The 283615-nt window shown below is 38.3% G+C and overlaps 24 protein-coding genes, 1 long non-coding RNA gene and 1 other non-coding gene across 36 annotated transcripts in view; 17 read left to right on the top strand and 9 right to left on the bottom strand.

Moving 5' to 3' along the window:
* LOC120420511 (excitatory amino acid transporter) overlaps window positions 1-13228 on the bottom strand; it is a 23898-nt gene extending 10670 nt beyond the window's left edge. The window contains exons 1-2 of the mRNA XM_052709124.1: window positions 12738-13228; window positions 2751-2940 (exon numbers count right to left, since the gene is read on the bottom strand). Of these exons, the coding sequence (XP_052565084.1) occupies window positions 2751-2940; window positions 12738-12752 (205 nt within the window). The 5' untranslated portion in view covers window positions 12753-13228. The remainder of the gene's footprint in view (window positions 1-2750; window positions 2941-12737) is intronic.
* A 4758-nt stretch (window positions 13229-17986) lies between these two features.
* On the top strand, window positions 17987-32724 carry LOC120420495 (striatin-interacting protein 1). 2 transcript variants are annotated; one of them, XM_052709122.1, is made up of 9 exons: window positions 17987-18156; window positions 19144-19266; window positions 19323-19606; window positions 19669-19844; window positions 24248-24412; window positions 24470-24615; window positions 30860-31022; window positions 31085-31541; window positions 31597-32724. In XM_052709122.1, the coding sequence occupies exons 1-9, from the start codon at window positions 18097-18099 to the stop codon at window positions 32585-32587; spliced, it is 2565 nt and encodes an 854-aa protein (XP_052565082.1). In that variant the 5' UTR covers window positions 17987-18096; the 3' UTR covers window positions 32588-32724. The 2 variants fall into 2 exon arrangements, with proteins under 2 accessions (XP_052565082.1, XP_039439480.1); XM_039583546.2 differs by having other exon boundaries at window positions 24470-24648.
* A 7308-nt stretch (window positions 32725-40032) lies between these two features.
* LOC120420492 (ras-related protein Rab-5B) lies at window positions 40033-60169 on the bottom strand. 4 transcript variants are annotated; one of them, XM_039583538.2, is made up of 6 exons: window positions 60010-60169; window positions 47517-47964; window positions 47333-47453; window positions 47097-47265; window positions 41894-42007; window positions 40033-41833 (listed from the first exon to the last, which is right to left on the bottom strand). In XM_039583538.2, exons 2-5 carry the CDS (start codon window positions 47771-47773, stop codon window positions 41907-41909), a joined length of 648 nt encoding a protein of 215 aa, XP_039439472.1. In that variant the 5' UTR covers window positions 47774-47964; window positions 60010-60169; the 3' UTR covers window positions 40033-41833; window positions 41894-41906. The 4 variants fall into 4 exon arrangements, with proteins under 4 accessions (XP_039439472.1, XP_039439475.1, XP_039439474.1 ...); XM_039583541.2 differs by lacking the exon at window positions 60010-60169 and adding an exon at window positions 59917-59940; XM_039583540.2 differs by lacking the exon at window positions 60010-60169 and adding an exon at window positions 59235-59511.
* Window positions 60170-62200: 2031 nt separating this feature from the next.
* Window positions 62201-111427, bottom strand: LOC120420532 (MKRN2 opposite strand protein). Of its 2 annotated transcripts, none has more exons than XM_052709128.1 (4): window positions 111325-111427; window positions 62959-63094; window positions 62501-62893; window positions 62201-62439 (listed from the first exon to the last, which is right to left on the bottom strand). In XM_052709128.1, exons 2-4 carry the CDS (start codon window positions 63090-63092, stop codon window positions 62328-62330), a joined length of 639 nt encoding a protein of 212 aa, XP_052565088.1. In that variant the 5' UTR covers window positions 63093-63094; window positions 111325-111427; the 3' UTR covers window positions 62201-62327. The 2 variants fall into 2 exon arrangements, with proteins under 2 accessions (XP_052565088.1, XP_039439539.1); XM_039583605.2 differs by lacking the exon at window positions 111325-111427 and adding an exon at window positions 79338-79475.
* Window positions 65811-79327, top strand: LOC120420535 (protein eyes shut). The gene is made up of 6 exons (XM_039583609.2): window positions 65811-66606; window positions 67276-67424; window positions 70792-73027; window positions 73086-73597; window positions 73656-75701; window positions 78803-79327. The coding sequence occupies exons 1-6, from the start codon at window positions 66386-66388 to the stop codon at window positions 78955-78957; spliced, it is 5319 nt and encodes a 1772-aa protein (XP_039439543.1). The 5' UTR covers window positions 65811-66385; the 3' UTR covers window positions 78958-79327.
* LOC120420524 (protein wntless) lies at window positions 82391-84983 on the top strand. The gene is made up of 3 exons (XM_039583593.2): window positions 82391-82805; window positions 83052-84094; window positions 84161-84983. The coding sequence occupies exons 1-3, from the start codon at window positions 82700-82702 to the stop codon at window positions 84650-84652; spliced, it is 1641 nt and encodes a 546-aa protein (XP_039439527.1). The 5' UTR covers window positions 82391-82699; the 3' UTR covers window positions 84653-84983.
* On the bottom strand, window positions 89763-92470 carry LOC120420528 (ubiA prenyltransferase domain-containing protein 1 homolog). The gene is made up of 2 exons (XM_039583599.2): window positions 92100-92470; window positions 89763-92009 (listed from the first exon to the last, which is right to left on the bottom strand). The coding sequence occupies exons 1-2, from the start codon at window positions 92182-92184 to the stop codon at window positions 91099-91101; spliced, it is 996 nt and encodes a 331-aa protein (XP_039439533.1). The 5' UTR covers window positions 92185-92470; the 3' UTR covers window positions 89763-91098.
* On the top strand, window positions 101848-102603 carry LOC120420533 (uncharacterized). Its single transcript, XM_039583606.1, has 2 exons — window positions 101848-102065; window positions 102124-102603. Exons 1-2 carry the CDS (start codon window positions 101916-101918, stop codon window positions 102487-102489), a joined length of 516 nt encoding a protein of 171 aa, XP_039439540.1. The 5' UTR covers window positions 101848-101915; the 3' UTR covers window positions 102490-102603.
* LOC120420526 (ribosome biogenesis protein WDR12 homolog) lies at window positions 102569-104158 on the bottom strand. The gene is made up of 3 exons (XM_039583596.2): window positions 104003-104158; window positions 102989-103926; window positions 102569-102927 (listed from the first exon to the last, which is right to left on the bottom strand). The coding sequence occupies exons 1-3, from the start codon at window positions 104068-104070 to the stop codon at window positions 102647-102649; spliced, it is 1287 nt and encodes a 428-aa protein (XP_039439530.1). The 5' UTR covers window positions 104071-104158; the 3' UTR covers window positions 102569-102646.
* Window positions 106101-110946, top strand: LOC120420523 (A-kinase anchor protein 10, mitochondrial). Its single transcript, XM_039583592.2, has 3 exons — window positions 106101-106321; window positions 106540-107507; window positions 109525-110946. Exons 1-3 carry the CDS (start codon window positions 106297-106299, stop codon window positions 110542-110544), a joined length of 2013 nt encoding a protein of 670 aa, XP_039439526.1. The 5' UTR covers window positions 106101-106296; the 3' UTR covers window positions 110545-110946.
* On the top strand, window positions 111369-117493 carry LOC120420521 (ubiquitin-conjugating enzyme E2 E1). Of its 2 annotated transcripts, none has more exons than XM_039583591.2 (5): window positions 111369-111500; window positions 113485-113893; window positions 113956-114103; window positions 115836-115920; window positions 116066-117493. In XM_039583591.2, exons 2-5 carry the CDS (start codon window positions 113489-113491, stop codon window positions 116076-116078), a joined length of 651 nt encoding a protein of 216 aa, XP_039439525.1. In that variant the 5' UTR covers window positions 111369-111500; window positions 113485-113488; the 3' UTR covers window positions 116079-117493. The 2 variants fall into 2 exon arrangements, with proteins under 2 accessions (XP_039439525.1, XP_052565086.1); XM_052709126.1 differs by lacking the exon at window positions 111369-111500 and adding an exon at window positions 112726-112887.
* Window positions 117494-119671: 2178 nt separating this feature from the next.
* Window positions 119672-122207, bottom strand: LOC120420487 (uncharacterized). Its single transcript, XM_039583532.2, has 2 exons — window positions 121151-122207; window positions 119672-121098 (listed from the first exon to the last, which is right to left on the bottom strand). The coding sequence occupies exons 1-2, from the start codon at window positions 122057-122059 to the stop codon at window positions 119764-119766; spliced, it is 2244 nt and encodes a 747-aa protein (XP_039439466.1). The 5' UTR covers window positions 122060-122207; the 3' UTR covers window positions 119672-119763.
* A 2300-nt stretch (window positions 122208-124507) lies between these two features.
* Window positions 124508-127522, top strand: LOC120420529 (malectin). Of its 2 annotated transcripts, none has more exons than XM_039583601.2 (2): window positions 124508-125053; window positions 125680-127522. In XM_039583601.2, exon 2 carries the CDS (start codon window positions 125696-125698, stop codon window positions 126587-126589), a length of 894 nt encoding a protein of 297 aa, XP_039439535.1. In that variant the 5' UTR covers window positions 124508-125053; window positions 125680-125695; the 3' UTR covers window positions 126590-127522. The 2 variants fall into 2 exon arrangements, with proteins under 2 accessions (XP_039439535.1, XP_039439534.1); XM_039583600.1 differs by having other exon boundaries at window positions 124510-125053; window positions 125653-127522.
* A 134-nt stretch (window positions 127523-127656) lies between these two features.
* Window positions 127657-127730, top strand: Trnai-aau (transfer RNA isoleucine (anticodon AAU)). The gene has a single exon. It is a non-coding gene; the product is annotated as a tRNA-Ile (tRNA).
* A 1505-nt stretch (window positions 127731-129235) lies between these two features.
* On the bottom strand, window positions 129236-158587 carry LOC120420527 (uncharacterized). The gene is made up of 4 exons (XM_039583597.2): window positions 158417-158587; window positions 130365-130625; window positions 129589-130301; window positions 129236-129488 (listed from the first exon to the last, which is right to left on the bottom strand). Exons 2-4 carry the CDS (start codon window positions 130608-130610, stop codon window positions 129440-129442), a joined length of 1008 nt encoding a protein of 335 aa, XP_039439531.1. The 5' UTR covers window positions 130611-130625; window positions 158417-158587; the 3' UTR covers window positions 129236-129439.
* Window positions 145856-257180, bottom strand: LOC120420491 (trithorax group protein osa-like). 2 transcript variants are annotated; one of them, XM_052709123.1, is made up of 2 exons: window positions 255021-257180; window positions 145856-145866 (listed from the first exon to the last, which is right to left on the bottom strand). In XM_052709123.1, exon 1 carries the CDS (start codon window positions 256818-256820, stop codon window positions 255030-255032), a length of 1791 nt encoding a protein of 596 aa, XP_052565083.1. In that variant the 5' UTR covers window positions 256821-257180; the 3' UTR covers window positions 145856-145866; window positions 255021-255029. The 2 variants fall into 2 exon arrangements, with proteins under 2 accessions (XP_052565083.1, XP_039439471.1); XM_039583537.2 differs by lacking the exon at window positions 145856-145866 and adding an exon at window positions 251119-252537.
* On the top strand, window positions 151476-152373 carry LOC120420530 (antigen 5 like allergen Cul n 1-like). The gene has a single exon (XM_039583603.2). It carries the CDS (start codon window positions 151513-151515, stop codon window positions 152284-152286), a length of 774 nt encoding a protein of 257 aa, XP_039439537.1. The 5' UTR covers window positions 151476-151512; the 3' UTR covers window positions 152287-152373.
* LOC120420536 (uncharacterized) lies at window positions 176336-177416 on the top strand. Its single transcript, XR_005605856.2, has 2 exons — window positions 176336-176568; window positions 176732-177416. It is a non-coding gene; the product is annotated as an uncharacterized LOC120420536 (long non-coding RNA).
* Window positions 188059-188683, top strand: LOC120420534 (mediator of RNA polymerase II transcription subunit 15-like). The gene is made up of 3 exons (XM_039583608.2): window positions 188059-188249; window positions 188314-188453; window positions 188519-188683. The coding sequence occupies exons 1-3, from the start codon at window positions 188188-188190 to the stop codon at window positions 188578-188580; spliced, it is 264 nt and encodes an 87-aa protein (XP_039439542.1). The 5' UTR covers window positions 188059-188187; the 3' UTR covers window positions 188581-188683.
* LOC128092257 (mediator of RNA polymerase II transcription subunit 15) lies at window positions 188792-201572 on the top strand. Of its 2 annotated transcripts, none has more exons than XM_039583586.2 (4): window positions 188792-188986; window positions 189059-189198; window positions 189257-191280; window positions 201433-201572. In XM_039583586.2, the coding sequence occupies exons 1-3, from the start codon at window positions 188928-188930 to the stop codon at window positions 191266-191268; spliced, it is 2211 nt and encodes a 736-aa protein (XP_039439520.1). In that variant the 5' UTR covers window positions 188792-188927; the 3' UTR covers window positions 191269-191280; window positions 201433-201572. The 2 variants fall into 2 exon arrangements, with proteins under 2 accessions (XP_039439520.1, XP_039439521.1); XM_039583587.2 differs by lacking the exon at window positions 201433-201572 and adding an exon at window positions 197426-197449.
* Window positions 192361-195177, top strand: LOC120420520 (zinc finger protein 431-like). The gene is made up of 2 exons (XM_039583585.2): window positions 192361-192424; window positions 192483-195177. Exon 2 carries the CDS (start codon window positions 192499-192501, stop codon window positions 194770-194772), a length of 2274 nt encoding a protein of 757 aa, XP_039439519.1. The 5' UTR covers window positions 192361-192424; window positions 192483-192498; the 3' UTR covers window positions 194773-195177.
* On the top strand, window positions 206174-214554 carry LOC120420504 (zinc finger protein 91-like). Its single transcript, XM_039583557.2, has 7 exons — window positions 206174-206396; window positions 206475-207215; window positions 207278-208873; window positions 211607-213223; window positions 213287-213899; window positions 214093-214272; window positions 214329-214554. The coding sequence occupies exons 1-7, from the start codon at window positions 206244-206246 to the stop codon at window positions 214505-214507; spliced, it is 5079 nt and encodes a 1692-aa protein (XP_039439491.1). The 5' UTR covers window positions 206174-206243; the 3' UTR covers window positions 214508-214554.
* On the top strand, window positions 218617-222985 carry LOC120420506 (zinc finger protein 420-like). Its single transcript, XM_039583559.2, has 3 exons — window positions 218617-218942; window positions 219003-220383; window positions 221525-222985. Exons 1-3 carry the CDS (start codon window positions 218829-218831, stop codon window positions 222934-222936), a joined length of 2907 nt encoding a protein of 968 aa, XP_039439493.1. The 5' UTR covers window positions 218617-218828; the 3' UTR covers window positions 222937-222985.
* Window positions 226846-239044, top strand: LOC120420505 (zinc finger protein 91-like). The gene is made up of 3 exons (XM_039583558.2): window positions 226846-227050; window positions 227128-229236; window positions 238111-239044. The coding sequence occupies exons 1-3, from the start codon at window positions 226937-226939 to the stop codon at window positions 238996-238998; spliced, it is 3111 nt and encodes a 1036-aa protein (XP_039439492.1). The 5' UTR covers window positions 226846-226936; the 3' UTR covers window positions 238999-239044.
* Window positions 242412-243312, bottom strand: LOC120420503 (uncharacterized). Its single transcript, XM_039583556.2, has 2 exons — window positions 243098-243312; window positions 242412-243037 (listed from the first exon to the last, which is right to left on the bottom strand). The coding sequence occupies exons 1-2, from the start codon at window positions 243218-243220 to the stop codon at window positions 242501-242503; spliced, it is 660 nt and encodes a 219-aa protein (XP_039439490.1). The 5' UTR covers window positions 243221-243312; the 3' UTR covers window positions 242412-242500.
* Window positions 257181-262280: 5100 nt separating the features above from the next.
* LOC120420493 (basic salivary proline-rich protein 3-like) lies at window positions 262281-267709 on the top strand. Of its 2 annotated transcripts, none has more exons than XM_039583543.2 (2): window positions 262281-262440; window positions 265671-267709. In XM_039583543.2, the coding sequence occupies exon 2, from the start codon at window positions 266105-266107 to the stop codon at window positions 267398-267400; it is 1296 nt and encodes a 431-aa protein (XP_039439477.1). In that variant the 5' UTR covers window positions 262281-262440; window positions 265671-266104; the 3' UTR covers window positions 267401-267709. The 2 variants fall into 2 exon arrangements, with proteins under 2 accessions (XP_039439477.1, XP_039439478.1); XM_039583544.2 differs by lacking the exon at window positions 262281-262440 and adding an exon at window positions 265542-265563.
* Window positions 267710-283615: the final 15906 nt, after the last annotated feature.

The raw sequence follows: 283615 nt of genomic DNA, 5'->3' as shown, positions 1-283615 counted from the left end.
ATATCTCGGCAATGATGCAACCAAATATCTTCAAATTTATTTTGTTAGTAGGTGAAAATGTATATTTCAATGCCCTGAAAAAAGAATTAAAAAAAGTTGAAGTGTGTGCTTATACTAACCTCTGACTTTTTAGCCGATATACATGTATGTTGTATGTATGTATGTATGTATTTTTTTTACATGTATGTAACCCCTTAAACCGGCTCCGTGACTTAATGGTAACGGCTTCTGCTTCACAAGCAGAAGGTTCAGGGATCAAATCCCGGTCGGTACCTTTGAAATTTGGAATCAGGAATTGGAACTTTGAATATGAACAAAAACGAAACAGAATCAGGTGGGATTCGAACTCACACCTTTGGATTGATGGTCTGGGACTCTAACCAGTCGGCCATCTGAAGGTTATAAAACATGTTGTATTCTTCTCATATTAAATACGCTCTGATCCCTGATTTGCCTGAAGGGATTGGGAGTCTTAAGATAGATCAAGGATCCGTCTGGTGCTTGCTTCTATGTTAAGGCGGGGCCGGACAATGCCCAACGACCTCGGAATTGGGCCGCTAGGATCTCTGCCATTCTGAAATGGGTCGTTGGAAGCAGCGCGAGGGCTATCACCACCTAATACCCGGGACTGAGATAAGTTGTATCAGCATTCGGCATATACAAAATCTGATACAAATTATACTTTCCCATAATTTCGCTACCGGTTAGCGGGTATTGGATTGGACCATACACATACACACATGTATGTAACCCCTTAAATCAGAATGTAGAAAAGAGTTCACAGAATATTTTCTCTAAATGTAGGATGCTGGAAAAATTGCTATAAATTTCAAAACTGCGTTTATTTCTGTAAGATTTGAACTAATGCTGATATGTCATGCATTAGTTCAATTCTTGCAGAAATAAACTAAATTTTAAAATTAATAGCAATTTTTTTAGCATCCTAGATTTAAGTTTGGGTGTTATTCAATTACTCGAATGTTTAATTTCAGTTTAAATTTGCTTGATTTTGAAAAAGAACGAGAGAGCCGTTCAAAAGAGCGGCTCTTTTTAATGAGCGAACGAAAAAGCGCCGCTACTAAAAAATAGCGGTTTTGCCCACCTCTAATTTTGATAGAGGTGCATGATCAATAGGGTGGCGTTTAAAAAAATGATCTTCGAGACACTACGTTATTCGATTCATTAGGTAAAATTAAGCTGTGACAATTGTGAGCCAAATCGGTTGAGGCTAGGCATTGCAGTAGGTATGAGAAAAATCGCGAAAATGAATATTCTTGCATTCATGGAAAAAGTTGTAGAGGATTAAATTTTCTAAAAGAATTTCACACTTATAAATTTTTAGGCGAAACTGCGCCACCTGCCGCCGAAATCCTAGAGCGATGTTTTTTTTCATATATTTGAACTATTTTTTCCCATACAAATATAAACGCTCAACAGTGGTTCTTAAACCTTAACCGGTCTTTCTCAAATTTTCACAAAACCTTAATTTTTTGAATCGAAAAAAAAATGTCACCAAAGTTTTTCGTTGATTTTCTATTTGTCTTGTCATCCTTATGATCAATCAACCCATTTTTACCTTATAGTAATTCTTTCCCCCTAACATTTTATTAATTTCTAATTTTGTACTTTTGTTTGGATGCCATGTCTATTACATAAGAAGTCATTTTGCAAAATTATGTTTTCTCATACAAGTATCCATATAATTTCCAGATTGGAAATTAGGTCAAAATCCTAGTAGGTACTGCATCTTAAACATATATATGGAAATTAGTATGGCTTAACTTTTTGCCTTTCTTACAAAAGAAAGGTTTAAGGTTTGCTTTTGGAAAAACGCTTTTCTCAGAAATCTTAAAAAAATCGTGCACGGCGAGGAATCGTCCCAGAAAAAAATCCTATTACTAAATTGAAGGTTTAAATGCGCTCTTTCGATTGAATTTTGGCCCGAAACCCGGAACTCAAAGTCTGATTTTTGAGAGCTCTTTTTCTGAAATACTTGAGCGATGTCTGTATCCGCTCTTAAAAATTTGTGTCTTCCATCATTGGAAAACCACTCGTAAAACCCACAATTTTTATATTTCAGATTTGTAGCCGTGGGGTCGGAGACGAACATTTTATTTTTCGATTCACAATTTTCGACCAATAAATGTGGTCAAAGCCATTTTTAGAGGTATTTTTTGGACAATTTTACAGATAACACTATCAAATTAAAAGAATTCAGTTTCAAACAAAAATCCATTCGAAAACATGCGCCATAAACTGCTTGGGCCCAAAATTTGAAGCTTTTCCAAAATGTATTTCCAGAGATATAGCCATATTAGTGTTTTTCGTCTTATTTTTACCCTATTTTTTCCTATTAAATTTTTGGTTTTATACAGAATCATATACTGAACATCAAATTCGAAGTCCCGGCTCGTTCTCGCTCGAAAGATCGACAAGTCGTCAAGTCGAAGCATAAACGCCAGCACATTTACGCTTGCGCGTTTTACGCTGCGCGTGAAAGTGTTCTTTCTGGCTTCTCATAATAGATCGACAAAGTGCAATAGCGATACATATTTTTTAAGTTAATCATAGACTAAAATTAAAGACTGAGTACCCTTTATTTTTTTCTAATAATGTCAATCCAATATGTTTTTCTTAATTAAATTTAAATATCTTGCGACCCATAATGTACCTCTGAATTAAAAAAAATGGCATTCGAGGTTTAGCCTAAAAAGATTCGAAGCTTTAGGTCAATTGCCACTCGAACTTACCAAGCACGACGCCCAAAATGACCCCGCTCAGCGTGACCAGGATCAGCTTGTTCTCGGCGACGAACCGCCTCCAGGCCGGTCCCGGTGGCTTCACCGCCGTCGGCGTGTTCCGTTTGCTTTCGTTGCGCAAAAACTGCTGCTCACTTTGTGCCATCCCGTTGACCGAACACGACTCCGGATAGTAGTTAAACTGCGGATTCAGAGAGAGAGTGAGATACAAAAGTTACTAAGATATCATCATAGGCAAATAAATCGTAGTAGACAATGTGTAGTGGAGAGTGTGAACACAATCAACACCCATTGTGGCCCCGCTAAGCTGGCCAATCAAAATGGGTACAATCTAGGCAGGCCACGCGACAAACTGATCCATCTCTCAAGTCTCTGTAGCATCCAAGACGGCGACGGCGTGCAGTTTGCAAACGGTAAAATTAAATTAGACGTAATAAAACGAAATGTACACGACTCGACCACAATTGCAGTCAATCAAAGCAGGCAGGCTGGCAAACGAGCAACGCGTGCTCAATATTAAGGGAGCGAGCAAAACTTTGCCGCCAACTAGGATTGATTGACACCACGCCGGAAAGAGTAGCAACTTTGAAAGGTCACGGCTGAGCCACAATTGAACTTGAACTCACTGAACGTCCGGTCTCGAATCGAATCGATGATTGATCAATAAAAACTAGAAGAAAAATGATGAGTTTAAATTCCCATTTTCTGTTGAGTGGTCGTCATTACCGCACGCTATCATTTTTGTGCTTGTTGAAGAAAGTTTGTTCAATCGTTCGTGGGACAAAAATATCTCATAATCATAATCAACTTGTTTATCAAACACTGTTCGAGTCGTGCTTTCGAAGCAAACAACAATCGCCGTCCCCGACTGTCCTCCTCACTTCTTGGGCTTAAGGGCCAAAGTAGGAATGCCAACACCAGTGCTTCGAAAAAATAAGGGTTATTGATTTTCCATAGGGTTTTACAGTTTACACTGCATAATGCACCCACCTTTGCCACGGCAGGGTATAATGAGAGTTCATCGATACAGAACTATTGCAAGAGGTAGGGTTTCCTGAAATTTCTGTTCAATTTGGACTTCAAGATGAGCTGAGCCTAGATATTACCTAAGAGAAGTAATTCAAATTTGTTTTTTTTTAGAGGGATAAGTCCCTCTAGTATTCGACATTTTGAATCTTCCAGATTATGTTTTGACAAACTTTGCTGCGACCTAAACGCTAAATGTTTATAAAATAAAGTGACTAGAACTTAATGAAAAACAGCAATCAGGCAAAATATGCTGATCGGAGGTTGTAGAATAGGCTACCACAAATTCAAAAAAAAACAAAAACTGAACATGATAAATTCGTATAAAAATAATACATAACTAATGAAGAAAACCTTTAAAAAGACAATGAATTACCTCCTGAACACGAGGAAAATAAGAAATTAATTTTATACTCGAAACCAATAACAAAATGTTTCACAAACTTAACAGTTAGGGTAGAGTAGTTCAAAAAAGTTCATTTGAAATTGAGCTTGAAATTTAAAAAAAAACTCATCAGAACCCCTGCCCAAAGAGCATCCTTTACGAAACGACGACGTTCAAAGGTTGCACCAAGTCCCAATAGGCAACGCCTCCACCGCCGTCAGCGCGGCTGTTCAACGGGCATCACAACCCTTAGCCCCAAGGTGGCGCAATAACCCAACCCCGAAAGTGTCTCAACATAATCGCTTGCTGTATTCCTTTCGTGCCTTGGCCACAGCTAACCATTCAACCAGCCATAGGCTAATTTCGGCAGGAAGGTTAAGGACGCTTAGGAAAAGTACTGAGGCAAATTTAAGGTGGGAAAAACAAACAGACAGAATAGGCTAAGGAAGGTTTCGAGGAAAGTCGGGGGACGATGGTGGCTGTGACGTTGGCACGTGATAACAACAGTTGCTTTGGCGACAATTCGTTTTCTAGATGAGAGCACAATTTCTCATGACTATAACCGCGCACAGAACATCGTAGTAAGCGATGACACAAAGAAGAAGTCGGGTATATACGGTGTGCACCCTTAAGAACAGTCTCTTCAAACTGAATGCATCCTGTTATGTTAAGGGTCCACTATACAGTGCTTACGCCCGCCGGCATCGCAATTGTTTTGTGACAGCCAACAATTACCTTCTCCTCGAGAGAGGAGATAGATGGCACGTGGGTGCCTTATTGCACATCAGACTACTAGATTCATTCGCCCCTGCCCCGAGTGATATAGGGGAGGCAATCAAGATTCAGCCCAGACCCAGACCATCAACTATACTCTGTTCTTGAGCGATATTCATAAACTATTTTTAGAAAGTTATACAGAATAGGAGAGAGAAAGTACATGTGTAATTAGCGTGGCCATCATAGAAGTGACACAGTGTCTCTAATAATGGTGTTGGTAAACAATAATTATGGTAATTAAATTTCTCAGTAACTTCTTCCGGTGCTTTCGCTGGTGGTACAGAATCAATAAACTATAGTTATAATTATTATGGATTGGAACAGTCCAGACTCGATTGTCCGAAGCCTCGATCATCCGAAGTTTCGATTATCCGAAGGTTTTTATGGGACTTCTGATAATCGAATCAGGAACAAAAAAAATCATATTTTTTTTATTTTCTTGTTTTTAACATCAAATTCGAGTTCCACGACCTCATTTTAGTAAAATTTGAATAGTTGATTGCCTATTAAATAACAAAATATTTTTTTCAATATTTATTCATTGCCATTTTGGCCGTTTTGATTCGATTATCCGAAGTGAAATTTTTCCGAGGCCTTCGGATAATCGAGTCTGGACTGTACTGTAATCATCATAAAGACACTGTCATCTGACATTATTCAATTTATTTTGATAGATCGCTAATTCAAAAACGGAATTCTATTTATCAGGTATGCAACACTGATTTTTTTTCAATCCTGATTGAATTTGCAAGTTATGAAAGCCTAACAAAAAATAACATTTGCAGAACAAAATATGTAGAACGTTTTGTGATCAATTACAACAATTATTTTAAAGTTTTCTTTCAAGTTTGGGAGAGTCTTTTATTACGTAACGCAAAAAATGGATTTTTGGACTCCCTTCCCTCCCCCCTCGTAACAAAATTTCCATACAATTAGAAAAATATATGTAAAAACGGAAAAAAATCACTTCGGATAATCGAATCACGAAAAAACATCTTGACTTTTTTTTGATAGGGTCCTATAAACAAATGTAAACATTGAGTGTATCCCGCTTACTCCGATGGACTTTGACATAAGGTGTGAAAGGGATACACTCAATGTTTACATTTGTTTATAGGACCTTATCAAAAAAAAAGTCAAGACATGTTTTTTCGTTGTCTAATATTTGATTGTCGAGCTTAGGTATGACCCCTAAACTACGCTAAAATGATTTAGAATTTTTAAATCAAAGATGGCGGACAAAATGGCGGTGATGCAAAATTGAAAAATTTCATTTTATTTTTTAATAGGCAACTCAAATTTGACTAAAATGTGGTCGTAGAACTAAAATTTTATGTTTAAAACAAAAAAAAATTAAAAAAGTACGAAAACAATTTTTTTGTTCACCCAAACGAAAAATATATCTCAAAATCTGCAACAGTGGATTTGCTGCAGAAAATGATATATTTTATTACATTTTTTGCAGCAAGCCCATAGATCATTTTTGCCCGCGTGTAAACACGTCAGCGATCTGCAGTTCTCACCAACACATAGAATGCTGGCGCGTCCCTGAGCAACACTCTAGAGAGAACATTATGATCGCGCTCTGTCCCTCACCATTCATCTAGCGTCCATGGCGCGGTGGTAGCGTGTCGGATCAGCAACCTAGAAGTTGATGGTTCAATCCTCGTTCTGTTAAGATTTTTTTTCTGCAATACAATCAATCTGCCGTCGATAATGTCGATAATTGTCGGTAACGGGCAAAAATGTCATACCCCTATATCGCAAAAAATGCATGAGGACAATTTTCATGCAGATTCTGATATACTTTCATGCCGCCATGTATCAAAATCATGCGACCGCTGGTTGGGTGTTCGTGATTTGATTATCCGAAGTCCCATACAAATCTTTGGATAATCGAACTTCGGATAATCGAGTCTGCACAGCAAAAAATACGATGGTAAAATCGCATGCAAAAGCATGCACATCACCTTCGTCAAAATAAACACTTAATATTACACACTGTATATAAAATTTATGCAAACACAAAAAAAAGGTGCAATCGACGGGATTCAAACCCAGCACCAACAGTGAGGACTGGCGCCTTAGCCCACTTGGCCATCAGACCGATGAAAAGTTGTAAGGATAAACGCATATATGAGCTAGACATTTCGAACAAGTAGGTTTCCCATACTGATGGGCTACATATTTCAGGGTGTAAAATCACATAAAATTGCATAAAATAATGCAATATTTGTTTTACATCCACGCCTTTTACATGCAGCTGGATTACTACTTTTTAAGCTGTGTGGACAGTATTGTTAAAATCGTTTTCCAGCTAAACTTGACCATTAAAATGTCATAATCCACTCAAATCCTTAAGAATTTGGTTTAACCCAACCCCGTCTCTAGACGGGATTCGATCTAACAAATCTAAATCCATTTTCAACCAATTTTTGGGGTCAACTTTGACAATGATGTTTACTCAAATTTCCTATATTTTAAGTAAAAATAAGTATGCAGTAATATTTGTAGCGTCCCAGACTATGCCTCTATGCCTATTAAAATACTAACTTCATCATCCCGGTATGAGAATCGAACTCACGACCTCTGGATTGGAAACCCAGCACGCCGCTAGTCGAAACCCATCCCTAGGGTTAGTGAATTTTCACGATTTCGCGGACAGCGTGAAATTCGTGAAATTTGAAGATTTCCGTGAAATCCCGTGAAATTTATCAATTTTCTCAAATCAATTCTTTAAAATAATAGCATAATCAACATTTCATTCATTAAAGACTTTTTAAGTAAATTTTATTAGTTTTCAGTTGAAAAGTGTGATATGAACCATTTGAAAAATTGTTAGCAAAACCTACATTAACATGAAATTGATAGAACATTTACTAAAAGGTGAATGCTGCGAAAACTTAAATGATGTAAACAAAAATCAGTCAAAGAAAAAAAATATAATCTCGGATTTTTTTTTATAAATTCTGTATTTTTCAACCGAAACTTGTTCAATTTGATTGAACAAGTATATTGTTATATGTTTTTAAAGATTGCAACGATTTTTTTTTATTTTATTGATTTTTTTTAGAAATTAATTAAAAGCAAACATTCTTGTAAATATAACATTGAGTGAAAAAAGTCGTCTTTCCCTTTTCCTACGGTCAATGATTTAACAGGAGGAGCAAAAAAAAATAGATTGAACAATTTAGCTTCATCAGAGTAAAGAAAAATATTGAGAAAATTGATTGTTGATTGTTTGTTTTCTGTTAGGTTCTTGAATAACATTTCAAAGATTTCATTACAGATTAAATTATGTTTGCCTATTGATTTTAAATTTAATTTTTGAAATGTGAGATGAAAACTCAAAAAATATTTTCAACTGGGCAAAATGTCGCAAAAAAAGTTATGTTAATTGTTAGATTGTTTTGTTGAATTTGGCTTTGATATGAAATACAATAAAATGTAAAGAATAAAATAGTAGCAAATCGGCGAAAACTGTTTAGCTATATTAGTCGAACATTAACACTGGAACGCCCAACGCATGTCCAACTTACACGGACGCCCAAGCCTCCCAAAAAAGGTGGAACGGTAACTTCAACTCGCTGGTTCTCGGGCATTATTCAACCAATCGGGACGATTCTTGTTTCCAGTGATTTGTAAGAATGTCTAGATGATCTTAAAATTTTGCAGAACTTGATTTGATCAAATCTATAATTTCTGCGACAGAAAACATCGTTCCAACATTTTTAAAACGACTGCCTCCGCGGAATTTTTGGCGAATTTTTTTTACAAGCAAAAAAAAAGTTGGAACGATGTTTTTGTTCGCAATAATTACAGATTTGATCAAATTAAGTTCTGCAAAGTTCTAGAATCATCTAGACATCCTAACAAATCACTAGAAAGAAGAATCATCTTGATTGGTTGAGTTATGCCTGAGAACCAGCAAGTTGAAGTTACCGTTCCAACTTTTTTAGAGCCTTGGGCGTTGGAATGTTAAAAAAGCAGCTCAATAAATGACAATACGTGGATTTATTTTTAAATCACTTAAAGTTTTTTTAGTGTCACGTTAAAATAAAGTTAAGATTTTTTAAGTTTATTGGAAACAATAAATAATAAAGCATAAAAAGTAGTTTCTGAGATAAATATTTTAATATTTTTCACGTTCCGCGAAATTTCCGTGAAATTTGGTGTTTTGAAATTAAGGTCCCCGTGAAATTTGCAATTTTTGAGCGTGAAAAATCACTAAGCCATCCCCTACCGGTCAGTATTCCCAGTGAGCATATTTACTCTTTTAAGGGATCTGACTTTGCCGAGCCAGACAGGAAACAAGAAAAACAGAAAACAAGAGAAGTAAAAATTTTCTTGGAAAAAAAGTTGCTCAAAATGACCTCTAGTTTTTAGTTTTTAGTTTTTAGTTTTTAGTTTTTAGTTTTTAGTTTTTAGTTTTTAGTTTTTAGTTTTTAGTTTTTAGTTTTTAGTTTTTAGTTTTTAGTTTTTAGTTTTTAGTTTTTAGTTTTTAGTTTTTAGTTTTTAGTTTTTAGTTTTTAGTTTTTAGTTTTTAGTTTTTAGTTTTTAGTTTTTAGTTTTTAGTTTTTAGTTTTTAGTTTTTAGTTTTTAGTTTTTAGTTTTTAGTTTTTAGTTTTTAGTTTTTAGTTTTTAGTTTTTAGTTTTTAGTTTAGTTTTAGTTTTTAGTTTTTAGTTTTTAGTTTTTAGTTTTTAGTTTTTAGTTTTTAGTTTTTAGTTTTTAGTTTTTAGTTTTTAGTTTTTAGTTTTTAGTTTTTAGTTTTTAGTTTTTAGTTTTTAGTTTTTTAGTTTTTAGTTTTTAGTTTTTAGTTTTTAGTTTTTAGTTTTTAGTTTTTTGTTTTTAGTTTTTAGTTTTTAGTTTTTAGTTTTTAGTTTTTAGTTTTTAGTTTTTAGTTTTTAGTTTTTAGTTTTTAGTTTTTAGTTTTTAGTTTTTAGTTTTTAGTTTTTAGTTTTTAGTTTTTAGTTTTTAGTTTTTAGTTTTTAGTTTTAGTTTTTAGTTTTTAGTTTTTAGTTTTTAGTTTTTAGTTTTTAGTTTTTAGTTTTTAGTTTTTAGTTTTTAGTTTTTAGTTTTTAGTTTTTAGTTTTTAGTTTTTAGTTTTTAGTTTTTAGTTTTTAGTTTTTAGTTTTTAGTTTTTAGTTTTTAGTTTTTAGTTTTTTGGTTTTAGTTTTTAGTTTTTAGTTTTTAGTTTTTAGTTTTTAGTTTTTAGTTTTTAGTTTTTAGTTTTTGATTGTGTGTGTGTGGCGTGTTATCGGAGAAATGTGTGAAAGATCACGAAGTGAGAGTGAGGATTTTGAAGTGATTGAGAAGAGCCGCCTTCCCGGATTTCATCTGCGCACCGAAATTGCCTTTTCCCCGGAAGTGGGATTTGAGTTCCGTAACAGCGGTGGACGGTGCTAGCAGAGGCGGGCAGCGTGGAGGGTGGTGGCTTGGAGGCGCATTGGGAGAGAGCGAGACGGGCTGGAATGTTGTTCATTGAAGTGGGCCACTTCACGTTGGTCAGCGCGCTTAGCACAGTTTCGCGACGGCAACGAGATCGACGAGTTCCGGGTGAGATCTTTCCAAAATGTTCTATCTTTGTCCAATCGTCCTCCTCTCCTTTTCTTTAAATCGTTTTTCCTCTGGATTTGAGAGAGCGAGATGAGCGTGTCAGCTTTCACGTCCAAGCTGTCAAAAATAACAGTGGACGCAGAAAAATAGAATTGAGAGTAGTACAGACTTTTTCTTATTTTTGTAGCAGATTCCAGTTTTTGTCCTTACAGATTTCTTTACAGGAACTAAAATTATCTTATGAGGGAGCGTTATTTTATTACGTAATTAGAGGAGCTGCTATTTTTCATTTTTAGTTATCTTTGTTAACCTACGCCTCTCGTTTGTGTTTGTTTTTTGTTCTGCTCCTTTTGTTTCGCGTCGCGTGCACAACAAATGAAAGTATTGTACTAACATTCGTATCCACTTTCCCGTGATTGATTCGGCTAAGTTAGTTCGATTTGCGATGCGTTTTCGGTCTGTTTGTTGCCTTTTTCGGCCACGGTGCAAGTAGATTCATTAGAATCATTTCGGAATGCTCCGCGTATTTTGCGTAACTTGTACTGCCAATTTATATTTTTATTTATTCATAAATTGCATTTTTATTCAAGAATGGTTTAGCCATAGTCTGTATGTCTTCGTCAACATTTGAATTTATTCAAAGGATCCCTTATTTCCACAGCCGGCTGTCTAATATTGGATCTTAAACAAATATTCGCGTCGGGATAAAGTGTTAAACATTCACCAACTAAATGACAACGGTCTCAACAGCAACATCTTATTGCTTGACTTGAGAATAAAATTCAATCTGATAAAAATACTAATTTCACCAATTTGACTAAACGGGAATTGTCTCAACAGCAGCATCCGATTGCTTGCCTTGAGAATAATAACCTAACAGTAAACTTCATTTATGCCAATGGTCGTATCGCTTGCTTAGGGCGACTCCCAGACCTTTACCCATCACAACTACCAACTCCCCGCGACACTTACGCAACCTTGTTGTTTAAATTCGATCAAATTTGGTCAAACGGTCAGTTTGATCAAGTTCCACAATAAGGTTGGGAAAAAGAGCCTGCGGTTTCGCTACCTTTTTCTAAGTAAGTTTAGCATCAACACTTCCCGTGCTCCTAATCCTTATTCCTGCCCCGGTGAATGGTGGAGATGGGAGCGGCCGGCAATGGATGGCTTTCATGGTGCTACCTGTCATGTTCTGGTAGAATTGGTTTTAATTCCCTCTAATCAATTTCTAAGCAGCCGGAGCTGGACAATTATCACACATACATGACGAAATCCAGTCTGCAACCCGCTAAGATCACCATCTCCATGCGAATGCGAATGCGAATGCGAATGCGAATGCGAATGCGAATTTAGTTTTTAGTTTTTAGTTTTTAGTTTTTAGTTTTTAGTTTTTAGTTTTTAGTTTTTAGTTTTTAGTTTTTAGTTTTTAGTTTTAAGTTTTAAGTTTTTAGTTTTTAGTTTTTAGTTTTTAGTTTTTAGTTTTTAGTTTTTAGTTTTTAGTTTTTAGTTTTTAGTTTTTAGTTTTTAGTTTTTAGTTTTTAGTTTTTAGTTTTTAGTTTTTAGTTTTTAGTTTTTAGTTTTTAGTTTTTAGTTTTTAGTTTTTAGTTTTTAGTTTTTAGTTTTTAGTTTTTAGTTTTTAGTTTTTAGTTTTTAGTTTTTAGTTTTTAGTTTTTAGTTTTTAGTTTTTAGTTTTTAGTTTTTAGTTTTTAGTTTTTAGTTTTTAGTTTTTAGTTTTTAGTTTTTAGTTTTTAGTTTTTAGTTTTTAGTTTTTAGTTTTTAGTTTTTAACACCTTAACTGTAGCTAACTATATTTTGTGTAAAAAAGAAAACTGCAAAACAGGCATGTGTAGCTGCATGTACATAACACTTTCCACCTTGTTTTCAAATCAAACCGCTGCCACCCATCCATCTAGAAACAGAAACATTCAACAGCTGTGCTATTTTAGTTAGTTCTCGCGCTTCCGTTTTCCTGTACATTTTAACCTTTAAGGTTGCAAAATGTAAAATAAAATCAAATCGAAAACAGCACGTCATCCGAGCAGGCTACATGGAGTGCAGTTTGTAGTTTGTGCAGGTATTGATAAGTTTTTACACTTCAGCGCTTACTTTAATGCAATTGGTCACAGCATCCTTTGATGCATGCTAGTTACATGAATAAGTTTAATAGAAGAACCAGGCAGTTCCACCTAGTCTCACTCCTTACATAATAAAAATTCTTACAAAATGCAATCACCTTCATTTTCAGCATCCACCGCTGCGTATAGTAATCCACTTTCCGGGCGGAAGGGCGCCTCCCTCGCTGTAATATCTCTCCAATCGATCCAAGGGGAGGAAAAACAACAAACGGGTCGGAAAACGGAAGAGGAAAATTGCAATCCTTGCCTCTCGCTCACTCACACGCACGCACGCACTCACACACGCCCCACTGACACTAAATGTGTGAGTAACAATAGTAACAACAACAACAACGACAACCAACTGTGGTAACGCGACTAATCCACTTAGAAGGGACCGTAGAACCGCTGCTGCTGACGAAGAAGACGAAGGAATCGGTCGTCGTTTCCATTGACACGCCGGGCGCGGGTTACAACACCAGGCTGCTCTTCCACCACCACCACCGTCGCGTCGCCGTCTTTAGTGGGAAATGTTCCGGCAGGGGGACACACGCGCAAAACAATAAATCGAACCGTTCCGAACGGAGTGCAACCACGGAATGAGAGACCAAACCGGGAAACCCTTTTTTGTCTCACCAGGTCCCTGTGACGTCGTCCCGGCGTCGTCGTCGTCGTCGTTACATTAGAGTCCCCGCCGGGAGAAAATGGGTGGCCACTTGAGTTGTTTTATGAGAGAGAGCGAGCGGTGCATTTCCTTGCAGTTACAATTTTCGGAGAAATGGCTCATAAGTCAGTCTGTTCTCCATCTCCTTATTTTATGCCAAATTCATGCCATAGATTCAAGAATTGTTTTGGGACAGATTTGCGATTATTTTACAACTTTGAAGGTTCTTTATTCTCAATTTATGCTTTTATCATTTTATTGCACAGTGTACGAAAATTGCAGAAAATATGGCTAACGTTCTCATCTAATGAACATAAAAATTTACATTTTTTAATATGGAAAACTAGTTTTTCAGCTTTTAGCATATCCAAAATTCTGAAGTAAAAACCCAAAATTACAACTGTAAACAAAAAGAGAATGAGAGTAACTAAAAGCATGAGAGCGAGAACGGCTTCGCGAAAAGTTAGTTGGATCGTGCACCTGTTTGGATCGTTTTAGATGTGCACGATTGGCCACATTGAAATCGCATAATGTGCGATTCTCATACTAATATATGTAACCCGTGAATTATTTGATGGCGGGGAAAAACACCTAAAAATAAAAAAAAAACCCGGCAGTGAGTAATGGGCAAATTATGCACGTGACACGGCCGAAACTGGTCGAGGAAGCTTGTGGAATATGCTTGGGAACTGAATGAGGAGAATATTGTTTTAACTGAAACTGAACCAATTGATTGACTTGGGTTCTCGACCTAATGGCCAATTAGGAAACACATGAATGTTGGTCCGGATAGTATGAATATTTACACATTTTTTTCTAAATTCAAAGAAATTGACGACTACATAATTGTAGCAATGACCAATAATTAAATTGCAAAACAAAACCATACATTCCTAATTAATTTACAATTAATGTCTGGAAAAAACTGGAGCGTAGTTTGAGGGTTATACTCGAGCTCGACAAGAAATAATGTGATTTGATTATCTGAAGGTACGACCATCCGAAGTGAAATTTTTCCAAGGCCTTGGGAAGATCGAGTCAGAACTGTACTTAAATATTTCGAAAAATAATGATTACAAGCAACTGAACTAGTTTAAATGCATTTTAAACATCTTTTTTCATTCAAATTCTGAAATCTTGGCTTGTCATCTTATTTTTTTTATTTTTGTCCTTTTTTACACCTTGAGTCGAGTCGAAGGACATAAACTTCGAAATATTTGCAACGGCCTGGATATTCACCATTTTTGGATATGTAACATAAAATTCTAAAAAAAAAACATAAAAAAAATATTTTTTTAGATGTGAGTCCTGAGAACAGCAAATAAAATTTACATTGACTAAATAAAAACTAATTTTTAATGATTTCCTCATTTTGGCTACATCCCTGTTTTGACAACATAAAAATCACATCATGTTGCACATCTCTTTTATTGGCCTCATGGTGTGATTTTTATAAAAGTGGGCAAAAAAGAGTGAGCCGCTCAAAAGAGTCAGTTCATTAGAAAGAGCGAAAGTTCACAAAAAAATAACCGCGGTTCTTTTTTAAATTTCGGTCTTTTGAAAGAACCGATCCAAGATCGATAGATTTTTAAACATGTTCATTGAATTTCCAACAAATTGAAACAATAAATTTGTCTTTTCAGATTTGAATTGACATATTTCGTTGGGATGGTTCTATTGGAACTTTCTCATCAATATACATTGAAAGACTACTTGTACGGGATTTTGTAAAAAAAAATAATCCTCTTACCTAATTAAACTTTATCATTTCGAGATTTTATGAAAGAATTTAGAAAAGAGTTCACAGTATATATTCTCAGCGCCGTACCTAGGGTTGGCGCAGTTGGCGACCGCCATTTTCGTGTCAGTTATAACATCCTCATTAGGTATTTAAAACAGAAAGGGCGCCAAATTATAAAGTAGAACTACAAATAACTAGATAATTTGGTTGAACTTATAAAAATAATAATTGGGGGCTCCAAAATCAATTGTATGAATAATTCTACCGAAGTGTTTTTGAAAACTCAAACTAAATGCTAAATTTAATTTTTCATCAAAGAAGGCCGCTCAAGTTGCAGAAAGTTCAAGGAATTCTAGAAGAGCGTTTCAAAATAAATACAGCATTAAACTTTAGACCGTTTATAATGAAGTTTAGGTCATACCTTCCAGACTACAAAATTGTCCAACTATTGCTATTTTCACGTTAATTACACAGTTTTTGATCGATGGATAAGATTTCAAAGATGGCATCGGATTTGATCGGATTTCTAGGATTTCAAACGATAAAATCTATGGTATATGGTCGTTATTTGAGCTTCTAAATCCTTTCTTTTGAAATTTTGACATTCTCAAGTTAAAAAAAAATGCTTTTAAAAAAATCACCAGGATTTCCCCTTTTATAAGCAACTTCGTGCATTGAAATTTGTCTAAGCTTTTTCAAAATACTAGAGTTTTGAAATAGGAAAACTGCTGTAAATTTTCACCAATAAGAAAAACATTATTTAAAAAAAATTCAAGCTGTTCTGAACATCACTCTTTATTTTAGCTTAACCGGTGATGAAAAATTGCTACTCATTTTTCTGCGAGATTCAGCAGAAATCTGCCGGAATCAGTACAACCTATCGATTAATGTTTCAGGCTGTTCAAGTGCTATTTTGCCAAAATGTACACATTTAATGTTTAAATCGCCTGAAAAGCTTTGGTAATGAGAAATTATTCAAACTTGATGTTTTTTCTTTATTCAAATTACACCGAAATGAAATCCATTGCCAATTCAGCTAATTATTTTACGAATCCGGGAAAGTTCTTTGTTTATACAATCAAATTAATACTTGATCAGATAAAATTATGCAGGCAAAAAAAATATCAAATTTGCTAACAAGCTGTATCAAAAATTTATCATGATTGAGCATTCAATTCTGTGCATTTATCTAACACATAAATTTAGCAACAAACTAAACCGTTCTATCGATTTTATGAAATCTGAAAAAATATTCAGCCAGCTAAATTCCTACGATACCTTTTCAAATCAATCTATCTCATACTAATTTGAAAAATAAGACATAAGAAACGGTGAAAATGAACATCAATTTATCAAAATACTTGTAAATTTGGGAGGGGCGCCAAATTGCACCTCTGTATATTCTCAAAATAAAATTCTCAAAATTTTAGCAGAAATAAACGCAATTTCGTAACTTTCTCTAAACGTTCGTAAGATTATGTTCGAATAGAAATCTTGACAAAAAAAACCCCGCCAAGACCTATGTGGTTTGCAAGCGAATGTTGTCGCTTTTAGTTTTTTTTCTGAAATAACCTCTGAAACACAATGCTTTAAAACAGCTGATTGCGCACATAAGAACGTCTGTTGATCCTGTCGCACTTTCTTTCCCGGTAAATACAAATTACAACACTCAGATTACAAAGAACAAAACTGTTTAATACAAAAAGACTTTATTCGCGTAAACTAGGCTGTATTTAGCAGTAAATTAACTGTTCTGACCTGCTCTGAGGTCTATCAGGGAATGGGACTGTTCTGAGGTGGTTTTCCTACAAAAAAATGCACGGTCAGGACAAGTTCACTGACCTTTTCGTCCTGTTTGTGTGCAATCATTGACAAATATGTGTGTGTTTACATGTAACGTAAGGTGGGAAAACTAGACAACATAAACTGTGGCAAAAACTACACAAAAACAGTGCAGTACAAAAGTTTCTGACTAGAAGCATCATCTTGTGTGTAAACAACAGCCTTTTCATCGCTTTTCATTAAAATTCAGAAATAAGCGCAAGAGCCGATTTTGCCCACCTCTATATATTTATATTGCCAAAATGAGGAATCATTAAAAATTATGTTTTGAAGAAAGAACAACTTTACGTAAGCTTTAGGAGACAATCAAATCAAATAAATTTGGTTATTGCCAAAATCGGGAAGAAAATGTTGCCAAAAATGGATGTTGCCAAAATCGTAGGTTTAAAGGACCAATAAACTATTGTCTTTCATATGTTTATAGGACCTAATAAAAAAAACTCTAGAAATGTTTTGTAGAATCAGCCTGTACGAGGTTTGAATCAACAAAATTTTTGTTGAATATAATCAACAAAAAAATTGCGTTGAAACAAACCTTGATTTTCTCAATTCCACAAAAGTATTTTGTTGTTTTGAAAAAGCTGCTTTGACGTTTAGCGTTGATTCAACAAAAATCTAGAATTCTAGAGTTTTTTTTTTTTGATTAAGTCCTATAAACATATGAAAGACAATAGTTTATTGGTCCTTTTAAAAAAAAACTCTGTAATTTGTAATGCTTCATAATCTAGAAATTAAAAAAAATAACATCATTTTGGAACATCCCATAATCTAGTACTTCCCTAAAGTAAAACAAAACTGGATTGAGACAGCGCTGCCAGTTGAACTACTGGATAAGTCTGTAATTTGTTTTGAAGACATCTGTGCCAAATTACAAGTTGCGTTTAGCACGATTTGGCCATCTTTGAAGCAATCAGATCAGAAATTATTTATAGCTAAATGTATCAAATCCAACAAAAATAATAAGTGCCATCGCAATGCCAGTATAGATAAACAGAAACCCTCATTCAAGAGATTTAAAATATCTGTAAAGTAGTTAAAAATTCTGCAAACATCAGACTTATCTGCACACCATCATTCAATCATTCCCAAAGGGCACACGCGCTTGCAAAGCTGTCAAACAACACACAAAAATTTCAGTGAAGAAAGCGACCACACACAAAAGTTTCCGCAGAAAGAAAAATCCAATTTCCACCGTAAAATCGGGCCCCGTCGCCGCCCAGAACCGTGCACGATGGAGGCTTCCGGCGACATGCTGACGATCAACAACTTTTTCGAGAACGACATGATGGATGTAAGTGTCGGGAGTGGATTGAACGCACTCTTGAACGGACCACGGCTGAAAATATGTCTGCTCCGAGGAAAATCGATCGTGTGGCAGAGCGCCCTTCCCCCTGGTGGTGGGTGGTTGTGGGAGGGGAAGAGGATCGATTTTGCTTGACAGCTGATGTTTTGTTTTGGTTTTAGCGAGTGGGTGGTGATGGGGAGGGTGAATGGGAGTGGGTTTGTTGTTGTTTACATTTGGAGAGGGAAACGTATTGAGTTTTTTTTCGTTGATTAAAGTGAATTTAGTTAAACTTTTTGGTGATATTTTCAGCCGTGACCGCTCCGTTACCAAGTCTTGAGTTACAATAATAATACTATGCTACCGTTTTACTAGTTTGATGTAAGTGACCTGAAATCAACCCAAACTAAGCGCGATCGAGGCGCCGCAGCATCTGTCCCTTCCGCAAGCCGCACTTCGCTGCGACTCTTCCTCACTATTTTGAGTTGCCAAAAACCAAACAAATCAAACCTACTGAAAACTTATCAAACAAACGAAAAAAACCATTTTGACCAACTACTACTAAGTCGAGTCACAGAAAGCGATGAGTACCTTCTTCCCTACTGTTACTTGTACAACTCTACTAAACTAATCAACATACAAGCTTCAGTTTAACACCTTCATTATGTGTATTTAACTAGATCGCCATCCAGAACGTTGTTTAGTTTCATTCATAAGCTCTCCTGTTAGTTGTTCAAACTTCTTTGTTACTTTATCCAACCCGAGTTCAACCAGATATTCCCCCGCTAGAAATAGTCCCACTCGTTTCATTCTTGTTATGTTTAGTTCCTACATGATCCCCCACCACAAACATACACCCCTCGTTTATGTGTTAAAAGACTGCTTCTTTGCATTTTTATATGTTTCTCATTTAATCCATTGAATTGGCTAGCAAAGCATTTCCCGCTCGCCCAAATTGACACCCACACTCGTTGCACCGTGCATTTGTTTTCACAGGGAAGCAGCGGCTTAGAGTTTCCCGATTTAGACTTTGTGTACGCGGACGCCGACTCGCACGCCAACGAGATCGCGGAACTGTACAGCTACACCGAGCAGGCAGAGTTTCAGCACAATGTTAAGGTAAGAGCTAACCTTCTTCTTGAATAAAAACTCAATCTAAAAGCTGATTTTTGCAGGCCTTCGAGGACCAGATGGAGTACTACAAGCTGCCGCCGAGCTGGCAGAAGCTCACCGACCGCGAGCAGCGCGGCATCATCCTCAAGCTGCTCGACCAGCTGGACATGTCCAAGAAGAGCCTGCGCATGAAGGCGGCGCGCTGCATCCTGTACCTGGCGCAGGGCTGCTGGGCCGAGATCCAGTGCGACCAGGAGCAGCAGGTGATTGCGCGGCGCAACGTGATGCTGCTGTACGAGGCGGGCGTGTTTGGCGCGTTCGTCGAGCTGTTGAACCTGGAGATTGAGTGAGGGCGCGCTAAGCTCAACTTACAATTCTTAAAAATTAACGAAATTCCATTATTTTTAGCAACTCATCCACGGCGAGCATTGCGATTCGCAAGGTGGCGGTTTCGCTGGCCGATTCCGTCGATTTGCGCGTCATCCTGTCGGTGCTGTACATCATTACCGAGGTGATGCGCACCGAGAAGGAGGCGGGCAGCGAAGAGTACGCCCAGCTGGTGGTCAACTTTACCAATGAGATTAGTGAGTATTGTGGTTTGATGTTCGAGCGGCGGTCCCATAACTTTCAATGCTCTGTCTGGATCTAATTAAAAAAAGAAATTTAGAACAAACTATAAATTCAATGATGGGCTTGGCGCTAAATTTCCGTCAACATTTTCAGCCTTTTTGAAGTACAAATATATGAAAATATTGACGGTTAATTGTTGAAAATGTAAACATCTGTGCTAGGGAGGCCCTGTTTCGGTGATAAATTTTATACACTTTAGGTACTAAACCTTCCCGTTGGTGTTAGGAAAGCGCTCATTTTGCTTGCAAATTCTGTGCATTTTTTTCGGAATGGCACCTCTGTAGAAAGTTATTCAACATCAAAATATTTAAATTGTTTGTTAATTGGGTCCTAAAATAAAGCTTAGATTGCTGATATTATTGTTTACAGCAATAAAGCTTTTTTTTTCTGAGTACAATGACCCTTTGTACGACCACAAAGAGTTTAAAATGGATTTTTAAATTAATTTTGAAAAATTAACCTCGCGGTCCTTTTTGACAGAAACGGTCCTACTTGACAGCTCTTTCCAAGGGGACCATAGTTGATCCATCGAAAAAATGTTGTCTTGTCAACTTTTTTTTTTTGCTTTAAAATAACAAAAAGTGATCAGAAAAGCGTGTTTTGAATCGTTGTACATAAAAATTTACTTAGGGCTTTAAACCCCATTGTTCAAAAAGCTGTCTACGATACAAATAATTTCTAAAAATAAAACAGGATTCCTACTTACGTTAGTAAGGAATTTCTCTTGACCATTTTCCATGTTGAAGGCTAGTACGAAACTCGGAAGGAACACAAAACTCCATATAAAAAAACGGTCAAGAAAGGGGTCACGAAAAGATTTTTCTTAAGCTAAGTACGGAGCTCGTAAGAAACGTGGAAAGTTACGCATTCTATTGGTGATTTGTATTTGAGAACCCAATTCGAAATTTTATAAGCTAAACTCTTAACTTCTTTAATTTTGAATTCTTAAATCTCTCAATATTTGCCGCCATCTTAATTATAGAAAATTAGATAACTCGGAGCTTTTTTTTTTTTTTTAGTCAAGGTTAGAGTCCCAAATTTAGAAGAAAATAGAAATTTCGTGCTTTGATTTCTGGAGTGGAATTTTGGCCAGGACTTCGGATAATCGAGTACAAACTCTGAAGTTTTTTTTTATTTGTTTTTTTAATAGGTCCAACAAACATATTTCCTTTTTTACAATATGTATTTTGAAATTTTCAAAGTTTCAAGATTATTAAATTTTTGGATTTTAAAAATGTTTGAACTTTCTATTTTGCATGTTAAAATTTTAGAATTTTATTTGAGAAATATTAAATATTTTCAAGTTGTTATTTCTGTATGCTTGAATTTATAAATTTTTAAATTTTCAAGTTTAAAATGTTTAAGTTTTAATATTTTTTTGTTTTTTGAATTTTTGATTTTCTCAATATTGTTTTGCCCTGGATTAAATGATTATTGTTAGGGACCATCAATAAACCACGTAGACACTTTTTTTTATATCAATCTTTTTTACTTCATTCTGAACAAAAATCAAAATCCGTCCATTTAATTTTGCGATTCTGAGTTTTGAGATTCGATCGCATGAGGCATTTCTGGATTTTCAGTTTTATTTTATCGAATAATTTATTAAACGTTTGTAAATTTTAGTCGCATAATTTGGATTTAAATTTGACTGAAAATTACAAACGTTCAATCGTGGCTTTAATATTTAGGCTGGTATAAATTTTATTTAAAGTATTTGTCACTATAAAAAAAATGCTAAATGTTTAAAAATGTTATGCCACTATAAAAATGCTAAATATTTATAAATGAATTCATGGAAATATATTTTTTCCAAAATGGTTATGTCTGTTACCGATATGTGGTACTAAAATTCAAAATTTGATAAAATATTAAAAAGTTTTTATTTGATTGAAAATGCATAAAAAAGCGTAATTCAATGTTTTCTGAATTGTTTACAATCGGGTTTAAATGTGTTTTGAATTGAAAATTTGAATTTTAGTCAATATTTTTTGCTCCCTGATTTTGGGGAAATTTTTAAAAATAGGGAGGGTCGAAACTTGAAATAGCAATAACCTGATTGTTGGTTAAAATTGAAATTTTCATATGAAAAAAAACTTTGAAAATCGATTGTAAATAATTAAGAAAACATTATTTTACGCAGGGGTGCTCAAAGTTTTTGGATGCCGGGCCAAATGAACTTGCGGACCAAATGTTAAAAAAAAAGTTTTTTAAGAAAAGAAATTAAATACGTTTTTTAAATTTAATAAATTAAAAGTCGTTGCAAAATAATTTTCAAAAACTAGGCCGTTGCAAATATTAAATTAAAGTTTTTGTCCAGAATTGAAATTCTTAAACATTTCAATGAAAAAAATGTTGGAAAATGCATTATACAACCGTACAGGTTTGTAATCATCAATTAAAAAAAATGCAGGATTTAACAAAAAAAAAAGCGAATTAAACTGCGGTTCTATGCATCGAAAATATACTAAAATATAAAAAAGGAGAAGGGATAAAAACTTAGTAAAATATTAGCAACAGCTTTATTCTTCTGAATTTTATCAAATTAAGTCTGCCTGAATTAGATGATAATCAGTTAGATTCAACTGTCAACTTTCATGAATTCGAATCCCTAAGTGGAAGTGGTGTAAATTAAGTTTGAGGCTCAGTTCATAAAAGGGTCATTGTGACTGTTAAATTGATATGGAATTGACATATTTTTTGCTTTTATTACAGTTTTCTACCTAAGTCAGTCAATTTGTATGTTTCATAAAACATTTCCGAAAATGTTTCAAGAAAATTTTGACAAATGATTTTTGAACAATATATTTGTGTCATATAATGGGGATTAACATATGGATAAATCAATGGTTTTATATAAACTAAAAAAATTTAAAAGATTAACATAAAATAGTTCAAAATACCATAATTAAAAAAAAAAAATATATAAAATCACTTTACAAATGGACAAAGGGCCATTTTTCATGATCATTCAAAATGGGTCCGCGGGCCACAAACGAACGACTTCGCGGGCCACGTTTTGCCCGCGGGCCATACTTTGGGCACCCCTGATTTAGCGCTTTTCATGCATTTTCAATCAAATAATAAAGACTTTCGAAATAAAATTTGCAAAGGCCTACGACGTTCCAAATAAAAATATTGAAAATCTAGAGTTGCCCTTGGAGTTGCCTCATGAGGCCGAAGCTCAAAAAAACAGAATCTTGAAAGACCAAAAATCAAAAAGCCGGATTTTGTTTTTGGTTCAGAATGATAGAAAAATCAAACTTCGAAAGTTCAAAAAATCCTAAATTCTTTAAATCTGAACATTCAGTTCAAAAATTTATAAATTCCAAAATTCATAAATTCAAAAATTTAGAAATCCAAAAATACAAAAGTTCAAAAATTCTTAACTTCTAAAATCTGATTTCTTTTTATTTGAAGGTTTTGAATACACCAAAAAGAAAAAAAAATCCCTCTAGGTTACAATTAAAAAAAAATGAAGATTTTAAATAAATTAAGAATTTTATTTTTTTTTTTAGATATTTGAGTTGTCTGTACTGCCGTTCTACGCATAATTGTCCCATGTTCAAAAAAGTGCTACTGAGAAAAACGCGATTGAAATTTTTCGACCTTTTTTTTTTGTTTCTACGCATAATTGTCCCGTGGGTCCCTATTCACCCCATAAGTCCCTTATCATCCCAGTTAGCAGTTTATCACTCTTATTTGTAATCCTCTTGCTATACAATAGGTAAACTAGACACAATATTTCGTAAAACTGATAATTTCGTGATACAAAATACTTGGTGAGACAATTATGCGTAGAAGTACAACGGTGGGACAAACAGACTTGGTGTTGTTTTCAAGGATTTTCCGAACAAAGTACTAGATTTTATGCGTTTTTCGATAAGTAAACGTCAAACTAAACCTAAAAATGACAAAAAGTCAGAATCGACCAAAAATGACATGGGACAATTATGCGTAGAACGGCAGTGTACGACTCGCGCTGACTTTTCTATTTATACCTCGTTGCAAAAACTTCTATTTTGACATTGAATTGGACTAATAGATGTTGAGATATCAGAAATAATACCGTTACTTTTATTTTTGGAAATCCTTACTTTTTCTGTCATTCTATTGTGACGAAGTGGCCTACTTATCATCACCAAAAATAACAGTGCTGAGAAGTTCAACTTTTCAGCTCTTTTATCTAAAAGTAATGCTTTTCGATACTGTTTTGATATTTGAGTTGGACAAATACACCGACACCAAAGTTTTTTTTTCGGAATGGCGAAAAATCTTGTAATTTGCAAAAATCATAAATCGACTTATACTGAAAAATTCATTATTTTGCAACTTTTATCCTCTTCTCAATTTCCAGCGAATCCCATCGGCGACGAGCTGCTCTCGGTGAAGCTGCTCGGCATGATTACGAAATTTTGCAGCGGCCTTGCGCCGCACTTTCCCATGAAGAAGGTTCTGCTTCTTCTGTGGAAGGTGTCCCTTGTATCGCTGGGTGGCATGGAAACGCTCAAGGAGCTTAAAGGTAAGGAAAATGGTTTGAAAAATACAACTATGACTAATTATTGTCTTGCAATTTTAGATAAATACCGCGCCTCGGCCGGTCTGCCCCAGAACAAGGAGGACACGCTCGAAATTTCCAAAATCATGCGGGCCAGCTCGCCCCCGATCACCGCACCCTCAAACGAGGACAATCAGAACCCGAAGCGGAGCAAGCCTTTCCGAAGAGTATGTACGAACACTACTAGTCAGTTGCAAGAGGTAGTAAAGCTTTCTTGAGTACCCTTATTTTTTTCTCGATTCCTTCTTTTTTAAAAATTCCCCACTTTTTTGCCGAAAATTTGTCAAATCAACAGTTTTCCTTTTTCTTGCCAAATTTTATTCCATTTTTTTACTCCACAATTTATCGAAATGAAAACAAACAAAACAATCGAATCGCTCACATCCTTTAAGCCAAAATGAAGAGTATTGTTCTTCTTCCAAGTCCAAGTCCAAGCCGCCAGCGAGCGAGAAGAGCGATTAAATCAGTACATTTCAGCATCGAAACAGCCCACGAAAACGAAAACCGTCCTCAAAATGGCTTCAGAAAAAAAACGCTTCAGTCGGAATGTTTTACCGTTTGTTTTTGGTTTTCTTCTTCCACGACACGCTGCTGCTGCTGCTGTTTGAACGGTTCCAATTCGCGGTGGCCGTTCACGACACACCGCCAACCCCACTTTGTTTTTGAGTCCACTTCAGTATCGAGTTGCGCAATGTTTGATTAATTTTGCTCAGTTTATTTGTTCTTTCAAATTTTCTTCAGTTTTCTCAAAATTATCGCCCAGCCAACAACACTCAGGAGAGCCGTTTTGCTACCTTTTACTATATATTACATATATATTAGCTCAGTAAAAAAAAAACAATTAAACAAAGCTTCCGGCGCATAATGCCACTTTTTTCACGTGACTTTCTCAAAACACACATACGTAGCTCTCATCACTCTATTTCGCTCTCCCTCTTTTCTAGTTAGTTTTGCATTCTATGTAATTAAAAAAAAAAAAACATTCCTGAAGCATAAACTCTCTATCGCTCTGTCTCATACTATCGTTAGATTACTCTTCTTGTCGTCTGTCTTGAGTAGTTTTGTACAATGTCACGTCACACACAGAAGCACGCCAACACTGTAGTCATTGTTTTACAAAGCAAATAATGTTCTGTCCAATTTATTCAAATAACAATCTCATTCGCGAAATCAAGCATCCGTCATCTGCTCATTCAATATCATAGATATTTTTTTTCTCTTTATTGAAAATCTTCACTGTTCAAACTAATACAAAAAAAAGTAAAGCATCGATCGAACTATTAAAAAAATACATATTCTTAACCCATAAGACCGAATTTTATTGTTCTCTGTTGATTGGTTGTTGAATTAAACGTTGTCATGTCGACAAAGTTTCTAACATTCATATGAAAAGTGGCAAAAATGCACGGAGAGTTTTTATTTCGTTTTTATTCAACATCTCAGGATTGACATCGAATTTCAATTGGTTTGAGCCCGTGTGAAGGAGCGTGTGGGGACCATACATAAACCACGTGGACACTTTAGGGGGGGGGGGTATGGCGATTGTCCACGATCCATACAAAAAAGCTTTTTTTTTGTATGGACAATTGTCCACGAAGGGGGGGAGGGGTTGAGATTCCCAAAAAAGTGTCCACGTGGTTTATGGATGGTCCCGTGCGCTTGAGATTTAAAAAAAAAAACAATTGAAATTAAAAAACAAATTTAAAATTTAAGAAAAACCAATATTTGAAATTTCCAGATTTTTTATCAAAAAAAAAAGAAAATAACAAATTTAAAAATGTTGAAATTTAAAAAAAAATTACATTTTTTAATCATAAAATAAATTTTATAAATTCTCTGAACTCTTAAATTTTCTTAATTCTTAAATTTTCTAAATTCTGTAAATTTTACCCTTGCCTTTTCAATATTTATAAGTAATAATGCCTTCGATTGAATTACATTTCAACACACAGCTGAAAGGAATTAAACTGAGTTATTTTTTTAAATTCTGTAATTTTCAAAAGTTTTAAAATTTGTAAAATCATAAATTTTATTTATTCATAAATTTTATAAATTCTGAATTTTTATAATTTTTTAAGTTTTCAATATTTTTTAATTCTTAATTACTCAATTTTTGAAATTTCAATTCTTAAATTCTTAAATTCTTAAATTCCTAAATTCTTAAATTCCTAAATTCTTAAATTCTTAAATTCTTAAATTCTTAAATTCTTAAATTCTTAAATTCTTAAATTCTTAAATTCTTAAATTCTTAAATTCTTAAATTCTTAAATTCTTAAATTCTTAAATTCTTAAATTCTTAAATTCTTAAATTCTTAAATTCTTAAATTCTTAAATTCTTAAATTCTTAAATTCTTAAATTCTTAAATTCTTAAATTCTTAAATTCTTAAATTCTTAAATTCTTAAATTCTTAAATTCTTAAATTCTTAAATTCTTAAATTCTTAAATTCTTAAATTCTTAAATTCTTAAATTCTTAAATTCTTAAATTCTTAAATTCTTAAATTCTTAAATTCTTAAATTCTTAAATTCTTAAATTCTTAAATTCTTAAATTCTTAAATTCTTAAATTCTTAAATTCTTAAATTCTTAAATTCTTAAATTCTTAAAATCTTAAATTCTTAAATTGCTTAATTCTTGAATTCTTAAATTCTCAAATTCTTAAGTGTTTAAATTCGTAAATTTTAAATTCGTGAATTTTTAAATTTGTTAATTCTTAAACTCCTAAATTCTCTAGTTCTTAAATTCCTTAATTCCTTAAAAAAATAAATTCTTCTTAAATCAAATCTTGATAACTGAAATACCAGCAACAATTGTTGAATCTTCAGCAAATGATCTGTCAAACTGACAAGAAAATTACCTAATTTCCAGCAACATTTCTTTTGCTAAAATTTCAGTTGTTTGACAACTATTTTACTGAAATTTAATTAAATCATCTGTCAAAGTGACAAATATAAATTTACTGAGAATTTAAAAAAAAAAATTACTGAATCATTTACTGAAATTTCAGTTGATGGAAATTCAGTAAAACTTCACTGAATTTCAGCGAAAAAAAAATGATGTTGAGCGTTTTCTATATAGATGTTTGCGTTCCTTCCGAGCCTATAAAAAAACTCCAAACAGTTTTGGCAGTTGTTCTTACCAATAAAAATCTCTCAAATCGCAGCGCTTTGCTTGGAGAAGGAGATTTTAGCGGGTTGCAGACTGGATTTCGTCATGTTTTTGTGATGACTATCGATGCTTAGAATGCATAGAAATTGACAATTCTCGACATTTCGACGGTAACATTTCAAAAGGCATCATGTACATTTTGACACTTTCTGGGTTATTGCATATTCTGAAAGTACTCCTAATAAGCTACCTCTCCACCAAAAATGAGCAAAAGTTACTTCAGTAAAGTCTGTTTAATCATGATTTTAAATAAAGTAACATAAACAAAATCTCTGCCATCAGCAGTTCCTGTTTATATAGCCCTGTCAACCGTTCAAATAAAAGACTACATGAACCACGTGACGAAAAAAAGCAACATGAAAAAAGCGCCATGTACATTCGGCGAAGAAAAACGAATCATAACAAAGCGCCCCCCTCAATGACAGCAGGGTGATATAGACGTTGGTGATTTCAAAAGAAGTTATGTTTGTTTTTCTCAAATAAAATTACGGAAATAATGTTTTATTGAATTTGCATGATCAAGTATCAATAAAAGCAACGTTTTTCATCGTTTGTTATCATTAGAACATCTTCTTTTGCTTTTATATTAAAATGGGAATTAAAAATGGATGCTCAACATTCAAATGCGTTTTTCTCAAAACGCATGGTTTGTACATGATGCTTTTTGAAATGTTGGCGTCGATTTTTTTGGTTAGGTCCTATACTGCCCATGTTCGCATAAATGTCCCATATGCAAAAATAGCAAGCTGAGAAAAACGCATTTGAAGTTTGTCCCATACATTAGGCTACGTGTTAAGTTTCCGCGAAAAAACGGGATTTTCTCCTGATTTCTAGAACAAAGTACTGGATGTTATAGGCTTTTTTGAAAGAGCACACGATTTTGAACCAAACTGCATCAATAACTCGAAATCGATGAAAATGCATATGGGACATTTATGTGATCAGGGGCAGTATAAACATATGAAAGACAATAGCGTATAGGACCTTTTCAAAAAAACGAAACTATTGGCACTACGCCCCCCGGGGCATGGCCTTCCTCTAACGTGGAATTTCTGCTCCAGCGCCTCTGACGAGACAGGAGAAACCGGGACCGACGTTTTACTTCACCATCCGATAGAAGCTCAGTGGATAAGGCGGGAATCGAACCCGCGTCTCATAGCATCATCGGGATCGGCAGCCGAAGCCGCTACCCCTGCGCCACGAGACCCACCCTTTTCAAAAAAAAACTCTGGAATTGAGAATTTAACCAATTTCACCTAAAAAAAAATCTCAACACCCTGTGAGAATTTTAGCTCTAGATCTAGCCTACAACTTTGTCGAAGAGTGCAAAACGATCCGAATTGATCTTGATTTTTGTTTTTTTTTTTTTGTAATGTATTTTCTTTTAAACTTTGTATATACCTCTTATATACGTACAAGTGTATAAACCGATCACGTTTCATCGCATTGCTAATAACACTTCAGAATCTTGTATTACATGTTCCCAGACCATTTTGATCATATTTGATTTCAAAGACCCAAAATAAGACAACAACAAAAAATCGATTAGGGGCAGGGGGGGCAGAATGGACCGCCTAAGGGAAATGCACCAAAAACCATAGAAAAACATAAAAATTTATGAATCCAGTGTAGTAGGCTTATGCTTTGGAATGTTCCCTTCAATGTTGTATACTTGGTTGATGATTTTTTTTTACTTAAAACTGTTTTTGAGCCACTTTAAAAAAAAAGTTTTTTCGACTAACTTTCCAGGGTGCGGGGCAGAATGGACCACCCTGCGGGGCAGAATGGGCCACCTTAGAAAACAAGCCATTTTGTCTAATACAACGTTGAAGGGAGATAAGAAATGACTTAAGGTACCTTTCTAACATAGTTTCCATGAAGTTAGACCACTTTAATAAAAATAGTCACTTATCAAAAAAATTTTGTTGAAAATAGTGTTAATATGTTGAAAAAGGACACTATTTTTACAAATAATCATCAAAACAACTAAAAAATCAACTAATTTTGCATTAAACGTGATTTGTGAAGCTACCAGGAGTGAAATAATCCATTTAATCCAAATTTCATAACTTTTGATTGTTTTATAAGGCAGGATAAGGGTGGTCCATTCTGCCCCCAAGTGGATTTTAATTTAACACTTCCACCACCAAGTCTCTAAATGATTTTAAGGTTCCGTTGTTGTTTGTATACCTTGGTAGTAACATCTAGTAACGTTATAAGCATTGAGCAAACTTTTTCAAACAATCCAACTTTTCAGAAAGCTTATTTAAAAACCTCGAAATAAACAACATTTGCGTAGTTTTGTCAATAAATTTACATTTTTGCTCATAATTCGATAAATACAATGAATTCAAACGTCGTTTTCGGTATGGTGAAGTTATTTGACGTCCTTTATAAGACCCTTGCCTTACAATTGGTCTAAATCCATTCTAAAGCCCAAAACCAAGGGTGGCCCATTCTGCCCCCCTGGTCCATTCTGCCCCCCCTGCCCCTATCCATCTTAAGTTTGAACGAGGACTTCAGATATTCGAGTCTGAGCGGCTCTAAGAAAACTTCAAAGCTTAACATGCAAATTTAAAAAAAATCTGATATCTTCGAGAAAAAACAGGGTTCATACAATACAAAAAATAAGACTTGTTGTTATAACATGAGGATGATGATATACGTGGCAAAATGGCCTCTTCGGTGTGTTCATACCGTGTCAGCATATTGGAGTGGCCAGACCTACTGCATCAAGTTCACTGTAGAGAGGATTTGTTGATTCAAATTGAGCGTTTTGAGCAAATTGAAAAGGCAAATGTTTTTGATTTCATTTTTGATTTGGAACAGCAAGTTTTTCAACAAAAAGTTATGATTTTTTTTCAAATAGTAAATTTCGTAATTAAAATAATGAAGGTAACATTGCATACTTCTCTCAAAATAAATAAAATAGATGTTTATTTTAACTATAACTCGTGCCTAGAATCTATATCTTCTTTTCGAACAGTAAAAAATTCACTGCATCTCATTGTTACTCTTCCTTGTATACAATACCATAATCACCATCAATATCGCTGTTTCATATTACCATACCCAACCATAACATTACCATACCACTAACTGTTAACCATAACCACCACCACCCCTCTATAAGAAATAATCCCACACTTTCCGCCCCGCCCGGGAGCTCGGTCCCCAAATCTTTCCATTACTAATCTTTTTTCCGGATTCCATGACGACCTGTTGCCGCCGCCGAAACCATCCAGGGTCTCATCAAGCAAAGCTCGCTCGACGAGCAGGAACAGATCGGGCTGGAGATGGAAACGCCCTCGACGGAGAACGAGGAAGAGCTGTCCGAGTACTTTCGCCAGTACGAGGATCCGTCGGGGCTGAACGGGTCCAACGTGCCGGCCGATGCCCCCGCAGAAGGTAGTAGGAAGGTCGAGTTTTGAGCTTGGAGATTTACAGAATGATGTTTTTTGGATTTTTAGCGGAGACGACGCCTCCGGCGGAGGTCCAGGAGCCGGAACCGGAACAGCTGACCAACAAGCTGCCCTGGGCGCCGAAGATTCGCCGCAAGGACATTGACATCTTTCTGAATACGTCCCGGAGCAAGTTCATCGGGTACATCCTGAAGGACGATCAGCAAACGTTGGCCGGACTGCCGCAGCCCATCCAGGAGGGCTTCCACACGCTGAAGAAGCACATGTACGTGAGTCTGGCCGATGTGCAGATCAAGAAGGAGGAGGAAATTACGCGCAATCCGATCTCGACGTCGGAGGGCGAGATTGCGCAGACGCCGACGGAGATTCTGTACCAGGCGATTCTGCCCAATCTGCCGCAGTACATGATTTCGCTGTTGAAGATTCTGCTGGCGGCGGCGCCCACGTCCAAGGCCAAGACGGAGAGCATCAACATTATGGCCGATGTGCTGCCGGAGGATATGCCGTAAGATTGACTCTTTTATTATTGGTCATAGTTTAATGTTTCTCTTCCCTTCCAGAATGACCGTCACGCAGTCCACCAAGCTCGGAATCGACGTGAGTCGCCACAAGGAAATCACGGTCAAGGCCGTCTCGGCGATCCTTCTGCTCTACCTGAAGCATTTCAAGATCAACCACATTTACCAGTTTGAGTTCATGTCGCAGCATTTGGTCTTTGCAAACTGCATCCCGCTCGTCCTAAAATTCTTCAACCAGAACATTATGAGCTACGTCGGCTCGAAGAACGTCATCCCCATCATGGACTTCCCCTCCTGCGTAATCGGCGAACAGCCCGAACTCACGTCCGAGTCGCTCATCATCGGCGATTCCGCGCCGTACTCGTGGCGGAACGTGTTCTCCTGCATCAACCTGTTGCGCATCCTCAACAAGCTGACCAAGTGGAAGCACTCGCGCATCATGATGCTGGTCGTGTTCAAATCATCGCCGATTCTCAAGCGCACCCTCAAAGTCCGTCACGCCCTCATGCAGCTGTACGTGCTCAAGCTGCTCAAAATGCAGACCAAATATCTCGGCCGGCAGTGGCGCAAGTCCAACATGAAAACCATCAGCGCCATCTACGCCAAGGTCCGCCACCGACTCAACGACGACTGGGCCTTCGGCAACGACCTGGACGCGCGTCCGTGGGACTTCCAAGCGGAAGAGTGCGCCCTGCGCAACTGCGTCGATCGGTTCAACAACCGCCGTTATCTGCAAATCAACGCCCCAGACCTAATCGCCAGCGAGTTTGACGAGCCGCTCGAACCGGACACGGTCAACGGTGGAGGTGGGGGCGTTGGCGGCGGTCCCGGTGGAAACGGAGGCGGTCAACCCAACTCGGCCAACGGCGGAGGAGGTGGCGTCAACGGCGGTTCGAATGGGGCACGCAAACCGGACGAGATTGAGCTGAGCGAGGAGTTTAAGCAAAACTACGAGCTATGGCTGCAGCAGGAAGTGTACAACAACAACGTCGACTGGGACTCGCTGCTGTCGGCGAGTGAGGACTTTTGTTGAATCTTCCTTTTTTGTGTGTGTGGACAAACAGCAACGTAGAGCAGCAATTTGAACAACAACAAAAAAGTGACAATTGAAAAAAGCTAAACTGTTACGCATAATATATGAGATCAAATAGATTTGTTATGTAACGCCAGTGGAAGTGCTTTTTAAGTAATGTCCGATCAACCTGTTTTGCTTCTATTTATATTCACACAAAAAACATTATTTTCGTAAGTTAAGTTTAAACATGTTTTCAAATGCTTACAGGAGGACGCAGATTATAAAGATGTCCGACGAATCAATGGAGCCCGTGCCAGCCATGCAAGCGGAAATCTTTGGAACGTTTTCTCGACGACTGCGATGAAGATGGATTTGCATTGAACAACAAAGCAAATCTTCCTGCGAACGGCAGAGAAGTTGAAACGCTCCAACGAATGAAAGACACGAGGAGGATCGAACACCTCGAAGTTCGTGCTGCAACCAGAGGCTCAGAACAGAATGCTCCACAACGCCCCTAGCAGCCCCGATCGCAGCAACGGTTTTGCTTCATAGGGTGTTTCGTCGATCGAAGCAACCTGGCTGCGGTGACAGCAAGTGATGCCATTGTTCCATCGACCGTTGAAGACTCAACACCAATCGTAGACGAGGCAATCGCAGACAAGCCTTTCAGTCACATAGACAGAACGCAGCATCCGGAGATCTGTGGGATCGCACATGAACGTTGAACGATCAGCTCGTTCAGCGGTTCTATTTCCGAGTAACACAATTACGAGCTCACGATTGGGAAATACTAATTATGACAAGACAGTTGGCAGATATTGCCCACCGGCATTTCGAACGCGTCGAGAAAGCTCGTGAAAACGTATTTCGTTGAATGAAGGAACCATCGATCGATCTGATTTTTGACTCAGATACTTGAAGTTCCAGTCCGTGTTAGGGAAGTGGTCTGCAACGTATTAATAGCCTACCGGATAGCACGAATTTGCTACCTAAATATAGGGGAAATATACCCATTTTAAGCCTAATAAGCGGTCGTGTTTGAAAGATGCTGCATTATCTGGAGTGTTCCTTGAAATTTACTGAAACCAAGTACACCAACCAGAAAAGCAACTTTTTGTAAACATTTCAGTTTAACTTGATCTTTATCAAAAGTTATTCTATTCCTTTTACAAGCATTTAAAAAATAATAATTCCCAGGGGTATTTTAATCACACGAGAATGCACTTGGCCACGCCCACCTTTCTAATATCGGCTTAGCTCTTTTTTCTTCCAGCACTTTTTTGTGTCTGCCTATTGTTGCCATTTGTGACGAAATTTTAAGCGAACGCTCACGAAAAGTGGCATTTATAGGGAAAGTTTCCTGGCATCGCTGGCTGCGCTGCTGGTGGTGTTGGTGGCCATCCTTTGTTCTTTATTTGCCTTCGCTTCTCGCTCGGTTTTCTTCAGCCTTCGTTTAGAATAGGCTTTACGTCAAGTGACTCAGTGCGTTTGTTTTTATTTATGGCGCTTGCTAATTAATTACATGTTTCGGGACTTATTAACAAGTGAGTGACTAAAATATGGCCAAAAGAACATGTTCCCGGTAGTTGGAAGCAGTTTTATCCCGAAATAGCTGTGTAAACTTGAGCGATAGTGAAAAGATGATTTTTGCGATATTCATTAAGCGGTTGATAGCTGCTCGCGCGTGTGTCAGTGTGTGCACGCAACGTGATGAGAAATGGTTTTGCAAAATATTAATTTTGATCAAAAGTGCATTAAATAAGATATTTTTGGCCAGTAAATGGCATAAATTTGTGTGCTTACTCGAGGCGGTGCTGTTGCTGGTAAAGTTATGGCCAAAATAGTATTTTTGAAGCTTTAATCGAGCAACAAACTCTCCATATGACGAAGATAGGTGTTTGATTAAAATATGCATAATTGCCCTACTCAGGCGCGGATTTCGCGTGGATGGCAATTTTGAAGAATAAAATATTTGTTTGTAATTTATAAATAAGAAACGTCGTAATGATCTTCAATAAGAGATTATTTTTGTTGAAGCTTTCTTAAATAAATTTATTCTTACACTCAGGGTCGGGACCGTGGTGTAGGGGTAAGCGTGATTGCCTCTCACCCAGTCGGCCTGGGTTCGATCCCAGACGGTCCCGGTGGCATTTTTCGAGACGAGATTTGTCTGATCACGCCTTCCGTCGGACGGGAAGTAAGTGTTGGCCCCGGACTAACCTAAAGGTTAGGTCGTTAGCTCAGTTCAAGTGTAGGAGTCGTCTCCCTGGGTCCTGTCTCGGTGGAGTCGCTGGTAGGCAGTTGGACTAACAATCCAAAGGTCGTCAGTTCGAATCCCGGGGTGGATGGAAGCTAGGATGTAAAAAGAGGTTTGCAATTGCCTCAACAATCAAGCCTTCGAACAACTAGTTTCGAGTAGGAATCTCGCAATCGAGAACGCCAAGGCAATGCTGTAGAGCGAATAATTTGATTTGATTTTGATTTTTCTTACACTCAACTCATTTTTAACATCTGCTACCGCTTGTGAATCATTTTTCTCGAAAATATAGACGTTCGGATGACAAATATGATCCGGTGGGCGTACTGTCAAATCCCAAATATGAGATTGATGTGACACACTCATTTTTTATTTTTGAGCTCGGCAGAATTCTGCCGAAAATAGAACAAATGATTTTTTCTGCAGAGAAATGCCAAACTTATTGTATAACTTATTGATATTGAGACTCGGCATATATTTCTACCGAGCGATAAGTTGTTCTGATTTCGGCAGAATTCTACCAAAGTTGCCATACAAATCTGAAGCCTGAAGGCCTTTGATTTTTGTAGAGATATCACCGACAGAAAGATTTTTTGGAATTTAAACATTCTTGGGGAAAAAACAATAAGTTCAAACTATTCAAAATTAAAAGCTATTCAGAAATTCAAAGTTTCAGAAATTCAAAACTATTTTGATTTTTATAGTTGTTCAACCACAAAATTTAAAAAATCTAAATTTAAAAATTGAAAATTCAAAACAATTAATAGAACAAAAACTGGTTAATTCTAAATTCTTGAATTCTTGAATAATAAAATCTTAAATTCTTGAATTCTTAAATTCTTAAATTCTCAAATTCTGAAAACGAAACTATTGGCACTACGCCCCCCGGGGCATGGCCTTCCTCTAACGTGGGATTTCTGCTCCAGCGCCTCTGACGAGACAGGAGAAACCGGGACCGACGTTTTACTTCACCATCCGATAAGAAGCTCAGTGGATAAGGCGGGAATCGAACCCGCGTCTCATAGCATCATCGGGATCGGCAGCCGAAGCCGCTACCCCTGCGCCACGAGACCCACTCAAATTCTAAAATTCTTAAATTCTTAAATTCTTAAATTCTTAAATTCTTAAATCTTAAATTCTTAAATTCTTAAATTCTTAAATTCTTAAATTCTTAAATTCTTAAATTCTTAAATTCTTAAATTCTTAAATTCTTAAATTCTTAAATTCTTAAATTCTTAAATTCTTAAATTCTAAAATTATTTAATCATTTGATTCTTTAATTCTTTAATCCTTTAATTCTGTAATACTTTAATTCTTTAATTCTTTAAATCTTTAATTCTTTAATTCTTTTATTCTTAATTCTTTAATTCTTAATTCTTTAATTCTTTAATTTTTTAATTCTATAATTCTATAATTCTTTTATTCTTTTATTCTTTTATTCTTTTATTCTTTTATTATTTTATTATTTTATTCTTTTATTCTTTTATTCTTTTATTCTTTTATTCTTTTATTCTTTTATTCTTTTATTCTTTTATTCTTTTATTCTTTTATTCTTTTATTCTTTTATTCTTTTATTCTTTTATTCTTTTATTCTTTTATTCTTTTATTCTTTTATTCTTTTATTCTTTTATTCTTTTATTCTTTTATTCTTTTATTCTTTTATTCTTTTATTCTTTTATTCTTTTATTCTTTTATTCTTTTATTCTTTTATTCTTTTATTCTTTTATGCTTTTATTCTTTTATTCTTTTATTCTTTTATTCTTTTATTCTTTTATTCTTTTATTCTTTTATTCTTTTATTCTTTTATTCTTTTATTCTTTTATTCTTTTATTCTTTTATTCTTTTATTCTTTTATTCTTTTATTCTTTTATTCTTTTATTCTTTTATTCTTTTATTCTTTTATTCTTTTATTCTTTTATTCTTTTATTCTTTTATTCTTTTATTCTTTTATTCTTTTATTCTTTTATTCTTTTATTCTTTTATTCTTTTATTCTTTTATTCTTTTATTCTTTTATTCTTTTATTCTTTTATTCTTTTATTCTTTTATTCTTCTATTCTTTTATTCTTTTATTCTTTTATTCTTTTATTCTTTTATTCTTTTATTCTTTTATTCTTTTATTCTTTTATTCTTTTATTCTTTTATTCTTTTATTCTTTTATTCTTTTTTTCTTTTTTTCTTTTATTCTTTTATTCTTTTATTCTTTTATTCTTTTATTCTTTTATTCTTTTATTCTTTTATTCTTTTATTCTTTTATTCTTTTATTCTTTTATTCTTTTATTCTTTTATTCTTTTATTCTTTTATTCTTTTATTCTTTTATTCTTTTATTCTTTTATTCTTTTATTCTTTTATTCTTTTATTCTTTTATTCTTTTATTCTTTTATTCTTTTATTCTTTTATTCTTTTATTCTTTTATTCTTTTATTCTTTTATTCTTTTATTCTTTTATTCTTTTATTCTTTTATTCTTTTATTCTTTTATTCTTTTATTCTTTTATTCTTGAATTTTTTTAATTCTTTAATTCTTTAATTCTTAAAATCTTAAATTCTTAAATTTTTAAATTTTTAAATTTTTAAATTCTTAAATTCTTAGATTCTTAAATTCTTATATTCTTATATTCTCAATTTCTTATATTCTTATCTAATCTAATCTAATCTAACCCTAGCGCAGCCAGTCTTTCGAGGGCATCCTGGAAAATGCCTTAGGTTGATTAACGCCTATCATCCTCTTGTCATTATTAACAATTGCAGTGCCCCAATGCAATAAATTGCTTTGAAACATCAGAAACGTTAAAGCGGCCAGGCCAACTGCGTAAAGTTTACCGCAAAGATGATTCGTTGAAGTGGGTTGAGTTTGAGCACGAATGTTCAAACAACAACACAATTCTGAATCTACAGGGGAGGAAGAAACGTGGGGATCCCCCGCTCACGTTCCTGTTTATTTGGGCAATTAATCGTTGGGAGCGCCATGCTAAGAAGTTTTGGTGCTCTGGGACCCTCGAGGATGGGACATCGAATTTCCGCGAATGCCCTGGACACTATTTGCCGTGGTTATAGCGCCACAACTCGCTCATCTCAATTTCTTAAATTCTTAAATTCTTAAATTCTTAAATTCTTAAATTCTTAAATTCTTAAATTCTTAAATTCTTGTGGCAAATGGGCAGTATTCATGATTGCTGAGAGTCGCAGGACTCTCGCCCTTTGCTATTAGTAAGTATCCAGCAAAGCAAAGGGTATAGCATGCATTTGATACTGTCAACTCCCATTCGGCTGTGTTCTCGTCGCTGTCATGTTGTAAACTGGAGTCGAGGGAGGTCCTGTTGTGAATTCTAGTTGGAGGTGGTCCGAAGATCATTGAAGAAGGTAGAATTCGCCATCACCCAAGACACGAAGGCACGAAGGATAGACCATGTCTTGGGGGGTGAAAGGATGATAGGATTTAGTGATAATACCACAATTTTAATATTTGTCTTTCTCTCTTATTTCAGACAAAATGTCTGGTCCGAGTCCAAGGTGTTGCAGAAATCTTCCACCATACAGAATGGGGTCTTCCTTCTATCATTTCCTATATTCTGAAAAAGGTGGTGCCCCGAATGTGGACATATAGTTTATCACATTTACTCCATATGGTGTGAACGTGACATGCTGTATGTTTGCTCTTGGTGCATTGGCTATTTTCAAAAACAAGCTAGATTTTTCCTATTCTTTTAAAATAAAATTTAGTAAAATCTATACATCTATTTATTTTGCTATTGCTATAACTTGTCTCTTAACCCATAAACTTTAACTACTAAATTATTCTAACTTGGAATCGCAATACATTATTGTAGAAATGTAACTGCTGAAAATAATTTGGTAAGAAATTTGGGCATAACTGTTAATATGATTAAAGGTACGTTCAAACTGTTTTATTATATATGTTAGCTATTCAAGTTTGTTTGTCTTGTCCCATATTTCACAACTTCAGTTGTTTTCTAGTAAGCTTCTCGTTACAAGTTGGTAGTTCTGAAGGTTTCTTTATTCTTTCTTTCTGTGTTAGTCTGTTATTCAATGTTCGATTTTATTTTACATTGTACTTATCCCATTTTTTCTCTCTTTTTCTCTTTCATGTACCTTGCGAGCATACGATGACCGAAAAAGTCATTGTATCAGCCAACACACGTGTATTTTTCACAAAGCCGCGAAACAGAACAAGTATTTTTATAAGTGCGTGAATAACAATCGGTCGTAGAAGCTCAAAAAATGTGAGAACAATATCGCGTCGTGGTTCAGTGATAATAAGGCGAAGAAAGTAGACGACGATTCCGCATGAAGGATATAGTGGAAATTCTGCGTTAATTGTACAATGGATGAAGGTTTGAAGTTGACACTACCAAAAGGGTATGGTAAGATGCAATAGTAATATTGCTAGGTTTGATAGTGTCAAAAGGTAAGATCAAGAAATAAGGATTATATGTACCTATATTGTCATAACTATTGTATTCACTGAAAATTCTATCCACTTTCTACCCCCAATGTGTCCTGCACTGGGGGTGCCTGGGGTAACTTCGAGTTGACCTGGGCCGCCCGAGGAATTATGTCGTAGGTGGTTCGTGTACTTCTCACTCACCTCTCCTCGCGGCAAGGTTTTCCGTAGGTCTACACTCGAACATGCAACATGGGACAGCATGAATCTTCAGCTGAAGCCGGACGAATGTATTCCGAAATTACAGAATTACAGAAATTCTTAAATTCTTAAATTCTTAAATTCTTAAATTCTTAAATTCTTAAATTCTTAAATTCTTATATCCTTATATTCTCAATTTCTTATATTCTTATATTCTTAAATTCCTAAATTCTTAAATCCTTAAATTACTTTAAAAACTGCAGAATTCTTAAATTCTCAATTGTTTCCTACAATTTGGCATTTCTTTCATTTCTACGCCAGTGAAAAGCCTAGATTTGATGTACAATGTTTATTTACTTCTTTCAAATTTCTTTTAATGACTTCACCTCTCCAGTGTCCTCAAATTATGTATTTCCTCCTCACCAATGTGTATGTGTGTGTGTGTTTTTCTTTTTTTTGTTTCTTAATGTATGTCCTTGTTGTGTTGTGTTTTGTAGCTTCTTTTTTTAATTCTTATTCTTCTTGTTTTGTTTGTCACTAATTTCAATTCGATTCATGTGTGTTAAAAAAGGAATGTCGGTTATTTGAAACGATTTACTGTTGTTGTTTTTTTTTTGTTTCTGCTGGTAATTGCAATTTTTGCTTAAATCTCTTGTTTTATTATTTTGTTACAATTTAACACTACACAAGAAGATAAGGGAACGGCGAAAATTAAACGTTTGCCGCGTGCGAACCAATTTCGTTTACTTCTCTCTTTTCTCTCTGGGGACAAATGTTGAGACGGTCAGAAAATGAAGATTTTTTGACGTTTGCATTATTCATATACTTTAAATATTTGATCATAGTTTTTTTTTTATTTCTTTCCTCTCTCATTAATTACTGAAAACATATTTATATAGAAAAAGATCACTTTATCAACTTGTTTTATACTCGCTCATCACACCGATTGATATCGTTTTTTTTCTGGGGTATTTTTTTCTCTCTCTTTCTCTGCGCAATCTTTCAAAAGTGGCGAACTTGTGTTTGTTCGATTTTTCAAAAATACAGTGCAGCACAATTTAATTGTTTCATTTTTTTGCCATCGTCTTGACCAAAGAGTTTGGCGTGTTTTTTTACGTGTAAATGCTATAGTAGAACTCATTGAAAGTTACGGTATTTTCCTCCGGTTTGCCTCACCAGTAATTTCATACAAATGGTTACGAACAATCATAAAATAAAAACCATTCTTTGCGTGCCGAAAAATAAACATTTTCATAACAAATATAGGGGAGAACGGGGCGGGAATCTTATCCTTTCGATAACTCTACAGATGCACAAATTGTGTAAGTTTAGTTTGTTTGTTTTCTTCTATTGTTTTCCTTTTCACCGAATTCGTTTGGTGGTATTTTTTCTTCTAGTTTTTTGTTTTGTTTTCTCTAAATACCATTTTCACACTTCGTCGTAGCTCTTGGTTGGTTGGTTTCCTTTTTTTTCTGTATTTTATTGATATCGTAATGTTGTTTTTTTTTTGTTTCATTAAATATATTCATATATTTAAGGATTTGTTTTACTTGTTTAGTTTAGCAATAAATATATTTCCACGAAGAATTGATTACATTAGAGCGTTTGTAAGGAAGGAGCGAAAAAACGTATTTATCTATCAGAGGGGGGTAGGAGGAGGGGTCAGTTTGGTTGTTTGGTGCGGAGGGGGAGTGGCAAATGAGAAAAGCAACCTCTAGAGCGGATTTGTGTGAGTGTGTGAGTGCGGAGTGGGGGCGGAGCTAACGGAAACGGAAAAAAATATCTCTCTATTCATAGAAGAAGAACAAGAACGGGAGGGAGGGGCTTGCAGCTGTCTGGCGCTGATTCTAAGTTGTTTTCAGTTGAATGAGTTGCACTATTTTTTGTTTTGTTTTATTACAATTGTTGGTAAAGTTATATTCATAAACTTTTGTTTTGCATGCCTTTGCTATTGTTGTGTTCGACACATCATCTTCTCAAACAAAGCACTAATGCTTTGCATTTGTTTTTACAATTATCCGATGATGTGAGTGTGTGTGTATTGTGTATTTTTAGATTAGTGTCTAAAATTAATGTATCTGCTTGAAAAAGGGGTTCAAATAATTTTTCAATCTTAATTTTTGCTGCAATCCACTAAAGATCTGTGTTTGTTTCATCTGTTGTTGTTGGTGTGAATGTGTTCTGTGTAAATGTCTGAAATATTTAGTTGTTGTTGTGTTGTTGTTTTACTGTTGTTCTTGGTATAGCATAACTAGTTTGGAATCGGTCTTAAATCCTACTGCCAACGACGACGACGACGCCAACATCGCCATAACCACCATCATGACGATAATTTCTCCTCTCAAACATTCCTCCTTCGTGTTGGTTTTGTTGCTAACTGGTTCTACAGTTAACAAGACGGTTTCTGTCACAAGGAATTTAAATTAACACGATAACAAATAAAAAGGAGATAAATATCACTCACCAGCTGAAAAACATCACTTGCTGCAGCATCCGCTGTTCTGTCGGCTCTGTTCGTTCTGAGTAGGTCTTATGTTTTGCTGTGGTCCAGTGCCCTCGTTCTTAGGCAATTTTTTAGCTAAAAGTGATTTAATTTTGGTTAGGCTTTGTGAAACTAGATTTATACTACATATATTTGAATTTATTTTATTATATTATATTTTAATTTTCAATTGAACTCAAAAGATCCTCTGAATATTTGTTTATCTGCTCAATTTACACCCAAACATCACACAACTGCTTTGGAGCGTTTGGTACGGTATGTCCACGCTTCCAAACTTCCTTGCTGATTATGTAAAAAAGTGATCCGTTCACAGAATCTGTCTCCGCGGCAAATGCAACGCAGCAAGCTTTGCCGCTTTAATTTTTAATACATTTTCTTTCGGGGATTGCCACAAAAGGCGATAACTCAATAGGCGAGAACTCGAAAGGCGAAAATTCAAAAGGCGAAAAAGTAGACCCACGTTAGGCGAAATTGCTCAAAAAGCGAAATGGCTTAAATGGCGAAAAAGTTTTATTTGATAGGATTCTTCCCTTCTCTCAGACAATGGACAATGCCAATGGCGCTTAAGCTTAAATTGGTGATATTATTATTCACAACGATAAAGCTTATTTAGCTGAGTACAATAACCTTTTGTACGACTGCAAAAAAAGATTTTTAATTCGATTCTTAAAAATTAACTTCGCGACCCTTCTTGCCAGAATGTATCTTACTTAACAGCAGGTTCCAAGGGGACCATAGTTGATCCATCGTAAAATGTTGTCTTGTTAGCAGCGATGGAATAATCATCATCAAAAGAAAATCATTGGACGTTCATCAAGAGAAAAAATCCGAAGGGAGCTTGGCTCTCCTCTCTCGCGCACGAAAGATCGGGAAAATAAATCTAAAAAAATCATCATCTTGATTATTCGGCGGATCATCTTTATCACTACTACACTTGCAAGTGTAACGTCACAAGTCGAAAAATGACCTGTCACATTTTGTAGATGGGCAATGTGTGTAAACAAATTGAAATAAATACTTTTAAGTGGTGCTGACAAGGAAATTCACTAAAAATCATCAGCAGATTGATTTTCTTGGAGAAGTTCGGTAGCGATTTTCTTTTGCGTGATCTGCCTCCTCTCTCTTTCGCGGGTGAAGAAAGTTCGCAAGCGAAATTGATTTTTTTGCGATTATTCCATCCCTGCTTGTTAGCTTATATTTTTTCATTGAAATGAAAAAAAAGTGATCAGAAATGGTTTTTAATCGACATAAAGCTTTAGGACCCTATGACAATAAAATATGCTAAACAAGTAGTGATTTGTGTTAAAAGTGTAATATACAAAAGTCATGAGGAAATTAATTGAAAGGAAAAATCTGTAATAACTGTATTGAAAAAAAGAACGGAAATATTTGTGGAAATGATTAAAAAACATACATTTGGCGAAAAAATACCCAAACTACGCGCCAGTTGGGTATTTTTTCGCCAAATGTGCTTTTCGCCTTTTGAAATATTTCGCTTAATAAATTTTCGCCTTTTGTGATTTCGCCTTTCGAGTTTTCGCCAAACGTAGGAGACTCCATTTCGATGTTATTATTGATAAGAAATTACTTGAATGGAAAGGTTGCCGTTTGAAAAAATAGCCTTATTCAAAACATTAAAATTTTAATCAAAATAGAAGTTAATTCAACTGCAAACAGACTAAAATGCATTTTTCTACACTCAAAAATAAAGTTACCCGTTGAAAGGGTTATATGTATCCTTTTAAGCGGTACTCGAGGTTTACCCTATGCAAAAGGATACATTTTATCCTTTTAAAAGGGTTAAAACTATCCTTTGAATTCACCTCGCTGGCTTTACCCTTTCAAAAGGGTACTTTCCTTGGCTGCAAACGATGCCAGGGAACTTTTTCGTGGACTTGTGCGTGTCATCGCGTCCGCGTGTCAACTTTTTCAGTTTGCCGGAACTGTTCCGGACTGAGTCCGCCAGAATTCTGTTCTACCTCGTCTACCTCGTTTTTAAGGGTTAATTTGATTTTGAGTGTACATTAACAGTCATATTAACCCTCTTCAACCCAACCCCGCCGGACCTCGATCTAAAAAATTGCCAAAAATCCATTTTTCAACCAATTTTTGATGTTTAAAAAGCATTGAAAAGAAGAACTCTTTAAATTTTAGGGTTGGATGTTTGACCCGTTTTATGTGACATTGCCAATGTTTTTAAAAATGACATTTTTTTTTGGCGACTTTGAATGTATTCTTTACTAACATTTCGTATATTTTAAGTAAAAAAGAAGTTTGCAGTATTTTTCTAGTGTCCCAGACTATGCCTCTACGCGTTTTTTTTATAATTTAAATGATAGTGGTGCCATTCTAGAGCAGAAAATATAGAAAACAAGCAAAAAATTTAAAAAAATGACTTTAAAACATGAATAAAATAGAAAGGCAAAATGTAATGATAGGAGGAGGTAGAATAGGCAAATACTATCAAAATTAAAGATAAAGTAAACAAGATAAATGCAAATTAAAATACTAAAAATGAAACAAGAAACACATAAAACAAGAGAAGAAAAGTTAGTTGTAGAACAATAGTTGCTCAAAATGACCTCCTGAACACGAAAAAAAAAAATTGGGCAGTAGAGGGTTAAGCATGTTTGAGCTCGTTCAAAAACATTTTAAAATTTTATAAAATACCGATGTACAAAAAAAATTTCTTTTGCAAAAAAAAAAAATTTCATCAATACATACTTATATATTTTGGAGACTAATGATTGCAAAACATCTGTACAGGTGTATAATGGATTTTAAAACACTTCTTTCATTCAAATGTTGAAACCATGGCTCGTAGTTCTAATTTTCATACTTAAGGAGGTATTAGACTATGGCAAAAAAAAACAAGCTAACTCGCACTTTTTTGTGTTTGACAGTTTGCCAAACTCGCAAACAAGGCAAAATGTATGCAGATTGACGTTTGTACAAACAAATCCAGGCAAACAAACTAGAGGTGAGCAAAATCATTGTTTAGGAGCCGCTCATTTTCGTTCGCTCATTAAAAAAGCCGCTCTTTTGAACGGCTCATTCGCTCTTTTTCTAAATTAGAATCAAAGGTTTTTTTTTTAAGTCGTGTGATTTTATAAGTTATTTCACATTGGACTTATATAAATTATTTGATAAAACAAATTGAAACTGAAAACGAGAAGATGCCCTTGTCAAACATAGGTCTTGGTGGTCTCTTTGTCAACATTACTACTCGAGTAATTGAATGGCATCCAAACTTAAATCTTGGATGCTGGAAAAATTGTTTTTAATTTTTAAATAACGTTTATTTCTGCAAGAATTGAACTAATGCTGATATTTTATTTGAAGAAAATATTCTGTCAACTCTTTTCTACATTCTTATTTAATCGATGAAGTCTATAAACGCTGAAGTTTTGATCGAACGAATGCGTTTATTTATTTATTTATTTTTTTCAAAAATCTCTAAACTATTCAGTAGATTTTTGGTAATATTTTACAAGTCATGCAATTTGGAATGCTCAAATTTGTATTCCGGTAATACTTTAATGTACAATCAGTTGTTCAATGAAAAGTTTTTTTTCATTTTGTTTAGAAAATCATTTACTTTTGGGATCGAGTTTGGAATCAACTTTTATAAGCATTGAAATATTTGAAATTGCATTTTCAATTCTCAAAAACAAATTTAATACTATTTTTTTTGGAAATTCAATAAACTATATTTATAACATAAATCATGCCATCTTGATATAGTTCTTTCAAAAGACCGAAGTTTAAAAAAGAACCGCGGTTCTTTTTTTCTGAGCCACGGTTCGTTTGCTCTTTTCAGTGATCCGGCTCTTTGAGCGGCTCGCTCTTTTTTTGCCCACCTCTAAAACAAAGCAGGCAAACTGTCAAAAAGGGCGAATTTGTTTGTTTGCCGTAGTGTAATAGCTCCTTAAGACTTAACAGAAAAAAAAGATACACGAAAAAATCCCTATTGAGATTTAAATTTTTATGACTATAAGTTGATTTCCTAGTGTACGTACTTAATTATAGTAGTGCAGAATCTGGTTAAGGAGATATGATTTTTTTGAAAAAAAAAATCGTGGTTTTGTAAAATATCGAAAATCTGGCCAAAAATTATTGAAAATCTTTTTTTTTTAAGCAAAATCAAAATTGCTATCGTAAAAGAACTTCACATTTTTTTATTTATTTGTTATAATTGAAGCTTTAAGGTATACATTTTCGTTTTTATTAGGTTTTTTGAGCTTTGAAAATATTTTTTTTATTTAAAAAAAAGTGTAGCTTTTACGAAATTTTCTGATCTCTTCAATAAAAATATTAGAACAATTTTGAAATTTAGTCTAAATTATTGAATAAGTGAAATTATCTATTTGAGCATGTTTTCAATAGTTAAGCTTGATATTAAAATTTTGAAGTTATTTTTAATTAAAAGATCAGAAAATGCACCATCACGCACTATGGCTCAATAATAGTTGTCTTTTTAGTAGTACACATCAAAAAATTTCGAAGATTAAAAAATATGTATTGTGCAACTTTATTTTTAAAGTGATAAAAAATTAAATTGATTGCTTGTGCCAATTATGAAAAAAAAAAACTTTTTTTTAAATATTTGTAGCCTTAGTAAACCAATAAAGTGTTGAAAGTTCGCCTCACACCACATCTACATGACGTCACCGATCCACACAAATTAGCATGAATTACATGCACCATTTACACCGTGCGACCGTGAGCCCGCCATGAATGACTGAATTACGACCAACAACAGCAGACGTAGTAGGATGGAGGAGGATGAACGAAACAAAAAAAAACGAAAACAAAAACATTTTTGCACCTCTTCAACACACACACACATTGTACGCTCGCACGATGGTCGATACAGTCGCATCCGCGCGATTGACCATCGAAGGGGGGAGAGCAAAAAATCGATTGTAACTGGCCACAGCCAGCAGCAGGTGGCAACGCGGGTTCATGTAATTTTGCAGTGCAACAATATGCCAAACGGGTGAGCGGGTGCAGGAAGGGAGGGGCAACAAAAAACATTCCATCGATAAACCAATTATAACCGCGCAGCCAAAGCAAACTGACATTGATTCGGTCTTCCAACCCCCTTGTGACGTTGACAGTGATTCATACAGAGAAACAGCTGTTTCTGTCGAAAAAGACTCACCTATTGCAAGAAAGATGTCGTTCACGTTCACGGCGGTCTTGGCCGACGTCTCCATGAACAGCAGCCCGTTGTCGTCCGCGTATTGCTTAGCCTCCTCGTAGTCGACGACGCGACTGTTGGCGAGATCGGCCTTGTTGCCGGCCAGCGCAATCACAATGTTCGGCGATGCCTTCAAGATAATAGCCAAGAATTAGAATCATCATGATCCGGGTCACGCAGACTAAGATCTCTCTCACCTGTCGCTGAAGCTCTTTGACCCACGTTTTAGCACGTGCAAAGCTGTCCTGGTTCTGAATATCGTAGACAACGATGGCTGCCTGAGCACCTCGGTAATACATTGGGGCGAGACTGTGGTACCTGTCAGGATAAAATAATTCATTAGTAAGGAGACTCCTGGATAACCACTCCACACCAACTCACCGTTCCTGTCCGGCCGTGTCCCAGATCTCGAACTTGACCGTCGTGTCGTCGATGCAGACTGTCTGCGTGAGAAACGCGGCCCCGATCGTGCTCTCCTGGTACTCGTGGAACTGACCCTTGACGAACCGTAACACCAGCGAGGACTTGCCGACCGCCGACTCGCCCAGCAGGACCAGCTTGAACTGGCAGATTTTGTTCTGTGTGGCGCCGTTCGGTCGCTGTGCACCACCGCCACCGGCTCGCGGACTGGACGCCATGCTGCTGCTGCTGGTTCTGGGTCACAAAAAAAACGATTGGATGTGGACACACCGGATTCCGGATTCGGTGGAGAGGGGTTGCCGCTCTGCGTGCAACTCAAAATAAAATAAACTTAAAACAAAGCAACAAGATGTCCGTCCTTCTTCGTTCGTTCCCGTAGATCCGCGGGACGACTACGACTGCAGCAACTCTGTAAACAAAGAAAAAAGCACGACGTTAACAACTCGATCGCAATGCTAATTGATTAAACAATCAGTCGGATTAGCACTCGCTATCGATGCGTATCGCGAAATAGTAGCATCAACGACGACAGAACACGAAATCTCATCCACGTAAGCAGCACCTCGCACTAAGAATTGACCACGCTGGAAAGCTAGAATCAATGCTAGATAGATAGACGGCGAAAGAAGACACCACCTCAAGGAGAGCCGCCTGCCTGAGAGTTTATAATATTGGAGCTGCACAATTTATTATGCGCACTTCGGCGCTAATGGGCGATTATCAATTAGGTTAGGTATCACAATATTCACAATCGACACCGCACGTTGCACGTTCGTTGGCTGAAGGAGGCCACTTTGAACATGAGCAGCAGCAGCGGCGATTGATGCCGGCTTGAATTACTTTAACAAATACTTCAGTAGAATCTTAGAATGATTTTTCGAATTTTCTTTAATAGTTTTTTTCAAACAACAACAATAATTATATTTAATTAGTTTGAATATGACCGGCAGGGAAATTATGGCAAAGTATAATTTATAACAGGATTGTATAACAGATTTTTTTATAATTTCCGGATTATAAAATAGGTAAATTTTTAAACTAAAATTATCTAAAAATACTGAATTTTTAATTTTTGCATAATAAAATTTTTGAATTCTTTAATTTAATTTATGAAATTTTGTATATTTGTATTTCAGATTTTTTTATAATTTGGCATTTTTATTTATTTGAATCATTTATTTATTATCTTTAAAAATATCTGAATTTTATACTTTTAAATTTTATATTTTTTTTATTTAAATATTTAAAATTTCTGAAATTTATGCTCGATATTATTCAAAGCAAGGTTTCTCAAACGGTGATGAAGTTCACCCTGGGGAGGGGGAATAGGCAATTCTTAGGGGGAATGGTAAAGATATGGACAGATCAGTTTTCAAAAAACTTTCGCATTCAAATTATAATTGTATTTAATTTGTTTCAAACAATATGCTGCCGTTCTACGCATAATTGTCCCATGTTCAAAAAAGTGCAACTGAGAAAAACGCGATTGAAATTTTTCGACCGATTTCTGCGTTTCTACGCATAATTGTCCCGTGGGTTCCTATTCGCCCTATGTGTCCTTAATCACCCCAGTTAGCAGTTTATCACCCTCATTTGTGATTCTCTTGCTATACAACAGGTAAACAAGACATAATGCTTCGTAAAACTAATGATTTCGGAAAGAAAATACTTGGTGGGACAATTATGCGTAGAAGTACAACGATGGGACAAACAGACTTGGTGTTGTTTTTAATGAGTTTCCGAACAAAGTACCAGATTTTATGTGTTTTTCTCAAAGTACACATCAAACTAAACTTAAAAATGTCATAAAGTCAAAATCGTCCAAAACTGACATGGGACAATTATGCGTAGAACGGCAGTATGTATGTCAAAAGATACTGTTGACAAAAACAAAACAGAATCAGTGTTCTTATCATGTTTGTCTATAAATACATTCGAACACACTTTATCAGATGCATGTTTTATGCAAAGTTTCAGCAAAAAAATGATACAATTAAAATCTATATATTTTTCAAAATTGTCATATTGTCGATTGTCAATCTTAAGTATGACCCCAAAACCACTTTATAGTGATTAAGAATTGAAGAATTAGCGGTGATAAAATATTGAAATAATGAATTTTGTGATGTACTAGCCGAACAACAATTCAAATTTGATTTTGTTTATCTTTTATTTTATTATTTAATCATTTTTAAATTCAGAATTTTCATATTGAACATAATTTTAAAAAATATTTTTGATTGATTTATTTATATTTTCGTTGTTAAAGCAACGCTAGTAAGCAAGCTTCAAATTTTTTTAATCTTTTAATTTTTACGTTTTGAAATTATTCAATTTTGGTGTTTCTAAATTTTTAAATGCTTAAATTGTTGAATCTTCCATTTTTAACTTTTTTTTATTTTTAAATCTTAAAGTAATTTTTTCTCAGTTTTTGTTTATTTGAATTTCTAAATTATTGAATTTGAATGCTTTTAAGTTTTGAATATATTTGTTTTGTTTTTAGATTTGAGATCTTTATAATTTTTGAATTTTAAAATATTTGAATTTTTAAAATTCATGACTTATGATTTTTAAATGCTTTAAATGCTTCAAAAATCAAATTATTCGCTCTACAGCATTGCCTTGGCGTTCTCGATTGCGAGATTCCTACTCGAAACTAGGTGTTTGAGGCAATTGCAAACCTCTTTTTACACCTTAGCTTCCATCCATCCCGGGATTCGAACTGACGACCTTTGGATTGTTAGTCCAACTGCCTACCAGCGACTCCACCGAGACAGGACCCAGGGAGACGACTTCTACACCTGGACTGAGCTAACGACCTAACCTTTTTAGGTTAGTCCGGGGCCAACATTTACTTCCCGTCCGACGGAAGGCGTGATCAGACAAATCTCGTCTCGAAAAATGCCACCTGGACCGTCTGGGATCGAACCCAGGCCGACTGGGTGAAAGGCAATCACGCTTACCCCTACACCACGCTTTAAATGCTTGAATTTCTTAAAATACATTTTTATTATTTTAGATTTTTTTTGTAATATGAATATTAAATTTCTGAACTTTCACTTTTCAGATTTTTTTTTAATTTTACACACAGAAAGTTTTGCCAAACTTCGGCAGAATTATGCCGAAATCAGAATAACTTAGGGCTTGTTCAAATATTACGTCCAGGGATTTTTTGGGATTTCAGACCCCCCCCCCCCTCCCCCCTGTCACGCACTTTTCCTATACCTTTAACATGGGCTGTCACAAACCCTAGACCCCCCCCCCTCCCCTATTCATGGACGTAATTTTTGAACGAACCCTTATCGCTCGGCTGAAATAAATGCAGAGTCTCTGCAAATTATGAGTAATTCTGCTTAATATTCAGCGAAAAATGACAGTTGAATTGTCAAAGTTTGTCATTTTCTGCCAAAAATGACTGATTTTTATCAGTTGTTCTGTTTTCGGCAAAATCAATAATGAGTGCGTAGAATGTTTGATTTTTTTTTAATTTTCTGCATGTTTATATCTGAATTTAATTTTTTTTTAAATAAAAATAGTTTTTTTTATATTTTTATTAAGATCTTTTTTTTCGGAAATTATTCGGAATTATTATTTCTAATTTTCAGAATTTTCATTTTTTTTATTTTAATATTTTTGTGTTCCGAAATTTTTAAATGTTTGAATTTATATATTTTGGAATAATTAAATTTTGGAGTTTCTTGATTTTGAATTCTTGAATTTATTTTTTTTTTCAATTTTTTATCGCTTACATTTTTGAATTCTCTATTTTTAAATTTTCTGAATTTGTAAATCTTGAATTTAAATGTTTGTATATTTGAATTTCATTTTTTTTTTATTTCTATATTTTCATTTCTTTAACTTTTGAATATATTTTTTTGGTTTCTAGATTTGAAATCTTTAAATTATTTGAATTATAAAATATTTGAATTCTTAAAAACTTTTTGCTCTTGAATTTTAAAAATTTGTCTTAAAATGCTGGAATTTCTTAATATACAGTTTTATAATCTTGGAAAATTCTAATTTTGGAAATTAAAATTTAACCTTTTATTTTTCAGAAATTTTTTAAGTTTTGAATTTAAAGTTTAAAGATTTTTAAATTTTAGAAATTGTCTATCAGTCGTTTGAAAAATTATATTTCAATTTTTTTTTAAATTCGAAAATTCCCATTTTTATTATTTTTATATTTCTTTTTTTCAATTTTTTTTGGCGGAAAATAAAATGATTATTTTGAACCGAGATTTTTTTTTCTTATGTTTGATTGACGAGCGATTAAAAATGTTTAAATCCAAGATGGCGGCTAAAATGGTATTCTTGAGCAACTCGAGAAAAGGGCGGAAAAGCATTTTGACATTTGAACTAACCTTAAAATTTTCAGGATGTAGTTAACTTTTTCACATAACTAGAAGTCTGGAGTTTTTTTTTTTTTTTGAAAATGTCCAATAAACAAAATTTTCAATACTTGCTTTTTGGGTGTTTTTGAAACCTCCTTGAGTCAGGGGTATTAAAAAACACACAAAAATCAAAAACTGAAAATTTGGTTAGTTGGACCTTTTAAAAAAGAAAACTCCAGAAGTGTCAATCAATAGCTGGCCTCCCCAGCTACCTTTCAACACCGTGGGTTTTGTTACATAGTTACCTGTTGTCTTGGAATTTGCCAAACAGCTGCCAAAATGCTTATGCGTTCTTTGCAATTATTGCTCCAGTATTGAGAAAATGCATTTGGTAGTTCAAGATTCTGCGTTTTGACATTCAGCCTCGTGAGGCAATTTTCTTGACCTTTTTTTTGTAATATGGAGTTTCGCGTTTCTTCCGAGTTTTGTACTAGCCTTTACCATGAACAATAAAAAATTTGATTACTTGATTTTTTTAATTTTCAAGCCTTAAAATTTTTAAATATTTGAAACTCTGAATAATTGAATTTAATTGTTTTTTTTTAAGTTTTTATTTTAATTTTAAATTATAAATTTTTATTGAATAATTTTTGAATTCTGAATTTCCTGTTTTTTTTTCAATTTTAGCGTTTTAAAATTTTCAAAATTTTAAGTTCCAGAAATTTTAATTTTCATACATTTTAAATTTTTGAATATTTTTATTTCAGAATTTTGAAAACATAGTTTTTTGAATACATAACAATTCGAAAACAGATCCAAAAGTACTTAAAATTTGTAATAACTCTTCAATGAAAGCTGAACATACATATTTTGCTGTCTTGGCCTCTGAAATTTCAGGAAAAATTTCTGTAATGTAAATTTCTGCCATTCCACAACAAATAGCAATGCCTTGATTTTTCAGTTTACCAGTTTCCATTGAACTCTAATAGCGAGTAAGAACTTTGAAATCAAACAACTAGTTCAAATTCAAAAGATATCGCCTCAACGAGTAGAAAGGTAATTCCCCGCACTTTCATCCCACCATGAACCGTGCGCCGTTCCGATTGTAAACTTTGGCGGGGCCATCGACCAGAGCGCTCTGGCGGTGCCATATAACAAAAACCCCATCTCGCTTGCACTAGGTAGGTACACGCTATTTGCAGAGAGCAAATCCAGCCCGAGCCGACCTTCATCGCCATCACAGCCAAAGCACAAAGAACCGTTGTGTTTATTCTGCAACGCCGTTCACATGGCGTGCGTGTGTCCTTAAACTTGTTGGATTCAGCGAGCCGTAACAAAAAGAGGCTACTAGTTTTAGAACACGGATCCTTCGGTTCGTGACTACGTCATCAACCGGAAGGCGGCGTTCCGAAAATGCTAATGCAGCGCTCAATTTTGCTAATGTTGCGGCGGCGGCGACGACGACTCCGACACGAGGACGCCAGCCCAGCAATAACAACACAAATCTGTTGCGTCGCGCGGCTCGTTATCAGCTAATTCGATCGAACTCCGTGAGGCATGAGTCACCGAGCTGGTTGAAAGTCTATTCCTTCGTTCCTGATGGCGCGGTTTTAAAGTTGTATTGAACAGAGAAACACAAGCGAAGAAACGCCCACATTGACGAGCAAACTGTGATAATGGTTCAATCAAGTGGGACAACAATTAGAAACGAGAGCAAAATGTGGTCGAGCTGAGATGCATCTTTATCAGGTCAATCTTTGTGAGTGACAATCGACCCACTTTAATCCAGATCTTCAGGTTGAAACTCTCGTACGGGACGGAGAAGTACGCTGATATTATTCACTTATCTGGCAAACTTGTCCCCTCCTCCTGCTCGCAATAGAAGGGGGAATTATTCTGACTCTTGCGATAGTGATACGGGCCAACGGGACCCTCTCTCTGTAGTTAGACTGCAAATATCTCTACCCTGAGCTTCTACACTAGTAGTCGTTTCGTCCGGGTTGTCGTTGTTGCTACTGGTCTGGTTCCACCAAGGGGCAGATATCTTCTTTGTTTTCCTCTTCCTCTCTTCACACTGCACTACCAAAAGCAGATTTCAGCACTAAATTCACCGTTGTTTTTGTGTACTTTTTTGTTCGCAGCTAGATTGTGTCACTAAGTGGCGGCCTTCTCGGCCGTTCCAGATAACGATGACGACGAGTTTTGAACGGCGGGTGTTCCAAAACAAAGAGGCTTTTTCCTGCTGCTGCTGCCGTTGCAGCTCGCCGACGATAATTTAATAATAATTTCTCAAGTGCGCACTACACAACACAACACATCAACACAGCCTGCTTTACTCCATTCATGAAAGTGTCATTTTCCTTTCTCTTCGGGTTCGATTTGCTGCCACTGACACTCTGACGGCGGCTGGCTTCTCTTTCTTTCTTTGGCACACAGGCAGGGCAGCGCAGGTTCCCGTCTTCCTCTAGCTTGCAGTGATGATGATGGTGGTCACGGAGAACCCCGCTGCTGCTGCGTTGGAGTTTGGGTTCAGACTTGGACTTTTTTTTGCGTTTGACGTTTTGCACTGTGCACACACGCACGGTGGGTTTGAGGTTGCGGATAAAAGAAGATTGTTTAAATAGTTGAAGAGTGATTCACCGCTGCGAGTTTTGTTCTGTGGAATAGCGGGAATGGCACACATGTCGCTGATATCGGGCTATGCATGAGAACATGACACACAATTGGTGGTCTCTGTTGCAAGATTCTAGTGGCAAAAGATGGCAAATCTTTTGCCACTCGAATCCTTTCCCCTCGGGATTTGAGCTGAAGACCTTTGGAGTGCAAGCCCAATCGCCAACTTAAGCTTTGTGTTGGGTCGTGGACCCTATAATTAGATAGTTTTAGTTACCCCCCGTCGTACGTTCGGACCCAAATGCGGTTTCGTCGTGTTCGGACCCAATCCCGTCTGGCCACGAAACGCTTTCTCACCTGTACTTCGGCTGCTGAGGCTTCTTTCTACGTTGTGTCTAGTTGTTGTGTGTTTGTCCTTCGTGTGTTGTGTTGTCCTTCTGTGTCCCGAAATTCCTCCTTCCAGATTCCTTCCGTACCTCCCGTGCTCGTTTTCCACTTCCCTTTTCTTTATAGGTTCCACAGGTGTGTTCCAGAGCAGATGTAGCAGATTCCCGGTAAGTATTTTCTCCACAGGTTCTCAAGAAAACACGACGAACTTCACGATAGAAAACTACAATTTATTCCACAAGAAAACTCAACTTTCTTCTTCTCTTTATTCGCGCAAAGGTAAACAAATCTCCTCAGAGAAACGCGAGACGACGACCGGCTGCGACGACGATTTATTTGTCCTACATAGCTTCAACGCTAATGTTGTTAAATGTGTTCAATAGTTGGTACATATGGTTATAAAGCAATCATTATCTTAGCTGATTACGGGGTGTCGTCTCTCGTCGGTGCGTGTGTGTGGTGTGTGGGAAAGTTGAGTTTTCTTGTGGAATAAATTGTAGTTTTCTATCGTGAAGTTCGTCGTGTTTTCTTGAGAACCTGTGGAGAAAATACTTACCGGGAATCTGCTACACCTGCTCTGGAACACACCTGTGGAACCTATAAAGAAAAGGGAAGTGGAAAACGAGCACGGGAGGTACGGAAGGAATCTGGAAGGAGGAATTTCGGGACACAGAAGGACAACACAACACACGAAGGACAAACACACAACAACTAGACACAACGTAGAAAGAAGCCTCAGCAGCCGAAGTACAGGTGAGAAAGCGTTTCGTGGCCAGACGGGATTGGGTCCGAACATTGGTGCCGTGACCAGGATTGGGGCCGCGCTGTGGATTCTGTTTGCGGATGATTACGCTGCTTCAAAATGGCTCGGCCGCCATTGACGTTGGAGTGGTCGTTTTCGGAAGCGGCCACCCTTGTGGTGCTATACGACCGTTCGTATAAGCAGCCGATGAGCCAATGACCACCTGTGTCACTGATTGGCTCAGCTGCGGCTGTTGATTACCGTTCCTGCTGCTTCGGGTCTGGAGTCATGGTACTCTTGCCATCGTGGATAGATTGCCGAAGACGACAGCAGTACCAGGGATCAACGGCAGCGTCTACAAGCGGTAAAGCTCCGGCCATGGTTGATGGCAGTCGAGCGAAGCAGAATCATCCCGGAAGAAGAAGATGACGGAGGATGCCATGGGGACCGGAACGGTAGGCGCAAGAGCATCACAGGAGCAGGTTCCCTAGGGTAAAACTGACGTTTTAGGGGACCGGTATGTTGGGTCGTGGACCCTATAATTAGATAGTTTTAGTTACCCCCCGTCGTACGGGGGGGTGAACCAAAGAAGTAGTGTCAGAGTGACATTTTGACGTTTATTTGTTATTGTTATTGTTTTGACTACTTGTATTGTAATGTTGTGAATAAACGTTCTCTTGTGTTTTGACCGCCGTGGAGATTGGATGTCTCCTCGGCAGAAGTAATCGCCGTGTGTTTGATTTATTGTATCGTCCTCCGAATGGTGTTTCGTCGTCGTTTTCGCTGTTCTTCGTAGTTGCTGAGGCAACCTGTGTACTTTCCCGGCCGGCCCGACAGACACAACGTAGGGAGCTAGCTGATCGGGGCAAACACTTTGCTTAAATTTGGACGGTTTGGGACTTATTAAAAGGTATAGGATTCGCCATGAGCAAGCGCAATTACCATTGCTATGCCGATTAGTGTGGTTCAGTATACTTTAGAAATGCAAAAAGTGGTCTTCGAAGCATAGTGACTGAAACCAGAGTTCTATGTAAAAGAAGGTAATTCGAAAACATCGAAAAATAGTCAAAGATAGATAGGATAATTTTCTTAGAATTTGCTTCAAAAACTTTGCAAATTAAACTTACGGTTGTTAAAAAAGTGTTTAAAAAAAAAAAAAAAAACAAACATTAAAAACGCTATTTTCTGAGTGTCAACAAATTAGCGTCTAATTTTTAGATGCCGGTATCTCAAGAGCTGTTAGACTGATTTTAAAAATCAAAATACAAAAATAAAAAACACATTCTCCAGCGACGAAAACCACACACTTTGGCTGATAGGTCTTCCATTTTAATTATTTATTCGTTGTTTTAGTGATCCAATCATCAATCGCAGCTGCAAAAAATGACTCATTAATTTGATGAAACTAAAAAGGGTCAAAATTTTGCTATATTCTCACGTCACGGAGTGATCGATGTGGCAAATTTTAAAGTTCGACTTAAAATGTTTTGTTCGTGTTTTGATAACATACGAGACAAATTTCGAAAAAAGTGAAAAAAAATTAAAATATAAATATTGAAATAACAAGCCATACTAACAACATTTGCATGGAAAAAGTGTTTTTAAATGCATTTTATACTAGTTCAGTTGTTTCGCAATCATTAGTTTTCAAAAAATGTAAGATTTGACGAAAACAAAAATTTTAGCGGAAAACACTTTTTGCGATAATAACCATCGACAATTTTCAAAAATTCTAAGGATTTTTAAATCAACCCAAACATGCTAAAAATGATTCTAAACGCAGGGGAATGTACTTTAAATTGATTTCAGCCTGATTACACTTAAATTTCCATCAAATCTTGAAGTTTTTTGATAAAAAAAATTGTTTTCCTCAGGGGAGAAAAAAACTTTAAATAAAACTTGTACCAGACTTATTGTGCTAATTTAAAAAAAAAACTTTTAGTTTGTAACCTGAAAGTATAATAAAACTTTTAGATTTTTTTTCGATATTTATTAAAGGTTTTATTTTAGTACAAATTAAATCTGAAAAAATAAATTACAGTTGTCGATCTTCTCGATCTAAGTATTGCTCAATCTACCAATGAATTCTACAGTCCCTTCAAACTGCATACTTTGATACTTTTCATTCCTCGATATTTTCTCTTGCTTGAAGGATGCTTTAAAAATCTCATCTAGTTGTCAATAATTGAATGGTGTTTTTTTCATAACCATTAATTTTCTTATTTAAAAAAAAAAAAACTTCATCATCCCGGTACGAGAATCGAACTCACGACCTCTGGTTTGGAAACCCAGCACGCCGTTTGTCGAAACCCATCGCCTACCGGTCAGTATTCCCAGTGAGCATATTTACTTTTTTAAGGGATCTGACTTTGCCGAGCCAGACAGGAATCGAACCCATCACCTTCCGCTTACAAAGCGAAACCCGTATTGGGAAACACAAAATAAGGCTTAGGTTTCGTTTTTCAATTCATTTTATCAAAATACCATTTTTCTTAGATCAGTAGTGACCCTACTTATTACTTCAACCTAATATTAAGGTTGTTTCACCATTTGGTATTTTTTTTTTTTTTTTTTGAGAGCTTTTAAAAAAAACTTGGTCAGGTGGGGCAAGTGTACCACATAGATTAGGCTGGTATAAGTTTTATTTAAAGTTTTTGTCATTTTAATTTGTATACTTGTTTTAATTTTTTTTTTTTTTTTGCTTTTTTCTTATCATTGAATGTGGAAAACTAGCATAAAATACATCTAAGAAAGCGAAAGATAGCGAGAGGATGTCTGTACTCTTATCAGTGGCTTATCATAAAGTTTCAAGTTCATTAAACAACACTTCAAGTGACGCAAAGAAAAATACGTCTTTTTAGCTACAGGAATCTTCTCCGTGTTTTGCGTTATCAGATCCGAATCAATAGGACAATGGGCAAATTTGTCCCAAAAACGGGGTAAACAAAAAACTTCTCCCACCCAACCCACCGTGCACACGCCCTGTCTCTCCGTCAGACACGACTCTTCGATCGCCTCCTCATCATCCGTCCCACTTGCACCAACACGTCGTCCACTACACCACATTCCGTCATGTTTTCTGCTGCTGCCTTCTTCTTGTTCGTGAGTTGCACACACACACAAACACACTTCACTTTTCCGTCCCTTTCGCACCAACACACCATCACCACCCTCTTTACGATTCGTTCCAGAAAGTTGATCTTCTTCTTTGTCTGCCTCTGATTACGACGAGACGTTCCTTGTCGCTCCCACTACGACGACGATCAATTAGTGATCCGCTGGAATTGGCCGAACCCGATTGCATGTTCCGGTCGCCGAACCAGTCCAGATTGTGGCCATTTAATTACTATCGATTGCATTAGAAATGGAGGGGAGAGGGGGGAGGTGGGGAATTTTCCCTGTGCAAAAAATCACTTCCTGTCAGCCCCTTCGGGGCCAACCTTGAAAGTTACCACCTCGCGCCACCAACCGCCCCCCGAGGGTGGGGGGGGGGGGGGAATCTCTTATCTTTTAAGGGTCACTTCCCGCCTTCCTAACCTTCCCCACCCACCCTAAGGAGTGGAGTATTAGGAAGATCTGTTTTTTTCCTTTGTGTGGACCACGTACCGCAATGATTGCTGGGATGAGTTCCGTGTTGTCGTAGCTCTGAGGCCGTAGAGTGGCCTACTGCCAGTGGCTCCCGGGGAGGAGAAAATTTCAAATTTTAATCACGAGAACGCGACTTTGCACAGTTTGAGAGCTGTTGTGCATAGGAAAATCACGACCTACTACTGCGACTGGCAAATATTGTACACACTCAACCAGCCAGCAGCAGCCAAAGTGCAAAATATGGAGATTACGACTACGACTTGGACTGTGACGACGACGATCTGCTGGGAAATCCACACACAACAGCAGAGCCCATCACAAAACACACCAGAAAGAGAAAATACTGCTGATTGTGGTTCAGGTAGTCGGCAGGGTGCATCAATCTTGAGGTAACACGGTTGTATTGCAGTGAGCAAAACAACGGAGCTAGTGCCTCTTCAGACGAAGCAATGTCAAAGGACCTAAGTCGTCTAGTAAACAAACAGTGTATCCTGCTCATACCCAATGTAAACAATCTCTAAAGTGAGTTGGAAATCCCAGTTATCCAAATCAGAATGATTTTAATCCCCCGTGTGACAATCCATCACACCCCGCCAATCGAGCAACCTTGGCGAACCAGCACACCAACACAACCAAACCCGAACGTCGTACGCACACGAAAACGTCACGCACACAGCCGCGCGCACGCTTTTCACTAAACTATTTTTTCTCCGTCGAACTTGTTCGCGAAATATCATCCCGTACTTTCCAACCACGGCTAATCCAAGTAATCCATCTCGAACGCGATAATCACCTTGCGCGAATACTCCGAATGCGATTGCTGCGATGCACGGAGACGAAAATTCGCTCCTAAACTGCAGTTTTTTTCTCTTGCCCTGGTGGCTCTGCTCCGCCTGCTGATGATGACTCTTTCTTTCGACTACTTTTTTGTGTTTGACGAGCTGGATGAGTGTGTCGACGTCCGCCCCTGGCTCGGCTCGTGCACACGAATACAGGAAGATAACACTGAAGCGCGCACACACACTGGTTTGTTTTGTGACAGATAAGATAGGTAGAGCTGTGCCGCGGTAGTTGTCAAAAATGCCAAAATGCGAAAATGTTAGGTAGCACGGGGTGAAAAATAGATGTTTTCCGCAATAACTTTTTACACTATACACCAGCATTACACTTTGTTTTTAAAATAATCTTGTACAGAAAATGAGAAAAATGCATTTAAATATATTTTTTTCAATAAAAATATACCTGACATGTGTCTAAATTAATTACCTGAGAATATTATATACTTTTCTTGTCATTACTAATAATTGCAGTACATCCGAGAACACCCGAAAATGTATTGCAAAAATTAAAGCGGCCAGCCCTACTACGTTGTGTTTACCCCAGAGAGGAGTCTGAGAACGGATCACATTTCACAGAATCTACAGGGGAGGAAGGATGCGTGGACATACCGTACCAAACGCTCCAGTTTACAGTTCCATATGTGTTTTGTATAATGTGTTTAGTGTAAAATATAGTGTGGTTATATAATCCATTAAATATAATAATGCAATATCATGATCATTTAATAAAATCCCTCCACCTTTATATATAATAACCACGCACCCAAGCACACAAACAGCGACACAAAAGAAATGAAAATGAGCATGCAAAAACAAGACAGCGCGTCCCCGTGGTCAGCGCACTAATGATGCCATTATTTAATTATAACCTGATATAAAAAAGGGAAAAACTCAATGTATATAATTCAGTTAACAATATTTCGTTCAAGAATCATGTTGACCAATAAATTACTCATACAGCCATTCCACGTCAAACAGGAACTCTCTAAATCAAAAGTGCTCCGATTTGGCTCAAATTTGGAGTAGGGGTTCTTTGACCCAAATAATTAGACCCGTATTTTTTGTTTGTTTGACGATTAGGGTGCTCCTATCCGAAATAGGGTGGCCCAAAAAATGGCAGTTTTCATCGATTTTCGCAAAAATCACATTTTTCAGGTTTTTAGTTGGGCTGCAAAGGAAAAATATGTGGATGTTTGAAAAAGCTAGCTGAATATTTGAAAAGGTCCTACAAAAATTTCATTTGCTAATTTGAAGGTCTCGGGACCAAAGAGCTCATATCTGAAAATATTTTCCCCTGATTCCTTGTAATATTTTACAAAGCATATCCAAAAATTGTGAATATTCATTAACACGTTTCGGAGATATGATTTTTTGAACATCAAAAACTAGGTTTCCGACGCGCCGCGCGCGAAAACGAGAAAAGGACGAAAACGGGTAAAAATCAATTTTTTCACTAAAACTGCGATGCCATGAAAATTTCAGCGATGACCTATATATGTTTGGGTACCAAAATTTTCGTAATTGAAAGACGCAACATTCGTAATTGAAAAACGCAAACAATCGTAATTTAAAGACGCAACCTTTCTTTCGAAATTGGTTTAGCCGTTCGGGAGATATGATTTTTTGAAAAATGTGCTTTTTGCGAAAATCGATAAAAAATACAATTTTTTGGACCACCCTATTTCGGGTGGTCTAATTATTTGGGCCAAAGAACCCCACTCCAAATTTGAGCCAAATCGGAGGCCAAAGAACTTCACTCCAAATTTGAGCCAAATCGGAGCACTTTTGATTTGGAGACTTCCTGTTTTACGTGGAATGGCTGCATACTGATATAATCGAGTGTTGCATCCAAGCCCGTAAACTCATTTTTTATCAAATATTTCAAATCTTTAACACTGTTCAATAATATGAGAAGATATCCTACGAAACAATATGAGATTTTCGAATTTTCCCGTGCAAAAACTTAAGTCTCACAAACTTTTCTAAATATCACAAAAATTAATATCTTGTGATCTTCGAGCAAAGTCTCAAGCAATTTTCAATTTATGTGTTTCTTTTGGACTGTAAACAATTAAATTTTAATTCGTAAAATATATCAACTCTTGTTAATACGGGATTTCTTTCAAAAGTCAACATGTATTTAATGTTAGGTAATATTTATTCATGTTAACTATCTATAAAGATGAAGAATTTCATAATTCAATATGAAATGAAATCAAATAATCTACTTATATGATAAACATTATAACAATATGGCCTCTTTTGATCACAGTTATTGGTCCAACTCCGCCCAGTAGCCATGCTCTCTAATCCTTCTGAAAATGGTAATATACTTTGCCACCGTTCTCGTTTTAGGCACAATGAATTCCGTGGAAAATCGTTCCCTAAAAATACGTAAAATCTAAATATTTCAAATCGAAACTGATTTGATGCTCAAAATCTCACCTGCTGTCCGCATACTTCCAGTAATCGCCGTACCGCAAAAACCTCAAAAATTCCAACACAAAGCTGAAGCAGTTCAGCCGGTCTTCGTCGTACTTGCGGTGACGCCAGCCCCGGTCCTCGACCACGTGGTGCAACTGCTGTTCCCACTCGTACTGCCACGACTCCGGCACCTGCAGGATCAGCAAACACTGACCCCACCGGCTGCGGTCAACCCGGCGCGCAACCGTTCGCGTTAGACCGGGCTGGTCAAACTCCACGATCGAGCCGTCCGCGTCGGTCAGCGCAATGTGCAGGTTCGTCGTGTTGTGGAAGTCACTCCAAAAGTCACCGGTTGAGGGGCGCAGGATTACGGCGCACGGGGTTTGGGTGGCGTTAACGAAGATTGGCGGTAAACTGAGGAAATTTCGGGGGGGAAGTTGGTTGAAACTGTTCGGGGACTACAGTTTTTGAGATCTTACGCAAATGGACACAAATTCTCAGCTTCGGTCAACGACTGGTTGCATTTTGGACAGTGATTGGGTACGCTAAAGGTAAAGATGTTGCTTTTACAGTGTTTGAAACATATAATGTCAGGATCAATGTCAGGTGGCATACCTAGAAGAGAAATTAAATGTCAAGAAATTAACTATTCAGGCCGTTGAAATTAATAACTTGTCAATCAAATAACAAGGTCAAAGGTTAATTATAGAATTCTTGATTCCCCTACTCTTCAAAAAAATCCCAGCATTGACCATCTTTGCGACAGCGTGAAAACCGCAAGTACTGAACCGTAAAACCCCACACCAAATTGGCCCCGCAGGAAAATGATTAATTATGGTTGCTCAACAGCTTTCCTGAACGATTAGGACCACGTGCGAAGGGTTTGGTACAACACATGCGCCCACACAACCCCTCTCTCTATATACCGGCAAATAAGGTCCCTCAATCGCAGTAAGCCGACGCCGAAGCAGAGTTGTTGCATGTTCTACACCTATAAAGTATATCAACAAAACCCGCCCCGTCCCCTCCTGGTACAACCCTCCCGGACTACTATGTTTCAGAAGTGCCCAATTTCATCGGCTACCTCGGCAGCGATCAGCTGAAGTTGGTTGTTATTTCCGGTAACCATGGGTTACCGAACCCAAATGCTCGAGCTCCTCCTGCGCAAGGGTGTGTGGGTGAGTCACCCCTCGCCGGTCGTTGTGGTGCCCGGTAGGGTGACGGAATAAATAGGGTCTTAGTTATACTAAACGTTGGTTGCAGAGTAACATGAGCAAATTGAAGATTCAAATCTAGAGTTTTTGAAATTCCTATAAGCTATGGGACTTCCTTTGTTTATACAACTTTTTAAAATAAATATTTAGTTAGTGGTTCATTACATCTGAATGTATTTTCATTGAGACTTCAGAGCAATTATCTACGAAATCGGTCTTTTTTTTGTTTTTATTTTTTATATTTTTTAATCCGACTGAAACTTTTTTAGTGCCTTTGGTATGCCCAAAGAAGCCTTTTTGTATCAATATTTTGTCCATATAATTTTCCATACAAATTTGGCAACTGTCCATACAAAAATGATTTAAGAAAATTCAAAAATCTGTATCTTTTGAAGGAATTTTTTGATCGATATGGTGCCTTCGGCAATGTTGGATAAGGACTACACTGAAAACATAATATTTTTTCAGTGTATTATAGTAACCTGGATAATAAATTAGCTTATATATGTAAGCCCATACATCCAATTGAATTGTGGTCAAAGAGAAACTTATGGAAAATTGGACGAGCTTTCCGGTAAAAATATTTTCGAGACTGAAAAATCAAGTCTGTCATATAAAAAATGCCAAAAACCATAAAAAACCTATTTTTTCAACATTTTTATTTTTAAAACCGCTGTAACTTCACAAGGATTGGACTTAGGACAATGGTCAATATGGAGACTTTTATGTAAAATTGTCTGGAGAATCGACTCTGGTGTTCGGTTTTTGAATATTTTGATGTTTAGAGCACTTTTGAAAAAACAGTTTAAGTAAATGATTTTTGTATTTTTTAGGTGAGTTGCTCCATCCTGCATTTTTCGTGAGTCTTTTTGTAACATCTTAGGCTGTTTTCACAAAAATTTTGAACGAAAAAAAAAATCGTGGGCTCACCTTCAAATTTGACTTTTAAACTTAAAAATCAAAAAATCTCATAAAGGTAGCGTGTTTTTTCTTTCAGTGTATTTTTTAGGAAAGCCCGTCAAATTTCCTACAAGTTTGTCTTTGACCACTTTTTGATACGATGCAACGGCTTCGAGATACAGCAATATTTAAATTACGAAATACAAAATTTTTAAAACACTTACGCCTTTCTCAAATGTCATTATCGAGTGAAACTGGCTCCATATACACAAAAATGGCTTATATATGCCTAGGATAACATGTCTACAAAGTTTCATTGAAATCGGAGAGGGTCGAGAAAAAAGTACCTAAAAAATTCCTGTTTTGGGCTGGAATTGCTCTATTTTGTTTTTTTGAAAAAATCAGTATTGATTCCAAAAATTCATAACTCGGTCAAAGATTTTATGCACATTCTGGAAATTCAGAAAAGTTGGGATTTCATATCAGAAAAAAATAGTGTTTTTTGAAAATCAAGTTTTAGTGACAAAAAGAGAAATTTGAAATCTGCAAAAAAATACCGTGTATCATTTTATTCAGTGTAGTTCTTATCCATACCTACAACTTTGCCGAAAACACTAAATCGATCAAAAAATGTTTTCAAAAGATATTTTTTTTTTGAATTTTCATATAATTTTTGTATGGACAGCTGCCAAATTTGTATGGAAAATTTTATGGACAAACTAAAGATGCAAAATTGCTTCTTTGGGCATACCAAAGGCACCAAAAAAGTTATTTTTTTTAAGCAATCCCCAATTATCTATTCTAATTTTTTTTTATATATATATTTCTTTTATTCAGGAGGTTTTTTTTAGCAACTTTGTTCTTCGAAAAACTTCAATTCTCTTACCTTGACGAAACTGAAGCGTTTACTGGCATCAAATGTCGAGTTGTGTTATAATAAGGACTATTCAGATAAAATAGTTACACTCTAAAAAACTACTCGTTTCTTTATTTATTTATTTTACTAAAACTTGAAATCTCAAAATTCCGATTTTTTATTTAAGTATTTTATTTTTTTTATTATATTTTTTATTGAGCCATAATGCATGATGGTTCAAAATCTGGTTCCAGAGATATTAATTTTTGAAAAATGTCGAGAAGATGGTCAAATAAATGATAATCAGGTTTAAAATTTTGAAATTATTTTAGGCCGTTGCAAGTATTTTTCAAAGTTTATGGAAAAAAAATCAAAAAACTTCCGAATTTTTATGAAAATAAATGTCTAACCATCTGGAAACAATCCGGAATGCATTTTTTCATAGATAATCACATTTAGCTTGTTTGGGCTCGCTTAAAAATATTTTGAGTTTTTATAAAATTCTGATGTATAGCACCACAAAAATTAAGAAAAAAATGTCAAGCTTTGAAATTTTGGAAACTAATGATTGCAAATCAACTATTGAATACTTTTTTTGGGTTGACCAACGGTCACCCTAGCGATAAGGTCGTGATTCCTTCTTCTTCGGGAACCCGGTAACACGGACTAGGAATTTACGCACTTTTTCCGAAACCTAGCGCACCGTTGTCGACTGGGGTGTTTACGGCCAGTACATAGTTTCCTTCAACACCGTCCGGACGTGAAGAAAAGCGGACCTTTTCTTCCAACGGGGAAGAAAAATTTCTTGGTGCAATAAAAAATGGATAAATTTTAAGTTAATTCCAAACTGAAAAGGAAGAACTTTTGTGCAATAGTGGTAATGCCTTGGTAGGCACGTGGAAAACGTTAAATTAAAGCGCACAACTTCAAGTGAAAATGGGTCACGTCAAGAAGAAAAATTACACAACGGTTCAACGCACAAATGGCCGCTGGTCATTTCCGGGGGTGTGGAATGATCCGGCGATTCGGATACGCACAAATCTGTTCTTGCTGCTGTTTGGGATTATTTCCGTGTCCGTTTTAAGCTACAGCGAAGCAGGCTACGCCTGTCTCAGCAATCCGTGCGTCTACGGAGTCTGCATAGACGACCTAAATAGGTGAGCATCCCTCTCCGTAGTAGGCGCCGCCATCATGGATTTTCCGACGCCTACTTTGCGCGGTTAAGGAGCAGTAAATGCGCTCCCATTAAAATCTCATCAATCTAATGGAGTGTTCGCTTTGAAAGTCCAATTATTTCAACGTAATCACCATCCTACACAGATCAATCGACGTTAAGTAATACGAATGTTCCGTGCTCTACTTCCAAACCCAAAAAAAAAATTACTGTATAATCGATATTGATGGTTCGCTCATAAAGCATATACTTCTAACGTAATTTACATCAAACGGAGTTTCTCTGACAGCATGTGTAACGTCTTGTTTTGCGTGCTGCATACCTTGCAGGCGGCGCAACTTCATCATCATACCGTAACGCAAAAGTGCCGATGAGGGGAACAACTTTCCTTGAGCTATGTCCTCTAATCCGGGGTTCATGGAACTATCAGTTCAAGCACCCCTCCCCTCTCAATGTTTAATGATGAACTACCACCCCCCGAAAAAAAAGAAAAGAAAAGCTAATACAAACAGCGTGAAAACAACACGAAAACATTTTGCACCTGTGTTGGTTGGTGCACGAAATTATTCAGTCACGATAGCGTGTCAGCGAAGAATTCCGCCACTTATCACAAAACTTTGTCTTTTCCCTTCCGTATATTTTGTTTCCCCAGCACATACTCCTGCTACTGTATCGATGGTTACACCGGAATACACTGCCAAACCAACTGGGACGAGTGCTGGTCGAACCCGTGCCGGAACGGGGGCACCTGCGTGGACGGGATTGCGGCCTACAACTGCACCTGCCCGGACGGGTTTATCGGTAAGATTACTTGAGCTTCACACCAATTATGGTTGAAATTAAGAGGAAATTTTGTGAATTTTGAGTAACTTTCCTTTTTTACATGGTGAACTATTTAAATTTTTATAAAAAACGAAACGAAGTTGACTTTATAGCTGTCAGCCACCATTGCTAGTACCAACCACTAGTGTCTTCCTTTTTATCTACAAGGACTTCGCCGCCCTGGGCTCCTAAGTGTATGAAAGTATGGCACGGAGCGGCGGCGCCGAATACCCATATTTACACAAAGAATTTTAGAGCGAGATAGAGATTTTTATAAACTCCCTTGAAATTTAGTAATTTTAATATTCTCATGATAAAGTTTCATATTTTACTTTAAATTATGTTTTAAAACTATTTTATTTTGAATATGTGTTAAACAAGAAGTGTCGTGTCGGAATTTTTTGGTCAAACTTTTAATTTATTCTTTTAATTAAAATTGAAAAACTATACACATTTTTAAAGATTTTTTTTATCAACGCTTTATTTACATTTATCTTCTGAGTTTCATGCATTCAATGCTTATTAATGCATTTTTATTCAAATAAAGACTTTTCAATCTTTTTACACATTTTGAATTTTGGGCCCGCATATTGAAGAAACAAAATACGTAAAATGTTAGGCAAAAATATTTGGATAATCAATAAAATCAATAATATTTATTGATATTTTTAATTTTTTGGTTAAAACCTAACCACAGAGCAACTACTCTGTGAAAATACTGTAATGTTGTAGGTATAAAGCATTTTGTTAAACATTTTGGAAATTTCGAAAACAGGCTCAAAATTTTAAATTTAGATTAAATCTATGAACATTTTTTTTTTTGAAAAATAGAACTTTACTTTTCAAATGATGTATTTTATGTGACATTTTCAATGTTCAGAAACATTAAATTTTTGACTTAAACTTTATTGAATGATAAAAGTGTTTTGGAATGCATTTCACAACAGCCCAGTTGTTTTGCAATAATTAGTTTTTAAAAATCAAAATTTTGATGAAAATTTTATTTTTTGCGGAAAAAAAAAACTTGTTGCGGTACTGTAGGGGAGAGTGAGGACACTTGATCCCAAGGCTGTATCTCGTCAGCATGAGGGTAAAAAAATTAGCTTTGTTCTAGAAAGTTGTGCGAAATTGACTCAAACTTATTGAAGAAAACAAAGAAAAAAAAATAAAAATGTTTGGATTGAGTTACACACATTTTTCTAAACAGTACTGCAAAAAACCTTCAAGAGATCTTTTTTCTTTGTTATGATATATATAGAAAACACTCAAAATTTATTCAAAAAAATATTGTTTATACATGAATTGTTTAATAAACTTATCAACTACAAATCCCTTGCGCATTTGACGATAAATTTATCGTCTTACTATTTTTACAACCAATTGTTTTAACAAGTGCGTTTAGGGAGACTTGATCCCTGCATTTTTACAGTCACTGGATTCAGCCTCAAGCTTAATTAATTGGTTTGGTTTTTCGTACATGGTTTCCTTTAGTATAGTTGTACAAGACTTAAAGCAGTTTGAACCATTTTTCAAATGTTTTGTAAACAAAAATTACCAGCTTTTGTAAACATGCTCAATTTTGGTCTAAAAAAGAATATTTTAAGTTTTTAAATATTTTACATACTAAACTTGTTATATTTTGAACACAAACAAACAGGTTTTATGAGAAATTGCTGTAACTTATAGTAAATCACAAGTTTGGATGAATAAGAAACAGTTTGCTTAACATTTCTTCAAAATGTTGAAAGGGGGATCAAGTTACCCCTAACATTTTGAAAATTCCGATTTAAAAATACTTTTTTAAAACGCTTGGCATGATTCGAAGAGTTTATCTGATTAAATACCCTTATCAGCCATACACAGTTGAATGTTTAAGCTTTCAATGAATGCAAAAAGTTCATAGTTTTGTGAGAAATTGACAGAGTTATGTGCGATACAAAAAAAGGGGATCAAGTCTCCCCACTCTCCCCTACATTGGAATACCACAAAAATTCAAAATATTTTTAATATAGCCCGAACATGCTAAAATATTTCGTCATATATTAAGTCAACCTACTTTTCTTTACAAAAAATAACAGAAATGGGTGGTAGACTTTTCTAAACTAATATCAAAAAGTAAAATTTTTCAATATTTTTTTTTTTGTTTTGAACTCACCGTTCACTTAAGACATGGATGTTTGACATAACATTCAATTAAAAAAGCGTTTCCGGAATTGCAAAAAAAAAGTTAAAAGCACCTCGTTGCAAAAAGAAGATTTTTTCAGCACTCGTCGTATTTGTCCCACTCGGTTAACCCTCCTTGGATAAATGTACGACTAGTGCTGAAAAAATCTTCTTTATGCCACTTGTTGCAATTATTTTTATTTTAATGCAGAAAAATGCATTTGGAATTGTTTTCAGTTGATCAGACTTCTATTTTCATTAAAATAAAAATAAAGATAAAAAAAAATTTGCCCTTGATTTTCGGGCCTATTTTAAAGGGGCATAGATTTTGAAAATATTTGCATTGTCCTTGAAAAAAGACTTTTGGGACCACAGATCGATACAAAATGTAAACATTTAGTTCATAAATTCTTGTCTACTTTGCAAAATTTTGCAACAAACTGTAATGATGTTTGTAGCATTTTGTGATCATTTTTTTTTCTTTCAAAATTTCGAAAATCTGACTTTAAATTTAAAATTTAGAATAAATTTCTTAATCAATTTTGAATAAATTTCTTATTCAGACAAAGTGAAATTCCCAAAACTACTTATTGCATATTTTTTTTTTGTACACGTAAAAAGGCAACTTTTTAGTCAAGGAATAGTATGGACAAAAAAAATCACGAGAATTTTAATATAATCATGTTTTTTCAAGTTTCAAAAATGTACCCAAATTTAATCCTAAAGCTTCATAAAAAAATAATAATTTTGTTTTTTTTTTTCAATTTTCAATTCTGTCCACTTCTAGAATATTTTTTTCTCTAAGAGCTTAGTCATTTTTAGCCCATTTCTTGCTAATTACTGGCTGATTTTAGCGTGACGTACTTTTTGGATGAAGCCTTATGACAGTGTTGCCAAATAATCAAATATAATGATTTATCGGAAAGATAATTAAAAATTTCATTCTAATAATGCAGTGAAAGGTTGAAGCTGTTTCAAATATTTGATAGCAACAAGCTCAAAAAAGAATCACCTAAGTGTTCACAACACCATACAGTGTTGCCAGATCTTCAATCTCTAATTTTAAGCTTGCTTATATTTAACGCCAGCTCTATTTTTTTTAATATTCTTTTTAAATTGAAATTTGAATATTTCGGAGAGCAAAGTTTTATAAAAAAAAAAAAACTATAATTCAACCTTCCAGGTCTCAACTGCGAGGAAAACTTCAACGAATGTCTCTCGAACCCGTGCCAAAACGGCGGCAGCTGCCACGACCAGGACAACGCGTTCGTGTGTGCCTGCGCTCCGGGCTTCATCGGCGAGTTCTGCGAGGTGGACATCGCCGTGTGCGATACCGGGGATCGCTGCCACAACGGTGGCCAATGTCTGGAGGGACCGGGGCTGGAATTCAGCTGCCAATGCGCGGAGGGTTACGAGGGCCGGTTCTGCGACCAGGAAACGAACGAGTGCGAATCTTCGCCGTGCCAGAACGGGGGCATTTGCATCGACAAGTTTGCGAGTTACATTTGCGCGTGTACGATGGGATTCACCGGGACGAACTGCGAGGAGGAGATCATGCTGTGCGAGAATTCACCGTGTGCCAACCAGGCGTTGTGCTTGATCGAGGAGAGTGAGCCTACGTGTTACTGTGTTCCGGATTTTCACGGGGAACGCTGCGAGTATCAGTATGATGAGTGTCAGCTTGGGCCGTATCCGAGATGTGTCAACGGAGGAACTTGCGTCGACGGGGTTGATGAGTACTTTTGTACCTGTGCTCCGAACTTTACTGGAAGTAACTGCGAGTGTTTGGTATTGGAGGACTCGTCGCTGGATTGTAACTATACCGCTCCGGAGATGACCACGCTAGAGTACGTTTCTACGACGGGATTCTTCGAAGAGCGGTTCAGCACTCGCTATAGTAGTTTGGGAGTTGGTGAAGAAGAGGACGGTACGACATCAGCATCAATGTATCCCGAGGTATCAATGACCACGTATCAACCCCCACTAGCGAATGCCTCGATTACGTACACAACCGTTGGGCAGGGAACTTCCGAGTTTGAGGGTGAAACTACCAAGTATCAGGCTGAGGTAACGACTGGTCCGTACTCGACCCAACCATCTGTTGTTTTCCCGGGCGATGGAACAACAACCTCAAGAGATTTGACATCAAGTTCAGATCAAGGAACGACAATTGAATCTGAAGTACGTACAGAAGCTGGAGTCACTGCTGGAGTTACTGGAGATCGAACAACCCAACCGGGTGAGGTTACGACCTTGGGATCCGATGATCAGGCAACTAGCGTGAAGCCAGATGAAGTAACATTGGTTACCTCCGAGCCCGGTGAAGCTCCAATGACAGTGAAGGAAGATTCCACGACTGCATCTAGTGGAGGAGTAACTGAACCGGCTGAAGTGGGATCGCAAACTACTGGATCCGGACTTACCATTCCTTCGCGAGACCTCAGTTCCTCAACACCAGAGTCGGTAACGGCTCCCGAACCAGACCGATCTACCGAAGTCCCCGCCATAGACGCTACCCTGACTCCGTTCTTCACGGAAACACCCGGCAACGCTTCCTCACAACCGATTCCCACCGAAGATCTGATCCCCAAATACGGAACCTCGCCAACTCCAAGCTACGAAACAACCTTCCCGTCAGCTATCGATCCGCTGTCTTCCACGTCTACCACCACAACCACCACAACCTCCACGACGACCCGCTCACCGGACGTGATCATCACCGAGTGCGACGACACGGTGTGCTCCAACGGCGGAACCTGCTCGATGACCCCGAACGGCGTCAAGTGTCACTGCGATTTCCGCTACATCGGAACGTACTGCGACGTCCCGGTGAGCATCCAGAACGCGGCGTTTTCGAGGGACTCGTTCCTGCGACACGTCATCTACAAGAAGAACGAGAGCGGCTCGATCAATGTGACGATCGGACAGGTGCTGGCGATGAGCGTGCGGTTCAAGGCGAAGATGACCTCGCGGGAGGGACTGATCTTGCTGGCGGCGGCCGAAGGGAACGAGGGGAGTCACTACGTGGCGCTGTTCCTGCACAAGGGTCTGCTGCAGTTCCAGTTCTCGTGCGGGCTGCAGACGATGCTGCTGAGCGAGATCGAGGGACCGGTCAACAACGGTTACGAGCTGAACATCAAAGTGGAGTTGAACTTCAACGATCGCTACAGCCACTGCAACGCATCGCTGCACGTGAACGAAACGCTGGCAATGAGCGGCGAGCAACCGACCTGGTTGAGAAGTGTAGATCCGTTTGCCGATTATGGCAGCACGATTCCGATCAAGCAGAGTTGGTTGCACCTGGGAGGACGACCGATTAAGACGATGTACACGCTGAGTCACAACATCTCGCGGTATCAGGGATTTACCGGGTGCATTTACGAGCTGGAGGTCAACCGGAAGCCGGTGGCGATCTTCGAGTAAGGTTAAGGTTGGATTCAATGGGGGTTTGATGTACTGACGATCTTATTCTTCCAGCAACGCCGAGGACGCCTACCGGATCTACGAGTGTACGTCGCTTGCGTGCCTCTCCAGTCCGTGTCGTAACGGCGCAGTCTGCGTAGAAGAGGACGGATTCAGCTTGGAGAAGCGCTACAAACCGAACGGTCAGTCCAACTGGAGCTGCAAGTGTGCGTTTGGATACATGGGCAAGACCTGCGAGCGATCGATCTGTGACAACAATCCGTGCAGGTTTGGTGGGACGTGCGTAACCTTCCCCGAGAGTGGATACCTGTGCCTGTGTCCGTACGGAAAGCACGGTCACTTCTGCGAACATGATCTTGACATTCTACAGCCGTCGTTCTTCGGTAGTATCAAGGGACTGTCCTCGTACGTAGCGTACCCGATATCGTTCCCACTGGAAGATCGGTTCGAGTTTAGCTTCAAGATCATCCCGACGACCACGTCGCAGATTTCTCTGCTGGCGTTTATGGGCCAGATGGACGATCATACCGAGCGGGGTGATCACTTCTCCGTCAGCTTCATTCAAGGTGAGTTTGGAATACCTCGGAATACCTCAATAAGCTTATAAAATATTTTGTTTTGTAGGATTCATCTTGGTAACGTGGAATCTCGGAAGTGGTCCTCGAAGGATCTTCACGCAGCAACCGGTCCAAGTGCAAGCAGCACGTCCCACCACGATCAACGTAGGACGGAATGGCCGCATGGCCTGGCTGTCGATCGACGGAAAGGTCAACATATCCGGGAATTCGCCAGGAAGCAGCAGCAAGCTGAACGTCGCCCCATATCTGTACATCGGAGGTCACGAGCATACTAACTTCTCCAATCTACCCCACGATCTACCGCTGCATTCCGGCTTCCAGGGATGTCTGTTCGACATTCACATAATCGCCGGTCCGGTACATATCCCACTGCAGCACATCGGAGGAATGCGTGGACGCAGCGTAGGTCAGTGCGGAACCAAGGAGTGTCATCGGCACGCTTGCCAGAACAACGGAGCGTGTCTCCAGCACGGATCAACGTTCACCTGCATCTGCCAGGAGGACTGGAATGGTTTGCTGTGCTCGCAGAAGAACAACCCGTGTGACGAAAGCAACAAGTGTTCAGCGGAAGCGCAGTGTTTCCCACTGATATCCGGGTACGAATGCGACTGTCCGTTCGGGAAGATCGGCAAGCGCTGTGAATCGAATCTAAAGTACCTGAGTGACGTATCGTTCTCCGGTCGACGGAGCTACCTTGCGCTCAAGTGGCCAGCAATGAGCAGTGATTACAACTATCTTGAAAACGAGGTTCGCTACGAGAAGATCATTCAACCTTCAAGCTTGATGTCGCAGAATCAGTCGATCCTGCTCAAGTCGATCAACGAGCTGGACAAGCTCAACGACGTGCTTAAAATCAGTACCAACGAATCCGCTACAAACCTACTGTACGCACACACGATGACCGCTCGATCCGGGAACTACCGTCAACTGAAGATCCGCTATCTAGCGATCGAGCTACAGGTGCGACCCCTCTCCGAGAAGGGACTGCTCTTGTTCGTCCGCACGTTTGACTCAAACGAGCAAAAGCAAGGATTCATCAGCTTAAGCTTACAAGGAGGTGTCATCGAGTACCGCGTATCCTCCGCTCAGTCCCAAACCTCCGTCGTCCGTAGCAACCACGTGCTCGCGATCGGCGAGTGGCACAACATCAAGATCGTCAAGTTTGGCAAACGACTAACCCTGTGGGTCGAAGGCAAAAGCAGCTCCATCATGGGCTCTGTCCGCGAAGAGTTCATCAACCCCAACACCAAGGTTTACTTCGGCGGACTTCCAGATCTATCCCAAGTCCCGTACGACGCAATGTCCGGGTTCCCAATCCCGTTCCGGGGTTGTATCCGAAGCGTCAACCTCAACGGAACTCGCATCACGCTGAACGATACCAACATTTTGGAAGCGCGTAACATCAACGACTGTGACGGCACGCCGTGTGGTGGTGACCTGTGTGCCAAAGGTGGACTGTGCTGGTTGGACGAGTACTCCCAGCCGCACTGCAAGTGTCCGGAATACTCGAAAGGGGTGAACTGTGAAATCCAAGAATCGTGTGAAATCATAAAGTGTCGCAACAACGGGCAGTGCTTAAAGAGTGGACGGTGCAGTTGTGGGATCGGTTGGACGGGGTATTACTGTGAAATCACTACGACCAAGTTTTCCGCACTCGGGTTCAACGATCGAAGCTACATCCTAATTCCGTCGCAGAAGATCAAGATGAAGGATAAGCGGCAGGGTGAATCGGGTAGTTTTAGTGCGCGGTTGGAGCTGCAGATATCGTTCAACATTTCCACGCTGGACGATGGAGTGATCTTCTGGACGACGGATAAAAACAGTCGGTATTTTGGGTTGGGTGTTCAAAATGGGTTCGTGACCGTGGCAAGTAATATGGTGGAAGAGGAAACGAATCTAACGGCTGTGGCAAATCCCTGGAAAGCTTATGTAGCGGATGGGGACTGGCATAACATCCGGTTGGAAACGGATAACGGGCTGGTGCACGTACTGGTGGATGAATATCCGCTGTTTTCCGAGTTGAGATTAGCGGCGGAAGTTAAGAACATTGAGCTGACCACGCGATACTCTTCGGATGAGGCGACGTATTTGGGTGAGTACTACTATTTCGTATCCAAGTATGCTGGAGCTATTAGTCCTTGCTTCAAATTTCTAAGCATTTTAAAGTTTAAAGATTGGTAGAAATTAACAACTATCGCTTAATTCGGAACGGTCAGTTTTCGATTTTTCCTAGGTATTAAAACTTGACTTATTCTCTACAAAATTAGCCGATTTCGAGATATTTTTAATTTTGATTTTGGTATTTTGCATCAATAGTTCGTCCATACAAATTTCCCTACAATTTTGGCAGCTGTCAGGGTGGAATCGAAAATTGGTTTCTTCAGCAACACATTTTTTGGGTCCCTTTTAGGGTCCCAAACAACCTCTCAAAATTTGGGAGCGATTGGTTAAGCCCACGATTGGCGCAAAGCGAATAAAATTTGTATGGAAATTACTATGGGGAAACTTGCATTTTCACATTTTTGAAATTACAAAATTCATGTTTTATTATTTTATGAAACTAACACCGTAGAAGTATAGCCCTCAATGTCCTTAACAACTCTCTCGAAGACAGTATTGTGCTAACTTGCTTCTAACAAAAGTTACAGAGCGTTCAAGAGAGTCATTTTGGAATACTCGGTAAAAAGCATACTTTTTGCCAACACTGCCAAGTCTAGTGGAAACTTTCGTAAACTATAATATATTTGAGGAATTGGGGTGCATTTTAACTAAAAAATGTCTTCTGAACATATCTTAATATCGATTTTACGTAAGGCTCATCAAAATATAAGAACAATCGTATTTATTTTGTATTTCATGGTTCCTGTGGGTCTCGTGGCGCAGGGGTAGCGGCTTCGGCTGCCGATCCCGATGATGCTATGAGACGCGGGTTCGATTCCCGCCTTATCCACTGAGCTTCTATCGGATGGTGAAGTAAAAACGTCGGTCCCGGTTTCTCCTGTCTCGTCAGAGGCGCTGGAGCAGAAATCCCACGTTAGAGGAAGGCCATGCCCCGGGGGGCGTAGTGCCAATAGTTTCGTTTTTTTTTTCGTTTCGTTTCGGTTCCTCTGGCAATGTTGACAGAAAATATGAGTTTCACTGATTATTTCAATATACTACTTTTGAAAACTCTGTATCTTTTTTGTGACGCACTTTAGCACCAAACTGTCTTCGGGAGAGTTGTTCAGGACATCCAGGGCTATACTTCTACGGCGTTAGTTTCATAAAATAATTAAACATGATTTTTGTAAATTCAAAAATGTGAAAATTCAAGTTTCCCCATAGTAATTTCCATAAAAATTTCATTCGCTTTGCGCCAATCGTGGGCTTAACCAATCGCTCCCAAATTTTGGGAGGTTGTTTGGGACCCTAAAAGGGACCCAAACAATGTGTTGCTGATTGGATTTTTGTCATTTTAAATTTTTCCATATAACTAGATTCCACCCTACTGTCCATACAAGAATAGAATTATTTGAAGAACTGCACTTATCTTGGGAAAGGATTTTCTGATTGATATGATGTCTTCAGCAAAGTTGAAAGTTGTGAGAACGTAAAGTAAAACTCGGAAAAATATCTACAGTAAAAAAATACTCCTTTTTCCATTAACTTTTTTTACCAAAGATTAAATTATTTATATTTACAATACAGTTACAATTACAATATTTTTTAAATGTGTTTTAGGGAGCCAAAAAATAAAACTTTTGAGCCAAAGTGGAGTGTGATCATTTTTAGAGGATGCTTTTTTTATTGTATATATATTTATTGTTTAAAAAAATATATAATATGTCTAAGTTATATTTTTTTATTTTTCAAAGTCAAAACAATTTTGCATTAAAAAAGTACTTCAAGGGCTAAGCCGAAATTTAAAAAAATATATTTACAACTGCCTTTTATTTTTCAACGAATACCTAATTCTCGGCAACTAATTTTTATTGGTCTCGGCAATTTGAGTATTATTGTTAAAAAGGAAATCTCAAAGAAATTTATAAAAAAAAATCAAAAAATTTAAAAATCAAGCCGGACAGAGGTCTTGTGGTCAAATTTGTGTTTTATTAGAGTACATTTACATTTTTTTTTATTTCTAGATTTTTTCCCAAAAATTCTTAAATATGTATAAACAAATACAAAAAACTAGTTATTTTTTAAGATGAAACCTTTTTTGTACCTTTTCTATAACTAAAAAGGACATTATGCATCATCAGTTCGTCCATACAATTTGGCAGCGGTCCATACAAAAAGCCTATTGAAATATTTGAAAATCTGTTTATTGAGAACGGATTTCTGATCGATTTGATGTCATCGATAAAATTTTAGGTATTGCATAGGACTTCCCGGAAAAAAAACTTACATCTATATAAAACATTTTTTAAAGCTTTTTGAATTCAACATTTTACACACACAAAAATTAATTGTGTATAATAATCATTTTTGAAAATCCTCGCTTTTAAATATGCTTTAGACAAAAAATTCTATCTTCTGAGCTATGGTACAAGTTAGCAAAAAATCATTTGTCAGTGTTGCCAATTGCTTAAAAATCATAATTTTTTAAACTTTAGAAAAAGTTCAAATTTTTTGAAAAAAATTAGCCACTAAATTATTTTTTTTCCAAAAAGATCCAAATTTTCTTTATTAATTTGCTTTGAAGACATCGAAAGACATTTCAGCAACTAACATCCGATTTTCGATCTCTCGAATAAAATATTTTCATAATTTTCAAATCAGCCCTAACATTTGATATGATCGAGATATTGGGGGTTTAAAAATATGCATTTCTAACAGTAATTTGCAAAAGCTATGAGAAAAATTCAAACCAATCCGGAATCTTTATGGGACATTTTAAAGTATGTACTTCAAAAGACCTTTCAAATGCAACAAAGAGAAGAATAGAATTCAATCAAGTATTACTAAAATGGAGCAATTGTGCGATGTACTTTTTGACCTCAAACTTCAATGCCTGTTTTAGCGTTTCTCCGTAGAAGGCTCATCATTTTTATGTTTATAAAGTCTAGTTTTTAATTAGGCATGGTAAACAATAGGGTTATTCTTTACCTTTTCTTCTTTTAATGTAATAGATTTGAATGCCATTTAAAAATTGCATAGTCAACTTGCTGTAAAAAAATCTCTCACAATATCAAATTTCATTTCCATTCCCAGGTGGATTCCCCGAGGAGAACGTCTTCAACCGAACGCACGGCCGTTTCCGAAACGCCTTCAGCGGCTGCATCCAGAGCATATATCTGGCCAACAATCCGGAAGAGCTGGACTACACGGCGTACGAGGGGGCCAACATTAACGAGTGCGAAGTTTGAAACAATGTTTGACCACTTTAAACTGCACTGTTGATGCAATGCTAGTAATGGTCCCTGGTAAGGAATTCGAACTTATGCGGATCTAAAATACTGTAATTAGCTCAAGTAGCGTAGTGTAGAAAATCGACAAGAAAAACGGGCGAAAATTTCTCTAATTTATTTTCCCATTCTGAGGTATTTGGAAGTATTAAACATCATTTCGACAAAATCATCGTTTCGTTGCAAGGAAACCCATACTATGTACTAAATGTAATTATAAGTTAATGTAACAGTTAGTGACTATCGTTTTCAAGTTTACCGTGAGTAATAAATAAAACATAAAGAAAACCCTCTTATCTTACATTTTGATTAATTCATAAACTAGCCTCACTATCACTCACCTGAGCAGGTTAAAAGTCCAGCTTTCTTTACTTTCTTCAATCGCCAAAAACCCGTCCGGAATGTCTCTTTTCCCTGCGGGCCAATGCCACACCTTTGTGTAACGGACGCGCGCCAACCTCAAGGGACAATCTAACGGTGCTTCGTGTAAGTGATTTGGAATTTGGCCAATAAGCACACACTCAACGAAAGGTTTTTGTTTATCAATGAACCCGAAAAGCGTCAAACAAGTCGAACGATCATGCGCAACTGCTGCCCCGAGTCGCCGCGTATGCAATGTAAACAAAACAAGACGGTAAACAAACGTAGATTGGTGGAAATGTCAAATTAAGAAAGTGACGTTTGGATTTCAATGGGGGTGATTCAAAAATTTGATAGAAAAAAAGAACGCGGCTGGAAACACTGAATGATGGTTTGATGAATAAAATCGCTCGAGAGATGTTTTGGTTTGGAAATTGTTTGGTTTTCCCTTAAATATCTTAAATTTATTGTTTAATTCGCTTCGCTTCGCTAGGATACGGTGATTTTAGCGGATTGCAGACTGGATTTCACCATGTTAAGTGATGATTTTCTAAGCCCAAGTTGCCAAGGAATCGATATTTGGGAATAAAAATAGAACCAATTCCACCTGAACCAGATTCTCACCACAATGACAGCCGTCCATTGCCGGCCGCTCTCATCTCCACCGCGCACCAGGGATCTTAAATTTATTGTTTAATTGATTTAAAAGTAAAGAAAAAAACTTTCTGGTTTATTTTTGTGTGATCAAATAAGTCCGTTGCAAATATTATTGTCTTAATTAATGTCTTTATGTAATTTTGTATTCGATGTAATAATATTGAAATTCAGAATTGTCTTATAATCGCGCCACAGCAGCTCGACAATGTGTTTATCTTAAAATACTAAATTCAAAATTTTAATAATGAAATAAACGCGAAATAAAAAAAATAGAAGTTTTAAAAATCAAAGCATAAAAATCTTAAAAAGGAAAATATAATAAATTAAATAAACAAAAGAAAGTTGATACTTTAAGAAAATCTAAAACTTTGGTTTTAAGAGAAAAAAATATAGATCGTATTCGATTATCCGAAGTCCTCGTCAAAATTTTACTCCGGATAGATAATCAAATCACTTTTGTTTTCTCGAAATTGGGGTCTCTAAACAAAAATATTACTCCAAAGTTATCTGATTTTCTGTAATCTCTTAGATTCTTATGACGGAAAAAAAATGCAGCATTTAAGAATTTAAGATTTTTTTTCGATTTTTTTAAAACTTTAAGAATTTGTAGAAGTTTTAGATTTTATAAAATTCTAGAATTTTTAGAATTTTTTGAAATTTCAAAATTTTGAGAATCTTTTAGAATTTTTAGAACTTTGTTTTTTTTTAGAATTTTTAGAATTTTCAAAACTTTCAGAATTTTAAAATTTTTAGATTTTTTTTTAATTTTTCGAATTTTTTAGAATTTTTACAGTTTTTAGATTTTTTAGAATGTTTAGAATTTTTAGATTCTTTAGAACTTTTAGAATTGTTAGAATTTTTAGAATTATTAGAATTTTTAAAAAATTTAAATTTTTTAGGATTGTTAAAATTTTTAGAATTTTTCGAATTGTTAAAATTTTTAGAATTGTTAAAATTTTTAGAATTATGAAATTTTTTAAAACTTTTGGATTTTTTAAATTTTTTTAAAATTTTAGAATTTTTAGAATTTTTAAAATATTTAAAAAAAATTAGAATTTTTAGAACTTTTAGAATTTTTTAAATTTTTAAAATGTATAGAATTTTTAGAATTTTTAATTTTTTTTGAATTTTAATAATTTTTAATTTTTTTAGAATTTTTGAAATTTTTAGAATTTTTAGAATTTTTAGAATTTTTAGAATTTGTAGAATTTGTAGAATTTTAAGATTTAATAAAATTTTTAGAATTTTTAGAATTTTTCGATTTTTTTGAATTTTTAGGATTTTTAGAATATTTAGAATTTTTAAAATTTTTAATTTTTTTAGAATTTTAAGAATTTTTAGAATTTTTCTTGGAATTTTTAGAATTTTTAGAATTTGTAGAATTTTTAGAATTTTTAGAATTTTTCTTGAAATTTTTGGAAGTTTTTAGAATTTTTAGAATTTATACAATTTTTGGCAGAGCGTGGCCGAATGGTTACGCTGTCCGCTTTGTAAGCGGATGATTCTGGGTTCGATTCCCATCTGCTCCAACCTTCCATCGGATGAGGAAGTAAAATGTCGGTCCCGGCCTTGGTTGTTAGGCCGTTAATTCATTCCAGGTGTAGGAGTCGTCTCCATGCCATAAGTACAAACAACACACCAAACCAAGCCTACTCCGCTGGAATCGCTGGCGGCGGTTGGACTCGCAATCCAAAGGTCGGCAGTTCAAACACTGGGGTGGAAGGTTCCTTGGAGTAGAAAGAGGTTTGGGTGCTCTCCCCATTCAAGCCTTCGGACTCCTAGGTTCGAGCAGAAACTTGCAATAGAGACCACAAAAGACGTGGGGGTCGGTAATGTGGATGGTTTGATTTTTTTTTTGACAATTTTTAAAATTTTTAGAATTTTTAAAATTTATACAATTTTAAGAGTTAAAATTTTTTTATTTAGGTATTTTTGTGGTTGTGTATTAGAATATAATATTACCTTGATTTGCCAATGCCTCCCGAGCTGCGATGCTGTTGGGAGGACTTAAATGTTATAAAACCGTCACCACGCCCTCCTAGCTACGAAGCTACGGGAACATAGAGTAATCAAGAAAAAAAAATCCAAAAACTTACTATTCTGGTTTTTGTCTTATGATGCAGGGAGATTTTTTTCAGAAATTTTTAATGCATGATTCCTAAGAAAATAGTAATGTAAAACGTATTCAGATGAGTTTTAGGAGATATTATGTAAAGTTTTATCCTTTTTAGACTCAACCATCTCTACAATCCCGATACCTCCTGCGATATCACACACTCTCAGCAACGTATCGCTTGCACTCTGATTCATAATATTCTTAAGAGAGAGAGTGAGAGCACGAGCATTAGTGGCGAAAACATCAAAGAACGGTATACCGGCATTCTCAAAGCCACCACCAGCAGGAGAGAACGGTACCAATATCTACTCTTTCCCTCCCATTTCTTCCTTTTACCTACAGCAAGGGGTAGGGCGGCCCGTTTGATGCTTGCCGCCTGCTCATCTCTGCCGCAGTCTAGACTCAGTCAGTTCTCCCAAAATAGCCGCCGCGCCGAGGCGCATTCTTCCGCCGCAAACTTGCTGTTCTCCAGCATCCTCCTAGATTGGGAATTAGGGGGTTAGACAAAGAAGATTTTTCTTTTTTCTATAACAGTGCGTGGGAGGTGTTGGTAGTTGACCGCCCGGAATCATGTCCGGAACGATACTGGAAAATCTGAGCGGCCGGAAGCTGAGCATTCTCGTGTCCTGTTTGCTGTTTCTGCAGTTCCTGTGCTTCCTGCTGGGTGGTCTCGTCGGTGAGTATTGATGGCCATAAATTGGCGAATTTAATTGATTGGGAGAGAGATCAAAGAGTGGATTTTTGCTCGAACGGCGTCGACCAGACACAGACAGGCAGGACCATAAATTTGAACGGGAGAAAAATGGCGTCTCGGCGCTCGGGTTGCTGCGTCTTTGTTTACCTTATCGAATCCACCTGACGCGCGTGTCAGTGTGTGAGTGCGTGTTCAATACTAATGCAGGTTGTGTTCTGTTTTTTGCAGCACCGGTTCCGGCCAGCGTGCAGACGATTTTGGCGACGATCTGCAAGGACGTGCCCGGTTCGCACAATGACACCAACATTTGGCTGTACTCGCGGGGGGAGGACCACTGCCAGACGCTGGACCACATCGACATAGAGAATCACGACACGAAGATGGCCAACCAGATTGTGTTTGTGTTCCAGATGCCGTTGCCTCGAGAGGGTCGTCAGCTGGACTATTCCAGGTGGCAGCAGAATCTGATCGGTGTGCTGCAGGCGGACATTGCGTACGATGCGAACATTCTGCTCAAGCCGCATACGAAAATGTCTATCGATGCGAGGCTCGCGTATCGGAATAAGGGCGATCACGACCAGGACTGGAAGTATCTGGCCTCGTCGCTGGAGACTCGGGACTTGGACTGCTTCGCGGACAACGTAACCGACGAATATCTGTACAATTGTAACGCCATTCCGTTGTTCGAACTTGGATCGCTGCATCACGACTACTACCTGCTGAACGTGCGAATCCCGGTTGACAGCGACATGAAGATGAACCTGGATATTGGTCACATCCAGGACCTGCACCTCTCCGTAATCTACCAAAACGGTGGCTTCACCAAGGTCTGGGTCTCACTCAAAACGGTCTTCCTGCCCTTCATCATCATCATCATGGCCTGGTTCTGGCAACGAGTCCACCTGCTCCAGCGGAAACCTGCCCTCCTCGAGTGCATGCTCCTCGCCCTAGGTTGCGCCCTCACCTTTCTGAACCTCCCGCTCGAGTACTTCACCCTAGTCTTCGACATGCCCTTCATGCTACTTCTCAGCGACATCCGCCAGGGCATCTTCTACGCGTGTCTGCTCTCCTTTTGGCTTGTCTTTGCCGGTGAACACATGCTAATCCAGGAAACGGGCGAAAAATCAACCCTCAAATCGTACTGGAGACATCTGAGCGCGGTGGCCGTGGGCTGCGTCTCGCTGTTCCTGTTCGACATGTGCGAACGTGGCGTCCAGCTGCGCAATCCGTTCTACTCGATCTGGGTGTCCCGAATCGGATCAAACGTTGCAGTAAGTAGAACCACACTCTTGGTTCAAAAAACCCCCACCCTAACCGACCCCCCGTTATTCTTCCAGCTCGGCTTCATCATCCTCGCGGGAATCTCCGCCGGTCTGTATTTCCTCTTCCTGTGCTACATGGTCTGGAAGGTGTTCTGCAACATCAACATCAAGCGCACCTCGCTCCCGTCAATGTCCTCCGCCCGCCGTCTCCACTACGAAGGCATCATCTATCGCTTCCAGTTCCTAATGCTGGCCACCCTGCTCTGCGCCGCCCTAACCGTTATCGGATTCATCATCGGCCAGGTGTCCGAGGGCCGATGGAAGTGGGACGAGTCCATCGATCTGGAGTTCACCTCGGCGTTCTTCACCGGCGTCTACGGCATGTGGAACATCTACATCTTTGCGCTGATCGTGCTGTACGCACCGAGCCACAAAAAGTGGCCCGCCAACGAAACTACCGAGCACATCATCAGCGAGGAGATCGAGTTCAGCAACCTCCCATCGGACTCGAACCCCAGCGAAATTTCGTCCCTGACGCAGTTTGCCCGGAAGGCCGCCCTCGACTAGGCAGTATTTTATCACAACCTTCAACAATCCATAACTTATAGACTGTGCAAGTTTTGCGCATAATGCGTGTGTGTGCGTTAATTGAACTTAGTTTGTATCGATATCAAGTCAATTTTGCAAATAAGCATTGAATGAAGCAGAAGAAGAAGCATTTAGGCGTAGAGGAAGCAAAACAGTTCAGTATTATATCGGTGTCATTGTATAATTTTTAAAATAAATCCCGTTCAAGCGTTTGTAGATTGTTCGCTCGCGGTAATTAGTGACAAGACTCTCTCTTTGTTTTTTTAAATCGGAATCAATAAAGTAACACAATTAACTTATGAAACGATAATCGACTACTTTTACTTATTTTTTTCTGGTAATTAGTTTAATTCCTACTTCTTTAAAAGTTATTTCAAAAGTGTTGATGCTTTAGAAAAAACGTTACTTAATCAACATAGGTGGTTGGTGCCTTACTCACTCTTAACAAAGGGTGATATGATGGGTTTGGCCACAAATTTCATCTACTTTTTCAAAAAATCCGCAATAAAACTGTACACAAATATCACTAAAGAGGTCAAAACTCGAGACAGGGTTGCCAGTTCTTCAATGTTTTGGACTCATTGGAGAGGTCTTTAAATAATCAAACAAACAGTGGATCGATGATGGTATTTGGAGCCGATTTCCGGTCACTTATCTAACATCTGGATAAATACAAAAACACATTTTTATACATAACTTTTGAACTACTTATCGCAAAAACAAAAACACATTTTTATACATAACTTTTGAACTACTTATCGAAAGGTACGTATGCCTACATATGCCAAGGTATTTAAAAAACCTTTCTATCGAGTCCAAAACATTGAAAATCTGACAACCCTATCAAAGTTATGAGCACTTAAGTGTTATTTATACACATTTTAAGTGTTGTTTATACACTTTTCGAAAGAAATGAGTAATGATGCTTATTTTTTTAAATGCAATTCTGACTTAAGGGGTTACATACATGTATATCGGCAAAAAAGAAGAGGTTACTTTCAACTTTTACACTTCAACTTTTTTTTAATTTTTTTTCAGGGCATTAAAATATACATTTTCACCTACTAACAAAACAAATTTGAAGATATTTGGTTGCATCATTGCCGAGATATAGCAATTTCAAGTTAGCAGTTTAAAAAAAAACGGGTGCCACGATATCTCAACACTGTCTTGACCAAATCGGCTCAAAATTTTGGTGAAGACTCGTTAAACCAATTCCGTGTGCATGACGAAGCCCGATTTTCAAAAAGTTTATTTTAAAAAAAGATAAAAATATTTTATCAGCAATCTACCTTCCGACTCGAACCCCAGCGAAATCTCATCCCAGATGCCAGATAAAAATATTTTTGTATCTTACTTATAAAAACGTTACTTAATCCACTCTAGGGTGGTTGATGCCTTCCTCACATTTAAAGGGTGCTGTCCTAAAAGACACAAAAGGGCGGTGTTTTTCAGTGTTTTATCAATTTGACTCATTATTCATACCACTAGATTGGGTAGTAAGAGCTTCATATTGCAGGGCACTTAGGTGCTTACAACTTATGATTGGGTAGTCAGATCTCCAATCTAATTCGTGCCCGTTGAAAAGGTATTTTGATTACCTATCCAACGACAGGTCGCATGAGAGATCCGGACAACGTTTTCATCAAAATATCTGAGATCCGGCCCCCAAAAAGTGCATAAATAACACTTAAGTGCTTATAACTTTTGATAGGGTTGTCAGATCTTCAATGTCTTGGACGCATTGGACAGGTCTTTTGATGACCTATCCAACGACAGGTTGCATGAGAGATCCGGACAACGTTTTCATCAAAATATCTGAGATTCGGCCTCCAAAAAATGCATAAATAACACTTAAGTGCTTATAACTTTTGATAGGGTTGTCAGATCTTCAATGTCTTGGACGCGTTAGAAAGGTCTTTCAAATACCTTTCTAAAATCGTATAGCATGACGGGGTTTCTTACAAAAACCACCCTTTTTACAATCTACCGGACTTTAGTCAAAATCGTTTTTTTTAGCATAACTTTTGAAGTACTTAACTAAACTTCATAATTTTCAATAGGGACTTATGGGACCCCAAGACGGATCGAATGAGACCAAAACGGTCCAAATCGGTATAGCCAGTCTCAAGATAATCGAGTGCATATTTTTTGGTGCACAGACCCACATCCCTACACACACACACACAGACATTTGCTCAGAATTTGATTCTGAGTCGAAATGTATACGTGAAGGTGGGTCTAGGAGGTCAAATTAAGAAGTTCGTTTTTCGAGTGATTTTATAGCCTTTCCTCAGTAAAGTGAGGAAGGCAAAAACCGTTAGTTTTTGATTTTTGTATTTTTCTAAAAAGCCAATTTTAAAAATTGGGCTTCGTCATGCACACGGGATACATCTTGAGAGTTTTCACCTCAAATTTCAGCCAATTTGGTCCATCCCATCTCGAGATATCGTGGCACCCGTAAATCAACTCGGGGTTTAGAGAAAAACGCCAACAAAGTTTGACAGCCCGCTTTGCGCATGGCAAAATTTTGAGCTTAAATCGTCTCTTACTCAGTTTAATCATGAAATATCATCATAAAACTTTCAGGAGTGATTTATAAACTTCTTTTGAGTAGATTTAACAAATATTCCGTAATATAAAATTTTGTGATTTTCTACATGTGTGTAACCCCTTAAAGTATTCACTATGTTAATGTGAGGAAGGCACCAACCACCTAAAGGTGGATTAAGTAAGGTTTTTTAGTTTTTTCACAATTTTTGTTTTATAATTGTTTTATTTAATTACTTTTTTTTTTCATTTTTCAATTTGTTTTTTTTTGTCTCGATTTAAAAAAAATATGTTTTTAATTTGTTTTGATTTTTTTGCAATTTGCAATTCGCAATTTTCAGTGTAAGAACGGGCCTTGACCTATCTTGTGCACCAGGTTCCTGACGAACACGCACTGCCCTTACACCTACATCTCACCCTTGCTCTGAGTCAGTACGAGCAACACGCTAGAACACGCTTTGAGTGTTCGTGCCAGGCATGCACACCTTCTTTTCCGGTTACGCATTTTAACTCGTTCCGGGGGTAGTACATTGTGTTGGGTTTGTTGGGTATCTTCCTTCAGACAAATCTGAATGGCACGATTATTGCACAATCCGATTCAAAAATTATTCAGCAATTTTATTATACATTCTACATTTGCATAATAGTTTTACTATTGAAACCAAGGATGGAATACAGTCCAGACTCGATTATCCGAAGGTTTGTAGTTCGGATACATAATCCAATCACGTACATTTTTTTTTTCGTATTTTTTCTTTTCTTGTTTTTAACATTAATGTTGAGCTCGGTGACCCCATTTTAGTCAAATTTGAAGAGTTGATTGCCTATTAAAAAATAAAACGCATTTTTCAAATATTTTGTCACCGCCATATTTGCCGCCATCTCGGATTAAAAAAAAATCTAAATCACTTTAGCGTTGTTTGGGGAACATACTTAAGCTCAACAATCAAAAATAAGACAAAGAAGAAAATCGTGATTCGTTAATCCAAAGTTTTGATTATCCGAAGTGAAATTTTTCCGAGGCCTTCGGATAATCGAGTCTGGACTGTAATTGCAAAAAAAATCTTTTTCGCTCACGAACTTTCTTCACCCAGAGAGAGAGGAGGCAAAACTCGCAAAAGAAAATCGCTCCCGAACATTTTGAAAAAAATCAATCAGTCGAAGATTTTTTGTGAATCTCCATTTAAATTATTCCATTTCGTTTTGTTACATACATTGTTCATCTGCATAAATTACAGGTATTTTTTCGATGTGTGACGTTACACCAGCAAGTGTAGTAGTGACATCGGTGTCCCACCGAATAATCCACATGATGATCTTTTGAGTTTCATTTTACCAATGTTTTGTGCGCGAAAGAGAAGAGCTCCATTACGTTTCTTTTCATGAGCGTCACAAGATTTTCTTTTGATGAAGATTCTTTCATCACTGATTGAAACTGTTATTTTTTTAATGTTTTAAAAATGCAAAACTAGGGTTTTCCAAACACCTATGGGAACTTCAAGTACCTAGAATGCATATAATTTTAAAGGAAATCTAGCACTTTCCAAACTTAACCCAATCAAAATATCCCATCATTGATTGTCCAGTACCTCTCGATGAACTAAACTAACATGAACAACGTTTATTCAATGCCTTCGGTTTAGTCGCGGTATGATTACATACTCTTTTTTTATATTAATTTTTTATGTGATTAGAAACTCTTAAAAACAACTTAAAACATAGTTATGTAAAAATTATTTGAATGTATTGAAAGATTTGAAAAAATTATGCCTGTTAAAAAATTATTGAGCTCCCAAAAAAAATAAAGATATTTAAACATAGCAGGCATTTTTTTATAATTATTGTTTAAAAACTTACCAAATTTCAACCTTGCTAGCCTTGGTTTCCAGTGATTAAAATAAAGCTTTAATCTAAAGATTTAGGCGAGTAATTGTTTTTCTTTTCTTTTCCTTTCAAATATTAACATTACACCATTCGGAACATTTCTAGAAACTTATTATCTAAAATTACACTTCACTACTTATCTATTTAAAAAAATTCAAAACAGCAACACGAAAACCTCACAAATTTACCAAAGATTTTACCACACCTATTTCCACCGACTTTGAAACTTGCACTGACGTTTCACTCCCGAAAGGAACGACTGGAAACTGAAACGTCAACGGCGGTCAAATTTTCAATGAAATTCGAAATTTTAACTCAAAATCGTCTAAATCATGATCAAAATCGAACTCTGATTCACCACCGCAACCGAAGCGATCCCGTCTCTAACTTTTCCGAGGAAAATTCACTTTTCTCACCTTTTAAATCACTCGCGGAAAACGCGAAAACACGCGGTTCGAAACTCGCGACGACGCTCGTGCTGACGTTTTGAATGAAACTGAATCAGTGTTGCCAACAATTCAAATTTAACACGTTTGTTGAAGATTACTCTTTTTTTTTCACTGAAGTTAATTCTACTCAAAGTTGAGTGTGAGATGGACTTGTGAATTTGGTCAAGGATTGGATAACGAACCAGAACAAAAAGCACATATTTTTGAAGTTTTTAAATGTTTGTTTTTATTATCACCTACAATACAATTACTACTAATTTACAAAATGTTCCATTGTTGTTTGTATTACAAATGTATAAGTCTCTAGAACGGAAATCATGCAAAAATGAAAACTAAACGTTAACCGATACTTCCTCCACACATGTCCTGCCTTTGTTCTTCTAACCATTATTTACTGTATAATAATTATATATTTATATTTACGATACCGTTTAAGCACAAAAGCACAACTGAACAATCTTTTTTTTCTTACTTTTTTTATGCGCCCGGAATACTTGTCCCCTCTCTTGCATTACTGATTCTGATTTGTTTTTCCAACAAACGATTGCTCCGCGCCGTAATTGCACTTTGAAACCAACCAAAAAAAAAATCGGGGAAGAAGTTTGGGGGTCGAGGAGTGTCAAGAAGTCGCGTCACGATCTACCTAATAGAAAGATGTTGTTAAGTTAGATTTACTTTAATTCACTGGGCTTAACGGCTAAGGTTTAGAGCAGCTGCATCTTTTCTGTTTGCACAATCAACAGAGTATTTTTGTTTAAAGGTTTTTTTTTGTGTTGCTTGTCGCTTGGTATATATTAAATAAATTTTTTTTTGTGATTTGTTCTTTCCTTTTTTGCGGTTTTAATTGGTGGATCTCTCGATATCTTTTTTTCTTTCGTTCGTTTATTATTTTAAAGGTAATAATAGCTAATTATTGTCGCTCACGATTTTGTAAGTTCCGCGTACCATCTTATAACAAATAGACGACTTCGCTTAAGTACGATCTTGGAGTTTTGTGTGGGGGGTGGGATTGGGAGAGCATTTTTTTTTCTGGGGGAATTTGGTAAGACTGGTCACCGCCGCTTGATTCGCGCGGTTCTTTTTTCTGATATGTAGGGTGCAAGCGAAAATCCGAGCGGTCCAACTGGGAAAATTTTGATTCTAGGTTATTCGAATATCAAACTTAGGAGCAAGCGAAACGCGGTTGGCAAGAGATTCTTTAGTAATTTACGTAGCGACGTTGGAAAGGTGGCCGCTCGGCTTTCCCTAAGCGATCTACGCGAAACTAGTTAGAGTGTGTTAAAGTTATAGAACAGGAACGAAGAAATCTTGTAACAGTCTAGAGTGCGCGCGTGCGTGAGGTATAAAAGGTTTGTGTAATGCCCTCAACTAGTGGTCTTGCGAACTTAAACAGATATACATGCATTACGATGTACGACGCGACAACAAAGTTATAATAAGAAAAATCTCAACCTCTGAAGAATAAATAACTAACAACTATCGATCCTAGTCCGGATGTGAGCGCGAGACGAAGCACAACAGAAAAGCACGCGGTTCTTGGGATTACTTCCGCGTGATAAAGGGCAGCTGGGTCGCGCAGAAGCACGCCATCACGTACAGGATTCCGAAGAACAGGTTAAGCTTGGCGGTTTGCCGCGGAACGCCGTGCAGGGTCGCTTCGTTGCGGAACTGTTTTTCGATTTTGAACGCCTGCGGGAGCGTCACCATCGGGATGAGGAACGCGCCGGAGTATTTGACGCCCAGTACGACGAACATGACGTAGGGGGTGAAGAGCAGGAGCGCGTACAAGATGTACGAGGACGTCTTGCCGATGAGGATTGCGAGGGTGACGATTCCGACGCGCCGATCGGCGTCCGCGTCACGCGTGTTGTTGCTGTGCAGGATGGCCTCGGTGTTGAGAGCTAGGGGGACCGCGTAGTAGATGGTCATCCACTCGACGTGCCCAGTTTGGGCCATGTACGCGAACAGGACCGAAATCGGTCCAAAGATGATCAGGATCAGCACGTCTCCGAGAGCAATGTACTTCAGACCAATGCCACCGGTGTACAGGAAGCTGGACGACAATCCCCCAAAGTAAACCAACGCCAAGTGCTCCAGCTTGGCCGGCGAGAGGTAAACCAGGAAGATGAATCCAACACACCCGGCGCAATAAAGCGACGCCCCGAGCGTCACGACCTCATCCTTGGTCAGTATGTGGTCCACCAGCGTCCGGTCGTCCGACGACTTCCGGTTGTCGATCCCCTTCACAAAGTCAAAGTACGTGTTGACCACGTTGCCCGCGCAGTGAACCGTGACCACCGTGAAAACGGTAAACACAAACGTCAAGAAATTAAACTCCGCAAAGCCAACCGTCCTGTACGCGATCGCCGCTCCCAGCAGCGTCGGCACCAAACTCGCCGACAGTGACCACGGTCGCAGCGCCGACAGGTACGTCTTGATCTTCATCAACGGAGCTACAAAACGGAGAGGAAAGAAAGAGAAGCAGCGATAAAGCACCGATCGAGGCTTACAAAAGTAAACAAAGGTGCGCGCACCTGACCTACCTTCGACGCTCCTCGCACACTTGTCCTCCTCCGACGACTTGGCACAGTTGCCGTTGTTCAACACGCCCTCCGCCGCCGTGTCCATCTCACCCCCGACCGACCGACCGACCGTTTTATAAATAAAGAAATATATTCAGAGATAAATATGTAATCACTTTCGCTTTCACTTTGAACTCTGCGCGTCCGACGCAGGCTGTCGTCTCGGTAGGCCTTAACCAAATTTTGTCCCAAATTCCAGCCCTTCACCGCCGCCGCCGTCTCGTTTCCTCCCACGATAACCGAACGGGACGAAAACTGGTCCTACGAGTTGCAGCAACCACCAGCGACGAGAGTGATTCTTCGACAGTAACAAAAAAAAACCGCACAACTGGTTCCTCCAGGATATCTCACTCGCGAGCCCAGGATCACTTCCAGCCAAAGCCGGGACACTACGGGAATCGGCACTTTAAGCGAGCAAATGGGGTTTTAATCCGAAATTTACACGGTCGCTGCTGCACGGAGCTGATCAAATTTTGAGCCTGAGCTTGTCACGTCATCCAAAAGTGCGAGAACTGTCAACGGGGAAACAAAAATGTGTACCGGGGGAGTGCCCGGTGGTAAGGAGTTGCGATTTGTTGGAGCGAAGAAGGTGTGCTCGCATGGTGGAGATGAAGCGTTAGCATTAGCGTTAACATCAAATTTTACATCAAGAAACACTTAAAAATACAAGGATTAAAACTTCTCTTTTGTATATTTTTTGTAATTTATCTTTAAAAAAAGGGAAAAAAAATTAAAAAATGGAAAAAATGGAAAATTCCTTTAAAATTAAAATTAAACGATTTTAAAAAATTATATATTTTTTATAAATTAATAAGTCCTAATCTCAAGTTTAAAAAATTTGAAAACCAAATAATACAAATTTAAAAAAATAATATATTTTTTCAAAATCTTGTAAAACAATGTGGGTTTGTAAACCTACTCGCTCATATTGTAAACTTCCAAATAAATTGTAATGAAATGATTATTTTATTTTTGTCTTTCTGACATATTAATGTTTTGTAACTTTTCAATGTTTTAAACTTTGAATTTTGGAATCTCAGGAACTATTTTTTTTGAATCTTAAAATAAAAAAAAATCACCGATTCAAAAATTATAAAATTTCAAATAAATCAGTCCTGACATTCAAAAATTTAAAAAAAATCATATATTAAAAAACATTGAAATTAAGCTAAAAAATGCCTATAGGCCCAGGGGTGCTCAAATTTTTTGGAGGCCCGACCAAAAGCTTGCGTGCCAGATAAGATATTTTTAAAAAAAATACGTTATTTTAATTTATAAGGCTAGAAAATACATCTAACAGCTGAAGTTGCTTTTTAATCCTGGTATTTTTTCAACATTTTCGTTATTTAAAAATAATTGAATACACAAAACGGCAGTTTTCTATAGAAAAGTGCCATTTTGCGTTTTCTATTATTTTCAATTAACAAAAATGTTGAAAAAATACCAAAAATTTCTCCACCAGTTCTAGAGGAACTTCCGTCTTCATTTATAATTTTATAATTTAATAATTTTATAATTTAATAAGTTTATAATTTTATAATTTATAATTTTATAATTTTATAATTTTATAATTTTATAATTTTATAATTTTATAATTTTATAATTTTATAATTTTATAATTTTATAATTTTATAATTTTAAAATTTTATAATTTTATAATTTTATAATTTTATAATTTTATAATTTTATAATTTTATAATTTTATAATTTTATAATTTTATAATTTTATAATTTTATAATTTTATAATTTTATAATTTTATAATTTTATAATTTTATAATTTTATAATTTTATAATTTTATAATTTTATAATTTCATAATTTTATAATTTTATAATTTTATAATTTTATAATTTTATAATTTTATAATTTTATAATTTTATAATTTTATAATTTTATAATTTTATAATTTTATAATTTTATAATTTTATAATTTTATAATTTTATAATTTTGTAATTTTATAATTTTATAATTTTATAATTTTATAATTTTATAATTTTATAATTTTATAATTTTATAATTTTATAATTTTATAATTTTATAATTTTATAATTTTATAATTTTATAATTTTATAATTTTATAATTTTATAATTTTATAATTTTATAATTTTATAATTTTATAATTTTATAATTTTATAATTTTATAATTTTATAATTTTATAATTTTATAATTTTATAATTTTATAATTTTATAATTTTATAATTTTATAATTTTATAATTTTATAATTTTATAATTTTATAATTTTATAATTTTATAATTTTATAATTTTATAATTTTATAATTTTATAATTTTATAATTTTATAATTTTATAATTTTATAATTTTATAATTTTACGACACGAATGCCATTGCAATGGTAAAGTGTCTTTAATAAAACTAATAATAATAATAATTTTATAATTTTATAATTTTATAATTTTATATTAAAAAAATATAATTTGTATAATTTTGGAAAATATTTACAACTTTTAAACTTTTTTTATTTTAATCAAGATTTATTAGTTCAAGCGAGCAGGATGCACTTTTTGTTTACAAACTTAAATAATTTTATTTAAATTGTTTTGCTTGCCATCCCGCATAGTCATGAACTATATAACTACTTTATGACAAATAGTTACTCAACTATTTATCAAATGGTCTCTACTATTCATTAAATTGTAACCCAACTATATATGTACGATATATCAAACCATTAATTCCATTCCCAAAATAGTTTTGGTCGATTTTACTATATGAGAAATTAGTTGTTAGGCAGAAAACTATATGAGGTTTTCATACATATATGTGAATATTTTTATAAACTTGGATTTTACGTCAAATAGTCATTGCCCAAAAAATTGACTATTCCCTATATAGTTTCTGAAAAACTACTTTACCGACACTACTTTGCCGACACTTTAAAAAAGACCGCAAAAATGAACCCTACAATTGTTGTGATAACTACTTCGGATATAATCAAATTTGATTTTTAAGTTCTATCGATAGTTGGTGAATGTTTACCGCCATTATATGTGATGTTATTTACGTTGCTGCCGAACTGCTGCCGCCTTATCCGATTGATCTATATCTGTTGGTGGTTTTTCAGTGGTTTTGGTGACATGTTGTGTTAGAAGGGAGCAAGCTCGGGGGCAAGTATTTTTCGATAAGTCCAAGTAGTCCAAACAATTGACTCATTTTATAGTGAACAGTAATAGTCCACCATGTAGTACACATATTTTTGGTGTATGGTAAGAACAGCATGCCTACTTTTTCTGGAATAGTGAAAGTCAATTTCATGAGCCCTCGTAACATTTTTCTTCTTTTGGGGAGTTTTCTGATAATCTGAGGAGAAGTGGGGGTGTTGAAGGTTCTCTATCATCCAGAGGAATCGACTGTGATCAATTTACTTGATAAAAGTTGAAATTTTTGTACCAATCGTTTAACATATAGTTGGATTATATAACAAACTGTAATTGTACTCTACCCGCATAAACGAGAACCTTAAAAAAACTTTGTGTTAAATGGTTTTCTCACCATTTCAGAGATCGTAACCACTATTTGAAAAATGGTAGGAAAACCTTAAAAATACCATATCGGAAATGGTACCCTACCATTTTTCATAAAGTTCGACCATCTGAATTGAGGGTGGTTAGCAACGGTAACCTTAAAAATTCCCGAACAACGTTTCGTCAAATTACCATTTGTGTAATGGTAAAAATAAAGTTAATTTTCGCGAAAAAGCGACCTTTTTCTCTCGGTTTTTACTGTTTGAGAAATGGTTTTCAAATAGTATTTTAGGGTTTTTCTTACAATTTTTAACCTTGCGTCTACTTTTTTAGAAAGGGTTTGTAAATGGTTTTTTAGGGTTTTTCTTGCTATTTTTACCGAGCGCTACTATTTTGGATAAAGTTTTCACATGGTTATTTAAGGTTAATTCTATGATTTTCTTGCAGTTCCACTATTTGCAAAATAGTGTTCGAATGGTTTTTTAAAAGTTTTTCTTACATTTTTTACCTACCTATTTTTTACAGAATTGTTCACTTTTTGACGGATGGTTCACACCAATAATATTTGTTCGGCTTCAATTCTAGTTGAATGCCGATTCTGTTTAGTTGATCATGCTGCCAAAATTGTCCAAACCTGAAAAAATAAGAAAAACAATCACAAAGTATCTAGTAGAATGTAATATTTGAATATAATGTACTTATCTGATGATATAGATGATTTTCTTGATTGATGCGTGCGGCCGCGTCCTCGGCGGTACAAGTTTTGCCCGTTCGATTTAGTTTTGTCGGTCGGCTGCCGCCGAGATCTATTTTAATTGCCAATCGAATTCTCCAGTATCAGCTGTTTGCGTTTTGTTTTCATGTTGTCCACGGCGCTGAAATGATAAACAAGAAAAAAGTAATCAAAGTATCTGGTAAATCAAATGATTTGTTGAAAAACTATACCTGCGCACAAAACGTAAACAACTAAAAGTCAACCACCGCTCGCACTGACGATTAAACTCAGACTGTTTTTGCCTGCGCCTGCCTGCGCGCAAGCAGGTAGTGAGCGTAATGAGAGAAGAGAAAAAGAGAGCGCGTAAGGCATATTGTTGTGCGTTGAATCCCACATATTTTGAATTAATTATGCATAATTTATTTAACAAGGATTTCTCAAACATAAAAAAATGAGATTTTATTGAACTAATTTTGAATCTCTATTAGGGGAAAGTGGGGCAAGTGTAACAAGCTAAGGAAATGCTCGTAATAACCCATCAAAAACGTTAAAAATCTGTCGGATTTTTTTATAATCATCTTATTCCAGGTCTTGACTAAGACTTTGATAGAAGAAGTTTTTTAAAAATCCTGTTTTTTAATGTTGAAATTGATTTTAAAAATTTTGATTTTCCGTACGTTCTTCTAGTGGGGCAAGACGAACAACCTGTTGGGGCAAGAGGAACAATGCATGAAACAACATGTTAATTTGCTAACAATTGAACTGTTATCACTTAGATACATCAGATTAGAATGCATTTGAAACGTTTCTTTCATTTTTAGATTAATTAATAATATTTTACCATAAATTTGATCGTTTATACAAAAACAAATTATTACTTAGATGAAAAAAGGAAATTTTCATAATATCACTATATTTTGTACGGACAATTTTTTTTATCAATTGTTTATCAGTTTTTATGTATTTATTTCCCAATAAAATATGTTGCTGCAGCAATTCGTAATTTTTTCCATAATAAAAATCTATATGGTACACTTGCCCCACCTGAACAAGGTTTTTTAAAAGCTCTCAACAAAAATAACCAAAAGTTAAATCATACTTTATAATATGTGCAAGTCATTGGTAGGGACACTACTGATCTAGGAAAAATAGCATTTTGATAAAATGAGCCTTAAAACGAACCTTAAGCCTTATTTTGTACTTCCCAAACATTATAAGAAGACAATGGTTTTGAAAAAAAACTTCATTAAATCTCATGCCCCGTGGCGTTTACGTCGTTTTGGCGGTTATGTGGTAGTAGAATCAGCTAATTGCATTGCTAGCAACAATTCCTCATACTGGAAATAATCAAAATTGTAAAAATTACGGCCGTACGAGCGATTGTTCCTCTTGCCCCATATGGTCGTCTTGCCCCACCTTCCCCTAAATGATTTTTCGGAGCCTTTCACTCGTTGATAAGATTGTATGTGCGGATGTGCCAGATGTGGTTCGAGTTGGCCCGCACCAGAGCATCATCACAGAGCGACGAACAGCAAAGCCGGGGTCATCCCGAGGAAGCTGTTGTGCATCGACGGTGTCATTGATGCTCAGCACCAGCGTCGCGTTCACAAAGAGCATGAAAAAGTAAAAATGAAACCTACAAATTTTACGGATCAATTTACGAAATCACGTCCAAAATCTAGCGCACCTTTCCCTCGGTGCCGTGCGTGACCAGCTGCGTGTGCCAGGACCAGGCGACTCACTTCACTAGGAACGCCATTGGGTTTAGCTTGGAAGGATGGTCCGAATGATTGGATCGTAGGCAGCAAAGTTGCGCGGAATTGTCCCGAGCAGGCTGCCAAACAGGTCGTGCCCCATGATCGGATCGGGCGAATTGGTTAAGGAAACTTTCGAGGTTTGCTGTACATGAAGGAAGACCCGATGGCCAAGATGATGAACGGAACACCCTTGCCGGAGAGGTGAATCACCGAGGTGTAACCTGTCGATTAAAATTTTAAGCAAAACATGGAACTTACTATTGGTAACTAGGTCCTTGCAGATACCCGACAGGGCGCATCGTGCAGTTTTTCGTTAAAGCCGCATCGAGGTTGCTGTTGGGTCTGAAACAACAGAGCACGAGTGGGCTGGTCAAGCTCAACACGGAGAGAATCTGGTATGAATTTCTAGGAACCGGATCAATCGATCCATGCTGCAGCAAAGGATCGATTTTTCGACAACGAAACATACACCCAGATCTTATGAAAGCAAAGCCCATGAACGTGGAGGGGCGTTTTGGGAAGGGGTGCCGCTTTTCCGGTGACCGGAGCTGGTCTCGTGTTCATCGTTTGCACGGGAGCTTTCCGCGGGTTTGGGAGGGAAGACCGCGGTCGTTGGAAGCGACCAGGTTAAATTCAGCACACCTCCAATGCTTCGCAAACTTTTTCGTCGATCCATTCCTCCTCCCGCGCTCCGCTTCCAAATCAAAATCAATCGATCGTTCGCACACTTCAACTTTCACCCTAATGGTCACTTCGCGATGATAATCCGTAATCCACAGATTGCACGATGTCTCGAGCGGGGTGAAATTGCACCAGGAATACACAAATGTTACTTGAAATTACTTTGCTGCGTTTTTTTTTTTGCTTTCTCCTGTTTGTTGATGACTTTTCGCTTTTCGCTGTCGTCGTCTCTAAAAAAAACATAATCTTGGAACTGTCAAAAAAGTGACATTTGCGAGCGCGGGGGACAAGACGGTTGAAAAATGGTTCGTAAAAATTAATATTTTCTGAGCAGTACTAGAAGAGCACGAACGTTGAACTGGCATTGTGAAACCGCTGGGCAGTGCTGTTTGAAAACAAACTGTAGCCCAGTCACGACGTTCTAGCAGGATTCTAGCAGAGTCCGTAAGGAGCTGGATATTCTTACAGCATTCTAGTAGAAATGTTCCACCATTCTAGCAGGATTCTGGCAGAACCAGATCTGCTAGAATATTTCATGACTGGGAGCCAGTTGACGGGGTTTGTGCTGACGGTCGCGTTTTGCCGCGCGTGTCAAAACAATCGAAGCAGGCCGTGGCCCTGAACCTGAACCTGTTTTTTTTCTTGCTTTCTTTTCGAATGAAATTTTGTATTTCGCTGGCTTATTTAGTTTGAAACCGTTCGTTCTATTAGAACTAGCTGAAAATTCATTTTGTAAGTAAAAATAACTTTTTTTATATGGTTTCTATTGCGTAGGTTAGTCATTTTTCCCATTTTCAGCCGTTGTGCAAGCATGTTTAAATCTGTTAAAATGATTCCGTTTCCCCTCGAATGTGCCTTAAACGATCCGGCGGTGACGAAGACAATAATGGCATCAGCCACAGCCGCTTGCTTTCGTCGTCAGGTCGTGGAGGAAGTACAAGTGAAAATGTGTCCGTCGGAAGCACGTCGAGGTCCTGCTCTGAGTGTACTGAGTGTACGAAGCAGTGGAAGAAAACCCAACACCTAGGTATTACGCAACAGCGCCAGCAACACTGCCGGATCCGGTGGTGTAGTGGCTAGCGTGGTAGTCTCGCATCCAGTAAGGCCTGGGTTTAATCCCAGACGGACCCGGTGGCATAATTCGAGACGAGATTTGCCTGACCACGCCTTCCGTCGTCAATGTTTGCCGGAAATGGTCAAGCAGCTTGTTGGCCGAAGTTCTTGCTAAGCGATCCGCCGAGCGTTTGTAAGCAATGTTGATGGAACCAAAGATGAAACTTTGCGTCTCGTTCGGTTTATTCATCGCACGCCTCATGCTGGCCAGATCAACCGCCCACTGAGAAATTGAAAGCCCCGATCGGCCGATCAGACGCACTTATTTGGTAGAGTCTATGCTGTGAGACCGACTGAACCGAGTTTTAGGATGGAAGTGAATGAGAAAGATGCTTTTCATTTTGGGTGACATTGCGGGAAATCTTTCGTTTAACATGTTTCGTTTATCAAAAATTCTGAGACTTAGCAAATCATTCGCTCTACAGGCGTTCTCTATTCCGAGATTTCTACTCGAAACTAGGTGTCCGGAGATTTGAAAGGGTGAGACACTCAAAACTCGAGCGATTTGATTAGCAACGCTCGCAAAACTCACAAAGGCAATTGCACTGACCTACACAAATTGACCAAAATGACTGGGCAGGCTCAACTCGAGGAGAAGTAGGGGAACTATACCCTTTCTCAGCCTATTTCTATTATCGGCCTATCAACACTTTGATCATGAATTACAGCTTTCATAAAGTGTTTTTGACTGTTCCAAAGTAACAAAAAGCTCAAATAAAAGTGAGCAAGCAACTCTCCAATGTTGATGTATCTAAAAATGTTAATTTAATAGCGGAAAAGTTGAAAAGTGATGAGAATTGGTCGAACGGCTTAGAGTGATTAAAATGGGTATATTTCCCCTATAAAGGGGTTTCCAGAAAAACATGCAATTTGAATTTTTCAAAAATATTTTGCCAGTTTTTCTGGTTACGCTTTACATTGGATGGGAAAAAAAGTTATCAAGAAAAATTTGGACCATTACAAACTTTTAAAAAACCTTAATTTAAATGGTAACTTTTTGACAAATAATCATCCGAGGCCGACATTTGAACCATTTGAACTTAAAAATTACCTTATGATTTAAAGTAACCATTTGAGAAAACATTCGCAAATATTTTTTTAAAGTTAACAAGAAAATTTTAGACCATTATGAACATTAAAATAACTCTATTACGTATGGTAACCATTTAACAAATAGTTATCGAGGTCCGCCAAATAACATTATTACAAATGGTGACCTTATCTCATAAGGTATTTTTAAGTTCCTCACCAAAATCGATATAGTTTTCGTTTATCCGGGTATACTGTTGAAATATTGTTTGAACTATTTGGACTTATAGACATTTTTAATTCAAAATAGTATGGTGTATAGTAATTTTACTTCATGTAAGTTGACAAATTATTTGGATTATACAAACTTATCGAAAAAAATGTGGCCGCCATCAATTGTGTTCTACTATAGCATTTATAATAGGTTTTTAGTTCTTACAGGTTCTGACTATAAAAATCTAAAATCTGTGGAATTTTGCTATATTGTTCTCAATAAAGTTGATAAATTGTTTGAACTATTTGGACTTGTACATTTTTTCGTTGAGTCACGTTGTCTAAACAATCCGAACTGTTTAGTGTAAGGTTATTGTACCCCAAATAGTTCAAAAATAGTTAGAATCATTAGATTTACTTCAATAAAAACGTCATCATTTGACGATCAGTTTCGTTATGGTTTTGTATAGTGCCGTAACTATATGATAATGGTTAAGTATGTGGTAACTACATCTCTTTTAGTAGTAATATAGTTTGGACTATTCCCCCGATGGTTTTTGATTATGCGGGATGTTCTCGTCGAGTTGTAATTTTCGAGAAGGTGTTGCTCTCTGTCACCGCGCACTTCTTTACCATTGTTGGACCCCTCGATATCTGTTTTTGACAGCCGTTATCAATCAAACCGACTTTGTTATTGTTTTTCACCGAGATTTGAGCGCGCTCCTTCGCACCACCCCATCCAACACCCAACGTGGGAGCAACATCATCAGCGTGCCCCAAAGATGGACCAAAATCAACGGAACAAACCTACCCCGGAGGTAAATCTGTGCCGGTTCTGTTTGCGCCCCAAACGCACCATGTGGCCACTCAAAACTCTGTACCGGAAGGATGGCGACTTTTTGCACAAAATCTACCAATGCAGCCACATTAATGTGAGTTTTACTTCTTTCTTAATTTGAACAAATTAATGAAATTTTCGATTTCACGCAGATCATCGACATGAACGAACTGTTCACGTGGGTTTGTCGCTCCTGTCGGCAAAACATCGAAAAGTTCTCCGCCTTCCAGAACATGCTGCACAAGAATTTGGCCACGTTTGAGTCGCGCTTCCGCGAGGAACAGCAGCTCAACGGCAACTGGAATGATGACCCGCAACAGCAGCAGCGTCAGGTGGTGAACGTGCGGTTCGGGGACCTCGAGGACGACAACGGTGATGATCTGTCCGATTTGGACCATTTTGAGGCTGGTCAGCCGGCTAGCTTGGCCAGCAGTGACAGCGGAAATCAGTCGGAGGATTCACAGCTGCCAGAAGATTGCGCACTCGGCGACTCGCGAAAAGGATTGAGGATTGAATGAGGATTTTGTTACGCTTTCTTCGATTTTAACCCATCGACTGCAACGAGTTGTTCCTTCTTTTATTCATGTTACAATAAAGTTGAATTATTCTGTTTATTTATGATAAATTCCAAAGTGCTCTGTTTGCTTTCTTGGGTTATTCCAACCCAAACTCCCCTCACTTTTCACCGCCAATGGCGATTTTGCTCTTGAAGACGCGCACCGAGTTGTCCGATCCGCCGGACAGGATGTACCGCGGGTTGGACCAGTCGCAGGCCAGAACCTTGTCCTCGTGGCCAATCAGCTCGAAGATCGGCGCCTTCGGACTGCGGTAGTCCCACAGCTTGACGTGGTTGTCGTACGCGCCCGAAACGAACAGATACTCGTTGGTGGTGCTCCAGCGGACCGACTGGACCCACTGCGTGTGGCCGAGGTAGGTGTTCTTGACGAGGGTGCCCTCTTCGGGGAGATGAACAGAGTTAGAATAGAAATTGAAGAACCTTTCACAGGATAAACTTACGGTTCGACTTGGGATCGTACAGCCGCAGGTTCTTGTCCGGTGACGCCGTGATGATCAGCCCGTTCAACTTGGAGTAGCTCAAATCGAAGAACGACTTGTTGCCGGAAATCTCCGACTTGATTCCGTTCAGCGCCAGGTCCCAAATCTTGATCGTGTGATCCCACGAGGACGTTACGAGCGTGTTGTCGTCGATCCACTGCACACCGGAAATGCACTCCCGATGGCCGGCAAGTGTCATCAGTGGCGTCCGTGCACTTCCCTGGTCCAACTTTTGCCGCTTGCTCGTGGAAGGTTCCGAATCGCCGCCGCCACTCCTCACGTCCGTCGACCAAATCTTCAACATCGTGTCCCAACTTCCGGTGGCCATCTTACTCTTGCTATCGTTCGCCGCAATACAGTCCACTCCACGCTCGTGGCCCTTGCAAACCTGGACGCACTCGACGGAATTGGCCGCCACGTTCCACTCCCAAAGCATCACCGTTTGATCCTGCGAGGCGCTCGCAAAAACTCCCTTCTCCTCGTCCAACGAAATCCACGTGACGCCCTTCACCGGCGCAATGTGACCCGGAATCGTCAGCTTGTGCTTGCCCTTCGTGGTCCACAGGTTCAACGTATTGTCGTAACATCCGGTCAAAATCCAATTACCACGCGCCTCCACCGCCGAAACCCAATCATCGTGCAGCAAACAATCCTGCGGCTCCGGAGCCGGGTACCGCTCGACATACTCCAACTCAACAGTGTCCTCAAACGAAACGTCCCGCTCCTTCAAGTGCTGCCCCAGCGGAATCTTCACAAACTCGCCATTCAGCAAAAAGTCAAACTCAACCTTCCCCGCTTCCGCATTCCCAGCATCCTTCAGCAACGTATTAACCAACACGTTCAGCTCCTTCGTGCTCACGTTCGCCCGAATCGAGTACGGAACATCCGGAACGGCAAACCTAAAAAAACACAAATAAAAACATAAACATGCTGCTTTTAACCTCCCATGGGATGCATCCCCAAACAACTACTTACTGCTTCTGCTTCGTGATCAGATGCAGCTGCAGCTGACCCTCGGCCTTGCCGGTAATCTTCAGTGCCATCGCGCCACAAACAGTGCTCGCAGTGAGTTTAATATCCAAAACACCGATGAAATTCTGAAAAAACCTCCCGCGGACCGCGCGCACCACGCTGAAAATCGATTTTGTTGTGACAGTTGCGTGCACGGAAAATGCGAAACGTGCGGCGAGGGAGAAATGTCAAAAAACGAAAAAAGGAGTGAAATGTTTCACCGTCGGATAGGGTTGCCAGTTTGGTGAAATGTTTCTTAGTCAGAGAAGAAAAAAAAATTTAAAAAATTGTAAAATTGTAAAATTGTAAAATTGTAAAATTGTAAAATTGTAAAATTGTAAAATTGTAAAATTGTAAAATTGTAAAATTGTAAAATTGTAAAATTGTAAAATTGTAAAATTGTAAAATTGTAAAATTGTAAAATTGTAAAATTGTAAAATTGTAAAATTGTAAAATTGTAAAATTGTAAAATTGTAAAATTGTAAAATTGTAAAATTTAAAAATTGAAAAATTTAAAAATTGAAAAATTGTATTAGAAAATTAAAAAATTGTAAAATTATTAAATTATAGAATTATGAAATTTTTAATTTCAAAAATTATAAAAATTCCAAATTTCTAAAATATTCCATAATTTTTAAACTTAAATATTTTTAAATTCTACAATGTAAAAATCCTAAATTTTAAAAAATTTGTGCTTTGAATATTTAATAATTCTACAATTCAAAAATATTAAGAATTTTATATTTTTCGATTTTATAATTCTAATACAATTTTTTTTTAAAAAATCTCAAAAAACTTAATTTTAAAATTCAAAAATTCTTATTCTATAACTCCAAACTTGTTAAAATTTTAAAACCCTAAAATTAAAAAGAAAATCTTCAATTCTAAAATTCATAAGTTTAAAATTCCTATGATTCCTTAATTGGGTCCTAGATTGCTGATATTCCTACTTGACAGCTCATTCCAAGGGGACCTTAGTTGATCCATCGAAAAAATGTTGTCTTGTCATTATTTTTTTTAAATTAAAATGAAAAAAAAGTGATCAGAAATCGTCAGAAATGGTTTTTGGTCGTGTTTTTTTACCGTTGTACATAAAAATTGACATAGGGTTTTAGTACCCAATTCAGAATTTCCTTAGCATTTCCAGTTATTCAGAATTTCATCAATGCTAACATTTTAAATCCCAAATTCTTCAATTTAAAAATTCTATTTTTAGGTTTTATTTTCAAATTTAACAATTGGGTCCTAAAATGAAGCTTAGATTGCTGATATTATTGTTTACAGCGATAAAGCTTATTTTTCTGAGTACAATGACCCTTTGTACGACCACAAAGAGTTTAAAATGGATTTTTAAATCAATTTTGAAAAATTATCCTCGCGGTCCTTCTTGACAGAAAAGCTTCTGCTTGACAGCTCGTTCCAAGGGGACCATAGTTGATCCGACGACGTTGATTCATCGAAAAAATGTTGTCTTGTCAATATTTTTTTTGCATTAAAAAAAGTGATCAGAAATGGTTTTTAATCGTGTTTTTTACCGTTGTACATAAAAATTGACAAAGGGCTTTAGTACCCAATTCTTAAAATCTGAAATTCTAAAATTCTTAAGTTCTTAATTGCTAAAATATTAAAATTTTCAAAAAATTATACACTCTAAAATTTTAAAATTCAAAATTTTATTAATATTTTCAATGAAAAAATCTTAATTCTAAAATTCAAAAAAATTAAGGATTCTTAAATTAAAAAAAATTAAGATGTTCAAATGTAAAAATTCTAAATGTTTTGAAATTTTAATAATTCTATAATGTAAAAAATAATTCTAAAACTCTAAAATTTGCCAATTCTGAAATAAATTCAACATTTTAAAATTCAAAATTATAAAATTATTTAAAAAAATAAACTACAAAAATATCCGACCTCGTATCCGACCCAAAATCATGAAATATTTAGATTTTTTAATGTTTTCCCTTTATTTTTTCTTCAGGACCACCCCATCCGCTTGAAACGTTTCACCCTTTTGACGTTTGTGGAATTTTCTTATTACGTCTCACCTTTCGCTTCAATCTCTTCAATCATCATCAAATCCCAAAAAGAGCAAAGAGTTTGCCAGCAGCAGCAGCGAAAATAAAACCTGGAACGGCAGCGTAAATTTCGCGTAAAAGTGCAAAAATCATGTAAATTAGCACCTCCAAAGCTGCACGAAACAAGTGGCCTCGTTCCAGCGATCCCCGGAGCGGTGCCGGTGGCCCCAAACGGACACAATGTTGCAGTTTCTGAAAAAGTCAGGTATTTTCCACTTTGCGCTACGGAGAAGAAAAAAAATCAGAGGTCGTCATCATCTTTTAATTCGCTGATCCCCACTCCTCTTCCTCCTCCGACCGCGCCACTCCCGGTCGATGGCATTTTTACGCATTACGTAGCATAATTTGTTTTTGTTATTTTCCTTTCGCGCATCATCGCGGAAAAACTTTCTAAATTTTCTTTCTATCCCCCCCTCTCAACAGCGGCACGGCGACGGTCCACTGGCCATGGAAGTGGGGAGGAAGAAAACGTAAACAAGTCTGCGGCGGCCGGTGAGGTCATCACGAATGGTGGCACGGCGATGAAGGCGGAACCGGTCAACGACGAGGAAGCGCTGCGGGAAGCCGAACGGTACTGGATGGACCAGCAGAACCAGGAACGGGACCAGTGCGCACCGGTGGCCAAGTCACGCCTCTCGCGCAACCTGCTGGACATTCTGGCCGAACAGAGCTGCATCTGCTACTTTGTACAGTTCCTGGAAACCAAAAGTGCCCTGCCGCTGGTCAAGTTTTGGCTTGAGGTGGAAGGTTTCAAGGCGGCCGCCGCCGAAAGTGTTCGGCTGGATGAGCGAATCGCCAAGGGTGTTACGGCGGGAACCGTCGCGCCGCATCGTGGCCTCAACCGGAGCGTCTCGTCCGACAATTACGACAGCGTTTCCTTTCTCAGCGTGGATTGCGATTCCATTTCTACCTTTTCGGAAAACGCCTTCGAAGACGTCGGAACGCCGACCACGGAAGACCTTACGACGGCTTCCTCGCGGAGTTGCACGCCGATCCCGCAAACCCCGCTTCCCGTACTGCTCGAAGAGGACCGCAAACCTGCAAACGAAGACGCCATGCGACAGTCGCTGACCGACGACGAAAAGCTCAAACTGGAGGAACAACCGGTGGCCGCGGCCACGACGAACGTCCAGCAGAACGGCGGTGGCTTCAACTCGTTGGTCATTTCGGACGCGGTGCGGATCTACCGGAAGTTTCTGGTGAGCAGTTCGCCGTACTACATTGAGGTGCCGGCGACGATTCTGTCGGCGATTTCGTTGGCACTTTGTGGGGGAGGAACCTGTAGCGAGCGGATCTTCGACGATGCCCAGCAGTATTTGGTGGAGGTGATGGAGAAAAGCTATTTGAACGCGTTTCTGGAGAGTGGGTTCTACTGCAAGTACACGTTTGAGGTGAGTCGATCGATCCTTATGTTCCTTACTAAAATTTCTTCATTGTTGCTTGAAAGACTAGGTATTAAACAGGATATAATCTTTCTGGGTTTCGATGTCGCCTTGGTGAATGAGTTGCATACACAATATCTATGTTGTGGAACTACAGTACAGGAGCAGGTGCTAGAATAGCCCGATCAGTAGACCAATTCCAGATTTTCCCTGAGCAGCAGCGGAACAAGATGCAGGATCACGTGTTCGGCTTCACGGCGATCAGCGAGCGGATGTGCAAGTTGAGGATAAGAGGCCGTTTCTTCAACTACAGCATCATCAACGTGCACTACCCCCACGAAGAAAAAACCGATGATGAGAAGGAAACATTCTACACGACTCACGAATCGAGAATGTCCAACGCTGTAACAACTTTGCAACCTCCCGTTGAATGTTGGCCAGTAGCACCTATTTTCCTCGCAAGAACATCCACAAAGCCACCTAAACATCATCTGACCAACGGACAAAAACGACAATCGACCACGTCCTGTTCGACGAAGGATTCTTCGCGGTGCTAATATTGAATCTACCAGGTGAGGAGCAACTTGCCAACGGTTTACCGCCGAAAAGAAAGCAGCTTACGACAAGAAGGTGCACAAAGCGACGATACAGGCAGGCTCGAATTTGGCAGGTCGTGGTTTTTCAAACTTAAGAGGCGTCAGCAAGAAGACCGAGATTTCACGGAGTTTGAGCAGCTATTCCGAACAAACGAAACGCCTAAAATTGTACAGTAAAGGGACAGCGAGAGAAACCAGATCGTGAGTAGCAGCGTACACCTCTACGGTTATGAAGCGAGCGGATACGGCGCTGGAGTCTACCTTGGAGCACCTACAGTTGATGAACAGTTCTTAGTGCCTGATCTGGAGACAGTGAAGAGAGTGATCAGGAAGCTGAAGAACAACAAAGAGTCGGCAAGGATCGGTCACCCGATGAGCTCTTCAAATTTGCAGGAGATAAACTGGTGAGGGCGCTTCACTGTGTGATTTCCAAGATCTGGGAGTAGGTGAAGCCACCTGTGGAGTGGATGAATGGTGTCGTTTCTCCCATCTACAAAAATGGCGATAAGCTAGAATGGTACCGACAAATCCAGGAGAAAAAGTTAACGATTTTAAATAAATCTAAACGTCGGACAAGTAACAAAACAACCGTTCTTTGAGCATTGCCTCAACGACTGCCAAGCCAAAAAAAGAATGATCAATGACAACCAGTCGACAGGAGTTAAAGTATGCTTTTAAGGCCTTCAGAATCACCTTCATATGGGATTAAAAAATAGGGCAGCGCATGACCAAGAAGGTTAAAACTGCCAGAAATAAATAAATTAACAACAACAACTGACGATCTACGGTGTAGTCAAACAATCAACAACTAGAGATTCGACTCCAGTTTATTTTATTGTTTTATTTGAAATATTTGTTGATATGAAGCTAACACAAATCGATGCTTTTGTGCTCTCTTGTACTGTCTAGTTAGGAAACCCACCTAGCTTAGTACAAGAGAAATTCGGAGACGCATCATCACCGGTAGTCGTGCCTACTATGGACTCCACAAGACCCTACGGTCTGGTCATCTTTCCCGACGTACAAAGTGCAACATGTACGAAACGCTGATAAGACCCGACGTCCTCTACGGGCACGAGACGTGGACGATGCTCGAGGAGGACCTGCAAGCGTTTGAAGTTTTCGAACGGAGAGTGCTTAGGACGATCTTTGGCGGCGTACGTGAGAACAATGAGTGACGGAGAAGGATGAACCACGAGCTGGCACAACTCTACGGCAAGCCAAGTATTCGGAAGATCGCCAAGGCACTTGGAGTCTCCGAATGCGGCAGTCACTACGTATTGAATAGTTTGACTGTTAATTAAAAATACTTGTTGAATTGAATCCTACACAATTCGACGTTTCGTGCTCTTATTTACTTCCTAGATAGGATTCCCGGTACTAGAGAGCACATTGCAATACTAAAAACAACGCTTTGATTCATCTTCCAGGTCCTCTCGAGCGACAGCCTCACCCTGAAGGACATCCTTTGCAGCGAGATGGCCCTTTTCTACTTTATGGAGTACCTCGAGCAAAAGGGCAAACGTCACACGCTGGAGTTTTGCGTTTCCGCCAGCCATTTTCTCCGCACGACGTCCTCCTCCTCGAGCGGCACCGGAAGCAGCTCCCAAGCCCAGGCCGACGCCGTGGTTCTATATCAAAAGTATTTCTCGCTTCAAGCGACCTGCTCGCTAACGCTCAGCGATAAGGTGCGGTTCTTGATCGAGGAGCAGATCTGCTCGCAGGATGTTGGTGTGATTAAGCGCTGTTTCGAGCTGCCCTCGCGGATCATCGAGCGGTTCCTGGAGCGGCAGTACTTTCAGGGCTTCCTGAAGTCTCCGCTGTACGCCAAGTTCCTTTCGGAGCTGGTGGGAAAGATTGGCAGCAATCCGGCGGAGGAGGCGAGTGGAAACTTTGGAATCCTAGCTGGACGGAAGCAGATATTCACGAACGATCGCCGGGCGGGTGCGGGAGCGAATCAACGACGTGGCCATCGAAAGACGTTCTCGGACGTGACGAGCGACAGCACGATTCGCCACCAACATTCGCCGTTTATTTCGTCGCAGAACACGCTGCTGGCCATGCCGGATGCCAGTTTCCACCGGAAGCGCCTTAATCCGCCGTCGTCGTCGCAGGCTGACCTCATGCTGATCGATTCCCGCCAGTTGTACAATCCGGACCTGCTGTGGCGACGGAACTCGGTCGCTGGGCTCACGTTCGGGCGTGTTGATGCCCTCGGGCGGTACGAGCGAGATTTCGACATGGCCGAACCGCCCCAGGATGATGACCGGTGGAGCAAGAATCGGCTCAAGAAGGCGATGAGGAAGTTGGTGAATCTACCGGAGGATAAAGCGCAGGAGGAGTTGGCCTGGCAGGTGGCGGAGATGATCGTGAAGGACATTACGAGTGTTACGATGAATGGCGGTGGGAGCGATGATGCGCCGGACATTCCGACTTCAACCGCGTCGTGATTGTGCTCTCTTTAGCGGGTAGTTCAAACCGTACGTATTATTATCATAATTTAGCACAGAGCCGTATGAAATAGTTGTTTTAATATTATGTATTATGTTTATCCAACGTTTTTTGATTATTTTAAAGATTTTATCTCTACTCGTTTCTACTTATGTTTCTTTACCGTAAAACCGCAACCCTGGGTTCAAGACACTCAAAATTCCAGAAATTTAAATTCTCTTATATTTATAAATTCGTAGTAATTACTGAAACTATGGTGCTTGAAAGTAAAAACTAATAAAACATAAAGTAACAAAGTAAAAACGTATAATACAAACTAACACAAACACACAAAAAACAGCCTGGGGCTGAAAACATCACAAAAGTACCACATCATCTCACCTCAGCAAAAAAAAAAGAAATGTAGAAAAAGTGAATCGAAATCGAACAAAAAATGGGTTTGTTTTGGTGTGTGGCCAAAAAAGTGCCAAGCGCGCAGGAAGATTTTTTGTTTTCGCTCCATTTTGAAACAAAAACTGATCAGTTTTATACTGGAAGAAAGTGCAAATTATTGCCAGCCATTATGTGCTGATTGAAGTGAAAAAGAATGCATTTCGAATAAAAGGGAGGGAAAAATGGAAATTGTGTATTATCAGAAAGTTTAGTAGTAGAAATAGTTCAGAATCACAATAAAACTACTCGAATATTATCAAAAACATTTACTTTGATTGATTTTGAAAGAAATCTTCTTAATGTGAAAAATTTAATTTTATAATTCAATCTGATTGTCTGTGACCTACCTAGCAAGTTGCGTTGAATCACCCCCCGGTAACCATCTGTCAAAATTTGCTGCTCTTTTTGTGTTTGTGTGTCAGTTCCAGTCAGACATTTCTTGCTGTGCGGAACGGCCAAAGCGGCGTTTTCCGATTTTCCAAGCAAAATTCGCGTTTTCCGCCGTAAATTGGTGCAAATTAGAGTGAGTAGACGCGGTTTTACCGAAATTTGATAAAATTTGCAAGTTTGGTGGTGTTTTCGTGGGTGAAAAGTGGATTTCAAATTTTCGCACTCGTGCGGAGCCAAGAAAAAGAGTCGGGCTGCTGCGATTCTGGGAGTATGTGTGAGAAAGAGACGACAAGTTTCTTTGCTGGTGGTGTGAGTGTGCGGAAATGTTGATGAACTTTGGAGAGAGTTACAGACTTTTTGGTGAAGGTGGTGCAGAGTAACTCTACTAGTTTTTGCTCCGAAGTTATTATTTAAGTAAAATTCTCGCTTAGCTTCCAACTCATGCAAAAAGTTCATAGTTTGTTGATACATTGAGAGAGCCTGCCCCTTTTCATAGTTCAACTGATACCTACGTCATTTGCGCGTTACACATTGTTGAACCTTCCATGCGACAGTTGCGTTGCAGACCACTTCCCTAACACGGACGTGAACTTTAAGTATCTTAGTCAATAAGTTCTCACGAGCCTTCTCGACTCATTCGAGATGCCCGCGGGCAATATCTCTCAACTGTCTTGTCATGTCTTTTTTCCCAACCGGATGTAGACCCGTTGGACACGCTGATCGGAACGTTCAACGAGGCTTATGTGCGATCCCATAGATCTCGATGCTGCATTCTTTTTTTGTGACTGGAAGACTTGTCTTCGATTGCCCCGTTTACGATTGTAGTTCTGAACATATTTTTCTGTTGCATAGTGGAATAATCTTCGTCCACCTTGTAATCCTCGAGCGCATTGACGTGAGCGTTGTTGAGCGACCTGTTCTGAGTCGCTGGCTGTAGCACGAACTACGTTGTCACGTCTTTCATACGTTGGGCGGATTGCAAGGCTCTACGATGGACCTTGGAGCGTTTAAATCCATCTTCATCGCAATCTTCGAGAAAGCGTTCCCCATCGAAAATTTCGGCTTGTGTGGCCGTACCAAGCTCCATTGATTCGTCGGACATCTTTATTATCCGCGTTCCTCGTGTGAGAATAACAACTTCAAGATTTTGAAAATCAGAATTAATCTGGCATCCATTCAGGTAATCCTAACTTCTATACAGATGTTAAATATCCTCAAACACATTCATTCAAAAAAGCGAGAGCACATTGAGTGAGAGAGAACGTCGTTCCGTCTACCCCACAAAAGCCCGCTGTGTGAGTGTGGTACAAGTCGTCGTCGCCGTACAAACAGCAGCCTCGAGCTCTGTCTGTGATAGAGCGTAGAGTGAGTGAGTGAAATTTCCTGCATCGCCGTCGTCTTGGTCGCGGTGATAGAGGAGGAAGCTGATCGCGTGCTGCTGCTATTGTTTGTGTTCGACTATTGAAACAATTGTGCCGCTGTGGGTGAAACCTTCAGCCATCGGAAGCCGTAGTGCAACGGTACGGAATCGGGCCCGGACGGGGGTTAAACGTTGAAATTAATCCGGGGAAAACCGTCTCAAAATGGCCGCGCTTTGATTTATTGGAAAAAGAAATTTTTCGGCTGCCGAGGGTTTTCCGTCGTAAACTCTGTTTGCAGATTGTCCTCGACCTCTTCGGTGGGAGGGGAGGACCCTGCCGGGAAAAAATCCCAAGGCCGTCTTTGTTCGGTGGAAGGTCCTTGAAGGCCTGACCACTCCCGGGATGACAAGGCTGCTTAGATCGAAGTTCACTCGGATCGATTGAAGAGGGCGAAACTGTTGTAGGGGGAAAAAATCGCAGCTCACTGCGACGACGACGGAACACACAGCAAAAAGCCGAAAACAAAGAAAGAAGCAAAAGTTCTCGGAAGTCTGTCGTTCTTCTTTGCGGAATTTTCTGTTTTTGGGTTTTTAGCTTTTCGTTATATAAGATTCATTCTGTTTGGGTTGATTAGCTCGTGCTAATCGGCGTTGCATCTTAAGGGTAAACAATAGTTGTAACGGGATGTGATGAGTTTGCTTTTGCGTCTCGACGACCCGCCGTGAGTCACGTTTGTTCTATTTTCCCCATTTGCAGAAAGATGTCGACCAGTGCTGGTTCGAGTAGCACTGCCGGAAGCGCTGCCGCCGGAGGTGATGGCGGCGGCGGAGGCAGCAGCAGTAGCAACGGGGGACGCCGCAACGGCAACGGAAACAGCAGCGGAAGCACCACCCCGGAGACGCCGGCCGCACCCAAGCCAGAGACCAAGGAAACCAAGTCCAATCCGAAGATCTCAAAGGCGCTGGGCACGTCCGCCAAACGGATCCAGAAGGAGCTGGCCGAAATCACACTGGATCCACCGCCAAACTGCAGTGCCGGTCCCAAGGGGGACAACCTGTACGAGTGGGTCTCCACCATCCTGGGGCCGCCCGGGTCCGTCTACGAGGGCGGCGTGTTCTTCCTGGACATCCACTTCTCGCCCGAGTATCCGTTCAAACCCCCCAAGGTAGTACCATCCTCATGACAGCTTTAGAACCACTATCTAACCCCGTCAATCCCGATTCGCAGGTCACATTCAGAACGCGGATATATCACTGCAATATCAACAGCCAGGGCGTGATCTGCCTGGACATCCTCAAGGACAACTGGTCGCCGGCGCTGACCATCTCAAAGGTGCTGCTCTCCATTTGTTCGCTTCTAACAGACTGCAATCCAGGTAAGGGACGAGAAAGTCAATGTAGTTTTGTCACAGACATACCCGGAATGGTGTTGGATCACGTAATTTATAGTGACTTATTGGTTTGGCAAGTAACTCTTCAGTTGTTGTGATTAATGTTTTAGGTATTTACTTGAAATTGAAATTAGTGTTTATGTAACGCTAGTTTAATGTGAAACTTGGAATACACGTCTTTGCTCGGTTTGGGCATTTGCTTTCTCCAGTTTTATGCATTCTCCAACTGCAAGCAAAACTTGCTTGAGGAGATTAGAAATACTGTGGAGATTTTCCCTTATCCTGTTGAAAAAGTGGAGCTTCAACAATTCTCGTCGGAGCGGCCGGCAATGGTCGGCTGTCCTGGTGTTGAGAATGTGGTTCAAGTGGAATTGGTTCTACTTCCAATTGTCAATTCCTAGGCAACTTGGATTTGGATAATCATCGCATGAACATGACGAAATCCAGTACGCAATCCGCTTCAATCACCGTCTCCAAGCGAAGCGAAGTAACCCATTTTATGCATTCTTGGTACTAGAAGTTTATGTCGGTGTTTTGGAAGCGCACTTGTTTAAAGCCTTTTGAAAATAGTTTGAATTTAATACTTTGCATTTTTCATAAATTAAGCAATTTTACATTTTTTTCATTGCTGATAAAATGAAATAATGTATAAATCTGACGCGGCTCAAGTTTTTTTAGTTTTTTTTTTAATGGCACCTTAATACCTAAGAAATAAAAGTTTAACTGGGCTGCATTTGAACTGGGCGCTCGATAACTAGGCTGCAGCTCAGTTAAAAAGCAGAAAAATGTCAAAAAACAATAACAAATCAAAATGATCGAGGGGTCAATCAATGCAAAAATAACTAAAAATATTATTTTTTTAGTTTTCTTAAAATTTCATGTCGTGTTTAAACAATTTTTAAAGGGTATGCTCTGGATTTTTTTTTTTGAGTTTCTATAATTTTGTTTTTGTTGTTAAGAAAATATACTGTACTGATGATCTTCTCGTCATTTTTCGTCAGTATATATTTTTTGTGTTTTTCAAAAATTATTTGCAAAACAAACTTTCTTTGTGGTTCGATTATCCGAAGTGAAATTCGTCCGGGGCTTAGGAGCCGTACCTTGCTAGCTAACCAGTTCACAAATAACTCATCTAATCAAATACAAGCGCAGCAAGTTCGAAGCAAGCACCCTTCAAGAACTTGTAGTTAGATTACGCCTCATGTCCTTTCTTGTCGATATAAATTATTGTAATTTATTCGAATTACTCAAAAAATGTACTAAAAAAATCAAAGCGGCCAGGCCTACCGTGTTGAATTAACTGCAAAGACACCCTCTGGGAACGAATCTCATTTCATAGAACCAACATTGGATGAAGGATGCGTGGACATACCGTTCCAAACGATTCAAAATAGTTATGCTGCGGAGTGAAAGTGTAAGTTGGGCAGATACATAAATATTTAGAAGAGAAATGGGACAGATCCTGTAACGGTCTCTTTAAAAAGCATCCTCTTTAGGTTCTGGTTTGATGTGCATTTATCGGTCTTAAAATACCGATCTCAAACTTTCTCTCATTATTCGAAAGAGCTTTACATGCATTGCCTTGTTATTATTGAATATTTTTCAACGTGTGCACTCAGAAGAATCGTGATCCTCCGCTATTCCAATGATTCCAATACACGAAATAAACTAGTTCTAATGAGTGGCTTCACATTTCTCTCTCCTCCCAAATTCTCAGCCGATCCACTGGTTGGAAGTATTGCCACACAATATCTGCAAAATCGAGAAGAGCATGACCGGATTGCTCGCCTGTGGACTAAGCGGTAAGTTTGACAGAATTTATGTTTTGCGTTTGTGTAAAATTTTAAGATTTATTTTTGCGAGCATTTTTTACGCATTTTGCTCGATTAAACTTGGTGCGGTTTGTTAAACTTTTCTTTCTTCCCCCTCTTTCCCCTGTGCTTTCAGATATGCTACGTGATTTCCTAACTCAGACGTTCTGTATATTTTTTATGTGAAAATCAGTAATATTTATAAATCTATCCGTAACGAAGGAAACATACTACAACTAACTATATAAAGAAATAAAAAGAAGGAATAATAAAATAGTAGACAGAACACACACACACAGCTAAAACGTTCAGACATGAATAAACATCAGAATCCACACAGAGTTAAGACAGTGCGCGCTGCTGCAAAGAGTTAGTGAGACATTTATTTAACTTCAAATCCCCCCACTTTCCACATTTCTGTCCCTACTCTCCCCCTCGGAACCGAAAACACACTCGCAGAGAACTTCCTTCTTGAAAACGAAACCTCGTGGTCGCGCGCTCGGGTTGTTGATCAACTCATCCGCATACACACTTTACTCACTGAAAAGAACTGTTTTTTTTCCTAAAACTCTTTGCGTATAATTTTTAAAGAAAAACTTCAAGCGTAGTTATTGATTAGAGAACGATAATTAATTAATTGCTTAGGATTTAAAATGAAGGAACCGTCGGAAAATACACCATTTTCTCTCACAAGACTCGAGAATTCCTGCTGGAAACACGATTTATTTTTTAAATTTCTCATTGAAGTTAGCCAACTAGAGAGACGGAATTAGGTTAATTCTTCCTTCCATCATAAAAATAAAAACAAATGCAAATGTTTTCTGAGCGATCGGTCCCTTCTCTCGGTGCTTGCAACAATAAAACAAAACAAACAAAAAATGTGATTGAGGTGGACTATGGATGCCGAGAAGACTGACATGCGGTCACCCCTAATAATTGCACGAGATCTCAGAGACGTGAAGGAAGGCAGCCAAACTGATCGACTTTCTCAGAAAATATGAACCGCCTGAACACAATTTCTCTTATTTTCCTATCATTACGGACCTTTATAAATTTCTCTCATAAATTGATTTTTCCCTAAAATAAAATTGAAAAAAAAAAACATCAGACCGAATCGCTGAGGTTAAGATCGGAATCGGATTGTGGAATAATGTGATATGTAAAGACGAATTGAGAGCTACTACAGAACAAAAACTAAAAAGAAAACAAAACTCATAAACAAACGTGGAAATCCCCATCTTTTCACATAAATTGACAGAAGTTTAGAACACAAATCCATACAAAAAAAAAAAAAAAAAAACAATAGTCCACACGTTTTCTTGTGTTGATTTTTCTTCCTTCGTACAAATAAACCACGCCCCCAACTCTACTCCTCCTCTCCAACCTCTCTCTCAAGAGAAAACTACGCGAGCAAATTGGTTGTTCGGCCGAGAGCAACTGCAGGAGAGAGCAAAGAAGAAAACAAAAAAAAAATAGCGTTGGAGGAAATCGGGAATGCAAACAGCCGTAATTGAAAAAAATATTTAAACTATACAGATAATAAAAAGCAGTAAATGTGTATCAAGCGGTGAGCGGTCCGACGTTTTGTCCTAGTTTGGATATCACATCCTTTATTAAATGGAACGGGTTGAAAGGTCTAACTAGGTTGACTTTTGGGTTTAGGAAAGGTCAAGGAAATCATCGAGTTTGTGGCATATTGATGAAGAACCATAGCAAGCAATGTTTCAAAAAAAAATTTGTCTTTCATTTTATTAAGAATTATTCTAATTTTCCAGTAAAATAAAAAATATGTTTATCTTGAGAAAACAAATTTTCTTAAAATATTAAGACAAAATTTGTCACCCACAAAAAAGAACTACTGCAGAAATTGTCAAGCTGATTTCGCCATATGAAAAAATAGCATTTCTATCAAAATATGCATCACATTCTAAACATTTTCCAGCTTGTAAACTTTTATTTTGAAACCCTAAAATTCACCTAAAAAGTTAAGTAGTTTTGACACAGACACATAACCAGTATGCAGCGATGGAAGAATCTTCATCAGAAGAAAATCTTGTGACGCTCATCAAGAGAAAAAAATCGGAAGGGAACAGTGCTCTCCTCTCTCGCGCACGTAAGATCTGTAAAAAGAAACTCGAAAAATCATCATTTGGTTTATTTTCTGGCGGAACACCGATTTCACTACTACACTTGCAGGTGTAACGTCATACGTATAAGCGATTTTCTTTTGCGTGTTTTGCCTCCACTCTCTTTTGCGAGTGAAGAAAGTTCGCAAACGAAAAAGACTTTTTTTTTGCCGGTATGACGTAGTATTACGCAATGTTTTTCTCAATGTCCATAACAAGGGTTCTTTACTTGCTTTTTAAAATGACAGTTAATTCTATTTATTGCGTAGAAACAACTGTTTAAATTTTAGATATGTATTTGAAGTTCAAGTAGTAACAATAATAACAAACTATGGCTCAAAGTGAATCTCAATGACTATCTCGTAAATTTTTTTTTTTTTTTTGAAGAAAAGTGTCTCAAAATAGTTCATACCACAAATCAGAAAAGACCTAGGAAAAGACACAAAACTTCAGGTAAAAGATATTTCTATAAATTCATTCACAATTTGCAAATTTTTGGTAGAACAGTCCAGACTCGATTATCCGAAGGCCTCGGAAAAATTTCACTTCGGATAATCGAATCACGAAAAAAATAATTTTTCGATGTCTTATTTTTGATTGTCAAGCTGACCCCTAAACTATGCTAAAGTGATTTACTTTTTTTAAGATGGCGGTGACGAAATATAGAAAAAATGCATTTTATTATTAAAGCGGTATATGCACTTCGGAAGGAATCGGTCAAGAAAAATTTCAAATGGGCAGCAGCGGCAGCGAAAGCAAGCCAGAGAGGGTGAAGAAAAGCCCCAAGAAAGAGCTCCCTCTCCTTTGTTCTGCTGTTCGTAAAGCTGTTTCTTGACCCCTTTCCTTCCGATCTCCATACTAGCCTTTAATAAGCAATCAACTATTCAAATTTGACTAAAATGGGGTCGCAGAACTCGAATTTAATGTTTAAAACAAGAAAAAGAAAACAACGGTTTTTTTTATTCGTGATTCGATTATCCGAAGTCCCATACAAACCTTCGGATAATCGAGGCTTCGGATAATCGAGTCTGGACTGTAGTATAGCTGTAATAATGTAACATTTTGTGAAACTTTTTGCTTCGAAATTTTAAAAGTGAGGCTTGAAATTTAGCCTTTCTTTAGTAAGAAAGGCAAAAATAAAAAAAATATTTTAAAACATATGAGCTTAAATTCAAATCTTCATTTCTGTTTTTTTATTTAGATTTTTTTTAATTTTTTTTTCTAAATATTTAAAAACAAAACAAATAATGTCAGATGACTCATTTGAGTGTACAGTCCAGACTGGATTATCCGAAGGCCTTGGAATAGATGGAATTACGAAAAAAAAAATCATTATATTTTTCGTTGTCCTATTTTTTATTGTCGAGCTCAAAATAATCCCTTAACTTAACCCCTTAACTAAGCCAAAGTGATACAGAATTTTAAATCCAAGATTGTGGCCAAAATTGGCGATGGGTGATGAAATATTGAAAAATGCATTTTGTAATTTAAAAGGCAATCAACCATTCAAATTTGATGTTAAAAGTAAGAAAACAAAAAAAAAATGTTTTGATGGTTTGATTATCCAAAGTCCCATACAAACTTCCAAAGTCCCATCAAAACTTCGAATAATCGTGGCTTCAGAAAATCGAGTCTGGCTGTATAATTTTTGACTCAAAATGTGAAAGAGAAAATTAGAACCCTTAACTGAGATGACCAATTCCGAATCTCAGCGTCTAATCACTCGTCGATTGCACGTCCCCGTTAGGTACTTGTCATAGGCCGGATCTCTCTCGACCACACATCTCCAGTACAACTTCTCCACGGCGAATGCCAGCAGCGAGATCCCATAACCGAGGGCCAGCCCGATAAAGGCCGCGGTCAGCTTCTGAAGATCCATCGTAGCTTCCTGCGGCGGCAGCTCTACGTTGGACTGAAACGCCTCGATCGCATCCGCTAGCCACTTCTTGGTCAGTCCCGTTTCGACCAGCGCTCGCACGTACTTGTCCACCTTCGGCTTCAGCGGAGAGTTTTTCTCCAGCCCGATCGAAATTGGCATGTGAACGGCGCATTCCTCCATGATGTGCAGAGTTTGGCGGGCTTTTTCCGCCTTTCGCGTCGAGCGGAGATGCTTGAGCGAGTACACGTTGTCGTAGTAGGCGAAGTTACCGCGGACAACCCGCTCAACGGCCGCGTCCGGGTCGGGCGTGTGCTCCAACTTTCCACCGATGATCATCGACGGTTTGTCCTGGGCGGTTTGAAAGAAGAGTCGGGTTTGTTCTCCCCATGCTCCGCACCTGATCGGACTCTCGGCGAGGTCCTTGAGCTTGTCGATGGTCAGCCGAGCGACCGGTTTGGAGAGGATCGCTGTTAGGGAGGCTCGGTAAGCGACTACCAGGAGGATACAGTAGATCCAGTACCATCCTGTGAGCAGGCGCAGTGGCCAACCTTTAGGAAGTCGCGGGAGGGATACCAGGAGGAGCATGCTGTAGGTGTAGATGATGCAACCGGAGAAGGTATCGAAGATATCTCTGGGAGGTAGTGGATCTCTCCAAGGGAGCGCTTGCCGCTTGAAGGGAACCATTTTCAGCATCTTGAGCTTGCTAAGGTCTAAGGTGTCATTTTCAGCGGGTTTACGCTTGAGCACGTGGTTGATTCTCATCTTTATTTTGGTCATTTTAGAGGTTTTCATCTTTTTAGTGATCATAACTTTGACGGCTAAGAATTTCAAATTTCCGAACCTTACACGCTTAGCGCTCTTAACCTTCCTGCGTTTCGCGACCAACTCCAAATCCCGTCGGTAGATTTTCTCATGCCGGATGTACATCATCAGCCGGGATAGGGCGTAGAATACCGTCCCGATTGAAAACAGCGAAACCAGCACGCCGGCCCACATTCCACCGGTAAACGGAAGGATCAGCGTGGTCCACGAGTTGTCGGTTAGGGCTTCCGGCGTCAGAAACGTCAGACACTCGGTGTTGTACGGAATACTGAGGTCCATGATCGCCAGGTGGTACAGCGTATAGTGAAGATCGGCTAGCGCGAAGTCGGCACGACCTTCGTTCTGAAAGTAAGGGGGTTGATATCATTGGTATTTTGAGCCGCAGCAATCTTACCATATCGCCGAGCAGTCCGGTCGAGTTGTCGTCCTCCATAATGGTTCCCCACTTTTCCGTTCCTGCATCTTCCGTTTCGTACAGGTTCATCTCGAATCGCATCGCTTGGGCAACGGCCTTGAGTAGTTCCACCTCGAGTCCGCTGTACTTGATGCGCTGTCGATGTTCGCTGCTGGTTTCGTTTAGCGTCGTACGGAATATCGCTGGGGTATGTTCCAGCACTACCACGCGCATCGTCTGTCCATCCAAGCTCGCCGTTTTATCCGAGAATAGCTTTCTTCCGTAACGAAACTTTCCGTTGTGCCAAAAGTCCAACCGCTTCGAGACGAAAACTCCCTTCAACGGCAGCGGAAACGGAACCGTACTCAGCTCGAAGTGACTTCGTTTGTGACTGTTCTCGACCGTTAGCGTTCTCACGAAAACCACGTTGACGATTCGCTTCCACAGGTAGTGAAGATCCGGAACAAACAGACGGTAGTCGTACAGAATGATAAACTTTGCCCTCGTGTCCAGAATCCGCGTTTTGTCCCCATACCTCAGAAATCGCTCCATCTGAATCCCGTTCGCAATCAGAACCACGTAAGCGTCACAGCCGATCTTACGGATCTCCTCCAGCATGCAGCGCACCTGCTTGCCCGGTCGCAGCGTGTCCTCGTCCTCGGGAATCTCCACCACAAACCGGGGATGACCGGCGATCTCTTTGAACAGCGTGTCCGTAAGCGTCACCCGATAGATGGGATCCGTAACGAAGGCATAGCAGTGTCCGGGATTGGTCTTACCCACCAAATCTACGATCAGTCGCCCGAAATCGGCCAGATCGTTCTCGTCCTCGAACAGAGTGTGATTTAGGGCAGCTGAAGCGAATGCGATCGCCAAGGCGAAAACTAGACAAATCTTTACGACTTCCATGCCTCGGGACCGTTTCTGAACATCTGACGGAGGAACCGTTTCGGGGGCGAATCGTCCAAGTGATTTCGAATGCAAATTAGATATAAATTTTTAATTTTTGCTCCAGTCCCGTTTAGGGACGCGTCCTTGCGAATGAAATTGAAAGTATGACCGGTGGGGGAATGCAACAGGTTGTCGTGCTAACTTAAACTATCATTCTCGGAAAGAAAGTCCATCATTTGAGAAGGTATTCCGGGTCATTGTCTAGGGTTCAAAGTGTTCAAAGCAATCAGTCAGTTATGTTTCAGTACAAACTCATTTGATTATCCCTGGGCCTTGTAAAGTCAAGGGGCATGATTTGATCCTAGTGCATTAGTTAAAATTTGGGTATACATTCTTTTTTATAAGCACTATGGACACCACTTCATGCTACGAGAACTCGCTTTGTCGCAGCCCCAGGGCTTAAGCGTTGACCGATAAGCTGTCTTCGTGAACTAGGTAGTTCTCCGATAGTGAAAATATCACAATTGCACAAGACACCGCTGCTTCTGTGACTTTTTCACTATCACGATGTGGGATTTAGGTTGGGACTTTAGGATAGTACAATTGATTTGTTGCTTAGCATTAGCATTTAAAATAAATCTGTATGCTTTCCAAATCTATTTGATGATAAATTTAGTTGCAATTGTTAAGTTAGAGTAATGCTGTCAATAAACTTTGATTGATGTAGAATACTAGGCATTCTTTTATGTCAAATTGTCCATAGAGTCTCGATCAATCAATAATGTAATGATATCGGACAAAATTCGTTGATCTGTTGAACTAACGGTTTTCGGATTATGGTTGTATCGACCATTGTTGCGAATCGAGGAACTACGGATCTTTTGACGTAAATGGTCATTTCTTTTTCAAATCGCGATTTCTATCCTATTTGTATATCAGTTCACAAATTTTTATTGTTTTTTGATAGAAGTAGTACTACAACAGTTAAAGGAACGTTTAGTTTTGAACATTAAGTTTAGAGGATTTTAGATTAAAATTTAGATTTTCAATCCAAAGTAGTTAGCAAATGAATATTTGGACTTAAATGAATAATTGAATAAGTTGGACTTATGAATAACATACAACTGTGCATTTATTCTAGAGTCAGATCCATACAGCGTCAGTGTTTATTTGGTCGAAGTGTACTAATTCATTGGCAGATCTGATTCTAGTTGTAATGTACGACAAGACTACTGACGGACGTGACAGGACGAGGGCCCAGTTTAGAGGTTTCAACATCAACGATGTGCGGCTGGACCACCCTCCCGAAAAAAAAAAAAAAAAAAAAAGTACAAACTCATTTGATTATAAGTAGTTCCGACGAGGAGTGTCATGCTCTGGACGAGAAGAAAGCATTGCTGGACGGAGCCGTCAAAACAATTGCGAAGACGGTTGGCTCTTGGCCACGATAATAAGCGTCGCCTGGAAGAATTAGAGTGTCATGTAAGAGCTGTATCGCTCCAAAGAATCGCTTAAGTTATAAAAGAAGCTCAGAAAATCACACTTTGTTAGGAGAACGTTCCAGAAGGTACATAGACTTGAACCGGGAAGCGGAAAACAGTTGGTGTGACAGTTGGACCCTCTCTCTGTGTCGATATTGAAGAGAGGTCTCAAATTAAAGAACGAAAAAAATCGAAGCATGCTTCTGAAGGGACTGAAAAATGTATTGACAGATGGAGCAATATTGATATTGAGAAAATCGACAGCCAGAGAGTCGACTGTAATAAGAGGATCAAGCGTGATGATCGACGGAGACGAGTTCAAGGTTGTGGAGAATTTGGTGTACCTCGGAACGTAGTTGACGTTAACAGAGAAATTCGGAGGTGCATCATAATCGGTAGTCGTGCCTATCATGGACTGTCCTAATCTAACACAAACGCAGCCAGTCCGATGAAAGCATGCTGGAAAGTCTTGTGATTAGATTACGCCCCAAGCACTTTTCTTGTCATTATTAATAATTGCAGTACATCCGAGAACACCCGAAAATGTATTGCAAAAATTAAAGCGGCCAGCCCTACTGCGTTGTGTTTACCGCAGAGAGGATTCTGAGAACGGATCTCATTTCACAGAATCTACAGGGGAGGATGGATGCGTGGACATACCGTACCATACGCTCCGATCGTTGCTGATAATGTGATCGTACGTGAGAACAATGTATGGAGGAGAAGGATGATCCACAGTCTACCCAATGAGCAATACTGAAAATGTCAAGTCTACACTAACGAGATAACTCTTCGAATATCGACCACTACCCAAGTTTGCGTAGTTTTCATTCCTTCCTTCGATGAATGAACCCCCCAAAAGCTGAATGACAAGAATGTCAGTGCCAAAGTTTGGTTCATTCAAGCTGCTGGTATTTGTATCAGCGGCATCGCCAAGCATGTGCGTCCACCTCCCCCTATGTATTCCCTAGCGAGTTCTACTGCCGCTGCTGCACGGCTTCCTTCGATGTGTTGGTAACTCCGGCTGGCATACGTTAGTACAGCTGAAAATCTTGGCCAGCAGAGTTTATTTTCTGCCAGTGTCTCGATAAATACGAGCGGCGAGCGCACCCAAATCCGAAACCTGTCCTGTCTGCAGTCACCGTGCGGAAGCGCCTCCCAGTTGCCCCCCGAAAGAACACTGGACTGCCTTCGCCATATGGTACGGACCGTCACCGGCGCTCGTCCCATTCAGCAAACGTCGGCCAACTCGGATCGGAATTCCGCTGCGGTCGCGAGCCCGATGAAAAGATAATAAATCAATATCAGCAGCAGCATGCCACGTAATGTTAGCCGTGCGACCATCAACCAGGACTGCTGCGATTTGCTGAGAAGTGCCGTCGTTGGCGGTGTCCTGCGGAACTAGGAAGTTGTTTGGAGAAGGAATTGAACGGAAGGTTTAGATCAAAGTCGATTAAGGGAAATTGTTGCGGTTTGGAATTGGACGGAGGGTGCAAAGTCTAGAGGACTGACTCTCTTCGGTGGTTGGGAGGTGAGTTGGTACTTCTTGCAGTGCAGTGACGTGTGGTGGTGTGGTAGGCTCTCGCTGAGGCTTTGGAGACATGCATTCGATAGAATTTCAATGGAAACTGTCTCTTTTTGGAATGTTTTGGAGCATGATGTGACATTATTGATTTTAGTTGTCCCGGAAATATGTGTCAATCGTGATTTTGCAAAAATCGTGACGAATATCTTGTGAGTTGGCAGTAATTCTATTCGTAACTTAGTCTTGTTTTGGGAATTACGTTCAATTTTCACTAAATGAAACCATTTAACTGATCATCAGCCACATTTCATTAAACTGATTAGCTTTTAATGACCTGCACCTACACCTACAGGGTCGCCAGACAGTGCATTTGCGGCTTCCAAAGTTGTTGGTGCCACCGCATACACACCTTTCGTGTGATGTGTCTATGTGTTGCTACCGTTACTTGGAGCTCGACTGGAATCGAACAAAAAAAAGTGTTTAACTTCTTTGTGATGTGAATGATGTTGATTGTTCTTTATGATGTCTCATCAAACTCGTTACGAAGGCCTACCACATGAACACCACTGAAACGCGTGGTTTTATCAAGGAATTACTCATTTTAGGAAATTTCCCGACTATTAATACAACAGCTCAAAGCGTCTCGAAATGACGTCAACGTTGCAGCACATGGTCAGGTTGGTTCTACCGGGAATCGCCCTCCTGTTGGCACTCTCCCGGACCATCCTGGCCGCTAGTCAACCGCACAATGTGATATACGCCATCAATGCCGGCGGAGATGCGCACGTGGATTCGTACGGAATCAAGTACGCCCGGGATCCCCTGATGGGCAAGGTCGGGACGGAGTCCGACTACGGCAAGCAGCTGTTGATGATCAACCGCGTGAAGCCCAACGACGAGCTGCTGTACCAGACGGAGCGTTACCATCACGATACCTTCGGGTACGAACTTCCGCTGGCCGGAGACGGCGAGTACGTGTTGATTTTAAAGTTTTGTGAAGTTTACTTCAACGCTCCAAACATGAAGGTCTTCGACGTGGTGCTCAACAACCGCCACATGGTCGTCACAGACCTGGACATCTTCTCGCTCGTAGGCCGAGGAACCGCCCACGATGAGTACGTGTACTTCACCGTGTCCCGCGGCAGACTGTACTTCAAGGAAGAAGACTCTGAGATCCGAGGCGGCAAGGTGAAGCTGGAATTCCTCAAAGGCTACAAGGACAACCCGAAGATCAACGCCATCGTGCTGATCAAGGGCTACGACGAGTCGAGTTTGCCTCGCTTATCGCCACAAGCCAGCGAACAGCAGCAGATCCCGGAACCGCTCGGAGATCTGCAAAACAACGGAGCCGCCAGTGCCTCCACCGGCTCACCCAGCTCCGCCGACGGAGACGCCCAGACGGACTCAAAGTCAAAGAATCGAAAAACCAGCGGTCCCAAACAGCCCAATCCGTACTCCCTGGACGAGTCGTCCATGATGCTGCCGGTGTTCATCGCGATCGGCGCGTTCATCCCGCTGTTGTTTTGTCTTTGTCGACTGTGATTTTATTGCAAGCAAGCTCATCTTGGTTTTATCCTAAGTACCGTAGTTATAGCCGACGTCGGCGCGCCGTTCCCGATTCGAACGAAACCGGTCCGAATCCAGAACCCGACGACGACGACGGCCGGTTTGTTGAGATATTTTTAACTAAGGTAATAGAAATTCTTCTTGGGTTTTCATTTGATATTCGGGGGCACATTGGTTTACTTAAAGTACCTTGCCAGGGCCGGGACATGGGTTGAGGTTGGGTAGACATTTCGGAACTAAAATAAAAAGGGAATAAAATTGTGCATTTTAAGAGCCGAGGCTTGAAAATAGGTGTGTTTGTTCCAATATAAATAATTGTAAATAGCTCAGAGGAATATCGATAGACGAGTTAGGATTTTAAACAACAAACATCATTGTTTTCCGGCAGCTCAAACCAGTATCTGTGTGTGTTTGTGTAACAGCAGCAACAACCGTGTCAGATTCCTAAACTTAGTTTGAAAACAAAACAGCCAGCGGAATTTTATATGAGTTACTTAAAAAAAAAAAACAATACAAAACTTAGACACTTAATTGAAATGCTCAAAGTTACGTTGTTCATAACTTCTAGTAGCGCACAAAACACTAATTTATTCCGTTTGCCGCCCTGTAAGAGACAGAGAGAGACGCAGTACTTAGTTTGTAAGGGTTGATCTTTTGAAACTAAAGTAAAATACAATTACCAAGAAAAAGACTAATCCTGCGCGGTGTGATGCATGCAGTGTGGGATATATTATAATTTGATGACTAAAGAAGAAGAAAAGTAAACATCCTTTGTTGTTGAAGAAAACACTTTAAAGTCTTAAGTAAATGAGTAGCAACTGAGAAAACGGTAAACTAAGAATAAACCTCTAGCGCACTTATCGATAAGCAAAATGATGGCGAAAATAAAAGTTTGATGAATTGAGCATACTCGGGGTAGTTAATCAATGTTATCACATGCTTTTGCCTTAAAATTTGATTATTATTTTTTCATTAAAACAGATTGACAATCAACTTCCTTGACTTTGACACCGTTTCGCATCAAAATATCATCCTTCATCTGTGGCCCCATAGCTCAGCTGGTTAGAGCGTCGTGCTAATAACGCGAAGGTCGTGAGTTCGATCCTCTCTGGAGCCAATGGCTTTTTTTGTGTTTGCAAAAGAAAAGTAAAATGGAGAAAATTATAACTATTTTTTAAAATTGAGCAATTCTCTACGAAATCGATCTTTTTTTTAATTTTAATTTTTGTATTTTTTTATCCGACTGAAACTTTTTAGGTGCTTTCGGTATGCCCAAAGAAGCCATTTTGCATCATTAGTTTGTCCATATAATTTTCCATACAAATTTGGCAGCTGTCCATACAAAAATGATATATGAAAATTGAAAAATCATCTGTATCTTTTGAAGGAATTTTTGATCGATTTGGTGTCTTCGGCAAAGTTGTAGGTATGGATAGGGACCATCCATAAACCACGTGGACACTTTTTTGGAAATCTCGAACCCCCCCCCCCCCCCTCGTGGACAATTGTCCATACAAAAAAAATCTTTTTTGTATGGAGCGTGGACAATCGCCATACCCCCCCCCCCCCCCTAAAATGTCCACGTGGTTTATGGATGGTCCCAATAACGACTCACTTTTTGCACTAAAACTTGGTTTGCAAAAAAAACTATTTTCATTTTTATTTTTTTTTTTATGTTTTAGGGGACATCAAATGCAAACTATTCAGAAATTTTCAAATTGTGCAAACATATATTGGTCGCAAAAAAATTTCAATTTCATTTTTCGATGTAAAATCGAATTTGCAATAAAAAAGTACTTTAGTAAAATTTCGATAAAGTTTATTCAAAACTTTATTTTTTTAAATTAATGCCCATGTTTGCACACTTTTGAAAAAAATATTTTTGAAGAGCTGAGAATATTCTCTATATTTTGCTTTTTTGAACTTTGTTGATACGACCCTTAGTTGCTGAGTTATTGCCATGCAAAGGTTTAAAAACTGGAAAATTGATGTATTCTAAGTCTCACCCAAACAACCCACAATTTTCTAATCTCGATATCTCAGCAACTAATGGTCCGATTTTCAATGTTAAAATATGAAAAATTCGTGAAATTTTCCGATCTTTTCGAAAATATATATATATTTTTTTAAATCAAGGTTGGGAACTGTGGCCTTAAAAAAACTTACAAAAACATTCGATTCGAACATTCGAAATGTATATATATATATATTAGAGTGTAACAAAAATGACTTTTTGGCGGGCATTCAGGGGTTTGTTCCGGTGGGCATACTGAGCCCAAAGGATCTGGCCTACATGCCAGTGATGTTTTTGGTAAACGCTTTAGTGGCCAAAATGCCTCAAAATTGTCATTTTTGAAAAAATCTTTTTTTACGGGTTACATCCCATTTAAAATTGAAGGGCGGAGAGCCAGCTCCTGTTACGTCCAATCAAGCTCATATTTGGGATTTGGGCTCAGTATGCCCACCGGAACAAACCCCTGAATGCCCGCCAAAAAGTCATTTTTGTTACATCCTAATATATATATTACTACCTATATTTTTATTCGTAAATCATTTTAAAATGTCAAATATTTTGCGGAATTTCGGATTTCAAAGAAGGTTCTCATTCATTTCGGCAATGTCAGTTACTTAATTTCACTGCTCCTTTCTTTATTCTTACATAAATTGTTATGTATTTACTAAATCGTAGTAAAAAAATGCAGTTTTATGTTCTCTAGAATTATTATCATCATATGCTATTTAAAAAAACACACACACACCTTCATCGCGATGTGTAGCTCAACAGTTGGTCACTTGGGACCTCTCCCTTTTATAAATAAAACGTGATCAGTCGTCCTTCTCCTTGAAGGCAGTCAGCAGATTAAGTAGCCTGAATCTGTCTTGTTTTTCCAGAGGAGAGGTGAGAAAATAAAGAAGAAAACATTTTAAGTTGTGATGAGTGTGCAGTTACCTCCTAAAATTACGACACCACTCACATTCCTCCGCCGGACCTTCGCGTGCGGCACTTGCCCGACCGGTCGCGGAACTCGCCCTTGGTGCACGGTGTGGCCTCCAGCGGAGCGGCCTGTGGCGGTTGCGCCGCCTCATTGCTGGGCAGTGCCTCGATGTTGGAGTGGCTATGCCGGGACATGGAGTCCATAGGGCCTGCCGATGCTGGATTCTTCCGGTAGCGGTTGCGCCGGTTTGGGCCGGTGGCACTGATGCGTGAGTTGGCGTTGCGATACTTGGGCTTAAGTACGGGTTCTACGATGACCTCGACCGGGATCTCCTGGTAGTCGTAGTGGACCGGATGCGGGTGGTAGTTGGGCGTTGGCTTGAAGATGTAGATGTTGCTGGGCGGGGGCGTGGTCGTTCCGAGGGGAGCGTGGAGGATTTGGTTGGATGATGAGTTGTGGACCGGGTAGCTTGGGTTGGCTTCGATCTTCATGGGATCGTCGTCCGCGATCACTGGTCTCTTTGGGGGTTCCATCGGCTCGACCGAATCTTCGTCTTCTTCCATTGACGGAGCTTCGGTTGTCGTAGTTGTAGTTGGTCGTTTCGTGGAAGTGATCGCAACCGGCGTCTTGGTCGTTGATTTAGGGGGCTTCGCAGTCGTTGAGGAACCGCCACTGCCGAATATCGGAAGCGGACTAATGGTCAGGTGCGACGGGTCGTAATCGTAGTCCCCATAGTCGTAAATCGTGTCATCCTAAAAAAAGAAGACAAAATTAGAGGAAATTGAAATGTCCGCAAATCACCACCCGACTCTTACCCCAAATTCGCCGTCGAATTTCTCACCATCGACCGAGATGATCTTCACGTCTTTGATGTTCACATGGATGTTGTACTTCCCCGTCTGGCGTTGATCGTACGTGGTCAGGGAGGGGCGGCCTCCCCCATTTCCTCCTCCACCACCGCCGCCCCCGGCCGCTTCCTTGGGGTTCAATTTGGCACTGGATCTTGCGGTCACCATGCCAACAAAGCACCCGCCGACGATCGTCAGCCACGCCAGCTTCATCGTCGGAGCACGTTTCTGCAAATTGAGAGAGAATTATGGTTAGTCGGGCGGGCTTGATCGATGTTGGTTCAACACGTGTAATTGAGTCATTGCGCTTTGTGGGACCTCTTCGTGGGTAGCAGAATGGATTCTTTGCGAAAGTTCGTTTCGTCGTGGTACACGCGGTAATGACTGGTTATTATTGGGTAGCGGATTGCACCGGGGGAATCAATCAAAGAATAATTCTGGAGAATAATGCCAATCAGGAAAATTGTTTGGTTGAAAATATAAATTGCATTTGAAGCGATCTTGGTTTTGCAAATTTAATTAAACGAGAATCATTCCATAGATCGGACATGTTTTACGACTGTCAGATTTCAATTTCTCCAAAAATATATTTAAAAAAATAAAGGTATGGTAAACACATTCTTTGAAATATTTTTCAGACACAAAATTAAATCTGCAAGCAAAAATTACATCTATTTTTTATAAAAGTAATTCGATTTAAAGTAGGGGAAATATACCCATTTAAATCACCATAAGCCGTTCGACCAATTCTCATCACTTTTGCAGTTTTCCGCTACATGGTGTCGATTTCTGGAAAAGTCAGGGAAAACCTGGAATTGTCAGGGAATTTTATTTGACCTGGAAAAGTCAGGGAAAGTCAGGGAATTTTAAGCTGGGTCAGGGAATTTCGATGATCTTAAAAATATTACTACAAAATTTCATTTCTTTTTGAAAATTCGCCCTTATGATGTATTTGAATGTATTCCCGGCCAAACTTTGCCACATTGTGTGTAGGCCAGATCCTTGCGCATCTTTTGGTATATGTAACATTGAAGTTTGGAGCATCTTGGAGCTCGGTACAGACCTTCAAAGTTTGCCAATTTTTCGAAAACTCGTCCCCGGCTAAAAAGATATGACGCCCGAGACGCCATTTGATTTTGCTGGGACCAATTTTTCGAAAAAATGCTAAACTTTGAAGGTCTGTACCGAGCTCCAGGATGCTCCAAACTTCAATATTATATATACCAAAAGATGCGCAAGGATCTGGCCTACACGCCAGTGATGTTGAAAATAAACACTTTAGTGGTCAAAATGCCTCAAAAAGTGACATATTTGAAAAAATCTTGTTTTATGGGTTAAATCCAGAGCTGTGGAGTCGGAGTCGGAGTCGGAGCCGGAGTCGGTGGAGTCGGGTCTTTTTGGGGACCTGGAGTCGGAGTCGGAGTCGGAGTCGTCAAAACTCGAATAGCTGGAGTCGGAGTCGGAGTCCGCTAAATTTTATGAGCTGGAGTCGGAGTCGGAGCCGGAGTCGTAGATTTCTGATTGACCCGGAGTCGGAGCTGGAGTCGGAGTTATCAAAATATTTTATATAATTTCTGAACTTATTTATTGTTCAATATTTGTTATAATTCCGGTTTATTCCCATTTTTTAAATTTATTTATTGAATCGCGTGCACTGCGTTGACATTTTTATAATCAATTTATTTTTTTGGTCAAGATATTTATCAAATGTCATGATGTTTTCGAAGCATTTCTATTGTGATTGGAAAGCTCTTATTGTGTTATTTCACTAAGATCACAGAATCATAATCTGCTAATCCTCTCTTGTCAATGTTTGCATACACTATACTATAGTGTCATAACTCATAAAATAGTAAATAATTGTGGCTGTGTAGTCAAAAAATTAAAACATATTAAAAAGGTTCTTTACTGTCTCTTTTTGCTTGTATTTACAGTATGTAAAATAAGTATTTACACCCCTTGGGCCCTATGCACATTTTGTGATGAAACATGTGAACAATTTAAAGTTTGACAGAAACCTAGTACTACGTTTTGTACAGAAACTCATGCCGAACATTTTGGTACAAGCTCATGAAAAGATGATTTCTATAAAAAGATCTATAACAAATACTATTACAAAAATCAAAAAGGTACAAAAATAGTTTGTACACCATTCGAAAAATTAACATAAATAAAGTTATTTGATGACAATTCACCATAAATCCAGCCTCCCAACTCCAAATAGGCATCTTTGACCGATTAAAAAAGTAATTTGGATTGAGTATAAAGTTTACTAACTTCTTAGTATAAAAGTTTATATAACTCTGGAAATTCTATATAATACCTATATAAACTTAATTTTGCAAACTTTTAATTCAACTAAATGTCAATATATTACTAAAGATTTGCTAAGGTTTTAAGTAGATCCTTTTTGTTAATAGGAAAATAAAGGTTCACTATCAGTACTTAACAAAAAAAATGTTACATTTGTAAAATTGACATTATAACTAAAATAATAAAATATCAACTATTATATCAATCTACTACTTGGACCGAAACATGCTGAAAACATTTAAAACAAACAAAAATATCGAAAAAAAAGTTGCAACTAATTTTGAAATAGGGGAGATGGGGGTAAGACGGCCACCCTAAGGGAGAAGTCTAATAAAATTTACACAACAGATTATTTTGATCTCAAATTACGTAAATATTGTTCTACTACTAGTCCATTATAGAAATGGCATAAATTAGTTAGTCTAAAAACCAATTTTCAATACTTTTCAGCAATTTTTAAAAAATGATTGAAATCGTATATATATGAAATACGCGGGGTAAGACGGCCACCCATGTGGGGTAAGACGGCCAGTGCTATAAATTAACTTAATAGCTTTGCTAAATCCACCCAAATTCCTACAAGGTTGGTTGAACAGACTTCTCTGAACATCATAACATTTTTAGTTGAAAAAATCAGGTTTCAAATGTGAAGAAAAATGCTGTTTAAAAATTTTCATATTTTGGCTCAGTGAAATTCATATTAATGCGACCACATTTTATGAAAAACTGTGAATTTTTACTACAAAACAAACACAATTTGATGCAAAATAATTAGTTTGCGTATTTTGATTAGAATAAGTAAATAAAAATTATGTAAACAATATTAAATTAGCGATTTTTATGACAAGTTTGATAGGATTTCATACTATTCAATGAGTTTTGCTATATCACAGTAAAGAATGTTGTCGAAACGGTAGTTAACAGCATTTTGATTAAAAATGGATAGTTTTATTGAAAATGGTTTTCCTTATCTACAAATATGTCTTAATAGTCAAAAACCGTCAAAAATATAACCTATATCAATTAAAATCTACAAATTACGGGAGGCCGTCTTACCCCCGGAGGAGGTGGCCGTCTTGCCCCCAAATAAATTATTTTTTAAAACATTTTTTGTAAATAGCTCATCGCATTTTCTAAACTTTTTCGAGGGACATAACATAGGGAAAACTTCAATTTAACATGAAAAAATATTTGAAGACAGAAAAACATATTGTTATCTAACAAAAATGCCTAAGTTGTAATTCATGAAAATTACATCCAGTTTCAAGTTCAAAAATTATTTGTTTATTTTTAGCTATTTTCATACTATTTCAAACAATATTTTTGGCAAAGGTGACTCCATATGCATTATTTAGCATGAGAAACAGTATTGCTAAACATTTTAGTAATATTCATTAGTATACTTAGTAAAACAGTGGGGTGGCCGTCTTACCCCGCCTGGCCGTCTTACCCCCAGCTCCCCTAATCATTGAATTGATAACATATATCGATTACCTCAATATTTACAATTTCTCTTAAAGTGTTGATTCTTAAGGATCCACTACACGCGAACATTTTTTGATTCAATTTTTTACGGAAATTGTCATAACTCTGAAAAGAAAACAGTTAGAGTTCCACTTTATGTATTAGGTAGGTCCTGTAGAAATGTTATGCAAAGTTAACATAATTTTCGCAAGTTTTTTTTTTTTGCTTTTTGAAGAAACTTTTGAAACATTCCGATCAGTTTAGGTCGTGTAAACTTTGCATAATTTTTCTACAGAACTTAATACAAAAAGTGGGACTCTAACTGTTTTCTATTCTGAGTTATGACAATTTCCGTAAAAAACTCGAAGCAAAAAATGTTTGCGTGTAGTGAATCCTTAAATAATATTTTTGAACAAGTCTAATTTTTTAAAATACCCTCTGTTGACGTGATTTCGAAAACATTGTTGCTGCATGGGTTAGCGCAGATTTCTCACTTGCACTGCAGAAATTGTGTCGTTTGTTCGCGCGGAACTTTCGTGTGCCGGCCGACGTTCGACCGACATTTTCTTCTTGAGCGGTGCCATTTTCTTTCTCGAGGAATGGCGTCCGCGACCATCACGATTTTCCGCGGATCTTTCTCGTAACGCACAACGTTTACGTCACGAGTCTTTCTGCAGACCTTTGCGGAGGCTCTACAGACGGAAATTAGCACACCTTCTTCGCTCGACTTTCGAAAAGTTAACGCACTGACAGTTCTCGTTTTGTTTTGGTTTTCACTTCTACGGTTCGCGGTAAACTTTTCATCTCGGTTTTGTTCGGAGTTTTTTCAACGGTTTGGACGGTTTCGCGGTCAAGTTCACGGCGGAGTAATTCTTCTAGTGGTCGTATCACGATGGCGGAATCGTGCTACGTGGTCGTCAGGACAGGATGGCGGATCTTGTGGACGGAATACACTGCAGAGTCGAAAGATGGCGAATCCTTCCGACGGACTTAGCGAGAGGCATTTTTGGATCGGCGCCGCGATTTTGCATGGAACGTTTTCATGAAAATGCACTGCAGTTTATGTTTCACCGATTTTCATGATTGCAGGTGAGAAGTGGACGGAACTTCTCCGTTTGGGTACGGTACCGCGGTGGTAGGAATGGCGCTCGGGCCATTTGCAACTTGGACGGGTTTGCAGCGTTATGGCGCTCGGGCCATCATCATCTTGAACGGAGTTTTACGCGGTGCTATCGCGAACTTTAACTACTGGCGGATTTGTCCTTCGACTTCGCGGTTCCCGACACACAATCCGGTTCGATCGGACCAAAATGTTGACGCACATCGTAGCGGATGTGGTCCTGTGTGTCGGGGGGAGAACTTAGTGATCCGGTAAGTTACAGAAAAGTCGCGATAACTAAAAGATGAACTTTATTGCACAAAAAGGAGTACAATTCTTGGGTGATTTATTGGATCTACTTAACTGGCCCCTGAGAAGGGGTGACTGTCCCGGTCGACCATCTGGTCAGAAGTGTCTTGTGGAAAGATTTCTAGTCTAGTTCTTAGTGGTCAAGTGCTTTGCGACCGGGAAGTCTACACATTTTACTTAGACAAACCTCTTCGTGAGCTAAAACGAATACAAACATTGAACATAAAGGTACACGAAGGGCTACTGAGATTGTGTGTGTGGGGTTACATAATCTACAGTGTTGTCTGGAAGTATTTCTACATGATCGTCAAAAAAGAGTGAACCTGGGCGTGAACACCCTCAATCGGGGTGATATAATTGGTATAATTTTATTTTTTTTTCAAATATTAGAATTTTCTCATGATTTATATGTTTAAAGTGTGTACTGGGCTGGATCACACAATTTCCATATACGTCCTCTGAAATAAATTCAAAAGAGCTTTAAAAATTGTGACTTTAAAAATTGTCTATTTCAAAACCAGCGTATCTTTGATAGTTACTGTGTTTCTTTAAAATTTCAGCCTAAAATTATTCAAATGGATTTTATCTGTCAATTCGATCATGAAGGTTAACTTTCTTTTAATATTTCATTTAAAAAAGTACAGTTAAACATTAGTGTAGCTAGTATATAAACTTAAAAAAAATGAATGTAAATTTAAAGTAATTAAATAAAAAGTTCCAATTTTTCAAACATCAAAATTTAAATTTATTTTGAAAATTGTTGTGCAGAAAATGCGTTTAAATCTGAAGATATTTATGATTTTTGTTTCAAAAATGCTGAAAACATGTAAAATAGAACAACGAACACTTATCTACCAAGCTTAGTATGGTTCCATATCATTCTGTTTGTATAAATAATTCGTATGTATAATTTTGTTAAACACCCCGAACATAAATGTCATTATTCGCGCAAGTTTGAACTGAAATGTGAGTGATGTGATTAATTGATATTTTTAAAATATGTTAAATACAGATTAGGTGGCGGAGTCGGAGTCGGAGCCGGAGTCAACAATTTGTGGAAAGCTGGAGTCGGAGTCGGAGTCAGCTAGAGTTGGAAGGCCGGAGTCGGAGTCGGAGCCGGAGTCATCAATTTGTAGAAAGCCGGAGCCGGAGTCGGAGTCGGCTTAACTCAGAAAGCCGGAGTCGGAGTCGGAGTCGCTTGAAACATGACCCGACTCCGCAGCCCTGGTTAAATCCCATTTAAAATTGAAGGGCGGAGCGCCAGCTCCTGTTACGTCCAATCAAGCTCATATTTGGGATTTGGGCTCAGTATGCCCACCGGAACAAACCCCTGAATGCCCGCCAAAAAGTCATTTTTGTTAAACTCTAATAAAGATTCTAAATTTTGAAAATTCTGAATTTCTGATATTTTGGAATTGTTGATTTCTTATTTTTTCAAATTCTTAAATTCTTAAATTCTTAAATTCTTAAATTCTTAAATTCTTAAATTCTTAAATTCTTAAATTCTTAAATTCTTAAATTCTTAAATTCTTAAATTCTTAAATTCTTAAATTCTTAAATTCTTAAATTCTTAAATTCTTAAATTCTTAAATTCTTAAATTTTTAAATTCTTAAATTCTTAAATTCTTAAATTCTTAAATTCTTAAATTCTTAAATTCTTAAATTCTTAAATTCTTAAATTCTTAAATTCTTAAATTCTTAAATTCTTAAATTCTTAAGTTCTTAAATTCTTAAATTCTTAAATTCTTAAATTCTTAAATTCTTAAATTCTTAAATTCTTAAATTCTTAAATTCTTAAATTCTTAAATTCTTAAATTCTTAAATTTTTAAATTCTTAAATTCTTAAATTCTTAAATTCTTAAATTCTTAAATTCTTAAATTCTTAAATTCTTAAATTCTTAAATTCTTAAATTCTTAAATTCTTAAATTCTTAAATTCTTAAATTCTTAAATTCTTAAATTCTTAAATTCTTAAATTCTTAAATTCTTAAATTCTTAAATTCTTAAATTCTTAAATTCTTAAATTCTTAAATTCTTAAATTCTTAAATTCTTAAATTCTTAAATTCTTAAATTCTTAAATTCTTAAATTCTTAAATTCTTAAATTCTTAAATTCTTAAATTCTTAAATTCTTAAATTCTTAAATTCTTAAATTCTTAAATTCTTAAATTCTTAAGTTCTTAAATTCTTAAATTCTTAAATTCTTAAATTCTTAAATTCTTAAATTCTTAAATTCTTAAATTCTTAAATTCTTAAATTCTTAAATTCTTAAATTCTTAAATTCTTAAATTCTTAAATTCTTAAATTCTTAAATTCTTAAATTCTTAAATTCTTAAATTCTTAAATTCTTAAATTCTTAAATTCTTAAATTCTTAAATTCTTAAATTCTTAAATTCTTAAATTCTTAAATTCTTAAATTCTTAAATTCTTAAATTCTTAAATTCTTAAATTCTTAAATTCTTAAATTCTTAAATTCTTAAATTCTTAAATTCTTAAATTCTTAAATTCTTAAATTCTTAAATTCTTAAATTCTTAAATTCTTAAATTCTTAAATTCTTAAATTCTTAACTCCTAGGTTCTTGAATGCTGCCATTCTTGTTACCATCTTAGAAAACTTGATAAAATTTGAAGTATTTTTGGAGTTATTTTTTCGGTTAGAGAAATTTTGAGAAGAAGATGTAGGAAAATTTGCTTCGATTTTTCTAAGTGACGCTTTGGTAAGATCATCGTCATCGAGTATGAACTGTATCTTTAATTTAAAATCTCAAGATCGAGGATTTATTACAATTTTAAAAAATTTAGTATTTTTCATTATTTGGATTTGATTCAGTTTTTAGATCTTAATTTCTAAATGTTGAAATTTTTTATTTTATTTTTTGCCAAAATGTTTGTTTTGCCTTTCCCTCTAGTTATATTTTGGTATTTTCAGCGTTTCTTGATTCTGCCTTCTGAGATTACAAAATTGAATTTATTATGAAACCCTTTTGTATGTTTGTCGCAAAATTATTTTTCTTAAAATGACACGCATTTTGCGCGGATTGGGGTGGCGCGGATTTTTTTTTTCGCTTTCTCCGTAACAACCCTGAATGGAGGAATTTGAGAGTTCAAGAATTTATAAATTATGGTCTCTTCGGAAAGTTGTTTCAACTTTAATTAAGATACAGCATCTGAGATTTCAACAACTACATTTAACATATTATTCACATTCAAGGGCTTACAAGGAGGAGTTCCCGTGGTCAGATCGAGCTTAAATTTGTAATCTATTCCAAAACACCCAAATGTCTAAGTTTGATAAATATGACTTTTTGAAAAGCTCGAGCTTTTATTTGTTTTTATTTTTAGAAAATGTATTGATCGTGTGAATGATCGTCTGTAGGCTCTGATCAAGGCAGAAAACTTTTTTTTTAATTTTATAGCAAAAATATTATTTTGTATAATTATCGAAGAAGATGTTATCTTCAAATAACCAGAAAACCGTTTACTTTAAATACAAACATTGTTGAAAAAGACCTAGATCTTTTTTTAAAACCGTAAACATGAACTTGTTTTTCAGTTTTTTTTTTATCTTTCTTAAGGTTCTGCAAAATTACATATTTATTTTAAGTTTTTGTCTCCAAAACCATTAGTTTTTTTTTAATAGAAACACAATCAAAAATAGCATCGGCCTAATTCGTTTAAAAATCGGCAAAAGGCAACAATTTTAAAATTAAACATAACTTCTTACTTTAATTAAAATTTTCAATTGATTTTTTTTTAACTTTAAATTTCCTTTGGGAAATGAAGTGAAATCAACTAATCGCAATTTGAAATTTGCAACAATTTTAATTATTAATTATTTCTAGAGTTGTTTTTTTAAAAAGGTCCTATAAGCTATTGTGTTTTCTATTTTTATAAGACCTATTAAAAAAACTCTAGATTTTTGGTAAAGGGCAACATTTAAAATGACATCACCAAATAATAAAACATAGGAAATTTTTATGGTTGCTCATTTTGGATGTTCGATAAGAACAAAATAATTGACAAAATAAAAAAAAAGTTTTTAAGTTTTTGCAGAATCCATCGTTAGAAAAAAAATAAAATAAAATAGTCATTGAAGTTTTTAAATATCATGAATTTCCAATATTCAAAAGAAAAATACATGAAACCATAAAAACGCTCCAAACAATATGTTAGTAAAAAATAGAAAATAAAAAAAATTGGTGGTCTGGAGAGGTCAGGGAAAAGTCAGGGAATTTTATTTTGGGATTTGGATCGACACCATGCGCTATTAAATCAACATTTTCAGATGTATCAACAAAGAAGAGTTGCTTGCTCACTTTTATTTGAGCTATTTATTACTTTAAAACAGTCAAAAACACTTTATGAAAGCTGCAATTCATGAACAAAGTGCTGATAGGCCGATTATAGAAATAGGCTGAGAAAGGGTATAGTTCCCCTAATATGCACTTTTAGTTTATTGTTTTTTTCCTATAAATGTTTTTTTTTTGCTTTTAAGTAAAACTCCATGAAGAAAATACATGCTGACCATTAAACTATGAGTAACAAGTTGCACAAAAAAGATTTTTTTAGCACGGGTCGTACCTTTACTTTTCGATACCAATGCTTTTTAGCACTCAAAGCGATGCTGAAATGTACTTTTTGTTTATTTCGAAGGTTATTTTGTAACTTTTTTCCTTCAGTAGATTCACTCGATTCATTAAGCACCTGCAAACTCTGTTCCCAATTTTGAATTATTCAGCTGTTGAAAGGTAGTCCACATCTCAGCTTAGGATAGTAACTTCACAGCAGTAATGCTTCAACAACGAAATAAATGAAATGAAATGAAATAGTAGTTTATGCAACAAGTTGCAAAAAGAGGATTTTTTCAGCACAAGTCGTACATTTATCCAACGAGGTTCACCGAGTTGGATAAATACGAAGAGTGCTGAAAATATCAAGTTTTGCAAAGAGTTCCATACAACATTTTTTGCAATTCCGAAAAACACCCATTGAGTGAAATTTTATGTCAAATTTTCATGTATTTAATCAATAAATCGTTTGAATCAAAAAAATGTTGAAAAGTGTTACTTTTCGAAACAAGTGCTGAAAAGTTCAACTTTTCAGCACCCATTTCAGTGCTGAAAAGTAGAACTTTTCAGCATTTATTTTGAAAAGTGTTGCTATTCGATTCTGTTATTTTTGGTACAGAAAAGTAGGCTATTTCGTCGTTCAAGAATGACAGGAAAAGTAAGTAGTTTCACGACGGAATTGCAAAAAGTACTTTTCAGTACTGTTATTTTTAGCGATTAAAAGCAGGACGTTTCGTCATTCGAGATTGACAGAAAAGTGAAAAAAAATAATAGCACCGCAAAAACAAAAAAATCGATGATTTGATTTTTTGAAGATTCTTTAGATAACCGTCGGATGACACTGGCTACCAAAAATGACTGCACATGCCCAATTTTAAATAGAAGCAAGCACGTGGGGTTTTCCAGAAACACATAGGTAACTTTGAATTCTATTTTTTGTTAAACTATCAGCATTTTTACAGATCTCAAAGGGCCTGGCATTCTTCAAACTGAGCATAGACAGAAATGTTGTTGGTCGGTCTAATCTAACTTCGGATAATTGAGAGTGGACAGTGGACTGTTTGCTGAAATTTGCTGTTCTTAATGCACCAATTTTTAAAAAAGCAGCTAAGAAACCACTAGTTTGGACGTTACAAAAAATAATTTGAAGACATCCGTAAACCATGTGGACATTTTTCGGAATATTTCAGGGAATTATACATAAACAAATACCGTAAACCGGGGTGACTTTGATAGGATTTCAATTTGTTTTTAGAATATTTTCCAACAAGTAAGATTTTTCTCAAGATTATTATTTTTGAAACACTGGGGTAGGCCACACAAATTCCATGCACTATTTTGGAAAAACAGTTTTTTCAATAGTGTTTAGAAAAATAGTTACGTTAAGAATTCTTAGTTTTAATTCCGGGGTGACTTTGATAGTCATAGTTTTTCTTGTTAAAATCATATTTAAGATGTTTAAACTTTATTTGTACGTTAAATGTACTACAGTGGACTCTCTCGTTGTCGATATTGAAGGGACCGTCGAGAGCGGGAGTTATCAAATTATAGAACGGAAAATCAAAGCAATCTATTTGAAGGGACTGCAAAATTTATTGACAGCTGGAGCAATATTGATATCGAGAAGATCGACAGCCAGAGAGTCCACTGTATCACTAAAGTAGCTGATATAGTTTGTAAGAAAAAAATCAATGTTTATGTTAAGTTAACTAAGTTTATAAGATTTTTAACAAAATACATATAAATTTTAGGTAAAATTGTTAAAAAGTCGGAATTTTGCCTGAAATTTGTTAAAACTAGTTTTGTTTATAAAATTATCGATTTCTATTGCATTTTACACTGAATTCGAAGCACGAATCACAAGTTTTCACATTTTACATGAAATTTGTTCAACTGAAATTGCCTATAAATTTGGAGAATTTTTTTAATTGTATTTCAAAAACACATATTATTCATTATTTAAAAACTTATTTAACCTTAATTCAAAATCATGTTCATTGAGAAAATCATGACACTTTGAGAAGTTTAAAATAACGACTTCCATCAACATTTTCTTAACTATAGTTAACTAACTTTATAAACCTTTCAAAAATTTATGAAAAGTTCTTCTTGAGGTACTTTGAACACTTCTCTACCACGGTCAGTATGTTTCTGAACCATTATCTACGTATTTTAATCGTACTCTTCATTTTGCGGAAAAATCGCAAACCTATCAAAGTCACCCCGGCTATCAAAGTCACCCCGTTTTACGGTACAAAATATTTGAAAATCCTTGTAAATTCAGTTTAAGAAAGTACATAAAGTTAATACAACATGATGCATATGCAGGGTGGCCACTCAAGTCGGGAAATCGGGAAAGCTGGGAATAAGTCGGGAATTCGCCAAAATCCACCAAAAATCGGGAAAAAGTCGGGAATTTGTGATTTTTTGTCAGAAAGTCGGGAAAAGTCGTGAATCCCCAGCAATTACCTGCTTGAACATAATTTCTTATTCTTGAATAATTTTGTAATATTTTGTACAATTTTCAAATTAATTTCACTCAATTTTTCTTTAGTAACTTACTTTGATTTTAGGGTTCCTGCCACTATTTCAATCTATTTGAGAATGAAAAGGCTTTCTAAGACATTAAAAATCCTACTAAACAGTGGATGTATTTTGATTATATTTTTTATGAATCAAAAGTTTTTTTTTTATTATTTTTGTTTATTAAACATTACCTCTAGTTTTTACTCTAACTTAAAACAACAACAAAGTTAATGAAAAGTCGAACTTCGAAAACTAATATAAGAATTGAGCCTTATTTTAACGATTATGGCCAGCATAAACGTATGATTCTGTTTCATTTTATCACATTTGATTGAATATTTGAAAAAAAGATTCCAACATTTTTTTTTTTGGAAAATATTATTAATTGTGAAACTAAATTCATTAAGCCATTAATTTTTTTTTATCCACATGATTCCATTGAACTTTTTTGTAGTATGGGTAAATTACTCTACATAAAGCTTGATTTTCAGTTATCGGAAAACTTAAATAGTGAAAAAATCTATTCGTTGTTCGTTCTGAATGAAAAAAAAATAAATAAATATTTTTTTGCGTTTTGAAAAATATTGAATTTGCAAAAAAAGTTATCTAACAAATGTTGGTATAAGATGTTCCAAATATGTCTAAATAATTTGTTAATTCAATCATTTCACATAAAATAAGTGGTAAAACTTAACATTTTATCAAACTGTTTTTTTTTTATTGAAAAAAATAAATTAAGGCAGTTAAACTCTGACAACTAGATTAATCAACCTAATTAAAAAAAAAATTACAAAATTTAAAAGGAAACTTGGTAGAAACATTTTTGTTTATGTATTCCTGGATATTTTCTGAATTCTTTGAAAAAATAATAACAGCAATCATGTTTTAAAATAAAGAATAAAATATAAAATTCAGGTATTTTATACTTTTCGTCATTTCCAGTTGAAACGATGTTTCCAAAACTATACTTTTGCCAATTTAAAAATCATTGAAATTATAAATATTTTTAAACTTTCGGTTATTTTTCAAAGACTAATTGTTTATTATTTTTTTTAATTTGAATCAATATAAAGTGCTTCCATTTTTAAAGGTTTTTTTTAAAGGAATTTGTTGTTAAATTTGTGTTTTTACGAAAATTGTCAATAGTTTTATTTTTTAAATTCATTTTGGTTTTTTTATGGTTGATATTGACTTTTTTATAAAAAGTTTTTTGTTTGAAATCATTCTTTTGATAAGAAATGCCTATTGTTTGAGATTTTGGAAAAGTCGGGAATTTGAAAATGGGATTTGAGTGGTCACCCTGCATATGTAAAGAAGATATTTATCATCTGAAACCAGCACCGGTACACCACCATAAACACTGATTACACCTGTAAACATTTGCTCGAACACTCTTTTGTCGCGTTCGTTTCGTTAATCGTGTCCAGGAATCTGAAATTTGCATGTTAATTTCACACCAGCTCACGCAACGCGATGGATGTCTCGATAATGAGCAACAGCAGAGAGAGAGGGGAACAAGTTTCGCAGTCGTTCACACAAATTTGGTAACGGTTTCCATGTCTGAATTGAGCTTAAACCGGCTTGGATGCATTCGGCTCTTCCCATCAGGGGAACTTCTAAAAGAGAGGTCACCGATTATTGTCTGAGGTACAGAGGGCCTTCCTACTTAAGACCAGAGCGGAATTCGGTGGAATCATGAATGAGTACTTTCCAGGCTGATTTGCATATACGTTGGGTTCCCAGGTGTCTAAATTGACGGTGGTTGCACGAAGGAAGTAACAAATTAAGCGATAATTTGATGCGTTCTTCTCGAGGTTTGTGATAGTTTTATGCTCGTGATTGCTCCACAAAACCGCCGAGTTCTAGTTCAAACCGAGCCTTAAAGTGCTTCCATTTACGCATACTTTTGGTTTGATTACTTTGTAATGCTTAAAACATCTTAATGATGGGGCGGAAAGTGCTTCTTTGCTGTGTTTATTTTTTTTTATGGGATTTAGTTGTTTTGCCGAAACATCAGTGTTATGATGTCTGGGCGGGGTGTACAGTTATCCCTCGGAGATCAGAAAGAGAAGCTGCGGCGGGTGCGGCGGCTGAATTAAAATGATAATTGTTAGCTCTTAACGGGGTACTTTCTTTTGACCTCCTCCTTCGACTATTGTTTAATTTGTGTATTTTTATTAGCTTGTTTTTCTTCCTTACCACCCTCAAATAGCTTGATTAATTCCGGGCGAGCCCGTTCTTCGGGAAAGTAAGCGTTTTCTCAGCCATCTACCATGCAAAATTAGCTGATTTTAATTATGCAAAAAAAAACTGCAAATTCTATCTAACAGTGAATTATCTTAACTCACGTGACTGAGACCGCCACGGGTAACAGCTTTAACAATTGTTTACTTGGCGCTTTTTCTAGTTCATCATGGATCACGGATCAGTATGGGAAAAGATTGATTGAGCGCAAAAATAATACCGGTAATTATGTTTTATCTGCACCACGTGTGCAATGAAATTAATTAAGGTCAGTGTTTCTGACGGTAGCACAGCTGATTATCCCTCAGAAACTAAATTGACCAAATTTTTACTCATCCTAAAATTGATGTTTTTGGGATAATGTTGTTTCAGCTCAGCTGCGCTACAAACAGAAAAATTCTATCTATATAACATATTATGATTTTTATTAATTTTAGATTGGATGTTTTTCATAACTAAAGAAATTTGTTCGAATTTCCGAAATAACAAAATTACTTGCATTGTTAGCTTTTTTTAAAAAAATATTTGTGGAATCTTAAAAAAAAGTTTTGTGTTGTTTTGCAAATATGTTCTTTTTTGTATTTCTTGTTTTCTTCTAGTAATTTTAGTCAATGCTTTTCTTTTTGGTAAAATAGTTTGGCAAGTAATTTTTATTCTTCGCATGGCTATAGTACGGTATGCTGATCGGAAGGAACGCGGTCAAGAAATATTGCTTGTTCTTTTCGTGACCCCCCCAAGAAAAGTTGACAGTTCGGTAAGAGCGCGATTGACGGTGTGCGCGCTTGAGATTCTTTCGAGCAAAAAATAAAAAGATCAAAAATATTCAAAACATAAAATTAATTAGATTAAAAATGTTTATTCAAGAACATTTAACAACAATTATAAACGAAATTAAGAAATCAATAAATAAATGCAAATGAGCATGAGCATGAGCATGAGCATGGTTGACTGCCAATGAGCTGCTACTCCGTTATTGACGGATCAGCTGAAGTTACACAATGAACCAACAGATGAATAGTGGGAGCTAATCATCCTCACTGTATAACCCCTGAAGATCTCTGCTTTAAGTCAATACCGGCGCCCCCCCAAGGAGATGCAGTTCAACAAAGGTAGGAATGTTAGTCCGATAGTTGAAGTTGCAGACTCATCAGACACAGAGTTTGTCGCTCTATACCTGTTGACACCGCATGAGACCGTTGAATCCACAGCATCTCCTTCAAGCATCACGGGAAGTGGGGGAATTGTGTTAGTAGGGGAAGGAAAGGGAAGGTCAGGATTCATCTTGGTAGATGATATGGCCAGAAAGTGAAACAATCGTTGCCTTCCGAGCTACGACGCTATGAGAAGGTCTTATCAATCGCGTATTTTTTACTTCTTACCGCCGGCGTGCCATCCGAGCAACGATGCTTTGGGAAGGACTTTCAAAACGAAATGAATTTTGAATTAACGTATTATTCGGTGATGTACAATTTAGGATAGATCAGGATCCGTTTTTGTAAGATGATATGACCAAAAAGTGAAACATTATCGCTGCCTTCCGAGTTGCGACGCTTTGAGAAGGACTTATCAATTCCTTAATCGCGTATTATGTTTAACTTCTTACCGCCGGCGTGCCATCCGAGCAACGATGCTATGGGATGGGTTTTCAAAACGAAATGAAATTATAATATATAATTCAACGATGCGAATCTCTATTTCAATGCTTTTCCGATCTACTTCTCGCGGGTTCGCGCGCGTCGATTCACTCTCCGATCGATCCAACGAACACCACACGACTGATGGCCCAACTTCTCTGGGCACACCGCGACCCCTTTTTCAATGATTTCGAGAACTTTCTACCACTTTCCCGCGGGTTCGCGCGCGTCGATTCACTCTCCGATCGATCCAACGAACACCACACGACTGATGGCCCAACTTCTCTGGGCACACCGCGACCCCTTTTTCAATGATTTCGAGAACTTTCTACCACTTTCCCGCGGGTTCGCGCGCGTCGATTCACTCTCCGATCGATCCAACGAACACCACACGACTGATGGCCCAACTTCTCTGGGCACACCGCGACCCCTTTTTCAATGATTTCGAGAACTTTCTACCACTTTCCCGCGGGTTCGCGCGCACCTATTCACACTTCGATCGATCCAACGAACACCACACGACTGATGGCCCAACTTCTCTGGGCACACCGCGACCCCTTTTTCAATGATTTCGAGAACTTTCTACCACTTTCCCGCGGGTTCGCGCGCACCTATTCACACTTCGATCGATCCAACGAACACCACACGACTGATGGCCCAACTTCTCTGGGCACACCGCGACCCCTTTTTCAATGATTTCGAGAACTTTCTACCACTTTCCCGCGGATTCGCGCGCGTCGATTCACTCTCCGATCGATCCAACGAACACCACACGACTGATGGCCCAACTTCTCTGGGCACACTGCGACCCCTTTTTCAATGATTTCGAGAACTTTCTACCACTTTCCCGCGGGTTCGCGCGCACCTATTCACACTTCGATCGATCCAACGAACACCACACGACTGATGGCCCAACTTCTCTGGGCACACCGCGACCCCTTTTTCAATGATTTCGAGAACTTTCTACCACTTTCCCGCGGGTTCGCGCGCACCTATTCACACTTCGATCGATCCAACGAACACCACACGACTGATGGCCCAACTTCTCTGGGCACACCGCGACCCCTTTTACAATGATTTCGAGAACTTTCTACCACTTTCCCGCGGGTTCGCGCGCGTCGATTCACTCTCCGATCGATCCAACGAACACCACACGACTGATGGCCCAACTTCTCTGGGCACACCGCGACCCCTTTTTCAATGATTTCGAGAACTTTCTACCACTTTGCCGCGGGTTCGCGCGCACCTATTCACACTTCGATCGATCCAACGAACACCACACGACTGATGGCCCAACTTCTCTGGGCACACCGCGACCCCTTTTTCAATGATTTCGAGAACTTTCTACCACTTTCCCGCGGGTTCGCGCGCGTCGATTCACTCTCCGATCGATCCAACGAACACCACACGACTGATGGCCCAACTTCTCTGGGCACACCGCGACCCCTTTTTCAATGATTTCGAGAACTTTCTACCACTTTGCCGCGGGTTCGCGCGCACCTATTCACACTTCGATCGATCCAACGAACACCACACGACTGATGGCCCAACTTCTCTGGGCACACCGCGACCCCTTTTTCAATGATTTCGAGAACTTTCTACCACTTTCCCGCGGGTTCGCGCGCACCTATTCACACTTCGATCGATCCAACGAACACCACACGACTGATGGCCCAACTTCTCTGGGCACACCGCGACCCCTTTTTCAATGATTTCGAGAACTTTCTACCACTTTCCCGCGGATTCGCGCGCGTCGATTCACTCTCCGATCGATCCAACGAACACCACACGACTGATGGCCCAACTTCTCTGGGCACACCGCGACCCCTTTTTCAATGTTTTCGAGAACTTTCTACCACTTTCCCGCGGGTTCGCGCGCACCTATTCACACTTCGATCGATCCAACGAACACCACACGACTAAAAATCAATAAATAAATGCAAATTTAGAAATTCTTAAATTCTAAAATAAGAAAAACTAAAATTCAAAAAATATGTAATTATGAAATAAGGAAATTAAAAAACTATGTAATTATGAAATAAGGAAAAAAATAGGAAACTAGGAAACCAGGGAATTAGGAAATTTGGAAATTATGAAATTAGCAAATTAGTAAAATAAAGAAAATAAGAAAATTATGAAATTATGAAACAAGGAAATTAGGAAATTAGGAAATTAATAAGTAAGGAAATTAATAAGTAAGGAAATTAGGATGTTAGGAAGTTAGGAAATTAGGAAATGAGGAAATTAGGAAATTAGGAAGTTAGGAAATTGGGAAATTTGGAAATTAGGGAATTAGGAAATAAGGAAATTTTTAAAATTGGGAAACTAGGAAATTAGGAAGTTAGGAAATTAAATTAGGATATTAGGAAGTGAGGAAGTTAGGAAATTGGGAAATTAGGAAATCAGGAAACTAGGAAATTAGGAAGTTAGGAAATTTGGAAATTATAAAATAAGGCTGGTACAAATGTTTAATTTTTTTTCTGGAATTCTTAAATTCTTAAATTCTTAAATTCTTAAATTCTTAAATTCTTAAATTCTTAAATTCTTAAATTCTTAAATTCTTAAATTCTTAAATTCTTAAATTCTTAATTTTTTTTAAATTTCCAAACTCTTAATTTTTTTTAAATTTTGGAAGAAATAGAGTTTTTGATTGTTATAATTTCGAGGTTTTCGGAAATTTGTATTTACGAATTTCTATATTTTCAAACTTTTTGAATTCAGACTTGTACATTCGTTTCGAATTTTAACATTTTTGAGCTATTGAATTTATAAAAACTTTAATATTATAATTATTATTAAATTTTGCATTTTTTTAATTTTGAATTTCCAAATTTCAGATTTTTGTTGAAATTTTCTTTATTATTAAAAAAAATGTTATTTGAAATTTCTGAAATGTTTGTTTTTTTTTCATATTTTTGAATTTATTGTTTGGTTGGATTTCAAAATTTCAGATTATTATTGTATTTTCAGTAAGAACATAGATATTTGTATGATTTTTGTCAAGTACTTCATCTTGGTCCCGCGAGTGTGGATAAATCGGACAGTGCATAATCCAGAGGTAGCTGGTTGGTACTAGCAATAAATTGTTGGTGACACGATGGCCGACATCTATAAAGACAACTTCTTTTTTTACTCCATTTCGACCAAAAAACTAAATCTGTCCTTTTAGTTTCAATATTCTGCTTTTTGAGATTCGGCGGGAATTTTAAATATCGCAATATTATATCCAATACAAAATCAGTCGCATTCAAAAAGGAAAATTACAATTCTTTGATTTTTTCATCAAAACATATTACAAACAAGCACCGCGCGAAGAAACGTCAAACGCAATCTTTCCGTTTCTGTTACTTTTCAGCTGCGTACCGCTTAAGAAAAATCTTTTCGTGACCCTTTCCTTGACCGTTTCTTGGGCGTTTTTTTGTATGGAGTTTTGCGTTCCTTCCCATCTGCGTATCAGCCTTATATCCCAGCAACCAAAGGTCGGATCACCAATGTTTTTCAGTTTTTTATATGAGCAGTTCTCCCAGATTTCGGTCATTCGATTTTTTTGTATTTTTTAATCCGACTGAAACTAATATTGAATGTTTAACCCTTTTGAAAGATCCGAAAATTTCACGAATGTTTCATATTTTAACATTGTAAATCGGACTGCTGCTGAGATATCGACATTAGAAAATGGTGGGTTGTTTGGGTGAGACTTAGAAAACATCAATTTTCCTGTTTTTAAACACTTGCATTGCAATATCTTAGCAACTAAGGGTCGTATCAACAAAGTTCAAAAAAGCAAAATATAGAGAATTTGCTCAGCAATTCAAAAATATTTTTTTCAGAAGTGGGCAAACATGTGCACTTATTTAAAAAAAATGAAAAACTGCGACTATTTTCAAAAAAGTCACCTAAAAACGGGTTTAACTTGAAAACGGTGCACTTTATCAAAATTTCACTCAAGTACTTTTTGATTGCAAATTTGATTTTATCGAAAAATGAAGTTGAACATTTTTTGCGACCAAAATTTCGATTTTTTTTGAAAAAATCAGTATTGATTAAAAAATTCATAACTCGGTCAAAGATCAAGGACCTGAAAATTTCTGAAAAGTTGACATTAAACATATAAAAAATAAAATAAAAATAAAAATATTGTTTTTTGGCAAATCAAGTTTTAGTGACAACAAGTTAAATAAAAAATCACCAAATTTTTTTTTACCGTGTATCAGTGTAGTCCATATCCATACCTACAACTTTGCCGAAGACACCAAATCGATCAAGAAATTCCTTCAAAAGATACAGATTTTTGAATTTTCATACATCATTTTTGTATGGACAGCTGCCAAATTTGTATGGAAAATTATATGGACAAACTAATGATGCAAAATGGCTTCTTTGGGCATACCGAAGGCACCAAAAAAGTTTCAGTCGGAAAAAAAAATACAAAAACAAAAATTCTAAAAAAAATACCGATTTCGTAGAGAATTGCTCATATATTTTTTTAGAGATGGACAAGGATGGATGGAAAAAGGACAATTTTTCTAAAAAATTACTCTTAAAAATTACAGAAGTACTTTTTGTTCCAAAATAATTTCACCTTCAAACATGATTTTTGAATTTTGTTTTCGGAGAAATAATCGATACCTTCCATGTAAAAATAAACACGACTTGGCCATCATCATTTTTAAACCCTGAAAGTAAGGTGATCACACGAAATTATCGACACCTGCTACCCTCGTTTGATCAACTGAATTAGGGTAATTATTGAGTTTGGAACAAACGACCCATAAATCTCCGGGAAGCGATGCATCACGATGGGTACAAACAATGAAGTGCACGCACGTGGGAATCCTGTAACTTTGTCTCAATTGATCCGATGATCAAATTTAACCGTAATCCAGTCCGAGGTGTTGCGTATATAAACCCAGCAGGTCACACCGACTGAAGCTGGAGTTCAAGTCTCACTTTGAAAGCCATGAAGCAGTTCATCTCGACGGTAGTAGGCGTGTTCCTGTTGGTGATCGCAGCAACCTCCGCCCAGGAGGACTACTGCGATCCGGACCTGTGTGATCCGGGCGAGCCCCACGTGGGATGTAACAACCCGAACGAACCGTCCAGGAATTGTCCTCCCGGGGATGACACGAAGAAGTTTGTGTTTACCGACGCCGAGAAGCAGCTGCTGGTGGATTTGCATAACGAATACCGTAACAAGGTTGCTAAAGGTGAGCTGGATTGGTTGCCAAAGGCGGCCAACATGGTGGCCATGTCCTGGGACGACGATCTGGCGTACCTGGCGGAGCTCAACTCGAACCAGTGCGCGGCCAACCACGACAAATGCCGCAACACGAAGAAGTATCCGGACTCGGGCCAGAACATCGACACGATGATTACGAATGCAACGAGCGTGAAGACGGAGGACGCCATTCGGGACCTGGTGCAGGGCTGGTGGGACGAGCGGCACGAGGCCAACGCCAAAATGGTCAAGAAGATGTACAAGCCGTCGCCGAACGTGAAGGTGCTGCACTTTACCATGCTGACCCGGGACATTGCGAATCGCGTTGGTTGCGGCATGGTTCAGTACAAGAAACAGGGCTGGATCTGGATCAACCTGGTGTGCAACTACTCGTACACGAACATGCTGAAGACGCCGATCTACGCCCAGGGTGAACCGTGCTCGCAGTGCACTTCCGGGTGTGACGCCAAGTTCGACGGGCTGTGCAACACCGACGAACCGGTTGATCTGTCCTAGGTGGTCTGGAGGCGTGTTAAGGTATTCCCCCGCGGGTCATGAACCCGTTGTGCGCGAGAGATAATAAATGCAATTGGTTAGAAGTTATGTGTGTGCTTTAATTATAGATTATTTTAAAGTCTTAACGACCATTACGGATAATTGATGATCGCCGGGAATTGCTATCGTAGCAAAGTTTTCAAATTCTTCGTCGGTTGCATTTTCCGCAGCCGTCGTTCCAGCATGCAGTGGGAAGTTCAACAAACTCCCGCGGTGAATGCATTACACCAAATCGCCAGCGATATCCAAAGAACTCCATATCGGCTGACGGTGACGTCGTCGATTCGGAATGAAGAAAAAACGGGGAGGAACCGTGGCGGAATCGCGCTCTACTCCCATTCTAAATATGGCAATTACGGGGCTGGATCCCCTTATTTCAATTCATTTTTCCTCCTCCAATGGAAGCGAGATGCATTATTCCCGTTGGGGGCCACCGAGCTATGCACCGCACCGACACAACACATGTTCGATGCAGCGATCCCCCCCTCACCCTCCAAGGAACGATCAATAATGCGAAATCTAACCCAAGTTGAAGGAACCCACGGCAGACACTCAATAATTCCACTTTGGTGCGTTTCCAGCGAAAAATCCAACCCAAGCATAAAGCGTAACAAATAATGGACCATTTCTGCTGCCGCGGCTGGTGGCGCGTGCTCGGGTTACAAGAGCCCTCCCTCCCTCTGGGCCATTCTTGGGTAAAGGTGGTAGCACCATCAGAATCAATTCTGCGATGGAGCTTCAGCTCTCTCTATGTTCCCTTATCGGGGACTCGCTATCTTTCACCATTCTATAGCCCATTTCTTGCGGGCGAATTGAATAAGTGAAATGCAGTGCACTTAGCATTGCACTTGGCCGGGGGTTAGGATCGATAGGGTGGTAGAGAATATTATCTGCATTGCACATCTGCATCAATAACTTCCAAATATTTTTTTCAAAATTAAATTTTTCTTTCAGTTTTAAAAAAATAGATGAAATAAAAAAATCTATTTGGAATTTGTCAAAATTGTATTAAAAACTAATAATTTTGATCAAGATTTTTTTACAGTAAAAAAATCTCTGAATATTTGTTCCATAGTAACGAAAGATCTATCTATAAATGTCACTTGGAGAGTAAAGGTCTGATCAACAATGTTAAACAAAGAAAAAAAAATTAATATTGTGAACAGACAATAAAAGTAACAATCACGATTCAAATATATTTTTAAATATTTGCTCATCGGGACTGGCAACACCAGCCAGCAACAGTCAACTGTTCGGAGCTCCTCAAACTTTTCGATTTTTTCGCCGTAATTAACCGTGTTTACCCGCGAGTTTGCTGCTCCAGCATGCCAAGGGCCGGCCGTGGCCGTGGCAGTTCGAGTGCGGCCTCGAAAAACCCGCGAAGTTCATCTACCGGCAGAGTGCAGAAAGGTAAACACACCAACGCCGCATCGACCGCCATCGCGCACGGGAGCGTGCCCAGTGACGTCACCGATCCATCGTTTTTACACGTGTCATACCGTCCACGTGAGTCCCCAGTACGGACGAGACAATCGACCCGGGCATCCGGAAGCACTTCCGGCCAGCAGCAGCAGCAGTCCACCAGCACTACGACAACAACCACTTCCAACGTTCCCACCAGCAACGAATTTGAGATGCTGAGTGGAGAAGAAAACAACACCGCCAGTGACAGCAGCAGTACTGGCGACGACGATGATGATGATGAACTTGCGCGCAAGCAAGGAAAGCAGAAAAAGTGTAACTCTCCGAAGGAACGACGACCACCTCCAATTTTTGTTTTGGATACGTTGGCGGACGTTGACGAGTTGCTTGAAGGACTCCAATATTGTCTTAAAATTAGTAAAACTTCAGTGCAAGTGATTACACACAAGAAGCTGAATTTCGACTTGGTGGTGAAGAAGTTGAAGTTGCGAAACTTCAAATTCTTCACATTTGATCCTGCAGAGAAGGTCCCAGTGAAGATCGTCCTTCAGGGATATCCGGACCGCCCGATCTCCGACCTGGAAGAACACCTGTCGGGCATCAAGATTAAGCCTCGAGAGGTTAAGGTGCTCTCGAAATCGACAACGGTGACAGGTACGTACACATTGTACCTCCTGTACTTCGATCGTGGGTCCGTCAAAATCCAGGACCTACGGCGGATCAAAGCACTGGACGGCTTCTTCGTGACGTGGCGATTCTACACGAAGAATCCGACCGACGCAGCGCAATGCCACCGCTGCCAAAAATTCGGACACGGTTCAAGAAACTGTAATCTTCCGCCCCGGTGCGTAAAGTGCGGTGAGACCCACTTCACCGAAAGGTGCAATCTTCCGCGGAAAGACCAGCTGGGAGAAAACGCCCAGCAGCACAAAGCGCGCGTCAAGTGCGCGAACTGTGGTGGAAACCACACGGCGAATTTCCGTGGCTGTGCCGCGCGGAAAAAGTACCTCGAGGAGCAGGATAAAAAGAAGAAAGCGCCAGCGTCCCGCCAACCTCCAAAGACTTCGAGCACGAACGCTGCAGCAGCTGGCGGCGGAGCGGTTCCATCGACCAACCCAGCGTTCCCTCCCGGTTGGGGAGGTTCGTACGCTAGAGTAGCCGCTTCTGGGAGCGGTACTTCACCGGGACAAGCAGACGTTACCGGAGATGACCTTTTCACGCTTCCCGAGTTTTTCGCTCTTGCTGGAGAGATGCTCACGCGCTTTCGTGCCTGCCGGAACAAGGCAGAACAATTCCAAGCTCTTAGTGAGCTGATGATGAAGTATATCTACAACGGATAAGCTGCCTTGTGCAGCGAAGTTTTTCGACGTCAAAAGACAAAACAAACTGTGATCTAGTTTTAAGTTTTTCTATTTCTATCCTTTTCCTTAGTAAATCTAGAAGATTTTTTTTTTAATTTTTCCTTCTCTTGCAAAATCCATTGTTAGAATATCCAATTTACATCAAAATGAACTATAGTACAAATCATAGTTGAAAGGTACTCCAAAACTCTATTAGGTTATAAGAATTACGAAATTGTGAATTGATTATCTACTAATAAAAACTAATTGAATTGAATTGAATTAAATATTTGCCTAAATATCGCATTGTTGCATTTTTCGCAGTTTTACATCTAAATTATTTTAATTTTTTTTATTGAAATCGTTCGTCAAAATCGTCTCTTGAAACAGATCAAAAACTTAAAAGATCGAAAGGGCTTTCAAAGTCAAATTTGGAGATAAAAGTTATGTTATTTTTTTCGAGATTTTAAATTATGTATTTTTTATGTGAATGAAACTTTGTCCCTATGTCAAAAGGAGCCATTTTGCATCATTATTTTTTCCATTCAAGGCTTCATTCAGTTTATATAATATGCATCCCCAATTTCTTTTTTTTTATTTTCGAATTTTTTAGATATTTTATAGGGTACTAACAGGCATATTTTGCGCTAGAATTAAGAATGGTACAAAATCTGGTCCTAAAGTTTATGAATTTTTGAAAAAAAAGATTTTTGGAAAAAATTGCAAATATTGTCAACCAAAGTTCAATAATCATTTTTAGATGCCACATCAAACTTTCAATCGAAAATTCGATAAACTGAACCCTTTCCAAAATATATTCAAAAATATAAAAATCATGCCCAGCATTTTATAATGTCCCAAATATGCTTTTTTGCCCTTACAAAAAGTTACTGTTGATTCTAAGACGTCGAAAAAAATTTATTGAAAAAAGCAGATAATTTCACAATTTTTTATTTTAATAGATTGTATACCTGCACGTCATAATGGTGCTTATACCTTTAAAACGATGCACTTTTTCAAAAAATGGTAAATTATTTTAGAAATTTGACAATATTTTCGTTTTTTTCCAAAAATCGATTTAAAAAAAATATCTTTGGTACCGTAAACTGGGGTGACTTTGATAGCCCGGGGTGACATTGATAGAAATTTGATTTGGCCACTAATTTTGATACATCTAATGTAACAGTTACATTGTTGCATATATGTTCGATAATAAGCTATTAAGATATTAATTTGACGGGCATTTGAAAAACCTATCAAAGTCATCCCGGGCTATCAAAGTCACCCCAGTTTACGCTACCTAAACACATATCAACAAATTTCTATAGTAGTAAAATGCCGATTTTTGGATACCAACTTTTAGTAATTAAAAGTCAAATAAAAAAAAAAATTCCGTGTTCATTTTTTTATAGATTCTTTGTCATTAAGGGAGAGTGGGAAGACTTGATCCCCGGGGACACTTGATCCCAAGCCTGTATCTCGTCAGCATGTGGGTAAAACAATTAGCTTTGTTCTAGAAAGTTGTGCGAAATTGACTAAAACTCATTGTAGAAAACAAAGAAAAAAATTAAAAAATGTTTAGATTGAGTTACACACATATTTCTAAAAAGTGCTGCAAAAAACTTCCAAGAGATCTTTTTTCTTTGTTTTGATAAGTATAGAAAACACTCAAAAATTATTCAAAAAAATATTTTTTATACATGAATTGTTTGATAAACATATCAACTCCAAAACCCTTACGCATTTGACGTTAAATTTATCGTCATACTATTTTTACAATCAATTGTTTAAAAAAGTGCGTTTAGGGAGACTTGATCCCTGCATTTTTACAGTCACTGGAATCAGCCTCAAGATTAAATAATTGGGCTGGGTTTTCTTACATCGTTTCCATTAGTATAGTTGTACATAACTTACTGCAGTGGGAACCATTTTTCAAAAGTTTTGTAAACAAAAATTACCAGCTTTTGTAAACATGCTCAATTTTGGTCTAAAAAAGAAAATTTTAAGTTTTTAAATATTTTGCATGCTAAACTTGTTATATTTTGAACACAAACGTACAGGTTTAATGTGAAATTGCTGTAACTTATAGAAAATTAACAGTTTGGATGAATAAGAAACATTTTGCTTAAGATTTCTTAAAAATGTTGAAAGGGGGATCAAATTACCCCCAACATTTTGAAAATGCCGGTTTAAAATATTTTTTTAAAACGCTTGGCATGATTCGAAGAGTTTATCTGATGAAATACCCTTATCAGCCAAACATACTTAAATGTTTAAGCTTTTAATTCATGCAAAAAGTTCAAAGTTTTGTGAGAAATTGACAGAGTTATGTGCGATACAAAAAAAGGGGATCAAGTCTCCCCACTCTCCCCTACTTTAAATAACAAAGTGAAATGTTAGGTTAGATTTTTGAGAAAAACACGCTGTGTTTATAATATAAAAAAAAATAATTTAATTTAAAAATTGTTCATTTCATATATTACGTGATTTATGGATAGTCTTTTATCTCCACCCATCATCCTGAAGGGTTTGCGTTGTTCATGGATTGTTTCTACACAATTGTAAAATTATTCTATCATAAAAATACACTATTCGAAAATTTTCTAATTTTGGCAACATGAAAATCAGGAAGCTCATATTGCCAAAAACGGGAAGGTACTGTATTAGAAAATCATTAAACACGATGAGGGTTGTCTTACAATCATTAGCTTCAAAAATCTAAAACTTTCTCAAAATTCTGAGACAACAAAAATAAAAACTATTTTTGAAATTCAAAATAATAAGCTTAATCCTGTTTTCTTTTTAATAAATTGAAAGGCATTTTTGAAGAAAGGTTCACAATGCTTTTAATGTTTCTTCAAATATACCAATTTGAATAAAATAAAGCCGAAAATTATGAATACCGTTTTAACTAAGATATTCGAAAAAAATAATAAATGAACTTTTTTTATAATGTTTGATTTTCTCCAATCTCAACTCAAGAGTTAAGGGACGAAATGTTAATCGAAATTAGCAATCAATTTCAGTTTTTGTGTTGATTTCTACTTATTTTTTTATCTTTAAAAAAATCATATTTTTTATATGATTTTTCCACATTTTTTATACATTTTTATATCATGTTCAAAGTCTCTTCGTCCCGTTACCATTCTCGACGATCGCTGCTGGTGTACCACTTTACTTTTATTCGATTCCCAACCCATTAATCTCACAATCTCCCGACCGCTCGTTTATTATGGGACACGATTCAATTTATATTGCATAGCACATCATCAAATGTAATGTATCCTCCTCCCCCGGGAAGAGAGAGAAAAAAAAACAAACTCACTTACCTTACTTTTGTGCACCCGCGCAGCACTATCAATATAAAGCAATTTGCTTAAAACGACCACGGGAGAGTGAACAACAGAAAAAAAAACACGCGCAACGTTCTCAATAAGACTAAAGTATGTTGTCTTGGCCGGGTTCCAGGTCCAGTCCACAGATAATGCGATACGTTGCGCCTCTTTTTACGATGCGAATTTGTTGATTTTTCCTCGCTCCGCGCTCTTCTCGTCTATATCTTTATATTTTTATCTATTTTTCTTTTCTCCTGAGTCTGTTCGCACCACTTTCGCAGCTAATCCAATTTGTTTTTCAATTTCTGGTTCTTACTTAGCGCGCACCGGCTAATCCGCTACGCCAATTTTCTTCTTTCTTTTGCGATTTACACACCTTGCTGTTGAAAGTTTTCACACTTCACTTCAAACACACACAAATGCCAATCACGCGCCCGGTTGAGAATTCTTGCCTCTTGAGATTAAAAAGTTGCACCAAATTGATATGACACACACAACCCTTAACGTCACGTGCGCCAGAGACTTGGTCGTCCTAGAGCGCGACGAACCTGTTGGGGTCTTCGGGTTGTGATGCTGCTCGGTCAAGGTCTGCACGGCGAATGGTCCGAAGAAAGGCTTTTCTCCGCGAGATATATTCGCGGACTTGGTGCTGGTGTGGCTACCAGCTGAGTGGCTCAAGAGAGAATGTGTAAAATTAAATAAAGAGAATGAAGGCAGAGATTAAATTCAAGAAGTGAACTGAGAGATGTGCTCAAGAATAATGTTAAGTGCATTGGACGACAAATGGTTAAGATTGAGAGTGATCTCAACGTAAGTTTTTGTAAGAATTGCGATAGTTTAAAAAAAAAACAAACCTTTAAAATTTTTATGAAAAATTTATCAAATGGAAATATTTTTTTAGAACTCTTCCGCAGCCATGCAAAATAAACTTTTTTTTGATTCTATTTTTTCTACTATTTTGTTTTATTGAGGTTCAAAATTTTAGAGCGAGTCCACGAGCATAGCATACCCATCTCGCATCGACCTCACCAATCGTTAGGAGTTGTTTGTACATATAAAACTAGCATCTGGCCAAAATATGAGCACTCTAGGCCAACGGGAAGTGGGGCAAATCGGGACAAAGTTTTATGGTTTAAAAACGTCAATTTTTTTAAAAATGCTGTAACTTGGGCAAACTTTAACTACATTTAAAAATTCAAAATGCATCTAAAGGGGCTTAAAAATGCAACAAAATGCAGGGTGAAGCATCCCAATTGGTTAAACCTATTGTGAAAACCATTTTAGTGAAAAAATAGCATTAAAAAATAACGCTTTGGGTAAGCCAGTTAAACATATTAAATTGACACTTTTTCTTTTAGTGATTTTTTGGTTGTAAATTTTTGCTCGGAGGACCCCTTAGATCAGCGGTTCTCAACTTGGGGTACATGTACCCCTAGGGGTACCACGAGCACTCTAAGGGGGTACCGGGAGACAAACCCCTTAATGGACATTTAAACATAATATTTGAGAGAAAAAAAATTACAAACAGATTTGAAGCAAAAAAATAATACCATATTTAAAGTGCAGTGAATTACGGGCGAATTGTTTTTGACCAATCAGAAAATGTTCAAAACATATTGAGTGATAAAAAAATAATTTGCACTTGTTAAGAAATTTTAAGAAATTGAAATAAAGTGTACGGTTTTAGAATATTTTTTTCTACAAATATTCGTTTCAAATTTGTAAATTGTGCCTGCTGCCACTGGGTGACTCACCACACATAACCTTCGGACGTCTAGAAATGAGCAGAAACTTGCAACAGAGACCACAAAAGACCCGGGGGTCGTTAAAGTGGATTGCTTTGCTTTTTTTGCCAGCTGCCATTTATTTAAAACATACAAAATGTTGAAAAAAAATATGTTTCATATTTTGAATATTGTAAATTCGACCTTTCTTTGCTCAAATATTACACAGCAAAAAATCCGATGGTAAAATCGCATGCAAAAGCATGCACATCACCTTTGTCAAAATAAACACATAATACTACACACTGCATGTACAATATTTGCAAACACAAAAAATTAGTTGCAACCGCCGAGATTCAAACCCAACCCAACAACAATAGTAAGGACTGGCGCCTTAGCCCACTTGGCCATCAGACCGATGAAAAGCTAAAGGATAAACGCATATATATGCTTGACAATTCGGTCAAGTAGGTTTCCCATACTACATATTTCAGGGTGTAAAATTACATAAAATTGCATAAAATAATGCAACATTTATTTTACCGCCCTGATACATGCAGCTGGATTTCTACTTTTTTAGCTCTATAGTTTTGCATAAAATTAAAACTAGGATTTTTTTGTGATTGTTATATCTTGGAAATTATGGATCTCATTTCAAATGGTACGAAAACAACAACACAGTGAATATAGTTCTAAATTTAAAGATCAAGGCTTTTCCTTCAAATTGTCACACAAAATACACTCTTCTTATATTTTTTCGTGACCTGTACTCAGCAACAAAAGAATGGATAAAAAAATGTTCAAAAAAAAGCAGTAAAGAATTTTCTCAACCATTCGATTTTTAGAGATGAAATATAATATAATAATAATTAAAAAAAGTACTATTGAATTAAATAGCATTTTTTAATCTGAAATCAAAACAGATTTTGATAATCTTTTAAATGTACAGTGAGTCAAATATTTGTCCGTACCATCCCCGTACGGAAACTTTTTGTGATGTACAAGTACATAAAATTCGACTAAAGTACCAAGTTTTATACATCAATCGACGCGGCAGAATGTCCTCTTCAAGATCCTGTCAATAGATTTGAAAAAAAAAATATTCTGGAAAACTACAAAAATAGTTCACTAAAAATGTTTTAAAAAGAGGTCAAATTATTGTCCGTACTAGTAAAAGTGCAATATCTGATCGATTTAATTGAATTCTTTTATGAAATGCTGTTTCTGTGTCAAATACAAGTACCTCTATCCAGTTTTTGACAACTATGAACTTCTGATATCTTTGTTTAGTAAGTTTATATTAAAAATTGGTTAAAATTTAGTTTTTAAGTTAAACTTATCAAACATTAGTTTATAAACAACTATTTTTATAAAATGTTGATTTCATCTTTTTTACTGATATTTTTCGACCAAAAATACTGTTTCGGAACAAATACGTTAAACAATCCGGATTGTACCGGAACCGGTTTAACCCCCAGAGGAAAATTTTATGGTGGTCAGATTAAGGACAAAAAAACACCTCTTGCAATTTGAAGCATCCAAATTCGTCCACTACAGCCCGATTACGAATCCCTAGTCTGAAATTTGAAATTTTCACTTTTCGTGCTTAGAATTTGCTTAGAATTTCTATACCGTCCTGGGTCAAAATGTTTTGCTTAGGGAATTAAAAGAAAAAAGATACAATAGCATTGATTTTTTTATAATGACTTGAAAAAAGTACTATTGAATTAAATTGCATTTTTAAATCTGAATTTTTAAACAGATTTTAAAAATCTTTTAAATGTATAATTTGGGCAGTTTCCAAAATATTTCTTTTACTCATGTATTTATGGTTTGTAATAATAATAATAATCTTTATTTCATTTTCAATTCATATTGCATTCCACAATTCCCCTAGTGAACATTAGTTCTTTTAAAGGGTTTTTATGTTATGTTATGGGTGTTGTGTTTTGTTGTGTCGTGTTGTGTTGTGTGTTGTGTTGTGTAGCTGGTAACACTTTATTATTTTAATTCAATTCATCTCTTAGTTTTAACGTACAATAAAGTTGTTTAAATTTTCACGTGTATAAATTGTTAATTTTCTTTTGAATTCATTGACTGTGAGCGCTTCTTTAATGTTTTCCGGAAGTTCGTTGTATAGGGTTGGTCCTCGGATTTTGAATCTTCTTCTTCCTAGTTCAGTACGAAATCCTGTCCTCCTTAAATCAGTTGATCCTCTGGTGTAGTGGTCGTGGATAGCAGCTTCGAACTCCCAATTGTGATGAATGTTGACGTTGTTTAAGATCCGGTACAAAACATGTATTATGTGTTTACAAAAAGAAATAGGTTTTTGGTGCCACTGCTTTCGTGGCTTTTCCTGCCTTAAAAAAAGTAAATAAATTCAATTCAAAAACAATTCGTCCGTCATCAAAAATTTAAAATTTAACTCCCGAATAAAAAAAATCATGTATTTATGTTTTGTATTATGTGTATACAAAAAGAAGTAGGTTTTTGGAGCCACTGCTGTGGTGGCTTTTCCTGCCTTAAAAAAAGTGAATAAATTCAATTCAATTCAATTCAAAAACAATTCGTCCGTCATCATACATTTTCAAAATTGGAATGTAAAAAAACTCATGCAAACGAAAAATTTCATGTATGAACACGAGGGGTACCTGCAGCTCAAGTAACAGAAAAGGGGTACCTAGCCAAGAAAAGGTTGAGAACCGCTGCCTTAGATCAATTTTGTTGGTGATTTTATCATATTCGTGTTCCTGAGACAATTTCACTATAGAAACATTCATAAAAATGTTTATTTTTTCCATTTTAACCCTTTAAAAAAATAAAGTTAAAGAAATATTCGATTCACATTTATTGAAAATCAAGTTCGTTTCCAAGGATACTAGATGACACCAAAATAAAGCAGCTTCTTAATTTTTTTTAACTTTCATTTTTTAAAAGGTTAAAATCTGGAGTTTTTTTTAAAGGTCCCATAAACCAAATTTCCAGTTTTTGCTTTTTGGGTGTTTTTGAAACCGCCTTGAGTCAGGGGTATTAAAAAACACCCAAAAAGCAAAAAATAAAAATTTTGTTTATTGGACCTTTTCAAAAAAAAACTCGAGAAATGGATATATTTTTTTAAATTCTGATTGACAAAATTTAAGATTTCTTTCAAAATTAAAAATATGTCCCTTTACTAGATTTTGCACCATCATTACATTTTTAATGCCCAAAATATAAAAAATACGCATTTTTTTCAGAATTTAACTTTAATTATTAAAAAGTCAAATGAAAAAATTGGGTCTAAAATTGCCAAAATGTTTTTCACGGGATTTATGGGTGCCCCTTATACTTTCCCATATTTTGGCTGCAGGCCAGCGGGTTTTGGACTGGAAGCACACATGCAAATTTCACTTAAAGTTTTTGTTTCGTTTCGTTTAAAATTTCTGCGATAATCAGTTGTTAATTATTTTTTTGATTTTTTTTTCAATAATTATTAAGGCCGTTGCAAATATTTTTCAAAGTTTATGTCGCCCCCCCCCCCTTCCCCCCTTCAAAATTGGTCCGAAAAATCAGGGAGCAAAAAAATATCTAAATTTAAATGGAATTAGAAGTCTAATCAACTGAGAACAATCTAAAATGCATTTTTCTGCATTGATAATCATATTTAACATGTTTGGACTCGTTAAAAAATATTCTGAACTTTTATGAAATTACAATGTACAGCTCCGCAAAATCTTTTTTTTTTTTTCTCGTAAAAATAAAATTTTCGTCAGTACTTAGAAATTTTGGAAATCAATGATTGCAAAAGAACTGGACAGGTGTATGATGCATTTTAAAACACTTTTTTTATTCAAATGTTGACATCGTGGCCTGTAATTTCAATTTTTAACTTTTTTTTGCCCCCCTCCCCCTCCCCCTCGACTTTGATCAGAGTCGAGGGACATAAACTTCAAAAAATATTTGCACGGCCAACTGAAAACGATCTAAGAACTTCAGGTGTTAAAATTTATTGAAAGCTAGCGAGAAATCTAGCCTATTTTTGGCAGTATCACCTATTTTCATGAATTTAGTGTAGTGTATACATAAAAATTTAGTGTTTCCAAGGTAAGAATAGAATTTACATAACTGTAAACTTGTGATACTTTGTGTTTCAAAAATTTTAGCTCAATTTTCAAATAATTATCTATTGTTTACCCTTTCAAAAGAAAAATCCTTAATTTTATAATATATTTTTTCCTGTTTTTTAAATAAATTTTACTGCCAACTAATTAAAAAAATATCGATATCTAACTCAGATTCTCATTTTTTACATTATCGCATAATTTAGAAAATTTATAATTCAGGTCTTTTTGAAATTTTAATTGTTTTAAAAAGCATTTAACATTGTTCTTATTAATTCATTTATTTCTGGCAGCTTTAACCATCTTGGTCATTCGCTGCTAAATAAATTCATTGACATACAAAATAAGCTCAAAAATCAATGCATAAACATGAAATTTCATTTAAAGTTCTTGAAATAAAACCATTTTCTTTTTATTCATGGAAGCCTATTTTAGTTTTCCTTTATTGTTGTCAAAAAAAAAAAAAAAAAGAATTTGTTTTGCGTAAACCTAAACATGCCTCAAAATTCATGCCATGAACACCACAAAGGTGGTAAAACAACGCACATTCTTACGACGTTACGGAACATTTCTTGATTGTACCATACAAATTTACCCCTTTCGTAATTCCAGTAGCAAAAGAACCCAAGAACTGCCCAAGAATGCGATCAATCTCGTAAGCATTATCGCGCCACTGCATGATGCTACTTATTGTTGGTTTCGCTGTCCAAAGAAGAGATTTTTACAGTTGGCGTTAGATAGATCGTCGTAGCGATAGTCTGTAGATCACCTCCCCGTCGGGCCAATTTATTGATCGCTTCCTCGCTCGTTGATCATCTCCAAAAGAAGAGGTTGAACCTACGGATGTGTGCCCTCGCCCGCTCGGAGAAAGGTGAATGTGGCAATGATGCAGCTTTTTTTCTGGTGCGCTTCTTAACCCTTGACTGGAAAAATTATGAAGCTATTTCGCGATGCTCTAAAAATTTAAAAAAAATGAAATATTTTGTTAAATTTCTGGTTGCGATCAAATTTGAAAAAAAATCAATATTTACGTTTAACATTTTTATAGACAATTATAGACAGTTGAGGGTTAAAGCCCATTACTGGACGCACGCGGTAGATCGCAATCCGCGTGTAATCACCATCAGAATCAATATACCTATGCCCTCAAAAAGGGGGGTCTGGGACGCGAATGGACCCCGCTAGTTGGTGGCCAATTGCTTGGTTGAAAGGTGGTGAACTTCCTGCAGTCCCCCCTCCTTTCCCCTCTTTTAAGAGAGAGAAACCCCTTCCCATCAGAGATTGTGGTTTTGTGATGTATAACTTAGTGCAGAGAAAGGTCTCTCTTTCTGTTTGTTCTTCGTTCGCAAAATCGAGCTTTCTGGTTTATTTCAGATCTTTCTTCGGCTCGGCTTCTTCCTGTCCTGGCCCTTGACTCCCTCGCTATTCTACCAAAAAGGCAAGCCAGAAGAGGCATGCAGCAGTATCATGCTCGAGTCCGTTATGTTTTTACAGCCTCAGTTTGTTCTGCGATCGCGACCTCCAGCCTGGAAACCTTTATTGTGCAAATTTATTATTTTTCCAATAATAAAAAAATATTTAGTCTAAATTTTCTTCTTGTTCTCATTTTTCAACGTTTAAATCAAACATAATTCGCTTTATACTGTCGTTGGTTGTGATATGGAGCAATTCCATCTCAAATCAGGAATTTTTCTGGTACTTTTGTACCCGACCCTCTCCGATTTCAATGAAACTTTGTAGACATGTTATCCTAGGCCTATATAAGCCATTTTTGTGTATATGGAGCCAATTGTACTCGAAAATGACATTTGAGAACACAGAAAAAAAAATGATGGTAATATTCATCAGGAAATGGTGACAGATTTTGTGGCAAAATAAATGTTAAATTTTACCTCAGAAAATGATGAATTTTCATTAGTTTTTGATGAATATTCATCAGGTTCACATTTTTACACATTTTTTATGTAATATTACACAAATAAAGAGGTAATATTCAACCTACCGAATTTTCAACATTCCAAAATTCAACTTTTTTTTTCTGTGAAGGGCGTAAGTTATTTAGATATTTTTGTATTCTGTAATTTAAAAAAACTGTATCTCGAAGGCGTTGCATCGTACCAAAAAGTGGTCAAAGACAAACTTGTAGGAAATTGGACGGGCTTTCTGAAAAAAATACACTGAGAGAAAAATACACGCCACTTCTATGGGATTTTTAAATTTTTATGTTTAAAAATTAAATTTTAAGGTGAATCCACGATTTTTTTCGTTCAAAATTTTTGAGGAAATAGCCTAAAATGTGACAAAAAGACTGACGAAAAATGCAGGATGGTATGTCTCTCCTAAAAAAATACAAAAATCATTTACTAAAACTGTTTTTTTTGAAAAGTGGTCTAAACGTCAAAATTTTCAAAAACCGATAGTGGGAATCGATTTTCCAGACAATTTTACATAAAAGTCTCCATATTGACCACTGTCCTAAGTCCAATCCTTGCGAAGTTACAGCGGTTTTAAAAATAAAAATGTTGAAAAAACAGTTTTTTTTTTGTGGTTTTTGGCATTTTCTATATGACAGACTTGATTTTTCAGTCTCGAAAATATTTTTACCGGAAAGCTCGTCCAATTTCCCATAAGTTTGCCTTTGACAGCTTTTCAATTGGATGCATGGGCTTACAGATATAAGCTTAATTGCATTGCTCATAACTGAAAACAGAATATTTTTTTCAGTGTGGTAGAAATCTGGATAGTAAATCATCTTACGTAAATATTAAAACAAGTCAAATTGAAAAGCTGTCAAAGGCAAACTTATGGGAAATTGGACGAGCTTTTCGGTAAAAATATTTTCGAGCCTGACAAATCAAGTCTGTCATATAGAAAATGCCAAAAACCACCAAAAAAGCTGTTTTTTCAACATTTTTATTTTTAAACCCGCTGTAACTTCGCAAGGATTGGACTTTGGACAATGGTCAATATGGAGACTTTTATGTAAAATTGTCTGGAGAATCGATTCCCATTATCGGTTTTTGAAAATTTTGACGTTTAGACCACTTTTCAAAAAAACAGTTTTAGTAAATGATTTTTGTATTTTTTTAGGAGAGACATACCATCCTGCATTTTTCGTCAGTCTTTTTGTCACATTTTAGGCTATTTCCACAAAAATTTTGAACGAAAAAAAATCTTGACTTCACCTTAAAATTTAACTTTTAAACATAAAAATTGAAAAATCCCATAGAAGTGGCGTGTATTTTTCTCTCAGTGTATTTTTTTCAGAAAGCCCGTCCAATTTCCTACAAGTTTGTCTTTGACCACTTTTTGGTACGATGCAACGCCTTCGAGACACAGTCATTTTTTAAATTACAGAATACAAAAATATCTAAATAACTTACGCCCTTCTCAAATATCATTTTCGAGTACAATTGGCTCCATATACACAAAAATGGCTTATATAGGCCTAGGATAACATGTCTACAAAGTTTCATTGAAATTGGAGAGGGTCGGGTACAAAAGTACCAGAAAAATTCCTGATTTGAGATGGAATTGCTCTATGCTCGGCCAGTTTTAATGACTTTTTTCACTTCAAAATTGCTGCTGTTCTTTGCTATAATGCATTCTCTTTCCCTGGGCATCAATGTTCTCGGCCACGGTTATTTACGCAGCATAATTCTTTCGTTCGCTGTGGATTGCTCATTGTGAAAAGAGAAAGGGAATTTTCGATTATGCAATTTAGCGCGGTGTTAAAGAACCTTTTTTTTTGGTATTTGAAAAGGTTAAATAAAGTCATGCCAGCCATGACTAGATAGTATCGAGGTGATTTATTGGAACTCATTTGGGAACGGTACTTAAAAAAACAAGAAAAATCCTTTGAAAAAATCATATTTGGGCTAAAAGACTTACGATTTACGAAGAAAAACTATATCATAAATAAAGTGATTCAACTGTCGCAACCAAAAAAAGGTCATTTGTTTCTTTTTTTTTCTTAGTCTAAACAAACTTTAGAAATACTTTTAATTGAATTCGCGTGAGGAGTGAGAATTTTGGTCATCAATACCTTTTTTGTATTTTTTTTATTTGTCCTAAACTTTGTGATCAAATAAGCTATTTTAGCGTCATTAATCCGCCCATATTAGTTTTTATACGAATTTGAAAGCTGTACCTACAAAAATAGTATCTAAACTAAATATTCTGGTAGCTGTATCATGAGAACAGAGTTTGTCATCAATTTGGTGTATTCGGCAAAATTGTAAGGACAATTCGGGGAAAACTAGGTACGCTCTTGACATAATTTAAAGATTTTTTCTATTTCACGTTACGCAAAAAATGGGTTTGCGTAAAAACATTATTTTTTAAAGTTTTAAATCATATTTTTTCGAAAACAAGCAAGCTTAAAAAGTTAACTTTACTTTGAGATGCAAAATTTGGATTTAAAAAGTAATCAGAAATGTAGATGGCACCGTTTTCTAATTAAATCCACCTAAAGTACAGTTTTTGAGAACATTTAACATTATTTTTTTTTTCGATTGCGCCGAAGTTTTTTTTTAAGAGTTTAAAAATGTATTTTCTGGAATTATAAATTAATGTTTCGATTGTAAGATTCAAATTTTTTAAATCATTGAATTTTATCTGGAATTAAAAAGTTGATTATAGGTGCACCGAAATAAATCCACCTAAAGTTATTTTTTAACGTTTTTTCAACTGTACCCAAGTTTAAATATTTTTGTTTTTTAATTCGGTATTAAAAGGCATAATAGGTGCACCAAGATTAATTCACCCGAAATATAATCTTTCATAAAACTTTGCAAACTTTTAAAAATTCTAAAATTTAAAATATCATTTGATTTTAAAACTTAAATTTCTAGTTTAAAGTTATTTTAATTTTAACTTAAAATTTTAAACTTCAGTTTTAAACTTGTATAACTCTAATATTTTAAAATCCCATAATTCAAAAATTTTAATATTTTAAAAATATAAAAAAGTATTTTTTCAATTCAAAGTGGATAAAGTGCACCGAGCTAAATCCACCAAGAGTTTAATTTTTGCGAATTTCTTTAATATTAAATAATTTTGTTTTAAATTAAAAAATACCAAAAATCTTTAATTCTAAAATTCAAAAAGTTTTTTTCTGCGAAACATCGAGATGCACCGAGATGCACCGGTCTAGATCCACCTGAAATATATTTTTTGCAAATTATTGTTCTTTTTTCAAATTGTGCTCAAAGTTTTTTATTTTCGAAAAGTTCAAAAATGTCTTTTCTTATATTCCAAATTTCAAAAATGCTTAAATTATTGAATTTTTTTATTCAAAATTTTTACAATCCTAAAATTTATAAATTAAAAACATTTAAAACTTCCAAATTAAAAGTAGAACTGCACCTATAGATAAAAACGCCAACCCAATTTTGCGAAACTTTTGCCATTTTTCGTTTCTTCAGAACATATTTAAATTGTAAAATTGCAAGTTTAATTTTTTTAGGAAATTGTTAATTTTTTAATTCCTGTATGTTTTTTTAATTCTAAAATTTGTAAATTCTGAGACTTAAATCTAAGTTTCTGAAATTATGAAATATTCAAATTTTAATAATCTAAAATACGAAAATCATTAACTCTAAAATTCAAATAATCGCAAAATTGCTAAATTCTAGAGTTTTATTTGAAAAGTTCCTTTAAACATAGGCAGGGTGGTTAAAAATCTTCGCGGATTTCGCGATTTTCGCGGCGCGGATTTCGCGGATTTCTGTTGAATGTTCCTGTGGGTCTATCTTCAAGAATACAACGTAGGTTTCGATGGCTAGTGAAAATGTTTGTCTAAATCTAGTATTTCCAGAAGAAAGAACGCAAATTTATCTAAATCCTGCTCGGTGAGAGCAATTTAGTTTTCCGCGAAATCCGCGAAATTCGCGAAAATCGCGAAAATCGCGAAGATTTAACCACCCTGCATAGGAAATCCCATAGCTTATAGGCCAATACGCACCTCCCAAGAAAAGGGGTCAAGAAACAGCTTTACAAACGGCAGAACAAAAGAGTGGGAACGTTTTCTTGGGGCTTTTCTTCACCCTCTCTGGCTTGCTTTCGCTACCGCTGCTGCCCATTTGCAATTTTTCTTGACCGGTTTCTTCCGAAGTGCATACTGTGATATCCTCGTATTTAATTGGCTAGCAAAACAAATACAAATTCTTTCACAAGCCGGGAGACATGCTCCATCTTTATTCGTCCAACACTGACTGACTCACCACCTCTCAGCTGCGCACTACTACACTCACAACTCTACACGCTTCCAGCGGTCTACCTAAACTACACTAATATTTAGGATGCCACATCCTCTCCTTACAAAATGATAACAAATATAAATATATAAATAACAGTTTAACAATTATTTAAAATCCATATTTGCTGCTTTGTACTCCAATGATGCAACGCCTGGTAGTCGATCTATCTGCATAACGATAATCGAAGAACTCCGTCCAATAGTGTAGATTCCTCGAATGTCGTGCTACCATGTATTCCTCCGGAAAACCAAAAAATAATGTAAAAAAATGTAAAATAAGTAATCTGGCTTACCGGTTAGTGTCAATATTCGTTTGCCATGTCTTCTTCCGATTGAACCACAATAAAAGAAGAAGAAAAAAAAACTCATATCAGAATGATCCAAATTGAGAAAAAAAAAACATGTTTCAAACCGGGTAAAATAGTCGAATAATGACTTATAGGATTAAGCCAAATTTGCTTCTTTTAAATATATATTTTTTTTATTACCTTACAATACTTTTGACATGAATTGGTTCCTCAGTACTTGAAAAGTCTGTTGTTTGAATTGATCGATACTTTCTCATTTAATTTTTTTTTTGCCTTATTGAATGATTTTCAAAAACTATTTTTACTGTATTCCTTAAACTGCTAGAAGTAAATTTAAAAATTGTTTTCAAGTATGTTTGTTTATATGTACTGATTCTAAATTAATTTGATTTTATTCTTTTCCTCTCCGTCACTTAATCCCCGAGCTTAATCCTATTTACAAATTTTATTAATTTAAAATTCATAATTCTAGCTTGTTGAATCTGTAGTACGCTATTTTTCATTTTAAGTTACTTCTCCCTTTTGTCTAGCCTATTCGTGAACATATTCAACTTTATTTCCTACTATATGTGAACGTTTGTTTTCTTCATCTTTTGTCTTTTTCCATATCTTTATTTGCCTCCATATCGCTCTTTCTCTCTCTATTCTAGCAACAGTTGTTGCCAACGCGTCGACATGACATTGTGACTTAGGTCAACCTGGTGGCAGTTTTGTCGAAAATAATAAACGCTTTAATATTTTTGATTTTTCTTTTGCTTATACTTGGTTATATGATGGCAATAAATTTTACAGTAACTGTTGGCTGATTTTTTTTTATGGTTTTTAGTTACCTTACTCAACTATGCTTGAACTTGTACTTGCGCAGTTGGCCTTGGGCTAAACCCGACTCAACTTTTTCTTCGCGCAGTTGGCCTTGGGCTAAACCCGACTCAACTTTTCTGGAACTCTTTTTAGCGCAGTTGGCCTTGGGCTAAACCCGACTCAACTTTTTCTTCGCGCAGTTGGCCTTGGGCTAAACCCGACTCAACATTTCTGGAACTCTTTTTAGCGCAGTTGGCCTTGGGCTAAACCCGACTCAACTTTTTTTTTTCGCGCAGTTGGCCTTGGGCTAAACCCGACTCAACTTTTCTGGAACTCTTTTTAGCGCAGTTGGCCTTGGGCTAAACCCGACTCAACTTTTTCTTCGCGCAGTTGGCCTTGGGCTAAACCCGACTCAACATTTCTGGAACTCTTTTTAGCGCAGTTGGCCTTGGGCTAAACCCGACTCAACTTTTCTGGAACTCTTTTAGCGCAGTTGGCCTTGGGCTAAACCCGACTCAACTTTTTCTTCGCGCAGTTGGCCTTGGGCTAAACCCGACTCAACTTTTCTGGAACTCTTTTTAGCGCAGTTGGCCTTGGGCTAAACCCGACTCAACTTTTTCTTCGCGCAGTTGGCCTTGGGCTAAACCCGACTCAACATTTCTGGAACTCTTTTTAGCGCAGTTGGCCTTGGGCTAAACCCGACTCAACTTTTTTTTTTTCGCGCAGTTGGCCTTGGGCTAAACCCGACTCAACTTTTCTGGAACTCTTTTTAGCGCAGTTGGCCTTGGGCTAAACCCGACTCAACATTTCTCATATTTTCTGGATTTGTTTTTTTTTTTTTTTTAGTTTACCCGTTTATGATTTTTTTCTTTTTCCATACCCTATAGATTCCCATGACATCTTAGGAGCTAAGCTTTACTCTTTCAAATATTGGTACTCTTGTCTTTTAATGCAACTCTTGTCGGAACAGAGCATACAAAGTGTCTCAGTTTCAAATAATTAATTCTTTCAAGAATTTTGGAAACGAATAAATAAACTCTTTACTCTTTCAAATATTGGTACTCTTGTCTTTTAATGCAACTCTTGTAGAAACAGAACACAACAGAGTCTCAGTTTCAAATCTTTAATTCTTTCAAGATGATTGGAAAAGAAATAAATATACTTAGGTTTCATTTGTCCGTTTTTAAGTCCTTTATAAATTTGTTAATTAATTCATAAAATAAGTAAACCCTGCTGAATCACCTCAAATTCAATCGTTTAGAATAACTTTTAGTGTGAATGTGTCTTTTCCCCGTTTCAGTCTTTAAGTACAGTTCAATCCAATTTTGAGTGACAGCCAAAACAACCAATAATTTAATCTAGAATATTACCTTCCAACCAAGCTGTTTCATTAATAATTTTATGTTCACAATGATGTTCAACTTTCATCGATCTTTTCAATGCTTTTTAATAAAAGGACCACTCAAACATGCTCTGCCATTTGAAACGCAGATTTGTTCAGAAGAACTAGATAAGTTGTTTGATATTTAATTACAACAAATTTAACACGGGAATTGTTGACGACACTTATTTCAATTTCCTCCCTGCTTAAATAACATTAACAGGGACAACTCCTACACCTAGAATAACGCATAGACTCAAAAATTCTTAGGTCAAGACTGAAACTGATACCTACTTCCTATTCCGACGGAAAAACAAAAAAAAATCAAGCCGACTCTGATGAAAAACAACCATAACACCTTAAAAAAAATATTCGGCTGATCCACAGAGTAACCCAGAGTAACCATTTCATTTTTTTTTGGCTCCATAAGGTTTGCTGGTAGCAGACGTACGATGTACCTGAGAGGCAGTGGGAACTCTGTCTTACTCTCTACTTCGCGGATTTCTGTTTAATGTTCCTGTGGGTCTATCTTCAAGAACACAACGTAGATTTCGATGGCTAGTGAAAATGTTTGTCTAAATCTAGTACTTCCAGAAGAAAGAACACAAATTTATCTAAATCCTGCTCGGTGAGAGCAATTTAGATTTCCGCGAAATCCGCGAAATTCGCGAAAATCGCGAAAATCGCGAAGATTTAACCACCCTGCATTTAAAACCTTGTACTATTCAAACGAAATGCAAACAAAACACAGCATGTTTACCACCTCGTACCACTCAAAGTGTACGAGTGGTATGAGAAAAAAATATCAACATCCCAAATAAATATAACAACATTCCAAAAAAATTTATCTATATTTATATGTCCTGAATTGAAAAAAAAAATAGATTTTTAAACAAACGCAAATGATTTTTGAATACAAAAACGAAAAAGTTTCGGTTTCGATGACCAATCTTGAAATAAAATACTACGGACGCAGACTGCTGACTCCGCTCCCCTTCTCCAAATATCACTTTGTTTACGTCCAACTCCTTTTTCACATTCGAACATTTTGTTGCTTTTTTCATTTTGTTTCTTATCGGTAAGTTCTAATATTTCCACTTGAATGCAGTTCTCCATTCCATTAAAAAAACATCATTCACGAAATTACCCAAAATTGGGTTGTTAACTTGACAAGATCCAAATGTCTGTACAAATGTTGGAACATCTGTAGACCTAATGACATTTCCTGAATATCCTTGATCCAGCCCTGGCGCACAAAGATAATCGTCGTAGTGCATAGAGATCTCCACGGTTTCTCTCACGCACACCATGATTTTGTGTTAGTATTCGTATTCAAAGTATTGTTTTGGTTTTGATCGATTGTGATTGGTTGAATTCCAAGCAGCTGATTTTGTTTATACTATTTTTACACATACATAGGCAAATCGAGTAGATCAATCGCTTGTAAAAACCAGCTGTTTACCACGTGCTCGTGGTATAACAAAGGACACAGCTGATTTTGACAGACGAATCATTCTACTCGATTTGCCTATGTATGCGTGTCAATTTTGTTACGAACTAACACACTCTCGCACGTGGATATCTCTATAGAGATCTCCACGGTTTCTCTCACGCACACCATGATTCTGTGTTAGTATTCGTATTTAAAGTATTGTTTTGGTTTTGATCGATTGTGATTGGCTGAATTTCAAGCAGCTGATTTTGTTTACACTATTTTTACGCAGACATAGGCAAATCGAGTAGACAAGTCGCCTGTAAAAACCAGCTGTTTACCACGTGCTCGTGATATAACAAAGGACACAGCTGATTTTGACAGACGAATCATTCTACTCGATTTGCCTGTGTCTGCGTGTAACTAAACTCCAAACTAACACACTCTCACGCGTGGATATCTCTATTAGCACTGCTCACACACACATATACCACTTAACGGATCCCCTCGGTTCAACGCCGAACAAAAGAAAACTTAACCGGAACATGCTCACCAAGTCAATCCGCTTTTTCGCCAAAACAAGCTCCGATGGTCGCTGAACTCAACACTTCGATGTCAAAACACCCGTCATCACATGCTTTATTCTGACCCGCACGAAAAAAAATAAAAAAAATAAACACGCCGAATTCGGTCGCACGTTTCACTAATTTTCCACCAAAATATTCAGATTTTTTTATAACACCACGATTCATCATCATGGCAGGATCGCCAATGTGATATCCTCGTATTTAATTGACTAGCAAAACAAATACAAATTCTTTCACAAGCCGGGAGACATGCTCCATCTTTATTCGTCCAACACTGACTGACTCACCACCTCTCAGCCAGGGATGCCAGATGAAATTTTGAGTTATCTGCATTTTTTTTTTCAAATATCTGCAAAAATCTGCAAACTGAAAAACACGAAAAACTAGGTTTATGAATTCGTATCCTACAATTCTGTATAACAAAATTATGGTGTTTAACACAAAAAACGTTCACATGTATGTTTTATGTACTTAAATCTGTGTGAAATCAAACTATTTTGCTAAAATTATTTACAATATTTTCAAGTAATTTGAAAGAGTCTTAATAAAATGTACTATAGCTTTAATTAAATCTTATTTACCTGCATGATCAAAAGTCTGGATCGAATTGCATTGTGTTTTCCTTTTCGATAAACGGCAGGATACCCTTAGTAAAAATTTAAAATTATACAAACAGTATTCCAAAAATTAACATATTTTTTCAAGATACCTTTTGGATTGTTTATTCCTCAAATTTGTGTTTTCCTATTTCAAGGTTAGGCTAATATAAATTTATTTTTTAATTATTTTTTTTTTCAATGTTTTTCGAGAACAAAAATAAAAAAAATATAACTCATCTAAAATAATTTCAATTAAATAATTTCAGCACGGTTTGAGTTCTGCCTATTTTGTGATACTTTTGAATAACTTAACAAAAAGTTAAAATAAAATTTGCGATAGTATTGAAAAAAAAAAACGAAGTTGACTTTATAGCTGTCGGCCACCATTGCTAGTACCAACCACTAGTGTCTTCCTTTTTATCTACAAGGACTTCGCCGCCCTGGGCTCCTAAGTGTATGAAAGTATGGCACGGAGCGACGGCGCCGAATACCTATATTTACACAAAGAATTTTAGAGCGCCCGCCGCGGGATTCGAACCGTCGACCTCTGGATTGTGAGTCCAGTGCGCGGTCCGATTGATCCACACGGGCGGGACAGTATTATTTCGTGCAATATTGTATCTAAGGAAATGATTGTTTCAACGGCTATTAACGGTTTAAGCCTAGGGGGTGGTCAGATCGGTTAACACGTTATCAGTACATTAAAATAGTTGGTCAGTTTATTTACTTTTCGTCAATATATTGACGAAACCCCACCTTTTAATTTTCACCGTTTTAACCTCAGTTTTAACTAACCTTGGTTTCCCACCCTACCTCATTGAACGTGTTAGAAAAAAAATCGTGTTGGACGCCATTTTTTCATTGCTTTGGTTGCGTTCGGTCGATGAAGGTTCGTTTTCGAAGTGCTCGGTTTTTGAAGAAAATTTGATTCGAATTTGCTGAATCTGAAAAGATGGTAAGTAGGTTATCCTGCGCGTTTGTGATTATTGCAAGAAGGCGCCGAAAAAACAGGCTGGATGAGCGACTGAAGGCCGCTGGAAATTGAAATCAAAACTTAGCAAATTGCTCGCCATTTGTTACTGGTTAATACTGGTTTTTCTTATTTTCCCCCCCTGCAGGGGTCTTGAAAAAGACTAGGCTGGCTGTCCGGTGCCCCGACCGATGCTGGTTACGATAGAGGACGATGATTATTATTTGGAGGAAGCGGTTTCTTCCGAGCAAATCGTGATTCTGACGGCCAGCAAAGAAATCTCACGCACTTGCACATAACCCCGCCGAAGGAGAGCTTTTCGTTTCAACGGCGAACGTTGGCCGGAAGATGTGGCAAACCCTGACCAATGCGTCCAGAAACAGTTCGTCGGGGAGAGGAGCAGGAGAAAAAAATACCTGCAAACGATTATAAGAAGTTGGAATAGGAGGCACAAGTGCCGCCGCACCTCAACCGACCCCGGATGTTGTCAACCCCCTTCGGTCGTCTTCGGCATCGGCTCTGTAAAAACTAAATTCAGCAATGATCTCATAAAGTGTTATATTTCTTCAATTATTAGTTTTTTGTGAATAAAATGCTATTTTCTTTTTTGTTTTACTCCCCGCTACCAACCTTAATCAGGCTGGAAGGGGGAAAGCTTTCATAAAGATGGCCACCTCGATAGCTGATGCACGGCCTCCGTAGTCCCCGGAACCGGCTCGAAATTTATTCGTGGGGAATTCCCGGGGTAATCTTCAGTCTATTCTGGCAGAATTCGGATGTAGGAGAGAAGGGCACGATTGCGGCTGGAAAAATAAACATGATTTGTAATCTAAGTCTCATCTTTTACTTACCCAAAATACTTTCCATTCCAAGCACCTTCCGGTTGCTGATGTCTAAAGACCCGTGACATTTTTCATCAAAATCACCGAACTGTCCGTTCCTGAACTGGTTCCGTTCCGTGACAACAGTGCTTTGCCATAAAACTAAGCTGTCCTTCTCGGTTCCATCGGCGTTCTTTCCGCGTACTTGCTGGTCGCACCCGTAACAAATACCCCACCAGCGGAATGTCTTCCGGACAATCTTTTCCATTCTTCCTTCTACAATCAACACTGGAAAAAGCTGCTGAGCTGCTCGAATTACTCTTATTTCAATGCTGTAGACCGGTACCCATCGCCAGCAGGTTCACATGCCCTCGGAACGGATTTCCATGTCCAACAATTTTTTTCCCGTTTCACCGAAAAGGTGCCGGTTTCTTTCATCGTTGCAAAAATGTTTGTTTTGATTTTTTAATCATCTGTCAAACACGATCGATATATATGGTGGGAACGTTCAAACAATTTTTCGTCAAAGTATTAACTAGTATATCGATAACAACGTCAATATATTAACGGATGGTAAAAACTTTTACTCTGTCTAGCCCCTAGGTTTAAGCTGATTTCACGTAATTATAAATATAATTTTGAATATGAATACAAAGAGACGAGTTGTTCCTTTTAATTCCGCTATATATGAATGTTTACTTTTTGTATGGTCATGTCAGTTATTTACATAAACTTCAAAATTATCATACTTCTTATAAGTGGAAAAGAGTTATTGTTGCATCTTGCTGTAAAAATACATATGTGATAATTTTCTAAATTGATACGAAAGTTCTTATTTATTTCAAATGTAGGTCTCTGAATTCTAACCGTAAACTGGGGTCAATCGGGACACATGGGGCGAATTGGGACAGCAGTTTTAACCATGTTGGAGCAAAATATTTTGATTTTTCTGGTTGGTTTCGGTTAGAACAAACTCAGACCAACAAAATGTGTACATCCATTTCCAAATTTAAAAGCTTTAAGTGCTCTAAAAACTGCTGTCCCTATTCAGACTGAAGTCCCGATTCGCCCCAGATTACGGTAATTCATTCATATGAAAATTTATTGTTCGCTTCGCTTCGCTTTTTTACTTGTTATTAAAGGTTGAGTGACCTAATAAATAAAAAAATAATAATGAAACAGTTAACAAAAAGATATGACTGTCGATGGTAAAATATTTCAAAAGTTCATCGCTAACAACTTTTTTTGATGTTTTTGTGATCAGAAAAATAACCAGGCCATAACGTAGTTCAAATCTGGCTCTGGAGAATCCGGAATATCTCCGGCCATGAACCCGGAATCTAGGTTTTTCCGATGCATCGTGTTCGGTGTTAGATAGCTGAGCGGACGAACCCAGGAGAACTAAAATTGGTTTAGTTTGAGCCAAGATATGGGAATTATTCAATATTAAAAACTCAAGTGATAAATTAAATCTGTAATCTAAACTTTAAAAATTGTAAAATACAGTCCACACCAAAATCTCTTAAGCCTTCGCAAAAAATTTACTATGGAAAATCAAATCACGTTCAAAATAATTTTTCTTTGCCTTATTGTAGGTCTTTGAGCTCGAGTATGACCCCAAAATCATCCGAAGTGATCTGGAAAAAATACAGTTTGTAAAAATGTTTATACTTATATACCCTTTAGGCATTTCACACAATATGTTCTGAAACATAAAAAAAAACTTGAAACGTAGCTCTACATTTTGTAAAGTAACTCATGCTGAAAATTTGTGGTAAGCAATGGTTAAAATAAGCGTGAGAATCAATTAATGCCTTGACTGCCTGTAATAAAAAACATGCGACTTCAAGAATATATATATTTTTTAAATTTATAATTCTACAAAATGTAAAAAAAATAATTTTTTTCTAGGGTTTTTTCTCAATATTTTCCATAAAAGAGCACTCAGCTAGAAAAATCTTAACTTAGAAATATGTACAGAATATAATAAAGAATAATATTGATAATTAAGTTGCAATGAAAATATTTATTCCAGATCAAATTTTACTGGTTTGAGTTCGGAAATAAATAGATAGGTATTTAATTTGCCTAATAATCTTTTTCACTTTAAATACAATTTTTATGCAATCACAACTCAAAGTTTTCAAATATTTTGAGCGAGTTTTTTGAAAGAATGTTTGCATTTTTTGGGCGCTTTTGTGTAATACGAAGAAGTTTTTCAATGATTTTTAAATGATGCAACCTTCGGTTAAAATCATTTTCATAGCAATAAAGTAGTTCAGTAGCTTCATATTTAAACCTTTTACGCCCTCTTGGTGCCATATAAATTTTCAACTTTATACTGAAATTTCTCGAACAATTTAAACAAATTAACCTAATTCTTCTAGCACAACCCTCTTTGAGACATTTAATGATATTAATTCAATTTTCATCTAATTTGGTCATGGTAAACAAAAACGTAGAAGAAACTTAATTTTGACCTTGGCGGGAAGGGGTACTTTATTTTCAAATGGTAAATGGTATTTCATTATTTTTTATTCAAAAAAATGTTCCAAAAAGTTAAAAAAAATGCATACTTTTGATAGAATTTCGGGAAATATTATTTTTTCGGGAAATCTCTCGATATTTTCCCCGGGACGGGAAATCGGACGCTTTAGTTGTATGTGTTCTCTTAAAAAAATTACATGTAAAAGTCAACACTTTATTGTCGATATTCCTCCTCGATAAACTTGGACCAAAACAAAAAATGAAAATTAAATAAATATTTAACGTCGTTTTGATCTGTTTTTTCTTTTGGTCCCAAAACATAATTATCAATTTCGTACAAAATTGAAATATATCAAAAATTAAAAAAACTCGGATTATTGTACAAAATGACTCTAATATTAATTTTCTAACAGTTTTGAATGTGTTTATTTAAAACAGGCCTGCCCAACGTCCGGCCCGCGGGCCGGATCCGGCCCGTGAAGCCATTTCATCCGGCCCGCGACGGCTTTTCAAAATAGTTCTATGACCGGCCCTTAAGGCTGTTCATGAAGTATTAAATAAATAAAATTATTGTCTGAATTTCAAAAATAAGCTTGAGATCAAATTTTAACATATAATAAGAACATTCTTCATGTTTGAATTTTACTCTTATAATTTTTATATTGATATTTTTTAACTGAAAAATTGTGCAGGAAAACAAAATTATCCATTTCGTAAAATTGTGAAATTTATGAAAAAACTTGGATTGTTGTCTTAAAATTTACAAAAAGAGACTAAATGTTATTTCTTTCAGTTTTAACTGTGTTTACTTCAAATTGAAGTTTTTTTTTCTATTTTCTTTTTTTTAAATAAATAAGTAAGCAAAACTAATGTATTTTTCCAGAACAACTTTTTATTGATAAAGTTTTTTTTTGAAAAGCTTAAAAAATCAAATTATTCATACTGAAAATAGATCGCCGCAAATATTTTGAAAATATTAAAAAAATTATCGAAACTTCAAAAAAATGCTACGATCATTGAAATATGAAATTTTTTTTAATAAAAAAAAATATATCAAGGTATTTAATTGCAATTTACAAAAAAATTCAATACAATTTTAAACAATTAAACAAACAAAAATTAAAATAAGTCAAATAAACACATTTTTGAATGTTATCTTTGTTTTTCATTCTTAAAATCAAGATATATGAATCATATTTGCAACACTAGTTCTTTTATGTATTTACTTTAAAAGAACCCAATCATAAGAAAATTGAAAAAAAAATGTGTTTACTTTTTCAACTTTTATCAAATATTAGTTCCGGCCCGCCACTGCTTCAGAAAAATTAGATCTGGCCCGCAGGGCCAAAAGGTTGGGCACCCCTGATTTAAAACATAAATTTTGAATTGAAATTTCTTTCTTGAGGAATTTGATTAAAATGAGTAAGCAAAAAATGATGTAGTTTTCAATAAAACTTTTAAGCAATAAATTTTGTTAGGAGATTGGCTCCTTTAAAACATTGAAAAATGTTTGAAAATGTGTTAAGAAATCACCTTAAAACATATTGTTAAATTGAAATTCAATTGTTTGAACAAATTAGAAGAATAGCTTTTTAAATGTTGTGTGTGTTTAAATTCATTTTAAAATATTTTGTAAAATATTTGATTAAAAATGCACAATAACGCAAAAAGTGCATTTAATTTTTTTATATATATTGTTGTGCTGAGGAAATTAAACTTTATAAACTTTCTACGACTACGACTGGGACCAACGTTTTACTTCTCCATCCGATGGAAGGCAATCTTATAAAATATTTTGAAAACCACATTGAAAATCTTATGTAACTTCGCATTTCATTTTTTTTTTGTTTTTAAAAATTAACAGAGGTAGAAAATCTAATTCACCGTTAATTCTTAATTATTACAAAACATGAAGAAATTTATTTAAAAAATGCTAAAACTCAAATTGAACTTATTTATGTCTCCATTATGTTTTCAAAATTGTTCCATATAAGAATCTGAAAATTTAATGAAGTAAACAACAATATTTGCTTCAAATAATTGAGGACAGCATTTTTCAACAATAGCCAAAATCTTGGAAAACATTTACTGAAACAGAAATTAATTAATTACAATTGAATTGAAATTGAATTGAAATTTCTTTCTTGAGGAATTTGATTAAAATTGATTTACTTATAAATGAGTAAGCAAAAAATGATGTAGTTTTCAATAAAACTTTTAAGCAATAAATTTTGTTAGGAGATTGGCTCCTTTAAAACATTGAAAAATGTTTGAAAATGTGTTAAGAAATCACCTTAAAACATATTGTTAAATTGAAATTCAATTGTTTGAACAAATTAGAAGAATAGCTTTTTAAATGTTGTGTGTGTTTAAATTCATTTTAAAATATTTTGTAAAATATTTGATTAAAAATGCACAATAACGCAAAAAGTGCATTTAATTTTTTTATATATATTGTTGTGCTGAGGAAATTAAACTTTATAAACTTTCTACGACTACGACTGGGACCAACGTTTTACTTCTCCATCCGATGGAAGGCAATCTTATAAAATATTTTGAAAACCACATTGAAAATCTTATGTAACTTCGCATTTCATTTTTTTTTTGTTTTTAAAAATTAACAGAGGTAGAAAATCTTATTCACCGTTAATTCTTAATTATTACAAAACATGAAGAAATTTATTTAAAAAATGCTAAAACTCAAATTGAACTTATTTATGTCTCCATTATGTTTTCAAAATTGTTCCATATAAGAATCTAAAAATTTAATGAAGTAAACAACAATATTTGCTTCAAATAATTGAGGACAGCATTTTTCAACAATAGCCAAAATCTTGGAAAACATTTACTGAAACAGAAATTAATTAATTACAATTGAATTGAAATTGAATTGAAATTTCTTTCTTGAGGAATTTGATTAAAATTGATTTACTTATAAATGAGTAAGCAAAAAATGATGTAGTTTTCAATAAAACTTTTAAGCAATAAATTTTGTTAGGAGATTGGCTCCTTTAAAACATTGAAAAATGTTTGAAAATGTGTTAAGAAATCACCTTAAAATATATTGCTTAATTGAAATTCAATTGTTTGAAGAAATTAGAAAAATAGCTTTTTAAATGTTGCGTGTATTTAAATTCATTTTAAAATATTTTGTAAAATATTTTATTAAAAATGCTTTAAAAACCCTATATTTTTAAAAAATTGAAAAATGTATAAAAATGTGTCAAGAAATCACCTTAAAATATATTATTTTATTGAAATTCAATTGTTTGAAGAAATTAGAAGAATAGCTTTTTAAATGTTGTGTGTGTTTAAATTCATTTTAAAATATTTTGTAAAATATTTGATTAAAAATGCACAATAACGCAAAAAATGCATTTAATTTTTTTATATATCTGGAGCAACATTTGAAAGGGGCGGTACGACATTGCTCTTACGGCCTTTCATTACACGCGTTTAAATGGGACGAAAGGCCGTAAGAGCAATGTCGTACCGCCCCTTTCAAATGTTGCTCCAGATATATTGTTGTGCTGAGGAAATTAAACTTTATAAACTTTCTACGACCATTTGTATTCAAATGCAATCGACAAAACAATTGCAATACTATTTTAAACAAAACAAAACATAACAAAAATAAATCAAATAAACACATTTTTGTAAGATATCTTTGATTTTCTTTCTTATAATCCAAATAAATTAATCATATTTGCAACACTAGTTAGTTTATTTGTTTATTTTGAAAGGATCTGATGAAAATATTGTTATGAAAAAAAAAATTATTTGCATTATCAACTTTTACCAAACATTAGTTCTAGCCCGCAACAGCTTCTGAAAAATCAGATCTGGCCCGCAGGGCCAAAAGGTTGGGCACCCCTGGGTTAATTCATCCTCCAATACCTTCTTTGTATTGCTATTTTGCGATTTCGTATTAAATATTTAAAAAAAAATCAAAACTTATGCCTTGTGCCCTATCAGTTAACTTAACGCATTGATTTATTTTATTTTTATAAGTTTTTAAGATTATCTTCATTAAATCCTTCTGTGAGCCAAATCGATTGCAATAGTTTTTAAAATGATATTTATTTTTAAAAAATCATTTTGTGTGCACTGCTACCGAATTTTCAATGGGAAAACAATTTAAAACTAAAATAATAATTTAAATAGTCTTTCAAAATTAAGAATCATAATTATTTCAATCAATCCAATTAAATAAAAAATTAGGCATTAAAAAAAGTATGCAACTGACGTTTTTGTGCAATTTAAGAAATATTTTGAAATGATTCGAAACACAAACCCAAAATCAAAAACAGGACAACAATAACATGTGACTTGAAAACACTAAACTAATCATTCTTTATATGTGAACGCCTTAGGTGTATAGAGAACCAGACAAATCAAGACTTTTTTCTTTTATATCTAGAGTTTTTTTAAGTCCTATAAGCTATTGTCTTTCATATGTTTACAGGACATTTTCGAAAAAAATCTGTAGATATGTATTGTGATAAAAACAGTAATGCAGAAAGTGCTAAAAAAATCAATAGAAAAAGTGACCAGCTTTCTTTGGTATCATATTCATGTATGATTCGTTTGTAATTAGTCGTTTAACATTCCATATTCATCTTTATAAGTTATAAAAGAAAATAAAAAGAAAAGAGGGGACAAAAACTCAAAAAAACATTTGCAACATCATTGTTGATTGAATTGGGATAATATTTGTTATAACTGATTAGGTTATTCTTTTTTTTTGACAAATTGAAATTAGCTGTTTGTCATAAGTTTTTTTAGCTAACAAAAATGAATAGGTTATCAAAAACAAAACTCACTGCACAAAATCATCGACAAAATTTGGCTGTACCGGCTCAATGAAAAGAGAAACTCCGGAATATTTTCTCACACATAAGTGTCATGTAGATTGAACAATATTGTACCTGTGCTTCCCGCGAAAAGAAAACTGAACTTTTAAAAAGAATGTATACATAATCGCTACAGTTTAGCATCGTTATTTTTTTGGTCAATATTTTTGGCGACTTAGGTTAAAACGAATGTAAATCATATTTGAATCATTGAATCTTAATTAAATTGAATGTTTTATTTAGAAATTGCCATTGGACATTTTTCTTTTAATCTTATAATAACAATATACCAGGAGGACGACTCTTACGGAATGACTTAACGGCCAACTGAGACCGGGACCAACGTTTTACTTCTCCATCCGATGGAAGGCAATCTTATAAAATATTTTGAAAACCACATTGAAAATCTTATGTAACTTCGCATTTCATTTTTTTTTGTTTTTAAAAATTAACAGAGGTAGAAAATCTAATTCACCGTTAATTCTTAATTATTACAAAACATGAAGAAATTTATTTAAAAAATGCTAAAACTCAAATTGAACTTATTTATGTCTCCATTATGTTTTCAAAATTGTTCCATATAAGAATCTGAAAATTCAATGAAGTAAACAACAATATTTGCTTCAAATAATTTAGGACAGCATTTTTCAACAATAGCCAAAATCTTGGAAAACATTTACTGAAACAGAAATTAATTAATTACAATTGAATTATCTTGAAGCCAAGCAACTTCAACCTTTTTAATATCAAGATTTGAGTAGGAATCTTGCAGTAGAGTACACCAAAGCCATGTTGTAGAGCACGCAATCTGATTTGTAATTTTTTTTTCCGACAAGTGATTAAAAAAATAGTTGGTAAAAGTTGGCATATTTTGACAGTAATCAAAATTGACGTAGGCCTAAGAAGATTGATTTAAATTTGTAAATGCTATGTACTGTTGGGTTATGGCCTATCTACAATCACTTAGCTTAGACAATTTCACTTAGCTTTGGAATTTGAATCAATGGAAATGAAGCCGAGCTTCTACAATGGAAAAGTAATCAAATTAGAAACTGACGTATGGTTTGAAAAATTTCAAAATCTACGGTAAGTTGACGTTTCAATATCAAAGGTAAACAAACAACTGCATAGCAACGTATATCAGCCCAGCAAAATTTCTAAGTTGATTGTGGATGACGGCCGTAAGTTGCGTATTTTCCTAAGTAACTACTTTACTTAGATGTTCTAAGCTAAGTGATTGTAGATAGCCCATTACTCAACTTATTCAAAGAAATTGTCACATAAGGATTTTTTTTTTTTTTTGCAAACCTCATCGTTAAAATATCTGCAAAAATCTGCAACAAAAAAGTTGTCTGCAACAAATTTCGGAAATCTTCAAATTTGCAGAGAAATCTGCAAATCTGGCATCCCTGCTCTCAGCTGCGCACTACTACACTCACGACTCTACACGCTTCCAGCGGTCTACCTAAACTACACTAATATTTAGGATGCCACACATACCTTACATATAGCAAAAAAAAACAATGTAACTGGGCCAATGTTAAACAAAGAGTCTATCCTGCTCACGTCAGGAATGATTAAATTAAGCACGAGCTGTAAAGACTCTTAGTTTACGTCGTGTCACAAGATATCGCACAAGATTGGTCCAAAAACATTATTTTGCTAGATAGGATCTCTTTAAAAAAAAAATCTAGAATAGAAAAATTTCTAAATGGTAATATTGATACAAGGACTATTTTATCGTGCTAGGTCCCTGGGCCTTGTAAAGTCAAGGGGCATGATTTGATCCTAGTGCATAAGTTAAAACTTGGGTATACATTCTTCTTTATAAGCACTATGGACACCACTTCATGCTACGAGAACTCGCTTTGTCGCAGCCCCAGGGCTTAAGCGTTGACCGATAAGCTGTCTTCGTGAACTAGGTAGTTCTCCGATAGTGAAAATATCACAATTGCACAAGACACCGCTGCTTCTGTGACTTTTTCACTATCACAATGTGGGATTTAGGTGGGACTTTAGGATAGTACAATTGATTTGTTGCTTAGCATTAGCATTTAAAATAAATCTGTATGCTTTCCAAATCTATTTGATGATAAATTTAGTTGCAATTGTTAAGTTAGAGTAATGCTGTCATTAAACTTTGATTGATGTAGAATACTAGGCATTCGTTTATGTCAAATTGTTCATAGAGTCTTGATCAATCAATAATGTAATGATATCGGACAAAATTCGTTGATCTGTTGAACTAACGGTTTTCGGATTATGGTTGTATCGACCATTGTTGCGAATCGAGGAACTACGGATCTTTTGACGTAAATGGTCATTTCTTTTTCAAATCGCGATTTCTATCCTATTTGTATATCAGTTCATAAATTTTATTGTTTTTTGATAGAAGTAGTATTACAACAGTTAAAGGAACGTTTAGTTTTGAACATTAAGTTTAGAGGATTTTAGATTAAAATTTAGATTTTCAATCCAAAGTAGTTAGCAAATGAATATTTGGACTTAAATGAATAATTGAATAAGTTGGACTTATGAATAACACACAACTGTACATTTATTCTAGAGTCAGATCCATACAGCGTCAGTGTTTATTTGGTCGAAGTGTACTAATTCATTGGCAGATCTGATTCTAGTTGTAATGTACGACAAGACTACTGACGGACGTGACAGGACGAGGGCCCAGTTTAGAGGTTTCAACATCAACGATGTGCGGCTGGACCACCATCCCAAAAAAAAAAAAAAAAAAGGACTATTTTATCGTGCTAGGTCGTTAGCTTAATCCAGGTGTAGGAGTAGTCTCCCTAGGTCCTGTCTCGGTGGAGTCGCTGAAATGCAATTGGACTCACAATCCAAAGGTCGTCAGTTCGAATCCCGGGTGGGTGGACGCTTAAGTGTAAAAAGAGGTTTGCAATTGCCTCAACAATCAAGCCTTCGAACACCTTGTTTCGAGTAGGAATCTCGCAATAGAAAAAAAGGCAATGCTGCTACGTGACTTCTAAAATTCTAAAATAAAATAAATTTTAAGTTTTTATCTTTAGTTCAAAAATTTTAATACTAGAATATTAGTTCTAAAATTCCAATATTCAAAAAAATCCAAAATTCTTAAAGTATTCTTGTTCTGAAAACTAATAGGCAGCCGAAATAAAAAAAGGGTTTTATTAAAAATCAAATTGTTAAAAAAAAGACAGATAAAACATGTTATAATTTTCGTGGAAGAATCTCTTCTATTTTGAAACAGTGAACCACTCTAAACCCACCCGCGCGTCAAATCAGATTGCACACACCGCGCGGTGCAGTTCAGTGCAGTACTAGAACTTAGAACCAGATGTTTGCCCTTGCTGGCTGACGACGCCGTCAACACTTTGCATTCCCATTCACAACACATTTCCAGGAGAGGAAAACAAGTTGTTTTCTGAAGAAAGCCAAGCAGCCTCAGCAACATGTCCGTCGCTGACGAATCCTGGAGAAGGCCAAGTTTTCGCCAAAGTGTGGTCAACAAAATGTAAGTTTTATTGCGTTCAATTTTTTGATGGAAATTTGCTAATGAAAACTTGTAATTTGACCAGCAACGATTGCATACAAAGTACCGGCCTAATCTCGAGCCGAAATGGACAGGAAATGGAAAGTCACGTCTTCCAGCGGGCACAAAACAAGGACGAATATCTTGGCTTTGTGGCCCGGCTGATTCTGCACATTCGCGAAATTGGTAAGGATAGTTGTTGTGGGAAAACTAGTTGATATAAATTTAATTTTAAATTTATTATCTTTTAGGTCAGAAACAAAATGTTCAAAAAAATTCATATGATTCCGAGGAAGAATGGGTGGATCGATAAAAGTTATTAAACTTTTGTGATACGCGTTCAATTAAAAATGAAACGAAATTCTTGTAAATTTGTCAGGTGAATCATTAATAAAAAAAACCCCAGTTAAAAATGAGTTAAGAAAAAGTCGTACTAGATTATGTAAACAAACGCTGAAATCCCTGAAGTACTAGATTTTCTAGCCTCCCCCTCTTTTGTCTACGCCCGTGTTGTGCAAACGTCAAACGTAGCGGCATCAAAAAGTCTTGATTCCACGAAAAAGTTCGTGGCAGCGCAAATTTTTGTGAATTTTCCGTGAAAATCCACGAATTCCGGTCCAATTTCACCCGCAATCCGTACCGCAGTGACTAGCGAGCACGATGACCGAGGACAACTCGTGGAAAACGTCCAGCTTCCGGCAGAGTGTCGTCAATAAGATGTGAGCATTTTTCAGAGCCATCTACTTTTCAGGGTGGTCAAGCTTTCAACTTTCTTTTTTTTTTCCGCACAGCAATGAAGCGATCCAGCAGTCCGGAATGACTTCGAGCAAAAATGGGCTCGAGATGGAGAACCACGTCTTCACGAAGGCCCGCAACAAGGACGAATATCTGGGCTACGTGGCCCGGCTGATTCTGCACGTCCGCGAGATGAGTCAGTGAGCGTTGGCTTCTTCTTTGGGGGTGGAGTTCTTATTCTTCTTTTTTTACAGATTCCAAAAACAAGAACCAACAGAATGCGGCCGGGGCGAATCAGGACGGCGGAGGGAATCCGGGTCAGCAGGGCGGGATGCCGGATCCGATAAATGCCCTGCAGACGTTGGCCCAGCAGGGCACGCGGCCGCCGATGATGGGAGGTGGCCAGATGGGCGGACCCGGAATGGGACCGGGTCAGATTGGGGCGGGGAACGCGTCGAACTTGCTGCAAACGCTGAACCGTCCCCAGATGCCGATGACGGGAGGGATGGCGAATATGCCGAACCGGGTTGGTGGTGGCCAGATGATGCCTGGCCAGCAGGGTCCGGGTGGGATGCAGATGGGCATGGGAGGAATGAGCGGAGGTAAGATTGTGGGCATGGGCAATCAGGGACAGATGGCGATGATGCAACAGGGGGGACCGCAGCAGGGAGTTCCGGGTGGACCGAACCAGATGAACGCGATGGGAGGAATGGGCGGCATGCAGGTCAATCCGGGAGGTCAGATGAACCAGAACGCGCTGAACCAGCAGTTGAACCCGGGAGGGATGAATCCTGGAGCTGGGCAGATGGTTGGCAACAATCCGATGAATCCCGGCCAAATGGGAATGGGCCCGAACCAGATGATCCGACAGCAGATGCCTCCGGGAATGAATCCGAACCAACAGATGGCAATGGCCGGTGGCCAAATGAACCAGATGAATCAAGGCGTTGGTGGCCCTGGCGGAAATTTAGGTCAGGTTCAGCAAGTCGCTGGCCAGCAGCAGGTGCAAGGCGGAATGCCACCAAATCTACAGCAACCTGGCGGTCCGGGTGGGCCCAACGTCGGTGGTGGTCAAATGAATGCCGGTGGAATGGGTCCCGGTGGTGCCATGCCGGGTAATCAAATGGCTGGACAAGGCAACTTCGTCCCCGGAATGGTCCGCAAGCCACAGGACATGATGAGCGGAGGCCAGGTCTTCCCCGGTGGAGCCGTACGCAGCGTAACTCCGAATCAATTCTTACGCCAATCACCGTCGCCATCGGTTCCATCACCGGTTGGACCAGGCTCCCTCGGCCCACAATCTCACCCAGGCCAAATGATTCCTAGCCCGGCCCTAATTCCTTCACCAAGCCCTCAAATGGGAAGCGTCCCACCGCGCAACATTGGTCAATCACCAGGCTCGAACCTCAACACCCCAGGCCAACCCGGAGGAGCAGCTCCAAGCCCCCTGAACCCACAGGAGGAGCAACTCTACCGCGAAAAGTATCGCTCGCTGACCAAGTACATCGAACCGCTCAAGCGCATGATTGCCAAAATGGAAAACGACGACCACGACAAGATCGGCAAGATGAAACGTTTGCTGGAAATCCTCTGCAATCCAACCTGCCGAATCCCACTGGAAACCCTCTACAAGTGTGAAGCCGCTCTCACCAGCCAGCTGGGCTCGATCCGCGAAACTCCCCTAAACAACCCGCTGGTGGAAGCCGTCTCCGCCAATCTCCAAAGCTCGCTCGGAAATCACACTCTCCAGCGCACCTTCCGTCCGTGCCTGGAAGCCCTGTTCGGCCCAGACATCAAAAATCTCCCAACTCCAGCCAAACAACCGCGGCTCGCCGTCGATGACCCGCAATCGTCCAGCCTATCCGGCGGCCAAGAGATTCCGCACATTCTCCAGGGCGAAATCGCCCGTCTCGATCAAAAGTTCAAGGTCTCCCTGGACCAGTGCGCCATCGGTGGCACCAAAACCATCAAGCTGATCTGCTGGCTCGACGACAAACATCTCCCGTGCGTTCCGCCCATCGCCGTTACCATCCCGGACGAGTACCCCTTCACTTCGCCTACCTGCTCACTCATCGAGCAGGAGTACAACGCGACACCGTTCCTCGTCCAGGTGCAGCAGTCGTTCCTGGCGCGCATCTGCAAGCTGCCGGAGATGTTTTCGCTGTCCCATCTGCTGGACACGTGGGAGATGTCGGTGCGCCAGGCGTGCGCACCCAATCCGAGCCTGGTCGCTCCGAGCGCTACGAGCGTGCTGCTCGGAATGTAATCCGGACGGAAGGTTAGTGGAGGGTGACATTTTTTTCGTATTTGTTTGCAGGACTTCAATATAAACTTTTGATTAATATTCAATTTCTATGGATCACAATAAGATGTACCATGTTTCAATTGATAGAATCAAAAGAAAGTCACTACTCAATGTACGCATCCTACGAGTTTCTTAATCGTGAGTACCGGAAGTGTCCAAAACAAGACGTCAAGATTGTCAATTCTTCAAAAAAAAATCTTCTTTTTCTTCAAACAAGTTGAAGGTACATACTTGAAATTGAAGTCAGTGTTTGGGAAATCGACGGTAACATTTCAAAAGGCATCATGTACATTTTGACACTTTCTGGGTTATTGCATATTCTGAAAGTACTCCTAATAAGCTACCTCTCCACCAAAAATGAGCAAAAGTTACTTCAGTAAAGTCTGTTTAATCATGATTTTAAATAAAGTAACATAAACAAAATCTCTGCCATCAGCAGTTCCTGTTTATATAGCCCTGTCAACCTGTCAAATAAAAGACTACATGAACCTCGTGACGAAAAAAAAGCAACATGAAAAAAGCGCCATGGATATTCGGCGAAGAAAAACGAATCATAACAAAGCGCCCCCCTCAATGACAGCAGGGTGGTATAGACGCTGGTGATTTCAAAAGAAGTAATGTTTGTTTTTCTCAAATAAAATTACGGAAATAATGTTTTATTGAATTTGGATGATCAAGTATCAATAAAAGCAACGTTTTGCATCGTGTGTTATCATTAGAACATCTTATTTTGCTTTTATATTAAAATGGGAATTGAAAATGGGTGCTCAACATTCAAATGCGTTTTTCTCAAAATACATAGTTTGTACATGATGCTTTTTGAAATGTTGGCATCGAAATGCTAGTTTTGCTTAGAAATTTGTCTCAACCTCAACACCGATGACCGAACCACTTTTTCGACCTCAATCAGCTATGTAATCGCTGATTACACGAAGGCTGAAACGTATTTCAAATGAGTAAAGGAAAATGAGCGTGTAGGTCTATCGCGTTGCTGATGGCAGCACTGCCAACAGTTTTGTTTGATGTGATGACGTTTTTCAAGAGTGACAGATCTTTGTTTTTTTGTGATTTCAGAGCATCTTTTTAGAAAAACTTGCAAGAATTTGATAACTTTCAGGTAAATATTGATTTATTAACGTGGATTTTTAGGTGTTTAATCCTCACCCACCTTGCAGCTCAAACACCACCAAAATGTTCTTCGAAAACGAATCAGACCCGGAAGAGACGCCACCCTGTCGGCTCTGCTTGGAGACGGAAGTGGACGAGCTGATTTCCCTGTTCGCGCGCTGTTCCTCGCAGCAGAAGCTCGTGTCGGAAATGATCAGCGAGCTCACGAAGCTGTCCCAGTACGAGATGGGCGACATGTCGCAGTACATCTGCGGCCGCTGCCTAGAACAGCTGGATAAGGCGTGCACGTTTCGGAAGCGCTGCCGCGACACCAACCGATTCTTCACCGGGCAGCTGCTGCGGAACAGCTTGAAGAACGTGGACGGATGCTGTCGGCTGTGCGAGGACGACGAACCGGACGAGCTGATTTCGGTGTTTTGCATCTGCGAGGGCAAGCTGATTGCGGAGCTTATCGGACGAACGGTGGGCCTGAAGAAGCCGGTGGAAACGGACGGACTTCCGCAGCACATTTGCGGCCAGTGTTTGGATCAGCTGAGCTGTGCGGCCCAGCTGCGGGAGATGATTTTGGAGAACGATGCGCGGACGCGAGCCTCGCACGTCAAGGTCGAGGAAGATTCGATGAACGCCGAAGAGTTGTTCAACGTGGCCGAGGAGGGATGGTCCGTGCCGGGTGTGACTCCGAAGGTGCGGGTTCAACGCCCGAAGCCACAACCCCCGCCGGAGGAAGAAGTTGATCCGTTTATTTATCTGGACGTTCCGGGTGAGGAAGGGGAAAAATTGCAAGAGGCCTTTGAAACGGTGGCCGAGGGTGAGTTTTACGAACAACTGTTGTTTGGCGGACTTATTTGCTGCTGTGGAAAGCTGTTTGGAAGTGAGAAGGAGCTGCAGACACATCGTGGATTGATGCACGCGAAACAGGAAGTCGCGTGGAGTAGCATCAAGTGTAATGATTGCAAGAAGCGATTCAAGAGCAAGTGGGATTTGGACCGCCATCGTAACGAGCGTGAAAAGAAACAGTTCTATCGCTGTAAGATCTGTAATGTTCTTACGAAGGAGATGACAACGCTGCAGATTCACTTTGAATTTACTCGATTCCATCCGTGGTTGGAGCCGTCCGAGGAGGAACAAACGAAATTCGACAGCGTGGTAGACACCTTGTACGAGATTGATGGCCGATGCTGCGCTTGTGAGGGTGAGTTTGAGGACGCAGAAGCGTTGCTGGAACATGTCAAGGAGGCGCACTACGATGATCGGGATGATGTTCCGATGTTTCAGTGCACCATTTGCTACAGTTGCTTCTCGGACCGTAAAAGTCTTCACCAACATCAGCAAAGCTTCAGCGGTACGAGAACGTACCAGTGTCGTGCAGAGAATTGTACGTTTAAGACCGATCAGCGTGCGGCAATTCGTAAGCACGTGGAATCCGGACTGCACTGTGATCAAGCTGGTTTCCCCGCAAGATACGTCATCAAAGAACTTATTGAGGAATTCTTCTGCTGCATGCGCGATTGTAACGAGGTATTTCCGAGCAGGGAAGAACTGGAGCAGCACAGCTCGGTCGCTCATGAGGAGAAACGCACGGTCAACTATCACTTCAGCAAAGACGCAGACCCAGACTACGTTTGTGACCTGTGCAAGCGTCTCTTTCCATCAGCGGAGGCGTACAAACGCCACGCCCGTTCCATCATCGATCGCAAGGTCATGTGCACGGCGTGCAGCCAGAGATTTTCGACTCGCGAACAGCTGACCCGTCACGAAAAGTACTACCACCTGCCGGCCGACGAGAAGGAGCCCCAGGTCGTGCACCAGTGTCCGCACTGTCCAGCGACACTCCGCACGCCGGTCACTCTGCAGCAGCACATCAAGAGTCAGCACGAAGGCACCGCCGGCGAGCTGTGCAAAACGTGCGGCAAGATCTTCAACACGAAAACACTGCTCAAATCGCACGAAACCAACAGGCACATGAAGATCAAACCGTACCGCTGTAACCAATGTCCGATTAGCTTCGGCTCGAAGTTCCTGCTCCAGCGACACATGATTGGCCACACGGACCAGCGGTACCCGTGCAACTACTGCGGCAAAGAGTACCGCTATCCGAACGACACCAAACGGCACGAGCAGGCGGTCCACTTGAACGAAAAGCCCGAAAAGTGCGAGTACTGCGGCAAGTGCTTCATCCGGGCTCGCGATCTACGTCTGCACATTTCTTCGCACACGGGCGTGAAGCTGTTCCAGTGCATGGTGACGGGATGTGACTATTCGACCAACGTCGCCAAGCAGCTGGCCGCCCACGTCGATGAGCAGCACCAAATGGAGGTGAAGGAGGATTCGGATTAGGGTTCAATTTGATTTATATGTAGTACTTCATTCTTTATTATTATTCTGTAATTTTAAAGCTGAGTAATAAATAAATCTTATATATTTTTTTTAACGGTTTTGTTCGGACGCGAATCAATTCAATACGGAGCGTCGGATCGCTCTTTGTTGCGTTTGGTTTGTATTATCGCGGGCGTCAATAATTAGAGTTCACGCGCGCTGATATGACCGCAAGAGAATGGCCGCATGACAGCCGCAGAACAAATTTTCGGTTTTTGTCAAAGGTTGCCTTGAGTTTTCAGCTGACTTTTTGGAAAATATTGAAAACAAACCAAGTTGACAGCCAAATCAACACGGAATTTCAGTTCAACTTGCAGATTTTTACACTGCGGTAGTTCGGCGGCTTTAACCTCCTGTCAGTCGAAGCGAAGGAGAATCGTGACTTTATCTCGCAATAAGCAATATAAGTGCAAGGAAGGTTCTTACGCCAAAAAGTTATAACTTTGACCACTCTGGAACCGATTCCGGAAAATCTGCAGATTGTATGGGAAAAGTTACGTAAAACCAAATTTTGATCACAGGAGGCTGAATAAGCAAAAAAGTTAAAAACGTCAACAAACGAAAAAAGGCAGAACGAAGTTTGTCGGGTAAAGCTTGTTGTCATATAAAAGAATTTGTGTGTTAAAATAAAATAGTTTAAGATACTAACGCTTATGAACGGAACCCGTATGCAGCCGCAATTCCCGCTCCCGCACGAACGCAGCGTCACACAGCCCACACTGGAAGGGCTTCTCGTTGAGATGAACTCCCTGCTCGTGCCGCTTCCGATCGGCGTCGTGGCGGTACGTGTTCGAGCAGTAGCTACAACCGTACGGCCGTTCATCGGTGTGCGTTGCCTCGTGCCGGGCCAGCTGCTGGCGGGTCACGAACGCAAGCTCACACCGGGTGCACTTGTACGGGCGATCCTGCGTGTGCCGCATCGCCATGTGGTGCTTCAGGTCACTCTTCAGGATGAAGCGCTTTTCGCAGAACTGGCAAGCCTCAGGGAACTCGTTGAGGTGGTCACGTTTCTCGTGCTTGAGCAGGCCGACCTTGGTCGCGTAGACCTTGCCGCACTCCTGGCAGGTGAAGCTCTTGCTTTTGGCTTGGGTGTGAAGTCGCATGTGCTTGGTGATTCCGTAACGGGACACCGTTTTGCCACAGGTACTGCACATCGCCTTCGGCGCCGTCAGCGATTCGAGGTGGCTGGCGTAGAGCTTGTCCGTGGGGAAGACTCGAGCGCAGAGCGAGCAGACGTTTTGAGTTGAGTTCTTGCTGTGTATGCTGTTGAAGGCACGTCGTTCCGCGTGTTCCTCGCTGCAGTGGCGTTCCAATTCGTGTCGTTCTTCGAACGTTTTGGAGCACAGCGAGAAGCAGCAGTGGAATCGGATGGGTTCCACCTGCTTGATAGGTTGAGGTAAATTGGCCAGATTGCCGTGGACTCCGACGTCCACGTGCTTCTTGAGTGTTTCTCGAGACTCGGATTGGAAGCCACATTCAGCTACTCGACATCGATAGGTCCTTTCTCCGATGAACAGTTGCTGGTGCTTGTGAAGACTGTTCCAATCGGAGTGGCTCTGGTGACAAATTGTGCACGCAAACTGCATGAGCTCCTCCGACAGGTGCGATTCGCTTGTATGCTGGAACAGCTCTTCGCCACTTGAAAATTCAAGATCGCAACCACAACAGCGCCCATCTGAACTGGTCACCGTTTCAACGGCCTCTTCGAACTTGAGTCGTTCCTCCTCTGAAACGTCCAGAATCGGATGAAACCGAGTAAACTCAAAGTGAAGCTGCAGGTGCTTCCATTGCTTGGTCAACACGTTGCAGATCTTGCAACGGTAGAAATCCTTGCCCTCGCGAGCTTCCAGATGTTCCGACAGCTGAAGGGGTGAGTTAAAGTACCGATTGCAGTCGATGCACTTGAAACGACCCCGACAGACTTTATCGTCCACGTGAAGACGCGATCGATGCTGCCGCAGCATGATTTCGTTCTGAAGCAGCTTTCCGCAGCAGCAGATGACTCCGGCGAACGCCAGTCGCTCCCAGAACTGGGCCTCCTCGGTGGGTTGGAACAGATGGTCCATTTCGGCAACCGGTTCGTTGGGAGCCTCCAGGTAGATGAAGGGGTCGTCTCGCTGCACTGGTCTCCGGACAGGTCGCATTGTGATGTTTGGTTGAACTGGCGTTGAGTTCGACTCCAGCATCCTGGAATCGCTCATGATTCTAAGGTAACTTTTAAATAGGACGTAACCTTGGACGTAAACAAGCTGCTCATATCTTCACTTGATCGTAGAGTTTGTGGAGATCTTTATCGGTCGGACAGAATAAACGATTACTTAAGCGGTTTTAGTTAAACTAATTTTATTGTTAATCCGAGAGCGATTATCGCGACGTGTGTAACGGTTCGTCGCTGCGACACTTCTTGTCCTGACAGCTCGCGCATCCGTGCGGTTACAAGTGTTTAAAATAAAAATTAAACTAAACGTGAATGCGACTAATTTTTGGAAAACTCCCGCTTGTTGTTTTTATTTTAAACTGACAGCTGACGCTGTTACTGGCAGTGTTGCCAGAATCACCCTAGCCAACAACATAAACAACAATCGAGCAACCCCTTGACGTTTTTTCCCGTCAGAGTGTGGGAAGAAAACAAACGCGTACAGTCCAACAATATTATTGCTCCAAAAGAGTTGTGAAATTTGGTCCATTTGGACGCTGCTGGGCTCGAAAAATACGCTGGAATCTGCTGCGGAAGCCATGAATCAGGTGTGTCGAGCCTGCCGGAACACGGTCGGACCGGGGGAGATTGCCCTGGCCGGAATTTCCACCCGCTGCCACCGAGCACTGTGGGAAATGATGTACGAGTGTACGCAGCTTAAGGTAGGGTGGCTTTTGATGATTTTCAGTTTATTTTTTGGTCTTATAGATGGTAGTCAGCTAGTATATTATTTTCAAAATCGGGATAATATTTCTCTAAATACCTAAAAATACAATACAAAAATTTGTGACGCAAAAAAGCTCATTAAAAAATGTATGTGTGTATGTTACGCTTCGAGGGGCTCTTCAATTGGATTTTTGGTTCAGTAATTAGAGAACAACATATTTTAAAAATTAAAATTTGTTTCGTGTTAAATACTATATCAAACACTAGAGTTTTTTTTAAGTTCCTATAAGCTATTGTCTTTCATATGTTTATAGGACCTTTAAAAAAACTCAAGAAATGAAACATAAAAATTATTGTAATTTAAGAAATATGTTTAATGTAGTGTCCGGGGTGGACACGTAATGAAAGACCAGTTACAAAAAGAAATTAACGTTTATTGCGTCTGGTTTGCTCGATTGCTAACAACGGAATGACAATCTAAAGAGCGAGGCCTGACCGGCCTACTTGGATGTAACATCTCCCCCCTTAAGCCATCCTGTACGGAGTGGATTGAAGCGAAAGAGTCGCTGGAGATATCCGGTCGCCGACTGCGATGGAACAACTTCTTCAGCTTCGTCGCTTGAGTGATCGGCAGATTCGGTCATCTCGTCGTCCAGATTGGGTGTGGTAGCGGTAGGTACTGTAGGAGCAGACAGTCCGAAATCCTCCAACAAGATGGTAAGAGGAGACAGCTGGGCTGGTGGAAGGTTCTTCGGGCTTTGAGTCTTCAACTTCGCAACGGAACGCCGGACCACGCGACGGCAGTCCTCGAGAAAAACGTTGTAAGTTTCGTCTCCGACTCGTTCGACGACCTTTGCTGACCTCCACCGCCGGGAGTTTCCTCGATGAACCCGAGTGAAGACAATGTCCCCGGGCTTGAGACTCTGCTTGGCCGTGGACGGAGATGGTTCGTGATTAAGCTGGAGCTCTTGATGTTGCATTGAACTTGGTCTGGAAGCGATGTGGTTCACCACGAAGACACCTCTGGAGTTGACCTTGGGCTGCTTCTTGGGCGCTTTCTTCAACTTGACTGGATGCTCGTCCTGCTCGGACGAGGAGCTGCTGGTGGATGTGGACGCGCTCGAAGATCTGGACACACACCTGCAATACCCCTCTTTGTGGCCAACGCGATTGCAGGTATGGCACACGTGTTCCGAAAAAGGGCAGTTGCGGACGAAGTGCATCTGACCGCATTTCCAGCAGGGATAAGGAGGCGTTTTGGAGTCCTTTCTTGATGAGCGCTGAGCACGATGGTCTGCTTTTGGGCCCTCCTGGACCGCGTGAACCGCTTGTGCTGAACTTGATGGTCGTCCAATCAGCGTGGTGTCCGCCTTGAGGTTGGCGTAGCGTTGAAATTCGTCGATGAGTGTCTGGAGGCTTACCGGGTTGCCCGCGGTTTCGGCTTCGATGCGTGAGAGAAGTCTGGCACGAATGTCTGCATAGTGCGGAGCTTGAAGTCCGCAGACAAAAATCAAACACTTGAACTGCTCAATTTTCAGCTTTTTGAAGTCGAAGTCCTCACACGCACGGTTGACCTTCCCTCCGTAAGCGATGATGTCGTCGGCATCGGATTTGGTCAACTGTAGACATCGGTAGCGCTTGTTGAAAGTTGAAGTTTGGGCACCGAAAATTTTCTTCAGCGTTGCTATGGTATCAGCAAACGACACATCCTTCGGCAGCGTTGGAAGGATGTAGTTTACGTAACGACTGTGAGACGGCGTGTCCAGCTTCCTCAGCAGGAGTCGCACCTTGGCAGCATCGTCCAGCTTACCCGCATCCTCCTCGAAAAGGCTCTCGTAGCGCTGGAACCAGCTTCCGAAGGTCACGTCGTTGTCAGGATCGAAAGAAAACTCTGCGATGTTTGCTGACAGGTTTTCCAGGATTTGCTCCGTGTTGACTGGTGCCGGTGCTGCGGAAGTGAGCTTTTGCAGGATCTGAGTGATCTGCAGGATCGCTTGCTGCACATCCGCCATGCTTCCGGGTCCGGCTTGGAATCCTCGTCGCCAATGTAGTGTCCGGGGTGGACACGTAATGAAAGACCAGTTACAAAAAGAAACTAACGTTTATTGCGTCTGGTTTGCTCGGTTGCTAACAACGGAATGACAATCTAAAGAGCGAGGCCTGACCGGCCTACTAATTTTCTAACTGCATTCGAATTAACGAATCTGAATCCGCTAATTGGGTACTAAAGCCCTATGTAAATTTTTATTTGCAACGATAAAAGAACACGATTAAAAACCATTTCTGATCACTTTTTTTCATTTTAATGCAGATTTTTTTTTGACAAGACAACATTTTTTCGATGGATCAACTATGGTCTCCTTGGAACGAGCTGTCAAGTAGGAGCTTTTCTGTCAAGAAGGACCGCGAGGTTAATTTTTCAAAATTGATTTAAAAATCCATTTTAAACTCTTTGTGGTCGTACAAAGGGTCATTGTACTTAGAAAAATGAGCTTTATCGCTGTAAACAATAATATCAGCAATCTAAGCTTCATTTTAGGACCCAATTGAAGCGACTGGCAGCTGTCAAAAGCTTGAAACCACGTGCTCGGAAAGCGACAAACAATGGGGTTGAAATGTCAACATCATGTCAACTGTTTTTGACGTTTGAGTGCTTTTTAATTCGAATACGTTCGTATTTGAAGTAAAACAAAACATCTGAAAAATTCATTTTAAACAAAAAAAAAAACAAAATTAAAGATTTAATTTTGTTTAAAAAAGCAGTAGTTTTTTTTTTCATTTTCCGAAATTACCGAATTACCGAACAAGTAGTAGTTTTTTTTTCATTTTGGAATTGTAAAAGTATGGAGCATTAATTTTTTTTAATTATTTTTTTTAAGAATTTAGCAATTAAATATCATATTAGAATTTTAGAATTTTAAATGTTAAGTCCAAAGAATTTTAGAATTTTGAAATTTTAGATTTTAAGATTCTACTAGAATGAGGCTTTCTAGGCCCAATGAAAAAAAAAATCAACCCAAAAATGACGAACAGCTGTCATGTAAACACTTTGATTATGTTGGTAAATTTCCGACTAGAAAGCCTTATAGAGTCCCTTGATGATTTTTACATTTTTAATTGTTGCATTCTAGTCGGACCGCGAATAAATACATGTTTTGCCACAGATTAAAATATATTTATTACGGACAAACAAACTAAAATGTACAAAATATACAAAGCCGCCTGTGCGGCTGCACGATACAATTACGTCGCGAGACAATAGACGAATGAAGCAGAGTCTAAAGCATCTACATGATGGCAGATCCAGCTGCGATCAGTGAGCCCAGATCTGCTGTTGTTTTCATGGTCCCAACATTAATAAACATCACCAGCTCATAGTTCGTGTTTCAGGGAACAACTTGACAAATCATTTCGCACTCTTCGGCAAAGTTGGGGCCCATGAGGATTATGAAAAAATGCAAAATAAGTTGAGATGCTATAAACTGGAAAACATATTAGTAAATTTCAAAGTCAAAGCGCTAGGTCCTGCCGCAACCAATCTAGCTCATATTTAGGTTTCGGGCTCAGTATACCTAGGGGATCATGCCCTGAAATGCCTCCGAAATTCACATCCTAATATGGCGTACATGTTCGACTTTTTCTTATTTTATTTAATAATTTGAGAGTTTGGAACATAAAGAAAAAGTTTTTCAGTTTTAAAATTACTCACAATTCTAGTTTAAGAGTCTCTCCGGTCTTAAACAATAATTCCCTTTTAGGTTACATTGGACGACACTCTGCCGAAGAACATATGCGCCAGCTGTCTGGAACGATTGGAAGTTTGCTTTGAGTTTGTGACCATGTGCCGCGCTTCGGCGGACTCCTTTCTGGCCACAGAAATGCCCATCAAGTGCGAAACGCTGGATTTGACCGAAACCATACTCATCAAGGAAGAGCCCCTCTTCGAAACCGCCGGCGAACAGGCCAGCTTCGAAATGCGAAAGCTCGAACAAATCACCAGCGACGACGACTCGCTACTAACGATGATAACGACAACGGACGGAATGACGCCCGGACCGGAGCCGGGTGTAACCGGACGCCGACACTACGCAAGACTTCGAATGCAACGGACGAGGGCAAACTACACAACGGAAAGGGTCACCAACGAACGCATCCTGAACCGGCTACGAGTGGCGCGGAAGCGAGCGGCACGCACCCAGGAACAGATCGAGCTGGACCGGGAACGGAACCGGGTCAGGCAATTTCTACGGCGAGCGAACCGCACATCGGAGGAAATCGAAGCCCAGCGGGAACGGGGCCGGCTGCAGAACGCCGCCAGACGGGCGGCCATGCGCAAGGCAGAACGGAGTGGAACCGATGCGGACGCGAGCTCCTAGAGCTCGGAATACCAAAGCAATGATCATGATAATTTGGAATTTGCGGAAACATTACGTGGATACTCATATTACAAGCTTTCGATTTAAAAAAGTTAAAATTCTTCAATTTTAAATTTTCACGCAAAATAAACGGCTGTCTGTTTGCACACTGGTTTGCACAAGTTAAATTTATTGTTGTTTATTGGATGACCACCTTTTTTGCTTCAATTTCTTCGAAAAGAAAAACACCATTTGATTTTCCAGTGATTGACTTCTGTTCATTTCAAATTTAAATTTGTTTTCGGACATTCCATGAACTGGGATTTTTTCTTCGGAACATTTACTAGACATCTAATGGAAATATTACACTACGGCAAACAAACAAACTCGCACTTTTTGACAGTTTGTGTTTTGTTTCAATACTCTTTGGTTTGCCAGTTTGCCTGTTTCGTTTGTTTGCCTGGATTCCCCGTAAAAAAATTGACAGTTCTCGATCTAACGAAACACCCTTTGAAATCGGGTAATCAAAAACAACCAACCTGTTAGCCGATTTAGTCGGGATGCGTCAGGAGTAAGATTTTTAGTCGCCCAACGAATAGACCGATTAAATTGGGTTGAGTCAGATTTTATTTTATTCACAGACTAAATCGGTAAAAAATCGGTTGTTTTTGTAACCGATTTCGTCTGCCGATTTCAACAACCGAAACGCTTATGTAAAGATTACACAGAAGTCTGTCGCCCGGTCGAAACGGCCGAAACCACCCGACTAGACCCGACTTAGTTATGCGAATTGTCGGATTTTTTTTACGGGGTTTGTTCGTACAAACGTCAGCCTGCATACATTTTGCCCTGTTTGCGAGTTTGCAGCAAACTGTCAAACACGAAAAAGTGCGAGTTTGTTTGTTTGTTTGCGGTAGTGTAATGGCTCCTTAACGGAAATGAATCCATTTTGGTTTCTTTAATTTGTCAACGAGACACATCTTTTTAGTTAGAAATCAACGAGCCCGTCGTGACTGGGAATGATTAGGTCTATTCCCGTACTGCAGAATTCTGCAATTCTGCACGAATTTGGCAGCAAAGCGTTCCCGTACTTTTCTGCAACAAAAGTAACTTTTCTCTCAGGCAGAACTTCTGCAATGAGAGAGGTAGAAGTTGCAGCAAAACCGTTCCCGTACTTTTCTGCAAGCTCTCTCTTCTCTTTCGTGTAGAAAAGTAACTGCAAGTTGGTGTGAGTACACGCTTACATAAAATTTGCAAGTTGGGTTAAATCAAGCATTTTATTGTTAAGTAGTTGTAATAAATTTGATGTATTATTATTACTAAATTTAAGTAGTCTTTTTGAAGGGACGTTTGTGTATTTAGAATTGATGGTTTTTGGGGTATTTTTTAATGTCTGGTTTTATTTAGTACGATATTTTATGTTACCCATTTCTAGCTTAGTTCGTGAATGTAATGGTATAGCGAATTTATTATTTGTTTAGTGTTAATATTTTAACCTGATCACAAGTTGATCAGTAAATTCAGTATTACAGCACGGCTAATAACCCAACAAACATTTTGTATCATAAAAACAAATTGTTTTTAAAAACTTAAAAAAAAACACATTTCAATTGTTTTTGAACAAACTAAATATGTGTGTTAAAATCATAGGTAAATTTAATTGGTAAATAATAAATTGTACCTGTGACGGTGCTACCAATTTGTATTCTTATATGAACCAAAATATTAAATGTATTTTGTTAAACTTTCAATGAAGGAATCATAAAAAAGGTATTAGACTATACCAAACAAATAATAAATATAAACAATATAATTGATGACCATATTTTTTTTTGCTGAAACATAAGTTACGTTGTTTACATATCATATATTATATTATTAAAAATTGATATAAATTTTATTAAAAATTATACGGTATACTCTACACCACAATTCTTAAATTCTTAAATTCTTAAATTCATAAATTCTTAAATTCTTAAATTCTTAAATTCTTAAATTCTTAAATTCTTAAATTCTTAAATTCTTAAATTCTTAAATTCTTAAATTCTTAAATTCTTAAATTCTTAAATTCTTAAATTCTTAAATTCTTAAATTCTTAAATTCTTAAATTCTTAAATTCTTAAATTCTTAAATTCTTAAATTCTTAAATTCTTAAATTCTTAAATTCTTAAATTCTTAAATTCTTAAATTCTTAAATTCTTAAATTCTTAAATTCTTAAATTCTTAAATTCTTAAATTCTTAAATTCTTAAATTCTTAAATTCTTAAATTCTTAAATTCTTAAATTCTTAAATTCTTAAATTCTTAAATTCTTAAATTCTTAAATTCTTAAATTCTTAAATTCTTAAATTCTTAAATTCTTAAATTCTTAAATTCTTAAATTCTTAAATTCTTAAGTTCTTAAATTCTTAAATTCTTAAATTCTTAAATTCTTAAATTCTTAAATTCTTAAATTCTTAAATTCTTAAATTCTTAAATTTTTAAATTCTTAAATTCTTAAATTCTTAAATTCTTAAATTCTTAAATTCTTAAATTCTTAAATTCTTAAATTCTTAAATTCTTAAATTCTTAAATTCTTAAATTCTTAAATTCTTAAATTCTTAAATTCTTAAATTCTTAAATTCTTAAATTCTTAAATTCTTAAATTCTTAAATTCTTAAATTCTTAAATTCTTAAATTCTTAAATTCTTAAATTCTTAAATTCTTAAATTTTTAAATTCTTAAATTCTTAAATTCTTAAATTTTTAAATTCTTAAATTCTTAAATTCTTAAATTCTTAAATTCTTAAATTCTTAAATTCTTAAATTCTTAAATTCTTAAATTCTTAAATTCTTAAATTCTTAAATTCTTAAATTCTTAAATTCTTAAATTCTTAAATTCTTAAATTCTTAAATTCTTAAATTCTTAAATTCTTAAATTCTTAAATTCTTAAATTCTTAAATTCTCAGATGCCGCCATCTTGAATCATAAAAAATACACATATTTTGGAGTCATATTCTAGGTTAGAAACGCATATTTAGAAGATTTAGAGATTATAAATTTTGAAGAGGTCGTCGGATAATAGAGTACAAACTGTTTCTATTTTTTATGATTGAGTTTTTAATTTTTTTATTTACAATTTTTTTAAATTTTTGGTGTTCAAACTTTTGATTTTTTTTTATTTCGAATTCAAAAGATTTGAAATTTTGAGGTCTGAACTTTTATATTTTTCAACCTTAAATTTTTTTGTTTTGATTTTTTGAAATTAAGCATTTTTTAATATTAAAAATTTTGAATCACGTAATTTTTAATTATTTGAATTTTTAAGCGTTGAATTTGTGATTATTTTTTTCATTTTTCTTATATAAATATTTGCATTTAAATTTCTCAAATACCTGATTCATTTTTTTTTAGTTTCTCAACTTAGAAAATATTAGTTTTTTTAAATATTTTTATTTATGAATTTCTCAATTTCCGAGTTTCTAAATTTATGTGTTTCCATATTTTTGAGTTTATGATTCATTTACTTTCTAATAATTTTCAATTTTGCTACATCACTGTTGTTCTTCCATGTGACATTCATAATTTATTTATGTTATCCTGAATACAAAAAATCTTCAAATTGTTCAAACTATATTTGTTAAACGTACCTCTGCCATTCTCATTTCTATTTGTTTACCTCATGTAAAAGTTTTTAATTGTTTCTAATGTATAATTTCTACCTAAGCATAAGCATCTTAGAATGTTGATTTGCATAAAAAAATAAGTCCCTGTTCTAGAGGTAAACTTCTTTCAATTACAATTTTTGTCAACCCCTTTTTTTAAATGTTTCGAAATAATTAAAAAAAAAACTTTATTACCCAATTTGAGTAAATCCACTCAACTGTGTACAATATTGTAGAAAAAGTACTGGAACGCGCTACCCAGGCAAAAGTTTTGCGGCTTCTCTCCTTGCAGAACTTCTGCAAAAGAGAGAGATGAAGAGAGCGAGCTGAAAAGTACGGGAACGTGCTGCAAAAAAGTGACTTATGCTGGCTGCAGAATTCTGCAGAAGCTGCAGAAATTCTGCAATTCTGCAGGTACGGGAATAGACCTATTACCTTTGCTTTTTTAACCGTTGGCGGACCCCTCGTATTTTTTTAAGAAAATCCCAAAGCTGGCAACACTGCAGCCTGTTTGTTTGACAGGTCGCGAAATGAAAAGTCCAAACATACGCGTTTCAGTTTTCCGCTAAAAATGGATCAAGATCTCGACTTTTTTGTGCTGGACCCCCGTTGCCGCCTGTGCCGGTCACCGGATGCGACCGGCGGCAGGACGTTCGTGAACGAGAAGGACCACCAGCAGCGCCGGCTCGTGTCGGAAATGATCAGCAGCTGCACGGCGGTCAAGGTATGTGTTTGTTTGTAAACAAAGCAGCGTGATTCCCGCATCGGAACATTTCGAGCTGACGGTTCGAATTCGTTTCAGATCTACGACCACGACCGTTTGCCCCAGCACGTTTGCGGCCCGTGTATGGAGAAACTCCGCGAGGCTTACGCGCTGTGGCAGCGGTGTCTGGCGGGCCAAAAGAGCGATTTTCGGTGCCAGGCGGGGAAGGAGGATGAATTCTTGCGGTGTCGGATCTGTCACGCAGAAGAGTGCGATGAGCTGTTTTCGCTCGATTGTCCCGGAATGGGCGAGGAAGTGCCGATTGGCGACATGCTGCAAGATTTTGCGAATGTGATGGTTGTTCCCGGGGACGGACTGGCTGCGTACGTTTGCGACGGTTGTCTGGAGCTGCTGGAGAGGGCGAGGGTGTTCAAGCGGGAGTGTCTGCAGGCGGAAGTTGCGTTTTTGAACGATACCGTTCACGCTTGGGAGAAAATGGAGTTTCAGGAAGGTCAGCCTTCGCATCTGGTGGTGGAGTTGTTTGCGAAACCAATCTTTGAATCGCCCAAGCTGGTTCGATGTTCGGTTTGTAGCTTGAAACGCACCATTCGTCAGATTGCGACGCACTGCGAGGGATGTAAGCTAGATTTTGATGGCCTGGAGCCAAGCAGTGAGTGTGAAACAGATGAGAAGGTTGAACTGCTGGTGGTCGTGGACTCGGGCAACGATGAAGAGAGCGAGGTTCAGGCGAAACGGCCGCGGATGGCAGACAAGAAGCAATCACCGGTCAAACGGGTTGTGCCACAGTCTTCAGCTAAGACCATGCAAAGGAATCAAGAGGTAACTGATTTTGGGATTATTTCCGTGGAATGTATTTTTAAATTTGAATTTTTGTTTCGCAGGATCCAAACGCGGTGCATGCCCGAAGCATTTCCCGAAATTTGACAAAGTTAAACCAGAAGATCGAGGAACACTTCCAGATTGTTTCGAGTCCGCCGGGTGCCACCTACCAGACCATGCGCCTCAAATCGTTCCTATGCTGTGGCTGTAACCGGTTTCTGATTAACCAAGAAGCTTTCCGTAAGCACTTGCGTGAATTTCACCCCAAACCAACGATCCGATCGGAATTCGTCTGCGGCATTTGCAACTCCGCGTTCGGGTCGAAGAAGCTCTTACTGGCGCACAGGGACAAACTGGGCGGTCGGTTGTACAACTACTGTAAAATCTGTGACATCGTTCTGCTGGAGGAGCGCAGCTTCGTGCGGCATCAAATGATGAACCACTTGACCGATCGGCAGTTGAAGGAAATCGAGCAGCAATTCATCAGGAACGTTACGAGCAAGTGCCGATCCGTTGAGTCGGTGCCGGATGGCGACGCAACGTGTGACGATTGTGGAAAGAGCTTCGCCACGGAGGAAGACCTGTCCGGTCATCGGTACGAGAGCTTCCAGTTCACCTGTCAGCAAAAGGGCTGCAGTTACGTGACCAAGAACAGAGAGTTTATGATTGTGCACTGTGTCATCGGTGACCACAGCAAGCAAAAGTCCGAATCAACGACGAGCATCGTCGAAGAGCCTCCAAAAGAACTCGACGAAGAAACTTTCATGGTGGAACTGGAAGATGGCGTCGAGGACGCAGACTCTGACTGGGAGCCCGACCTCATCTACGACACGGAATGGATTCGTCCGGATAGCGTCAAACGCCAGGTAAAGCTTCAATTCCCCAGCAAAAATCCGTCAAAGCCACAGCTGGATGAGGATGCGATCGCAATCTCGTCGTGTCGCGCCAACTTGGAGAAAAGGTCCCTGAAGATGGAGGACGTGTTCGAACTACTCGAGACCAATCCGAGCGGCATTCATCAGTACGTCCGACGGAAGACGCCCTTCTGCTGTGGCTGTAATCGGTTCGTCCTCTCCAACGAAGCATTCCTGAAGCACCTGGAAACGTTCCACCCCAAAAAGCCAACGGATTCCAAATTCGTTTGCCACATCTGCCACACGTCGTTCACGGTGAAGAAGAACTTCAAAGCCCACATAGACAAAAAGGACTGCCACGTGTACAACTACTGCATACCGTGCGATAAAATCGTGCTGGACGAAAAGACCTACGTCAAGCATCAGCTCAGCGTGCACCTGACGAACCGGCAAAAGGCGGAACTCGAGAAGCAAATCGCACCGGTAACCGTAAAACGGTGCACCTACCACTCGCGCATCTCCTTCTCCGGACTCATGGGGAAGCGCACGAACTTCCGGTGCAACTTCTGTCGGCGTTACTTCGCGTCGCAGGCCACCCTGGACGGGCACATGCAGGACGTCGTCGAGTACGCGTGTCTGGCCGAGGGTTGCGAGATCCAGTCGCGCCACCGCCAGAGCATGATCGTGCACTGCAGCCTGGGAGATCACCGCAAGCAGCCGAAGGGCGAGACGAAGCAGTTGAACTTCCGGCAGAGGTCGATGCTGTTCGACGAGGCGCTGCCGGTGGCGGCCGAACGGGTCGAGGTGAGTCACTTTTTCGTTAACCCTCTACTGCTCAAGTTTTTTTTCGTTTTTTTTTATTTTTCTCGTGTTCTGAAGGTCATTTTGAGCAACTTTTGTTTTACGAAAAACTTTACTTCTCTTGTTTTATGTTTTTCTCGTTTCATTTTTAGTATTTTAATTTGCATTTTTTTTGTTTAGATTATGTTTTTTTGTGGCATTTGGCCTCTTCTATCACCTCCTATCATTAAATTTTGCCTATCTAATTTTTTCATGTTATATATGTTTTTCCGAGCCACGTAGCCTAGTGGTAACGCTTCCGCCTCGTAAGCGGTAGATCGGGGTTCAAATCCCGGCTCGGACCAACATAACTGGTGATCTTTTCCCTTCTGGATTCGATTGCTTAGTAAAGGGAAGGTAGTGTATCGTCACAAACTGGACCTTATCATGACACCTTAGGGAGGCGACCTATGGAATGTTAACATTAACCTAAAAACATGTTAACATTAGTTGAGTGAAAAACTGCCACTGAATCCGCTTTGTAAATGCCGGCCCCGATACTCTTCACGGGTGTTCCCCTCAGGAACTGGGAAAGATTTACTTACATGTAGTTTTACCCGCTGAATCTGAATCTGCCCTCAGAATTGACCCAAAGTGTCGAAAAATCGATTTTTGGTCATATTTTGGGTTTAAATGAAAATTTTACATGGAAACCCAAAATATTACCAAAAATCGATTTTTCGACACTTTGGGTCAATTCTGATGACAGATTCAGATTCTGCGGGCAAAATTACATGGAAAAACATATATTTGGACAATTTTCGAAATTCGTTAGGGTGGTCCCATAAGGTTTTCCCTTGAAAATTAGACTTTTTCAAATGAAGATATCTCGAGTTAAAAAAAACACCCATGAGATTTTTTCAGCGTTTGTAGTGCTGGATCTCCTGTTTCAAATGCAACCTTGTGCTTAAAATTTGGCTTGCGCCTTTTCGAGATATTTAAGTTTTAAATTTGCATCTTTTTTACCATAAAATCGCTGTAACTTTTAACCCTTGAGTCCAAATTGACTTGTCAAAAAATGAAAATTTTTGTTTTTTAGAACTCTAAAAGTGCCCCGAATACCACTTTTCTCTAAAACTTAACCCTGAATTACCACGTACAAAAAACTGATTTTTGAAGGTTTGCTCAGATGCTTTCTATAAATTTGGTCGTAGAAGGCGTAGATTACGAGATAAAATTTTGGTGTCTTCGACAAAGTTGCTTGGATTGGCAAGCCCAACAACTTTCTAGAAGACAAAAAAATTTCCAAAAATATTCCTGAAAAGTTAGATTTTTAAAATCACCCTAATAGTGAACCACCCTAATTTCCAACCAAACCAAAAGTTGCCCCTTTCCATATGCAACAACTCTTCTGAAGACACCAAAGCTCCAAAACTTCATAATTTTACGAAAAATCAATTTTCCACTTAATTTTGCGATCTGGACCACTGTGCAATGCTTTTTAAAGATCAAAAATTGGTTGAAATATGGATTTTTGGCGTTTTTTTTTTTTAAATCGAAGCCCGGTTGGGAGGTTGAGAGTTAAGCATGAAAACTTTGGATGCGAAAAGGCGCACTGAAGCGGTGCTGCCAGAATCGTTCAAAATTCCGATCGATTTTTTGCCTGAATCTTGCTTGAAACTAAGTTTGTTGTAGACTGGGTTTTTCTTTTTGGGCTTGTCAAAACAAAACATCCCAGTCGAGAAATGTCAGCAGGAAGCGGATTCTCGCAGAATAAAACGTCTGGCATTTGTTTTTTTATTCGGTTTGTTTTAGCAGGAAAAAGTGAATTAAGTCGTTTTTTCAACTACAAAATTACATATTTGTATGAGATTTATAATTTTTGCGTGATTCTTGTTAACTGTCACTTTTTACAGCTAAAGATTTTATGTGAATTTCCTTGTTTGTACCATTTAGAATTATTCATTTCGTTTTGTTTACACACATTTCCCGTCAACAACAGGTCATTTTTCGACGTGTGACATTATACCTGCAATCATGATGAAGATTTTTCGAGATTCCTTTTACCGATCTTTCGTGCGCGCGAGAGAAGAGAGCCATGTTCCCTTCCGATTTTTTGTTCTGTAGATGAGCAGCAAATGATTTTTTTTAAATTTCATTGTAATCAGTTAAAAATCGAATTGTTTAATTTTTTTGAGTGTGAATTGATTAACACAATAAAATTAAAGAAAAATAACTCAATAACATCTTTAAACAGACTTTTCCAAGCTATTTTTTTTTGTTTTCATAATAGTAGTTTATGCAACAAGTTGCAAAAAGAGGATTTTTTCAGCACGAGTCGTACATTTATCCAACGAGGTTCACCGAGTTGGATAAATACGAAGAGTGCTGAAAAAATCCTCTTTTTGCAACGAGTTCCATACAACATTTTTTGCAATTCCGAAAAACACCCATTGAGTGAAATTTTAAGTAAAATTTTCATGTATTTTGTCAATAAATCGTTTAAATAAAAAAAAAAATGTTGAAAAGTGTTACTTTTCGAAACAAGTGCTAAAAAGTTCAACTTTTCAGCACCCATTTCAGTGCTGAAAAGTAGAACTTTTCAGCATTTATTTTGAAAAGTGTTGCTATTCGATTCTGTTATTTTTGGTACAGAAAAGTAGGCTATTTCGTCGTTCAAGAATGACAGGAAAAGCATGTAGATTCACGACGGAATTGCAAAAAAGATATTTCAAACCCGTAACTCTACCTTTCCAGGACCTGTCTCAAGTGGCCATTCCCATGAAGCAGCTGCGCATATTTTTGAAGGGAAATTCGCTGCAAATGGAAGACATATTCGGGATCGAGAAGGACATCGACAACAAGTACGTGCACTGCATTAAGCTGCTGCGCAAAAAGCCGTTGTGCTGCGCCTGTAACTTGATGTTCATGAGCGAACAGGCGCTGTCCAGCCACATGCAGAGCGAACACACGGAGCGTCCCGAGCCCGGTGTTGACCCGGAGCTGGTTTGCAAGCTTTGCTACACGGTGTTCGGGAAGCGAGCGTTGCTCAAGTTTCACACTGACCGGCTGCAGACGAAGAGCAGTCAGTTCACCTACTGCAAGCTGTGCGATGCGATTGTGCTTGCGAAGAGCTTCACCCGCCACAACTTTAAGCGGCATTTGACGGATGAGAAGATGAGCGAACTCGAGGGCCAATTCACTGCGGTGTCGTCGTACGGCTGTCGAGATGCCGATTCCCTGACGGAAATCGACGAAGGTAGATACAAGTGCGCGTGCAAGTGCGGGAAAAAGTTCGAGTCGATTCTTTCCGCCAGAGCTCACCAGGCCGGAAGTCAGGACGTGATGCTGTACTGTAAAGTCGAGGGCTGCCGGTTCCAGACCAGCAAGAAGATGGAAATATTTGAACACCTTATGGAGGAAGCTCACGAGGTGCCAGCGGACCCCAAAGATCAAGAGGCAGATGATGAGATTTGCTTCTTGGAACGGGATATGGTTTACTTTAAGTGCTGTTTTTCGAGGTGCTTCAGGAAGTTTGCAGCTGAAGATAGTTTGCTCGCACACTTTGCGACACATCCTCCTGCACCGGTGGATCTGGAGCCCAATATATGCCACATCTGTAGAGAGACTTTTTCAAGCGATGACGATTTTCAGGCTCACATGGATCGAAGCTATACCGTCAAAATGTTCCGATGCGTCAATAAACCTTGCAAGTATCAGTCCGAGTTTTTGCCTAACGTCCAGTTGCACTACAAGTCGTGCAAAGGTCTCGTCCTGCGAAAAGCATGGAAATGTCCAAAGGACAAAATTCCGGAACATTTAGTGAAAGCTGGCCAACTGGACGAGATGATAGATATTATCGAAGGCAAAGGACCGTTCTGCTGCGGTTGCCGTCAGGTTCTGGGAAGTGAAGCTGAACTCCAGGAGCATCTGCAACGGGAGCACGCGACCCGTGATCCGTCTCGTCCCTTGCACTGTCCCACGTGCAACAAAGGCTTCAAGCTAAAGAGCTTCCTGGAGAACCACATGAGGGAGTCTGCTGAGCGTAGATATTACCACTGCCGTATTTGCAAAACCCTGCTGTTGAACGAGCTGCAGGTGAAGCATCACAAAACGTACATCCACGCCTTCGAAGACCCGTCCGAGCTCACGGAGTTCTACGACACGATCACGTCGGATTTGCTGCCCTGCTGCGGCTGCGATGCAAAGTTCGCGACACAGGATGAGCTGGCGCTGCACTGCTCACTCGCCCATCCGGCGCCCAGTATCGTAAATCGGCTGCTGTGTCCCAACTGCCACCTGCAGCAGTCAAGTTTGAAGTCGATGACCAGCCACTGCGCCAAGTACGGCAGTAAGACGTACTACAAGTGCAAGGTATGGCGAGGTGCAAAATTAGTTTTGTGTTGAATTTAACTAACTCTTGCAAAATATTTTCAGATTGGTGACTGCAGACTGCAAACAAAGATTTTGTCCATAATTCAACGGCACGTGTCGGCGGCGTCGCACGAGGACCAGGGGGGAAGTTACCGAAAATATCTGGAGCACCAGCAAACGTTCTACTGCTGCGTGGTGAATTGTACGTTTTCCAGCGAGTTGTACGATTTGCTCATCGATCACGGTATCGCCGAACACGCGAAGGAACGCGAGCATCTCAGCGCCAAGCGCAGGGATCGACCACTCACGTGTCCCGTGTGCTGCAAAGGTTTCAACGAGGAGAAACAAATGATCAACCACCGAAACGGCGCGATTCTCGTGGCCTGTGAAATTTGCAAAAACAAGACGCCAGCACCGGACTTTGCTGCCCACCTGGAAGAGTGCAGGCGAACCTACTCGAAGGCGTGCCCACATTGTCCAGAAGTGTTCGCGACCTATGGCGAATTCGTGAAACATAACAACCAACTCCACGGACACACAAGACCTAAGAAGAAAGTAGTTTGCAGCATTTGCGGAATGCTGGTGGTTGAAAATATACTGGCAGATCACATAGCATCGCACGAGAACAAGCGTGCCTGGAAGTGCAACCAGTGCTCGTTAGCGTTCAACACCAAAAGTAAGAAGCTTCCCCGTTCAAAACCCCGTTGGTTTGACAAAGTCAAACTAAAAAGTGACGAACTGTCACTTTTTACACCGCGCTCACGCCTACTATCAAAACAAACGTTTGGCAGTGTGTGTAAACTCCGTGTAAACGGGGTGTCAAACTAAAAAGCGACCCCGTTCGTAACCAATTTTCATCCACTCCACAGCTAATCTGAGCCTGCACGAGCGTCGCGTCCACACCACCGAGCGGAAGTACCGGTGCACGGTTGTGGGCTGCGACAAAACGTACCGCTACGACATTGACCGCGTGCGGCACGAAAATGTGGTACATTTCAACCTGAAGCCGTTCGCGTGCGCCGAATGTCCGGAAGCGTTCGTGCGAAATCGTACGTTGTGAATTTCGCGAGGTTTCCTTCCAATTGCTAATTTCGGCTCGTTACAGGTGACCTGCAGCTGCACATGCGGCTGCACACCGGCCGGAAGCTGTACACCTGCCAGAGGTGCCGGGCCGAGTACGACCGGAAGAGCGAATTTGTGGCGCACCAGGAGCGGTGCGGGGAAGCAAGGTACGACGAGGACGTTTCGGCGTACGAGGAGTACATTGAGGAGGAGATTGTTTGAGGTGAAGGTGTTTGGAAAGGAATAAATTTTGGGGATTTAGTTGAGTAAACTTTTTTGTTTGTCGAACCGATTTTCCTTCCCCTTTAGAATAATATTTGGTAATTTAGAGTGTATCAATCGGTTGTACCGTGCACTACCATTTTTGTCGCTAATTTGCACAGAAAACATGCTTTCCATTTGATGAAGTCGTCCTGCTAGAAAGTGACTCGACTTCTGTCTGCCAAACTGTTGGCTAAGTCAATTTGGTTTTTTCCGGCTCAATGCCAACTGGATTCTATTAGAAATTGACTCGACTTTCGTCCGACTAACTTTGGCTCTGTCAATGCGGGATTATTCTGGCAGCACTGCTCCATCGAAAGTGACAGTTGCGGTTGTTTGTTTACCTTTTCGTTCAAGTCGAGTGCGAAAATTTCCCCTCAGTGAACGCATAAAAATGGATCCCCGGTGCTGCATTTGCCTCGAAACGGATGTGGCCGAGCTGGTTCCGGTGTCCTGCCAGGTGGCAACGCGCCGTAAAACCGCACAGGAGATGATTCAAGCGCTTGTTTCTACCCACATTGGAACGGTGAGTTGGCGAGCGAGAAATCCCTTTCCCCGCATTGGAAATGTGTCGAACCCCGCTCTCTTTGTCGACTTTTAGCTCCCAGTGCGAAGTTCTGTCGAGCTCGATGCGACGCTGTGCGATGGCTGTCTTGGTCGACTGGATCAGGCCTATTCGACGTGGATCGCTTGCTGTGAAGCCATTTTGGGTCTTAAAATGAAGGAAAATCGCAGTCGTTGCTGCATTTGTCGCACGACCGATGCGTCGCAGCTTATTTCAGCGCGTTCGGTATGTACAACGTGGGATGTTACTATAAGTTGTATGTATCACTTTATGACCGCCGTTGAGCTTCAGGACGGGATCGATTTCGCGTTGTACGTTTGTCGATCCTGTCTGGACGATTTGGACGAAGCCTACGAGTTCAAATCGAAACTGTTAAAGTCAGATTGTGAGGTGATCACTTGCTTGCTTAAGCCCTGGCAGAAAATGGACTTTGAAGACGGTAGTCCAGCGCTTTTGGTAGTCGATCTGTTCGCTGAAATAGTAGTAAAACCGGGTTGTACAACGAAACTTTGCTCCGTCTGCTGTCTGGAAGTTGAAACCAGTCTGTTGGCGGAGAAATGTGGTGGGTGTCAGCTGGAAATAAAAGATTTTAAACCGGAAACGATGGTAGCCGAAGAGGAGGAATCTTCACTAGGTGAAAACGATTACTATGATGACGCGGCTGGAGATGTTAGTGATATTGAGATAAAATACGACATCATTGAAAGTTTCAGCAGTGATGAAAGCGAATCGGAATCGGTTCCCGCAAGGAAAATACGTAGAACGAACAAGGACAATCCCAAGAAACCGAAACCCACTCCAAAGAACCGGATTTGCGAGAGACAAGCTATCGAAAAACTGTTTGACGTTGTCCTTGTCTCGTCGGATGGTCCCTTCTTGGAAGTGCGACGTAAAGGTCCTGTTTGCTGTGGATGCATGGAGTTTTTCCTCACAGAGGACGAATACCACGAGCACATGAAACGAGATCATCCCAAGCAAGAAGATCAACAGGAGCCGCATATTTGCCAGTTTTGCCACTTTAGCTTTGAAACCGCTTTCCACCTGGAGATGCATAAGCGACGAATGATGACAAAGATTTACTTCTATTGCACGGCGTGCAAAGTTCTTCTATTTTCTCGAGCCATATACAAACAACATAAGATATTGAAGCACACTTCGGAGCAAAACGAAACGGAGGCAGAGGGAAGGTATGCGATCGAGAACGAAGTTCGTTACGAATGCTGCGTCAAAGGCTGCAACGTGATGCGTTCGTCAAAGGAACTGCTGGATAAACATCTCGACGCAACCCACAAACCCGAACCGGAAGAGCCCAACATGTGTCGGTATTGCGCCCGGTCCTTCAAGTACCGGTCCGACTACGAGCTACACGTGGAGAGGCGACGCGATCGTCCCAAATACGTGTGCCGAATCGACGACTGTACGTACGAGTCCAATCGCAAGCGAACGATCGTTTCGCACTGTACAGCCAAGCAGCACATCAAGCCCATCCGAGTCGGCATGAAGTCCGCCCGAAGGGCCAACATGAGCGCTCCGGATTTGAAGCATTTCGTCGTCGTTGAAACGATCGGTGATCGACTCGACGTTCTGAAGTGCATCGCAGCGGCGTGCTGCAATTGTACTCTGTTTTTCGATACGCAAGACGAACTGCGGAAACACGTGGCGGACGATCACTCAGTCAAAGGTGATAGTTTTGAAATCCCACTAAAATGTTTAGATAATATAATCATTTTATTGAACTTTTTCAGACTCGCTTCCCTTCCGGTGTCAAGCTTGCAACAAAGGATTCTCGAAACAGCTCGTTCTCGTTCGACACAACAACGAACACAAAGAGAAGCGCTACTACTACTGTCGGCCGTGCAAGGCGTTCATTTGGGACTTCCGGCTCGTCGATCATCACAACGTGGACGCACATGCCAAGGAAGACGCGATCGCAGATGATCGATTCGAGCAGACCACCAGTGCCTATCAGATTTGCTGTGGCTGTGACAAGCAGTTTGAAACGGAGCAGGAACTTGCAGATCACCGGAAGCGAGATCACCTGGGGGTGAAACAAGTTCCCAAACTGCTTAGAAGAAGAACATGCGAGCATTGTCACCGACGTTTTCGAAGTGTGCGAAAGTTGGAGGAGCACATCGAACAGTACGAGGAAAAGGCAGTCTACAAGTGCAAGGTAAGCTGAATGATTGGAACATTTATGAACGTTTTTATAATCAATTTATCTGAAATTGCAGAAAGGTGATTGCACCTTTGAAAGCATGTCTCGTGTTGCAATTGTCAAACATGTAGGTGGGAAGACCCATTTCGACTCAAGTGGACGTAAAAAGTATCAGCGAACAGCCAAAAGTCAAGCTCAACCCAAGCGAACAGTCAAGATTGCGTGCTGCGTCTGTGGAGTGCAGCAAGCTTCCGAGGACGAGGTGATCGAGCATGCAAAGCGCGATCATGAAGATAAGATCGCCGTTTCGGTGCAAAAGTACAAAGATCATCCGCACAAATGCCCCGTGTGTTACAGGGGGTTCAAAACTGCGGCGAAACTGCTGTACCATCGAAGCCACCTGATGCGGCACTGCAAAAATTGCCAGAAACAATTTGGCTTGACCGAGTTGGAAGCGCACTTGGTCGAGTGCAACAAGGCTTCCGTAACCATGTGCGATCTATGCGGCATGGAGTTTGCAAATCAGCGGACCTTGGAACTGCACAACCTCCTCAAGCATCAACAGGGGTCGGTGTTGCAGGTGTGTCCGGTGTGTGGCAAAAGTCTGTCCCAATCCGGAATGTGGGCCCATCTGGCGGCGCACGAGAACAAGCGGCTGTGGAAGTGCGAGCAGTGTCCGTTGAGCTTCAACTACAAAGCGATTTTCGACAGGCATCAGCTGATACACACTGGGGAGAAGCAGTACCAGTGTCGTTACGGGTGCTCGAATCGCTATCGGGCGCCGGGGGATCGGGTACGTCACGAAAACCAGAAACACCTGGGCAAGCTGCCGTTTGCGTGCCAGCTGTGTCCGGAAAAGTTTGTGCGTGAGCGCGATCTGCGCCTGCACGAACGGAAGCACACCGGACTGAGGCTGTATCCTTGTGCCACGTGTGAGGCGAGCTTCGATAAGCAAAGCGAGCTGAAGGATCACATTCTGGAGTGTGGATGTTGATTTGTTGTTTGAATTAACGTTTGACGTTTGAATTTGATTAGATTTTGGGTTTTGTTTTTTCGAAACTTCAGTTTTACTCTTTATCTGATTGTCTGCGCTATTGAAAGAAATTCCTTCCAACCAACGCAACACTCAATTCCAAAACTTTCTAATTTTCTGTCTTATTTTTTTCCAATTTGCCAATAGTGTTATTTACGTGCGCATGTATTGTGTGTACGTACACGAAAAAAAGTGAGGTTAAATTTTGTCCGACCAGCAAAATCAAATGGTGCGCTAGTGTGCGTACGCGAAACGTCATAAAGCTCTATTTCCGATTTTTTCATTCTGATAATGGCAATAATCGACATCGAGCTGCTCCACCAAGTCGACAAAACATGTAGATCCGACATTCCATAGTGAATGTCGGACCGACACTGAAACCGACATCGGCCGGCGCAACCAATCAAACCGGCAACACTGCTCGGTTTGACAGATGGAGCAAGGTATACCATCTCAAAACAAAAGTTGAAATGTTTTTGGTAAACGCGAAGCTCGTCCTAAATGAGTGATAATTCCGAACTTTGCAACGATGGACCCGTGCTGCTTGGTGTGCCGAGCGTCGGAAGTGGACGAGCTGATATCGGTGGCCTGTGTGACGAGCACCGCACGCAAAACGATCCGGGAAATGATCGACATCTTCGTGGTAAGTTCCCGCACCGAAACGTGTCGAGCTGCCGACGATGTCACAAATCCCACCTTACAGAACGTTCGGGCCAACCAGCTGCTGCTCGAGCACGACAACGTCGTCGACCGGGAGTCCTGCCGACTGCCGGAGCTGGTGTGCGACCAGTGTCTGGTGCGTTTGGAGCGGGCTTTCCGGGTGTGGAAGCAGTCCCGGTCGGTTAGATTGATCCGGAAGTGTGACAAGGGGGCGGAGGAGCACTATCGGGCGTGCAGGGTTTGCGCCAAAGGGGACGCGCTGGTGTCGATGTTCGACTTTTGCGAGGGTCGGCGAGTTCAGATCGCGTCGATGGTCGAGTACGTGGTGAATCTGAGGGTTGCGAAGGGGGACCGGTTGCCACCGTACATTTGTGGGGAATGCTTGAAGGATTTGAACGAGGGTTACGGGTTTAAGAAGGATGCGTTGGAGTCGATAATGTACTTTCGCGATCAATGGTTGCATCCTTGGCAGAAGATGCAGTTCAGGGTGGATTGTCCGAGGAGGCTGGTGGTGGAGGTATCTAGCGAGGGTGTGCTGAGCATGGTGGATGGGACGACGGTCGTCACGTGTTCCGTTTGTTCGGCGAGGGTTCGTTCTGGACAGCTGAAGCGGGCTTGTAGCGGATGTCGACTCAAGTTTCGAAACTACGATGAACTTGCACAAAAGGTCGAGGAGCAGCGTAGGGTGGACGAGGTTGACTTGATGGACCTTTTCGACGGTATCGCTGATTACGACGAGGTTGTGGACAACGATATCGGGGATTTGATGAACGACGAAATGCTCGTGGAAGTTGAAAAGCTACCGGAGAAAATTGAGGCCCCTTCCGTTCCGAAGAAAGTCCGAAGTCCGAAGAAGCCTAGAAAACTGAAACTTATTTCGATCGTGACTAAAAAAAATGCTAAGGATAAGAAGGCACCGATTAAGAGACCCGCCGCCATCATTTCGATCGAAACTATTATCGAGTACAAGTGCTGCTTTGCGGGTTGCTCTCAGCACGGTGTCGTTAAGGATCTGCAGACACACTTCCAAGAAGCTCATTACCCTATACCGCTTGAGCCTATGCCGAGTCCGTTCAGCTGTCCCATTTGTAGAGCCACCTTCCAGGATGCAGACAGTCTGAAGGGCCACTACGGCGAGCCCTGTCCGCTGTACAAGTGTTCCCATCCGGTCTGTCCGTTTGCTACGAGATCGCATGAGTGCGCGTTGCGGCACATTGAACACATTAACGAAGAGAAGCAGCACGGATATCCGGCGCCGATCGACATTAAACACTTGGGCAAGTACTTCGTCGTCGATAAGCCGCTGGATGAGAACGGGTTTACGCTGAAACGGCTGCACGAGCGGTGCTGCTGGTGCGGGGAGCTGTTTATGGATGTTAACGAGCTGAAAGCCCATCGGGAGTTGATGCACGACGTGGTTAAGGGTAAGGTCTTTGTAGAAAACGGCGTAACTTTTTATATCTGGGTCATTCCAGGTCAACTGAGTACACTTCTGGACTCGACCTTCACCGATTTGGATCAAACTTGGAGGGAACGTTCATCTATCGATAGTTAACAGAAATCTCAAGTTTGGTGCTGATTGGACCATCCCTCTATTTTTGGCACCGCCCCCTTTTTTACGATTTTCTTAAAAACATCTTTATCTTTTAATCATAACTTTGCAACTATATAAGCAAAAGACTTTCTACAGATTGCATTTTATAAAAAAATGTCCAAGGAATTCGATAAAAATAAAATTTTAATCCTTGAACGCCCACTAATATTATATTTTAACGTTTTAAGTATTAAAATTCAGTTTTGACCAATTACTTACATTTTTATTTGTATTATTATATCGCCATCGTGTTCCCCGGACAATTTTACATAATAATCAATGTAGACCTCAAACTAAAATAAACTATTGGCGAGATACAGCGATTTTACTGAAAAAAGTTTGATTTTGCGCTGCACTCTGTCCTATGAATTCAAATCCGAAATAAGTTTCTCACATATAAAAACCGAACTATGCAGAATTCATTCCTTTTTGTTGAAAAGTACATCATGTACTTCCGAGTGCTGCGCAAAATCAAACTTTTTTCTGAAAAATCGCTGTATCTCGCCAATAGATTATTTTAATTTGAGGTCTACATTGATTATTATGTAAAATTGTCCGGGGAAGACGATGGTGATAAAATGAAACAAATAAAAATATAAGGAATTGGTCAAAACTCAATTTTAATACTTAAAACGTTAAAATATAATATAAGCGGGCATTTAAGGGTTAAAATTTTTTTTTTATCAAATTCCTTGAGCAATTTCCTATAAAATGCAACCTGTAGAGAGTATTTTGCTCATATAGTTGCAATGTTATGATTAAAAGAAAAACGAGTTTTTTAGAAAATCGTAAAAAAGAGGGCGGTGCCAAAAATAGAGGGATGGTCCAATCAGCACCAAACTTGAGATTTCTGTTAACTATCGATAGATGAACGTTCCCTCCAAGTTTGGTCCAAATCGGTGAAGGTCGAGTCCAAAAGTGTACTCAGTTGACCTGGAATGACCCATCTTCAATTTTTGTTGTCTTTTTAGCTCCCTTTCAGTGCGAAACGTGCAACAGGCCGTTCGAAGCGCGGCTGCCGTTGTCGCGGCACCGCCAACGGAGTTCACTCCGGACCCACTACTACTGTCGGCCATGCGAACGGACGTTCTGGGAGGTGGCCCCGTACAAGGTGCACAAGTATAGCGAGCACGTAACCGGACCCGAAGCGGCCAACGAGGCTGACCAGGATCAGTACGAGGCGGCGATTTGCTGCTGCGGTTGCGAGGAGACGTTCGAGTCTGCCGAACAACTTGAAGACCATCGCCGAGTGATGCACCCACCGGATGAGCTCCGGATAGGCCAACAGTTCCCTTGTCAGTCCTGTGGGAAGGCTTTCCCCTTGAACCAAAAGTTGCAGGTTCACTTGAGAAAGTACCAGAGCGGTCACCTCTACCGCTGTCTCGTGTTGGGTTGCGTGTTCAAGACCACAATTATGGCGAACATCAAGATCCACGTTGCGGGCGTAGCCCATAAGAACGCCCAGGGCAAAACTTTGACCATCCGGCGAGTGAACCCATCGACCTTTTACTGCTGTGTTTCGCGTTGCGAATTTGAGCATTCTTCGTACGACGAGATCGTCAAACATGTGGCCAGCGCCCACGAAGTACAGCGCCAACGGAACGAGGCACATTATTGCGACGAAGAGTCCTTCAAATGTGAAGCCTGCTTCAAAAAGTGTCCCACCGAACTGTCCTTCTTGAACCACAAAAATGGCAGAAAAGCGCTCTACTGCAAATACTGCAAAAATCTTCACCTGCGCGCTGAACTCGCAGCCCACGAAGCAATCTGTCCGAAGCGGGCCGAGTTTGTCTGCGAAGTGTGCTCCAAACGCATAATAGGAAAATTTCGGTTCAAACAACACATGCAGACGGATCACGCCATAGAAATAGTCCAACCCCCAAACGACAAACCCAAGCCCGTTGCCCCAACGCCCAAAGTGATCTGCACCATTTGCGGTCTGCTGGTCAAGAAGCACATCCTGGTCCACCACATGCAGTCAAAGCACGAGCAAAAACGAGCCTTCAAGTGTGAGCAGTGCGGCAGCCGGTTCAACGTGCTCCAGCTGTTGAAGACCCACCTCAAAAACGTACACTCCGCCGAGAAGCTGTACCCGTGCCGGCAGGACGGCTGCGAAAAGCGCTACAAACACGCCGGAGATCGCCAAAGGCACGAACAGATGGTGCACCTCGGGATCACGCCGTTTAAGTGCGACGTTTGCTCGGAGTCGTTTGTGCGCGATCGGGACTTGAGGTTGCACGCGAGGAAGCACACCGGCCGGAAGTTGTACGGGTGTGACCAGTGTGGGGCCGATTACGATCGGTTGACGGAATTTAGGGAGCATCAGCGGGTTTGTGGAAGTGCGGGAAGGATTGTTGGTAAAATAGGGAAGGACGAGAAGTAGGGGAAGTTTGTTGTAATATGAAATAAAATACATCTAATAAGTGGCAAAATTGTATCATTCAGTGTGAAATTTCCTCCAAACATGTAGGTAAATACACTCACGCACACTATCAAAACAAACGTTTAATAGTGTGTGTGAACTCCGTGTAAAAGGGGTGTCAAACTAAAAAGTGACCTTGTTCGTTTGACAACAGTTGGTGTCAAACCATCGGGTTTTGAGTTTAATTATAAAAGTCGACTTTGCTTTGACATTGACTTGAAAGTTGAAATGGGATTGAATCCGTACCCCGATTTTTAAATTTTTCAAAAACTGCAAGATAATATAGCTCGTGTTTCAGGGAACAACTTCACCCAAGAGTGCGAAATGATTGGTTCGCTCTGACGATTTTTATTTATGACAACGCACTTCAAAATTTCAACTTTTTTTCATAAAGTTCTCCTGGCAGCACTGCCAGCTTGCTTGCCCAGTTAACTTGGCAAATTTGGGATGCTTTGAGTTTTAAAATTTTCGTTTTATTTCGTGCTAGAATTGAATATTTTTAAATTTTCAGGTTTTGAATTTTGAGTATTGTGCAATTCTTTAATTTTTTCAGCCTATTTTTTTTAATATTGAAAATCTAGAATTATTCATGAGGCCGAATCTAAAAATGTAGAATCTTAAAATACCGAAAATGTTTGGCTCAGAATGAAGTAAAACAGAGTAAGAAGCCATAACCATAATCATTTAATAAACAGTAATCATGAACGAATTCGATAAAAAATCGAAGTGTGTACAATTAAAAAATATAATTCGACGGTAACATTTCAAAAGGCATCATGTACATTTTGACACTTTCTGGGTTATTGCATATTCTGAAAGTACTCCTAATAAGCTACCTCTCCACCAAAAATGAGCAAAAGTTACTTCAGTAAAGTCTGTTTAATAATGATTTTAAATAAAGTAACATAAACAAAATCTCTGCCATCAGCAGTCCCTGTTTATATAGCCCTGTCAACCTGTCAAACAAAAGACTACATAAACCTCGTGACAAAAAAAAGCAACATGAACAAAGCGCCATGTACATTCGGCGAAGAAAAACGAATCATAACAAAGCGTCCCCCTCAATGACAGCAGGGTGATATAGACGTTGGTGATTTCAAAAGAAGTTATGTTTGTTTTTCTCAAATAAAATTACGGAAATAATGTTTTATTGAATTTGGATGATCAAGTATCAATAAAAGCAACGTTTTTCATCGTTTGTTATCATTAGAACATCTTATTTTGCTTTTATATTAAAATGGGAATTGAAAATGGATGCTCAACTTTCAAATGCGTTTTTCTCAAAACGCATGGTTTGTACATGATACTTTTTGAAATGTTGGCGTCGAAATCATGGCAAAAAATGTATTTTTTTCAGATTTTTTATATTTTTACTTTTAACATCAAATTTGAGTACTGCGACCCCATTTTAGTGAAATTTGAATATTTGATTGCCTTTTAAATTAAAAAATGATTTTTTTTCAATGTATCAGCACCGCCATCTTGAATTTATAAATTCTAAATCATTTTTGGGTAATTTATGGGTAATACTTAAACTCGCCAATCAAAAATTGGACAACGAAAAAAATATTTTTTTTGTGGTGATTCGATTACCCGAAGTGAAATTTTTCCGAGGCCTTCGGATAATCGAGTCTGGACTGTATTTAAAAATTCAAAAATACATACATTCAAAATGTTATAACTTGGAAATTTAAAAATAAGAATTCAGAAATCTAAAAACTAAGAAAATAAAAATTCTAAAATTCAGAAAAAAAAGAAATCTAGAGGGTTGAAAAAATTACACACAGTTCGTACTCGATTATTCAGATTCTATGCCAAAATTTTATTCCGTAATCGAATCACGATGTTTTTCCCAAATAAAAAAAAATCGAAGAATCGAGCGAAGGATTTTAACACCAACATTACAATACTGGTATTGTACGTTTCTTTCAAAGGTACACGCCGCGCGGCATTTCAGAACGTGCCGTAGACATTGTTGCCAGCGATTTTCTGCACTTTTGGTGCAATTAAAAACATATCTGCCAACAATGCCAGGCGATTCGAAGAAGAAGATCAACAAAAACAAAACGTGCAGTATGGGATTTGACAGCGCGCATTTGCCGAAAGTGCGGCGCGTCGTTCCGAGGCTGGTTTGCCGCGTGTCTTTCTCGGGAATACGGGCAATACTATTGCGCGGTTTGAGAGGGTGACGAGCGGGAATTCCCGGGAAAAATTTCCCGGGAAATAGACCATTTTTGGACCTCTCGATTCCCGGGAAATTTGGTCGAGAGTCCCGGGAAATTTTATACTTATAAAAATCGAAGCAAAATGTTATAAACTAATCAGAAAAATATTTGAAAAATTCGAAATGGTTTAGGTTTAGAACATTGGATGTTAACTTGTCGTACGTTCCAATAACTATAATTGAGAGAAGCCCAAAAAATGTGGACCCTAAAATTTACCTTAACCCTTTCCGGCCTGATGGGTCATATATGACCCAAAAATCAAAATTTTCAAAAGTAGTCTATAATTTTCGTATGGTCCTCAGGATCATTTTCCCATCATTAACTAAAAAAATATTTTTTTGAAAATTCAGGCCTGAAAGGGTTAAAGCATACTTTGCAGTTACATCCCAGAAATTAAATATAATGTTTATTTTTTATTTTTGGTTTATTATTTGTAATAGGGAAAACCCTTTTCAAAATGTTCAATTCCCATATCCTCTCTTAAGCATAGCTATTTCATTGTTGATGTCAATAGGTCATTTTGTGTTTCGCATCAACCTCAATATTAGAATATATTTTGGAAGAAAAAACTCTGGCAATATGTAAAGATTGCCTCAATCTTTGTTAAGGTCCGCCAATTGTGAACAATCGGGTTTTCCTGATAAATGTAAATATTTTTTCAATGAATATTTTCAGTTGACCTTAAACAAGAAAAAAATCAATTTCAAATTGTTGTTTTGAGCTGTTATGTATCATATTGCAAAATACCGATACTGGGAAATTATATATTTGCTATATTTTACTTCCCAAAATTATAATAACAAGTGCTTGCAACAACTTTTGAAAAATCTCTGTGTGCGAATTAAGACTCGTAAACACTTTAAACTACAATTTTGAGTCCCAAAAAGCTCAACAAACGATCTTGTATTTGCAGATTCAGAAAAAAAGGTCTAAAGGTTGAAATAGTTCCTTGAAATAATTAGGCTACCTAAATTAACGTTTCTTATAATAAGTATGAATTATTAGTAACTGAATTCATTGAAAAGAAATAAATTTATGACTTTTCCTTTTTCAATTATTGGCACTATTGGCATAGTTAAAAAAAACTCCCGGGTCCCGGGAATTCCCGGGAAATGGCCAAATTCAACTCTCGATTCCCGGGAAATACAAAATCTCGAGAATCGTCACCCTCTACGCGGTTTTGACATTTCGGGCGTGCACCGATCGTAACTAGAATCCCATTTAGGGTCTCTATTCGTAACGCGATCTTCGCTTTAAAATCAAGCCAAGTTTTTTTTAATTTTCATTTTTTTTCTGAAATTTTTGATTTTTTAAAATTTTGCATTTTAGAATTCCGAAATGACTAATATTTTAAAACTTCTTAATTTTTAATATAAAATTATTATTAAATTTTTTTGTAAATTTTGCTATCTCAAATCAAAAGTCTCTTTCTGGAGTTTTTTTTTTGTGAAAAGGTCCAATAAACCAAATTTTCAGTTTTTGCTTTTTGGGTATTTTTGAAACCGCCTTGAGTCAGGGGTATTAAAAAACACCCAAAAAGCAAAAACTGACAATTTGGTTTATTGGACCTTTTAAAAAAAACTCCACAATTTTTACTAAAATCAATCGTAAAGAAAAACTGGCAACACTGTCAACCCCAAGCGAAACGTCACCGACATTGACCGCGACTACGCGTGTAAACAATCAGGCTGCAGCAACTGGGGATCGAAAGTCAGCGTTAAATTTGGGACCGGAAAATGGAAGACCTGTGCCGCATTTGCCGCTCCGCCGAGGTGGACGAGCTGATTTCGGTATCCTGCACGGTGGCCTCGCAAAACCGAACCGTCGGCGAAATGATCATCGCCGTGATGGTGAGTTGTTTTGGAGTTTTGAGTTCGACGCTCCCAGTGAGAAATTTTTGATCGACTTATTTTGGTATCCCCGACAGGGTTTGCGCTTCAGCCTGACACAGTACGACCGCATGCACCGGGTGCCGGGTCAGCTGTGCGATCGGTGTCTGGCGCGGTTGGACCGCGCGTACGCGATATGGAAACGGTGCCGGTTCGCGAGTGGGTTGGCACGGTGCAAGAAGGGCGAGGAGGACGGGTACTTCCGGTGTCGGATTTGCGCGTCGGGTGACGCCGACGAGCTCATCTCGGTGACGTACGTGTGCAAGGCGTGGAACGTCCAGATCGTGACGATGGTGTACGAGCTGACGGCCATGCGGTACAAGGAGGGTGATGGTCTGCCGGCTTATGTTTGCGCGGAGTGTTTGAAGAGTTTGGGTGTGGCGTACGAGTTTCGGCGGGATGCTTTGGAGTCGGCGAAGGCATTTGAGGGGGCGTCGATTGACAGGTATCCGTGGCAGGCGATGCAGTTTCAGGTGGATCAGCCGGAACGCTTGGTGGTTGATTTGGCGAGTGAAGCCCAGTTGGATATGAAGGGTGGCGTCTATTGTTCGGTTTGCAGGGCGGTGATTGCCGCTGAGGAGTTGGAGAAAACATGCGCAGGATGTATGCTGGAGTTTAGCAATTACGACGCGATTGTTGGGAAAATTGCCAACTATGGCAAGCGTGAGATCAAAACGGAGAAGGGTATGGATGACGGACCGGCTTACGAATCGGTTGATGAAGTCGAAGTTGACGAACAGTCGAAGGCAATCGAGGATGATTTGAGCGAATTCGTACAATTTAAGCAAGAAGATTCGCCGCTGGAGTCCAGTGATGAAGCCTATCTACCAAAGACCATTAAGCCACTTCAGAAGACAAATTTCCACATCGAGAACACGGTAGAATCCGTTTGCTGCGTGATGGGTTGCGTTTGGACCGGATCGCAGGGTGAGCTGCTGTGGCATCGGAAGCACCTGCACTCGGATTTGGCCAAATTAAAGTCGGAAAGCCAACTGATGTGTCGCTACTGTGACAGATCTTTCCCAAGTTTGGGCCAATTGAACAAGCATTGCGACCGGAAGCGGTCCATTTTCAAGTGTCTCTTCAATGAGTGCACGTTTACGGCGAAAAATATGGGCGGAATCGTGCTTCATTACGCGAAACACGGGTCGGATAAACCGGCCATTGGTCCTCCGGTGATTGAAGCCCATCAAGCTGAAAAGCACATCGCGACGGAACACATTACGGAGTACGCATGCTGCGTTACGGATTGTCACCAAACTGGAACCATGGACCAGATACAATCCCACTACAACAGAATTCATCCGGATGGGATGGAGTGCAGAAACGGGTCCTATTACTGTCAGCACTGTGAGCGAACTTTCCCAGATACGGACACTTTGCGGCACCACTTTCAACGGGAATCGACGATGTACAAATGTACCATCGATGGATGTTGCCTTTCGAGCAAGGTGAAGCAAATCCTGATCAATCACTGCACGGGACCACACCAGAAAGTGTTCAAGATCAAGCCGGTCAACACCCTTCGGCCAAAGGTCACTCCCCGTCCCGACTTGAAATGCTTCAAAGTGGTCGGTTGCGTGGACGACTGCATCGACGTGCTCAGCCGGAAGGGCGAATGGTGCTGCACCTGTCACAAACTGTTCGCCTCGGAAGATTATCTGCGCCAACACCGGGACACAACACACCCCGTCCAACCACCGTCGATGTTCGAAGATCAGCACCCTTTCCTGTGCATGCAATGCAACGCTGGTTTCTCCGACGCAAACGCCCTCACGGAACACGTGGCTAAAAATTCTCAACAGAATCACTACTACTGTCGCGGCTGCAAGTACATCCTGTGGGAGGGACGGGAGCTGGTCAAGCATCGCTACCTCGTTCACGGCCAACCTGCGGACGGCGAAGACGACGAAGTAGGCCGGCTGTTCGACGAAGAACCGATGGGGCCGTTCCGGTGCTGTGGCTGTACGTTGATCTTCTACTCGGAAGCGGAACTGATTGAGCACAGGCAGTTGCAGCACGCGACCGTCGAGTCTGTGGCGACGTCGTTTCAGTTCCAGTGTGAGCACTGCCATCGCGTGTTTGACAAACTGGCGTTGTTCCGGGAGCATCAGGACAAGTTCCGGAATTTGCTGTACCGGTGCAAGGTGGGTTACACAAATTTCTTTAATAAGCCCTTTTTCCTTTAGATTGATATTTTGTTTTAATCTTTAACGGAGCACATCAACCAGAACTTTTGCAACAAGATATTCGTTACGGACATTTTTGTATCTTCAAAACTATGGGAACTTTCAATATAATTTTTGATTCATCACCTAAAATACTATCTTCAACTCAACATACAACAGAGATTAATTATTTTTACAATCAAAATGTTGCAGTATTGGGTCTGTAAGTTTAGCAATTTTTGAATAAAAAGATAACAACTTCCTTGGTTGCTGTGCACCCTTAAGAAAATATTAAAAATAAATATTATTTTTTTCTTAATTTACTAGAATTAGGGATTTAAAATCTTAGAAATTTTCAATTTCAGAATTTTAGAATTTTGGTATTTTAGAACTCAACAACATTTTAAAATCTTCAAATCGATACATCTGTGCTCTCTTTTGATAATTAGATAGGACAACCAGCAAGCTTAGTACAAGAGAGCAAAGAGGCATCGAAATGCCTGTTTTTTTTAAATTTTGGAAAAAACTGGATTTTTTAATTATACAGTGTTAGGATTTTGGTGCATGCCAAGGGTGCATGATACTGATGATACTCGTCGGTTGACACACCTAGGCGAGGAACATCCCGGAAAGAGCCCAACTACATCCGTAGTGCTGTTTGGACAAAACAGCATGGCTCTGGTTCCTTGCAAGTGTCCTATTTTCTTACCTCCACGTTGGCTTGGTTTAGTCATCATGATGACAAGGTGTAACCTAGCTGGTGGCCTGTAGAAACGACTCGTAAACCTTTGACCAGCGAGAGTCAGAGTAGAGACGGCTAGAAGAAAGGGGCGCGTCAATGTGGGAAAGGAAAGTAATTTGTGATTGTAGACGGTATTGTTTTGATTCGCAGTATGTTGAGCCAACTGCTGTGGATGTACCTGAGCATCGCAGAACGGGGTTTCTCTTCTTTCCATTTCAGCTAACAGCTATCTTCTGTTTATTTTGTTTCACTGATTTTCTAAAACGGCTTCTGCTTACTATCCTCCGTTTGATTTCGATTTTACTTATTTGATTCTCTTATTTCTAAACGCTTTTCCACTCTATTTTACCAATTGATGCTGCTGTAACAAACTGTCTGCTTTCCCTTAATTTGGCAGCGATGTCAATTTTGTTTATCATGTGCCTTTTCTTTATTTATCTATTCGAATAATTTCTCATCTTCCATGTAAATTGCCCTCAATACAATCTAAGGTTGTTTGTTACCTCTATTTATTAACTATTGTTAATTTCTTTATCTACTTCATAAATTACTATCTTTCTTTTACTTTTGATTCTTTACTTAGTATATTTCCTTCACTGTCCATTGTTTTGAAACTTCACCTTTTTCTTATGCAAGGTTGGAGCCCTTACTCAATTTATGGAATGATTAAAGGATTAACACAAACATTACTATTGTACTTTTGGTAAACTTTTATAACATGCTTAGGACCAAAAATTGTAACAAAACACCGCGACAAAAGAAATAGCAACATATAAACACGACTCAACACTAGGAAAGATTTCAGGAGAAAACAATACACAGCATAATAACAACTGGTTTTTGAATTCAAACTAAAAATAAAACAGTTTTTGCTTTAATGAAAATTGGTATAGGCACACTTTAAATGGTTAGGCGCTTATACTTACATCAAACCCTGCGCAATGTACCACCCCCGGCCGAGTTAAAATGCGTAACCGGAAAAGAAGGTGTGCATGCCTGGCACGAACACTCAAAGCGTGTTCTAGCGTGCTGCTCGTACTGACTCAGAGCAAGGGTGAGATGTAGGTGTAAGGGCAGTGCGTGTTCGTCGGGAACCTAGTGCATAAGATCGGTCAAGGCCCGTTCTTACACTGAAAATTGCGAATTGCGAATTGCGAATATACAGTGTTAGGATTTTGGTTTTTTAGAACTTACCAATTTTATCATTTTTAAAACAACAACTTAAAATTCAAAATTTTAAACTTTTAGATATATGTAACGCTTTTAAATAAAAAATAATTATTTATTAAAATGATTTTTATGTTGTGATTCTTTTAAATTTTGAATGGTTGATATATATTTTTTTTAACTAATATGTTTAAGAATTAAAATCTGTTTTTACAGCATTGGAATTATAGATTCTGAAAAGCTAAAAAGATTTTTGTTTTCTTTTTTTAAATTTTGGAATGGAGCATTTCCATTCGAGCAGTTTTTGCTTTTTTCTGCAATGTATTCTTTATGGGAGAACTGTCATTTCTACCACTCGAATCCGGTGCTCCATTGTTGAAACTCTTGATTTTTTGTACAGAACTAAGAAGTTTTGAGGATCACTGTATTTTTTGCATTTTATCTAATTAGGAAAATCCTAGAATCCAGAATTAAAAAATTGATAATTTAAGAATAAAAAAATCTAATTTGAGAAATTTTGATTTTTGGATTTATCATATTTTCAGTGATTTGAAATGTTGTAATAGGGTGCATTTTTTTTTAAAGAATTGGTTGGTGAAAAAATTTGAACTTAGAAATTCAACTTTTTTGTGAATTATAAAATTGTAGCGTAACAAAATCTTAGATTTAAAGAGTTTTGAAATTTTGGAATTCTGGAGTCTTGCAAACGTTTATTTTTTTTAATGATGATCTGAAACCTCTAAATCATAAAATAAGTCTTGTCTTTCTTTTAAAAAATATTCAAACATTCAAACCTAATCAGAAACATGCTTTCTCTTTCTCTCGAAAGTTATTTAGAATGCGATTTGTAGCGATTTTTTTTGGTTGACCGCTCGATATCAAGCCAACATATTTTGCAGGGACTTGACTGTGACAGCTATTTGTTTTCATCAGGAAACCACCATGCTGCTATATGGTGATACTCTAACGAGGAGTTTGCGAATTTTGAGTTTAATCATAGTTTTTTTTTTTTTCATTTGGCCTAGAATCCAGAAATTAAAAATAACAATTTAAAAAAAACTAATTTGAGAAATTTTGAGTGAGGTACGGATTATCATATTTTCAGTGATTTAAATGTTGTAATAGAGAATTATAAAATTTTGGATTGTCAATTGTGGATTTTTTTTTATGTACACCGGTAAAAAAAAACGATTTAAACCCATTTCTGATCATTTTTGATGAATTTGTTTGCAAAATACATATAAGAATTAAAAACAGTTTTAGAATTAATTTTTTTAAATCTCAAGGTAATTAAAAAAATCATAATTTTAAAATTATAGAATTGTTAGTGTAAATATAAAACTGTAAAACGTCAAAATTTGCTTTTCTATTTGTTTTATATTTTAGCTTTTTTTTATTCAAAATATTTTATAAATTTCTGAGATTTTAAAAAAGTGTCCAAGTGGTTTATGGATGGTCCTTATTTTTGAAATTGAATTATGGAATTAAAAAAAAAATCGATTCTCCCTGGGCTTTGCCATAATGAGTGTCATAGGTTTGATGCTTGTTTGGCAAAGAGTATAATTTGATTCGATGTGGAATTAAAATCGAAGTGTTCAGTATATTGCTGAAGCTTCCATTTTTACACATGGACACCACTTCATGCTGCGAGAACCCACTTTGGCGCAGTCTCAGGGCTTAATCGATGGCCGGTAAGCTGTCATCGAGACAAGGAGGTTCTCCGATAGTGGAAATATCACATTTGTACAATGAACATATGTGATTTTTCCCTATCTTAATGTGGGTGTCAGGTTAGGACGCGGGTTTTTAAAAAAATAGTTTTTGTAGAATTTAGGATTTTAACTATAAATATCAACTTTTAATACTTTGCCTTTAGTTATTTAGGGACAAAATTAGTAACAGTGAATTTAGTAATTCTATCAGAATCGGTGATTTTCATTCAAGTAGCATAAAAACCATTATGATTTGTCAAAATTTCCGTAGAGTCTCGATCAATCAATAGTGAAATCGGACTAAATTCGTTGATCTGTTGAACTAACGGTTGTCGGATTATGATTGTATCGACCATTGTTGCGAATCGAGGATCTACTGGAATTCTGACGATCAAATGGTCGTCTCTACTTAATTCACGACTTGTAAAATATGAACTGTTATTCATTTTTTTTTTGTTTTTTGAAAAGAAGCCAGACAGGTTTTACAAGAAACGTTTTTTTTTGGCTATTAATTAAAATGTCGGGGATTTGAGATAAGAGTAGCTTTCGGATAGCTTGCTTTAAATCTTGTATTCAATTCAAGTTAGGTAGTTATCCGCAAATGAATATTTGGACTTATATGAATAATTGAACATTTTGGACTTATGAATAACACACAACTGTGCATTTATTCTAGAGTCAGATCCATACAGCGTCAGTGTTTATTTGGTCGAAGTGTACTAATTCATTGGCAGATCTGATTCTAGTTGTAATGTACGACAAGACTACTGACGGACGTGACAGGACGAGGGCCCAGTTTAGAGGTTTCAACATCAACGATGTGCGGCTGGACCACCCTCCCAAAAAAAAAAAAAAATAATAATGTTTAAGAATGATAAAAAATATTATTTATTTTTTCTTACTTTACTAGAATAAGAAATTTAAAATCTTTTTAATTACAATTTTTAATTTCAGAATATTAGAACTTTGGTATTTTAGAACTCAACCACATTTTAAAAATTTCAAATCGATGTCTCTGTGTTCCTTATGCTAACTAGATAGGAAAACCAGCACAGAGGCATCGAATGTCTTTTTTTTTAATTTTGGAAAAAAACTGCATTTTTGAATCATACAGTGTTAGAATTTTGGAATTTTAGAACGTACCAATTTTTGCATTTTCAAAACAACAACTTAAAGTTCAAAATGTTAAACTTTTAGATATACAGTACTTGTTCGGTAACTGGGCTGAGAACGTAGCCCAGTCACCGAATGCTGCTCGCTAACTGGGCTGAACGAATAATAACGAGGGAACCACCGATGCATAAAATTTCCCTGTTGAAATATAAAAGTTTCTCAAATTTATTTACAATGCTTACTTTTTATATTTCTTTAATTGTGACATGAAATTAAGTAAAAGTTGGATAAAAGTTTTTTTTTATTATTGAACATGATTTTTGCATCAATTAACCCCTCGGTCATTTCGGTTTGTTTTGGTTTTTTGACGTTTGTCTGCCTTTTAACTGGGCTACGGCCCCGTTTTCGAGCGCCCAGTTAACCCTTTCCCGCCCAGAGCAAAATCGAGATTTTTTTACGTTTTTCTATATTACTCGTAACTGGATCGACCAAATTAGATGAAATTTTATTGGTTATAAGTTAACATTCTATATAAACTAATGCAGGTCGAACCAGGGTAAAAAATGCATGGTTCCAGAGATATTAAATTTTGAAGACAAAATATTGTGGTGCTCTGGAGTAACCATGGGCGTTAGAGGTTTAAAAAGCAGCCCAGTTACCGAACAACTACTGTAACGCTTCTAAATAAAAAAAATATTGAAATGATTTTTATGTTGTGATTTTTTTTTTAATTTTGAATGGTTGATATACATTTTTTTAACTAAAATGTTTAAGAATTTAAAATCAGCTTTTAAAGCATTGGAATTGTAGATTCTGAAAAGTTAAAATGTCTTTTTTATTTTATTTTTTATTTTGGAATGGAGCATTTCCATTCGAGCAGTTTTTGCAATGTATTCCTTATGGGAGAACTGTCATTTCTACCAATCGAATCCAGTGATTTTTTTTTTAGAATTATCAAAAGGTAATTTAAGAATAAAAAAATCTAATTTGAGAAATTTTGATTTTGATTATCATATTTTCAGTGATTTGAAATGTTGCAATAGATTTAAAGAGGTTTGAAATTTTGGAATTCTGGAGTCTTGCAAACGTTTATTTTTTTTAAAATGATGATCTAAAACCTCCAAATTAGAAAATAAGTCTTTCTTTCAAAAAATATTCAAACATTCAAACCTCATCAGAAATATGCTTACTCTTTTTCTCGAAAGTTATTTATAATGCGATTTATAGCGATTATTTTTGGCTGACCGCTCGATATCAAACCAACATATTTTGCAGGGACTTGACTGTGACAGCTATTTGTTTTCATCAGGAAACCACCATGCTGCTATATGGTGATACTCTAACGAGGAGTTTGCGAATTTTGAGTTTAATTATAGTTTTTTTTCATTTGATCTAGAATCCGGAAATAAAAATTAACAATTTAAGAAAAAAAATATTTTCGAGAAATTTTTAGTGCAACTAAACTATCATCATATTTTCAGTGATTTGAAATGTTGTAATAGAGAATTATAAATTTTTGGATTGTCAATTGTGGATTTTTTTATGTACAACGGTAAAAAAACGATTAAAAACCATCTCTGATCATTTTTTACAATTTTTGATGAATTTGTAGAATTGTATATAATATATAAGAATTAGGAATAGTTTTAGAATTTAATGTTTTTAAAATCTCAAAGTAATTAAAAAAATCAGAATTTTAAAATTATAGAATTGTTAGTGTAAATATCAAATTGTAAAACGTTGGCGTTTTGCTTTTTAAGGTGTTTTATATTTTAGCTTTTTTTATTCAACATATTTCGATGCCAACATTTCAAAAAACATCATGTACACATCATCATTTTTGAGAAAAACGCATTTGAATGTTGAGCATCCATTTTCAATTCCCATTTTAATATAAAAGCAAAATAAGATGTTCTAATGATAACAAACGATGACAAACGTTGCTTTTATTGATACTTAATCATACAAATTCAATAAAACATTATTTCCGTAATTTTATTTGAGAAAAACAAACATAACTTCTTTTGAAATCACCAACGTTTATATCACCCTGCTGTCATTGAGGGGGACGCTTTGTTATGATTCGTTTTTCTTCGCCGAATGTACATGGCACTTTGTTCATATTGCTTTTTTTTTGTCACGAGGTTCATGTAGTCTTTTATTTGACAGGTTGACAGAGCTATATAAACAGGGACTGCTGATGGCAGAGATTTTGTTTATGTTACTTTATTTAAAATCATTATTAAACAGACTTTACTGAAGTAACTTTTGCTCATTTTTGGTGGAGAGGTAGCTTATTAGGAGTACTTTCAGAATATACAATAACCCAGAAAGTGTCAAATGTACATGATGCCTTTTGAAATGTTACCGTTGATTTTATAAATTTCTGAGATTTCAAAAAAGTGTCCAAGTGGTTTATGGATGGTCCCTATTTTTGAAATTGAATTATGGAATTAAAAAAAAATCGATTCTAGAGTTCTAAGATCGTAGAATATAGAAATTATAAAATTCTAGAACAAAGATATTAAATAAAATTTTAATTGCAAAGATTTTAATGATTTTAGATTTTCGCATTATTTCATTTTCAGGTTTTGGAATTATCAAGTTGTTCTAATTTTTTGAATCTTTGAATTTTAGATTTTAGAATTGGTTTTGGAATATTTAGGGGTTTTGTAATTTGAGAATTTTAAAAACTCAGGATTTGAAAATTTGGATTTGTAAGCCACGATGCGCTACAACTTTAGAAAAAATATATTTTCCTGAATTTTGAGATATTTAGCATTTTTTTGTAATGACTTTAAAATTTAATTTTAATATAATAATTGTGGATTTGTGAGATTACATTTTTGATTTTTAAATTATTGAAAAGTTAATTTTTTTAAAGTTACAATTTTCAAAAATGTAGAATTTGAAAACTTATAATCAACGGTTTTTGAAATTATATTTGTATTAGTATTAGTATTTGTATTTTATTTTAAAAATATACCGAAGGTACACCTTTTTTGTATACATTGACTTAAATGATAAGGACCTTATGTTTCATTAAAACTAAAAACTTACAACTAAATTTAGAGGTGGGCAAAATCGCTCTTTTTTAGGAGCCGCTCATTTTCGTTCGCTCATTAAAAAGAGCCGCTCTTTTGAACGGTTCTTTCGCTCTTTTTCAAAATTTGGATGAAAAGGGTTTTTTTAAGAATCGTGTGATTTTATAAGTTATTTTACATTGGACTTTTATAAATTATTTGATTGGCAAAAAATAAAAATTAAAACGAGAAGATGCCCTCGAAAACCATAGGTCTTGGTATGATCTCTTTTCTATAAACACTAAAGTTTAATCGGACAAAAGGATATATATTTTCCAAAATCTCTAAACTATTCAGTAGATTTTTTGTAATATTTTACAAATTCTGCAATTTGAAATGCTCAAATTTGTATTCCGGTAAAACTATAATGTACAATCAGTTGTACAATGAAAGTTTTTTTGTTTTGTTTAGAAAATCATTTACTTTTGGGATTAATTTTTATAAGCTTTGAAATATTTGAAAATGCATTTTCAATTCATTTCAGTTTAATACTACACTTTTTTCGGAAATTCAATAAATTATATTCATAACAAAAATCATGCCATCTTAAACCGGAGTATAAAAAAGAACCGCGGTTCTTTTTTTGTGAGCCACGGTTCGTTCGCTCTTTTCATAGAACCGGCTCTTTGAGCGGCTCGCTCTTTTTTTGCCCACCTCTAACTAAATTAAAAACTAAAACGAAATAAACTAAAGAAATAAAAATGTCGATAAAACGACAAATTAATTGTTTAAGTAGAATTCAGTAATAAATTTAAGACTGATTATCAGCTGTGTATGTAGTTATAAAAGAGTGTGTAATACAAGGCATTGCTTAATCAAAAACCAAAACAAAACTCAAATTGAATTTTTTAAATGCTCCTTACACCTACGCTTGAATTCACTAAATGAAGTTATAGATTTTAAATTATGCGGCAAATCATTCCACAAACGTGCACCAACATTTTATAATTCTGGATTTTTTGACATTAAGATTGGAAGAGCACAATATTTTAGAATTTAAAATCGTCATTAAAATTACAAAACATCTCCTTTCCAGATCGCCGACTGCAACTTCCGCTCCGAGAAGCGCCTCACCATCAAGGAGCACGTTTCGCCCTTCGTCAGCCACAACCGCGTTCCACCGCCGGCCAACATTAAGCTCTTTCAGTGTTGCGTCGATGGTTGCTTTTTCGACGACGCCTCCTACTGGACCGTAACGAAACACGTGGTCGCATCCCATCCGGAGGTTCGAGCCGCCAACGCTGGCCAGTACCAAGGTTCCAAGTTCAGCTGCCAGGCGTGCGGTATGGGATTTGAGGTGAAGACCGCTCGGGATTACCACGTGAGACGTCGCCGTGACCAGCAGCAGATGGCGTGTGACCAGTGTCCGCGGGTTTTCGGGGGGAAAATTGCCCTTTCGGCGCACAAGATTCGCTACCATGGGAATGCCGCTCGGAAGGCCAACGAGCGGTCGATTTGCAACATTTGTGGCAAGCAGGTTTCGGTGTACAACATGAGGGCCCACTTGGACGTTCACAACGACGTCCGACGGTGGCGTTGCACGGAATGTCCGGCGGCTTTCAACTACAAAACGCTGCTCCAGAAGCATGCCTTTAGCCACAGTGGCTTGAATACGGCGGTTTGTCGGTACGGGTGTGGCAAAGCTTATCGCCAGACTACGGACCGGAATCGGCACGAAAAGTTGGTCCACCAGAGCGATCAACCGTTGCCTTACGCGTGTACCGAGTGCGACGCGTCGTTTGTGCGGGATCGGGACTTGCGGATTCATTCGCGGAAGCACACCGGGTTGAAGCTGTTTCCGTGCGAGCGGTGCGGGGCCAGTTTCGATCTGCTGCGAGAGATTGAGAGCCACCGGGAGGAGTGCGTTGGAGAGCAGCTGGAACCGGATATGGAATACGTTGAGGAGTATGTAGTTGCTGATTAGAATTACGGACATGCTGTTGGAAATAGATAGATTGTAGAAAATAGTGTTCAGTCTGTTTATTCTCTAGTGAAAATCATAAGAAAGGGCAAAATTTGGGTCAGAACAATTTTTTTTGAAAACTAGGTTCTTTGGGGAGAAAAATAAAAAGATTTAAAATATTCAAAAAGTTAGAATTAAAAAGATTAAAAAAGTTTATTCGTAACTTTTAACAACAATTAATAATCATCTTCAAAATTAAGAAATCAATAATTTAAAAATTCTTTAATAAAAAAAACTTCATAATTTCCTACATTTTAAAATTCCTAAATTCTTAAATACTTATATTATTAAATTCTCAAATTCTCAAATTCTTAAATTCTTAAATTCTTAAATTCATAAATTCTTAAATTCTTAAATTCTTAAATTCTTAAATTCCCTGGAGATGGAGCCACACGTTGCCGTCGTTTCAGGGCTACTTGCAAAGATGGTTTCCGATGTTGATATATATCACACATTTATTTTATATTTATATACTTGTGTTGATAGAAATCACAGCTTTTATAATATGTAAAATTGCAAGATATTGAATTTTTTTATTTGAATCTCAATATTCTTGTTCGTAAAATCTGTTAGGAACAGGTTTAAATCTGTTTGATAATAAGGGGGAAAAGTTAGTTTTTTTTGTAACTTTTTTTAGGTTGTTTCATAATTCCAGACTCCAGTTATGTGTAAGCCAGTTTAGTAATGCTATCAGAATCTCTGATTTCAATTGAAGTGGTATACTAACCATTCTGAACTGTCAAAAAATCCATAGAGTCTCGATCAATCAATAATGAAATGATATCGGCCAAAATTCGTTAATCTGTTGAACTAACGGTTTTCGGATTGTGGTTGTATCGACCATTGTTGCGAATCGAGGGTCTACTAGAGTTTTGACGATCAAATAGAGCCTAACATTTCAAAAGGACACACAGGTGTGAACAGGATTGTGTCTCTTTCACTCAAATGATAGTTTACATAAGGTATGATAGGGATACACTCTTGTTTGCAAAGCTTGTGTGCTCTAATGAAATGGAAGGCACGAAATAGTCGCCTTAACAACGAGTGTTCAACTTGTAAAATATGAACGTTTCATTAATGTTTATTGTTTTTGGAAGCAGCCAGACAGGTTAAAAAACTAGGTAAAGAAATGTTTGGCTTTGTAATTAAAATTTCGGGGATTTGAGATTCAAGTTACTTTCAGACAGTTTAGTTGAGGTTGATTCAAGTTAGTTAGTTTTCCCAGAAAAAAGGCCTCAAGATTTATGTTTCCTTAAAATTTTAGTTTTCATCTTTAATTTCCAAGTAAATTTATTTGATTTCCTTTAAATTTGAAATACATCATAGGTTCCCTTTGTATAAATCTCAAATTAGTTTTTGATTGAATCATAATTGCAGATTTCCTTTATTCAGTTTTAAAGTTAGATTAACGTAACTGCTCAAGTCATCCAAGTTCTTACTACTCACACCTACACTAATTTTCTTTCACCTTCCCCCTCCCGATCCCCTATATCTTCCGGTGGTGTTCATTTTGTATGCAATACTAGTTCGGCCACTACCCTTTTTTCCACAAGAAACCGGACTTGGACTGACTTGAGGCCGCGTCCCCCACCTTGCTCCGTAAAACGAAAACGAAAACGAAATTCTTAAATTCTTAAATTCTTAAATTTTTTAATTCTTTAATTCTTAAATTCTTAAATTCTTAAATTCTTAATTTTCGAATTTTTATTTTTTAAGTTTCTCAAATTCATCAGATCATCAATCATCAGATTTTTCATTTTTTTATTTTTCAGTTCTTGAATATTTAAAATTTCTAAATTCTGAACTTTCCATTCTAGAATTTAAATTTTGGAAAAGTTTTTGAATGTTAGAATTTTGAGGTTTTCGTAAATTTGTATATTTCAGATTTTTAAAGCTTTTTAATTTTAAATATTTAAATTTTTGAATCTTGAAAGTTTTTTTTTAATTCTTAAATTTTTAAAATTTATAATTTTTCAGTCTAGCATTTTTTTTTCAATTTTGGAAAAAAAATAGTTTTTGAATATTAGAATTTCGAGGTTTTCGTAAATTTGTATATTTCAGATTTTTAAAACTTTTAAATATTTAAATTCGTAAATTTTCAAAGCTTTAGATTTTTTTTCAATTCTTAAATTTTTAAAATTCCTAAATTCCTTATTTTTTTAGTCTAGAGTTTGTAAATGCTAGAATTTCGAGGTTTTCCTAATTTTTTATTTTGTATATTTCAGATTTTTTAAACTTTTGAAATTTCGATTGGCAATTTCTGCAATTTTTCAAGTTTTGAATTTTAAAATTTTTGAGCTGTTAAATTTATAAATACTTCAATATTAAAATTATTATTCAATCCTGCATATTTTTAATTTTGAATTTCCAAATTTCAGATATTAAAAATTGTTGAAATTTCCTTCCTTATTTTATAATTATTTTGTTATTTGAAATTTCTGAAATGTTTGTTTTTCCATATTTTTGAATTTTTATTTTTGAATTATTTGTATTGTTGAATTTCAAAATTGCAGAGTAGGGGAACTATACCCTTTTTCAGCCTATTTCTATTATCGGCCTATCAGCACTTTGGTCATGAATTACAGCTTTCATAAAGTGTTTTTGACTGTTCCAAAGTAATAAATAGCTCAAATAAAAGTGAGCAAGCAACTCTCCATTGTTGATACATCTGAAAATGTTGATTTAATAGCGAAAAACTGCAAAAGTGATGAGAATTGGTCGAACGGCTTAGAGTGATTAAAATGGGTATAGTTCCCCTATTATTGATTTTTCATTAAGAAATAGATATTTGTATGATTATTGTCAAGTTTATTTTCACTCTGGTTTACTTCATGTTGGTCCCGCCAGTGTGGATCAATCGGACAGCGCAGGGGACTCATAATCCAGAGGTTGCTGGTTGGTACTAGCAATAAATAGTTAGCGACACGATGGCTGACAGCTATAAAGTCAACTTCTCTTGTTTATTCCATTTTGACCAAAAAATTAAATCTGTCCATTTAATTAAAAAAAAAGATTTGGCGAGGATTTTCAATATTATTATATCGAAAACAAAATTATTGAAATGTTTGTAATCATCAGTCGCATTCAAAACTTTTTCAAAGTAGAAACGTCAAACGTTACGTTCCGTTTTTCTGTTACTTTTCAGCAGGTACCGCTTAAAAAAAATCTTTTCGTGACTCTTTCCTTTACCGTTTCTTGGGTGTTTTTATATGGAGTTCTGGCGTTTCTTCCGATCTGCGTATCAACCTTATGCCGACATGTTGGTTCATTTCTGTCTGCTTAAATTTTTTATCTGGGCAATTCGATCGGTCAGGTCGATCAATTTGACCTAAGCTGTTGTGATTTTTAATGGGGTACCTTCGATTATTTTTAAAAGCATCTTGTTTTGACGTTGGACTAAGCATAATTTTAAGATGATTTTTCAATCCTTAGCTAAAATTACGAATAAAACAACTTTTTTTTCTTATTCAAACGGATTTATTCCCGGCTCAAGCGCGTAGCTCTGGCCATGCGGTCGATTCTGCCCAACCAACTCCACCTCCCGAAACTTGGCCCGCTTGATGGCCTGCCGTACCCTGTCGCGCTCCCGCTGCGCCCGAACCTCGTCATCGTTTCGGGCGGCCCTCCGCTGGGCCTGTCGTATCCGGGCCCGTTCGCGCTCCTTGTCCCGCTGCTCGGGCGTCATGTTGGCACGCCGGCGCGCCGTAGATATCCGTTGACGCTCGCGGTGCTTCCGCGCCTCGCTCATCCAGTCTTTGCCGGTGGGATCGATGCTGCTGGCTTCCAGCAGGACGTGCCCGTAGGAGTTGAAGGAGACGGGGAGGAGTTCTAGCTTGACGGCTTCGGTGACCGTTTGCTTTTCTGGCGACTCCGTCGCCGGGAGGGTTTTTACGAGCATCTGTTCCGACTCGCGACACTGCTGGAGGAAGGCGAACGCCTCGTCTAGCCGGATTGCGCAAGCTTGACATAGGACCTGGGGCAGCCGGATGTCTTTGGTGAGCTAGAAGAGATGCTTTTGGTAACATTATGGGCTAATCGATTGAGGGAGCATCGCAATTACCATAATTTGGGTGCACTCGAAAATCATGTCGTAAATCAGCTTGGAATGCCGCAGCGAGCTGTTGGACAGCGGAATCGGCTGCGAGAAGATCTGCACCCGGCAAATCCGGCAGAATGCGGACATTGTGGGGGGGGCGACGATATGGCACAAAGGTTGCGGATTTTCAACTCTTTTGGTCTGTTGATGCTTCTGCGAGTTCGAGTTCTGTCAGATTTGTTTATGTTTTGAGATTGCATGTGACAGTGTTGCCAGCTTCGAATATTTTGTGGATCAAATATCTGTGGTATTCAGCTTGAAAAATCTGCGTCGCAGATTTGTGGGATATTTCCCAGTCTGAAAAGAAATCAGTAGATGTGATTGTTCTGGGTCGAGTTCGGGTCACGCCGGTTTTTAGATCTAGAGCAATTATATCGAGCCTAACGTTTGCGTATAAGCACTTTGAAGTTCAATTACAGCTTCTAAAAGGCGTTTTCAATCAAAATCTAGGGGTAGTTAGATTAGTAGGAAGTGAGCAAGCATATTTCCATCAAAAATGTTGCAAAATAGTGAAAGCTCAGAAGATTTTGGAATTTTTCATAGAAGTAACAAAACACGTTTGACCTTAGTTGTTAGCCTGTGCTTTATTCTTTCGAAAATTAAAATTTTTGTTACAAACATAGTATTGTTCACAATAGCTGATCCCACTCGCCGAAGCAACTGTCCACAACCAGTTCGCGGACCTTTTAAACTATTTCCTTCGGATTGAAACAATCAAACTCCCCCCATCGATCAACCACCCTTCTCCACCAACAGCTTCGTTTCCACCAGCCCATTCACCGCCACTGCCCCCAACCGCGAATGGTACTTGCTCCGGTGCGTCGCAAAGTCCTCGTCGAGCAACCGGCCGCGGCACAGCTTGCACGTGTAGTACAAGCGGCGCGCGCCCTGAAGCCTGTGCTGGGTTAGTTTCGCTTCCGAGCGGCAGTTGCCGTTGCAGCGGTCACAGCGGTACCGGGCCGGTGCCTGCGAGGGAGGATGCAGTTCGGCGAGGTGTAGGCGCAGGGATTCCGCGGTCGGGTAGACCAGTTGACACTTGCAGCAAATTTCACCGCGGAGGAGCAGGAACCGGTATTGGGCGGTTTCTTTGAGCGGTTTGAAGAGGGTGGGGTCGGCGGAGGTCAGTTTTAGGGGGACGGTCCGGGGTTTGTCCAGGGAACTGGAAAGAAAGTTGGAGAAGGTTAGGGCTTTGGAAGGGTTTTAACGGGCGTTGACCTCACCTACTTTTGGTCACGAGTAGTTCGTCGGTTGTTGGTAACTTTTTCACGGCCAACGTCGGGTGATGTTCCGCACGATGGGTTTCAAAGTCCTGCTCGACGATCAGCAGCTGGGGGCAGGCTTTGCAGAAGTAGAAAATCTTTTTCGAAGCCAGCAGCTCGTGTTGGCGAACGTCCCGCTCGGTCCGGCACGGTTCCGTGCAGGTGTCACACTTGAGTTCGCCTAATCTGGGTTTGCGACCGTGGTCGCGAGCCTGGTGTTGACGCACGGCATCCTTGGATGGGAACAGCTTCTGGCAGCCGCAGCAGAGGACACCTTTCAGGAGTTGAACCTTGAAGAAGTCCACTTCTAATAGGGTGTCGAAAAACTGATCATCCAGGTCCAGGTCGATTATCGACGCAGCTCGCGTCGACTCCGGCTTCGACTGGTTCAGCTCGATCAACCCGTCCATCGTTTCGGCGCTGGGCTCTTTCCGTTGCTTCTTGCTTTGTACTGGCTGTGCGACTTCTTCGCCGACTCGCTTCAAGGTTCCCGGAACAAACACCTCCTCCAACGGGTCCGGAACGGTCTCGTCGTTTTCAGGCGCCTCAACCGTTTCCTCCTTCATCGAAATAGGCACGACTGGAATGACGAGGTTTTTCATGACCATTGGTTTGGCTTTGCGCGCCGGAACAACCGGCTGGTGGGAACCCAGGTGGTTCACCATCGTGGTGAGCGTCTTGGCGAAGTAATTGCACTCCGTACAGCAATAGGCCGCCATGCTGGGTTGGCCCTTGTGCGGTCGCACGAGCATGTAGTTGTCGAACGGGCTGGCACATTTGACGCAGGTCACGTCCAGGGTTTTGAGCGGATTGCGCGCGTTGCACCGCGAGCACTTGAAGCTGGATACCTCCGAGTGGGTGTAGTGCTCGCTGTCCGTGAGGACGCGGATCTCGAACGCGACCAGCGTTGACGAAGGCAGCGAGCTGTTGAACTCCGGAGGTTTCTTCTTCGTGGTCGAAGGCGTCGCGGACGCCTTAGGCGGAGAAGCTCCCTTGGACTTGTTCAGAATCTGGCTCGTCAACTGCTTAAACTCCGAAGGTGAAGAAAATACCTTCTTCTTCGCATTCAACCTTCCCGGCACAATCTCTGGAATGTCCGACTTGGTAATCCGCACCGTATCCTTCGGAAGCTCCGGTTTGGCCACCATCTTCACCGACTGCCGCCGCTTGGCAATCTTCTTCAGCGCCGTCCTAGGCGGGGGTTCCTGATCCGCCTCCGGCAAATCTTCATTGTCCGACTCAATCACCGGCGTCCCCGTCGTCTCCTTCGCCTGCAACTCGCAGCGCAACTTCACGTTCGACTGCCGGCACACCTTCCGAAACTCGAACCCCACGTTCAGCTCGCTCAAACATCCGTCGCACGTGTACTGCGGCCGGCCATCGTCCTCTTTCACCTCAACCCCCGCGTACTGCTTGATCATCTCGTTGATCTTCAGCAGCTGGCTGTCGCAAATGCAGTACACCGAGATGAGCTCCTCCACGTTCGACCGCAGACAGATCCGGCACCGGTAGTCCTCTTCCTTGTCCTGCAGGGCCGGATCGCGCACGTAATCACCCCAGGACTCGCGGCACCGCCGCCAACACGCGTACGCAATGTCCAAATTGCCAAGGCACTTGTCGCAGATGACCTGCGGCATTTTGTCGCACATCGAAATCTACAAAAAAAACCAAACGCCCCATTAATCCTCTCACCCCACACAAAGCATCGAAACCAAACTAGTAGTACTCACCGGAACTCCGGCCACGGCCAGCGTCATGTGCGCCAGCAGCTTCTTCTGCGTGGACGCCACGCAAAACACGGAAATAAGCTCGTTCGCCTCGACGCCCAGGCAGATGCGGCAGCGCAGTTCCGCGTCCTCCATGCCTGCCATGGTTCTCCGGCGGGGCGGAAGGAAATTCGACGGGAAAACTCCGGAAAAGTTTGCGAAACTGCGATGCGTGATGATGCTGTTGATGTTGACGAGTAGCGGCCGCCGCGATGTTTGACAGTTTAACGATTTTTGTGCATTTTGGGCCGCCGAGGGGTGATGCAAAAAAAAAGCAAGAGGGCGGCTGATTTGTTGCACGTTGATGGGAAGTTGGGCGCAAATATGACCATTTTTACACAAAACACAAAGCCGTATACTGTGAATACAAAGAGACGAGTTGTGGAGTTCTGTTCTCGACTCGAGGGTCATTCCAAGATTCAGTGTATTTAGAAAAAAAGCTTAATCGTCAGGAACCATTACATAATAAATAAATAATAAATAATACCAAAGCTTGGCAAATTCATTTTTTGTGTTTTGAAAAAGAATTTATTCCAACAGCAGAAAAGTAAGGCATGTTTGAACCTGGGTCCCGAATTGTGTTTCGCAAAACGGCCTCAATTTTGAACTGTCAAAGTGGATCCAATTTACTGTTTGCCAAAAGTAGTGAGTATTGTTATCGATATTTTTTTTTTTTGCAAGTATGAAAAATGTGTTGCTTTTAAGGACCTGGAGTTGAAGTCAAGAAATCTTAAGAAAGACGAAGGCGTGATCGTCATTTTTAATAATTATTAATTGACGTTGCTTATGGAGTCGATGCGGTTGTATCCATACAGAAGCTGTCTTTATTGTTTGATTCCGTTTGAAACCCTAGTTTAGTGTAAATATTCTCAGTTTGTTAGATCAGCTTCGCTACAATTAGCGATGTTTTTTCGCTGGACCAGGAAGAGCTGCAGAATTCCAAAATCAGTCAGGGAATTTATCTGCGTCATCGCAGAATGACACTCTCGCCGCAGTACAGCCAAAAACTTTACTGACATCTACTGTTTGAAGGCACTTTAATGTGCGTTGGTCCGTTCCACACTAGAATACTGCTGTTCTGTGTGGAGTCCGTACTACGAGAACAGCGTAGCGCGAATCGCGAGTGTGCAGCGAAGGTTCATCCGATATGCCCTTCGATCTCTACCCTGGCGGGATCCCTTCCAACTGCCCAGCTACGAAAGTCGCTGTGAGCTGATCAACCTGGACACGCTAGCAGTACGACGAAATGTGTGCCGATCACTCCTAGTTGCCGACGTTTTGACCTCGAGAGTGCAGTGTCCGGCCATTCTCCGTGGATTGAACATTTTCGCCCCCATTCGGTCTTTTCGGAACTCCCCATTCCTACGTGTCCCTATCCGTCAAACAAATTATGCGATGTACAGTGCACTGACAGGGCTACATCGGGCGTTTAATTTTGTCGCTTCTTTGTTCGATTTTAACTTGTCTCGTGATGTTATCAAAAGGAAATTCTTGTTGTTCTTTAGACGTTAATTCTGGAGCAACATTTGAAAGGGGCGGTACGACATTGCTCTTACGTCCTTTCGTCCCATTTAAACGCGTGTAATGAAAGGCCGTAAGAGCAATGTCGTACCGCCCCTTTCAAATGTTGCTCTGGAATTGGGTACTAAAGCCCTATCTCAATTTTTATGTACAACGGTAAAAAACACGATTAAAAACCATTTCTGATCACTTTTTTCATTTTAATGCAAATTTTTTATTTGACAAGACAACATTTTTTCGATGGATCAACTATGGTCTCCTTTGAACGAGCTGTCAAGTAGGAGCTTTTCTGTCAAGAAGGACCGCGAGGTTAATTTTTCAAAATTGATTTAAAAATCAATTTTAAATACTTTGTGGTCGTACAAAGGGTCATTGTACTCAGAAAAATAAGCTCTATAGCTGTAAACAATAATATCAGCAATCTAAGCTTCATTTTAGGACCCAATTTATGTATTAGTTTGTAAGGTAAAACACCATTGGGGCCCGAGCCTGTTAATGTCCAAATAAATAAATAAATAAATAAATAAATAGCAGTTCTTCGTCACCCGTAAAAAAGAGAAATCTCTTCTAACCGATCGAAACGCGACAACTTTGATTATAAAACAGCTCATTTACCAGTAAGAAAAAAATTATGCTTGAACAGCCACCTACTTTGTAGATGTCAACAAAGTGGATTCATTCGAAAATCACGTTACGCATTCTCTCTATTCATCACTTAGGTTTGAACCAACAAAACATTTTGTTGATTCGAAAATCATAATTTTTGTTGAATCAACGCTAAACCTCAAAGCAACTTTTTCAAAACAACATAGAACTTTTGTGGAATTGAGCAAATCAAGGTTTGCTGCAACGCAAAATTTTTGTTGATTATATTCAACAAAAATTTGGTTGAAGCAAGCCTCGTACAGGCTGATTTTACAAAACATTTTTCTGCGTGAAGCAGAGTCTCGGCCCGAAACTTCAAACACGAACAAAAGCAGCGAACCGAAGATTGGCAATGACGTTTTGGAATTTTGACAGTTTGGAACGCATGAATTACCCCATTATCGGTTTCCCGCATGGGTGATGTGGAAGTTGTTGCACATGGCTGAAGTTGGGAATTTTGCAACTTATTTTAATTTATGCTAAATTTCAAAATTTAAACACGAATCTACAGCGAATCGATGTGAAAACTAAAGATACACTAAAGGCACGATGATTTGATGTGCAATCTTGATCAGAATCGCGATAAAAGAGGTTTAAATTGAAAATATAGTAATAAAACAAATTCTAGTCTAGAACTTAACGAAATTTTGTCTGTTTTGTAAGACTTAATGTTATTGCACAATGGTTATAGATTTAATTACAAAAAAGTAAATTGTTCAGTTCGTCCACAAACAATCTCATGTTTGTAAACAAACGGTAGCTCATATCAGGCCATCGCCGGGGTCCTGGCGTGAAGCTAAACAATGTAAATGCGTTAATGTGGATTTGAAACAAGCTGTCTGTTCTGCTCACATCAGTGAATGTAAACATTTGACATAGGCGAGATATACGGTTTGTTTACAAATCTTGAGTTTTTTTTAAAGATTTTATAAAAGCTAGTGTGTTTCATTTGCTTATAGGACCTTTTTTCAAAAAAAAAAAAAAAAAATGCTTGCGAAAAAAAAGAGCTGTCAAGGAGGACATTTTCTGTCAAGAAGGGCCGCGAAGTTAATTTTTCAAAATTGACTTAAAAATCATTTTTAAATCCTTTCTGGTCGTACAAAGGGTCATAGTACTCAGAAAAATAAGCTTTATCAATAATAACTTCACAAATTCAAGCTTCATTTTAGGACCAAATTCAAGCATAATTTTAGGGCCCAGCTGTAAAATTTGTTAGTCCAGAAAAAATATTCATAAAAAATCCAAAATTTACTAATTTAAAAAGACTAAAAATTTAAGAATAAAAAAATCAAAAAATTGCATATACCACAAAAAAAATCTCAACAACTATAAACAATCAGTTCTCAAATTTGCTAAATTTAAAAACTTGCGTTGACATAACAGTATTAAAAGAATGTATAAAATCAAAAGAACACTTATTTAAATATTCAGGAAAACTGGGACAGTTAAAAATAAAACATTTAAATAAGAGCAGAATGCAAAAAAAAAGACTTTAAAATGCAATATGTTTTTTTCGGGTTTTTGATTACGGTAATGAACGGTCTTAAGGAAAATTTCAAATGGGCAGCTGAGCAAAAAAAAAACAAAAATTCAGAATACAGATTAAAATATTTCAAAGTCCCTTAATCAAAAAATCAGAAGATCCAAAATTAATATAAAAAAAAACTTTAAATTTAAATCGAAAAAAAATTCGAGTTAAAAAAATAAAATAAGGAGCATTTAAAAAAATCTAAATACCAAACATTTGAATGTAGTCCAGACCGTGGTCTTGACTCGATTATCGGAAGTTTAAAAGCATTTCAAATATTTTTTTCTAGATTGTTATTTTTTTACTTATAATTACGTCATTTTGGAATAAAATTTTCCAAATTACTATAGACCATTTTTGGAGTCATATTTGGGCACAGATCCAAAACAAGACAACAATAAAACATGTTTTTTTCGTAATCCATATCCGTAGTGATTTTTTTTCAAGTACTTCGTTTAATCGGGACCTAGAGACTGTTATATGAAATTCCAAACTACAATTTTAAAAAAAGTTATTAAATTAAAAAAGAGTTATAAATTGAATAGTTTGAATACCTTTAATTCTAAAATTCAGAAAGGCACAAAATAATAAAAGAAATAAAAATTAAAAAAATCTATCAGCCGATATAGTTCCAAAGTATAATTCTCATACTTGTAAAAATAAAGCTGTAATAAATAAAAAAAAGAAATTCAAAATTAAAAATTAAATTTGACTTTAACAATGCTTTAACCTTTTGTTTCTTGTTCTGGAACCAGAAGACAAAACTTCAATGCATCTTAGATAAAGCTGTAGGAAATTTTGTTCGTTGCGCTAATTCTGTTGGTTTACGCTTTTGCTGAAATTGATTCATTTGAACCTAAATCACCATCTCATTACTGAAATCTGAGTAGATTCGTATTGACAAACTGATGAGATTTAGGAATCATCAAGTTAGATTTAACAAGATTTAGGTGATTTGTTCGCATAGATTCTAGAAAATTCACCTTGCTTGGAAACTGGTCGTTTCATTGTACATATTTTTGTTATAAGGGAAAACATGTGGGGTATGCGGGCCTGGGAACAAACGTCAACACGGTGCCGCTGTAAGAAAACCTAAAAGGGACAGTTTGGTGGACGTTTTGTCATCAAGTTTGATTGAAAGAACGCGAATCGTATTCTGGGAAAAAATATATTTTATTTTAAAAAACCAAATCGCCGTGCAGCATCTGTGAATCAATTGTTTCGCAAAACACAGTTTTAAAAAATTCAAATTTTAAAAATTCTAGGTATGCAGTGTGATTTTGCTTTGTTCTGTAGAGTGTTGTTTTGGTTGTTCCGATGCGCTCTCTAAGCTAACGACAATAAATACAATTTAGATTTTTACTCACACGTTAAAAGCACATTTTTTAGCTGGTTTATTCTGCATTTTTTGGGGCTTGATTAAGATTTTTTTGTTTGTTATTTTTTTCTGTAACATCTTGTTTATATACTATACACACTATTTATGTAGTAGAGTAGACTAAAGACACAAGGTTTGTTTGTAATATATTTTCTATTATTTCAGAGTAAGGTAGTGTATAACCAATAGACTAAATTGCAATTCCAACGATAGAGATACGGTATATCAAGATATAAAGAATAAAGATAGTTTTTTTTTTCAATGTTAAATATCACGTATCACATAATATTACTTTTTTTCATTCGCCATTTAGGGCGAATAATCGTTCTACATAACACATGGGTTTAGTTTTCTTTTCTTTCTAGAGTGGCTTTCAGAAAAAAGGTACGTTCACAAAAGAGTAGGTGAGTTTTTCAATTGAGAGATTCAGTTCCACACAAAAACACGTGTCCCAGTAGAAAGGACGTGGCTTTCGAGTGTATAAAGAGATAGTTTTAAATGAGACAATTTGGCATTGAGGGGGGAAACGATAGAGAGAGAGAGTGAGCGAATTATAATGATCATGACAAGTGCTCGTTAGTGACTGTTTGAATTTGATGCTATCAATGCCTGGCATTTTGCGTCTAAGCTTCTTTTCTCACTTTGCCTGGTCCAATTCTAATGTAATCTAGCTGATTGTTGCTGCTTTTCGGTTTGGGTAGCTGCACTTCGTTTTAAAACGTCTTTCAATTTGTGACTAAATTTTGAGATTAAAACTTTTCGAGATTATTTTCCGGAGGTGCAAGGATAGTGTTTGCGGTCAATTTTATTTTCGGGAATACACTTTGCATTTTGCGTAGAAGGTACATCAACAGTCTTGCTATGTGTTAAATGCTATTTTAATTTGTATTCCAAAGTTGAGTAACATCGATTAAAAATTTTCTCTTGCTACTTGCGATTCAAAACGCGCTTTGCCAAATTAAATTTCCAGCGCGGTTCAATGTCAATGTCTGTCCAAATAAGGGCATTCGCGCCAATATTAATGCTGTAATGGTGTTCCATTGTATTATTTGTTCTTCTCTTGCATGTTAACGTTGTAGTGGTAGTGTGTAGCGAGAGAGACACGACTTTACTTTACCGTTTTAGTGATGTATTATTTGTCATTTAGTGATTGGTTCCAAGTGGCGGGACAAAGAGCACGCGAGCGCGCTTCGAGTCCGTTTTGTTGTTGTTGTTGTTGAGTTGACTATACAGACGTACTGTGTAGAGTTGACTCGCCGCGACTGGGTCTGGACGCGCGGGCTAGCAATTGCTACCAGTATGGTTCACTAGAATTTGAGAGATAGAGAATAGGGAGATAATTAAGTTTAAAGCTACACAAAAATAAAGAATTTAATAAATAACTAATTAGCAAACAAAAAAAAACTTATTTAATGCTTTATTTGAGTAATTCAAATTATTGTGTAATCGCCGTTAAACGTTTTGACAAATGTCAAACTTCTTTGGCGGCTGGAATTTGTACACGTTCCTGTGATTTTACTCACATTGAAATTAAATTTAGTCCAAATCAAGGAAATTCAAAAATGAGTACAAAGTATCCAACAAAAATTACAATATCGTAGGTTTTAATTTAGTGAAGTGAGATAGACATCTAGGAATGCCACTTGAACACATGTTTGATAAAGTGTTTTGTTATATCTATTCATTAGTATATGCGGGTATTTAACCCGCAATAATACCAAAACGGAAGAATAAATAATGGCCTATCAGCAAATATTTAACTTAGAAAATTGTACGTAGTTTTGAAATTTTATTCCATCAAAAGAAATCTAAACTTCTACAATGGGAAAGAACTTAAATTAGCATTAACTTGACGTGGGATTTGTGATGTTGGCACCTAGAGTCATTATGTTGGTTAGAATATATGAGTGTTTCGAAAAAGTACTTGCTAACTTACTGGGAAAACTAGCTAATGCAGTTGTTTATTTGCCTTTAATATGAAAACGACAATTTCGTGTAGATTTTGAAGTATTTCAAATCTTCAGGGATGGAATAATCGCAAAAAAAATCATTTTCGTTTGTGATTTTTTTTTAACAAAAAATGACAGATCATTTTTCGATGTGTGACGTTACACCTGCAAATGTAGTAGTGAAATACAGTCGACTCTCTGGTTGTCAATATCCAAGGGACCGTCGAGGAAGAAAATCATCAGTTTACAGAACGATGCAAAATGAAGACTCGATTGAAAATAGGTTTTTCTTGGTACCCAGCTATGGGAGAGAATCATGGCAACGTCCAGCAAACAAAAACAAACTAATGTCAAACACCCTTCAAAGCTTCGTTTCGCAAAGAAAAATGTCTATGCAAGCCATGAGATAGTGACAATATTGACAACCGGAAGAGATTTTTAAACCAAACAGAATCCAAGGGACCGTCGAGGAAGAGATCCTTCAAGCTAGAGAAAATATCGAGGAATAAAGCCAATCGAAGTATGCAGTTTGAAGGGACTGAAGAATTCATCGATAGATGAAGCAATATTGATATCGAGAAGATCGACAGCCAGAGAGTCGACTGTAGATGTATCTTTGAATAATCAAGATAATGATTTTTTGAGATTCCTTTTACCGATCTTTCGAGCATGAGAGAGGAGAGTCAAGTTTCCCTGAGATTTTTTCTCTTCATGAGCGTCAATAGATTTTCTTTTGATGATGATTCTTCCATCGCTGCAAATCTTACGACAAGTCATTTACGTACGTTTTTTTTAATTAAGTCTCTATGCTAATTTGACATTTCCAAATCAAAGGTAACAAACAAACAACTGCATAGCAACGTTTTCTAGGTTGATTGTAGGTAGGTAGGTACCAGCAATAATTTATGTACTTTTCGAAATAATTTATCTACTCGAAGTTGATTTTATTGTAGCTTGGCCATAACTAAATTTTCAAGGTAATTTTTCGTTATAAACATTTTAGGTAAAAGATGCATGGTCGTTAGAGATATTTTTCAAACAATGGCAAAAACATATGTTATCAAAAAATCTCTAAAATATTAGTGTGATAAAAAAAATGAAAAATCAAAACAAGAACGAAACCGAAATTTTAGTTTCTTTATTTTGATTATAAAATTACAAACATTAATGTGGTTATGAAAAGGCAAAAATATCGATAAACCAGACCAAACAAGAGTCGAAAAATGTAACAAAAAATCTGAGTCGTTAAGCTGGTGATTACGAAAAATATGCAAAATTGCAAGTTACCAATCAGGTTTGTCAAGATATCTTATTTCAAGCAAAATGCTCAAGTTCCATTTCAAAATAAGTCGCAAATAGTGAAACACCGAGAAGATTTTTTTTTTTCAGTTTGGCACCGGGCCAGCACAGCATCCATTGACTTTACTTTGACTGGAAATTTGGTTGGAATCGAAATTTAAACAAAGAAAGAAAATAATAATTCAAATTGATTTTGATCTGGTTTTGTCAAAATTTACCAACACACTCTTCTAAATTACTAAAGAACACTCAGATTTTATAAAAAGCCTTAACTTTTGAAGACATTCGCTGCGAGGTTTAAAATTTGGTGAATTTCACTCAGGTTAAATTAAATTTTGAGTGGAATCCCCAAAAAGTTGACATTGCGTCACCTGGTATAGATGCGTGTGCCTTGAATCAAGGCATTTCAACAAACAGGTGACGCAAAGTCGAACTCTGTCTTATTTGCAGCGGTACGAAAATCCCATTCCTGCTTTGTACGACGATGAAATTGAAAAGAAAAGGTTCGTCCAAGAATTGTGACCAACGGCTGCTTCTCTTACCTTGCTAGATTACTGGTAGCGTGCGATCGCGGCCAGCATGGCGGGCACGAGCGCCACCAGCAGCGAGCTGACACCGAACGTGGATCCCGCTCCGACGGTCACGTCTTCGGGAGCCTGGCTCAGCGGTTGGCTGGTGACGGCCGCCGCTTCCTGCGCCAGCGGAGCTCCCAGATTGATCGGTCCGTTGTTGGGATCGGGGACGAATTGGCCGTTCGAGGGATCGTACGAACCGGGGGTGAAGATTTGCGTCAGCGGATCGTACTGGCCCTGCTGGAAGATGTTGGTGTCGGGGATGTAGCGGCCGGGTGTGAACACGCCGGTGGCGAAGTCGTACTCGCCGGGGGGAACGTACTGTCCGGTGGCTGGGTAGTATTGGCCGGGGGGTGGATAGTACTGCTTGCCGGTGGTTGGTGGAGCAGGGGTGGTTCCGTCGTACGCGGCCAGTGGGGTTTCCGAAGCGTTGGTTGATGTTTCGGTACCGTTGACGGACGCGGGTTGTTCAGCGTCGGTTGCGTTATTGTTCATGATGATGGGGGTGTTGGGAACGCCGGAAGCTCCTCCTTCTGGAGTGGCTGGAGGTTGAGGGTTGGTTCCATCGGCGGCAGCTGGGGCAACTGGTGCTGGGGCAGCAGCGGCTGGAGGACCGGAAGCTGGACCGGCCGCAGCTACGGCGACACCTGCAGCGGCTGCTGGGGCGACTCCGGCAGCGGGAGCTTCTGCCGGGTTAGCGTTGACGACGGTGACACGATCACGGTAGATGACACGATCTTCTGGTTTAAGGGCATTGTAGATGGCGGCACCAGCGGCTCCAGCTAGGAGACCGGTTCCGACGCCAGCGGCGATTCCTCCGATACCGATTCCAGATGATTGTGGTCTATATGCGCCTGCTGGGATGGCCGTGATTGGGAAGCTTGGGGCAGGGGCGTAGTTGACAGGGGGAGCAACACCGCCACCGCTTAGACCACCGTGAGGGAGACCACCTGTGAAGCCACTGGCCGGAGCATGGTAGTTTTGGCCACCAGATGGGAATCCGCCGTACGGAGATGGAGGGTGATAGCCACCAGGTTGACCGTAAGCTCCCGGAGCATGACCTCCGAATCCTCCCGGTGCATGACCTCCAAAGCCGCTCTGTTGATGTCCACCGTACGATCCGGGCTGTCCAAATCCAGGCTGTCCGAAGCCACCGGGTTGTCCGGGTTTGAATCCTTGATTTCCGGGGCTGTACACCGGAGGAGGCTGGTTGAACGGCGAGTGGACGTTCGGGTTGTTGACGGCCGAGTACGGTGGAGGTCCGCCGTGTTGCTGGTTCACGTTGTACGGCGGTGGCGGAGCTCCGTGAGTCTGATGAGTATTGTGGGTCTGCTGAACCGGATACGGTGGTTTAGCGGCGCCCTGAACCGGATACGGAGGGGGTTTGGCAGCGTTCTGAACCGGATATGGCGGGGCAGCTGCCGCTGGTTTGCCCGCCTGGTTCTGGTTCACGTTCCATCCGATGGGCCGGCTATTTGCCGAAGTGTCCACCGGAGCCGACGGGTTCGGCTTCGGTTTCTGCTGATAGCTCGAGCCATAGCTCAGACTGCCCGGATTACTGTAGCTCTGCGGAACCGTCTGGCTGGGTTTGGCCACCCGCCCGGTGCTGACCCCGGACGAAGAACTCTTGCCGCGGCTTTTGCTCGTCTTTTTCGCCTCCAAAGCGGGCAAAAAGTTTGAAACGCAAAGCAGCACGCAAAACGTGACCACTTTTAGCTTATTTTTATCAATCCTCAATGAAGATGCCTTCCGTTTCATTTTATTACTCATTTCTCCTTCAACCGCGAGTCGTAAAACACTCGCACACACTGCCACAAAACCTGTTTGGGGCAAATAAACCCCCCTCCCCAAGATCACTTAATGCGTTTCTCTTCTGAATATGCGAAATCTGCCCCACCACTTGAAATTGAAATCGATCCAAGTAACCCTAATTCACTTATGCACCACACAACCCTCTCCAAAACTCTTAGTCCCAAAAATAGCACCCGCGCGGACTACTTTGTTGTGCCTCGCGAAAAAAATAATTTATGAATCTTTGTCGAACGCGAAAAATCAATAGTTTTGGCGACCGATTTGAGAAAACACGTCCATTCACTACAAGCTGCCACGGTTGAATGTTGCAGTGCACACCACGACGACGATGAGAGCGCTGAGTAACGATGTTGTTTTTACATGGGATTTTCCCCAACACAACTATGCTTTTGTGGGAGTGTTTGTAACGTAGACATAACCGTTGGGAGTTGTGGAGTGAATGCCGGATTGTGAGATAATTTTGATAAAATAAACAAAAAAAAAAAAACAAAAAAAAAACATTTTTTTAATTTATCATAGGGAAGTTTAAAATATATTTTTGATTCATCAAAATGTTTTGAAAGCTAACCATTTGAAATACGATCTTATATACCCATCGATGAGTCGAGAAGTCGCTGTACGCAAGGGATATGACCACTGCCAAACTGTTAGTTAATTTTAACCAGTATCCAGATTTTTAAGCGAAGATGGCGTTACGAATCGTGCACGCCCTAAATGTCAAAATCGGGCAGTGGTACCAACATTAGAAAACAAAAGTGGCTGTCAATGTTGTAACACAAACAATGAATTTGAACCGACTTCTTAATGAATAAGGTATTGAACTAGAGGTTCAAATCTCATAACAGACATAAACTGACTTGCCTACTGTAACCCGGAATGTCTAAATATTCCAACACCATCACAAACTTCCAACACAAACAACGTGTTGCCAGTCTCGTGTGTTAGTGGGAGGTTTTTGCGGTATGTTTTGACCAATCTACTTTGTTTAGGGGAGACTGGTTATGCATAATTATTTACCGCTTCTTGGTATTTACGTCTGTTCTAGAAGTGACGAGAATAATAATAACAATAACAGACATGCAGAACGATTTGCCACTTGTGGATACGTTAGTATTGATGCCTGGGTGCTAAACTTGTGTTTTTGTATTATTACTCATGAACTAAGGTGATTTCCTAGGAAGACTTACTGGGAAGTCTTCTGAATAATAAATATTCTACTAATTTAGTGTACAAAGCGAAATGCATTTTTATTGCAAACGTGAGATGAATGTTTATTGCATTCCAAACGTGATGGCCTTGTCAAAAGCTTGAACAAATTATACAATTTCAACAGTTCTTGATCACTATTCTGTTCGGTTTAACATTTTTTGGTAATTTCCAGCAAAGCAACCTGTATTTCGCAACAATCCGAAATTTTCCTCCATTTTCCATGTGACGTCACCGTTTATCGCAGTTGGCCATCCAGCAGCATACTACATAAGAGTGGCGCCTTCTTTGATCGATCAGCATGGAAGCATGGTGCTATAATTTCCTCCTGATTTGAAGATTTGCGTTGACCGCGGCCCACCTCTCCAAATGAACCCTTCTTGACCCGGCTTGCGTGTCAAAAATACATTTTTACTATGTAATCTACGGTTGCCTGGTGCTGATAGACGCCGGGGTTTGGAAAACTTGGAGGGAAAAATCCACGGAATGATTTCCTTTCGTGCGGGGGGTTTATTTTAAGGGCCACGATGTTATCGGGTCGTTTCAGGGAATGTTGGAATGTTTGATGTTCACCTCCATGTTGGCCAAATTGGGACCAATCGAAATAGTTTCTTGGTGTATACACCTTGGCCGTATGTCGTAATGGCAAATAAACACGGCTCAACTCAAATCGAAATCGAAGCAAACTTTGCTGAAGACCACGTGTTGAGTAACTTCGTAACTTGCAGTCGAAAACAGAAACACGATAAACAACATGATGAATTTTAAAGTTCGCTGCGTGCAATTCGTTTGGTCAGGTGTCTATCGAAGAGTCCATCATATAGTGTCTGTTTGTGCCGGTGTTGGTTGCACTTTTGTTGTAGCAAGCTATGACGCAGGTAAGTCTTGATTGGTCTGACTCATACCTGGGGACTTGATGGCCGCAAGTCGTCACAGTTGTGCGTCATCATGGTGGTTTCATGATCATGGTTTCTCGGGTTACTAGATGTCTAGAGAATCGCTTACTCAGTTGAAAATTAATTCTACGTTAAAATCACATGCAAAAAATACTAAAATATATAATAAAGCATTATATTGTACGATAACAATCACTCCAATTCAAATTAGGCAATTCGCATGAACATGGCTGTCATCTTGAAACACGCACGACACTCACCGTGTTGATGAACTTCACCACGAGAACACCATAATTTCTCACCACATTCATTGTTTTGCACTTCCTTCTCCTTGGGAAGGTGAACAAGCACCAGACGAAAAGTACATAAAAGAGAGCTGATCGATGGCGTCTATGGCTTACCTTGATGTTGATGTTGGAGTGGTCACGGCGAGAAATTAACTGATTTGAGGGTGGATTTAAACGCTGTCGGTCAGTCTCGTTGAGGCTGATTTTACATTCTACATTTACAAAGTTGGCAAATAAGTTTAAATATGATAATCGTACTTTTCTTTGAAACAGTTCAATTCAATGCAATTTAAAAAAAAATAAGACCAACACAAATATGTTTGCAAAGTTTTAACTCTAGTGAGGAGAAAAATGAAGAAGTTTAAATTGCATGCTTTTTATTATCTATATATAAAAATTCGACTGTTTTGTTCGAACGCGAATCAGTTGATAACGGAAAGTCGGATCGGAGCGCTCTTTGTTGCGTTGGGTTCGTATAAGCTCAAGGAAGGTTTGACACGTTGACTACTCTGGAACCGATTCCGGAGCATCGGCAAATTGTATGGAGAAAGTTACGTAAAATTATATTTTGATCACAGGAGGCTGCAAAAAATCAAAAAACTTCAACAAACGAAAAAAAGGCAGAACGAAGTTTGTCGGGTTAGGCTTGTATTTTATTAAAAAAAAAACAAATTATTGAAGAATAAGTGCATGTCAAAAATATAAATACTTAACGGTACACATCAACCAGAGCTTTTGCACTTAGAGTATTGTTACAGACATTTTAGTGTATTCAAAACTACGAGAACCTTCGATTTAATTTTTTATGCATCCCCTATGCTACTATTTCCAAAAATAATTACAATAAAATTTGTCAATTTTTATAATCAAGTTATTCCAGGATTGGGTCCGTAAGTTCAACAATTTTGGTATAAGAAGACAACAACTTCCTTGGTTGCTGTGTACCCTTAAGTGATTTTATATTAGGATGTAACGAAATGGGAAATTTTTGCGGACATTTCAGGGCATGACTCTTTAGGTGTACTGAGCCCGAATCCCAAATACACTCAAACCCCGATGGTTTGACACCAATTGTTGTCAAACGAACGGCGTCCTTTTTTAGTCTGACACCCCTTTTACACGAAGTTCACATACACTACCAAACGTTTGTTTTGATAGTGTGCGTGAGCGCCATGTAAAAGTGACAGTTCGTCACTTTTTAGTTTGACTTTGACCAACCAACGGGGTACACTCAACCCCCGGTGGTTGTTCACTTTTTCGTTTGACACTTTTTTAGTTTGTACTCCGTTGGTTGGTCAAAGTCAAACGAAAAAGTGACGAACTGTCACTTTTACATGGCGCTCACGCACACTATCAAAACAAACGTTTGAAAATGTGTGTGAACTCCGTGTAAAAGGGGTGTCAAACCATCGGGGTTTGAGTGTACAAACTAAAAAAGTGTCAAACGAAAAAGTGACCAACCACCGGGCTTGATAGGTAGTGACAGGACCAGGCGCTTTGACATTGAAGTTTAAACGGGATTTAACCCGTAAAATCGGTGCGTTTTGGTTTTTACCAGTTTTGAGCCTTTTAACGTTTTTTGCATTTTTCAAAAAACACGCGAGCACATAGTTCGTGTTCCTGGAAATTTGTCTAAGAGTGCGAAAAGATTCATCAAACATTAAAAATGTTACAGAACATTTTCTTCAAGTTAAAAAAATAATGAAAAAATACTTTTTTTCGTGATTCGATTATCCGAAGTGAAACGATTATACTTTTCCGAGGTATAAGGATAATCGAGTGTGGACTGTATTTTTTTTAATTATTGGGTCAATACCTATGATACGAGGCGATTTAAAAAATCAAAAAGTTTATTAGACCTTTTCAAATTTCTTAAAAAATTTTAAATTAAAAAAAAATCTCTGGAGCTTAAATACGCAGCTCAATGTTTTTTTTAATATACTAAATAAAAGCTATTTTTTAGGCTCTTTTTTAGTTTTCTAGCCAACAGAAATTTATGTAGAAGGATAGTTTTTTTTCTTATAACTAGGTAGAATTCATCGAATTTATTTGTATACAGAAAGCAAACATTTGATGAATAAAAAGGACTCCATTTATAACAATTTTTGCAAGTGTTGAATGAAAAATAGGGAAAGGGAAAGAAAGAAAGGGAAAGAAAGGAAACTCATTGTGCACGATTGGGACCATCCATAAATCACGTGGACACTTTTTTGGAAAACTCAACCTACCTTCGCTTGCAGGCACGTGGTTTATGGATGATCCCATGACACTCCCATGGGCGTGCAAATGGCACCCTTTTATCAAAAATTTGCGGAAAACAACAGTTTCAGCAAACATTTTTTTGCTAAAAAATATATTATTTTTTTTATATTCATCGATTTTTTCAGCACACCTAGTATTCATCCAAATTTGCAAGACTTAAAAAAAAACTTCGAAAATTACTTTCCACCGTGCTTTTTTCAAAGAAAGTAAAACCATCTGCGTGTGAAGTTGATAAATCCAAGGAAATGTGGCTACCGGCAAGTACACAAAATAAAACAAAATCCAAAAACGTACATTTTTGTCTGTGTACTCGAATATCCGACACATCTCTGTGTGTAGGTTTCATGCTGCAGAAGGCTTTACAAGATTTTTCGTACCGGCCAGGTCCGCGCCACTTTTGCTTAGCCACCGTTGCAGCTGGCAATGGCCATGTGTTTGTAACGCGCTCATTTTTCTTTACTTCATTTGTTAAGGGACACGAATATAATAAGAGGGTAATGGAATTAAGGTATTTAATTGTGTTTTGTACCTGAAGTTGATTTTGAAACACTTAAAAAAATACACAATTTTTAAAAGGATGTTTCAGTAAATTCATCAAAATATCTTATAACAATATTCTACAAAGGAATTGTAAGAATTATTTTTTGAAAAATATCCTAGAACAATTAAGATACAGTTTAATGAATAAAAAAAGATTTTTTTTTAAAGATGCAATACAGGCCAACATACCTTGAAAAAGTGCCGGCAAAAAGGTTGATTTGGATGTAGAGTAGCAAAGTAGCAGTGGCAGAGTCCAGAAACGGTCAGTCAGTTGTCGGTTGGCTTCGGTTGCGAAAGTGTCCCTTTTTTTTCTCTTCCCTTCGAAAAAAAAAGGTTGGGCTCCTTCATCTTGCCTCGGATTCAGGCGTCGGCTACTTGTTGAACTAGGTGATTTTAAAAAGTGTTTTAAGCTAAACATTGTGATCAGTTGGGGATTTCGAATAGTGTGAAAAAGTGTGCAAATGGGTCTATTTTACAAAATACAGCAGTTGTGAAAACGTATTTATTTTATTAGGTGTTGCTTAAGATATAAATCTATTAAGGATTATCCCGTTTAAAAAAATAGAGTTCTAAATTTCAATTATTATTTTTTAAAGTGATTCAAGCCTAAATTTAAGACAAATTAAAATATTTTTGACAAAATGAAGTGAACAAATGATTAGTTACATTTTTTTTAATAAATATTTACATACCAAGGTAGACGAACCTATTTTGTGATGGCGGATAAATGTATCATGTGGGTTTACTGTACGACGGACGTACATGTGCGTTGTTGTTGATAACAATGTCCTCTTATCTGCCTAGGCGGAATCTCGTTTGATTCTCATGCAATGTTTTTTCACCCTCAGTTACAAGATCTTAACTCGATGGAAGAGGAAACATCCAATCTGAATCTGAATCTGAAAAGCAAAAAAAATGTATAGTGTTTTTTTGCGATAAAAATATTTTTAAACGCATAAGTATACTAATAATAAAAAGTTAAGTGCATTCAACGTTCTTCTGTTTCAACAATTTTTTTTGCAAGTTACTACAAGACATACACAGAAAAAATGATGGTAATATTCATCAAGAAATGATGACAGATTTTACGTCAAAAAAAAAAAAAAAAATGATTAATTTTACCTCTGAAAATAATGAATTTTCATCAGTCATCACTCAGTTTCACATTTTTACACATTTTTATTAAGAGATAGAGGTAATATTCAACCTACCAAATTTTCAACATTCCAAAATTCAACTTTTTTTTTTGCTGTGTACTAAAAAAAACATTTTGGACCGCATATTTTGGATGAATTTTTGAGTGGGAAGAATGGAAAATATAGTTTCTGAATTTGGTGTTGTGAGCAGATAAATTATTTTCTGGGTTTAATTATTTTAATTATAATCAAACTATTTTTAATCGAATAACTAATTTAGAAGAAAATTGATTTTTTATTCAATCATATGCACAAACAATGATGATTCAAGCAAAAAAAAATGCAATAATTTACAATAGATGAACTACCCCTTTAATTTATAAGGCCGATGCAAATATTTTTAAAAGTTTTTGTCCCTTGGCTCTGGCCGGAGCCAAGGGGGGGGGGGGGGGGGGGGTGGCAAAAAAATAAAAAATATAAATATTAAAATAACATGCCATAGTTTCAACATTTGCATGGAAAAAGTGTTTTAAAATCTATTTTACACTAGTTCAGTTGTTTTGCAAAAAAAGTTGGGGAATTCATTTTAAATTGATTTTAACTAATTGCACTTAAATTTTCATAACAATATTGAAGTTTTATGAAAAAATATTTTTTTTGCCCCCTGATTTTTCGGGCCAACATTGAAGGGGGGGGGGGGGGGGGCACAAAAACTTTAAATAAAATTTGTACCAGCCTAAAACCATGAATATTATGCTTGTTGCTTATCTAGTCAAATTTCTGTTATTCGCCTATCAGAACCAAATCAGAACCATGGCATAGTGTTTTTTTCCTCCTAAAAGATTGTTCAAAATACACATTTAAACAAAAAATTTATTCGAGTTAGAGTTAGTGTTTTGAAAATTGTTAGTATATTTTGGATGAAATCTTGAGTTTTTTTTGAAAAGGACTTATAAGCTATTGTCTTCCATATGTTTATAGGTCCTTTTCAAAAACAACTCGAGAAATATTCATTTGCGGAAGGTTTCTTCCATGACTTGAGATTAAGTCTGCATTTACAAGCTACTATACCTAATAAAACAATAAATTACAAAACAATCAATCAATTTTTGTCAACAGATAAATTGGAAGGAACGCAAAACATTAGTTGAAAGGAAAAAAGCAATGATTTGAATTAAAGTTTTATTTAACAATTTGTATTTTTTTGATTTTATAACATTAATTTTTAAATTTTTTCAACAAAAATTTGAATGTAAAAAAAAACAGTTTTCATTGAATTGTAGTTTTTTTTATATTGATTTTAGAAGTGATCAAAAGATAAATACAATATTTAATTAAACGATTTCATTCAAAAAGTTTATAAATTTCATCGGTAAACATAATAAGGAAAATTAAACAAATGTAAAGCATGTATTTAATTTAAATTTAATAACTTAAAAGATGTAGGGATCATATGTTTTGCATGTTGAGGACTCGGTCCTAATTCCATTTAATCATCAGTTTTCTTCAGTTGAAAACGACTTTTAGAGGTTGTACTTCAACGTCAAAATGCGGGGTTTGCCAACATTAGGTGCTCGATGGAATAAAATGTTATGAATCAATGCATTTCAACTTAGAACGAATGAATTTTACCAGCAGAAATGGTGTCGAAAATGACCTAAATAAATGCTAAACATAAAAGCTCATGATGATTTCGAGGTCTCAAGCTTTCAGAACGACTGCACTAAGCCTAATAATATAATGAAAATTGAACTAGAAAAACTTAAAACAAAAAAAGTTAAGTTTTTCGTAAAACAAAGGTTACCCAAAGGGATAATTTGGTCTTGGACAAAAAATAACACTTTATTGCTAATTAAAATTTGCATTTCTTCAAGAAACACATTTGCCAAGCTAAAACCGGTTACAAATAGGACAATCTGCAAAAAACCTAAGCAGATGAGTCATTTATAAGTTTCACAATGTTATTCCTATCATCAGGGACAAAAACCTTTTTCATTAATGACCTTTCAGAAGCCCATTCATTCAGTAATTCACTGAAAACTTTTACCACACACAATATCATATTTCCCTGCACTAGAAAAGCCCACACGCGTGTGACATCACTGTTTACGCGCCCGATCGTGGCTTTTGCGCAAAATATTCCTGCCCCAACGACAATAACCGCGCGGGCGATAATTGAGGCGATCATCAAAGTAGTCGTCGCTGTCGCTGAGGTGCTAACTCGTTTCCAAAACAAACCCTCTCAGGCCAATGCCAACTAGACTGCGGGCGGGATCTTTTTGGGGGATTCATACCATTTGGTGCTGATCACTCGTGGGGGTTAGTTGGACCAACTAGGATGATTAGGTTCGCGGCGAGGCGCAATAACAATACGGTCGTTCATCAGACTTCTTTTGTTGCATGAATCAACTACGTCAAGCCGCGCGCGCGATAAAAATAATTTCCCACATTTGACATTCTACTTTTGTTTCTACATTACAGAATCCCCCGTCTATCTAGTTGTAACGCCAGCAATCGGATTAGTATTCAACGTTCGTCAGCTGCAAGTGGATCACCTGCTTACTTTTTTTCCCTCAACTTAAGTGCGCGAGCTAATTAAAGGGAAACCTTCAGCGCCTGGACAATTTCACGCTTGATTATCGCAAGGAAAGGGATCATTAGAAGAGAGCCCGCTGGTCACGAGAACGGTGCATTAGGTAACGCGAACGACCTTGGAAAATTGGTTCGTCATCGACTAGCTAAGAAATTATTCAAATTAGCTGAGTGCCAGGTGTTACGCGAAGGGGCATTTCCTGAAGCTGGAATTTCTACCTTAATTACGGCGCAGTGATTTGTACTATGCACCGCGCGGAGTAGTGATTGATCGACGCGCAGACAATAATTGCGAACCAACATAAAGTTATTACAAGTGAGAAATGGGTTGCTACGATCGGTCTAAAAATAAGCTTAAGGCATGCGCACTATGTCTGCTGTTGTGCGCGGCCAACTTGATCGAGGTGAGCGAAGCGCGAAAGGTGGCCGCGGGTCGCGTTACCAAGCCTACTGCGAACCGAGGTTACGCCAGTCCGGACATTGCCAAGCTGAGCTATTCGCCGAGTCATCAGGCCGCGGCCCCGCCCAAGTCGGTAGCGCCGGTTGCGTCCGCGCCCTCGCAACAAGCCGGAAGGCCCCCGGTAGGCTGGAACGTGCCGAATAATGCACCTCCGCCATACTCGGCGAACGCAGGGAATCACGGACCGCCGCCACCGTATTCGGCTCAAGCGAATCCAAATTTGAACTCCCGATTCAACGAGGCTCCACCACCGTACGCGTCGCATGCCAATCCAGGATTCCAGCCAGCCCCACCGTACCAGGGCGGAGCGCCAGCTTTTGGAGCCCCTGCTGGGGTCGTTGCCGGTAACGCCTACCGTCCCCATGGTCACAACACTTCTGCCGGAGGATTTGGAGGTGGATTCCCACCAGTTCAACCGAATGCTGGCTATCCGGTTCAACCCGCTCAAGGATTCCCTGGAGCTCCCGTTGCTCATCCTGGCGGTGGCTACCCAGGCGGGTACCCACAACAACCCGTGTACCAGTCCCCGGCCGGAGGTTACCCGCAACAACCCGGAACGGTCATCCATCACTACGAGCAGCCCCAATCTTCCGGTGGAAGCGGAATCGGCACAATCCTTGGAGCCGGCGCTGCCGGCCTTGCCGCCGGTGTCGGTGGAGCCGCCCTGTACGACGCCCTCAAACCCAAAGAAGAACACAAAGAAGCAGCCCCGGCAGCGGAAACAACGACCACCACCACAACCACCCTGGCCCCAATCAACCCTAACGGCGAAGCCGTTCTAGCCCCTCTCCCAGCCAACCCCAACGGAGACGCCCCTCTCGCCGCAGCCCCGGAAACCCCCACCCCCGAAACGCCCCTCGCCACCATCGAACCCACAAACACCTCAACCGACCCCGTTGTCCCGCTGGCAGCCTTCCCAGTCGCCGAAAACGCATCGGCTACTGCGACCTCCTCTTCCAGTGAAACGTCGGCCGTGACCGTCGAAGCGCCGAATGCCGCCCTCAGTGTTGAACCGGCCCTGTCGGCGGCCGCCGGTCCCACCACGGCACCCCAGCTGTCCGCGGAACCGGTCCCAACGGCCGGCAAAGCCATCGCCACGGCGCAATTCTCTAGCTTCCTTCTGTTGCTTCCGGCATTGTGTAAATTTTTGCTCTCGTGAGCGCGGAAGGGCGCTGAAAATTTGAGCGTATTTTAACCCAGGTGATTCCAAAGAAAAGAGAATAGCAAACAAAATAATGATTCAAAATCATTCCATCGATCAGGCTGAAATTGTTAGTTATCCCAACTCCCCGTTAATTGTTAATCTTTTGCGTTGTGTCGTATTAGTGATGTAATTCTTGTTCAACAGAATAGACCAAGCAAAAAGCCCCTTTTAAAATATTTTGTACAAAAAGGAAAACTCGAATACGATTAGTTAAGTCAACGTTGTGAAGTTTAGATAATAAATCTAATGTTGATACAAACAGTTTGTGTGACTTGTTGTTTCTAGTTTCATTCATTCTGATAAGTAGGCTCTGCCTGTCCATTCGTGACTTTCGTCCTAAGTACGTCGTCTACTTTAGATAGAGTAGGCCTGCGTTTTTTTGAGTTCCAGCACGTGCTTCGCCTTCTGTGATGTAATTGTAAAATTGTTTGAATTCGTAGGATTTTACGCAATATTGTTTCCAACAAGCGTACATTAATATAAATCGAAAAACTAAATCGACCAAAAAACCTTCGTAAAATTTACCCAACAGTATAAATTGTATCGAGCAGCGATAAATCGATAAGGAAATAATGTTAAAGTGCAAAATAAATGGGTGAACAGTGCCAGCTGTTGCCGGGTGGCTCTTAGGGCTATTGGCAAGTTGGAATTACTCGCGAGCGGCCGCGTATGTTGGATCCAAGGGCGGAGCATAAATTCAATTAAAATGATAATTAATGAGTTGCGAGCGATTTCCTACGCGCTCGCGGTTGGGACCCACTGTGCGATATGATAACTAATTGCTTTTATGTTCAAATGGCTAAAGCTTTATCGGCGTTTGAGTGTTTTTTTAAATTTAATTTTGATTCAAAAACAGTTACAAAATGACATTTTCATGATTTCCATTTTTGCTTTTTTTTACCAATAAAGGCTTTGAATTTTTGTTGAATCAAGTGAATGAATATATTATTTCTTCAATTCTAATATATTTTTGTAATTTTCAACACACATATTTTCAATTTAATTCAATTTGATCATTTGACTTTAATGAAATGCTTTTTTAAATATTTTTTTTACTTTAATGAAATGCTTTTTTAATACTTTTTTAATAATATAAACCATGGTAATAAATTTGAAAAAGCCCGCAATAATAGTAATCAAAATATATATTTAAAAAAATCATCTTGAAATCATCTTAGTCTTCAGAATGTCCTGGAGTTTTTGTTGTTGTTATTTTACTTAACCCTTTCAGGCCTGATGGGTCATATGTGACCCAAATATCAAAATTTCCAAAACTAGCCTATAATTTTCGTATGGTCATTAGAATCATTTTTCCCATCATTAACTAAAACAATATTTTTTGAAAATTCAGGCCTAAAAGGGTTCAAGAAGGTGCATTTTTACGAAAATCAGCTTGCTTGGTGTATGAGCGTCGCGACGCCTACCCTGAATCGTTTCTGTCGTAGCTGCAAGTGCTGCCAGAAGAAAAAGTTGAAATTCTGTAACATTCTTAATTTTTTTTTTTCTAAAGAAAGTTCTGGTCAGCAACGGAGGGGCAACCATGGGTGGTCTCTCATGCTCATGCTCATGGAATCATATCTAAAGAAAGTTTTTTTTTTGGATTTATCAAAAACCTAATAATAATGGATATGCGTTGAACCAATGCATTTCGTATGTAACATTCAATATTATCTAGTAGGGAAGAGTGGGGAGTTTTGATCCCCTTTTTTTGTATCGCACATAACTCTGTTAATTTCTCACAAAACTATGAACTTTTTGCATGAATTGAAAGCTTAAACATTCAACTATGTTTGGCTGATGGTAATTTGACCCCCCTTTCAACATTTTAAAGAAATATTAAGCAAAATGTTTCTTATTCATCCAAACTCTTAATTTTTTATAAGTTACAGCATATTCACATTAAACCTGTACGTTTATGTTCAAAATATAACAAGTTTAGCATGCAAAATATTTAAAAACTTAAAATTTTCTTTTTTAGATCAAAATTGAGCATGTTTACAAAAGCTGGTAATTTTTGTTTACAAAACTTTTGAAAAATGGTTCAAACTGCAGTAAGTTATGTACAACTATACTAAAGGAAACTATGTACGAAAACCCAGCAAAATTATTTAATCTTGAGGCTGATTCCAGTGACTGTAAAAATGCAGGGATCAAGTCTCCCTAAACGCACTTTTTTAAACAATTGATTGTAAAAATAGTATGACGATAAATTTAACGTCAAATGCGTAAGGGTTTTGGCGTTGATATGTTTATCAAACAATTCATGTATAAAACATATTTTTTTGAATAATTTTTGAGTGTTTTCAATACTTATCAAAACAAAGAAAAAAGATCTCTTGGATGTTTTTTGCAGCACTTTTTAGAAATATGTGTGTAACTCAATCTAAACATTTTTTAATTTTTTTTCTGTTTTCTACAATGAGTTTTAGTCATTTTCGCACAACTTTATAGAACAAAGCTAATTGTTTTACCCACATGCTGACGAGATACAGGCTTGGGATCAAGTCTCCCCGGGGATCAAGTCTCCCCACTCTCCCCTATATAATTAAAATAAACATAATTGTCTTTTTTTTTTAGAGAATGGGAAAATCCGGAAATATTTTTTGATAAAACCGAAATGTCTTATTAAATCTAACGCAAGCGTAGCCAACCATTCGAAAGCATCCTGGAAAATTACCTTCAAGATTCTTTTTTTTCTGAATGGCCAGGTCAACTGTTTAGAGTTAACCGTAAAGATAATTCGTTGAATTCGACACCAAATTTTCGTGATACCGCAACGTCAGCCAATGATCGCTACCCTAAATGGTAACGTGTCATCCTGAAGTCTGTGATATTAAAATGGGTATACCGCAATAGATCAAAGTCATGGTCGGAATGATCTCGACCCAAAAAAAATGGAATTATTCCCAGCACTGCATCGTAACATAAATGTGTTTGTGTAACAAACCTTACTTTCTTATCAGCACAACTTGTGCGAACCTATCACGTCTGTTTTTATTTACATTTTCGACCATCTCAAGTCGCACCATCTCTCAATGCAATCGACAGTTCTTCTTAAGTTTTCGTTCTGCAAACCGCTTACATTTCGTGCTTAATTTTGTCAAAAATGAATCTACAAAACGTGTATAGATTTTTCTTGGTGATTTTAACAATTTTTGTGACATTTAGCAACGGATTTCCGTTAAACGAAGAAGTGGCGGATGTTACTACGAGCACTCCAGCAGTGACGCCAGTTCCCCTGGATCCTTTGCGATGGTTGATTTCAAAATCCGGATCTTTAATAAGCAGAATGATTCATTAATCCGATGCAAGTGTATTTGTGTTCAAGGTTCCCTTCATAATTCTGAAGTATTCTTGTTTTATTTTGCAGTATGTTTATGGAGCGTTCAAGCAAATTTTAGCTTTTCTAAAATCAACAACAGCAATGATATGCCAGCCATGAACAGATAAATCCGGAATAAAACGCCCAAATTCTCATATGATATGTTTAACAATACGTGATCAACGCTTAAGAATAAGTTTTGCTTGTACAAATTTTCCAGTTTTTGCTGGATGCCAAACGATTTTATCTTAAGCAAACTGAAAATAAAGTAAATTCAATAAGGTCAGGGGTATTTCGTTCTTTTCATCAATTTACAGGTTATTAATCTGCTTTAGTAATCGAAACCCTGGTCGTGCCACAAACATTCGTGGTTGTAAATAAACTTTGCTAAGAACTTGTTCAATACGACAAGGAAGATTTTCCCCAGTAAACGTGTGATTTTCTTGAAGCAGTGTACTTCGTTCGATCAAAACGATCTTTTTAGTTGAGGAGCAAAGATTTTCAACAAGCTTTCCCAGCTCATTCCAATCCGTGGGACAATCGGATCCTCTGTTGATCAAAGAAGCCAGTTCGGTTTGTTGAAAGTGATCGAAAATGGTTGAATTTGGTCTAACACAAACGGTATACTTTCTCGAAGTCTGCAAGTCGTTCAAGTCCTTAAATGGTCTTCTCTCACCAACAGTAGCCCGTTCAGCGGTTAAAAAAGTCGAAATCGATATCCAAAACAAGATTACTAGCCAGGAGATGACCAAGGCCAGAATGGTCTGATGCAGCTTCTTCGCAGAGCAGGTCTCCACCTGGTTGTAGATCATGTGGAGCAACGAAAGCTGTCGAGCGAAGAAAATCCCCCCGATGTAGACTGCCAACGCGCACAGGGCAAACGAACCGATCCAAGCAATCCACAATGACTTGGAGAACATGGTTACGAAGAAGGAACCCTCGAATGAATATGCAGGTTTTGGGACAAACAGATCGTACGAAATAGACCGGAATGTTGTCAACGGGTAACGCACGCTCGCGAATCCATTAGGGTAGAGACAAATGTCCACTTGGTGGTTCCACAATCTTGTCAAAATTGGACTATCAGCGCTGGAACGACTAAATTTGGTGCTCACATTCAATGCATCACGAACAAATCCAAAAATCCACATTGCACTTATTAACTCGATCGTGTACAGCTGACGCCCCATCACCAATTCTGCGTCATTGTTCTGAAACTCCCCCCCCCCAAAAACAAAATGAACGACCCATCAGTTCCTCAGACCTTAACCACCGACCGACAATGTATACTTACATCAATGTCAATTACAGTAGGCGGTTCAATTACATCAAAGCTACCACTGAAAGGTCTCCCGTGCAGAGAAATAATCGATTTCAGAGGTTCGACAAAGATGAACACGTTGTCCGAAAGGCTGACCACTTGGGAGGGTAATTTGGTGCAGGACATCGCCAGTTGGGAATAGTTGGACAGGCTGGCTGGTGGCCGATGAGAGTGGCGATTGATTTGAAATTAACTGAATCTTAGTCCATCATATCTGTAGAAAGTATTTTATTTCATCTATAATAACGTAATAAAAATGTAAATTAATTTACTGAATGCATTAAATATTTATCATCAAATTAATTTATAAACTAGGCGACATTTTTTTTCATTAATGCAATTAAAATAAAGGTTAAGGGTACAGTTCAGACTCGATTATCCGAAGCCTCGTTTATCCGAAGTTTCGATTATCCGAAGGTTTGTATGGGACTTCGGATTATCGAATCACGAACAAAAAATTTTTTTTTTCGTTTTTTTTTCTTTTTCTTGTTTTAAACATCAAATTCGAGTTCTGTGACACCATTTTAGTCAAATTTGAATAGTTGATTGCTTAGGCCGATGCAAATATTTAAAAAAGTTTTTGTCCCTCGGCCCTGGCCGAGGTCAAGGGGGGAGGGGCAAAAAAATAAAAAAATATAAAAATTTAAATAACAAGCCATAGTCTTCACATTTAAATGAAAAAAGTGTTTTAAAATGCATTTTACACTAGTTCAGTTGTTTTGCAATCATTAGTTTTCAAAAAATCTAAGATCTGACAAAAATAAAAATTGTATCGAATAAAAAGATTTTGCATCGAAAATTTTCAAAAAATCTTAAGATTTTTTAATAAACCCAAACATGCTAAAAATGATTTTAAACGAAGAAGAATGTATTTTAATTTGATTTCAGCTGGTTGCACTTGAATTTTCATTGAAATTTTGAAGTTTATTGTAAAATTATTTTTTTGCCCCCTGATTTTTCGGGCCAATTTTGAAGGGGGGGGGGGGGGGGGTGACAAAAACTTTTAAAAATATTTGTACCAGCCTTATCAAATAATAAAATGCATGTTTTCAATTTTTCGTCACCACCATATTGGCCGCCATATTGGATTAAAAATAAATTTAGCGTAGTTTAGGGGGCATGCTTAAGCTCGACAATCAAAAATAAGACAGCGAAAAAAAAAACAAAATTTCGTGAGTCGATTGACCGAAGTGAAATTTTTCCGAGGCCTTCGGATAATAGAGTCTGGACTGTACTTTAAAAACTTAAATCTACAAAATCCATCAAAAGAAAAACTATGCTTTATACTTTTAACAAAGCTTTTAGATTTTTATTGAGTTTAATTGATTCAAATTAATTTATCAATAGCATTTTAGGAAAAAGGCACATAATTTTTTTCGGGCTTCTATAGCTGTCATATGGAATGCAATATTAGCTTTAAAATTGTATTTCTACCGATAATTTTTAATTCAAGGCAAGGTATGAAATTTCAGATGTAAATGACAAAACTGGAGGAATTCTGGTCAAAAACAAGATTATGCTTCGAGCTTTCGTGAAGGGGGAATAAAAATATCTCTCAAAAGTTTGTAAGTTCGTTATTTTCCTGATTTGAAATATAAAATATTGTTTTTGAAAGCCGATAATTACTGGTTGACTAAACATTTTTGAAGTACTTTTCGATTCCAAACATTGAAAAATTGCATCTAATATGCAAACATTAGTTTAGCAAAAATCTGTCAATGAATCCGTCTTGTAAATGGCGTCCCTAATACTCTTAAGGGGGATTTTCTCATGAACAGTAAAAAAATGCTCATAATGCCATTAAATTATTTCTTAAAATTAGAGCAATGTTAATAATCGTGATTAAAATGCCCTTTTTGATTGCTGCTTTTAGCTGATCAATATTATTAAAGGATTATTCGTTTTTCCGCAACAAAAACTCTCCCCCACAATAATTTCACCGTTATTACAGCACACCAATTGAACTTTATTGATTTTTCGATCACAATTTCTTTGCAACAACGCACAATTGTTGGTTGGTTGGCCGGACAGTAGCAGCAGCAGCAGCAGCACCCAGTCCTGTTCATGCCAACACAACTGATTCACTGCTGACACTGCTTGGTTTTACATTACCACGATACGATGTGTACACGAGAGCTTTAAAAGCGGAGCAATAAATTACGAGAGTGTTCTATAGGACATGCTAAAGGACACAACGGCTTATCACACCACCAATCTCTGGGAGGCTGCAACCAGCACCACCAGCAGCACCAGTAATGGCGTCCCAAGGTTCTGACCTGCCACCCCGTTGTCCCCTAGCTCGGCCACCAGCGGCGGATGTTGTCCGTGGTGGATGATTAGTGTGTACTGGACCTTTTCGGTGACATTCTTCCTGTTGATGTTGTTTTTTGGACTCGCATGCGGAAAGGGGTCGTCCTCATCCACCGTGACGAGCTTCTGGCTGTGACCTGCCGGCGGTTGCATCGGCATGAAGTCAATGTCCGCGGTGCCGAGTTCTTCATCTTCGTCGCGCACAAAGTCCAAATCTACGAGGTCGTTGCTGAGACCCTGCTGCTGATCCTGGGGGTAGTTGTCTCCGAATACGAACGGGGCGTTCTCCAGGAGGTCGTCCTGGAATTGAACCGGTTCCTCGTCGGAGTCTACTGCGAATCGCTTTACTCGATTAGAGTGTTTGGTCTTCCTACGATGACTCCGTCGGAGGTCATCGAACCGGTAGTGAAAATTAGAGTATCCATTGGGGACGGGACGATCGGCCAGCAGATCCAGCTCGTCCTGGCTTAATCCAGCTCCAAAACGTGCTCCAGCCATCAGGTTTTCCTTTCGGTGGTCACTTTTTCCCTCCCCCACAAACTTCCAATCACTTTTCGGACCAGCTCCGAACCGACTCCGCCACGTGCGCTGCTGCCACTTTTGAACCCGGTTCCGGCTTTTGGCCGTGACCGCCGGTGGTGGCCACACGAGGACAACGGCCACCAGCACGTAGCACCAGCGCGGACTCATGACTGAGGACTCAACTTGTTGGCCGTTTCGAACTGGATGCTGTGTGCCAACGACAACGACGCGACCGAGAGAAATCAATATCTGCGTAGACGAACTGGCGCCTCCATCGCTCGAAACGGAACGGATTGGCGCGGCAAAAAGGGCTCCGGAGAGAGAGCGAGAGAGCAAATGCGATGGCTTCTGGTGGGCTTTTGGATTTTCATCATCGCACATCAGCCAAAAAAGATACCAACGGAAAAGAGCGCCAAGCTGGAAATCATAAAATCATAAAATCATAAAATCATAAAATCATAAAATCATAAAATCATAAAATCATAAAATCATAAAATCATAAAATCATAAAATCATAAAATCATAAAATCATAAAATCATAAAATCATAAAATCATAAAATCATAAAATCATAAAATCATAAAATCATAAAATCATAAAATCATAAAATCATAAAATCGTAAATTTAAAGTTACTCAAAATTCCAACATCGCGCATCGCGTGTTGCGTACGGCCACCACAGCGAGATGATATTCTCCGAAATCAGAATCTATGCCAGACACGAGCCCGTCGTAAATTACTGTTTTTCGCTTTGATGGGGAAATTTGGGTTAAAATTCTATTACTTGTCAGAGAGGGAGAAACCCGTCGCGATGCCACACCAAAGCCACGACTTAGGGTGGCTCATCCTCCCACCCAGCTCCTTCCCTTTTTTGTTGGTTCCGGGCGATGTACGTGCGAATTTCGGTTGAAATATGAAAATGATGCCGCTTTGTGGATGGGTGGTCTTTTGAACTTTTCTTCTTTGGTGAAAAGTTCTTTTGGGAAGGGAAAATTTTCCTTCTTCGCCAAGATATCTGCCCCAAATGACACCACAACGGGAGCGGAGAGAAAAGCTCTTCTGTTTTTTACGACATTATTCAAATTAACATCGCAAGCTCCGGAGAGCCTTGAACTCGACGTCCGTGTAATTGAATCAATGTCCAGAGGGGCACACAGATGCACCATGGTTTGATTTGGTGTCACTCTCCGGTTTGGCAGCTCAAGGTTTGTCGTTTGTGATGGAGGGGATGATGCTGGGTTGGGTGCTAATTAGAAACCCACATATTTTGTCTGTTTGAAAACTATGATAATATCTCGATTTAATTTAAAATAAAAGATTATTTTTTCAATTGCTTAATGAGGAGAATCATGCCTTGAAATGTCTGTAAAATTGACTCATTTCGTTACCTTCTAATGTAAATAACATTTTGACAAAGTGCATTCAATCTTATGCCATTGATTTGATTGAATTTAATTACTGTTCGAGTGAATATGAAAATACCACGTATTTCCCAGTTGACTCGCACTCTGGTTGCAGTCATGCTGGCCAACATGAGTTTGACCGTTCTTACCGTACTGTCCAACTCTCTGGAACGTTCAACAGAGTTTGGTTTGGAAATGTTCATCGAGGAGTGCAACCAAATCCGTGACGTTTACTATCCCGAGTGTCGGGAAAATTCCATGCGTGCACGCACAAAAAATGTGTAATTTTGAATGAACAAAACAGTTTATTAAAAACAACTATCATGGTTTGTGGACGTCACAAACGTATTGTATCATTTCGATAATCACCGTTTTTCGGATCCAGAAACATTTTGCCGTTTTGACAAACACGTTTGTTGTTTGAAGCTAATCTCATTTTAACGTGTTAGGAAAATTAACAGTGTATGTTTTCAATCCAACAAGATGGCCGAAGTGAAAAATGTGGAATTCTGGGGATGTTTACGAAATAGGTAAGTGTGTATTGTATCAGGTATTTAATTGATGAATAAACCTTATATTGTTCTGTTCCAGTCATTATTCGTGTCATACAACAAGGCTGGAGAAAACTATGTCCGGGTATAATGAGGTAAAAATCATGTAATTTTGTCTTCCCAAGGGGTTCGATTTTTTCAGAAGTTCCTTCTTTAGGTAACTTGCACCATGACTCCAGCAGCTGATATTTCTTGTCGGCGTCCAAGGAAAATGATTGTGAAATAAGCGTGACCGGAATTCTCCATAATGTGTTGCAATTATTAGTGAAAAATAGTGAAATAAATCTTTTCAATAAACCTAACATTTGTTTATACATATTAAGATAAAAAAGAAGAAGAAAAGCCTATCCAGATTTTGTCATTGTCATAAAACTGATCTTTGAATCAACAATCATGTTTGTTAAATCATCCCAAATGATTATTATATTTACAAACATGTCAGGCCATGGCAATGACAAACATGTTTGTTGAAACCACAAACATGTTAGGTTGAATTTGGCAAACATGTTTGCCGGCCTCGAGATGACAATCGTGTTTAGCAGCTGTACCCAACATTTTGCCAAGTTCACAATCAGATTTTTCTGCGTGTGGTTCGGAACTTACTGTTTACGTGAGTTGTTTATATCAGAAAACAGTATTTCAAATAGTTTTAAGGATTACAGATTCTGTTCTTAGAATTTTAGTTGAAAAGAGTATGGTTGTTTTTTGTCATTTTCAGCTACTTAAAATTATAAAAAAGCTTGAAAAATTCTAAAATTTTTAACGAAATTTAAAGCAGTTTGATTTTACTCATATATTTTCAACCTTTTTGTCGTTCAAGAGTAACCACCAATACAAGGAAGGCCGCATAGATGAGTACCTGGAGCGTATCTGGATTAATTACCTCTGTGAAACTACAGGGTGCCACTCTAAACTTGAAGGTATTAGATTTGCCGCCAAAGGTTCCTTTGATACTCGATTTATGTCCGGACACCGGAGAAGCGTTTTCGAATGTTCGCCTGCTTCTACACCTTCTCGCCTACTCTGTGGGTCGTGCTCATAAGTTCGCTCAGCTTGATCGCCGTCTTAACCCTGCTGATTCATAGCATGCCGTTCAGCTACAGGCCTGTCCAGGAGACCCTTCAATCGCTGTACAATTTGTGTGCCAACAACGGTTCAACAGATGGTTCTTTTCGATCGAACTCCTCCAAAATCATCTTTATCGTATGCTCAACATTAGTTTTGATCATCTGGATATCTTTCTCGACGTTCCTGATTGCCGAACTGGCGGTGACTCCGCCATACCGATTTCATGGAGAAGTACGACAGTTTCTCAAAGGTCGAAAACTCAAATCCATCTGCGTTGAGCCAAACACTGCAGTTCATGCGCGATTGCTTAATACGGTCCTGCCTCTGGTGAATGCCGACCCTTGTCCAGTTGGATGGCCTCATTGGTTGACTCTGCTCAACCGGGTATGCAACTCCAAAGCTTCAAGAGTGGCATTCGTGGAGACCAGCAGTTTCCCTCTGGAGTACCAGATGTTCCGACAAACATCACTCCCTTGCAAACTTTCTGTTATCATGGACAACGTGTTTCAGATTCCGAAGGCGATCATGGTTCGCAGGGGATATCCTTTCAAGGAGGACATCGGTAAAATGTATGTCGTATTTCGCTTGAAAAGGTGGCAAATCTAATTACAATACAATTTTTCTAACAGATTCATGAAAGTCACCGAGAGCGGCATAGCTAATTTGGTGATCAGGCACGTTTACGACGTAATACGCTCCAGAACGACCGAAGAAACCATCCAAGAAGGCTATTTGAGGATTTCCTTGCATCAATTAACAGTCACGTTTTCTTTACTCGCTATCGGAGCAGGCCTGGCAGGTGTTATCGTCATCCTGGAATGGATTGCGTACTTTCGTCAGCAACGAAACTTTATTCGAAGGCCCAGCTCAAAAACTTTCCTGAATTAAAAAAATCTCAAATAGTAATCAAACATTTATTGAAAATAAGTTTTGTGTTTCACTTGTTACTCCGTCAATCCTCCACCACACTCGACTCAACGTCCTCCTTCTGATACCCCAAGATCCGGTCCTTCGGCACAAACATGTACACCACGATCGGCTTGTTGTCCTGCCCGTACGTGGTAACCGGAACCAGCACGCTGTTCTCGTCGGCCGGATTCGGTAACCCACTGGAGCTGCTCTGCAGCGGAACCTCCGTAGTCGTCGTCGTCGTCGTCGACGGCCTAACCCGTCTCTTGAGCTGCGATGCCGTGGTCCAGCGAAGTGGCCGCGGGGTCGTTTGGGACAGGACACGGACCACGTTGGAGGCGCCGGCCAGCACGACTCCTTTCACGATTTCGTACGCTAAACCGTGGGTTGGTCGGGTTGTAGTTGGGCGACGTCGGGACGGCTTCGGAGCTGGCGGTGAATAGTCCGGTGGGATCAACCAGCCGATGGGAGGACGCTGAACCGGGTTGATGGCTTGTAGTTCCGTGTCGTAGTTTGGCTCCGGGGCAAGGTTCCAGAAGCGTTTGGTTCTGGTCAGGGTTGACTCTTCTGGGTCTTCTGGAGTAGTGGATGTCCAAGCGGAATTGAAGAGTAATAACACGAAGCACAAAACGGTGAGGAGCTGCATTTTGAACTGAGTTGATTCTACAATTGTTCAAGAGATACTGAACCAAAGGAGGGGCTGGTTTTGTGTACCCGCGAGGACGAGAAACCGTTATCGCGAACTCTGTAGCGATGGACCATTACGAGCGATAGAGTGCAGTAAAAACTGGAGTAATGTTCGTTTTTGCAACTACTTTCACAAACGGTACTTAAGTCGTACTTAATAATCATGAATTGCTTGTTTGGGACACCCTAAAATTCTAGGAAAGTGCGAAAAACGTTGGGATAAACTTTTTTTAAATAGGTCACAGTAGGCCCAGCAGTTAGAGGTTGCTTAGAGCAATGCGTCGTTTTCGTTGATAGTACGCGACTTCCAGGATTAGTATGATAGCTGCTAAGCAACCTCCGCAACCAAGTAGGCTGAACGTGATTTCCAAACGTCCTATAGAAATTTTCAGGTAGCCTTCATGGATGCTTTGATCGTACTGCTTATTGAACGACAACATACCAAATATGTGATTGGTGATTTGATGAGTTATACCGTGTTCGATAACTTTCATAAACCTGTTACAAAGAAATGATGTTATAGATTTGAAAAAAAAATGCTTTCAGGGGACAAACATTTGATTGACTTCCTCTTTATGGGGGAAACCACGGCGAGCGATGATCGCTTTTGGAATCTGGAACACGTTATCCACAAGACTAAACAGTTGACAGGGAAGAGGTATTCCTGCATAGTAGAAATTGTATTCCTGAAGAAAGTTACTAGTTTCCACGAATGCAACTTGTGAGTTGCACACCTCCCTGAATAAAGTTGACCTCTGAGGCCATCCAGTAGGACAAGGATCAACGTTGATCCGCTGCCCTATAATGGTTACCAAATGGGCGTGGACAGCAGTGTTTGGCTCAACGCAGATCGCTTTGAGTTTTCGATCTGTCAACAGCTGTCGTAGGTCCCCATGGAGTCGATCAGGTGGATTAACCGCCAGTTCAGCGATCAAAAACGTTGAAAACGATATCCAGATGATCATAACAAGCATCGAGCTGACAATAAAGACGATTTTTGAGGAGTTCGATCGAAATACTCCCTTCGTGGAACCATTGTTAAGAAACAGATTGTACATCGATTGGAGGGTTTCCGGAACCGGATTGTAGCTGAACGGCATGCTGTGGATCAGCAAGCCTGCTAAGGTTGAAAGACAAAGCGTACTGATCAAGACGACCCACAAACGGCCGAACTCTTTTGTCTGGTCCACTGACAAAGATCGAGTACTGGACGGTACGGTATGGGAACAGTGGCAGCAGGTTGCGAGAATTACTGGGCGATGAGTCCATAAGGAGATCGAAGTCGTTATTAGCCGAAGAATCATTAATCTGGCAACTCTTGATTGCACACAAATACTTAATCCAGATCGTTTCCAAAACTGCATCAATGCGTCTTTCTTTTCTAAAATGGCTGGTCTAAAATATGTAAAATCTTCAAAAAGAACATCACTTTCAAAATTTAAAGAAAAGCTTACGTTTACGAAAAGTTGAGTCCCATTTAAAGTTTTCTCATGACATTTGAGATAGTGTAAGTTACGGAGCTGGTGGCACTGTTCAATAAATCGTTCTACTCTGTGATCGGTTGAACGGTCCAGTGAATTGACCAGCACGGTAAACACGGTCAGGCTGCTGTTGATCAGCATGGTCGCAAGCATAGTGATTCGATGTTTTGGTCAAAGGAAAAAAAATACTTCACGTGTTTTTTTTAAATCTAAATTGTTATTCTCATTTAACGGTTAATTACAATAATTATAAATATTTTTTGCACTTACGTTGCTTTTGAACAAACGTGACCCATTCGAGGATCAGGATGACAAAAGCCAGGCCTGCTCCGATTGCGAGCAGTGCAAACGTAACCGTCAATCGGCGCAAAGATATCTTCAGATAGCCCTCTTGGATGGTACCTCCGCTCTTCTGGGCACGTAACGTTTCAAAGACTTGCCTCGCCACCAGTTGAGCTATTCCGCGTTCTTTGATTTTAAGGAATCTGCACGGAAAGTGAGGAGTGATTAAAATTTTGAAACATTGTTAAACAAGTTTACAAACACTTGTCCCACTTCTTCCCTGTAGGGGTACCCTCGATGGACGGCGATCGCCTTCGGAATTTGGAACACATTGTCCATCACGGAGGAGAGTTGGCAGGGCGGTGATCTCCGGTGGAAAAAGTTGTACTCGCGAAGAAAATTGCCTGATTCTACAAATCCCACTTTGGAAGTTTTCGATTCGCAAACCTCTTTGAACAGATTCACCCACTGCGGCCATTCAGCTGGACACGGGTTGGCATTGACCAGTGGCCGAACCGTGTTGAGCAAACGCGCATGAACTGCAGAGTTGGGATCAACGCAGATCGCTTTCAGCATACGACCTGTCATCAGCTGCTGTAAGTCCCCGTGAAGTCGGTTTGCTGGAGAAACCGCCAGCTCAGCAATAAGAAACGTCGAAAACGATATCCAAAAGATCAGAACCAAGGTCGAACCAACGATGAAGACGATTCTAAGGGAAGAAGACCCGTAGAAGCCGTCGGTGGAACCGTTGTTGGCGAACAGATTGTACAGCGATTGGAGAGCTTCCTGAACTGGACTGAAGTTGGAGGACGCGTTGCGAATCATCAAGGTTACCAAGGTTACCAAGCCAAGTGAACCTAGCAGGACGACCCACAAAGTAGGCGAGAAAATGTAGTAAAATGCAAAAAGTCGAAATCTTTTCACTGGTTTGCGGACGTAAATTGAGTACCTGACGGTATGGTATGGAAAAAGGTGGTGAACAGATCGGGAATTGTTTGATGATGGTTTAAGAAGAAGATCGTAGGCTCCTCTGGGGGCAAGTTTAGCACTTTCATGGTTATAGTGACACCCTGTTGTTTCGCAGAGATAATGAATCCAGATAAGTTCCAGAAATTCGTCTATGCGTCCCTCTCTGTTAATATGGTTGCTCTATAATAGCAAAATGTGGAATAAAAAAATCATTAAAAAATCAATAATTAATTAGCTAAATGACTCACGTAAACGGTAATTGTGGTACCACTCATTGAAGGACCTCGACATCTTGGATAGTAAATGTTACGGATTTGGTCGCACTCGCTGATAAACAGTTCCAAACCGGGCTGGGAAGAACGTTCCAGAGAATTGGCCAGTACGGTTAGAACGGCAAGGCTCGCGTTAGCCAGCATGGTTGCAACCGGAATGAAGGTCAGTTTAATGTATTTTCCGTAGAGTCGAGAAGTAATCATGTTCAATCAAATTAATGGCTTTTGATTAATGACTTAATAGCACTTTGTTTCATTTTCTATCTACCTTCAGTTCATTTTTGAGATCTTTATGGATTGATTTTTTTTAACAAATTCCTTCTTATATCAAAATAAACAAAACTAATGGAATTAAAAAAAATGTACATACAATCATTAAATATTTGTTTATTGGAAAGATTTGTTCCGTAAATGCAACAGTGTAAACCTCCGGGATTAAGTGTAAAAAACAATATTAAATAATTAACAAAAACAATATAAAAACGAATAAATATCTAAAATGTTCGATCGATCAGCCAATACGTGCCGCTGGAGAATATGTCATTAATAAATTCTGTTTATGGTTAACACCTTTTTTATTTATAAAATTCACCATAATTTTTTTTAAAAATATTTGTTTTCGGTGATTTACGATTGCATTAAAATATTTTGAAAGAATTGGTAATACCTTTTTTTGCAGTATTCTGTAGAAATGATGTGCAAATTATTTTCCATGTTGGCATATAATTGATAAAAATATTTGAATTTATATTCCCCTCGTGTCTAATTTTCAAGTAAAAATTGTTTATCTACAGTTTCTCCTACATACCTGTTTCGCCCAAACATTGGTCCACAGTGCGCCGTGTTAGTGTTTGAACAACAAATTAATAGATACTTCACCAAATCATCGACCGGTTCTTGACGATCGTGTCAGTGAGTGACGAGATCTGTGTGCGCGGATAACACAGAGGAATTTTCCTGCAAAAAAAAAATAGAAGCAAAAAATAATTGAATCCACCTTTAGGTCGTTGGAGCCTTTCTTACATTTATAGTTGTTTATTATGGAATTTTTATTAAGATACTTGGCTTCAATTT

This window comes from Culex pipiens, chromosome 2, assembly GCF_016801865.2.
Source record: "Culex pipiens pallens isolate TS chromosome 2, TS_CPP_V2, whole genome shotgun sequence".
Taxonomy (NCBI): Eukaryota; Metazoa; Arthropoda; class Insecta; order Diptera; family Culicidae; genus Culex; species Culex pipiens.
This window is presented reverse-complemented; position numbering and strand designations above follow the sequence as displayed.

Coding starts and splice junctions, on each gene's coding strand:
- LOC120420535 (XM_039583609.2), top strand. CDS start 66,386: ATGGGTCACGTCAAGAAGAAAAATTACACAACGGTTCAACGCACAAAT. Junction 67,425..70,791: donor CTGCCCGGACGGGTTTATCG/GTAAGATTACTT, acceptor TCAACCTTCCAG/GTCTCAACTGCGAGGAAAAC. Junction 73,598..73,655: donor CTCCGTCAGCTTCATTCAAG/GTGAGTTTGGAA, acceptor TTTGTTTTGTAG/GATTCATCTTGGTAACGTGG.
- LOC120420527 (XM_039583597.2), bottom strand. CDS start 130,610: ATGAAGCTGGCGTGGCTGACGATCGTCGGCGGGTGCTTTGTTGGCATG. Junction 130,302..130,364: donor AATTCGACGGCGAATTTGGG/GTAAGAGTCGGG, acceptor TTCTTTTTTTAG/GATGACACGATTTACGACTA. Junction 129,489..129,588: donor CGAAGGTCCGGCGGAGGAAT/GTGAGTGGTGTC, acceptor AAAACAAGACAG/ATTCAGGCTACTTAATCTGC.
- LOC120420487 (XM_039583532.2), bottom strand. CDS start 122,059: ATGGAAGTCGTAAAGATTTGTCTAGTTTTCGCCTTGGCGATCGCATTC. Junction 121,099..121,150: donor CCGGACTGCTCGGCGATATG/GTAAGATTGCTG, acceptor CCTTACTTTCAG/AACGAAGGTCGTGCCGACTT.
- LOC120420504 (XM_039583557.2), top strand. CDS start 206,244: ATGGATCAAGATCTCGACTTTTTTGTGCTGGACCCCCGTTGCCGCCTG. Junction 208,874..211,606: donor TGGCGGCCGAACGGGTCGAG/GTGAGTCACTTT, acceptor CTACCTTTCCAG/GACCTGTCTCAAGTGGCCAT. Junction 214,273..214,328: donor GGAAGCGTTCGTGCGAAATC/GTACGTTGTGAA, acceptor GGCTCGTTACAG/GTGACCTGCAGCTGCACATG.
- LOC120420520 (XM_039583585.2), top strand. CDS start 192,499: ATGTTCTTCGAAAACGAATCAGACCCGGAAGAGACGCCACCCTGTCGG.
- LOC120420526 (XM_039583596.2), bottom strand. CDS start 104,070: ATGGCACTGAAGATTACCGGCAAGGCCGAGGGTCAGCTGCAGCTGCAT. Junction 103,927..104,002: donor CTGATCACGAAGCAGAAGCA/GTAAGTAGTTGT, acceptor GTGTTTTTTTAG/GTTTGCCGTTCCGGATGTTC. Junction 102,928..102,988: donor GTACGATCCCAAGTCGAACC/GTAAGTTTATCC, acceptor ATCTCCCCGAAG/AGGGCACCCTCGTCAAGAAC.
- LOC120420528 (XM_039583599.2), bottom strand. CDS start 92,184: ATGGACACGGCGGCGGAGGGCGTGTTGAACAACGGCAACTGTGCCAAG. Junction 92,010..92,099: donor GTGTGCGAGGAGCGTCGAAG/GTAGGTCAGGTG, acceptor TCCGTTTTGTAG/CTCCGTTGATGAAGATCAAG.
- LOC128092257 (XM_039583586.2), top strand. CDS start 188,928: ATGACCGAGGACAACTCGTGGAAAACGTCCAGCTTCCGGCAGAGTGTC. Junction 188,987..189,058: donor CAGAGTGTCGTCAATAAGAT/GTGAGCATTTTT, acceptor TTTTCCGCACAG/CAATGAAGCGATCCAGCAGT. Junction 189,199..189,256: donor TCTGCACGTCCGCGAGATGA/GTCAGTGAGCGT, acceptor CTTTTTTTACAG/ATTCCAAAAACAAGAACCAA.
- LOC120420495 (XM_039583546.2), top strand. CDS start 18,097: ATGGAGGCTTCCGGCGACATGCTGACGATCAACAACTTTTTCGAGAAC. Junction 18,157..19,143: donor TCGAGAACGACATGATGGAT/GTAAGTGTCGGG, acceptor TTGTTTTCACAG/GGAAGCAGCGGCTTAGAGTT. Junction 31,542..31,596: donor GTGCTGCCGGAGGATATGCC/GTAAGATTGACT, acceptor CTTCCCTTCCAG/AATGACCGTCACGCAGTCCA.
- LOC120420532 (XM_052709128.1), bottom strand. CDS start 63,092: ATGCCACCTGACATTGATCCTGACATTATATGTTTCAAACACTGTAAA. Junction 62,894..62,958: donor GAGAATTTGTGTCCATTTGC/GTAAGATCTCAA, acceptor AAATTTCCTCAG/TTTACCGCCAATCTTCGTTA. Junction 62,440..62,500: donor TGGAAGTATGCGGACAGCAG/GTGAGATTTTGA, acceptor ACGTATTTTTAG/GGAACGATTTTCCACGGAAT.
- LOC120420529 (XM_039583601.2), top strand. CDS start 125,696: ATGACGTCAACGTTGCAGCACATGGTCAGGTTGGTTCTACCGGGAATC.
- LOC120420493 (XM_039583543.2), top strand. CDS start 266,105: ATGGGTTGCTACGATCGGTCTAAAAATAAGCTTAAGGCATGCGCACTA.
- LOC120420530 (XM_039583603.2), top strand. CDS start 151,513: ATGAAGCAGTTCATCTCGACGGTAGTAGGCGTGTTCCTGTTGGTGATC.
- LOC120420523 (XM_039583592.2), top strand. CDS start 106,297: ATGTTGCAGTTTCTGAAAAAGTCAG. Junction 106,322..106,539: donor GCAGTTTCTGAAAAAGTCAG/GTATTTTCCACT, acceptor CCCTCTCAACAG/CGGCACGGCGACGGTCCACT. Junction 107,508..109,524: donor ACTGCAAGTACACGTTTGAG/GTGAGTCGATCG, acceptor TTCATCTTCCAG/GTCCTCTCGAGCGACAGCCT.
- LOC120420534 (XM_039583608.2), top strand. CDS start 188,188: ATGTCCGTCGCTGACGAATCCTGGAGAAGGCCAAGTTTTCGCCAAAGT. Junction 188,250..188,313: donor CAAAGTGTGGTCAACAAAAT/GTAAGTTTTATT, acceptor TAATTTGACCAG/CAACGATTGCATACAAAGTA. Junction 188,454..188,518: donor TCTGCACATTCGCGAAATTG/GTAAGGATAGTT, acceptor ATTATCTTTTAG/GTCAGAAACAAAATGTTCAA.
- LOC120420533 (XM_039583606.1), top strand. CDS start 101,916: ATGGACCAAAATCAACGGAACAAACCTACCCCGGAGGTAAATCTGTGC. Junction 102,066..102,123: donor ACCAATGCAGCCACATTAAT/GTGAGTTTTACT, acceptor GATTTCACGCAG/ATCATCGACATGAACGAACT.
- LOC120420505 (XM_039583558.2), top strand. CDS start 226,937: ATGGAAGACCTGTGCCGCATTTGCCGCTCCGCCGAGGTGGACGAGCTG. Junction 227,051..227,127: donor AAATGATCATCGCCGTGATG/GTGAGTTGTTTT, acceptor TATCCCCGACAG/GGTTTGCGCTTCAGCCTGAC. Junction 229,237..238,110: donor ATTTGCTGTACCGGTGCAAG/GTGGGTTACACA, acceptor TCTCCTTTCCAG/ATCGCCGACTGCAACTTCCG.
- LOC120420506 (XM_039583559.2), top strand. CDS start 218,829: ATGGACCCGTGCTGCTTGGTGTGCCGAGCGTCGGAAGTGGACGAGCTG. Junction 218,943..219,002: donor AAATGATCGACATCTTCGTG/GTAAGTTCCCGC, acceptor CCCACCTTACAG/AACGTTCGGGCCAACCAGCT. Junction 220,384..221,524: donor GATGCACGACGTGGTTAAGG/GTAAGGTCTTTG, acceptor TTGTCTTTTTAG/CTCCCTTTCAGTGCGAAACG.
- LOC120420491 (XM_052709123.1), bottom strand. CDS start 256,820: ATGAGTAATAAAATGAAACGGAAGGCATCTTCATTGAGGATTGATAAA.
- LOC120420503 (XM_039583556.2), bottom strand. CDS start 243,220: ATGTCCGCATTCTGCCGGATTTGCCGGGTGCAGATCTTCTCGCAGCCG. Junction 243,038..243,097: donor TCGAGTGCACCCAAATTATG/GTAATTGCGATG, acceptor CATCTCTTCTAG/CTCACCAAAGACATCCGGCT.
- LOC120420492 (XM_039583538.2), bottom strand. CDS start 47,773: ATGGCGTCCAGTCCGCGAGCCGGTGGCGGTGGTGCACAGCGACCGAAC. Junction 47,266..47,332: donor TCAAAGAGCTTCAGCGACAG/GTGAGAGAGATC, acceptor ATTATCTTGAAG/GCATCGCCGAACATTGTGAT. Junction 42,008..47,096: donor CGACATCTTTCTTGCAATAG/GTGAGTCTTTTT, acceptor AATCACTTTTAG/CTAAAAAATTGCCTAAGAAC.
- LOC120420521 (XM_039583591.2), top strand. CDS start 113,489: ATGTCGACCAGTGCTGGTTCGAGTAGCACTGCCGGAAGCGCTGCCGCC. Junction 113,894..113,955: donor ATCCGTTCAAACCCCCCAAG/GTAGTACCATCC, acceptor CCCGATTCGCAG/GTCACATTCAGAACGCGGAT. Junction 114,104..115,835: donor TCTAACAGACTGCAATCCAG/GTAAGGGACGAG, acceptor CCAAATTCTCAG/CCGATCCACTGGTTGGAAGT.
- LOC120420524 (XM_039583593.2), top strand. CDS start 82,700: ATGTCCGGAACGATACTGGAAAATCTGAGCGGCCGGAAGCTGAGCATT. Junction 82,806..83,051: donor CCTGCTGGGTGGTCTCGTCG/GTGAGTATTGAT, acceptor TGTTTTTTGCAG/CACCGGTTCCGGCCAGCGTG. Junction 84,095..84,160: donor GAATCGGATCAAACGTTGCA/GTAAGTAGAACC, acceptor TTATTCTTCCAG/CTCGGCTTCATCATCCTCGC.